The sequence below is a fragment of the Pipra filicauda genome, unplaced genomic scaffold (genome assembly GCF_003945595.2).
Source record: "Pipra filicauda isolate LSUMZ 115617 unplaced genomic scaffold, ASM394559v2 scaffold251_size2273266_pilon, whole genome shotgun sequence".
In the NCBI taxonomy this organism is placed as follows: Eukaryota; Metazoa; Chordata; class Aves; order Passeriformes; family Pipridae; genus Pipra; species Pipra filicauda.
In genome coordinates, this window is record NW_024104367.1 from 1,036,174 (window position 1) to 1,316,751 (window position 280,578).

The 280,578-nt window shown below is 45.1% G+C and overlaps 3 protein-coding genes and 3 long non-coding RNA genes across 11 annotated transcripts; 4 read left to right on the forward strand and 2 right to left on the reverse strand.

The window, feature by feature from the left end:
• Window positions 1–40,584: 40,584 nt before the first annotated feature.
• GPR20 (G protein-coupled receptor 20) lies at window positions 40,585–41,706 on the forward strand. The gene has a single exon (XM_027713051.2). The coding sequence runs from the start codon at window positions 40,585–40,587 to the stop codon at window positions 41,644–41,646; it is 1,062 nt and encodes a 353-aa protein (XP_027568852.1). The 3' UTR covers window positions 41,647–41,706.
• Window positions 41,707–86,723: 45,017 nt separating this feature from the next.
• On the forward strand, window positions 86,724–174,849 carry SLC45A4 (solute carrier family 45 member 4). 4 transcript variants are annotated; one of them, XM_027713038.2, is made up of 9 exons: window positions 109,335–109,419; window positions 111,536–111,671; window positions 136,703–137,323; window positions 162,566–162,754; window positions 165,106–165,285; window positions 165,397–166,472; window positions 166,574–166,673; window positions 167,678–167,889; window positions 168,706–174,849. In XM_027713038.2, exons 3-9 carry the CDS (start codon window positions 137,080–137,082, stop codon window positions 169,066–169,068), a joined length of 2,364 nt encoding a protein of 787 aa, XP_027568839.1. In that variant the 5' UTR covers window positions 109,335–109,419; window positions 111,536–111,671; window positions 136,703–137,079; the 3' UTR covers window positions 169,069–174,849. The 4 variants fall into 4 exon arrangements, with proteins under 4 accessions (XP_027568837.1, XP_027568841.1, XP_027568838.1 ...); XM_027713036.2 differs by lacking the exons at window positions 109,335–109,419; window positions 111,536–111,671 and adding an exon at window positions 86,724–86,926; XM_027713040.2 differs by lacking the exons at window positions 109,335–109,419; window positions 111,536–111,671 and adding an exon at window positions 87,024–87,515.
• LOC120323397 lies at window positions 106,636–109,149 on the reverse strand. Its single transcript, XR_005563786.1, has 2 exons — window positions 109,100–109,149; window positions 106,636–107,390 (listed from the first exon to the last, which is right to left on the reverse strand). It is a non-coding gene; the product is annotated as an uncharacterized LOC120323397 (long non-coding RNA).
• Window positions 174,850–177,486: 2,637 nt separating the features above from the next.
• Window positions 177,487–209,350, reverse strand: DENND3 (DENN domain containing 3). Its single transcript, XM_027713035.2, has 23 exons — window positions 209,206–209,350; window positions 204,021–204,285; window positions 203,355–203,470; window positions 202,708–202,847; window positions 197,266–197,377; window positions 196,055–196,174; window positions 195,080–195,298; window positions 194,660–194,781; window positions 194,020–194,175; window positions 191,792–191,888; window positions 189,675–189,778; window positions 189,210–189,394; window positions 188,089–188,610; window positions 187,347–187,609; window positions 186,694–186,864; window positions 186,383–186,512; window positions 185,786–185,893; window positions 184,827–184,966; window positions 183,525–183,685; window positions 182,438–182,571; window positions 182,157–182,272; window positions 181,912–182,049; window positions 177,487–178,972 (listed from the first exon to the last, which is right to left on the reverse strand). Exons 1-23 carry the CDS (start codon window positions 209,287–209,289, stop codon window positions 178,772–178,774), a joined length of 3,804 nt encoding a protein of 1,267 aa, XP_027568836.1. The 5' UTR covers window positions 209,290–209,350; the 3' UTR covers window positions 177,487–178,771.
• Window positions 209,351–210,905: 1,555 nt separating this feature from the next.
• LOC120323405 lies at window positions 210,906–238,822 on the forward strand. The gene is made up of 5 exons (XR_005563796.1): window positions 210,906–211,001; window positions 228,734–228,874; window positions 229,736–229,939; window positions 237,043–237,280; window positions 238,575–238,822. It is a non-coding gene; the product is annotated as an uncharacterized LOC120323405 (long non-coding RNA).
• A 26,758-nt stretch (window positions 238,823–265,580) lies between these two features.
• LOC120323406 lies at window positions 265,581–279,278 on the forward strand. 3 transcript variants are annotated; one of them, XR_005563797.1, is made up of 3 exons: window positions 265,581–265,864; window positions 271,595–271,692; window positions 278,614–279,278. It is a non-coding gene; the product is annotated as an uncharacterized LOC120323406 (long non-coding RNA). The 3 variants fall into 3 exon arrangements; XR_005563798.1 differs by having other exon boundaries at window positions 278,617–279,278; XR_005563799.1 differs by lacking the exon at window positions 278,614–279,278 and adding an exon at window positions 275,674–276,356.
• Window positions 279,279–280,578: the final 1,300 nt, after the last annotated feature.

Sequence of the window (280,578 nt, forward strand, 5' to 3'; positions counted from 1 at the left end):
CAGCCCAGATCCTGACCCTGCACAGGACAACCCCAACAATCCCATCATGTGCCTGAGAGTGTTGGCCAAACACTTCTTGAACTCTGGCAGGCTTGGTGCTGTGACCACTGCCCTGGGGATCCTGTTCCAAATGGAACAGGAAAGAGGATTTGGAGAGAGGCAATCTCTGGCCAGCACAGAAGGAAAACCAGTCGTTTGCCACAGTGGTGGTTGTGGGGACCCTGCAGTAAACACAGGCCACTGAAGGTCAGGGCTGGCCAAGCTGGAATCTCAAAGTCAAGCAAGTGTAAAGGAGAGGGTGGAAATAAGAGGTTTGAAGACAAGCTGTATCCGTTACTAATGCTGTCCAACATGGCAACTTCCTCCTGGCCCAGCAGCAACCCGGAACATACCACGGCATGGTGATGGACATACCACAGCATGCTGCCTGGGATGGACCTGGCCCATAAATCCCAGCTTCTGAATCCAGACTCATCTCCTGCAATGGATACTGGACAACCTGTCTCCTTGGCATTGCAACCTGTTCATCACTCACCTCAGCTGGGCTGGGGTCAGGTCCCCCCACAGGCTCTGTTCAAAGCACCCACAAAGGAGGCAGCACAAGTCCATGTTTGCGGAAGATGGACGCAGCACAGCAGCCTTCCTTCATCTCTCCCCAGGAGAAGGCAGGCCTATGATCCCACCCATGGAGGTTCAAGGGGCTTTGCTCTTCCCATCCCCTCAGTCCCCTTTTCTTTGTGGCCTATCCAAGGTTGTAGGATGCCAAAGGCATCTCGTGCTGCTTCAGGATGGTTGTGGCTCCTCCCAGCTCAACCTCTCCAGCAAGAGTGCCCTGCATTCCTTCCCCAGCTTACTGCAATGCCAAGATTCATGGCTCTTCTCCTGCCATAGGGGAACTCTGAATTTCACCACATTTCCTGCAATAGGAAAACCAACACCAAAAAGTGCCTTTTTATACATTCTGCCACCAGCCCCATTTGTTCCCCTGGTCCCCTGCCCATGTTGGGCACAAACCCAACATGCCCCATGGTGCTACCCACACAACAGTTCTTTGGGGTGCCCCTGTCCCGCACCATCCCCTACCCCTGAGTCATCACAGATGCCACCCACATCCACAAAAATGTGTCCCTTCCCCATGGAGCAAACCCTGGTCATTGCCATGCCCCCAGATGATGGTGCACATGTAGCAGAGCAGATTGCCCAGGGAACACACCCCTGCTGACCAAGGCATGGGAAGTATCTGTGGTGCAGCAACCTCTCTCAACATGGGCAGCTCTCTTGAGAGCTGAAAAACTCAGCAGTACATTTTATCTTTGAGGTCCCCAACCTGTTGTCATGTTTGGTTCCAAGTGGCCAAAAGCCTGAAAATTTAAAGCTGGGAAAACCACAGGGAGAAAGATGGACAGGCGCCCATTTCCTTACAAAACTAAGCTAAAAATAAGGCAAGATCAAGCCTTGAGAAGCCGCCCAGGCCATCCCTTTGTGCCGAGGTGGGACCACTTCTACGAAAGCATTTGCGACAGACAATATTTTTAGCCCCCTCCAGCTCCTCCCCAAGCACATTGTGTTTGACCCCACCATCCTTCTCCTTCATGTCAGGGGCACACCACAGGATCACCCCTCTCTTTGAACAGTAATCCTTCCCTTTTCAGGAGCTGTTTAGAGACCTGGAGGCTGTTCACCATCTCATCCTCCTCTTCCCACTCCTGTTTCCAAATCCATGTCAGACACACAGGCACCAGCACCCAGGGATTCCAGCACTTGCACCCAGTCAACATAAGTCACTGAAGCAAAGAGCTCTTCCTTGATTTGTACAAAATAAAATGGAGTACAATTTGTTTGCATTCCATCTATTTCTTTATGGCTAATTTCTGCCTCTTTACTCCATGGATAAGATTTTATTTCCATCTATTTCCCTGGGAGATGTTTTCCTACAGTGAATGCCATCTGCTCGATTCTCCGGTCCCTCCTCGGACCATAAACACCCAAATTTCCTTGTGCTCCTGAACATGAGATGGACCAAGCAGTCATATACAGGGTAAGATGGACAAAACCTGAGGTGTTCTTCAACCCTCTGAAACCCACGTCCTCAACAGGGGCCACATCCTCAGGAATGCCATTCCTGCTCTTTCCAAAAATCCTTCTCTCAGCTACACCCTGCCTTAGGAGTGGTGTCCAAGGAACCTGACTCTCACCTTACCCCGTTTTGAGTCAGAAAATTTGCCTTTCCCCATCTTCCTTCCTTTCTCCCACTCTGCCCCTATGGACCAGCCACGCCCTGTGGCTGTTTAATCCTGACTAAGATGTTCATTACTGTCTCACTGCAGCAAAATCAGAATTTTGTCTTTTATGTTGGGAAGTGAGGCTCTCCTTGTTTGGGGAAAAAAAAAAAAAAAAAGGTTGAGGATTTATTTAGGGGGGAAAATGTAATAAAATAAAATCAAATAATAAAATAAAATGTAATAAAATACAGTGCAATAAAACAAAATGAAAGCCCAGACAGGAGTATAGTAGTTAACTCTGAGAACCATTAAACCACACATTTTTTACTGCCTATGTCCATGATGGGAAGACTTTGATCTGTACTGAAAATCTGCCTTCTCAGCAGCCCTTTCTTGTCCAACAATTTCCAGACAAGGGTATGTCAGCCCTAACCACAGCAGCCAGCTTGAAATGCCCCTTTGCAGCCAAGGAAACTGTAATACAGAAGATGTGACATAAAGAGATTGGTAGATTCAGGAAGGTAATTTCCAGAAAAAAATCTTCTGACTGGTGAGAAAAGGATGGAAAGAAAAACTTTCCTGGGACAGAAAAGCCTGTGGAGGGAGACAAGAGAATGCAGTGCTTCAGACACTCCAAACACCCAATTCTCCAGAATATAAAAATAAAACAAAGGAACATGAAGGGACAAACAAATGTAGGATAGGAACAAGTTAGTCAGAAATTCTGGAAAAGGAAATACTGCCTTTTCCAAACATGCTGGACAGGAGAAGAGCATCCAGCAACTGGGTACCCAGGCCCAGCAGGATGAGGGATCATCGAACAGTTGCCCCTCATCCCTTCCCTCCTAGCTGGTGGCAGGCACAACACCCACGGTGACAGTCCCTCCAGGTCCATTGCAAAGGTCTGAGCAAGAGGAAAAATGGAATCTGCTGGTTCCTGATCCAAAGGGGAAAATGAGCTTTTTGCAATTTCCTCCTCCAATGTTTTCCACTGCCGCATCTCAGGGTAGCTTTGACCTGTGCTTATTGCAGCTGCTTTGCAGTAGGATAACCCTTCTTCCCTTTCCATGCGAAGCCAACTTATCCAGTTCTCCAAGGGACTGCAGAGGGATAGAAGATGCTGCAGGAGTCCCCAGGGCCCTGGTTGCGCAGTCATGTTCCTGGAAGGAGAGGGGATGTTTAGCCAGGGTGATTCCTGCTCACTGCTCTCTCACACACAGCTGGAGTTGGCAGTTTCAGAGATTTGGCTCCAAAGCTCTGTGTGTGATTTCAAATCCCGCAGTCCTTGCTGCCTCCTTGCATTGCTGCTCGTTTTCCATGTCCCTGGCAGGTGAACAGGGAGGAGATGACACATACCCTCATGGGGTTTGGGTGATTATTGCTCTTGCTGCTCACATTTAACAGCCACACGTTCCCATTGACATTTATTTCAGATGCCTTCTGTTTCCTCATGAAATGTTCATAACCCTCTGTATAGAAAATTTAGCTGCTCTAAGGATCAAGCTGTGCTGCTTATTCCACGTGGGAAGGATCGGAAGTGGTTTAAGTGGGGGTTTAAAACTCAGATTGAAATGATGGGCTGGAACAACATCTTGGTTTGGAAGCACCACAAAAACCTCATCTTGGGTTTTGGCAAGCTGAAAGTTAGGAGTGAATTGCATGCCAGAGTCTTTCAGGCTGGAAAAAAAAGATGAGGGTTAGGAGGGATGACAGAGATTTGTAAAACCAGAACAGAAAAGAAAGGGTACTGATTTTTCATGGTCTCTTTTAATGCTAAATCTAGGCTTTTAATCAAACCAACACAGCAAAGCTTCAAGGCAAATGCAAGGTGTTCTTCATGTAACATGGTCAAACTGTGGAAATCCTCATCACGAGTTTTTATGGGTGCTAAAAACTGCACAAGACAACAGCACTGTAGGTGATGAAGAAAAATACAGAGAGTTGCTAAATATGTAAAACCAACATGCAAAGCTAACCTGCAACTCATGAGACCTTTAATGCGCAAGTATTGGAGTTAGGAAGAGGACTTGGAGGAAAAATTCCATGTGGGCTTACTGTATATGTACAAGCAGATCATAAAGCTGCAACTGCCCTGTGAACACAGAGGGGACTTCCAATCACTCTGGGTTGGGTAGCACACAGCAGCTCAAAAATGTCCTTGCTCCTGTCATTTCAACCAAGAGAAAACACAGGCTGTGCAAAATAGCTCAGTCACTGACAAGGGACAGTTTTGTTCCTTCTGTTGATTCCCTGTTCTGACAGGCCCTTCTCCAGTAATGATAGGAAGCTTTTCCTTTATCCACCAATGTAGTCACTCCATCATAGAAGGCCAGTGGGTTGGTCAGGCAGGACTTGCCCTTGGCTGTCCCAAATCACCTCCCTGTCCTCCATGTGTCTTACAGCTTCTAGGAGACCTGTTCCATGATCTCCCAAGGCACAGAGGTGACGCTGACTGGCCAGTCATTCACAAGTTCCTGCTAGTTTGTTGGTTTTTTTTTATGAGTGCAATGTTTCCCTTTTTTCAGTCCCTGGAGATCACCTGGCTGCCATGACTTTTCAAATATCTTGGAGAGTGGCTTGGCAACTGCATGAGCCAATTCCCTCAGAACTCTGGGATATGTCTTGTCAGGTCTCAGAGACTTATGTATGTTCATGTTCCTCAGGTGGTCATGAACATGATTTCCTACAGGGGGAGGGACTTTGTTCACCCAGCCCCTGCCTTGCAGTCCACCCAATTTAACTGTATAGATCGTATTTGTGTTCCTGGGATGCTCCTGAGTAATTTACTGCTGCAGACACAGCCTGTGCGTCCTCCCAGTTCCAGCCATGGTGGCACATGTGAAAACAAAACAGCACAAAGGCTGAGCTGCAGGGACATTGAGGTGTTGGACAAGGTGAGTTTAGCTGTGACTTAAACCCCCAGTGTTCCTCATGACATGTGTGGAGATGAAAACATTGCCCACCCGATCCAACCCTGGTGCTGATGTTCCTGAGCATCAGCAATATCTCAGCATTGATTAAACACTCAGTCTCCCCCTCAGCGTGTCTCTCTCCTGCCCTGTGCTCTCAAGCTCAGTCTTCCCTCAGGGGAGTTGCTGCACAACTTGGCTTTAACCAAAATAAACTGTCCTGGCACAAGTTCCTGTTTTTTAAGATATAACTTTAAAATAACAAAGAGCAGTTTTTCCCCTTCTTTGCTCTTACAGGCTCCATTGTGAAAGCTTCAAAGATTGTCACCTACAACACCACAGTGACCACAGAGAACCCATCTATTTATTCTCTCATGAGAGGCAGTTTTGTAGCCAATGCAGATTTATAGGTTGAAAACAGTCAAGATTTTCCATTACTTGTAAACTTGTGGAAAAATCAGAGGGACAAAGACAGCTTGGGGCTTCCAAGCTATAAAACAACTCTCAGCCCATCTGATTTTAAGTGTTTTAGACTTTATATCAATATTGTTCTTCCACTGGGGGGGGGGGGGGAAGAAGAGGGACTCAGTAGGAAGAGGGACTCTTCTACCCCAACAGCAGGAGAAATCTTTTGGAAACAACAACAAAACCACAGGCCTGGGTAATCCCTGTTAATGAAAACAAAGCTGCAGCTCAGACTGCATGCATAAGCTGGAATCAGGCAGATTTATTCCCGTGGTGCTGTGAGACCAAAGAGATATCAAAGTGGTCCCAGAAGTATTTTGGAAACTCTCCAAGTGCATCCTTCTGTTATCTTCTCTTTCTTCTTTCAGTTTGAAGGAATCGAGCCCCAAGTGCTGTAATCCAGTTTGGATCTCCCACTCCGTTCCTCCTGTTATTTTAACTTTAGGCACAGCAGTCCTTTGAAAAAGTGCCCCGTTCCCACTGCCTGGGAGCTATGGGAAAAAGCTATCTTGGTCCTATCAGGAATGTGCCTCGCCTCTGCCCTGCAGTTGTGTTGCCTTCGGAGAAACTGGTGTCACGAAGCACTGGAGGAGGACAGGCCACAGTGTTCCCTTGGAAGAGCTGGGGAGAGGGGGGCACAAGTGGATCAGACTGTGCTGTCCTTTTGCTTCTTAGAGCTGGAGGGAAGTTGGAAACACCTGGGTTGTTTTTCCCTGCTTCTTGGGAATCAGAACATTTTAGAGAGGTGGAAAGTTTAGGACGACATTCAGCAGGGACATGAAAAACCCATGCCCTGTGAGAAACTGGAGGCTAAATTGGACTTGATGATCTTAAAGGTCTTTTTCCAACCTTTATGATTCTGCAGTTCCATGATTCTGAGTGAGATGCTGGAGAGCACCTCACAAAGGCTGGGAACCCACACATTTGCAACTGAATCCAGACTTTTCTGGCTGGTCTCCGTTAACTAGGTCTCCACAGGGCATAATGGGAGCTCAGACACCATGGATACATGGACATGGAGAGTCCTACACATCTGGGTCTCCATCTAGAGCTGAATCCCACCTTGGAGCTGGTGAGATGAATTCCCACCTACATGACCAAAGGGTTTCGTGGCTGTGGGGACCATGGGAATTACACAGCAAGGGCTGACTGGGGAAGAGCAGGTTTTGTAGGTTGGGTTTGCTGCATGTCCTATCTGACACAGCTCCTGGAAGTTCATCTTTAAACACAAAGGTTCAGCCTCTTTGAAGGTGGAAGAATTTAAGTGAAAAAAAGGAGTCCAATGAGCAGGGACAGACCCACAATGTAGGCACCTGGTACTAGCCTTCTAGCCAGGAGGGATGTTAAGGTGGAAGACATTACATGCTGAACAGATACATCTGGCATTCCACAAGTAGAATCCCTACTCATGGAAAGTTAGAGTATCCTGCCCCAGATTCTCCAACAGAACTGCAGGGAGTGACCAGGAGAGACACACTGAGAAATTGGGACACCCAGTCTCAGAGGATGAGAGCCACTGCCCTCCATCACACAGCCTATGCAAGCTGTGATGAAAGATTTGTCCGCCCAGGAGCTACGGGAGATCCACGACCTTATTAATCCGCTTATCAGCCAATATTTCCAAGGGTATCTCAAATACCACTAAAGGCTCCCATTTGGGTGACTGGAGCCTGACCATTCCTGACCATTTGACTCAATCACAGATTGAGTTCAAGAAGTGTTTGGACAACGCCTTCAGGCACATGGTGTAATCGATTCTTGGGGTGACCTGTGCAGGGCCAGCAGTTGGACTCAATGATCCTGATGAGTCCCTTCCAACTCAGCATATTCGATGATCTTCTCATACACCCAAACCCGGCATCTCCATCTGATTTGGAGGTTCAGCTTGTGACACTTCATTGCTCAGAGTCCAGAAATGGGTAGGTCTTTCATCCCTTCATATCCATAGTGAAATTCACACTGAACTCTGAGGAGAGAGCCAGAAGTTGCAGCTCTCAGTGGTGGAAAATGCACAGACAAGTGATGAAGAGGGAAATCACAGAAAACAGCTTGGCTGAAGCTCCCCCAAACCACTGCCATTGCCCCCTTCACCTCAGCCAGCTCCTCAAGCACATGGACCCTCATTCATGAGTGAAACTTCCAAGGACATTGCACTTGGCACCTGAGGTGTATCCCCCAAATACCCTCAGCTGTGCAAAGCATGGTTGGCTCCAGTCTGGAAACACAAGCCACTCTGAGAAGGGCTCTTCCCCCACTTGCTGTGATTGGATAGAACTAGTTAATCCTTGGTGCTAGGCCAGCTGCCCAGCCTGCCTGTGGGGAAGACATCCAAACCTGAGTCATCCTCAAGTGATTCAGATTGTTCCCTCTAGCACTTTGAAAGTCTTCTTGCTTCAGGCCAGAGCAAGAAGGATTGATGGATACAACATGCACGCTTGGCCATCTTCAGTGTGATTTAGGACTGGCTATTCACTTGCCCTCCACAGAAATCCATTTTCCACATGTGAAATGAAGGAATTTGCACTTCTCTGAAGTATCTGAGTGCCTCAGGAGATGACCTTGGGCTAGCCAAGCATCTACTGGACCAGGAGCCCATAAAAAGCAAAGCAAGTGGTGAGTTAAGCCCTTGGTATGCTGCCCTTGCAACAGCTCTGCATTGGCCAGAGCACAAAGCCCAGTCAAAGAAACAGTGTGTCCAGTCCAAACACATCCTAGAGCTGGGAACAGCACACTCTCCATAGACAGCCCCAGGATCACGCTGTTTTCCAGACCCTGGAGAAACCTGGATGAGTGCTAAGCCTCTTTGCTAAGCAACCAAAGCCAGGAGAGGAGATGATAAGCATCAAGCCACAGGTAGTCACTGCTTCCGTCCATCCTCCCTTGGAGCAAGCAGGCTCCTCATCTGCAGGCTCACAGATGGGTGGGATCTCCCTCACTGGACATGCAGCCGTGTCAGTGTGTCTTCTGGTAAATAACTATTCTGCACCTACAGGAGGGAGATGGGAAGAGCATCAGGGATACCTGGGAAGGACTAGGGTGAGCTGGTTCTGCAGCAACACCCCCAGCACCACCAAGCTCCACACTTGGTCATCCATCTAGATGCTCACTGAGCTCACACCTGCCTTTGCAGGCACCCCAGGGAAGGTCATACCTCAATCCCACCTGTCTTTTGTCCCTTTTCAAAAGGCAATCAGATTCTCTGCATCCAACCTTTGGTCTTTCCAGCCTGGTTTCTGGTGGAGACCTCCAGAAATTTTCCTTTCTCTGAAAAGATCCTGCCTTGCCTTGCCTTACCTTGCCTTGCCTTGTCTTGCCTTGCCATGTGCACATTCTCCTGCCCAGGGCTGACAGAAGGTGCCTCACAATTCCCGTGTATCCTGTCCACTGGCTGACTCTACAGAAGAAAACAGAAATTACACAACAAAAGGAAATTGCCTGTGGTCTCTCTGCCCTTCAGGAGGGCAGGTGAGTTTAGATAGAGCCTGCATGGATATGGTTTGACCTAGCAAGGAATTGCATGCCAATTCATCAACATCCACACACACATGCCCACCTCTGGCGTGGAAGATGCATCTCTTCAGGTGGTCATGTCTTAAGAAGCTGCCAAGAAGGCAGCTACTCGAAGTGGACCTGCTGGTTCACTTGCCAGATGCACTTGCTAAACTATCACAGGCAGGGATCAAAGGTATAATTATAGCACTTTTAAGACCAAGAATAACTTAAGAGGAGATTTAGGAGTCCTTTTGCTGAGTAATGAGCTAAAACTAAGAACAAAGCAGATCAGAATGTCACTTGCAAATACAGACTCTTTCCAAATAATGGGGTGTTAGAATGGTTCTAATTAGATCAAAGAAATAAAACAGAGGTCAGAACGAATACAATCTAAATGGGAGGTCATGTTTATGTCACCATGCCCCATCCAAAGCAGTCAGAAGTAACCTTGGAAGACCTCATAATCAGAGGCCAATTCCGGTAACAGCACAGAATATCCACACAACCCCCATTTGTTCCTTAGCTCTTGATATGGGTTTGCATCAGAGCTATCAGACAAAGAGGAGTAACATCACTTTCCCATTAATCTACAGCCCACATGGATACTGGGTGCATGGAATCAAACCAATATACAGCTGAGATCTCCTTCTTTCCCCCATTTTTATATCCATTGTCTTTTGCCAAAAGCTCCCAAAGCCATCAATAGCAATAAATCAATAACAGTCCTGCAATCACTTCCAGAAATGAAATATGTACCTGTTTCTATTGAACTCCTAAAGGAAAGAGATTGGACTCCTTGCTTAAGCACACAGAAAGACTTTATAGAGTGCAAAATAAAAAATTATGAAATATACCAATGAACTAACTATTCCTTAAACATTTTACTGCTTCCTTTTGTACTAATACATCTTCTTGATGGCTTTGAGGCTGAATGGATGGAGGGAGCTTGGCACTTTGGTGCACATTGACTGAGCTCACACAGCACAGACCCTCCAACAGGCCAGGCTGGTACAGTGGCACAGAGGGTGATGTTGGAGGCCAAGTGCAAATCAGGAAAGAGGCATTTTCTGAGTTCAAAAGGACAAAGACTCATGGCATTGTGTCCTTAACAACATCTGACTGAGTGCAGCACTGCAGTCATCTCTAAACAATGCTGAGTCCATGCTGTTGCAGCAAGGGCTAGTCCTGCTTCCCCTTCCACGACCTTCGAAGCACACATGAGCTCCCACGCTCCTTTTCTGCAGAAATCCTAGTCAGGGAACTGGTCCAGCATGGGATTAAGCAATGTTTGATTTTTCTAAGTCCCTTTCACTTCAGTTCTCTTGATTCAGTTCCTAGGAACCGTCTCCAGCATTTGCCCCGTGCAAATGAGTCAGGAGAAACCTGCAGCTGGGTGGGAGGGAAGGGTGCAAAGACTGCAGAGCTCTGACCAAAGCAGAAGAAATCAACAGCACCTCAGGCATGACTTCTGCTCACCTATAGACAGCAGAGGCAACTTCAGCATGTGGCCTCTAGCCTTGAAGAACTGTCACCTGAGCAGTAACTTTGTCACTGCTGCAAGATCCTTTTGACCTTCCCTGTTCGTATCTTTGCTCCATGCCAGAGCAGACACGAAAAAAACCCACACTGCATTTGTATCCTTTTAAGGCATGACCAGAGGAAACTTTGTGTGTTTCAGACACAGGCTCAAAAGTCAATTTGTCTCTAGGAGCATGTCACTGCACACACCACCTTGCCATATTCATACAAGAGCATTTTGAATCACAGTTCAGGGACAGCACAGAAAGTTTCCTTCCCAAGGCAGGTTGCTGGCACCCTCTGATCTGGGTGTAGTCAAAGCCTCTCATTAGATACACATACCCCTGCTCATGGGAGGAGGATCACTCAGTCATGAGTGACCTAATGTTTATACAGAACATAAATAATAATAATAATAATTTGAGCTCCAGCTCAAGGTTTGGTTGGTTGGTTTTTCAAAAATTGATTTGGGAAGCCCTTTTACCCAAAATAACTATTCTGGAGAAGCCAAGAAACAGCTAATACGTCTCAAACAAAGATACAAAAAGCCCTGTGACAGCTCTTTTATTCCTGTCAGAGTGCATGACACATTGCCTACCATAATTCGTGGGGAAGATCCTGCCTGGAAGCCACACAATGGAAAGGAAAAACTCCCACTATTTTCACAGAGTCATAGAATCATGGAATGGTTTGGGTTGGAAAGGACCTTAAAGACGAATTAGTTCCAACTCTTTTGCCATGGGCCAGGACACCTACCACTAGGTGGAAGGTTGCTCAGAGCCTCGTCCAACCTGACCCTGAACACTTCCAGGGATGGGCCATCCACAACTTCTCTGTGCATCCTGTGCCAGGGTCTCACCACTCTCACAGAAAAGAATGTCTTCTTAGTGTCTAATCTAAACCTGCCCTCTGTCAGTTTAAAGCCATTCCCTTTTGTTCTATCACTACAAGCCCTTGTCAAAAGTCCCTCTCCAGCTTTTTCAACAGGAGACTTGGCTACAAAGGATTAACTCATTTGATTTCATCATTAATGTTCACATTCTTTACACTGTTACTCATCAACACGGTGACATGGCCTAGGAGTCCACCTAATACCAACAGGCTGACTTTGGCCCAACAAAGTCCTGGCTGTTCCTCCACTGGCTGTACTAATCTACATAAAACAAGTGTGTTATTTTCTTTCCAAACATCTCGGCTCATTCCAGCCACAAATCATTGAGTTCACTACACCCTGAGAGCAAACTGACTGAGAGAGCGAGGACACCCTTAACGAGATCGGGGCAGGCAGAACTTGAGTCCATGAAACTGGAAAATAAAGGGAATAGCTACTTCCCTCCTTTTTCTGCTCTGGGATAGATAAATCCCCCTAATGTCCAAGTTCATGTTTTAATAGAGATGGTCACTGATTATATGCCCTCATGTGAAATGGAACCACAGAATCAAAGAATCATTAAGGCAGGAAAAAACCTCCAAGATCAAGTCCAACCTTTGACTGAACACCACTACGGCAAGTAAACCATGGCACTGAGTGCCTCATTCAGTTGTTTCTTGAACACTTCCAAGGATGGTGACCCCACCACTTCCCTGGGCAGCCCATTCCAATGCCTGACCACCCTTTCAGTGAAGAAATGCACATTACTTCTCTAAGTCACTTTAAGTAGCCAAGGTGCAAGTGCCCAAAGGGGCACCTTTGCCTTGAACTGGTGTTCCCCTGGTGCCCAGCTTATGGTAACTCTTGTTGAAGTTGGGAACTCTCCCAGCTGGTGTTGGCACTGCTGTTATGCTGCAGGGCACCCATCCCATTGGAGTGCAAGGATGGGAGCAGGTGGTTCCATCAAAAACCCAACCTCCTCCACCAGAGGTTAAACCAAGGAAAATACCCAAGTACCAGGTAATCTGATGTTTACCAATCAGTCATGTATGTCCTTCTCTGACCAACTGAACTAGGACTCATATGAGTTGTGCTGTTGACCAATGGAAAGTTAAGCCTTAAGGGCTCCAAAGATTGGGCAACCGAGCCTTAAAATCGCTGTGCTTTGCCAGTTTGTCTGAGACACTTCAGGCTGTACAGAACATTGATGCTGGGCTTTTATTTTTATTTTTAATCTTAATTTTAGCCAGAATGGCAGAGCAAGAGGATGGAAGAAATGTAGTAAGTATATTTGAAATGGGCATGGAATTTTACACAGGACAGAGCTCCCAAAAATAGCTCCAAAACAGACTGCTTTAAAATATTTAAAATGACAGATTTTATTGGTGTTAGAAGGGTGATTTCTCAGGGCTCTATTTACTGTGGCAAGCCTAGAAGGGATGGAACATGTATTGCTACACAACAGAAAGCAGGAGATTTGCCATTACACAGCCACACAGCTCATGAGACCAGGCTGCTCCACCATATATGCACATGACAGTGGCATTGCAGTACTATATGGTCAAATGCTTTTGTAAATACTGATTAAAGACCCCTGGAGATTTGCTCATGTCACAGGAGAGAAAGAGGAAGGCTGAAGAGGCAGATTGGTTGCTATCTACTTCTTCACTTGGTCGCTGAGAAAGGGAAGAAAAATATCCATGTAACTGCTGCCACATGTTCATTTGGTAAGTAAACTCCTTGTATATGCTTTTATGTTCCCCTGGGTTATGGTCTGATACCTAAACTTCTGCAAAAGGGGAAAGGAGGGAATGGAGAAGTTCTTAGAAGAATGAACTCAGCCTGAGTTCCCTCCATCCTCACCCTGAAGCTCCCTTCACACATCAGCAAAATAAGGAAACCACAGCTCTGAATGCAAACCTTCAGCTCTGGCAAAGGCACACTGTGAGAAACAATAACCCCTGGCAGGGCTCCAAAGGGATAATTATGTCCTTATGAACCATTGTTTCCCATTGATGGACCAGCTCTCATTCACAAAAAGCTGCTTTTGCGAGGCAAGAGGAAAAAACACATTTGGAAACACAGAAATTAGTCCCAGTATGGTCAAGGTACCATGGGAGCACTGTGGGAATCCAGCTGCTATTTACCCTGGACTGCTGCATGGACAGTGCTGAAATATCTTCATGGACACTTGCTTTCTGCTTTGGTCCCTTATGCCTGTAAACTTTGCTGTGGAGTTTTCCCTATAGAGGTAATGTTCAGCTTCAGGACCTCTAGCAGTTCCTCTTGATTTTCCATCCCACCGACACACATGTTGATCACATGCCTAAGGCACTGCTCAAGGGTTTAAATGAAAGCAAAAGAAGCTGAAATCTGACCTGTTTTCAGCCCTCAGTTGATCACTTGGCCAAGTGACCAGATCACTGCCCACCCTGCTTGGGGCACTGTGCTGGGGCTCAATTGGGTTTTGCACTTGGTGGCACCTTGAGCCATTGGAGTTGTCCTTCAGTGCCTCTGGGAGCCCATGCAATTAAAGACAAGCAAACAGAGGCCAGGTTAACACCTCTAAAATGCCGATTCTACGTGGGCAACAGACTGGGGACCCTCCTGGCTTGTGCTGAGTCTCTGTCCAGGCTATCCAACTGTATTAACTGGATGTCCAGTGACTGGAGCCAGAATATGGGCACCCAGAGAACAGGAAAATACCAACATTTAGGAGTCTTCACATCAGACTGAATCCAGCTGTCTGTGCAATGATGTCTAGTGATGTCTGAGGTGCTTTACTAAAACCCACACTCCTCACAGGGCTGGGACACAAGGCACAGGTCCTACTGAAGACCTGTGTGCTCAGTGGCTCCTCGGCATCTCAAATGGGACCAGGCACCTCCACACAGGCAGTTTGAGTCCAGCCCCAAGCTTCTTTTCTTTGCTTCCTCCTGTAAGCCAAACCATGGTGATCCATGCCATGAACTGCACTTCCCCACAGAGCCCACAGTGCCAGGTTGAGCTGGCTGCCAGCACCCATTCAGTGGGACCAGCCATGGGAACACACTCAGCTGGCTCTGCAGAAGGATACAGCAGGCTGTCTGGGAAAGAGGAGATGTCCTTTGCAAATGCTTCTGAACCAAAGAGCTCCCACTCTGCTCATAAGGACCCTGAAAGTGGTGTGTCCTCCTGCACTGGGTGAGAGGAATTTTTTATGGCAGCACGAAGGGTTGAACCCTTGTTGGACTCCACCTCTGCATGATCCCTTTTGGAGGGACCTCTGCTCTTCTGGAATGATGCAGATTTGCCTGCCTGCAGAAGTGGTTTGGAAGCAGCTGTTGGAGCTGAGAGATCCCACTCTGCTCTCTCTCCCTGGGATATCTTGAATGTTCACATCTTCAAAGCACAGAGCCATGCTCCTGCAGCCTCCAAGGACCACCTTTGCTCCCAGCACTAGAAAATGCAGGAAATATTTTTCTTCCACTCTAGAAAGCTCCTCAGATATGCACCAAGCTAAACCTACACTGTCACAGCTGCTCTGTGCTCCTCTTACACTGCGTGGGCTTGGAAAGCTCATCGGCTCATTTAAGTACCTAAAAAACTCCCCAGCAGCTTGAAGCCCTGTGAGTCTGACACTGCCTGGGGTCCCTGTCCTGGGAGAAGGGGGAAGATGGGGAAAGGAGCATCTTGCTCGGACTCATGAGCAGATGAATATGCACCAGGACATCCTGAAGGCAAGGAGCAGCCAAGTCCACCCTGCAGGGCCTGGAAAGCTGCCGTTCAGCTTTAGAGAGGAAAACATCCCACACACTGCAGTCACACAGCAGAGGACTTGTGGCACCCCTTCTTCACGGAGAGTTTGGCAGCCTAAAGCCTCTCTAGCTCCCACCTCAAGCTCAGATGTCTAGAACTGTAGTCCTAAACCTCCCCTCCACCAGCTACATCAGAACCTGAAGTCCCTAGTGTATCGAGGGGGGCTTTCCCAATATTTCGGGAGGCCGAAGCTACCTGTTTGAGCCATGAAGTAACTGTGTTTTCAGATCTGGTCTTGTCACCAGACCCATCTCGCTGCTGAGTCTTGCTCAGATCAGTGGCAGTTCAGCCCAAGAGGCACCTCAGCACAGCCAGCCCTACGGAAGAGCACCAAAGGATGAAGACCTGTTTATTCAGATTTTTTATCTGATAGCTCGGAAACTCACTCAAAATAGGGAGAGAACTCTTTTTCTCACTGCAAAGTCCCCCTGTACACACGGGGGTTCAAATCCACATCACCTGACCCTCAGTTACCCAAGATAAAATATCCACAGGTGACAGCCTCATATTCACCTCTGTAGAAGTTCTTCCAGTTTCCACTAGGAATCCCTGCACAGAGAGGGATTATTATTACATAATTGTGTAGTTACACAGCCGGGGTCATAGAATAGATACCATGGCACTCCCCACTCTAATGAACACCAAGATATTTCCAGAAAAGTCAGACCATAACTATACTTCTCCATCATTAACAGGGCAAGGGCTCCAGGCCTCCAGCAAGAGCCTCCTGTCTGAGAGGTGTGACAAAGAAGAGACCCCAAATCTCTGCCATCCTTCAGTGTTATCAGCATCTACCCATCAAGAATTATTGAATGAGAAGCCTAGAGTTCTCATTCGAATTGAGACCTCTGAATCATGCCTTTCAAGTCCCTTCAGCCGGGTGCAGACCCTGTGGACCTCATTTCCCAGAGAGAAGGAAATGAGGCTCTCATTTCCCTCTGAGAGCCCTAGCCAGGATATGTCACACTTTGCTTTCAATCCAACACCTTCATGATCATAAGATCTCCCTAAACAGCCCTTCAAACTGTGAAAGACTGTAGAAATCCCTGCCAGGTAAAGGAAGAGTTAATATTCCTGCTACCTGGGAGGTTATCACTAAAATGGGACTCCTGCCCAGGAATGATGGCTTTATGGGCACAGGTCCACCAGGATGATTTCTTCAGACCTAGTTGGTCTGCCTTCTTCGGTTCAGGAGGTCCATTTGTAGTAAAAATCTATAAATAGTCTGATAGGTTGGGAGAAGAAATGAAAAAGGGTTGGTGCTGGGTCATTTAATGTATAGACAAAGACATGTTCACTTCATCTGCCATGTAAATCTCAACTGCTCAAGTTTATCATTCACTGCCAAAAATGCTATTACAGCAGCTTTAGATTTCAAAGACAGTTTTATTCCTGTTTCTGACTGGCCTTTGGATGGATTTTTCAACTCGGAAAAAGAAAAAAAACAGTTTATGTGCTCTGAACTGGAGCTTAGAAGGTTTAACACATTTCTAAGTATAGACATGGTGATTTACAAGGACCTCTTTTTGTGGTTTTTATAAGACTCTGTCTTTCTTCAGCCATGAACAGCGTATTGGTTCTGACAAGGACATCAGGAACCTTTGAGACTTTAGCATTATTTATGACAGGGAGTGTGTGATCCAGTGGATAAGAAACTGGACTTATTACTTGGCTCTGCCATAGATGTGCTTCACAACCTAAGAACTTTCCCTTTCTGTATCTCTTCTTCTCTGCAGTAATGGTACACTGAGATAAACAACTATTTTCTGACAGCTGTTTTTCAAATAAACCAGCATAGCCCAATCATTCCAGCATCACCAGATGATGCCTCCTAGTCAATAATCCCTGCTCCCTGCAAGATTTTATTGTTACAGCTTCCAAGGGTCATCCAAACCACTCACATCAATGTCAGCAGGTAGTTGGTGCTCTTTATGAGTGCTGGTACCTGGATTCATTCAGTCTAATCTCAGTGCTCACTCCTAAGAGTTCACAATGAATGGTTTGCATCAAGGTATTGTATGAATGCGCTAATAGTCGATGACAGGCCAGTTGTGTTAAGAGCTGGGCAAATGCACCATAGAAAAGTGATCCCTGACCCAGAAAGAGCACAAGTTTAATTGTAGATGTGCAGTAGCTCCATGTTCACCATTATCTGAGGCTCTGTGATCCCAGTGCTCAAGAATTTGCATCACACTACCCAAGTGAATGGTCACAAACCCCATACAAAGCAATCAGTATTTAGGGCATGAAAGTCTTAGTTTGGAATTCCTGAAAGTTGTTTGGCCATGCAAAGACATCTGGCTTTGCTCCAGGCCAGAAAGAAGCCCTAAATCTAGGTGTGATTAATCTGCTGTGAATAATTTAGCACTGGCAAGTTCCACTTTCTGATAGTGTTCTCCACATCCCTCACAAGCATCAGCCCTTCATATGCCCTGAAAACAAGGATGCAGAGAGCCAGGGAGGGATGTGCACATCTTGCAGCAAAAACCCCAGAATACAACCTGAGCCTTAACCTGACAGAGCAGGACCTCAATAGGAGGCAAGTGCTCTCCAACCTTTCTATGGAGAGGTGAGTTATTCAGGTCCTTAAATCTGAATACTGTATTCTGTGACCTGTAAAAGGCTGATGTGATGCACAGACAGGTGAACGCTTACCTACAACTGCACGGCCCATGGAGCCTGCATCTTTAAGATCATCCTTTGAGATGGTAAAAGCAACTCAAATTACCATGTCCCTATTCCCTGGAGACAGACACTGGTCTGGGCACAGAGGCGGCACGGATGGGCAGCTGTGTCCACGTAGGACTGTGTAGGGGCACTAGACCTCCCTCAGCCCTCAACATTCCCCCTGAACCAGCACCCAGGTACAAAGAGGTGCCAAAGGTCGGAGGAGCAGGGTCTGTGCTCCCAGTCAGGGTGCTGGTGTGGGAAAGCACCTTCCTGTGCAGATGCACGTGGAGCGAGAGCAACGTTTTATACGGGCAGTTAGTGACAGGACAAGGGGAATGGTTTTAAACTGAAAAAGGAGGGATTTAGATTAGATGTCAGGAAAAAATTCTTTACTGTGAGAGTAGTGAGGCTCTGGCATAGGTTGCCCAGAGAAGTTGTGGATGCCCCATCCCTAGAAGTGATCAAGACCAGGCTGAATGGGGTTCTGTGCAAGCTGGTCTAGTGGAAGGTGTCCCTGCCCATGGCAGGGGGGTTGGAACAAGATGATTCTGAAGGCCACCTCATAGTGATTTCTGTGTGAGGGTCAGGTCTCCAGCGTACCCATGTCCAGCTGATGAGCTACATCCAGGATCCCCTGGTCTCCATAAGCACCCCTTCTTTCAGCATTAGCCCCTAAAACCTCCCACCACTGGCTACTCACATCACAAAAATCCATCTCCAGCTCATCCTCACTCCTGTCTCTTTCCGACCCCTCCCCTCCCCTCTCCCCTGAAGACATCCTTTTACCAAAAAGAGCCGTGGAGGCACTAGAAAAGACACTGACGTCAACGTAAAAGTAAACCAAAGAGGTCTGGTTCCTGTATCATTCCTGTATCATCCCTGCGCCGGGCTGAGCGCTGGGGAGCGAGCCCACGGTCACTCGGTCGAGGAATCTGGGAGCGGGCTCAGGGATCAGCAGCTGAGCTTTCTCATCCCGGCTGTGTGAGTGAGTAGTGGATGCGGCGTGTTTCGGGCTGGGAGTGAGGGGAGAGAGGGAGGGAGATTCACCAGCTGCAGCTCGGGAAGGCGGAGTACTCCAGTCCCGGCTGGGCTGAGGCTTTGGAGACATGGGGATGGGAGTCCTTGCAAGCCGAGTCTGGAGCGAAGCAGAAGGGTGTGGATGCAGTTTGGCTCCGTGTGGGTTGCAGCAGCACTGGAGAACAGGGTTTCCTATGCCAGGTGCTGGAAGGGTAGAGGAGGGTTGGGGAGTTTGGTGCATAGGAAAAGAACACCTCACTGAGGGAAATGTGGGGTTTTCTATATAATGAACTGATCAATTTGGATGCCAAACAGCCATCTGAGGGGTTCTACATGAAACCTTGAGTATTGCTGGTAAACCTCCATATACTGATCATCTCTGCCAAGCCCAGCTACAAACACACCTATGCATCCCACAGCTGTCTCTGTATAGAGATGCAGAGCTAGACACAAGGTTTTTAAACTCAGGCCATGAAAATGTGTTCTGAGGGGGCTCAGAATGAACTTTATAGTGTAAGCTTAGGAAGCAGAAAACTTTCCCCAGGGAAACAGTACGGAAATGTCCTCACTTTGATTGCGGATGGGGGAAGTGGCCGGGTCAGAGCTGGGGCGGGTGAAAGGGATGAACGGCCTCACAAGCTCCATTGGCAAGTCTCTGCCAAGTGAGACACGTCTGGCCACAGACAGAGCATCTCCTGGTGTTTACACAAACCGTACTCAGTGGCAGTTGTGATGAATTGGTAACGTGGCTCTTCGGACTCATTTCAGCTGTGTTTTGGTGACACAAGGCTCCTTTTCTTCTACATTTCTCACACGCCAGGGCCAATTACTCTTCTTCAGCAAAACCCCAGCCCTTTTCCTGAAGTGATAGGTCCTTCAGCAGAGCTAACTCTCCCATTCAGAAATAAAAGAGTGGGCATACAAGTTTAATCCCTATTACTCGCGCGTGACAGTCCCAATTGAAAACCACCCAGGCAAATGCCTCTGTCACCCAAGATCAGATGCAATGCTGCCTCTCAGCTCACCATGTAAATCTCTCCCTGAGTGGGGAAAAGCTGGGCAGCCATGTAAAAAAGGAGGCAGAAATACCCACCACCTGTTGTAGCATCTACCAGCACGAGTGAGGGCAGAAACCTCTTTACCGAGGAACTTTTCTTTGTGCACAGGAATCTCTGCCAACCCACAGTTAGAAAGAAAATCCCTCCATCCCTTCTTACAAGGACACATGGCAACTTAGTAATGAAATTGAGCAGCTACTTCATTAATCTATCTATTTCTGAGCATTTGGCTTCACTCTGCCTAAGCCTCCTTCCCCATCTCCCCAGTGTGTTGAGATAAAACACAGACAAGGAGCCATTTATTTCCTTCCCGCAGAGCATAAAGGTGGCAAAAGCACCCTACAAGCCTTCCTTCCCCCACTTTCGAGCAGGAGGCAAAGGCCAAGGAAGGAACTGTACATGAAACATCTCTCACAGCACGTTCTCCCAGCAGCAGAGCAAGCAGAACAGAGGAGGTTGCTGAACAGAGCAATAAATCCCACCAGGCGCACGTACAACACCACCACAGCTCTGCTCCCCCTTTTGTGCATCGTGCCCTCGGGTTGACGTGGTTCCCACAGGGATACAGACTGTCCTGGCCATACATCCCCTTTGCACTCCAACTTGTCAGAAAGGCTGTGGGATTTTGGCTGTCCACGTTTTAACAGGCTGGAGACATGTAAAGAGGGATGTTTAGCAGGCAGGTGCTCAGCACATTCGGGGAAACCTCACCTATTAAGGAGATGTGTGTCCTGATGCCAAAAACAGAGACATCCAAATTCCCTACACCTTTTTAAAATGTGAGACAAAAAATCTCCAGTTGTTTGGACTTCAAGTCCGGGTTGGGTGGGGCTTTGAGCAATCTGGTCTAGTGCCCCTGCCCACAGCAGAGGGGTTGGAACTAAATGATCTTTAAGGTCCCTTCTGACCCAAACCATTCTATCATTCTTAATGCCTATGATTTTCCTTTCCATCCTGGGCTGTTATAGCAGGTTTCTATAAATGCCCATTTGCCAGGTTTAGGCAGAGGTGAAACAATATATTACCTAAACATGCACATTAGTGAATGTTCTGTGGCATTCAAGGTAAAATCTACAGTCCCTTCTAAGGAATATCTTCTGCATCTGTAAATAGTGTGGGGACTGTGACATCCCTTCTTCCTCTCTCTTTTACCTCGCATCCATTTTTCATCCTTGCATTTTAATTTGTAGCTTTTAGCTGTACAATTTTTTGTAGATCACAAATAGCCAAGCAAATCCTATTGATGGCTTAGCAGGGAAACACTTTCCATCCAGTAAATCCCAGAGAGGCACAGAAGAGTCCAGCTGAGCATGACAAAGTCCAGAGACAGCAGTAGTTGTGCTGAGGTGAAGGATGAATCAGGGGAATAGAAAAGTGAAGGCCGGAGCAAAGGGGATCAGTAAAGCTGTGGGGGTCAGATGGGATTAGGCTGAGCTGGCTGTGACACCCAGAGAAATGATGTCACCCATCAGGATGACACTAACCAGGGATGCTGCTGTTCAGTCTCAGCATGATATTTACTGGGATCAATACACCATTAGTGTATAGACACAGAGGAACTGAATTCTTTATTATCTCTTACACGTAATCCATAAAAGATGTACATCTCATCTATCAGAGCCTGAAAAGCACCTTTACAGCCATTATCACACATCAGAAAGGATGACTTCTTCCACATTGATGCAAAAAGATTTACTGTCAAATGTCGCCTCCTCTTCATGGCTCCAGCTACCTTCTCTACAAATACCTGCCAAAATGATGGGGCTCTAGGAAATACCCCTTAGGTTAAAAATGTAGGGTATGGATTCCAGTCCAGCAGATAGCTCTCTGTCCATACATGCACTGAGGTTGTCACCCTCTCTATGGGACCTGGAGAGGTGGATTTGGGTCACTTTGGGGATCTGCCCCTTAGTGAAGCTGTCTGAAGTAGGCTTTGGCCTCATGGATGAGGTTAACCTACGTTAGAGCAGCTCATTCACCACAGGAAGGCATTAGCAGCTGAAATGTCACCAAGCTCTGAGCACCCAGACCCACACAGAGACCACAGCAGGAGTTTGTAACCCTCCAGAGTCCTTCCAGAGTGATGAACCCAGAAGGACTGCTCTGGGCAACCAGTGCCAGTGCCTTACCACTTTCACAGTAAAATTTCTTCCTCAAACATAATCTAAATCTCTCCTCTTTAATTTAAAATCATTGCCCTTGTCCCATCACTATCTGCCCATGTGAAAGACACAGAATCATAGAATGGCTTGGATTGGAAGGGACCTTAAGCAGGACTTTTAGCCAGGTCATCCTCATCCCAAAAATCTGTTTCTGGCAGGGTGAAGAGGGAAAGATGGGTTGTCATGCCAGGTTTCACCTGCTTGGCACTCACAGAGCTGCAGTTCCCCAGCAGCCAGGCTGGTTCCTTTTGCCCGCGTTGAATACACCAAGCAATACATCTCTGAGAAAAATCCAGGCTGCCAAGCCATGTTATGCTGTCTCCAGCTACCAATTATGCAGATAAATTGATTGTCATTAGAGTGATGAAGTTGCACAACAAATAAACTTTCAGGACCAAGGCAGCCCATTTTTCAAACACCAGCCTCAAGGCTTCCTGATGCTTTGATCAAACGCACAGAAAATTGTCTCCAACCCATGGTGGTGTCGGAGACACAGACTTGTGAAGGCTGGAGCAAGCCAGTGAGGGGCAGAGGTTTAAAACACTCCAGTAACTGAACATTTGTGGACTGCTGTGCAAGGCAGGTTGAGCGGGGGCCATCACAAAGCTCACTCTGAGCAGCCGCCGCCTTGCAGGATACCCAGGACTGAAATAGCGAGGGGCAGACGTCAGGAATCAGAGTCACTGGCAGGAGAGAGAAAGGAAGACGAGTCGTGCTGCCTCTGGCCCCTGCCCAGATTAGGTCTGTCTCATACCAAGGCTGTCCATCTCCCACTCACAACAGTATCATGTTCACCCAGACAATCAGAGCTACTAAGACACTGGCATCAATAAATCCCAGAGGTATTATTCCTCATGAGCAGCTTACCTAAGAAAGAGTAAAATTTTTTTAAACATGCTGATTTATTAATACACCCAGGATAGATCAAACCACTAGTTCTTGCCCGAGGAAGTTCAGCAGTGGAGTTCAGCATCTTGACTCACAGTATTGGGACTGATATATGACTAATTATGATCAGATGGCATATCTAAAAATACAGAGCCTGTGGTTTATTTTTCTTGGAAAATGGAAAGACACCCAAAGAAGCACAGCCCAGTTTAGCAACCACAGCAGGCTGGATTTTTGCTTTAAAGAAGCCAGCAGAATTTGCCCCAAAGGAGGTGCCAATTTAGATTGTGTTACAGCCATGGGATTAACCTGTGGCTCTAGCACTGTGGGGGCAGCCCCCACTGCCCTGGCTGCTGCTGTGGCTCTAACTCTGAATTACAGAGGCCAGAGATGCTGATTGCACCTGACTGTCCCAGGAGACACAAGCAATAGGATTCCTCTTACTCAAAGGAGGCCTCTACGCTGAGACCACCACAGTGTGGGCTGGTCATTTAGTGCAGACTGGTATTAATGAACTAAACCCTGTGATGAACCCACCTTGCACCATTCCCAGGGAAGCTGCCACAGACATTTCTGCACCTGTTGTCAGATTTGCCTTCGGTCATCTCTTTTCTAGATTAAACAAGTCCAGTTCTGATGGTCTTCCCTGATAGGTCGGGTTTGCTGGCCCTCAGGTTATTCCCACTGCTTTGGTTTGGGCCTTTTTAAAGACAAAGACACATCCCCCTTCATTAGTCATTTCACACTATTTGTTTCATCTAGTAGTGCTTTTGTAGAAAACAATCCCTCCAGGTGACATGAAGGGCATGTCAAATAGCACTCCCAACACGACAAAGACTGAAACTATCTATAAGAAGATGAAGTTACGGAAAGGAATGATTCAGCAGTGGCAGGTTGTGTTTTTGCTTCTGGTAGAAAAATTGCTTTGAGGCCTTAAACACAAACTGGAGTTGGGTCTTAGTGTTCCCTTCGTCCACAGCCCACACCTGAATGAGTTCAAGGCCTCCTTGATCATCATCAGTGACAATTTGATTTTGTCTATAACCTTATCTGAGGCAGAGAAAATATCACCAGGATTTCTGAACCGTCGTGTTTCCGCCTGACTCAGGTCTCAGCAGGTCCCCTCTACTCCATATGGGAGACAAAAGGGTTCATGACCCAGTAGCAAAACCCACCACAACACAAACAGTGCCTGCTGAATTCTGCTGCTCATCCATTTGTTTTCAAGAGAAAACTGATTATTCTGGCATTGCAATTCCCAGTAAGGAACCACTTTAAATCACACATATGATCCCTTCCTTCCCATTCTGAAATCTTCCCAGGGCACTTTTGCACCTTCTGCTTAGAGGGATCATTTCAACCATGGGGAAAATGAGGCACCTCCCCAGAAAGTGGGGGTTTTGTCCCTGATGAGGCACCTCACACAAAACTCACTGTGGGAGCAGAAACTGCCTTCAAGGACAGGGTATGTAATTCCAAACAGCTGAAAACACAAAGGAAAACACCTCCTCCAAAATAACAGGGAAAAAAAGTTCAGCAAATGTACCAGCCTCTTCCAGAGGCAGCAGTTTCAGGAATCACTTGTAACCAGGCAGCAGGGTGGTTGTTGGGTTTGGGGTTTTTTTTCCCTCCCCCAATGGGGCCCTTTCTTTTCTTCCTGTTCTTATAGGGTTTTTCATCACTGTGGCATTTCCTACGATAATCCATCAGACTTATGCTGCCCTGTTCCAGATCAGAGCACTGCTGAGCTCTGTGCATGTCTAACAAAAGACAGCCCTGTCCTGAGCCATTCAAAATCTCTCCAAACCAGGCGAACAAAGGGGAGGATCAGCATGTCTGTGGAGAGAGAGCAGGGAGAGGATGTCTTTCTCTAAAGCCTTTTTTCAGGATTGTGGGTCCAAATACCAGATTTTCTGAGTTGCAGGTGTCCTTCCTCCTGGGCCAGGTTGCTCACACAGCAAAGGACCTCAAAAATTCAACAGATGGCCCCGGGAGCATCCCGCTGCCCCTTTCCAGGTTTGTGGTCACTGCTAAATCAGAGCAGGTAGAGATACCAGACTGGTTCTCTAAGGCCCCACTTCTTCCTTGCCATGGGTTTACAAATGTCCCTCTGTCCTCTGCATCCTCACAGGGCACAGCACACCTTGAGTTCAAAGTTTTCCAGTTCAGCCCTGTCACACTGTGCTTCCCACCTCTCCAAATGCAGGAGCAGAGTGCTGAGAGCTCCCTGGGGGCTGAGAGCACCCAGGACTGCAGATTCCTGCTTTGCAGCCCTCAAACCAGAGCTGGACAAGAGCCTTTCCACCGAGAAGGACTCTGACCTCCCAGGGCATGGTGCCCAAGCAGTGCCAAAGCCCAAAGCTCATGTAGTTTTCCCCTCCAAGCACCAGTGTGCCTATGAGCCCAATGACAAACAAAGCCAACAGGAAATACTTTGCTGGGAATTGGGGAGAGCTCTGCAGTGAGGTTGTGACACTGGACATTGAGTTCTTGGCAATTAATTTCTGAAACTTTGAAAAAAATATCAAGAGAAGAACAAGACGTGGCTGCTGTCCAGACCTGGGCTGGGAGGCCAGAAAGGTCAGAGCAGGACCCTACAAGGGATCTCAATGTGGGTTGGATCTGGGGGCAGCTGAGACATGACATGCTTTATTGGGTGGCCAGAGGGTCTCAGTGGCTCACTTTTTGCTGGTGCCTTGACTGAGAAACCTTGTCAGAAACCTCACTGTTGTGAGACCTGTGGTGAACTGGGCAAACTGGGGTGGAGAAAGTGATCCTGGCTCACCCTCACAGAGTACATTTATACCAGGACAGGGTACATCTAACTTCATAACCCTTGTCATGCAAGAACTGGTGAAAGGAAGAACCAAGGACCCTCCAAACAAGCCACTCAGAGGAGACCTCAGAGTTGCCCACAGGAGCAGCTCGCACTGTGCCCTGCAGAGGTTTTCATTTTTCTTCCAGTTCAGCCTGGGAAGAAAAATAGAGGGGGAGGCAATGGTCAGCAAAGAGAATTCCCAACTATGCAACAGGCAGGCAGGAAACTGGCTCCTCCACACTTCCTCCCCCTCGCCTGAGTCATCTAAGAGGAGCCATGACCGTCATTTAGGCGACACTTGTCTTTCCCTGTCCCTCATCAAACAGATGAATTGCTGCTGGATCCCATCAACAGAAGCTTCATGTGGTGACTGTCTGATCTCCCTCCTTGCACAATGGGAGCCTGTCCAGAGGCAGGGACACACAAACAGTGGTGGTCTCTGGCCCTTGCAGTCCTCTGAGGACTGGGAGTGACAGCCCAGTGGGTGCTGGAACATGCCTGTGATCCCAAGCAGTTGGCAGAGGACACCACCCTGCTGAGCTGCTGATGTCAGGTAGGTGCAGCTGCCTCTGGCCCCTGCTGAGATGCCATCTCAGAGGCAGCTGGACCACCTTTTACGGCTCTCCACAGCCTCTGTTGCCCATGCTGAGAGTCAGGTAAAAGGCCTTGGGGGTGTTGAACATGATCAAGGGGGAGCAGTCCAAGCCCTCCTTCTCCAGGGAGGAGTAGTTGATGTTCCTTTGCCTCTTTGGAGTTTCTATCCCAGCATTGCAGGAGAGGGACAAATGCTGTCTCTTAAGGAAGAGACAGAATCTGTCTAAGAATCAGTACAGAGGGCTCTGATCTTTTCCTCCAGTCCCTCCAGCTCTCACCTTAGGCATAACCACCATGAATGTCTCAGGGTTCAGAGCCCAAAGGGGTCCCAGGATCTCCCAGATGTCCCAGCATAGCAAACCTGAATTACCATGAAAACAGCAGAGAACGACCTCTCAGTAACCCAGCAGCTGAAGCCTCACATTCCTCTGCTTGGCTCCAAATGAGCAAGTGCCACGAGCTAAAAGCCAGGCTGGATACAGATGTCAGCCTTGATCTTTAAGGTTGTTTCAACTGGACTTCCCATTCATTCTACCAAAAGTACTGGGAATAAAAAACAGATTTGCTTTCAGGATCCATCCATTTGCCATGTTATTGCTTCCACCAAGCACCGTCTCGGGAGTCACCAAAGGGGAGTGTGTTCCCACGCCGCTGTCCCAGGTTTTCTTTTGAAGGCAAGGCAATGTACCTCTTACTTCACAAAGATAAGGAAGTGTGGTGGGATTGGGATTGAAACACACCTGATCAAGCCCCTTTGCAAGGAAGGAAATTCCTACACATCTGGGGAGAGCCTCAGTGTCTGCAGATTTCCCCTAAACCAAATGCTGTCTGGTGCTTTCCTGGCAGCCACCTCTGTAAAAGGTGGAGGTTGTGGAGGGTGGTCCAGCACAGCAACTTCTCCACCCTTGGCTCACCTGTGGGAGTCTGACAGTTCTCTGGGTCAATTCTGAACCTGATTCACAGCATCTCACACCAGCCCTGGAGACTGTGGAGAATTAAGATTTTAGGGCTCATGGCCAGTGCATATCATAGAGACACACATGAACGTTTTCCAGCACTTTTTAAGGTCTGGGGATATTGTGCGACAGATATACCAGAAGGAAGAGTAGTTGGAGAGGGTAAAATGGATGTAGACTCTCCTCTGTGCCTTTAATTTTATCTGCCATGGCAAAGGGTTACTCACCTGGCAGGGAGCAGAGCCCACATAGTTCCCTCTCCATCAAACCTGCAGCTACATCAGCAGGGCAACTTCCCCTGCAAGCAGTTTTCTGAGGACAGGCTTGTGCTTGTGCGTGTCTGTTGTGACTGTGGGCATTTAATCACTTCAATTTCTCCTTCTGGCTCTCCTGCCTCCTGGTGCAGGACCAAAACAGTGATAGAATACCTCAGGAGAACATTTAATGGAGGTGGCCGATGGTCATGTGAGCTCACTTTCTCTGAAGCAGACAATAAAAAGGTTTTCTGGACAGCTCAGTGAAGATCTCACCCTTCAGTGTCCTCCACGCAGCAAGGATCACTCTTTAGTGTCCTCCACACAGTCACAACCATGGGTAAAGGCTACTCAATTTTCTGACCTCTGATTCTGTTATGTCTGCATCCAAGACCCTCTTGGGTAGGAATTCTCCTTCACTGCTGGAGAAAATAATTCATTTGTGAGGATCAGTTTAACAAAGCTGAAATTCAGCTTCATAAATAAACCTAGGCACGTTCAGACATGGGGTTCTGGTTTGGGTCGTTACAGACTTGGTCAACAGAGGCATCTTGAAAGCTGATCTGGCCACATGCCTTGAGCCCATCTCAGCTCTGTTATAGTTTGCTGCACTGTGCCCAATCTCAATCTCTTCTCCTGCAGCAGGGAGTGAAAAGGCACTCAATTCCCCTTTTTGAATAGGACTGGAAACGTACACCCTTCTGACAGAAACAGGGGAGACATCTTCCCAGGGTGGTGTTCAGCTTTCTCTCCACCTCCTTCAAGAGCTGTCTGGTCTCCTGCTTTGCTGATCTATGCCACAGAAGACTTTTAACCAGAGCCCTATTTTGCATGGCAAGGTTAATGGATTCCTAGGAATTACTATGGGATAGTAGGATCCCTCCCTGCTGTAACTATTAATCTTTCTCCTACATGCTGATTTTGACTGAGACAACACCTTCTTCCACCTACAACATCACTCCAATATTTAATACCATTGTATATTCAATGAACAAGCTTGAAAATTTTCCACTTACTAAAAGTTTACTTTTTTTCCTGCCCTTCCTCCTCCCTCTGGGAGGGTGATAAATGACTGAAAATCAAGATATGATAGAAGCTCTTCATTTATCAGCTACTCCTTCTGAAGCCAGTGTGTGGGAACTGGGTCTGGGACAAAGTATGGCCCTGAGCCCGGATGTGCCTTCTCCACCTTAACAGCAGCATCTGCTTCCCAATATGGCTTGTTCTGCACTATCTCAGGCACAACTTGAAACTTTGCAGCTGTTGCCACTCAGAGTCTAGCTCTAAATCCAGTGAGGAGGGAGAGGCTGGGATAGTGGGGGAGTGCAGGGCACTGATTATCCCGTGCACAGGGATGGGAACATGGCTGACATGTATTATGTGGAAGTACAAAACGAAGTTAGTCCTCACATAAGAAGGGCCAGGCAGTCCCAGAGCAGGTGAACAGGTACAGCTACCAGTTACTCATCCCGGAGAAAAGTCTCCTCTTTCTTACAGTCTCACATTTGTAACTACAGAGAGACATTCCCTAAATACAAAAATGTTGTTGACAGGCTGAGGCATTTGCCACCATGGGCATTAAGAATAATTGGATCATAGAATCACAGAATGGTTTGGTTTGGAAGAGACATTAAAGACCATCCAGTTCCACCGTCACGGGCAGGGATACCTTCCACTAGACCAGATTGCTCCAAGCCCCATCCAGCCTGGCCTTGAACACTTTCAGTGGTGGACCATCCACAGCTGCTTTGGGTAACCTGTCCCAGTGCCTCCACAGGGTCCAAGTTCGCCCACCCAGCCCAACGCTGGACCATGGGTTGGTTTCTTCTCCTTTGTTCTTCCCCTGTTGAACTCCTAGGATGGAAGTGAAGGCAAGCTGATCACCCAGACAGGGCTCGTGGAGACCTTCCAACCACACTTGTTCCCCAAGGCGTAAGGAAGTGAAAAGCAGATGAGAGCACAGGCACGTGCCTGAGCTGGAGGTCAGTTGTGGAAGGCTGGATGCCCGGATCAGAGGTCTTATAGAGTCCGTGAGGATGTTCCTGAAACTGGGGGAAGAATCTGCCCCTCAGTGTGAGGAAACTCAAAATAGAAAATCAATAAAATAACCAGACCAAAAAGATCAGCTCCGTCTTCCTGGGAAAGATCCAAGAGTGAAAAACTAATTCCAGAAAATGAGGTCAACCTTCTCTAATAACCATAGCTACTGTTTGTGCTCCAGTGAGACATGCATGTGTGGAGTTTACCTCTCCTCTATTTATGGATTTGGCCTCTTGACCTGGAATTCAATGCCTCTCAGTTGATCCTGTCGTGTTGTGACGGGCCATATCCTGTATGTTTATTGTGTTGGCACCAGCACTGTCTTTATCTAAAGGGGGATGGAAAAGAGCAAGCCAGGGCTGATACTAAAATACAGCATCCATCCTCTCTGTCTTTCTAAACAACTAAATTTGATGGAACTTCTCACTTTTTTTCCTGCCTTTTTTCCCAAAATGGACTTCTAAACCCTCCTGAGGAGAGCATCTGTGCAAGCCCCACAAAAAATGTCTTTTTTGGTATCCAATTTAGAGCAGGAAGTGGGACTTGAGGTGGGACTTTGGGGGATTTAGGAGATTTGAGTCCTTAGAGCATCAATCAGCAGAGATATCTTGAAAGCCATTCTGGCCGCATGATTTGAACCCACCTCAATAATTGGATAATTCATTATGCTTGTTCCAATCTCAATCTTTTCCCAGGGAACCAAAGGTGAAGAGATACTTAAATCCCCCCTCTGAGAGGGACTTAATACCCACAATGGGTATTAAGGGAAGGGCTTTGTGAGGATGGAGGAACATGCTGGGGGGCTCCTCGGTGGAGCCTCGGACTCTCCATTGCTACCCGTGCTCAGTCATTTCATCCCAATCCCTGGATAGATCTTATACCCCCTCTCCCAAATGGCTGCAGCCAGCACCACCAAAGTGTGCACAATCATCCTTTGATTGCCTGTGCCAGAGTTTTTCTCAGGGCCTGGACAGCTGGGTTGGTTCAAAGCATGTCATAGGCTTTGTGGCATTTGGTTCGGCACCTTCCTGCAACTGCCAGGGATGCCTCTGTCTAATCCCAGTTCACAGCAGGAGGATGAAAAGAGGGGTATTTTCCTCATGTCACACGTATTTAGAGTGGCCTTGAGCTGGTGAGTTCCCAGCAAGGAGGTTTCATTCCCACAGAGACACAGGAAAATTGACCTGGGGGCAGCAACATCAGTTTTAGTTTACTAGAGATGTTCAGGCATTAGCACCGTGAGTAAGGCTGGAGCCCTCTTTAGCATTTACAGCACTTCATAAATTTCAGAGAGATTTAAGGCAAGGAGCCAGATGTTTGGGGAGAAATTCTGAACACTAAAGACAAGTGGAAATATTTTTTTTTTTTTTTGGTAGTGTGTATTTTTTCCCATTAGTTGCAAGGCTATATTTAGAAGAGAGAGGGGGAGAGAGAGAGAACACGAGAGAGAGATTAGGCATTTCTTCATATTCCATAGTCACTCCAGTTGTTCTGCTTGTAGGAACAGATGTCTCTTTCCTGGGTTGATAGCATTCAGAACCACAAGGAAATTTTCTTGCCAGCAGCTCCTCTAACATAGAAAGGAGGTTGAGCGAGAGGTAAGTCAGTCTGCCGTGGAGGGATACACTGCAAGGTCACTTGCAGTGAACGCTTTGGGATATTGGTCAGAGAGTAAGGGGGTTATGGGATGGGAGAAGAGACAGTGTGGGGACAGGAGGGATTTGCTGGAGACTGGACTCCAAGCCTGCAGTGGAAAGCATGACTAATGCAGCAGGGAGCCCTGGCAGGGTTGGCAGAGGGAAGGGTCCTGTGCTGAGCAGGTGGATGAGCAGCTTGGGAAGTCTCTGGCTCTGCCTGTGCAGCAGGTGTGGAAGTTCATCAGGAGGTGCCTGACCTGAAGAGCCAGGCCATGACAGCAGCTGTGAGAGGCTGTAAGGGGCTTCTCCCCTCTGAGCTTCTCTGCTCTTGGGTTTTGGGGCAGTGTAGTGATATTTGGTTGTTTTTCAAGAAGATGGGGGGTGATGAGAAGTGTGAAAAGTTACTGGCTTTCTGTTATTGAAAAGCACTGTTCCAGCTCTTGTGAAGAGGGGTGTGATGTCTTGTTTGTACCTGTGTACTCCCAGGCATAATTAACTTTTGGCAAAATGCATTCAGGAAGGTTTTGGAAGTCGGGAGAAGAGATGTGGTACTGCCTGGAATGGGGTCAGTTGCAAGTGGGGATGTTTTACCTGTTTGGACAACAGCAGGGTGCAAACTCAGCTCTAGGAAAGGTGCTGTTTCCCTTCTCTGAACCCACTTGCTGAGTCAGTTGAAAGAGAAGCAGATCCTTTCCAATGTCCTTAACCAGACCTCTTCAGAAATGCTCCCTGCTTTCATAGCAACACACCAACAGCACAGACTTCTTCCAGGTTAACCTGTTTAATCCAAAATTTGCAAAACCGTGAAGGTGCTGTGGGGTGCTGCACGGTGTCATATGCACCTAGCCAAGGAAACCACTGAAACCCATCTCCCAAAGGGTTAAGACCTGATTGTCTATCCTGGGATGCCTCAAAAACTGTCTGCTCCCTGACTGGGTCTCTCATCTCACTGCATTCCATGGGCCAAGCCCACATATGGCTCTGTGCCTCAGTTTCTCCCTGCAGTCAAGAGAGCAGCACAACCTGGAGAGGGTGCTAGGAGGCAGAGCTGGATTGGTGGCAGGTTGGCCTGCTCCTCATGGTGCACCTGACCCCTCCACATCACCCCTTTATCCCTGCCTGCACCGGTGTCACCCTCATTCCTGGGGTGTGAGCATTGTTCCATCAGTCCTGCATTTCCAGGCCATACAGGACCCCAGGTATTCCCCAGCAGTAAACGTCTGCTGCTGCTTTTCCTTCCCTGTCCTTTTCAGCTTCTTGCCAAGGCACAGAGCAAACAGGGAGCTGAAGGCAGAAAGGGGGGAAAGTGCTCAAAGATTGCAGAATTTGCAATTAAAAATTTCCTTCTAAAAAGCAAGCAGAAATGCATGGGCCAGATGTTGCCCAGTTTAATCTCTCACAATGTTTTTGTACTTGCCTGTGAAGTTCCTGAATGTGCCTATATGGTAATTTTCACTGCAGGGTTCTCCTTGTGCACAGCCACAATAGCTGTTATTCCAAACTGACATTTCTAGCACTTTGTCTCAGGCACCCTTGAATCTCTAGATGGATTACTGTAATCCCAATAAAATCAAACGCATTTCTCTTGTACTGTTACAACCTCCCAAGAAGACAGGCTTAAATTCATCTCTACTGGCTGGACCCAGAAGAATCCAAATCCATGTGTTTTGTTCCAGGTCTAGATTTTAAAACAAATGTTAACCATCTTGGAAAAAAATTCCCCAAAAAATACATGGTTTCCCCTCACATATACAGGTTCACAAGGGACAGAGAGGGATACATGCAGGAAGTCATGCTCTGATTTCTCTAAAAGTATCAGAGCTGAAAACACACAGCACTTACTGCAGAGATGTCACTCCATGCTCCCTTGTGACAGATGGCACTTGGTACGAGCCCCAACAGGGTATGAGATATTGGTCCTTTAAATGCTGACAGCGTGATTTATACAGCTTTCACCAAGGCATTTAGTATTTCTGTCATTCCAAGGCCAAGATCTGGTAATGCAGAAAAAAGGGACATGAAAAATACAATGGTGTTGATAAGGCAATGTTTCAGGAGGGACTTTTCTACACGGTGGGGTATAAACAGGGAAGAAGAGGCAAAAAGCCTTTTTTAGCACCTTTATTATAGGTGACCAGTACTAGCAAGCCTCAACAAAGATGTGCTGAGGGACTTCTGCATGCCCATGGCTGCTGGGTGGATATTTGTAGGTCTGGAGAGGCAATGTATGTAAAATCTCACTTCTTTGTTTGCTTCCACACATACATCTGAGCTCCTTCTTTCAAAGGCTGAGGCATTGATGTTGCAAACAGCCACGGAGGAGATATAAGCTCATCCGCCAGCATGTGAATTTCCTGCTCTGTGAACCTTTGGGAGTTTCATTTCCTATTTTTCATGTATGGTCAGGACAGGGCTGAGGAGAACCACGCAGATCTTTCCAAGTTTTAAGCAGATTGTCTCTGGGCCATCCAGGACTGGTGATCCATCACCTGGTTTAAAGCAGCAGAGTGTTGGTATCTGGGCCAAGCCAAGTGGTATCTGTCCCATCTGGGTCACTTTGCTCCGTGAAGAAGAGGAATGCAGTTTGGAGAGTTGTGCTCTCCTCTTCTAATTGGCACTGATCCCTCATGGCCTAGGGCAACCTGTTGGACTAAATCATTGCTTGGGCACCCACAGGCTATTGCTTGTCCCAGGCTGAGCCAGGAATCTGGGTCCCTTGTTCTCAGAGGATAAGATTTTGGCCTTGAGTTTGTTGGAGAGCATGGAATCAATCCATGTGCACACACAGGATTGAACACAGCATGGTGGGTGGAGCTCAGATCACAGCTCAGAGCAATATCCATCACCCACCCAAGCAGGGCCTTGGAGATGAAGGACCACATATAGGCAAAGTGGGCATCTCAGGCAGGTGTCACACAGCTCAATAGCACAACAGTAACACCAGAATAACAACCTCCACATTGCATCAACCTCCACACATCCTCAGTCAGTGATTGTTTGCATGACTTGGAGGACAACCCCTGGCTATTGTCTGGGACTGGACATACAAGTTTTCCCTCTGGCCAGGTGGGAAATCCGATACTCATGGCCAGCATTAGAGTTGCAAAAGAGGGGATGTCCCCTCTTTACAAAGGAAATTCACACCTTTCTCCTTCCAAACAAAAGCTGTAATTCAGCAGATGACCATTCAAACCACTGGACAAAGCCAGAGTTGCTGACCATCTTCATGACAGGTGGGCAAAACACACCCAGCAAATAGCTATGATCTGTTCCCAGTCAGGCTGGTTCTGCCATGATTTGGTGCAAATCTGAAGTAATTTCTCTTTAGGAAAACAATGAGAAGCAGGCAATGCTCTCTCTTTTCAGAGAAACCACCCAGCCCTCTTTGCTGTGTTCCAATGCCAAAGCAATTGTGAATTTGCAGGGAATACAACCTAAATGAAAGGATGTCTGGTGGAAAGTGCTAGCAAATGTCTTGCAGGTTCATATTAGAGGAAGCAAGGATCACTCTCAGTGCCTGTTTGTGTGGTTGTCAGCTCTGATTTCCTCTGTACTCCTAATGTTTTCCAATCTGCGGGCTAATTTCAACCAAAATTTGGCAGAAGGGAAAGATCACCTTAATTTTCAGGAAATTAGGCAGCAAAGAAAGGAGAAAGTCAAACAAGTGTCAGAGCCAAGGGAAGAGCTGGAATGTGAGTGCTCATTAAGGCAGCCAAGTGTCCACATGGGAAAAAGTTATAATAAGCATCTCAAGCAGGGCAGAGCATTCCCCCAGCCCTGCGAGCCACTGCGAGACATGAGGCTGTAAGAAAGCAGGTGCCATTTAATCTGACACTCACAGAACTATGTGTTTTGTGTCTCCAAAGTACCTTTTATGTCCATGGCATTAGAGGGGAAGGAATAATCCAGCTCTGGACTGGGTCTGGGTATTTCCAACTGCAATTCCCTGGCAGTTGGGTGTTTCATACACTCAATCCAGCCATCCTCAGACCTGGAGGCTTCTAAGAAACATCAATGCCCAGGAATCAAGTGAGAGCAGAGATATGATGCCTGCAAATTAGGGATTGTACCTGCCCTGAGAATGACCCCATTTCTGCTTCAGGGTGGGATCTTTCTCCCCCAGACATTAGGTCCCCTCTCAGAGCCTGAAGGCTAGCTGGGCACCAACTTTTCCCTTTCAGCAGCTGGATTCATTCCCTTTCTCTCTCTTTCTTTCTCTGTTCCCACTGTCAGCAAACTCACCCTCCCCGGGCTGAGCACAAGGCACACAGAACAAGCTCTACCACATATAGGGCAAGGTCGACATGCACAAAAACACCATATTTGGCCACTTTGAGCCATAGTTGACTGAGAGCTTGCCAGAAGGAGAATCATACAATTTAAACTGAAAGAGAGTGAGTTTAACCCTTCCTTTATAAATATGATGATAAATCACCCAGGGAACTTTAAACAAGGGGAGGCAGCAAAGCTAAACACATGCTGCTGCCACCTCAGGCAGAGAGTAACACCACCAAGCAGGACAGGGTGAGGGGGATAGGAGGGATGATAGAGGAGCCAGGTTGACATATAGAATTTTTTGGTTCAGGACAGGGAGATGAGAAAAGCTGAAGCTGTTTATACTAAATAACACTCAGGCTTGTTAATGTCCTTTTCAACTTTCCGATCCCAGTGAGCGGCTCTGGTGTTCTCTGCGTCTGCACACAGAGATCAAATCTTCACACAACAATAAATAACCCTCTTGGACAAAGCTCAGTTGTCTGACCTGCCTTTTCTTCTGTATCCCATTGCCTAAATCACTGAGCCAGATCCAAAAGTCCCCTGGGCCAAGGAAGTGAACCCTGTTAACTTCAGCAAGTGGAGGACGAGGCTTAAGGCTGACACCAAGCAAAGAGTTGGGAGAAATGGAATATGGGGTGATCAGGGATCTGCTCCTGGGGCAAATGTAGCACTGAGCTGCCCATGCTAAATGAAAAAGTGTGATGCCAAGCGGTGAGTGAGCAAGGGAAGAAGTTGCGGTGACCATCTGCTTCCTATTTGGCCCAAGAGTGATGGAATTGGTTGTGTCATGCAACAATGAGAAAGTAATTCAGAGCAGGGTCCCCTCTCCCAGTGCTGAGCAGGGACCTTTATGAGAACAAGGAAAACCAGGTCAACCTCCAGTCTCTGTCCCTCCCCTTATCCCATGTCTACCCAGATGTCTGGTGTACTTTTAAGGAAATGCTACCCACAGTCTCCCAGACAGAGAGACAAAATCCAGCCTGAGAGGTATAACATAACAGCATAGGCCAACTGGCACAGTCAGACAGCGCTCAGAAGGATGCATGTTTACCCATCTTGGGTTTTGCAGACTGTCAGCTCAAAAAAAACAGGTATTGCATGAAGATCTGGGGTGCTGAGAGCTGAATTAGGCATGAAGAAGGTTGAGCTCCAAGCTCTTTGAGGATTATAGGAAGGGGGTTAGCCCAAAAACTATTTACTCTTTAAGTTAAGGTGGTTGTGGCAGCTCTGCATGAGCTCATGCCATAGCTACAAGTAATAAATAGTGTGAAACACAGCAAAATAAAGGTTTGCAGAGGCTGCAAAGCTTTGTATATGTTTAGCCATGCCCCTCACTAACTTCCACACGCCACCACTCCATGGTGATGGGTAGCAGAACTGACTCACTTTAACACCTGCATGAGTATTTCTGATGGCAGAGATCTGATTGGGGTAATTTTGAGACTTAGAGAGGGGAAGCACTGAAAATCTTTGGAGATGTTTGCTTTTGCTCAAACACAAGGTCAGGCTGCCTTTCTGTGCCTGGTTCAACCTGCTACAAAATGGGGCAATGTACCTTTCTCAAGGGCTTGGAGTCCCACAATGGAAAAATCCTTAGTAGCTGTAAGGATTTGGTCCAGCTCCATCTCATTAAAAGCACTCTGAGGAATTCTGTTGCTTTGCTAGTCCAGTTCTCCATCCTTTCTGCTTGTGAGCCATGAGATGAGGGCAGTCCCACAAAGAAAGGAAGAGGCCATTCACCCAAACATCCATCAGTAGCTATTCAATTAGAGGAAGATTTTTCCCACCACAGCCCAAGAGGCAGCTTTTCCACAGCTTGTCAGGGAGGAAATCTTCAGGATTAATTAAATTGGCTGGGGCTTCTTTCATGTAGTTGTTTAGATTTTGAGTTCAGATAAGGCAGGGAAAAGACGGACTGGGAAAAGACACAAGCTCTAATGCAGCTCCTCCTCTGCATATTCAATTTGGCAAAGAAATGTTACCTGTTGTTTTTAGCAGGTAAAAAATCTGGAGTTATTTCACTGCACATGGGGCTCAGTGGAAGAGGTGACCATACAAGCCAGGGCATTGCATATGCTGATGATTTTAACTCATGTGCATGGACAGTACTCATAGTGGATCCCTTTCTATTAGTCTGTAACCTACATCCCTCCGTGGCATTGTGAGGATGACGAACATCTGAATGCACTTGGAGTTGCTGATTTCACTGAGGCAGGACAGGCAAAATAAGATGAATATCAGGTGTTTGTGATAAAGGATCTGAAACTGAAGAAAAATCTCCCAGACGAGGCAAGCTACTAACGAGATGCAAAATCAGAGCAAAGAGCCAGTGCCACAGAATTACAATGAGAAGACAAATGCATATGCAATTCAAAACAGTTTAATGCATGCTAAGGGATGGGGTGGGTGATTTTGTCTTCTCCCCTTGCTCATCTATCTGTCTGAACACAGATACACAAGATCACACTGCACTCAATGGACAACAAAGTCCTTATTCCTTGGCTTCCGCAGCGCTCTTCTTGATAGCATCTGCAAAGAGAAAGCTGGGAGCAGATCCAGGCATCTGCTCATTTCAGTTTGTTTTTGCAATTAAAGAGTGAAACAAACAACTGGAGGAGTTCAGATGGCGAGAATTTTAGGAAATTATTAGAAAACGGGCCAGGGTTTTGCATCTTTCCCATACATCTTTCTCTGGTGCCAGACTTTGTAGATCCACTACCTTCAGCCAGTCTTGGGGTCAGCTTTTCCTGTTTTTCACTGACAGAGCTGTTGGCACAAAATGTAAAGAGACAAGACTGTCCCCCAGGAGTCTGTAGGCTCAGTCAGACCCAGACAAAATGCTGTGAACATGTGCTACTTTGGCTGCCACCGCAGCTCAGCGCAGGGTGAGGTAATCTGGTCACTCCTGAAACACAAGATGTTCCAACATCTGGTTGCTGCTGGGGGTGGCCTGATGGCAAAAGTGGACAGAAGTTACCATTGTTCCTATTTGCCCATTAGTTCTTTGGGACATTACAGGTGGCCTGAACCCAGGCGTCAGGATTTCAGTCCTGCAGTGTACTCTGCCACTGGCTTTCAGCTCAGAAGGACTTTATGTTTGAGCACCACACATTCCAATGGACAATTCAACTCCTTGGACTTGATCGAGTGGCTACCTAAACAGAATGAATTGCCATTTGATTAGAAATAGCCTTTCAAGTTCAAGGATATTGAAAACCAGCTTCTTCTTTCACTTCTACAGACTAGGTGAGAGGCAAGAGGAAACTAGAGCAATTCCCAGACTCCAGGCCAACAAACCCAAGCTTCGTCATGATGGCAAAATCACTTCTCCAAGAATTTCCACAGGAAATTTCACACCTGGTCTTCTAAATTCTCAGTCCTAATCTCTGCTTTTGCTCAACAAATGTTCTGCTTCACATTCACCTGGCTTGAATGAACCATACAGAATATCCACCACCGGGCTGTAGCACCCCATGAGGACTCTTGACCTTGAATATTTACTATTGACCAATCACTGATGAGACACATTTGCTGTATCCAGGAAATGCAGAGAGACTTGGGAATCTCTTCTCCTAAATCTCAGTTCCCCAACTCTCTATCCCAGAGTGCTGGAAGCCTTCTGCTTTTGTCAGGGGGTGTGGAGGAGTTTGAGAGTTGGAGAGTTACAGTTAGCAGGGATCTGTAGTTCATTAGCCCGACAAATAAGCTTCTGGTGGCCAGGCAGGAAAAGGCTTTGGCACTCATCGGGCAGGCTCAGAGCTGCTGTGATGTTTTTCTGGACATAATTAGAACTGTTCCCTGCGAAACATTTGCTTTTGGCCAGCAGGAACTCTCAGGAGGATCCACTTTTGTCCTAGGTAGCTTTCTCCCCTGCTTTGTCCATGGCCACCAATGGCTTGAAGCACCTCACAGGTGAAGGAACACTTTTGGTCCATCCTCCTGATCCCCATAAGCAGCAAAAATGATCAGTGCAAGAAAAAAGCCAGCTGCCAGAGGATGGGGTGTGCTTGGGGAGCTGGACATCCAGACTTCCCCAGCAATTCAAGTCTTCCACTCTGAGACATACAACCAGGCACCCTGAAGTTCTATGAGCGCTGGGATTTGTGTTTGCAGCTCCTTGTTTCCTAGTACTTCCACACTTGGCTCACTGGTAGCAGGGATTTCAAACCCTCATAAATCAAGTCTTTCAGCATCATTCTCTGCTGATTCAAGCTGATTTTTTTAACCTCAAGCCCCTGCCCAGCCACTTTGAAGTATTCCAGACATTTTGCAACCATTTATTTTTATTTAAGCCAGCCAAGTCTCTGTATATATTGTGACTCTCTTTTTAAAAAAATCTTTTTAATATACAAATCAGTTTAAAATAGTGTATAAGTCAGGAATGATTTGCAAATTAAACTGTCAAACCCTGGCAGGAGTAGTGGCTGACGCCCTTAGCTTGAAATCTCCCGTCTGCTGTTGCTGTGAGTGCAGATCTCTATAAGATGCCACACAATCTGCTTCTGCTTTCCTGGAAGATTCAGTCAGCCTTTGATTTTGGGAAGTCTTACAGTCTCTGAAAATGCTGCTGCATGTGACTCTCTAATGGGATCACCTGCCCAGGGGAAGGATATGATATTTTAGGAGACAGATGCTGGGGCTATGGTTGTGCAAAGGTCTTCTGGCCTTAAAACCACTTTTGCACAGGGAAGAGGAAGAGAAACTTGAAGTGAGGATCGTGTGTCTTTTTCAAAATATGTATCTGACACCACTGGAAGACAGTAATTATAAATTCAGATGTTTTCCTTGCAATTATTGGTAATCCCATATTGGCAAATGGGGATCTACTCCTTGGGATGTCCAAACATGTTGGTTGAAATGTTCTTAGGTGACAAGATTTTGAGCCCTAAGGAATTCTGACTCTTTCTTTTCTTCCAGATCGCTGTCAGTCAGCGACCATGCCGACCTCCTCCACGCAACTGCTAGCCCTTGACTCCATCAACTCCACCCAGCAACCTAACATCAGCATCTACTTGTTCTCCAAGTTCATCCACGAAGACAAAGAACTGTCCACAGAATTTTACAACCTGTGGATTGTCCTGATGGTAGTCAATGCCATCATTTTCCTCGTGGGTGTTGTGCTGAACAGCTTGGCACTGTACGTCTTCTGCTTCCGTACCAAGACAAAAACCACCTCTGTTATTTACACCATAAACTTGATTGTTACTGATCTCTTGGTAGGCTTTTCCTTGCCTGTCCGGATCATCATGTTCTACAGTGCAGGGGGCTGCCAGCATTGCTCCTTGATTCACATCTTCGGCTACTTTGTCAACATGTACTGCAGCATCCTCTTCCTGACGTGCATCTGCGTTGACCGATACCTGGCCATCGTACAGGTGGAGGCCTCACGGAAATGGAGGAACCCCACCTGTGCCAAGGGAATCTGCGTCTTCATCTGGATCTTTGCCACAGTGGTGACTTTCTCCATCCTGACCATGGCAATAAAGTTTGCTGAGTGCTGCCTCTCCAAGATTCTGGTCCTGATGGTCTGCGAGTACTTCTTCCCCCTCATCATAATCATCTTCTTCACCACAAGGATTATGTGTGCCCTGTCCAAGCCCAGCCTCATGCACCAGAGCCGGGAGAGGAGGATGAGGGCTGTGCAGCTCCTGATCACCGTCCTCATCATCTTCATGATCTGCTTCACTCCTTTCCACGTGCGGCAGGTCGCAATCTCCATCAACCCAGACATGCCCCATAACGTCAGCATCCTCGTCTACCATGTGACAGTGACCCTGAGTAGCCTCAACAGCTGCATGGACCCCATTGTCTACTGCTTTGTCACCAACAACTTCCAGTCAACCATGAAAAATATATTCAGGAAAGCTGAGCCAGAGCAAACCAACGTGGACATCCTGGGCATGAACAAGAGCTCCAAGGGCTCCAATGCAATCATCGCCTTCTCAAACACAATAGGGAGCCCTGTGAGCTTGCCATCACCAAGTGCTGTCCAGATATAAACAACATCTGGTGGGACATGCTGCAGTAAGCCAGTGCCATGGTGCTGGAATATTACTAGGATGCACGATACTATTGTCTTTGAACTCTTTGTTTTTTAGGCTGAGGTTCAGACTAACAGTGGTGGAATTTGTTCCTCAAGAACATTGTGGTCTGTTTGGAGAATGGAACTTACAGTGCTGTTAGTACCAATATAAAAGAGAGTCTATTAATGACTGTTCCCAACAGGGAAGGTTTCTTTGTATTTTAATACAGACATTTTGCTAGCAACAAATTCTTTACTGTGGTTTTCTTTTCGTGTTTGACATCGTAATGCAGGACTTCTAGGATTACTTAGAAAACAGGATATCTCTGGTTTGTAATGGAAGATTTTTGTGCCTTGGGCATGTGCTTAAGAATAAAGGGTTAGAGAGATGTTTCCAGAGCTATCTGCTGCAAAGATTTTAGATGCCAATGGAATTGGAAAGAAAGTATTTTAACCCACATGTCACTAGTAACTACTCATTTGTTCCTGAAAAAGTCTGAACCTTCTCAGGGATGAGGAGATGAAGTCAAGGTGTAAAGTCTCCTCTCACTGTTTCAGCTATAAGAAAAACATACGTGTGAGTGTATATGTTTTCATACACGCTACTTGGGCTTGGGTAGAGGTTAAGGATATGTTCCACCTGTATTTGGATCACTAAATCTCCTAAACTACTGACAAGCATACAAAAATCTGTGAAAATTAACATGCTTCCCAGCAAACTCTGCTGTTCTGCTCGCTCTCTCTCCCCGAAGAACAGCCAAGATGAAACCCAGAACCAGACTATGATGCTGTACTAGTCTGGTTTGGTTTTTCTTCCAGGTATGTTGTAAAATCAAGGCTTGCTGTCCTAATTCCCACTATCGGTCTGTCCAATCAGTCACTTAAATGCTGGTACTTCCAAGCATAGAAGAAGATCCATCTCAAGTATATAGGCTGAAATTCACTCCTGTACAAAGTCACTAGGATGATCTAAGAGCCACGTTTAAAAGGTGTGTGAAGGTAAGGATGACCCAAAACTCTGTGCACAGTGGTGGGTAAATGTTTTAGATGACATTGTACCAATGAAACAACACAAATACAAAAAAGTTATCCTGGGAAAACAGCAAAACCTGCAGCATGGACATGAATAACAGCTGTTGTTGCTCCAAGTCTCCCCACTCCCATGTCTATGGACACTCCAACTGGAAGACTACTAAGAGTTCATCAAACCTGGCTTTTCCTGTTACTCTCTGGTACCATTCAGAACAGCGGGCGTTGGTCCAAGCTAGGGCACCCTAGAATACTCTGCTTCCCTGGAATCTGAGCATGGGACACTCATCTCCATTTCACAGGAACACAACACAACCAATGCCTCAAACTGCCTCTTGCAGTGGGGTTTGCAAGAGTTTGCCACTTGCAACACATATATATGTTTCGCCCAAACTGTTTCCCCAACCAATCAATATCAGTGGATATTCCAGTTCCTGTTCCAGACAGTGGGGTCCGTGGGGAGTGATTCAGCTCACAGAATCAGAGACCTCCCAGCTGAGTGACACCTTCAGCTGTAGCTGGTCCATTAACTCAGGCTCTTGATTGCCCTGGGACACAGTAGTTGCCATTGCCAGGACTGTGACCTCCTTCCCCAGCACTTCAGCTGACTCAGTGCCCTTCTGCTGGGATCTCTACTCTTTTGCAGAGGGTCTTCTTTCCGAGATGTGGTGATGAGGGACATCAACACTGTGGCACAATCCCATGGGAGGTGAGACTGTTGTTCTGGTCATTGTTTCCCATTCTAGACATGGTCATGAACATGGTGAGCTTTCCCAGGACCTAATTGTACTGTTGTTTCCTTATACCTCATCTATTTCCTTAATCCTCCGACATAAGCACCTCACAGCCAACACCTCTGTTAAATGATTCATCAGCACACACAGACCAGGCTCTGCCTTCTCAGCCAGACTGATCGCTTCACATTTCTGACACGATTTTCTGCCAACGCCTCATTTGGAGAAAATAACGTTATGCCTCAGAGGTCTGCACTTCCCTGCAAACCCCCAAAATCTCATGCCCACCAACCCACCGCATAGTCTTAGACCTTTCCATGCCTCCTAAGCTGTTTGTAATGAAAAAGTGTGTCACATAAACAGAGCTGTTAACAGCACTGCCTTTTGCCAAGGCTACTCAGAGAAATAGGAGGTTGTTGTTCCAACAACCCACAGATTCACACCTCCCATTCTCTTGCTATCAACAGTATTTTTGCCATATACAGCAATGTCTTAACATCTTGTTCAGTGCAGTTGTTCATTTGAGGTCAGTATAAAAATCTCTAAGATGATTTGCTCAGACTTTTTAAGTTCCTAAACAGCATCTCAGTCTAAGCTCTGTCTTTCTGCGGTAAACTTCACCTACGGTAGTCTGAACTTCCTTTACTGCCAGTGTATTATTCAGTCCCCATAATAATCACCCAAGACTGGATAATTCTCCTTATTTTGTAGTGCCTATTGCCTTATCCAGAGCTTTCAGTGGTCCTTTTTCATTTTGTACCAGCTCCAAATCAGGGGCCCTTATCAGACACAGTCTCCAAAAATTGGAAAGAGGCCAAATCCTTCACAAACTAACCTACTTTTTGTGACTTCTTGTGCTTTCTGTTCAATCTTTACTGCTTACACATCTTGCTTTTCCTCAGGGTGCAGCACTTGCTAAACTCTGTCCTGTTTAAAGTCACCCATTTGTGCTCAGGGCACAAAGTTGAAACTCAGAACTGAAAACTCCTCTGCCATCAGAAATACTCCCCCAAAAGGCAGAGTTTTGAATGGGCACCTTCCACCTGCCAGTTCTCTTTGCTGCTGAAGCATCCCTCAGTTCTATGTGTTTCTGGAGACTGGAGCAAAGTCTCTTACCCCTAGACCTGCACCGTCCCTCCACTCAGGGTATCTCCTTGGGTTGCCTCTTAGTGATCTCCAACACGGATTGCAATAGTCCTGTTCCCGCCCCAACCTGCCCTTTCTCCAATGAGAACAGCCACGGATGACACCACGGGGAAGTCTCCAAGGGCAAGGTGAGAGATTCTGTGCATCATTAAATACATGCAGAGACTGCTAAGGCAAAGCATACACAAGCCAGCTGTTGCAGGGTAGTCTCTTATGCAGAGTATTTAAAGATTTAGACACTGAATTCCCAATGATTTCAAATTAAATCCAGCACTTAACAACCTTTGAGGATCTGTATCATTCCCCAGAGGCTGAAATAGTAATCAGGATGGATGGGCATTGCATGTCATACTGCCACCACCAAGCCTGTGGTAGACAGAATACAGTGTTCCCTAAAGAGCTTAACAGCAATAAAGAGCTCTGTAAAAAGCCACGACCTCTCAGGGAATTACAGCATTCATTCCTCTTTGATGTACTGTGCTTCTGTTGTGCATCTAAAATCCTATAAAGTGAATTAGAAATATCCTCTTCTACCAGCTGCCCAGAGGGAGGCAAAGAAAGATGGTGAAAAATCTCACAGGTATTTCTTGGGATGGATCATGGCCACTCCTGGGACACAAGGTCTTTGCTGACCATGAGCCTGAGTCACAACACATGGATGTCTGCAGTCTGTTGGCATTCCAGAGCTTCTTTCTCTCCCTGCTCTGTGTCTCACCTGTGTTGCATCCAGCACAGCCCATGTTGTCTTTGCAAAGCTTTTCCTGTTACAGCCCAGAAACCTGTAGCAAGGCAGAGGTGCAGAATAGCCAGGCCTCAGTCACACTGCCAACATATTAGGGTCCAGCAAGGCTGAAAATCTTCAATTCTGCACCAGTAAAGGAGCTCCTAACTCCACACGTGGGGTTATCTGCCAGACCAGCTTCCTCCAGGGCTCTGAGCAAGCCCTGCCCTCCCTCCACAGCCATCTGGTAACTGCCAAGAGGAAACTGCAAAGGCAATTTCTTCCTTCCTTGTCCCCCTGGGTTTTGCTGTCCCTCAGATGTGTGCATAGCAGTCTCATTAGTCAGGCTAATCAGCATTAATAAGTACTGCTGGCAGGTGTGGGCTCCACTTGGGGAAAGGCTGAGGAAAGTGGAATTGCCCCTGTTAGGACCATCAGCACAGGCCACTCTGCCTATTCTGTACCTTCAGTCTTCCAGGTGTAAGGGCAGGAGTGGCTCTGGCGCAGGATTTGGGAGAAGACAGGTCTGATCTCCACAGCTACTCCGGGACAGAGGAAGGTGGGGAAGACATTGGAGAGGAACCAGAGTCAGAAAGTAATAAGGGAGGAAGGGAAAGGAGAGGGTTGAACACCAAGCTGAGCACCACAGAGGGCAGGGCTTGTAAGAACAAGGATGAGGAAGCCAGGACAGGGGAAAGTGGCCAGGGAGGACAGGGACTACCCTGTGCAGGGATACCCAGCAAAGGATGACACAGGAAAACAAGTGAGGGCTTGGCTTGCTTTTCCCCTTTTGGGCATCATTAGTCCCAAAACAGGAGCACTGGGAAGATGCCAGTGCTTGGATCAGAGCTGGAAGACTCCCATTTTAGGAAGAAAAAGCCTAAAAGCAGAGCACTTTATCCCCTTCCCATGGTGAGGGCCAGGAGAGGGACGAGAGTGATCCCTCTCATGCTCGTCTGAGCTTTGGGGTCTTGCAGTAGAAGACAGGAAGGTCTCCTGCATGCTGGAAAAGAGGAAGAGGGTCTTCATCCCTCCACCCTTGGGAAGAGGGTGCTGGGGATGCAGGAAGGGGTCTGGTGTGGTGTGGGTGCTCATGGACTAGCAGTAGTACCCATTGTGTATGTTGGCACATACTGAGCAGGATTGTCTTGGGAAGTGCTGGGTGACACTTATGAGAGATGGTGCCACCCAAAATGACACATCACAGCACATGTCCCATGCTCTGCAGGGCACCCCAGGCAGAGCAGATTGGGAGATGGTAGCATATGCCCAAGGACAAGAAATTATTGATCATTTCACTGCAGTATTTCAGTGCTCTGTGGTGAGTACTGTTTGGCTTTTGGGACCTAACAGGGGTGCAAGGGGGAATATCCACTGCAATCATAGACCCATAGAATTAAGTTGGAAAGGACCCATAAGTTCCTCAAGTCCAACCATTAACCAAGCACTGACAAGTCCACGTCACTGGACTCTAGTCCACCAAACCATGTCCCTAAGTGCCACATCTACACATCTTTTAAATATCTCCAGTGACTCACCCACTTCCCATCTTTCTCATTCCCTCTTCAGATGCTGCAAAAAGCACCAAAACTTCCCTGGCAGAGATGTGAGTTTTTCTAAGTGTTTGTAAGCTGCCAGTGCTGGCAGGATATCAAGGTCTTACTTCACGAAACTAAGTTCATGAATCCTTCTTCAGGATTCTTGACTATAGTGTCAGAGATCAGAATAATTTAGGCATGAAGGTATGGGTCTGAGTTCTAACACAAGTCACTTTGTTTTTCTTTCATGGCTATACATAGAGCTAACAGCCCAACTCATGACTGAGGTTCTTCTTTCCAGTGCTATGCAGCAAGAGCGAGCCTGTCAGATGAAATAAAGCTGAGTTTACATGTAGGAGAATGTTCTTGTTCACCTCACAGCAATCTCAGTGAAAGCTCACAGAGAGGAGCTTCTGCCACCCCAATGAGAAGGTAAGCAGAATCATGGAATCATAAAATATCCTGAGGTGGAAGTGACCCACAGGGATCATCGAGACCAACTCCTGACCCTGCACAGGACACCTCAAGAATCCCACCACATGTCTGAGAGTGTTGTCCAAATGCTTCTTGAACTGTGGCAGTCTCAGGCTGTGACCACTTCCCTCTGGAGCCTATTCCAGTGCCCAACTCCCCTCTCAGTGAAAAATCTCTTCCTAATATCCAAGCTAAACCTCTCCTGACACTGCTTCATGCCATTCCCTTGGGTCTTATTACTGCTAACCAGAGAGGAGATCATTGCCTGCTCCTCTACTTCCCCTCATGAGGAAGCTGTTAGACCATGATGAGGTCTTCCCATCACTCTTGATGTTATGTCCTTTTGACTCAGTTTGAGCTGGAGACTTAAATCCCTTTACCAGCCTCCTTCCAGTCCTACCACCCACTCAGCCCAGTTCTCTCATGTAACACATCTGACTTGCAGTTGCTGTAAAAGGGCTGAAGGGGACATGAAAAGCTGATCTTCCTCAAACACTCTGCTCTTGAATGCAAGATGAGATGGAGTAGGTGCTGCACAGCATGTAAGTCCTCTTGTAAGAAGGGAGATCTGACTTGCAGCTGCCCACTGAAAGATAAACACAGGCAGAGGTCAGAATGGGCTGCAGTGCCGTACCTCAGTGAGTAAATGTGGCCCAGAGTTTGGTTCTCATGTGGCTCATGCAGGGAAGTATATCTGAGCACCAGCTGATTCTGTGACAGCCATGTAGAGAAGTACAGTGCTTCATGAATGGGTAGAATTGCCAGAAACTCTTTTATTTTGTCAAAATATCAATCAAGAGCTCTGATCTAAACATATCTCCAACAACCATATCAAATTTGCTCTTCTCAGTGGGAATAGCCAAAGAAGAAGCACTAGTCTGAGCTCCACCCCCAAAAAAGCATTCTTGGGGATGCCCTGAAGGCCTTGCAGGAGACCCCTTGGCTTCTCTTTCACCCCTTAGTAGACCTTAATGGGACTTTCCTGACATGACCTTAAAACAAACAAACAAAATGCCCTCTATGTGGCTCAAGTACCTAGGAGTAAAATAGCAGCAAGGGTTTTACTCAGAGCAGTTTTACTTCCATCTGCTCCAAAAGAGGCCTCTAAAATAGGCCTAGAAGTGCTTGTTTGTCTCTACAGATGGAGAAAAGTGCAGATTGCTGCAGGTCAGTTAAAGAGATTACCCCAAGAGACTTGCCCAGGGGAAGTCCATGCTGGAGTAGGCATGGCATGAAAGCCTTGGACCAGAGCCCAGCCGTTGGCTCATCCATCCTTTGATCCCACAGGCAGCATCTCTCCAGCCAGAGAAGGACCCCTATAAATTAATTCCTGAAGTTCATTAGACAGGAGACTAGACCAAAGCCTAGTATGCAACCGCTTGATGTTTTGGGTAGCCTGGAGACTGCCCAAATCATGTCTTCCCAGGGAATGCCTCCCTTGATTGATATTATTTAGAGTTGGAAATGCCATCCTGCCCGCATCGCTTGGAAAGCATGGTGCGCTGGAGACGCCGGTTCAGACGGACTCCTCTGCACAGCTGCCCGTTTGCAGAGCATGTGGTGGGAATCTGTTGATAGGCTCTTGACAGAAGTTATGGCTTGTTTATCTGGTAGCTTTACTTTGTGCCTCCTGCCCAACCCGGAAACCCTTCCTCTCCTAACCTCTTGGCCTGCTGTTATATACAGAGGAATCTATGTGATAATTTTGGTAACCATGATTCATCTTATGACAAACACTGCATAAAGCAAACAGATTTGTACTGTCATAATTAAAGCAAATGATTGGGTGGTTTATCCATACAATCCTAACAGTTCTGCCACTGCTGATGCTGTACCTGGCCTGCAAAGTTTTCAGCAAGGCGCCGTAGGGTGTATTAACCCATCAAATATCAAACCAGGTGCGACCCTGCTGCTTCCCAAGGCTGGAAGGACTTGGAAGTCTGCAGGACTTCTTGTTAATTTTACTGCTTGCCTCACAGAGATGAGAAAGCCTCTCCCAGTCATCCCAGCATGAACCCCTTTAAATTTGAGTCCTTTTTTCAGAAAAGCCCATAGTTCTGCTCTAATTTCTCTTTGTGGTTTAGTGAAGATACAGCTCCTTCTTTGTCTTTTCAGTGCTACATTCCAAAGCTATATTTGCTATATTTGCTCTGTTGTCTAACAGATAACTACACACCGAGATGCCAGACGGTTTTTTTCCTCCCAGCAAAGGTATTTGTAAACAACACTTCATTTCTGCATTCCAAAAAAATTAAATTGCTCAGTCTCTTCCTATGAGGCCTGTTTCCAGGGTCAGACTCTCTGGTGGTTATTTGTTGAGCTTCTTCAGATGTTTCAGCTGCCTTTTCCAGGTCAAGGCATCAGAGAAAGATGGGGATGGGGAAGGGAGGGGTGCTAGTCCATCAGTTGATTTAATGTAGGTTAAGCTCTTTCTGTACACAGGTAGGTTGGGGAGTGATACAAATGGACTGAGGGACACAGCTGCTGCTCAAGGACACAGGGGCATGGTCCTTCTGTACCCACCACCCAGAGCTAAAGATCTGCCAACATCAATTGGTATCCTTAATGGTTTTGGCTTCCTTTAAGCCCCTACACTATGTGGCCAGACCTGTTCAGCAAAACCCATGTACTCTGCATTTGGCAGCCATGTGTGTAACCCTTCCAAGCCCACAAGGACTGGAGGAGTGCGCAGGAGGGTGTTCTCTGCACGTTGTCTCTACAGCTGCCACGTTTAATACCAGCAGCAGCTGCCAGTTCAAGGCATGAGGACGTGCCATTTGCAACCTGACTTTCAGGATCAATAGCACAGCTGTTTGTCCTGCAAGCTCCTGGGGAGCAAGAAAAATCAATTAGTTCTGCTAAGAGTTTTTTGGAGGGTTGTTTGTCAGCAATGTTGAACAAGGCAGCAGGAGAATCCAAAGGGAGAGACTCACAGAAGAGGGTAGAACACCTGCACAGAGGCTCAGGTGTGCAGCTAAGGGTGGCAATGTAGAGTGTGTGTTTGCAGTAGCAACTGTATGATGGAAAAACAGGTCAAGGAGCTGGCAGAGGCAGCTGCAGGCAGGGAAGTCCTCTCCTCTGTGGCAGGCAGCAGGAGCCTGTTTAATACACCAGCAAATTCCTGCTATGTGATGCAAATAAGACCTCACCCAGGTCCCAATCCAGCACCCACTAGCAGCCAGGGAGGATTTCAGTGGAGTGATTGGTGTCTGTTCTGGGGCTGTTCCTGGGAGTGCTTCTCACTTGCAGTTCCAGTGGTGTGCTGCAGTTGGGGACTTTGCAAGATCCCCTGCCCAAGGACCCCAGCACCTGGCTGAATACCTGAGGACAAGAACACCTAAAAAGCAGGAAAACAAATGCACTATAAATCCAAAAAGGACAAGTTTGTGCAACAATGCTTTGGGTGTGCATGTGACAAGAGAAAGAGACGCTTCAACGTGGCTGGGGAGAGGACTCACAGACCCCCACCACGAGGGCACAAACCGTGAAGGGACCCAGGAGATGGTCTGCAGGACACAGGTACAGCAGGGAGGTGTGGGGTGAAAGCAAGAAGGAAACTGAGGCACAATCTCTGCATTCAGCCTCTAGTGAAAGATGTCAGGAGTTTATCTGCACCACACCCATGGGTCTCCTTAAGGGGAGTTTCCCCTTCCCATGAGTCGTGTCTGTGGTGGGAGAGCAGACAGTATTGTAGGCACCAGCAGATGACACGAGCAGACCCAAAACACAAGATAAATTTCTGGGGAGGAGGTAACCTTTTAATGCAAGTTCAGTGGGGAAGGAGATCCCTTCATTTTATCTCCAGCCACCTCAATTACAAAATTTCTTTCCCATACATGGCAAGGTGCAATGATTTTTTTTTGCTCCGCCATCAGCAAAAATCTTTCACAGATTAAATGTTTTAATGGCTCTCCAGGGGAGCCTCTTTGTCCAGCTTGCAGTGCATAAAATCACAGGAAATAGCCTGCCTGAGGGCTTTCCAGTAACTGGAGAGAAGATAAAGCTGCTGGACATAGGCGTAAATATCCCATCGGTTCTTTTCAGTCTCGGACCTCATCCTAAGAAGAGGCTCATCCCTTTTGCCTGCAGTCAGACCAGAGGATGCTCAGCACCAGGCAGGATTGGCATCACATCTCTCCTGGGCATTACACCAGAACAGACACCCCATTTGTCCCTGGTCCTTTCATCTTTCCATGTTTTCACAGCTCCTCCCAGCTAGAACATACATGATATATAACATATTGATTAAATTAATACGTACTGTTAATTTTTCCTGAGCAGGATTTTGACCTAGGTTTCACTTTTTGAAAGTCCTGTGTGGGGAAGGGCACAGGGCCAAGGCAGGCACATGGTGGAATGAAGTGCTCCTGGTGGGCAAGTTGTGGCCGAGTGCTTGAGTGCTTGATTTTATTTTTGAACTTCACTTCCAGTCCACCCAGTCTCTCCAATTCCTCACAAGCTTTGCTCTGCCCTTATACCCGTGTTAGAGTCTCCTGCCCTCTCACCCATCCTTACACCAATGCATCCGGTGAACTGCAATCCAGCTCTTCCTACATAGAGGTGGGATCCTAAACCTGGGCTACTCCAGCAACCCCAAGGCTGCTCTGAACCAACAAATTCGATGTCATCAGCCCCATACAGAGCAACCGGTCAGGAATCCCCGGCCTTGGCTCCCTTCCCGCAGCAGTATCTGCCATGCCAGCATCCACAGGGGGACCATCACAGGAGCTGCCCCCAGCATCCCCTTCCCAGGCTTTCTGAAGCAGCTCATAGCAGCTCCACACCAATTTTGCTGTAAGTAACTTTCCCAAGGCTGCTTAAGACACACAGCTCGGTCCAGGTGGCTGGTATCCTTGCGTTGAAGGAATCTTTCCATTTTCCCGCATCTCTTCCCTTCCCACGGGAACAGCATGCCCCAGTGATGGGACACTGTGTTGTATCCTTCACTCACATGAGCACTGGATACAGATACTGTTTAGGGAAATTTTATAAACACATACAGCAAGTTTAAGCTTTCTTCTTATTTATTTCAATGGTGGATAACAAAATTCCAAACTTCTCGAAAAACAGTGGTAGATCCGCAATTTTAAACAAGGTCAAGGAATCATAATTTTTTCCTTGGAAACTCTTTTTTAGATCTGTAAACTCGTGCATGGATGGGAAGAGGGAGGTTTGCTGAGTTTCCCCACTGACCCACAATACCTCTGCACTGCACTGATGGAAGGCAGGGAGGATCTGCTTGTAACATCCTTTTCTACAGCTTTTTTGGATATTCCACAACAGAATGATTTTAGCAAATACTCCATGGCAGTAGTTTAAGAGGTCTGATGCTGCCAGCCAAGTAGTGACCAAACCAACCACTGCCCTCTGCTGAACACAGCCCAGAATCCCCACAGAGCTCCCATCCAGAAAATCATGGTTGAAATCCTGTTTTGCTGGGAGGATGGGAAAACTTAAACTACTACCTTAGATCATGAATCTCTCCTTCAGGTGAGCTGCCAAAGTGGTGTATCCCTGCTGCACCATTGCATCTCTATGGCACATTTTCATACCTACTTCAACCTCAGAATAATCACTCTCTTGACTAGCACAGTCTGAGCTCAGTTTCCCTCACTAGGAGAGCCCCAGGAGCCCTGAGGGTGTCCTCACACACACCTTGGTGTGCTGGACCCCAAAGAAATCCCTGGTGGGGTCTCCTGGCCCTGCGTTACAGCTGGCAACAGACAGCATCGTTTGTACATGGCCCAGGGCAGTAAGCACTGGTGAGGCTGCACTCCAAATCCTGTGCTCAGTTTTGGGCCCCTCACAACGAAAAAGACACTGATGTACTGCAGTGTGTCTAGAGAAGGACAATGGATCAGAGGAAGAGTCTGGAGGACAAGTCTGATGAGGAGCAGCTGAGGGAGATGGGGTTGTTTAGCCTGGAGAAAAGGAAGCTTAGAGGGGACCTTATCACTCTCTACAACTACCTGAAAGGAAGGTGTAGCCAGGTGGGGGTCATCCTCTTTTCCCAACTAACAGTGATAGGACAAGATGGCATGGCTTCTACTTGTGCTAGGGGAGGGTTAGATTGGATACTATGAAAAATATCTTTGCAGAAAGATTGGTCAAGCACTGGCACAGGTTGCTCAGGGAAGTGGTGGAGTCCCCATCCCTGGAGGGATTTAAAAGATATGTACATGTGGCACTTAGGGACGAGGTTTAGTAGTGGACTCGGCAGTGCTGGGTTAACAGTTGGACTCGATGTTGTTACAAATCCTTTTCCACCTAAACAATTCTATGATTCTGGGATTTCTTGTACCCCTCAGAGCTTGTTGTATACCTATCCCCAAACCCCTGAGAGTCAGTCACCACTGCCCCCAGGGCAATCCCTGCTTCAGGCCCTCCGTCTTGGCTGGAAATGGACCCCAGAGCTGCTTTTATCTGAAGACAGAGGGTGGGGAAGCACTGGACCAGATTGCATAGAGAAGCTGTGGCTGCCCCATCCCTGGAAGTGTCCAAGGCCAGGTTGGATGGGGCTCTGAGCAAACTGATCTGATGGAAGGTGTCCCTGCCCACGGCACAGGGGTTGGAATGAGATGATCTTTGGGGTCCCTCCCAACCCAAACCCTTCTACGATTTTATGAAGACAAGCAAAAAACTGTGTCACAGTTCATGACAAATCATCTTGTGGGCACAGCAGGGGAGGGGGCTGATGCTTGCCCGTGCCTTGGGAGGGGGGCAGTGGCGGGGAGCTGCATGTCCCTCCCGAGGCCCCTCGGCACCGTGGCAGGGCCCCGAACACGGGCTGGGCAGTTTCCCCTTCCCCTTCTCCTCACGCCTTGCCCAAGCTGCGAGCTCGGAGCTGATTTATGGCTGCTCCGCGGGGCCTCGCCGGGCCGAGGGGGCAGCGCGGGGGAGGCTGAGGAGAGCGGGAGAGGCACCGCGGGGCCGCGAGATGGCGCTGCGGGAGAGGCCGAGGGGGAGCAGCGGCCCCTCAGCGACAGGACCCCGGTCCCTTGGTGGGAGCTCAGACCTCGCCCCCTCAGTGGTCGGACCTCCGTCCCCCAGTGACAGGACTTCCCTTCTCTGCGATGGGGGGCTCAGACTACATCCCCTGAGGGAGAATCCCTGCTCTGTCCCTTAGTTTGATCATGTTCCCGCGGAGATAGGATCCCCCTGCTCTGCGTTGGCGCTCAGACCTCATCCCCTTGGAGGCAGGACCACCCCGCCCTGTGGTGGAGCTCAGACCACATCCCCTCAGAGGCAGGACCCTCACTCCATCCCTCAGTGCAGGGCTCAGACCTCGACCCCACAGAAACAGGACCCACAGACCCTTAGGTAGGTGCTGGGACTGTGTCCCCTCAGAGACAGGACCCCCCTGCTCTGTGGTGGAGTTCAGACCACAACCCCTCAGGGGCAGGACCCCCACTCCATCCCCTGGTGAGGTGCTCAGGTATCATCCCCTCAAGGTCAGGATTCCCTGCTCCATACCCTCCCTGACAGAGCCAGGATGTTGGAGCTCTCCAGACACTGGTCCAGTGGGACCCAGGCCAGGTATTGATGGCCATTTGCAAGAGGAAGGCAGCTGGCACTATGGCCATAGTAAGGGACTCAGGGCTCAGCAATACAGAGAGCCCAAAGATGCTTGAGACACCCCTGTTTCCTTCAGCCTGTGACACAGGAAATGGGACATGCACCTCTCTTCACCCACCTCAACACATAACAAACATGGGTTTGGCCCCAGTGCTCAGCTGCTCTGAGCATTGAACTGCCCAAGTGATCCCAAAGTCAGTGGCAGCCAGACACAGGACAAGGTCAGGGCTGAGAACTGTCTTTGGACAAGGTCACAGCTGGGAATTGGCTTTGGGTAATGATATGCAGGGGCAGCTCCTCAAGCCAAGCACTGGAAGGGATGTCAGCCAGCTACAGACCTTGCTCCTCTTCAGGTGGTGGTGGCGGCATCTTTACAAGAAAGGTTCCCCCATTCTTGCCTTGGCAAACTTTTGTGTAAATGACCATGGGATAGCCCTGGGATAACTTTTCCCACTGCAAGTCCCTCCTCTGTACTTGCTGTAGCCCTAGTCTGGTCTAAATAACCCCTTTCATCCTGTAGCTACATGAGGGGGTCACTATCTGTGTCTTGACTTGTTTTCCAGGATGTGTTCAGTGTCCCAGACACACCTGTCTAGAGCTGCTGTGATGGTCTGGAACTCATCCACTTCAGGGACAACTGGTCCAAGCCCAGGCCTCCAAGAGAACTGCAGTTATCTGGCCTGAGAGCACTGCTGGAGCCAGGACTTGGAAATGTTCTGGATCAGTCATATCACAAGCAGCATGTATGGGAACGCTTCAACTCCAGTATAAACCTGCATAGTTATACACTGCATTACACTCTAACAGTTTCCTGTCTGAAATTCATTTATTTGTCATCTTCTTAGTAAATCAGAAGGGAAAAAAAAAAGCTATGACTTATCCCTTCCATTCTCAAACACAAAGCGCTCCTGGTTGGGCAATGCCTGCATCAGGAATTTCCTTTGGGTTACGAAGTCACTACGGAAGGAAAAGGTCCTGATGGAAATAAGTCACCACACATCAGTCCTGGGAACCACTTACCTTGCAGCGCAGAGCCCCAGACCAGGTCACCATGGTCACCTTATGCATTGTCCTCAGGCAGTAGCTGCATGTCTGAGAGAGCCCCCAAAAAGCCTTTCAGGGTCTTACTCGATCACCACCCTCCATGGGCATCCTCAGCAGTTCCCAGTCAAGAAAAGAGTTGAAATAAAAAGGACTTAAAATCTTCCAAGGACAAAGTGCCATTGCAAAAAAGGCAGGAGACAGCGTGTTGCCAAGGTCATGGATCCATGTCAAATTATGTCACCCACCCTCTGCATTACAGAGAAGGAAGGACCCAGCCCTGTTCCCCTCTGATGTTAGGTCTGACTCTGAGATCACTTTTGGGTGTGTGGATGAGCTGGGCACTTGAAACATTTCTTTCTCCTTCTAAAAGCATGAGTGGAGTGTTCGACCTCATCCCAAGCTGATTTTCACTTGGACCAGTCTAATGCTAGCTGGGAAAGGAAAGGAAAAACCCCAGAAACAAATCAAACCCGAAGCTGAGTTCGGGAAAGGTTTCCTTCCTTCTGGCAGAAACCCTGAAACATGGGAATAATTCAACATAGTCAAAATGGCATGTGACAAACTGAGAACAGCAATGATCATCTCCTTCCAACGCCTTCCTGAGAATATTGACAAATTCCACACCCTCGCCCCGGCACCTTTCCTATGCAGTCCCTTCCTCAATTTTACTTGTTGCATTCTGAAACAGCTTTGATGCCTTTCTTGGAAAGGTGTCCTAAAACATCTCAGAGGCTTAGAAATACTATTCTCCTTCCCTAGCTGAAGATGCCCAATTTATTCTCACCTGATCCTACATTGGTAACACCTTTTAACATAAACACCTTTTACTGCAGCATATTTAACATGAATACTTCTTTTGCCTCCAAACTTCTTTGGCTTTGCTTGCAAAGAGCACCTTTCAAGCTTGGTTGACTAGGTGATCCATATGTTCTTCTCAAACAATACATTCCCCATTCCCTGATCCAAGGGTAGACTCTGAGACTGGGCTGAATTCCACAGCTTGTAACCCTCAGTGCTTAATTCCTCCTTGGTTTTCCTTAGGCACAGAAACTTCAATGATTCAAAATGCAGCAAGGGAGCCAATATTTCTATTATACCCCTTCCATCCCTCACTGCACGTACCATGACACACAGCCTGCTGCAAGGCCGTGAGGCATCCATATGCTGGGAACATTTTTTGACGTTCCTTTCCTAATCCATTTGAACCCTAACAATTTGACAGGTCAGGCAGACCTAACAGGTTTTGCTCCCAGCTGTCACAGCAGAACAGAAGAGCTCACCCCCCTTTAAGTAGGACCCAAAGGACCCAGGAGGCCACAGCAGCCTCCAGCCCTGTGAAATGCACAATTTGATGGGGTGCTCAGGGAGACAATCACCAGTAATCCCGGAGCCTTCCCTCTAATCCACACTCACGGGGACAGGGCACGTAACCTGCCTGTGACTCATCTGATTTTCAGGCAAACTGCCACAAAGGAAGAACACTCAAAGTGGCCCAGGACAACTCTCCGCTGCTTTGCTCCAAATAAAACAGGAGAAGGAGCGGCAGCTGCAGAGCCTGTTTCCAAACACAGAACCACAGTGAAATGGTGACACAGCAAATTGTACAGGCCCAAAACAGAGCAGGGCTCTGACATAAGCAGCCTCTTCTACAACCCAGCCTAAAGAGGGGGGCAGCTCGCCTGGTTGGCCATTTGATCTGTCTCTGACAAATCAATGCAGAGAAGTGTGGTGATGCACCAGTCAGAAAGAGTTGTGTGCAGCTGCCAGGCAACTCCAAAACCTTCCTCCTTTCTCTCTTTTCTGCAGTGTTGTATCCCCCTTTCTGCAGTGTTGCTATTTCAGAGGCAGAGGAGTCCCCAGCCTTGCAGATGAAATGTAGATTCCAAGGAGGAAGTGCAGTGCGTGGCTACATCTGGCTAAATATCCACGTGGAGAAATGATACCACTCAGCACTGTTGTCCATCAGGTCTCTGGAGTCTCTTATACCCCCTACCCTAAAACATTAACCTACACTGGTAGATATTATGGTTTTCTCAGTATATTGACACCTTGCTTAGACACTATTAAGCCTTTATATCACCACTGTGAGAACTAAAGTAACTTTATTTCTAAGTAGCTTCATTCACTTTGCCCTAGTTTAATTGAACAGGCTTTCAATTCAACTCTTCCAGTAGTCCAGTTTAGTTTGCAAAGATGTCTGTGCAGAGATGAGGTCCCACCTAACTGCTCTGTGCTGCTTCCTTGGTGCACATCACAGGCTTCTACGAGCTTTAGTTTAGCCTGGTTCTGGAAATGGAAGCTCTGGAAACCCCAGTAGGAAGGACTAACCTGGATAGTATTTTTAGGGTGCTATCTACATCCGCGCTGAGATGATTCAACATAAGTGTTGACTGTATTTACTCTCCCTTCCACCTGCTCACACGGGACCTAACTAATCCTCTTCCTACTCATGTCCATCTGCTGAACTGAGCCCAAACCTTTAGATGTGAGTTGATACCAAAGCCAGAGTGTGGGAGGGCAGAGAGACATGGGGAGAAGAGCAAATACAGTTACAGCAATCCAGGGAGAGGAGCTAGCACGAGCTGGCAGGAGCAGAATGGGACACCTGGTCTAACACCCCTGCCCTATCTAACATCCCACACCACAGCTTTGGTATCAACTCAGATCTAAAGGGTTAGGCTCAGCTCACCAGATGGGCATGAAAATGGGGCAGGGATGTTAGGTAGACCAGGTATCCCTCTGAGGCTGTGGGGTTGTTGACAATTCTCAGGCCATGGTGGTTGAAAAAACGAGAGTGTTAACAGCTCAAGAGAGCAATAGCATAGGACACTCTGGCTCAGACTAATTCTAAACTCTTAGTCCATCCTTTGTACACACAGAAATGTGGTGGAAGGGGGTCCACCTTCACTTCCAGAGAAAACAACATCCAAGTCAATCTCTCCAGTAGAGGATGACCCCAAGTCAAAGACAAGGAAGAGGAAAAGGCACTAGTGGCTTTCGTGAAGAGGCCCAGCTGCACCTCAAATTCTCTTTTGCTGACAATTTAGAAGTCAGCAAAGCTTAGAATCACAGAACCATAGAATATCCTGAGCTGGCTTTGTGCCATTCCCTTGGATTCTGTCACTGATCACCAGAGAGAAGAGATTAGTACTTGCCCCTCTCTTGCCCTTGTGAGGAAGCTGTAGATTGTGATAACTACTCCCCTCAGTCTCCTCTTCTCCAGGCTGAACAGACCCAGTAACCTCAGCTGCTTCTCATACGGCTTCCCCTCTGTCATGGTTTGAGAGCTACAGGGAACCTCAAAAATCCAATTCCCTAGTCCAAACCCCCTCCCACATCTCAACCCAGTGTGAGATGGTTTTCCAGACACCACACAAGACTCGGAATGGGGGAAAAGGGAATATATTACAATGACTGTATAAAATAAATACTACAATACCTTATATACAATCTTAGCTATCTCTACCATGACATTAAAGTATTTACAATGGATCAAATCTCTTCTCCCCTCCAAATAAAAGTCCAGGAGGGAAGAAGGAAACGATCTTTTCTACTTTCAGAGCAGTAGTCTCTAAGGCAGCAGGCTTTCTTCTTCTCATGCATGCAGCAGCTGTGGTTGGATCTCTGCCAGTACTCACGAGAGGGTATCCAAGCCCTCTTGGCCACTTGTCTTCAAGCAAGGGTCTTCTTCTGTAGGCTGTGTTCACCGGGACAAGGGTCACTTCACTACATCATATCACAAAGTACAGGGGTCTTCGTGACAGTCCGTATCTTCAGGGGATTCAGATTCCCCTTTGCAGAGCTCTGTGCTCTGTCTCAAGCAGCAAGGGGGCCAAGGTCACCCTCTCCGCATTCTTCTCGGAGCTTTTCAGCTCCTCTCTGTAGTGCATGTTGCACTTCACCCCTCCCTTCTAGGAAGTGAGGGGTCTCCAAGGAGTTTGGGGGCTTTTGGTTCAGTTTCTTACCCCAACTCTGTCTCTGTCTGAGCTTAGTTCTGCTCTCTCTGCTGCTGGCTCTCTTTTCTCAGACAACTCTGTGTCTCTCCTGCTTGGTTGTAATGCCTGTGCTGCTTCTTATCTCTTCTGGCTCTCTTCTTCGGTCAGTGTAGTTCTGCCGCTGCTCCTGCTGCTTCTTACAGTAGAGAAACTTCCCCTAGCTCTTAGCTACAGATGCCTGGCCCAGTTTAACACTTTTCCAAGTCTCTGTAGCCCCCCTGCCGGGGGCTGGGGGGGGGCCAGAGGCCCCAAGGGGCTCCGAGCCCCTTCCTCGTGGCTTTACAACATGGCTACTTCTTCTACAACAAAACTACAACTACCTTCTCTTCCATTCTGCTTGTGATATGTTTATATTTTGCAGAAGCGCCCATTGGGTAAAACCTCAAAACTTCAAGGGTCACCACCCCCTGGGGTTTTACCATTTCATAAGTGCAGGGGGAAAACTGTTTCCCACCACCACACCCTCCAGACCCTTCACCATCCTCGTGGGCCTCTTTTGGACACTCTCTTATGGTTTAATACCTTTCTTATATTGTGGTGCATGCAGATCCTACCAAAGCAGAGAACATGATGAATGTCTTCAGGAGGACTATCAAGCATGCAAAGGGAAGCTTACAGTAAGATGAAATGAGATACTGTATTTTTAAAAGTGTAAATTATGCCTCTGCTTGTATGTATAGATTAGATATCCCACTGATTGAAAATTTTGCATTCCCAAGAATGTCCAAACTGATCTGTATCTTCATAAAAGTTTAGTCTTCTGTTAAACCAAGGAAATGCATCATTTGAAGGAAGCCTTTGTGCACTCCAGACACTAACTTCTCCAAAATCCCCCCAGCTGAGACAAATTGCTCAGAGACTTCACTCTTCTGCTGCAGTACAGGCAGTCACTGTGTTTCAGCTGACATTCTGGTTCTGGGAGAAGGTTCAAGTCTGCCCAAGGTTATAACCAATAAGTGAAATTAGCAGTGGCTTCATCTCAGTTAACCTCAAATTGCCTCTGTCTACACAGACGTGCCTTGAAGCAATTGAACTCAAGCTTTCCCTTGGCACTGGATCAAGCGCCATGGATTTGCATTTGAGTTTTAGCTCATACTTCACATAACATTTATGCAGACAACAGGCACATATGAGCATTTGCCATCAGTTCCCCTTCCTTCATCCTGTTTCCACAGCAAATTGGTGATGAGTGTTTCTGACAGGCTTTTAAAGCCCAAATGGTCAAAATAAATAGGTTTATTTATAAGTTTTATTTATAAACTACTAAGGCTATAGGAATAAAATGAGTCTGCCACTCAGCTGCAAAACTTTAAGTCGTGACCTTTAAATGTCCCTTGATCCCAAACTGCTCTAGGATTCTACCCAAGCCCCTCCACGCACAGGACAAGACCTTATCTGTGCACAGAGATTGTATTCACATGTGACACATGGTCACTACAAGTGAAGAGTTAGAATACTTCCAAATTGTTCCCTTTCCCCTCATCATTCCCGGAATCTTGTGGCACAGAGGTCACTGGAGCTGCCTTCAGGGATCTAGTTTCACCCATGGAGTCCCATTGCCTTCCCCACTCGGAGACACAGGCAGTTAGAAAAGCCAGTGGTGCTCTGGAGAACCTGGGAGTTTGGCTCACTGCAAACAGGTGCAGGAGCTGGTGATGCAGTTTGTTTATACAGACCTTGCTTCTGTGAGTGTCCCACGTTGCACCCTGATGTTGAGTAGAGCCCAAACCCATGTGGACTGCTGTATTAGACCTCAAACACTGAAGTTCCCAAAGAGCTTGAGTTTTATGCAGATCAACACAAGCCCTTACTTAACTATGATGAGGCTTTTTATGTTCCACAGGCCATGAACCACCCTGTTGTCATGATCCAGCAGCACAAACACTGGCCTGATGGTGTTTCTCACGTTGGACGTATTGGGGAAGGCTGATCATGAAAAGAAATGAATTAATGGTTAACATTCAGGGGGGGTTGTGTAAGTAGCACTGTCAACAACTCTTTATTCTTGCAAAATATAGCTGTGGTGTATCGCGGCCACACCTCTTCTGCAGTGCCCTAAAACTGGCAGCAATACCTTGCTGAGATGTGCAGATGTAAGAAAACACACAGCAAAAAGGACAGAGCCTTGGTGCAGACAAGGACAGAGTCGTGCCTTGTGCCTTCCCAGATCTCATGGGTGTCATTCAGCACAGCTCCCTGTGCTTCACCCCACCAAGCTCTGCAGGAGAACAGCCTTCCTGTCACCAGTGACGTGCAACAAAACTTCAACAAATGACAAGGCTCCTTGGGATCTGGCCAGAGGAACTCAGGCATGGGCCAAAATTCGAAGGTGGCCTACACAGAGAACAAGTTCTCCTGAGATACCAGCTTTCATCCTCCTCTTTTGGGGATAACATCCACTTGGCAAATAAAAATCCATAAAAGTGATACAAAATGAACAATGGCTGGAGGAGGTGGCAGAAATCTGGCTCAGAGGAGAGCACAGGCTGAGCTGCAGCAGATGTCTGCTTAGACACCAGCCAGACAAAATCCTCTTTTGTTTCTTCCCTTACAAAATAGCAGTCAGATCCACCTCAAGATCTTTTGGTGTTCCTGAAATATTGTGGGGTCTTGGCAAAAGACACAGTGAGATGCCTGGGACTTTTTACCTGGTCCATGCATCTGGTAGTTGAACTGCATTTCTCAGGTCAAAAGGAGAGGCCGGGGCTTTTTTATTCCAAAAGAAATTCCCAGTTCCCTTCAACATTTCTGTTTCTTTAGCACTTTGGAAAAATCTTCCTTTGTGCTGATTTTCACTCCCATCTGAAAGTCTTTGCTGTTGGATCCAGGTGCTGCAAGATGAATCAGATATTGCCAAGGAATGAAAATCTGTCCCCATAAATGGCAATGTGTCCCTTGCTTTTAAAACAAGAATCATTGGTATTGATATATTTGACAATAACAATATTACTGTCTGCTGGCTCATCTCCCTTCAATCTGTCCCCTTTCCCACTGTCCTTCTGGATATTTGCAGATTATGATGTTGTTTTCCCATCTTATGATAAATCCTCCTGCAGGCAGTTAGGTACCCACACGTATCATTGCAAGGTGGTTTCTTACTCTTTTTTCCTTTCAAACTGTTATGAACTGGAACAATTTCTACATCTGTCACTGCTTCTAAATTTCAGACCACCTTTCTCAGTTGTCTCTAGAAATCAAAGACTCACACCAGCCCAGATCTCTTCCCTCAGCCTGCTCTGAGGCTCCATAGTCACTGGCAGTTCTTATTGTTTCGAACATGATTTCACAGCAGAGACAAAACAGGAGGATGAACGAAAAAGACATGCTCACAGAAACTTCCAGAGACTCCTTTCTCTAACAGCCACCCAGACCACAGTCCTGAAGATCAGACAGAGACATCTGGAAGACATCTGTGCTTCCAAGCCCTTCAGAGCCCTCTGCAACATCTCTGCCTGGCCAAGCTCTCCAACCGTGGGCCATGAGGGACTGCACTGATGAACTGCTCCTCCAGCAGACATAAAGTACATGTTGCTGAGCTCCGGATCTTATTCCCTTGGCCTGTTTATAAGAGAGGATGTCGGTGTCAGGCACTCCTCGCTCACTTGGCCTGGCTGTTCGGCACACGGGAGATACCAGATTTGGGCCATTAGTCAGAGGCTGCCTGTTTTTCCCTCTTAAACCCCTGGTGCTGCACTTGGAAATTTTGGTCCAGAATTTAAGCAGGTAAAAATTATTATAGCACACCAACAGTGTTTAAGTTGCTGTAAATCAGGATGAATCTTCTGCATCCTTTGCCTCTGGTGCATCCCTGCATGTGCTGTGACTTAATAAGCCATAACTAAGAATAACATTTAGCCTCCCAGCCTCAGTGCTGTCCAGAATATCAAAGTAATTCACCACAAGCATAACAACACGACTTTCTCCTGTCCCTCACTATCATAAAAATGTCCTCACCTCCCACATTCAGGGAAAGAGTGAAGTCACTTATCCTCTAAATTACACTGAAATCAACAGAAGGAGCAGAGTCCTTGTTTTACCTGATGTTCCACTTGAGAAGGAGCAACATGAGAGGCTCTGTCATGGCAACTGCTCGTCCCCAGCAGACGAGCTGTCTCCAGGCCTCTCCGATTACATCTTTGCCGTTATAATTCACATCCTGCACTTATTAGTGATAAGGTCAATGGGAGCAAATACAATGGGAGCTGCTGAAAACTCTGTTGTTGCACATGCTCCCAAAGACACTCACTGTGCTACAGAAACCAAAAATAACTTCCTGGTCTCCCAGAGCGGCATGGAAAATATTTCCCTGTATTTTCTAGGTTATGGATAACTTCCCTTCTTTAGGTTTGCAGTGGCTATTTCTCCAGGAGAGCTGAACACAAGTATCCCTTGGGGCACGTGCCGTTTTCCTCTGCTCTCACCCTGGAGACCTCCATGCCCTCCTTACAAGGGCAGAAATTCACTCTCCCTCACTTCTCTAACACAGCTCTAATTCAATATATATTTCTTTCTTTTTCCCAACATCCTCAGACTTATCCTCTTACTTTAGGGCTCCTGACACCTGTATGAGGGTGTGAGGTCTCAGTGCACACCCATAGCAGAGAGCAGCGACATTGCTTGTGTCCTCTGCTGTCCCTCTAAATGAAACACACAAAACCCCTGAAAGCCCCAAAGGCTCTTTTCTACTTTCCTAGTAAAGAGAAGGAAGTGTTCCAGGAGCTTCATTTCTTCCCTAAGAGCAACCACATCTGCACTGCCAGACAGCAAGATAGCAATGGACCAGGAAAATTACTTCTGCTCAAGAGATCTAATTTTTTTGCTTCTCCCTAGCACCATTTCTTCCCATGCTGTCTGGCCTGGCTCTGAGTGGCAACTGCAAAGACTGCACTGGCACGATCTGCTCAACTTAAAAGTTCATGAATTATTTTTAATGGTCTGCAAACACAGTTTGTTTTTGACATACAGTTGTAAATTCCAGAACCACAGTGAGCGTCAGAGGAGATAGGAATGGGATATGAGAATACAGCTGGGATGACAGTGAGCAAGAATTGTACCCAGGGACCTTTGTGAAGGTCAAATCCTGCAGATAAGTCACCACATCATAAAAACCATTAGCACAAATGGTTTTTCCAGTGACAGTCCCAATCCCTTCCCCTCATGTATTTTAAAATGCAACTCACACACACAAGGAGTGACCCTAGAACTGCCATGGCAGTGACACCTGGAGACCCTAGACCCAGCAAGGCCCCACTGTGCTGTCATATGGAGACAGGGTAAATCCCTGACCCCAACAGGGATAAACAGGCAGGGCAGAGAGGGCAGAGCTGACACAGGCAGTGTTGGGCAGGAGAAGAAGGGATTCAAAGCCCCTTCGCTCTAAATCTATTATTGCAACAGTCACAGACAGGAATTCCTTTGCTGGAACTGATCAGTCTGGCTGACACCAGGCTCCCAAAAAAGCACATGAACTTCTGCAGTTTGAAGCAGGCTAAAGGCTTTGACTTTCCCTGATCCAGCTGCAAAAAAACACCAGCTTTCTTGACAGCTACAGCTGTGGTAATGACTCACTGTCAGAGCAAACATCTGTGTCTCATCTAACATATGGAGCAGCACAAAAAGGGACCAAGTTATTCTGCAAAGAAACCAACAATGACCTGATGATCAGGCCAAGATGAGGAAGGCTTCAAGCTGGTCTGCACTGCTCTGCAGATTCCAGAGTTCTGTTAAAACATACGAGGATATGCAAGACCTGGAATGGGGCTCATGTGCTATTTCCTGACCTCATATGCTGCATCCAGTTAGAGACACTGAGCATCACCACTTGAGAGCAGCCAGCTGCTTAGGAAGCAAGCCTGAATTCCGTAGAAAGGATTGAATCTCGCAGGGAGAAGTAGGATCTCCTCTGAAAGGTAAAATTCCCAGCAATCACTCAGATACCCTCCAAGCCTATGAAATTCTACCTTCTTCTACTTCCTGCTCACCTGAAACCAAGACCCCAACACTTAGACTCTGGTCTCCACCTCCTTGACCCTGTTCTCCTTGATTCCCTGTCCTTCTCAGGAGCAGCCTCCCCTGCATCCGCTCCTAAACCTCACCAGTCTCCTTTTTCTCTTCCATCCCTTCTACAGCCTCCATGGCCCAAACCTTGGGTGTTTTAGATCCAGCCCATCCCAGCATAGGGAACCATTTATTTGACTCCTGCTGTCTTATGGGATCAGATGTGACAGCAATGAACACAACAGAAAAACTCTTCAGTAGAGGAAATACAGGGAGACTGGAGTTCAGATCTAATGACTGGGAACCATTTCAAGTGTTAATCATTCTTTGTTGTTCTTTATCCAAGTTGAAGCTAAATCTTAATCTCCTTAATCCCGCTATTTCCATGTGAAAGGTCTGCGGGCAATGTGAGAGATAAACTCATTTATTTCTCTTAGAAGTTATGTCAAGGAGCACAACAAGAAGATCCACATAGGCAGGAATTTTTAGGTACAGTCTCCCAGGGTGTGAGAGCCATGCTCTTTTTTCAAACCTGATTAATTCTGCATCAGCTGGGCACATTACAGACACCATTTTCCTGAAGTCTACAGTGTATTCCCTGGGCCACAGCTGCTGCTTCTGCCACTACTTGCTATTTGTGGAGTGATTGCATCTGACAAATAGCAATAGGGAGAGATTTCAGGAATGACTCAGAGGCAAAGGCAATTTCAGATCCAATTTTATATCCAAGGACAACTTTTCACTGGTTACAGAAATATGAACGGATGAGGTTTACTCCCACCGCAGCACTCTCTTGGGATCTTATCACATCCTAAACCATGGGTATCCATCACCCTTCACTATTTCTTTGCTCCAGACACATGGGACAATGACTTCAAGCCCTTGGGATGTTTCCTGAGTCTCTCCCAGGTTGGTGACAGTGTGTTGGGTTTGAATGTACCTTTTTATCCCTGAAGAAGCTACTAGAGATGGACCTCTCCATCCTGTGAGTCACCAGGATTTTTATCTCCAAGCCTGGGTGTCCTGAGACATTGCTCGTAGCTGTGCTGGGATCTTGCTGACTTGCTCATCTAGGGGTCATCTACGCCTGTCATTTTTGCAGCCCTTCTGCTGTTTGTCACTTCTGGTGCTTCTACACCCATCTTCATCCAAATTCCATTCCTTCCAGTCCCAACATTTCCATTATAACTCCCCAACACACACACAAATCCCTTCTCCCACTGACAACACAACACCACCTTCATGATGGTGCAAGATGTTGCCACACAGGAATCTGCACATATAGACCTCATCAGCAAAGTACATCCAAGACTTTTGAAATATAGTCCCAAGCTCCTGTGGGAAATACTGCAGGATCAACACATTCAGGCTGTTGCTCTTCAAATGCCTTTACTAGAAACAACTGTAAGGTGTTAGCCACTTCGGTGTAATCAGCCAAGAAACACTCCAAGCCAGGGCTGTATGTTCACACCAAGCTGTCCTCAGGGGATCATTTCTCTTTGCTGGTAGAGCACTGGTGTAAATTTATCTCAGGGAGGGCTAAGGCAACAGAAATGCTCCCTTCCTCCCCTCCAGCACCATTCCACAGAGCAAAAGCTCTCTCTGCCCCATCCTGGGCAGGTCTGTAACATGCTCCACATCCACCAGTTTTACAAAATATAGCACCGCTGGGCAGCACGTGCAGCAGAGGCATGGTAAGAGCATCCTTATGCTGTAGTGATGAATTATGCAGAGCAAGCAACCAACCTGGCAATAATAGTGCTCAAGCTGCATCAGGGTGACTAGAACGAGTCTGTTTCCCTTCACATCCAGTCCTTCCTGCAGCACCACTCAAAATCCATTCAGGAAATGGAATAGCAAGTGGCAGATGTCAGTAGAGCAGTTTGCAAGCTGCAACGTTGCTGAGCTTCACATACAATCCCAGAGCTGGCACAATCCCCACACAATTAAAAATGGATCCTCAGTGCTCAGTTTCCAAAGTGCCCAGGATATTATTTACTGGTGACAGACCATCAGGCAGGGTGGGATACGGCCACAGAAGTGACTTGCCTGCACCTGCAGGACTCACCTGTTAATGGAGGCCTAGAGAGCCCTTGTCCTCCACTGTGGACAAAGTTGCCCCTGTTACCATGCCCCTGCTATCTCTGCACAGAGAATCATTGATTCACAGACTTGTTTAGGTGGGGAAATACCTCGAAGATCATTGAGTCCAACAATTAACCCAGCACTGTCAAGTCCACCACTAAACCATGTCCCCAAGTGCCATAGCTACACATCTTCTAAATAAAGGTGACTCAACCACTTCCCTGTGCAGTCTGTTCCGATGCCTGACCACCCTGGTCAGATCAGGTTGTTCAAAACCCCGTCCAACCTGGCCTTGGACACTTCCAGGCATGGGGCATCCACAGCTTCTCTGGGCAACCTGTGCCAGTGCCTCATCATACTCACAATAAAGAATTTCATCCTCATGTCTAATCTAAACCTACCCTCTGTTAGTTTGAAGACATTCCCCCTCATCCCATCACTATATGTCCTTGTCAGAGGTCCCTCTCCAGCTCTCTTGTAGCCCCTGGCTGTCTGAGCTGCAAGCACACATTGATGGCTCATGTCCAGCCTATCATCCACCAGTACTCCCAAGCCCTTCTCCTCAGGGCTGCTCTCAATCCATTCCATGCCCAGCCTGTATTTGTGTTTGGGAATGCCCCAATGCACATGCAGGACTGTGCACCTGCCCTTGCTGAACTTCATGAGGCTCTCACAGTAGTGGTAATTAACTGTAGATATTGACACCTATTTTTACTGTCACTGTTACTAATATTAATGATAGTAATTGTTGTTATTCCTCTGGCAATTAGAAAAATAGAGTTATTGCTGATATGATATGGTGTCATCATTGACCTGTAACCCTGAAGCACCTCAGAGTGCTCGTCATGGGTGAGGACGCCCCTCTTCCAGGTTTCCTCTGAGCCAAGCCAGCCGTGGCGGCCCAAGCCTCAAAACACAAGCCAAGAGGCCACTTGGGGAGATGCTGAATGGGAGTGGAAAGGTGGGGACACGAAACGTGTCATTACCCTGGCACAAGTGAATGGGCATTAGTGTGCAAGTCAGAGAGCCAGGAGATCCAGAGGTGTTCTCATCTCCACCACAACCTTCCTGCATGACCTCCAAGCCAGTATTGGGAAATCCACTGGGAGCAGGAGGCAGGTGCAGGTGGTAATGCTTAGTTGTTGGTGTCTCCATGTGTGTTAGTGCCTGATCTCACGTTACAGCCACCAAGGAGATGATCAGCACTGTCAGTGGAGACTAATTAGCATTTTAACTGGGTGAATGTACAGCTGAACCACCTGCCTAAACAAAAGCACCACACGTTATTTGAGATGCTTGGATGTACCTCTGACTGAAACCCACAGAATCTCTTCATGGTGTAGCCCCTCACCAGTTACATGGAGATGTTGGAGCTTGCTCCTCTACAGCTGAGTGTTCTGACATGCCATCCCCCATGCCAAGAGGAGCCCAGAGCTCTGTGCTTGACTGATAGACTTCAGTTATATCACTAACAACACAACAGTTTTGTTTTGTGGTAAAGCCACAATGCTCAGCACGTGACTTAACTCAGTTCTGGCCTTCTATATGAATCTCACATCTGGGTGGAAATCCCAAGGTCAATCAAACACCACATCTTTATTTTGCATGGATTTCTACACTTCAACCCATCCTGGAAGCCTGTAACATCTGTAGGTGAGAAAACAACCCAGCTCCATGTGCTGACCACACCTCTACAACTCCCTGAAAGGGTGTTTTAGCCAGGTGGGGGTTGGTCTCTTCTCCCAGCTAATAAGTGACAGGACAAAAGGAAATGACCTAAAGTTGCACCAGGGGAGATTTCAGTTGGATATTATGTGAAAATTCTTCATAGAATGGATAGTCAGGCATCAGAACAGGCTGCCCATGTAAGTGGTTGAGTCACCATCCCTGGAGGCATTTAAAAAATGTGTATATGTGGCACTTGGGGACCTAGTTTAATGGTGGACTTGGCAGTTCTGGGTTAATTGTTGGACTTAACTATCTTCAAGGTCTTTTACAACCTAGATGACTCTAAGATTCTATTACAGCTGCCTTTCCTTCTATGCTTCACAAGGGTGATGAAGCCCTGGACTATGACCACACAACCACTGCCTCCTTATCCCAGGAGTTAACACTGGTGATGGTTGTTCCATGGAGCTCGTGATTTTCTCCTCTTGGCCCAGGGCCATGGGAAGGACTCTTTGTTTCTCAGCACCCTGTTTAATCATTTACACCGGGGGAAGGGTGGGACAGACACTGTGTTCCCAGGATCTCAGTGCCTGTCACTGTCAGGTCTCCCAGCCTGCCCATCCTGCTTCTGCAACCTCACACCAGTCTGGCCCAGGGACTCAAACCCTGCTGTGGCAGGTCCTCTGGGAAAGCTGAGTTATTTGGAGGGGTTTCAAGCTGTTGTTTGAAACACATCCAGCCACAGATCTCTCAGGTAATGCCATTCCTGTGCTTCACACTATGTGCCTACTTGACACACACCCAGTTTTTGCCCTCCCCACCCAAGGAGAAATAAACTCCTTCCCACCCATGAGACTGCCTGTCACACCCAGGGAGCCCTGGCCGTTACCTGGTGACCTGCCAACAAACACAATCTCTGTGCCACAATGCTGACACTCGTTCTGAGCCCCAAAATGTGCCAGTGGTGCCTGGTCCCTCCCCTGGAGTCAGGAGCACTTCTGCATTCCCCATCCCCAGTGCCATGTGTTGGAGGTATTCACATTCCTGGTGGGTGAGCCCCTGGACCAAGGACTTCTCTGCCTGTCATTCTCTGGATCCTCCGCTCGCAACCCCAGAGCCACAAGCATCGCAAACACTGTGGGAACAAGAGCATCAGTAACACATAAACGGGAAGACTAAAAGAAACCTGCACGTCACAGGTGGGAGGGCCTTGTTTCCAAAGTAGCTGGGTGGATCTTCAAAGCACTGGGAAGGACATGTCAAGGTGACCTTGTCCTTCCCTCTGCCCCAAGGGAAGATCAAGCACGCCTGAACCAGCCCTGAGAGCTCCCAGGTTAACCTGACCTTGGAACATCCAGGCCCACATCTGTTGCCTCCAGCTCTGCCAAGTCCCTGCCCGAGTCTCCCAACCTATGAAAGGAGGAACTAATAGAACCAGTAGATCCATTGCCGGGTTACTGGAGATGAAGGAAGGGGGGAGGGAAACCTTTGGCTGGTGATTGATGATTCACAGACATGTGGTGAAAAGCAATAAATGAGCATGGAGTGTTGTGCACCTACGGGTGTTTACACCTGCTGATGTTGATATAGCTACAAAGTTACACAAGATGATCCAGGAGTGCATATGTGCATGTTTGGTTCTCCTTGTGCTCCTCCCAGCACAGCATGGGCATTTGCCTTGCAGAGGAGTTCCCAGGGCAGGGGTTGAGACCAGGTTTCCAAGGGGCACTAGGTATCTCCTTTTAACTTGTAGCAAGCCTTGCTTTTTTATCCTATTTGGCATGGAAAACTGTGGGAATCACAGTGTTGGACTTCCCAAAAAAGGTCAGCGTTTGGTAGATTGGGCCACCATCCTACTTTAGTCAGGAAAGTGGCAAGAGGATCATTATTATTTGGGTCCAGTACTGCATATATCTGACATTCATGTGAGCACATGATTGCAAGTACACCCTAAAGGGTATTTTAAAAAGGGCAGCATTTTCATGGCACTGATATCCTCAAGATTTGAACACTACTCCTCTGGAAGACATCCTGAGCCTCCAAAGCTGGTTAATGTGGGTCCAGGTCTCTGATCAAGAAGGGAGTCTGACTGGAGATGGGAGGTGGTGAAGGCTTCAACATGGGCTGTGGGTACCAGAGCCCTTTGGGTGCTGGGGCTCAGGCACAGGCCTATTTCAGATCTCTGAAACCATGCATGGGCTGCGCCTCCACTGGAAAACGTGGGGAGCCACAACCAAAGTGAGGTTGAAAACCAGGCTTTTAAGCCCAGATGCTCTCCTGCAGTGTAACATACATTACAACATACATCCCAGAAACCTCCAGTGACTCCAATTTGCCAAAGGACCAGGGGGAAAAAAGCAAATTCAAATAGGATTTTTTTCCCCAATTGGAACAACAGTTTTGGCACCTGACAAAAGGCCAGAGCAAACTTAGCTGGAGTCGGTTCAGTGTCCTATACCTTATTATGTTCCTAATTTAGCTCTTAAGTCACTGCTCCAGTCACTGCTTAGAACACTAAACCTGTGTCATTAAATCATCTCACAGCCCTCCGGGGAACAGATAAGACTCAGGATGGCCTCTCAGCATTACTGTGCAATTTAGGTCTGTTTAATTCCTGTTAGCTGAGAAATATGATGAAAATGTATCTAGGAGACCAGTAATCAGCCATACAGCTTCTATTCTTGACAGATGCACAAGCCCAGCTTTCCACTGATAGTAATTGCTGAAAACTGGGACCTCGTGATTTATCCAAGGCTCTTAAGAGCTTGATATCTGCTGTTCTTCCGGCATGGAAAAGCAAAGTTTAAATATAAAACCTGCCTTGAAAAGTTCTGTGCAATCCAATCAGCCAGTAAATTTCTTACAGATGATAGCACGGTGATCCCGGCGTAATCCAATGTTTCATAAATGTCTTAGAAGATTAAGGCATCATTTTCTGCCCAAATGACAGTGGAGATTCACATCTCTGCAGAGTAAACACTGGCAACACTCTTGCATAAGAGCCAGCAATATTGTTAAAATTCTCCTCTGTGCTTTCTTACAAGGGCAATTACATAACCAGAAGCCTTCATCTATCAAAATAAATCCCTTTCATTGAATAAGATGCTGTAGTGTAAGTGCACAAGCACACATCCATGGCAAGGAAGGGAAGGTGGCTGGATTGCGTTGCCTGACTGACCTGGAAAGAGGATTTTAACTCTGCAATGACTCATCCCTGCTGGCTGTTCTCCCTGGTTGATTTCTAGCTCTGACTCATGAATCACAGTCCCCAACATGCCAAGCACTAGGCTTACAGTCACACATGCCCCATCCTTTACAACAAACAAGGACTGCAAAGGAGAAGGGGTCAGAGCAAGGCTCGGGCTGAAAGACTTGCAGGTGCAGAACTGCCAGAGAAACTTCACCACATGGCTGCCAAAATTTTGAAGAACTAAGATGCTGTCCTGCTTAGCCAAGCTCCCTTAGGGAGCAGTAGTTCTGCTGCTCCCTCTGCCGGAGGGTCCCTTAGTTCCCGGTTTATCCTAAGCCTCGGTGATATCTGGCAATCAGGGCAATTCCTGCCTGAATCTTGAGGTGACGGCACACAGGAGCAGGTGTCTGCACGTGTGCTTGTCATCCAGAGTCCATAGCATCCATGGGGGGACATCACCTGGGATGAGATGTCCTAGTCATGCCTGTTTCTCTCAATTTATGGAGGGTGAATCTGCCACAATCTGCAGCACCCCACCTACTCCTGTGCATGAGTTCTGCAAACAGATACAGCAATGGGCACCTTTTTCACCACTTCCTGATACTACACATAGCAGCTATCCCAGGAAACATCACATCAACATCACATATACGTGTCCGGAAGGACCATGTCCAGTTATAAAACCACCAAATGTGCTAACTAACCTGGAATAAAAGATCCCTGCTATCTGCTCCATAACAAGGCACCCTGGGAGAGCCTGGGCTCTGACTCAGTTTTCTGCCTCACAGGAAAGCCGTGGGATCTCTTGCCCTCACTGGGGCTTTCCCTTGAGCTGGTAACTCAGATTAGCACATGTTTATTGCCCTCAAAGGAGATAAGGCCAAATTGTACAGCAGTTCTGAGGACACCCATCAGGGGTTGGGATAGGCCTCATGTCTCTCTTCTTATTGCCTCCCATGGTGCATCTCCAAGGGGAAAATTAGGGGCAGAAAGGACCGGATTTAACATGCATGGTCTCCTCTGAGGCAGCTGAGGAGGGATGTAATTCACTGAAGTGCCTTCCCTCAGCAGGAGAAACCTTCCTGACAGCTGGTAATGAAATAGCAGGAAACAGTATTTTCCTGCTCAGGCCTGGCAAGCAAAGGCACAGAGGGGGGAATTCTGGCAGAGTTCCTCTAAGAGAGCAGAAGGTAACATGATAATTGGATGAAGGCAAATGGGAAGAAAGGAGGAGGAGGCCATGACAGCAAGGTTTCCAGGGAGGAGGACAGAGTCTGCAAGACAGCTCGAGACAGAGTTTGAAAGGGAAGGCAAGGAGCACAAGAAAGAAGAGATGGAACCAGGAAAAAATGGGGCAGAGAGGGAGGGGCAGGATATGGATAACCCCAGAGAGTTCCCACCAGGAGCAGACACACAGAACATCTGTGACCTGCTGGTGTGTCTGGGCCTCCTAAAGGGACCATCTCCCCTGCAGAGTAAAAACATGAAACCACACACGTTTATTTCTGAAAAGATCCTACCTCATATTCAGGCTCATCCACTTCTTATCTCAAAGTCTCATGTTATCTTTCACTGCCATTTCTCTGGCTTCAGTTCATGTCCGTTAGGTTTCAAGGATAAAACAATGCAATGTCATAGAACCCCTGAATGGTTGGGGTTGGAAGGATCTTCGAGATCATCTCATTCCAACACCACTGCCGTGGGCAGGGACACCTTCCACTAGACCAAGTTGGTCAGCCTGGTCTTGAACAGTTCCAGGGATGGGGCAACCACAGTTTCTCTGGCAACCTGTGCCAGGGCCTCACCACCATCACAGTAAAAAATTTCTTTTTAATATCCGATCTAAACCTGCCCTCTTTCAGTTTAAAGCTATTCCCCCTTGTCCCCACGTCACCCCACCACGACCCAGCCAACTCCAATACTTTCTTCTAGCAAACAAATAAACTTCTGTCTCTGAAGCTGCAGCTCATTCTCATGAGTGGCAAGAGGAGTTGATATGACCAGCACAGAGATATGTACCAAGGTTGTGGTCCTCCTTTCCATCACCCAGGCCCAGGCCAGCATGACCCAGCCACAAAGCCACAAAGCCATCCTCCTGCAGTGACACAGTTTGGGTGCTCTATCAGCTCATCCAGTCCAGGACTCACAGTATGGGGAACTACAAGCCCAACAAGAGAGGACCTAACAAACCTCTGCAAATCATTCACTGCAATGAACAAGCTGTCCTTTGAAAAGTGGATCAGTGACACGTGTTTTGAGGAGATTGGAAGGGTTTTTACTGAGAGATTTTGGAGATTGTTTGAGACACTGTTCTGGACTATATGTGTATGTGTCCTCATAGCATTGTATTTCCATTAGTGAAGGCACTGAAAGAGACTTTTCCTCAGTCCAGCAAAATATTTGCAAAAGTGGTAGCAACTTTGGTATCTACAATCTTTGGCACTTCACCAGACTTGGCTGCAATGTGAAAGGATTCAAAGCTATGGAAGAGTGAAGGGGGGAAAGCACATCAAGAGAAAGTGAGACAGTATTAGCTTTTTATCTCCAGTATATCAGAAATCAACATCCTCAGCTATTGACTGTGATATCCTGCTATTGAGGGAACTGGCCCTGAGAAGCTCTAAAAAGATGGCTCAGTCATTTCAGAGGTTCGGGATGATTTCGCCACTTCCCCTTAGCATTTTCAGGAAAAACCTGGCATACAGTGGGAGGAGGGGTGTAAACACAAGGCGATTGTCTGAGTAACTTTCACATACGTTCACAGTTCACACAGGCGGCCGTGCCGTGAATAGACCCATTGAAAGGGGTTTCAAAGCCGGGCACGAGATTGGTCACAGAAAACAAAGTTTTTGTTGGAAAGTATTAGCCCTGGAACTAAATACCTGTTGTGCTCTGCCCATGGGAAGGTGGCAGCTTATCTCCCCAGCAGTGAGAAAGCAACACAACCACGCCAGCAAAACAGCAAACAGCAGTGGGGTTAATCAATAACACTCAAAAAAGAGACAGTGCAGGAACAAGCTGTTAATATTGTACTCAGAGGCCAGACCTGCTCTAGGAAGCCACTTTCAAGGAGGAGTCACACTCAAGGAGGAGACAAGAAAAAACTCTTTGCAAACGATCCCCTGTGAGGGTTCCATGGGTTCAGGGAAGGTAACACACAGGGTATGGTGAAAACCGAGGGCACCTCTCCATCCTCTGTGTCCCAGTAGAGTAAACGTGATGCTTGGGACAGTAGAAATGTCAGAGACTGCACCAGGCAGAAGGAAAAATACAAGGAAAACTGCTGATGCTGCAGTCGAGGGGATTGAAAAGCTGAGCTGACTTAGAGCAGGTCACTTCCACAGAGTTTGCAAACTGCCTTGGAATTATCCGGTCAAATGAGCGTTAGATAAGCAGAGAGTCCTTTTGGGCCTTCAGGGGAATTCAGACAAGAGGGTTATTCAGCAGCTGGGTGATGACTAAAACTTTCTGAGGCAGGTGGGGGATAAATCCCTGCTGTGACCCGAAGACTGAGCTGGTGCGGGAGGGCAGGCTGGGAGGGTGCCTGAGGGAACCGGGGTGGCTGAGCTGGGGCAGGGTCCAGCTCCATGTCCATCCTGCTCAGCCACCACATCCCCGAGCTCTTTCAGGAACCTGATTTCAAGATGGGATTTTTCTTGCTCTGGTTTATTTCTCAGCCAGGTTTCCTAAGTGGCCAGGAAATCGCCTTGTGCAATGACTGTGCATGACTGCAACTCTGCCCCTGCCCAACCCCGCCAACTCAGGAATTTCAGAAGTCCAAAGAAAGGTTTTTCCTACACATGGTGTGAAAATGGGTGGGCAAGGAGAGAGAGTTGTTTGGGATCAAAGGGTTTAAGCAAAGCATGGGGTCACGGTCCCTCTTTTCCCTCCATAACACCAGGGATAGGACGAGTCTCAGCAAAAAAGCTGGAGGATGCCAACCCGCCAACACACATCTAACTGTGGAGGTGGACGGGAGATAGAGAGCATTCCCATCTGGTGGGGACCACCTCTGCTGTGCCTGCTCTGGGACCCTGGTGAACACACTGAGACTGTGCTGGAGACAACCACGTCTGCGGTCTGGCACAGGGCTATCCAGCCTGGCTGGAGATGGAGAGGGATGGGAGACAGAAGCCTGGCTTCTGCCCGTGTGTCACTGCAGAGCTGGGCAAGCTGCCTGTTCCCTAATGCCTCCAGTTCTGGCAAAAACTAGGATACAGCTCTGTCCCCATGTTGGGCTCTGAAATCAACTGAAGGAGGCAGAGATGTGCGTGAACCGCCACAGGCCTGTCCTCGTGACCCTTGAGAAGGAAAAGGGCACAGTTTCTCCTGCAGCCAGCGGGCAGCAGTGCCACCTACACCAGCTGCTGATGATTCAAAACCTATCAGTGAGGTTAATGAAGGACACTGAAGTCATTTCTTCCCTTCCTCTTGCTTTCCTCGCCTTGTCAAAACAAAGACTTTGTTTCATGTGCAATCTGAGGACCACGGAATAACTTAGGTCAGAAAGGACCTCTGGGCATCTCCAGCCTAATCTCCTGCTCTGAAAAGGGTTATCTTCAAACTTGGATTAAGATGTGACTTCTGGTTACCTACAGGCGTGGAGATAACACAGCATCCTGTGCACCTACTCTCTGAGTGAAAAAAGTTTCCTTTGCTGTTCATGGCACTGTTACAGAAATGTTCAGATTGAAGGGAATGGGGATGTTTTGCCCCAGAAGGAACAAATGGCAGGGAAGGGCTGCACAAGCAGCACATTCTGGTGGTACCTGGTAGAACAAGTCAGCAAGATCCCAGCACATCTCCATGCACCATCTTGGGACACCCAGGATAGGACACAAAGGCCAGTGAGTAAATCCTGGTGACTTGGAGACATGGGACAGGATGGAGAGGTTCAACAGGTGATGTCTCTTGTTGTCCGTGGCTTTACAGGGAACCCTGGACAGATGGCTTGGACACAAGTGTTTTGGTGCCTAATTGGTGGGTACACACTGGTGCTTGTGGGCATGGAGGTCTGGATGCAGTGAGGGACAACAAATTTTGTTTTGGATTGGGTTTAAAATTTAATCAACTCCCAACAAATACCTCCTGCTATTTGTCAAATATCTGCGTGAGCAGCAAGAACAAGTTCTTGCACTTTTGGCAGCAAATCTTTGAGTATTTTCTGATGACAACTAACTTTCTCCACTCCATTACATGTGTCTACTCAGCTCTGCCTGATAAATTGGCTCCCACATCTCCATCTCTGCTGAGCAAAAACTGATTAGGAGCAAATCTAAAAGAAACAAACAATAGAAGTTTCCTGACAGTTTGGAGATGAAAGGGTGCTTTTAAATCATTAAGAAAATAAGTGAGGGGGGGTTCTTGCTCCAAAGCAGGAGCCCAGATCAGCTTTTAATTATTTCCTTGCCCCTACAGCCCGAATTGGGAAGTTATTGCCCCGGCTGGTTGAGTTCATTGTGGCCCAGAAGAGAGGGCAGGAGGCTGCAAGACAGGATGTCTGGGCTCCCTTCTGACTCTGTTCCTGACCTGCTGTGGGAAACACAGCTCAGCCCTGCTCCTGGTGGGCTGAGCCTGCCTGAGCAGTGGGTTTGTGCAGCACGTGTCACTGCAACTGTGGTTTTCACTGACCAACCACTATGGCATTCTAATGTTTCCTCATCTTCTGGAAGTGTCAGGAAGATTAGTTGGTGTTTGCTCAGGGCTGGACAGATGTGAAGGGAGGGGAAAGGTTCCCTGCCAGCTCTTCCTTCTCACGGAGCAGTTGTAATTTTCTCTCATGTTTTCAAGCCCTGCCAGAACCCCTGTGCTTGCCTTTGCCTCTTTCCCTCTGGTGGCCCTTGCAGACCAAGGTCCCAGAGCACAGCTTCTCCACCCAGGGATTGGGCAACCACATCTTCTCTAGGCAACTCCATTCTCACAGTAAAGAATTTCTTCCTAAGATCTAATCTAAACCTGCCCTCTTTCAGTTTGAAGCCATTTCCCCTTGGCCTATCACTCCAGGCCCTTGTCAGAAGTTCCTCTCCAGCTCTCTCATAGCCCTTTTAGGCACTGGAAGGTGCTTCAAGGTCTCCCTGGAGCCTTCTCTTCTCCAGGTTGAACAATCCCAGCTCTCTCAGCCTGTCTCCAGAGCAGAGGTGCTCTGGAGCACCTCTGTGGCCCAACCTCCACTCTGGATGATCAGAGGAACATCCTTATCCCCAAAGCTGACTTGGCCATCAGCCCTGGGGCATAAGAAGTGCCCCTCACCCCCACCAGCTCTCCCTGCCTTCCTCAGACTGCACTTGGGCCAATGCAGGCAGCACTAAGTCCCTTTGACTGAGACACTGTGAGGGAGAATTGAAAGTAGTGACACAGCACCACAGGTGACCCACACCCCAGTGCCACCACACTGGGTGGGTGCAGGGCAGCCTGGCTGAGCACACTCTGCAATGCAGCAGCCTTTCCTTCGTGGGTGGCCAGCCAAGAGCTGCACTGGCTCAACAGCACAGAGCCAAGCCAGGACCTGCCTCTGGCAGGGACATCTCATTTGACTCAGCTGTGGTGCCACTGGGTTCTTCATTCCTCATGCTGAGCACTGTCTGCATCCATCAAGCACCTCCTGGCACTTCCAGGTCTGCTCTGAGCTGCCAGTTTGCAGCTGGGCTACCCTGTCCCACAGGTCCCTTCTCCTGTGTGGCCACAGGTCAGGGTATAACACATGCACAGTTTGTAGAAAGCACCAGACAGACCATGTGTGGCCACACTGGTCGCTCCTGCAGCCCCATGAGACTGGGTATGTCAGGAGCTCTGGTTTTGTGGCCATGTCCTATGTTTGGCAGAGCTTCCCTTCCCATCATATCTCAATCTTCTTCCCAGCTGACACCCCTTCATGTTTCCCTTTGCTCCAACCCCTTCTCTAAACCACAAACTACAGCAAGCACATGCTGCTCTGCTCCACTCTGCCTCTCCAGAGAGCTGTGGCCATTTCACCAAGCCAACACTTCCATGGGGACAAACACTGTGGTTTTAATGAGCCCCGTGGGCAATAACCACTGTGAATGCAGAAAAGCAGCAGCCAAGCAGCACCACGGGTCTGCACAGCTGAACTACTGTTCGAGAAATGAAGAAATCCTATTTCATGTGACTCTGCATTTGCCCTGCTCCACTCCCTCTTTGCTGCCTGAAGCTTAGACAGTGCCATGGATTCACCCCCAGGAATGATAGGCAGGTGAGCTCTGAACTAGTCCTGCTCCCTCACACAGCCCAGTGCCTGCAAAATTCCATATAGCCACCAGCTGAACCAGCTGCTGCTGGGTGTTGCTGCTCAAAGTGAAGCATTCCCATAGTTGGAGGGATGTTTCGTTAGGCCTTGACCCACAGGACTTTTTTAAATCTTATCCTAACATAACCAAAAAGAGGGCAGGAATCTCATCAGTCAAAGGGACCTTCATCCAGATAAGCTTCAAACAGTTCCAAAACCCTTCCCACAAAGCAGACTCTGAAGTGACCCTGCCATGAGCAGCCTCTTTCATCCAAGAGCCTCTACTGGGGCAAGGCTCCTGCTGTTGCCAAACTTCCCGGCTCTGACAGAGGACAGCAGTATGAGGCATAAAGGAGAATTTATGCAGGATGCATCCACTTCTCAAGAACAGAGAGCTGCCTCCTGGCATCCAGGCCCAAGTCAACCCACCAGGCGCAGCAGCTCACCCTGGTCACACATTCAGCCAAGAAGCAAATGAAGCTCCTGTTATTAAGAGGAAAAGAGTTTCTCCAATGCACTGTGGTGCCTGGCCATGGTTTACAAGTTGGCATTGGAGCAGTTGCCATGGCACCGCAAAGTAGGAAAATTTCTGGGCTGACCAGGATTAATCATGGAATCACAGAATGGTTTGGGTTGGAAAGGACCTTCTAGACCATCTCATTCCAATCCCCCTGCCACGGGCAGGGACACCTTCCACTATCCCAGGTTGCCCCAAGACCCATCCAGCCTGGCCTTGAGCACTTCCAGGGATAAGGCAGTCAGAGATTCTCTGGGCAACCTGTGCCAGGGCCTCACCACCCTCACAGGGAAGAATGTCTTCCTTATACCTAATCTGAATCTACCCTCTTTCAGTTTGAAGCCATTCCCTTTGTCCTGTCACTACATACGCTTGCCCAAAGTCCCTCTCCAGCTCTCTCGTAGCCCCTTTAGGTACTGGAAGGTACTCTAAGGTCTCCCTGGAGCCTTCTCTTCTCCAGGCTGAACAACCCCAGCTATCCCAGCCTGGCTCCAGAGAAGAGGTCCTCTAACATCTCCGTGGCCTCCTCTGAGCTTGCTACAGCAGCTCCACATGTTTCTTATGCTGGGGACTCCAGAGCTGGATACAGCACTACAAATGGGAACTCAGAAGAGTGGAGTAGTGGGGGAGAATCCCCTCCCTTGACCTTCTGGTCACATTTCTTTTGATAAAGCAGTATCTTCCTGAAGAGCAGGCTCCACTCACCAGCACATCTCTGGTGTTCTGCTCTGCCTTGTGTGTGCTCATCCGAGTGCCAAAGGAGCAGCTCGGGAAGGGGTCCAGGAAACATGGGAGTGGGCTAAGCACAGGACCCCTGCAAGCTTTTCTTGCAGGGAAACAGGTGTATTTCAGGCAGAGACATTGCACATCCACAGGCCTCCCTCCTTTCAGGCACCTCTTTCACTCAGCGGTTTGTGGCCAGAGCAAAATCAAGGAGTGAGGGTGGCTCCCTCATCTCCCTGCCAAAGTCTCCACAAATTTATGGGCACAGGAATCAGAGATTTTGTGAGCAAGGCTGCAGAGCACCTCATGCTCCATGTAATGAACCACAAAGCTTCTCATGACTCTGGCTAAGAGGGACCAGTGACCAGCTGCTGTTTCAGAGTCACAGGGTTCAAGGCACATGGAGCAAACAGCGCTCAGCAATCTGCCCCCTTGCAAAACCCAGCACTGACCGCCTCTGCCAAGCCCACAACTTCCTTTTGAGCAATAGTTTTGCTGTGTTGATTTGGAGAACTCCAGCAATTGAGAACCTACTGTGCACCAGCTACCCCAGGTGGCTGTTCACCACAGCCTCCACAGTGTTCAACAGTGGTCAACAGCCTCCACCACTTAAAACCAGAAGGGCATCGGACTGACTCTGAACATATCTGGCCTCTGCTCCAGACCACAGGACATGGTTTGGTTTTCTCAGTGGGGCTGGAGTGTTGTTCACCCCTTGGCACCTCTTTGCATCCACTTCATCCAGGTCAGCTCCTTCCATTCTGCACTTCACCACTGCTTTGGGCATAGCTCTGACTTGTCATCCCTGGTGGCTAAGAACAGCCATGCTCTGTTCCCTATTCTGATCCTGCTCTGAAATCCCCTGGATTTCCCTCAAGGCCAATGTTACACAAGATCTTCTCAGAGATGTTCAAAAAAAAGAAGAGCCACTCCAGGGGCTGGAAAATGCCAAACCAGCATCTGCCTGGCAGGTTTCTCTCAAAGAAATAACAGTGGGGGTGCAGGAGAGACACACAGGACCTGTGGATGTTAATATCTGGGGGTATTTTTACTAGAACTCAACATCATGTGCTCTCAGAATCTCTATTGACCCCGAGCACACACATTTTCAGTGACCTGGTAGTGTCAGCAGCCTGGGAACTCAGTTTCAGTCATCCTGCCTTCTCGCAGGCCCATGGGCAGAGGCAGGTAATCTGTCCCTGGAGCCTCTCATCCTTCCCAACAGAGACTGCTTTCAGCCTGGAGACAGACACTTGCATGGTACTCGGGTCCAGGGTGAAGCTTGTTCTCCCCAGGTACCTCAGATCCCTGTAGGCACTCTGGGTAACTACACCATGGAAGTGTAGGAGGGTGGAAAAGCCCGGATCTGCCTTGTCCTTGAGTCCAACCCCCAGGCAAGTGGGTTGTTGAACCCATGTGAAAACCTGACAAGCACTGAGAAACCAAACCTCTTAAGAGCCTTTTGCATGACCTCAGTGACCTCAGCTGCAAACCCCACCCCCACTTCTGCCTCCTACATCCCTGCGGCCACTCTGGCTGTGCTCTTGTTCCCTCATCAGCGCTGCTTTTGAACTTCCTTCTCAGCATTTAGTGCTGCCAGAGAAGCCACTTTGCCTTTCAGCTGTGAATTTCACGGTCATCTCTGATATGTCAGCACCTGCCAGGTGGGACACCGCAGGATCCCTGAGCAATGGAAGAGCCGCAGGGATGATCCACGCAACGCCTGGGCTGCAGCCGGATCTGGAGAGGAGCGAGAGAGGGAGCGCTAGCGTGTGAGATCTGACAGGCTCATAACAAACCCAGCTGGTTGGCACACACACCGAGCCCAAAACACCCCAGGCCACCCCCCACCCACCCTCCTGATACCATCACACCCCTCTGCAGTTAATTAAAAAAGGATTAAAGCAGGCTGTAAGGACGTGGGCGATGGCTGAGGTCAAGGGGCACCTTGCAAACCTACGCCAAGCCCCGCAGCTGGTGCTGGGACAGTGGGCTGCCTGCTGGGGATGCCAGCTTCTCCAGGAGTAAGGCAGGGCTCCTTGCCTCTGGCAGTGATGCTCTGTACGGATTGCTGCAGGGCAAGGATTAGGATCAGGGTATAGGAGCCTGCAGGGAAATGCTTGTCCTGCTGGGAAGAGAGCAAGCAGTGGTTATGACATTCCTCTGAGGCCTCCATGCTGTCCTACTGGCCCTTCCCAGGGTTTATGTTTGGCTGTGTCTCCTTCCAGAGCTCACACCTTTATCCCACATGAGCCACGTGCAACCATCCCAGCCCTGGCAGTGAGGTTCAGATCAGGCAAGCAGCTCTGTCACAACAGTACAGGCTGTTCCTGACTGCTCCCCATTTCCCAAAATATGAGTGTTTCACCAGGGCAGTGCTCAGAGGCTTTTTCCATCCAGAGTGATGCCAGGTAGATAGGTCCTTCCCACATCCAGCCTCACAGAAAGCACTGGGAATGTGCCTGTGGATGAGGGACAGTGCCAAGGAGTCCCTCGCCTTACCTGGCCAGAGGCATGGTCATAATGGCTGGAAGTCACCTCTACATGGGTGACTTCCTTTAACCCTGGGATTAAAGCCTCAGTATCAGTGAATTGCACCTTCAAGGGGGACACTTTTTCACAAGGAAGTAGAGAACACCCTGGCTCACTCTGAGGGCACTCCTGCCTCGTGCAGAGGTCTCCAGGAGCAGATTAAATGGCATGTGTTGGTAGCTCCCACATGGAGAGGAGCAAGGGGCAAAGCTCAGCAGGAAGGGTATGGGCAAATGGAGAGACTGTGGGAGCTGGAATTTGCTGGCACAGAAACAAGGCCATGGGTCCAGGTCTGAAATCCACTTCTGAGTGACAGGACATGCTGTGTGGTGGCAGGAGTAGAGATGTCTCAGGCTGGTGGATGACCAGACTGTACCAATGTTCCTGTGGGGAACCCTCCTCCTCTTGGCTTGTGTCACCGAATGGAGAACTGACCTGTAGGATGCAAGTTGGTTCCTCATCAGCATCATGGCCCACCCAAGCCTAAAACATGGGGCCAGTCATGGCACCCAAGTGCTCCCCATTTGACCCAAATCAGTCTCACATCCCCTAAAGCATTTCAGTTCAGCCCCAACCCACCTCTTTCAGAGTGGGTTGGCCAAAACAAGCCTGAAGAGCTCAGTGAAGTTCCTCATGGTCTTTTCAGCAGTTTCTTCTATGAATTCATTGACTTTCCCTCCACAGCCTATGGGACCCCTGCTCCCCTAGAGCAGGATGCTCCATGCAGGGCCTGACCTCTCTTTTAGGTGTTCCTAAATGCTTCCAGTCATAGAATCACAGGATGGTTTGGGTTGGAAGGGACCTTAAAGATCACCTCATTCCAATCTCCCTGACAGAGGGAGGGAGGGATAGGAACACCTTCCACTAGATCAGGTTGCTCAGAGCCCCATCCAACCTGGCTTGGAACAATTCCAGCGATGGGGCATCCACAACTTCTCTGGGCAACCTGAGTCAGCCCCAGTGACCTCAGTAATTGCTGCTGTCCCCTAACCAACCCATCCTACCGTCACTCAGCCTTGGAAAGTTTTCTCTCTCCTTACCTTGCACTTGCCAGAGACTGGCTGATTCATCCACTCTGCCTCAGGCATCCCACGCAGCCACTGATGATTGAGTTACTTAACAATTAAGCAGAGCCTTAAATCTTTGCAGCACTTAACATGTATTGACTAATTAATCCAAGCCTTATCTGAGGTAAGTTAGTTCAGTCTTGTGTGTAGCTTCCAAACATGCCCACGGCTGCCTCGTGGGTCAAAGGCTGAGGCAGCTCTGCAGAGGTGATAGGAGGTCCACCGTCCCCATTGGCCACCCTTTCGGGAGACCTGTGCAGCACTGCCCTTCTGTGCTGTGACTTCAGAGGTCACTGGGCCCAGGGGACCATGTCCCCAGCCCAGGACTCTTGCCAAACTTGCCCTCAAATGGGCTTTTCTCCTGCATCTTCTCTGACCTTCCACAGTTGCTTCACTCCCTTCTCCCCCACCCAGGGGGGGCTCCCTGAACAGCCAGCAGCTGAAACCAACTTGCTGGGACAAGCAACAAGTTGCCTGAGGCTCTGCCAGACCTTGAGCACAGGTGGGAAAAACCTTTCCCTGGGGTCCTGCTGGCAGCCATCCATGAGCCCTGCTGATGCAGGAGAGCAAACTTGGCCTTCGGACAGCGATAGGAGAGCACAGCAACTGCCCTGCTGCACCCTGCTCCAGCGCCAACCAGGGGGAGCCAGGCTTTCCCCACAGCCTGTTCACAAGGGCTGTCTCAGCCACATCAAACCCCACATCCCTGTCTCTCTGTCAGCAGGGAATGAGGCCAGGTGTGGGAGGCAGGGAACCCATTCCCTGCGTGGATGAGCTGCACAGGAGCTTCGTGCAGATGAGCGGGATGGGGAGGTGTGGAGGTGCACCCAAGGTTATGCAGAGAGTCCATGGCAGAAGTCAGTGCCTGGACTTTGGGAGAGGGAAAGGAAGGGGGGTGCAGTAGCTAAAGTTATGGGTAGGGACTCAGAATGCTGAGTGGGATTCCCAGCCACACAACCCCTGAGGCCTGATCCTGAGCAAATCATCTATTTTTCTTCCAATGCAGTCACTTTAGTTCCAAGACTAAAGGAAAATCCCACATTCTTGTGCCACGCAGGTTCCCAACCTTGGCTAAGGCCAAGGCAGACATTAAAAGTTTTGCCATGCCATGGGCCTCTTGCACTGGAGCACATGATCCCCCCAGCACAAGGTACATGATGGTCTTTGACATAACACCAGCACCAAAATGTTTCGGGTCACCTGAGTCCTTTGAGCAGCTCATGCCCTTTCCCTGCCTCCCTGTCACCACTGGGTTTCAGCTCAGCGACACCCCCCTCCCCAACAGCAGGTGATGAACCCAGAGAGACACTTGATGTGAAGGACCTGGCAGCAGAAAGGCACTTTGTCAGCCTGGGGAGTCACAGAGCAGCCAGGTGGAAGAAAGCTTCATCTAAAAAACCTCATTTAGAAAAGCCAGGACCAGCAGAGTCGGGATCTGCACAAACCATATGGAGTCTGTAACAGCAAGGTACTGGTTTGAGTCAAAAAGCATCAACCTGCACATTATAAAGCCACCTCTGCTGCTTGTAAGGGTGCCCTTCATGTGCCCTCCACCTTGTGCTGCTGAGGGTGGGGTTCCTGCCTACCCCATGGATACACCATTTGGTTGCTTTTTAACACATGTCTAATAACACCAAATGCAGATGAGAAACTCCCCTTCCTGTGAAATTCATCCCAGAAAATCATGAGTTGTAAAGCAGAGCAACTTGTAGACCAACACTTTTCCTCTAGGTCTTAAACCATCACATATATTAAGAGGGAATTTTTTTTTCCCTCAACTGAATATGTGCTGATCTCATTCATCCTGGGAAAAGCACGGGGTGTTCTCATCCAGGCTATACCTGGCAAGCTGCACACACTGTGACAGAGAGAGAGAACTTCTGAGCAGGCTCTGCAGTGGCTGCTGCCGGGCTCCTTGTGGCTCATTCCCGGAGCGAGAGGCCGGCTCCTTCACCTGGCATTCTTGGGAGAGATGAAGGGTAAGTCAGCAAATCAGCTTTATGCACTGCAGTCATCCTACGCTTTCAGCCATGGCAGAATTAGCTCAGGTTGGGATTTGCTAGTAGCCGGGCAAAAAACATCTGCAGGGCTTTTCCTCCCCATCTCCGCTTCCCTTGGAAGGAGAGAAGGCAAGAAAACGTTTTGAACGCGCTGCGTTGAAGGCAGGTTGTGCGGGAGCCGCGGTTCCCGGCGAGGCTCTGCAAGCACTGCCGGGGAAATCAACGGGGAACGTTCCTGATGCTATTTTAGACACCGGCAGAAAACGCCGGCTTAGCAACACCGAATTCGACGGGGCTGCACAAACCCCGGACCAGCGACAGCTCGCCCGAACCGCAGGGACCCCGAGCGAGCCGCTCGCACCGATGTGCGGGCTGTCAGTCGGTCTGTCCGTGCGTTTGCCAGCCACGACGCTGCTTTGACATGTCAGCTGGCGAGCCGGCGCCTGGATGCCTCGGTGTCACGCAGGCAGCTCCGTTTGAGCCCTGGGGAGAGCAGCTTAGATCCGCTGACCGGGGTTAAAAATGAGCCGCAGTTAAGCTGTTGAAAGGGATCCGCGCTGCCGCCAACGTGAGTGCTCCGCGCCTGCCAGGGCAGGTGGAAGTTGCATGCCTGTCTCCAAGGGGGAATGCGGCTCTTGCCGGGTGACTGCCGGCTCCATCGGGAGCCTCCTGGCTTGCTTGCCTGGGAAAGGATGGAACGAGGGCATGCTGCGAGGCTGCTGCAGCCGGTGGGTGCTGCTGAAAGCAGCGTGTGAGATTAAAGGCGGTATCTGAGCATAAAGACACCAGAGCAGACCCTTGGCTTAGGAAAAATGAGTATTGCAGGGCTGGCTACTGCAGAAAATGTCCCCTTCGTAAGTCGGGCTGTGTTTGGAGCAAAAAGAGCAATTATGCAGATTCTGATGCAAATCATTTTGGTTGGGTTAATTTGGGAAGAGGATGTTTGCTGGCAGCCTGGCAGAGGGGTTAAGATGCAGAATTACCGGATCAGGCTGGTGTTCTGAAATGGTAGAATAATCCCAAGGCAGAGTTTGTTGTGATTTATCTTCTGAGATTGTCAGGAGCAGGGAGACCTTAGCTTAGAGGGCTTCTCTTAATAAAATAGAAAAAAAAGATTTTGAAATACAGAGCCTGTTTTGCAAAGCCCGGACCCCACAATGATGGGCACTGCTGATACCAGCTGTCCTGCCTTCCCTCTGAATGCCAGGCCTTTCCAGAAAGGCAGCTTGTGAAGGCTCTGTCTCAGGGAAGTTTTTTACTGCCTCGGTTTTGCGCGTGGTGCGTTCACGTGTCCGTGTTTGGGGGGAAGAGGCATGAACTGCTCATTGTACCCCAAACCTGACCGTGCAGCCATGGAGTTACTGTGGCTGGAATGGTGGGTGTTACGCAGGGCTGTGCTTCTAAAAGCAGAGCCTGGCTGGGTTGAACATGCTGATCCTTCCTGGAGCTTTCAGTGCTCAAGGGTTTGGGCAACTCATACCTAAAACTGGTTCCTGTTCCTCAAAAGCTGGTGTCAAATGCCCAGTGCTCCCATGGGACCTCCTGCATGGACACCACAAGGATGAGAGGTCTGAGCTGATATGCAGCTCCAGCTGGGGTGACATAGTGAAAATGCCACAGAGGGCAGCTTGGCAGGGTTGATTTGGACAGGATGGAGATTGGAAAGGCGGGTAAATAGCAGTGAATCCTCCTGGAGAGGAGGTGACCAGGGATCAACAGGGAGAGATGGCATTGGTGTGTGCTGGGACAGTTCTGGGATGTGGAGTGGGCGAGGGTATGTAAATACACACTCAGGTGACAAAGGGACTGCTCCCTGCTCTAACCCATCACTGTCTGTGCTTGGCAGTGAGTGCACAAAGCCACAAATGAGAGATGTTGCACGTTTGCAAGAAAAGGGGAATTTGCTCCTTCCTCACTTCTCTATTAAACTTCATATTGCAAACTCTGCCTCAGCTCTCCTTCCAGAGGGAAAAGAGCAGTTGCTGTGAAGGCTCATTTTATTAAAAGCAATAGGATAAGAAACCTAAAGCACAACCTTCTACCAGCATAATTCTGGTCTAATTCCCAGTGGCTGCTTTCAGGACTGACCATAAGCAAACCATTCATCAGTGTAAGGGCACGTCCTCTGCAGCAGCAGCGGCCTGCCTTGGATGGCTACTTCGTTTTCTTTCACTACAGCTTTTACACTAAATTTATGGCCTGTATTGTTTTGTCTATTGCTTGAGGACAAAGGGTCCTCTGTACTGAGCAACCCTATTAAAACATGCCTGTTAAACCTCACCCCATGAAACCACAGGGACTGGCTGCTGTGGGCACTGGGGGCAGTCCTGCTGCGGGTACTAGTCTTGAAGGTTACAAGAACCAAGCACAGACCAACAGCACTGTTATCAAAAGCTGGGGGTCTACTGGTAGGAGAGCAAGAATGGTGCATGAGGGAAGGCTCACAGCTCCCTGCCTTGCAGGAGACCTTTCAGCTGCCTTTTACCTTCAGCCTTCACCTCAGGTGAAAAAGGAGACAGAGTGAAGGCTGTTGCTTCATGGCTTATTGACAGTTTTTCAAGCAGGGGTTGGAAGAGGGCTCCAGTTAACACCTGGGCATTCCTGTGATTTAGTTCCTCCAGCAACTAATGCTGGTTCACAATTTGGATCTCCGGAAATCTCTTCATCCACCTCTGGAGCACAGGCACTGCTTTGTTTGGCAGGGATGGGACACTTAGTTAGAACCTGCTGTTGACGTGGGCACAGCATTTTATCCCTCCCACCTGAAGGGACAAAGCCCAGCAAACTGCCCCAGGCTGAGCTGCTCTCCTGGGCTGACAGCCTCAGGGTGCCTCTCTCTGCCATGGAGTCGTGTGTCAGTGCAAGCTGCTCTGAGAACATGGATCCAGACCCAAAACTAGGTGAGGGCAAAGACCTCCAACAGCCCAGAGCGAGGGGGATTAAATCACATGCAGAGCAAACCCCTTGCCAGTGGCTGCGCCGTACACTGAAGCAACTACGCAGCCCACAGCCCTGACACAAAATGACTGAGGGAACAGCAGCCAGATCATTTTTCTTATGAGAATGCACCATTCTTGAGCAATTTTTCCAGTACATCCCACGCAAACAGGTTTTCCTTGAACACCACACAGCGGCATTTGCCATCTCTTGCCAGCTTGGTTTTTTCCTAATTGTAGGGGTTGGGAGGGCTCTCACGTAACACTTGGTGTCTCTGTGCTGGTGGGTACAGAGCCTGAGGGGCGTATCCTCATGAAAAATCCAGCACTAAACCATTTCATGTGATCAGCTGTGCTGAAATCATAGAATCACAGGATGGTTTGGGTTGGAAGGAACCTTAAAAGATCACCTAGTTCCAACCCCAAGTCAGACAAAGTCCCACCTTTCTGCAGAAACCTGAGGCCTTTGACCTGGCACACACATACCACGTCCTTCCTCTTCTCATCATCACAACAGCCTTCTCAGGAAGGGCACATTGACTCTTTCCAGCTGGCATGCAGTGGATTACACTGCAGGAGCAGCGTTGATCCTTCAACACTGGCACTAGCTATTGTTATCCGTGATATTTTACTGTATTAGCTGAATTCTTTGTGCTACAAAGAGAGATGTGGAGAGAAATGTATAGTGTCTGACCTGGAGTTTGACCTATGATGAAAACAGGGAGATTTTAAGCCATTTTTTGGCCCAATTTATCAACTGCCATTGCACAACAGCACCTTGGGGCAGCCAGGGTGTATCACCAGATACATTAATTAGCCTTCTTAGTTAGTGGTGAGTGATGGACATGTGCTATTTGTTCACAGCTAAGAGAATGAAATGGCCAGAGTCTCCCCCTTCCCACATGGGAGAGATGGAAGGATGTTTTTACGGGAGCAGCTCTGTTTCTTGGTAGACTGTCCTTTTTGATCTGGGCTTGCAATCTCGTCAGGTCCTTTATTTCTGTATGCAGGAGGGAAGAGGAAGCAAAAGCAGCACAGCTTCTCCCACTTGTCTGCCCCTGGTACCCCACACACTGACCTGATTAGAAGGGCAGGGGAAAAAAGGTATTTACCCAAGATGATCTAATTAACATTTCCAGTGTTGTCTCATTCAATAGCAGACTGATATTCCAGTTCTCCCTTGATCTTGATCACCCTGAAAATTCCATTAATTTTAACCTGTTGAAATAGGACCGGGAGATATAAAACTTGAGTCCCAAACAACAAAAAACAAGCAGAAATTGAGTATTTTCCTTTACTTGTAATGTGACGCACTGAATAATACTCAGAAGTGGCAAATGCCTGGGGAAAATTGTTTCATCATCAATCAAACAGTTTTGCAAGGAAGAGAAGAAGAAAATCCAACAGTCATGGAGTCCATGGATATAGTGGATTGAGCCCTGTCTCTCTGCAATGGAAGCAGACTGAGTAACTTCCAGTGTCTCCTGTACTTGTCCTGTCAGATCTATCTGAGGGTATTTGAGATCATTCTTAGTTTATTTTCAGACACAGGAGCAGCTTCTGTCTGGGATCATGACTGTGCCATTAGCTGCAGACTCCTGGGTGTGATTCCTGTGTTCATAATCAAGCAAGTACCTGTTGGGAGAGGGAGAGGATCAGCTGGGTTATGAGCTGGGTTCTTTGTGATCCATGGGCCAATTTCCACTGCCAGAGGATTCAGTGTGCTTTGAAAGAGAGGTGAAGGAGTTTGGGAAAACAATTCTCACACACACAAGTCAACAGAGAAAATGATAAACACACAAAATAAAACACAGCTTACCTTTGCTTTAGCAACCTGTGAAAGCCATATCAGCAGTGCTGCACAGGGGGGGCTTGGCATGTTCTCCTCCAAGAATTAAGTAGCCCCAAAAGTGGAAAAACATGGACAACTGCCAATATATCCTGCAGTTTTCTGAGCACTCTGAGCATCCGAATTCCCCCTTAGGCTGCAGAGCAGGCTGCTATCAGGAAGCTTTGGCAGTGACAGTGGAGAGGCTGGATGCTCTTGGCATCCTTTTTGCCAAGCCTCTTGTGCAGCCAGGTCCACAGAGCTGCACTGGGCACCACAGAGAACAGTGGCCTCTCCTGAGACTGGGCAGGAGCTGTGTCTCTCCACACACGGGACAGTATCCACTCCAGCCTCTGGGACACAGCCCTGGGAGCAACGGGGACGGGACACGTTGGCTCTTTGTGTGGAGTCTGGGCAGACACATCCAGGTCACTCGCTCCAGACAGCATTCATGACCTGTGCCTTTGCTGTTTTCCAGCCGCCCGGAGGGGAGCTCGGAGCCTTGGCAGCAGCCCTGCCACAGTCCCCAGGGTCCCTGCTGAAGCATGGCTGGAGCGTGTGGCAGCTCAGGCACTTGGGAAGAGGCCACCACGTCCGACTTGGATGTGATATGCCTCATCCCACGGTGCCTTTTGGGTTCATTTGGGCACTCAGCTCATTCTTCCGTGGCTGAAGGGAGATCCAAGCACAGGATTTAGCTCATCCTCCCCTTCCTTCTCCTCCTCGATCCTCTAGAAAGAATAAATGCAAAACAGAATGAAAGTCATCCACAGCCAAGGCAAGTCCATGCTAATCCCTCTCTGGAGTCTTGGCTGAGTCCTGCATTCAAGCTCTGGGAAATATTGGGAAATGGATAATAGAGCAGGAAATGCCGGATTTTGGTAGCTGAGGAAAAGAGAGGCACACATTACCCATGCCATAAAGAGAAAAGGGAGGGTTTCCCTCTCCTCCCATGATTTGGATGCTGGAACTGACTGGACACAAGTGTCCAGACTGTGTGAAAAGACTGTGCCACCCTTCTGGTCAAGCTGAGGGACCAGACTGGGGAAAAGCCAATGGCTTGAAGATCACGGGCAGCTCATGTCGGTGCCTACCCATCTTGAGCCTGCTCCTGTGGCATTTTCAGTAGACACCCTTTGGTGCATTTGAGAGGGAAAGAAAATCTGTCTGACAGCCCATTCCTCTAGCAGACCTTCTCTTCTGTTTCTGAGCCCAGCTGCCCATCTCAAAAAAGACTTTTCTCTGCCATCCTGGAGAAAGAAAAGAAAGCACAGGATCAGCTGAAAAAGCTGAACTGGCTGCAAGCAAACCCAACACCCTCTGCAACATCCAAGAGACCGGAAACTTCATTTGCTCTGTTTCTACACAAGTGATCAATTGAAACCAATCGATGAAATGCTGTGGGTTGCTGTGTTCCTGCCTCCACCCCATGGGCTCTGCCTGATCTGAGCAGCAGATTGGAGCACACACAAGCACAGATCCTCCAGGGACATCCCAAGTCCTCCTGCAGGCTTGTTTTGGCTCTGAGAAAGCAAAGACCAGCTCAAAGCATTCATCCCAGTCATGGGATTTCCCATGGGTATTATTATCTAAAGCTCAGCCTGGATAAAATGGAGTTGACAACCCTTTCCTCCCAGGCCTTCTCCCCATATATTCTCTGAACACAGTGGGCAATATGATGGGTTATCTGCCATGCAGGCAGGGCTCCTCAATGCCATCTTGTACCTCTCTATCCAAGCCCATGAGTTTAGGTTGCAGCTAAACCTTGTGCATTTTTTCAAGCTCAGCTTCTCCAGCCCCACAGGTCTCACATACCTCTTTCTTCCTACCTCACGGAATCACAGAATCACAGAATATGCTGAGTTGGAAGGGATTCACAAGGATCATCAAGTTCAACTCTTAGCCCTGCCCAGGACCATCCCCATCACATCATGTGCCTGAGGGTATCATCCAAACCCTTCTTGAGATCTGGCGGGCTTGGTGCTGTGACCACTTCCCTGGGGGCCTCCCATGGACCCTGATCACACTTCACTCTTACTCATTTGGGATACTGCTAGATTTTTCTCCTAATTTCTTTATTTTGCCTTGCTTCCCAGTCTGTGTCCCTCCAGTGGTTCATGCCTTCCTGTAACACTAAACTCAGGTCTTCAGTCTCAAAGTCCTGTGATGTCTCTGACTGTAGCCATTCCCACCGACAACCAGCCCCCAAGGGTAGCCAACCTCCTCCTACTTTCTATCACGTCTTTGGAAGTGGTCCTCAAAAAACATCCAAAAATCAACTCCACCAGTCTCTGGTAGAAACACATCTTTGCTCCCAGCATCTGCATAATGGTCATGTTGCCACACAACACATTGGCAAACATCACTTTCCTTCTCCACATTCCCGCTTGCCTGAGCCCACCCATTTTCCTATGTGTTAATCTTGTAATGGCAAGTGAGGGTTTGTTGCGTAGCACAGCTTAGCCCAGCTGCAGCTTCTCGTCCTATGGCAACAGAAACCAGCATAATAACAGCAAGATGATGACTCATTAAAACCAATAACCTCAATAATTAGGCTTACTTAACTTTTCCAATTGTATAAACAACTGAGGAAAAAAAACCAGGATCTTATGCTTTTCCAATATTTTTTCCCTTTTCCAGTTTCTTACACAGAAACTGTCAGTATTGGGCACTTGTCACAGACAAATTTCCTCTCTCTCCCAACACAACAGTAAATTCATGGAGTGAGGGGAAATGTTTGCTTTGCCCGTACTCTGTGAGTGCTGAAGACTCCCCAGCACTTCTTTGCTCTGAGCAAGAAGGAGACCAGCTGCAGCCCTGCCTCAGTGCCAACACTGTTCCAGCTGCTGTTGCTATAGGGGAAAAAAAAACGAAGGCAGAACTGTCCAAGTTTTGAGTTCCTGAAAAAATCTGTTTAAATCAGCAGGGACAGAGTCTGGATGAAATTTCTCTCCATATATGATGCTCAGTGGGTGCATCTCTGCCACCCACCACTGCTACTGGTTGAAGCTGTATCCTGGTACAGCCTCTTTCCTGCCACCCCTGCAACCTGCCCCTCTCTAAATAACCCTTACCTGCCACTGCTTCTTGTCAGAGGCAGAGGAGGAGGCTTGGACCAAGGGAAGAGCTGCCCACAGGATCAAGAGAAGGAGTCTGTGGGACAAGGAGTCGCTGGAAGTAGGATCAGACCTCGAGAACTTGACAGTCAAACCTGCTCTGTAAACCTCACTCCTCCCCTCCCCAAAAAAAACCCCAATGAGTACAATAATATGATGTTAAAAATGGAAAGTGCTTATGGAGAGAGATCAGCTGCTTTGTGAGGCAGCTGTATGTTCTGAAGTTCCTTTTGATGTAAATGTGTGAAATTACACATTTACTGCAGGATTCAAATGTAGCCATGGCAACATGATCATCAAACGGTTGCATATGGAAGTGCAAATCCATACAGGTTTCTGGCTGGTGAGATTAAACTGCCCAGAGACATGGCTCAGTGTACGCCAAGCCCAGGCCCTTCATGCCCAAAAGGAATCAGCTCTGGCTTCTGTGCCTGGGAAAAATTCCATTTCTTTGCATCCAAATTGGCTCCACTCGAGCGGGCTGACCACCAAGCAGCTGCAGGAGGGCACTAAACAGGCTGTGCCCTCAGCAGAGAGGCAGCATCGTGCACCTCCCTGCACAGGGCGACCCTGTCCTCAAGGCTGGCTTAAACAAACCGCTTTGCTCAGCCTTGCAGGGGGCAGGGAGAGTTCAGCCAGGAGCTGTGTCTCTGCAGAGAGGGTTTAAGTTACACCTGGAGCACGGTCAGTCTGTATTCATAGAATCCCCGTGCACAAAAACAGGCTGGGCAGCCAATGGCATCCCTTCTCCCACGGCGTCCTTATGTGACAGCGATCTGGTGACATCTGAAGAGGGGACAGCAAAGCTGGCGTGTGTACTGTCTGCAAGGAGGAAAGGGCTGTGCCCTTAGAGCCTCAAGACCACGACCTTGCTGGTCATTGCTTGGAAACAGGGCCAATCCATTAATTTTCCACAGCTGTCAGTTCACTGTGGCTGAGCCACAGTGTCACAGCCAAGGAAAGTCAGTCGCAGCCTTCTGCCTTGTTCCCTGGACATGAGACAGGGTCTGAAACCTCACACAGACTGGGCTCAGATCAGGGTCCTGGTGTGCCCAGAGTGATGAGCATATCATCAGGTGCACTGTGAAACAACAGGGGAAAAGAGAAAGAGAAAGGGGAAAAAAAAAAAAGGAAAAGGAAAAGAAAAAGGAAATAAAAAGAAGAAAAAGAAAAAAAATGGAATGTGCACCCCAGCACGGAAACAGGCCATTGGGAAGAAAATAAAAGTTTTAAATAGACACTGAAAGATTGGCAGAATTTGGCTGTAAATGAAAACAGAGTAGTGGAAGGGCAGAACTTTGTCCTTGTTTTGCTTGTTTTTTGTTTCCCAGAGACTTGATGTGGCTCTTTCACTGAGAAACATAAAAGTAGGGCACAGTCCTCCAGCAGCCACCCTGGGGTATCCATAGTCTTGAGGTTGGGGACCTGCGGCAGGAGCCCTGGCATCCCTCTGGAATCAGTGGAAAAGCAGGTTATCACCACAAACACGTGGTGAGCAGCTTAGTAGGACACCTAAAGCACCTGCTGGCAATGCCCCCAGGCTGTCCTATAGGAATTCACAGGATGGCTTCCTTGGTAGGACGTTCCTATAGTTAATTAACCTCTGATCCTGATTTCCAGCAGGAACACCTCTTGTTTCCATCTCCAGCAAAAAGCTCTTCTGGTGCTTTGTCTAACAGATGAGACAGCCTGCTTACACCTGGCACCTTCTTCTGCTGCAGGTATTTCTGGGCAAAATCCCTTTCTACCTTCCCTCCTGCATGGCAAACATCCCGCAGCTCCACCACAGTTTCCAAACCTGTGAAGTCCCAGATCAGCTATCCTCCTGAGCTTCTTTCTCTGCATCTTGAGGTTTTGCAGCAGAACCCCTTTACCTTCTCTCAGAGACTATTTTGAATGGTGCTGTTTCACAGGGAAAAAACTATAGGCTCTCATCACTAAAGGCAGACCTTTTCAGTAAACACGAGGCTTTTGATTTTAAAGGTGACAAATACTGCTTCTTAATTAAAAACAAAAAAATTAATTTCTCCAAGAAGATTTTGAAAATTAAGAAAAACTATTGCTGTGTTAATTGCTGTTACCCAGCCAATTTTCTCATCAGCTCCTGCCTGTGACCACGCAGATACAGGTCACACATATGGAATCGGTATCCCAGGCTGCAGCAGATTAGGTATCAGATTCTTGGTTGGCCATGAATTATCACTAAAATGAAGGCACCCCAGCCCTGCCGTTAACGCTGCCTGATGCAATGCCCAGAGTCCTGTGATATGGGAGTGCCCGTGTCATCTGCTCCCCAAATTGGATCTCTGCTCCTTGAGAAAACGGACTAAACCCTTCTAAGAGGGGAGGCGAAGCTCTTGCCCACATCTTCTCGTTCCCCTCGCTGCAGCCCTTTCATCTCAACGCTGTATTAGCATTCTGGAGAGCACTAATGGGTCTGAAGTGGCTTAAAGCCATTTTCTTTATTGCTGGATTAGTGCTGGGAGGGTATGAAACTGCCGGCGCTCGGCTCCGAGCACGTCAAGAGCTTTCTGCTCCGAGCAGACACGAGAACTCAGAGCCCCAGCCCGCCTCACACAGCCCAGTTAACTGCTTTTATGAATGGAGTTTAAAACAACACACGCCGTGAAGCTGTTGCTAAGAGGCTTTTTTTTTTTTTTCCTGGTGTCCTGAGTGCTCCGGCCAATATAAGCTCCAGAGCTCCGGAGCACCGCACAGCCCTGAAAGCAAGGAAGTGGGCAGGAAAAGCAAAGCACAGGTTCCCTATCTGTTCCCTGCCTGCCTTCAGCTGAGCAATTATACAGCTCCAGATCTGTGATTATTCCTGGCAACGTTTGTTCATCTCAGGGGAGACTTTTGGAACAACACGGTGCTTTTGTAGGGAGTGTCAACCACCAGGCGAACGTGCCTTCCAGATCTGATTTTTTTTTTTAAAGATGTAAGTAATTGTTTCTTTACAGATTGGTCTTTGCCTTTTAATGACTCACATTTCTACCTTGTCAGCTTTCAGCACCGGGCCCTGCCCTCCCTCCCAGTGTTACAATCCTCCCAGATCTCACCCACGGTGCCAGGTCACCCAGGGTGAAATCCTGAAGGATGAGAATCCATTTTGTGGCATCCTGTCCAGCTGTTCTGCTTTGGGGGGCTGCTTTTTTGGATGGGGCTGCAGAAACTACGGGTACCACAGTCAGAAGGCATAAAACTGAGGTACAAACCTGCCTCTAATATATTCAAATAGTGTTTTATTTTTCGGACAAACCTAAATTTTCACAGAGATGGCTACAGACTCTCAACCCTGGCACTGCTGCTATGCCAAGTGTCTCATTCCCATTCCAGCCTCCTGTGGTGCAAACGTGCTCTTCAAAACAAAGAGGGAGAAAGCTTAAATATCCCTAAAACTAATTCTTAAGCTTTGAGCTCAGCACAATATAACTGCAATTTTTTAAGAGGGGTTTTTTTTCTGTAACTTTTCCCCCTCCACCACCCTCCAAAAAATGTATTCAACACGAGTCAGGGAGCAATTATGGAAACTTTCAGGCTGGATAGTTAAAGCCAACTTGTAAAGTAATTGGAAACATAGAAAGGAAAATGTTTGGCAACGTGGGATAAAAGGTGCTGTGTAAGGGGAGGATTCTTTCTTACTGCAAATTCTCCTCTCTGATATGTTAATTGTGTTTGGCCTGATCCCTTGACAGTTCATTAATTTTTTGTCCAATTGCAGGCTGTTGAGGGCAGATAAATTTCAGGCTATTATGGGAACACCCTAGAAGTTTGTATAGAAAGGAAACTCTCTGTTTCCTGTATCATCCTTCTGGGGATCTTGAAAGAGTTCACAAAAGCCACTTAAGCAAACTTTCTTTGCTGGATAACGGAAGGAAAGGAAACTGTGAACAAGCAAACAACACTCAATTCCATGAGACAAGAGATACTCATAGGTCATTCCAGAGAAAGTGAAGTCCAGGAATGCAACACACACAGGCACAAAGAGAAGATATTTTGTACTCTGAAAATAACAGGAATTTCTGCACCTATGCACTATTTCTGATTTATTTAAAGGTAAATCCTGCAAACCACCAGTGAGACGGGTGGTGGAACATCCGTCTCTACAAGGCATGAAATCTTTCTGAAGTTTTTTTGTCTTCAAATAATATATCGAGTTGGAGATGGTCATGGATCAGCTGAACAGCTTCGCTTTCTTCCTGTCACTGACAGCACGGCTGCCAGGGCTCTGCTACAACCAGCTGGGTGGGTTTTGTCACCTACAGGTGGAAGGCAAAGGTCTGAACAGCTGTCAGTCTTCCTGGGGGATACAGGCAGAGCTCAGAGGGCTGAGGCAAAACATGGCATCAGGTGTGCAAATGCCTCCAAGCCCTGGAAATACTGGGGACTCCAATTCATTGGCTTGTCCCTGTTTGTGGATTTCATGCCAGTTTTCTAAGTAGGTTGGTCCAACAGTGTGTCCCCTTTTCCGAGAAGTTTTAAATGTCTTGGCTTCAGCTGCATTTCAGAGGGAGATCAAAACCACAGACTGGATGAAAGGCTGCGAGTTTGTTAAAATAAGCTCTAAGAGGAAGAGATTTGCAAGTAGCTCATCTGGAATATGGATTCTGTGGTATTTGATGTATTAAATCCACGTGGTAGAGAGACCTTGTATCTGCTTAAACCACAGGAAAACAGATTGAAGTTTGCAGCAAGGCACAGACCTGTAAGAAGAAATGGTTTGGGGGAATACTTGGTTAGCAGTAAGTTACCTATAAGGAGAAAACTGTCTATATTTCAGCTCAGCTCAGTGTTCCATAGGCCCTGAATACTTCTCTGAACTTCTCAAGCCACACTCCAACCATAGCCCCACCAGACCACACTGAGAGCTCGTGGGGAACAGTGTTGCTCACCAAGACAAAAAAAAATAAACCCCTTTTCACGGGCTTGTTGGGCATCTCAGAAGGGAGGTGAAAGACCAAATGAACTGTGTCACTGTCAGTGTGAGTCTGAGAGATAAGAATAAACAAGAGGTGACTGGTGTCTGTACTGTACCTGTTGTATCATTGGAGAGAGAATTTCTGCCTCCAAGGACACTGACTGGCAATTTTTGAAAAGCATTTATGTAAATATCAATTGTGAATACATTTTTTCTGGCAGATTCTGCAGCATATGCTTCTGGTCTGACTAAAACCACTAACAGGGGGAGGAAAAAAGAGCAAAGAAAATAAATGAAATTTTTGCCAGCTGGAAAAAAAAAAACATTTTTTTTGAATTTGGAACAATCCACTCAGGCCAGGTCTTGTTTAATTGGGACTGAGGAGGGACTTTTCTGGCAGAAATATAGCTAATTACTTGACAGGAAAAATTCAAACTCCTCAAAACCATTTCTCCTCATCTCTTCTCAAAGTTATCCACAGCAACTGTGGTTCCCTGGGGAGCTTGTTAAACCTCCCAGACAACCTCATTGCTAGGAACTTTCTCTCCTCTCAGTTTTATGAACTTCTTTATCTTAAGCCATAACCTCCTGAGTCTGCTCTTGAGGTTGCAAATGATCTCCATTCAAATCATCTGTTGCCTTTCTGTGCTCCGGCCCCGGTGAGGGCTAAGACATCCCTACGGAGAGCATCCATCTGCCCAGCATAAATACACCTCCAGTCCAGGAAAATGGGCTGAAACCCACCCAAGGAGAAAGGTCCTTTATTCCTATTGTGACAGTAATACAAAACATTTGGTCCTACCAAAGCAGCCCTGGGTCTTTGAGGTGCTCGTCAGGAGCTTAGTTACCAGGCTCCCTGTATAACCAAGGAAAGGAGCTGCTGAACTAATAGGATTGTCCAGTGAAGAAGAGCAGCAGGAAAGCAAGTCTCCATTAAAATGTTTCTGGTCTTTTTGCTGTTGGCACAGTGTTTATGCACACAGCTCTACAAAAGAGCAGTGCCACCTCCAGATCCCCCTCCAGGAGGTTGTGGTGTAGTCCTGAGAAGATCTGGGAAGTGTTTGAAGAAGGTGATGAACTTGCTTGAGATGGAACTGGAAAATGCAGCTGTTTTACAGGGATCAGAAGTGAGAACTGGAGGGTGACTTGTTCTGTGAAAGAGCCTGACCACGACCTGCCAGCCTCAGCAAATTCAAACAACGTGTGGGACTGTCACACCAGTCAGTGTGTGAGGTGTATTCAACAGAAAACTACTCATTTTTTATGCAGGGTTTCCCACCAAATCAACTACATGAACTGATCCATCCCAAGCCTAAACTTTTAAAATTCCTCAAGCAGAGTTCTGGAGTCCCACAGTGCATTGCCATGTATTTACCACCCAAAAATGTCTGCAAATTGCATTAATTATCCCGGATTGCAAAATGCTTCTGTCCAGTAGAGTGGTTTATGGAGAGCACTGTATTTGTGTGGGCCTTCATAAAGTGCCTCTATGGAGTTCAAGGAGCATCTGGGCAATGCTCTCAGTCATATGGTTTAGTTTTAGGTCCTGTGAGGAACAAGGACCCTCCCAATTTGAGATATCCTATGATTCTACAGAGGATCAGCAGATGAAAAGTTGCTCCTTTTGGGAGCAAGCAGCTTTAAAATTATTTAAGCTGTAAAGTGAAACTAGAGCCCAAGAACAGCAATGTGCAGTATCCACACTGTGCTTCAGATAGAGAGACTTCCACAAGCCCAACACTGAATGAAAATCAATGACTGGGCTGATAGTTCTAGGACAAGGGGGAAATTGCTGAATACACTTAATTCAAAACAACTGTTTTGAGTTAATTCCAAAAACTGAATTTTCCAAAAACTCAACTTTTAGGGGCAGCAGGGGGAGTGATTAAAATAATCCTAAAAAAATCTCAGTATTTTGCAGGGGATTTTAATGGCCACTCCAATCAACTTTGGCATTTTATTTTTTCCTCAAAGTTGGAAATTACTTTCATATGAAACACTTCAGGGTCTGCAGCTGTTTAGTTCTCTGGTTGTGTTTGGAAATTCAAGCAATTAGAATAAAAAGTATTCAGTCAATTCAGTTTCTCAGTCATAACTAAAACAGCCTGCTTGGGGTTATTCTTGAAACTTGGGTTGCTTAAGTCATTTAAATAGATTTCTATTTCAGAAACAACACGAGAGCCAACAATTTCACAATTAAAAGCTCGAGGGCTACAAAACTTGGCTTCACCTAAGACTCTTAACATTGTTTTTCATTATCTTAATCACTAGTTTCTTTACATACTAATTTTCCATCCCGTTGCCAACCAGTGCCAATCCAACTTGCTTTTTCATCACCCAGGTGAGTGTTACTCATGTTTTCATGGAAATGTGAAAAAAAAAAAACTGAATGCAGTCAGCACAACAGTGTCTATTTTTGCGACTGCTCATGGACCTCTGCTAACACTGAGTCATAGCTGCTGAAGCCACTAGCTCAGGTGTAGCTGCAGAGTTGTTTCCTAGGATTTTCCAAAAATACGGAGAAGGCTGATGGTTTTGCAGATGCAGTTTTGATGACACAGGGCTAAACAATTTGTTTATGCTGGGACCCAGAATATTGCAAACACCAATCAGGTATGTGACCGATTAGGCAAGGGAAGAGATGAGATAAATCACAGCACGTAGTTGTAACAGGCCTTAGCAGAGCAAAGAGTAAAGTGAGTCCTCCAGGAAGGCTACAGAGGCTTCAGGTCCCACCTGGTGATCAAAACAGATGTGCCCAGTAACACCTGCACAGTTTGGATCCAGCTGGAGCCATAAGGCTGCAAAACAAGCAGGCAGTGTGAACAGGGATAAATGCTCAGTTGACTAGAGGTCATCATCTAGTGTCTGGAGCTAAAACTAAACATTTGTGTTGTGATCAGATAAAATGCAGTATTTTGTTCTGCTCTGGGCTAGCCCAACAGATTAACAATTATTAATTAATCCACAAAACATTATGTTGTTATGAGAAAGCACTAAGTAACCAAGAATTATAGAATGGTTTGGTTGGGAAGGGACCTTCAAGACCATCTAGTTCGAAACCCTTGCCATGGGCAGGGAACACCAGATGAGGTTGCTCCAAACCCCATCCAACCTGGTCTTGAACACTTCCAGGGATGGGGCATCCACAGCTTCTCTTGGCAACCTGTTCCAGTCCCTTACCACCCTCTGAATAAAGAATTTCTTCCTTATATCTAATCTAAATCTCCCCTCTTTTGGTTTAAAACCCTTCCCCCTTGTGTTACCACTTCCATATAAAAAGTCCCTCTCCACCTTTTTTATAAGCTCCCATTAAGCACTGAAAGGCTCTAAGATCTCTTGGGTGAAAGTTCAGCAAATTTGACTCTCTGGCATGTGTCAGGAGCCTGTGCAGACAGAAAACTAACTGGTCTTTTTTAGATATTCACCAGTGTAAACTGGCAATAATACCAGTCAGCTTTCACCAGGGTAAAGCTAATACGAATGAAAACTTGAAAATCATCTCAGACTTAAACACCCTCCTGTATTTCAGGCTTTGGTTCAGGATTTTGGTTCTTTGCACATCCAATATGATGAAAATGTATCTGTTTTTCAATAAAAGTAGAGCGACCGAAATACAAATATCCCTGTGCTGCAATGGAAACCTCATAAACATCACAGTCGTGGCTTCATGAGGCAGCTCAGAAGGAAAACTGACTAATCGCAGCTCATTGCCCAAGCAGAGAGAAACAGAACGAGTAAATAGCATTAAAAAAAAAAGAGATTCTGGTCTCTCCATGGCAAGGGAAGCAGTGACTGAACTGAACAAGCCATGCAGTTCTCAAGTGCTGTCTAGCAGCATCTTAACTGCTCTTGGCGCTTGAGGACTGAAAGCCACAGTTCTTGAAGGACTGTCAAGTCACCCCTTGTCACCTATAAACTGCTCTGGAGCTTAATTCCTCACAGTTTTATTGTGAAGATAATTATAGACCGTATAAACTCGAGAGGCAGGATAATTTTTGCAGCCATTAATACCAGCTTTTAGCTGTGCAAACCAGGAAAATAATGACAGGGAACTCTTATTCTTCAAGGCATGAAGTCATGATGAGACCTCACAAGCGGCAGCAGCAGCAAACCCCATTTTACAGCCTGCAAGGGCCTCTTGGGAGGTAACAGCTATCGTGAGCTGGTTTTTTTCCATATGGGGATGGTATGGGAAGGTATAGCTACTGCTTTTAGAATCCTAGAATCATTTCAGTTGGAAAAGACGTTTAAGATCATAAAATCCAACCATTAAACCAGCACTGCTAAGTCCACGATTAAACCATGTCCCCAGGTGCCTCATATACATGTTGTTTAAGTGTCTTCAGGGATGGTGACTCCACCACTTCCCTGGGCAGCCTGTGCCAGTGCTTGACTACTCTTTCTATGAAGACATTTTTCCTAATATCCAATCTAAACCTTTCCTGTGCAATTTGAGGGCATTACCTCTGAGCCTACTGCTTGTTAGCTGAAGAAGAAACCAACGCCTACCTGGCTACACCCTCCTTTCAGGTAGTTGTAGAGAGAAGGTCCCCCCTGGAGCTTCCTTTCCTCCAGGCTAAACACCCCCAGCTCCCTCAGCTGCTGCTCATCAGACTTGTGCTCCAGACCCTTCCCCAGGTTATTATCCTTCTCTGGACACACTCCAGCACCTCAATATCTTTCTTGTCATGAGGGGCCCAAAACTGAACCCAGGATTCGAGGAGGGACCACACCAGTGCCCAGTACAGGGAGACTCCATGTTCCAGCTCTGGAGGAAGGCAAAGACATCTTCACCATCCTGTTTGCTCAGGACTGTTGACATTGCTCTGGGGTGACATGAACCAACTGGCTCCAGATGAGTGGACTTTGGGCTGGTGACAGGGCAAAGGGCTGAGTCACGCTCTATACCTGCAGGTCCTGTTGGAAGCCATTTGGCTCTCAGACTTCAATTTTGGCCACCACAGGCCACCTGAACTGACCTGCAAATCTGCCTATCTGGATCCTAGTCAAAAATTCACAGGGTCTCCTGCCGTTCATAAAACCTTCTTGAGACTCATCTACATCAGGCAAAATATCTTTGGTTGACTTGCCACAAGTCTGCATCTGTAGAAAACAGAAGCATCCCAATGTCTTTAGGGGGGAAAAAAGGCTTCAAGGGACACACGCTACTTTTTACAGCCATTAAAGTTCCAGCGTAATGACAGAGTTTCATGGGGAAGGGCAGGGAGAAGGGTAAAGAGCAGTTTCAAGCTCAGAGCCTGGGTTTCCCGTCAGATATTTCACCCTTGGTGAGAGATAACCCGGGGCTAAATTACAGGACAAATGTGTAAAAGTTGAGACTCACTTTTTCATGTCCTGTTTACAAGTATCCTGGCTGAGAGACCTCTCCTGGGCTTTGGGTGCTCAGATTTGCTTCAAGCGTAGCCTCGGGCTTCCCAAACCCATGGCCACTCCCAATTAGGAGACACCTCGGAGAGCTGGCTGTGTCAAACACCATTATGTCTGAAAGCAAGTCAAAACAATCCCGAAGGCTTCTGTCCATCCACATGAAGAATTACCTTTTTCTTTTGAAAGTCACAGCTTTGAAAGGATTTAGGAGCAGCAGCAGTCTCAGGAGGTTTCATATAAAGCAATTCACACTAGATCTGAACACTGGCAAACAGTCAGCTAAATCCATTATCGCATGATAATGCTCAAACATTTCATTAAGTCCTAACCAGCTGTCCTCTGCTCCCTTACCCCTTTCATCATACAAACATTTCTTTAACTGTCTGAGGGAGGGGAGAGGGAGGATCAGACGCAGCCTTGTAAAATTCCTTCACCCGCTTGGCCCGCAGCAAAGTTTTTTCTTTTGACACGTGTGTAAAATAATATTGGGGGTGGTGTTTGTTTGGCTTGGCTGGATGGTGAGTTTTCATAACAATTTGGGAAGCCAAGTACCTGTGAAATGGAGTACAGAGAACTCACAGCAGCTTGTTGACAATCCTGCCAGCTGGTTAATTAACATATCTCGTTAAATAGGGAAGACCCCTCGCTCCAGTGTCTACGTCAAGACACAAGGCAAGGCATTCCGAGCACGATATTGCTCCCTAGTGTTCTGAGGTCCCGTAGGTTATTTCTTTCTTAAAGTTCTCGGGCACTCCATGCCAAACAAACCAGGGGAAGCAAGAGATTGGTACCTTGGGGGGTTCTCCAACTTCCCAACTCACAAAGTGGATATGTGCATAAGAAGAGTCAGAGAGATTTTAAGGTGACTTCAGGGTGCTTTCTTTAGGGAAAGCTTTCTCCAAAGTGCCTCAAATCTCTACACACTGCGCAGGGACGCTCCAAGGAACGGGATTCATCACCCTGCTGAGGAGAGGCAGACCCTCACCCACACCGGGGAGCAGAGCATGTCTCTAATTCCCTCTAAACCACAGTTCAGGGGCTTTTCTCCCAGTCCCTCTCCCGGGCAAACATAGCACACGCCTGGACAGCACATCAGTCTCCTGACTGACACTCATTTCTCCCCTGCCAAGACATGAGAATGCGTTTATTTATTATGGGTTAAATATTTGGAGTTGAGTAAGAACCTTAGAGGGAAAAGGTGGGTCTGCTTCCTTGCGTATTTTTTTTCCACCCCCTCACTCTTGTTATAAAAAAAAATTTGATTTTTTAAACTAAAATGTTTGTTTTATGGAAAATTACTCTTTCTGACTCCAGGCTCAGCTAAGGGCTGACAATTAACAGCTCTTGAGCAAAAATAAAACGAGGAAATACAATGGAGAAATATCTGGACACGTCTGGACATGTCCGGACATTGCCAGAACGGGTCTAAAATGTCAGGGTGGGGTAAGGATCACGCTTTGCCACAAAAGCAGGCAACAAAAGGACTAAAAAAAAAAAAGTACTTTTAAATTTTTTTTAGCTATTTTAAAGCAGAGTGTCAAAACATTAGGTAGTCCAGTCTGCCACAAATCTATGAGTAACAAGAAGCACACCTTAGAAGTTGTAACTACATCTTGAGATCCCTTCTCAGTGTTTTCAGGTGTGTTAGGGTCTCATAGAATTTCCACTAAAATTGCCGAAGTCTTTTCTCTCACCACGGAGTCATTAGGCTTTTTTACTTCTATAAATACAGGTACATTTTGTTTCTTCCATGGAATAAACTGCATTGTTTTATTAAGCAATATCACAGCTGTGATACAAAGGATGTTGTTCTACTGTCAAGAGTAGGTGTTACACTGGGTTGTCATCAGTGTGGTAGCTTTATCTTCACCATTTGGCTAATTAAGATAATTATTTTGCCACTTTTTGTATCTATAAACATCAGTAACATGTCTTAAAAACAATCATTCTTCTAACAGACTTTGGGAATCCTCACCAGAGGATGGATAGTTTACTGAGTTGTGCATGACTGTGGTCATGCAAGCTTTTCAGCTGAATTAGCCTAAAAATAAATACATATTGATAATAGCATTGTAGAATAAATTATTAATGCCAGTTTTTGTTTCTTTAGGGCTTGTTACTAGAGTCTCTTTGTTAGACTCCAGATTCATCTTGGTTTTTAATAGCGCGTAGATGTGTACAGTTCTTCCATTTTGCCTTCTGTGGTTTTCCTTTTCTGAAGTCTGGTATGCTTCGTGGTTTATTTATTCATGAGCTGCAGAGAAAGAAGTTCACCATAAAAAAAAAAAATTGTTTTGGAATATATACTTAACAGCGTGTCAAGAAACAGAAAACAATTACACTTACGCAACGTAACGTGCATTTTTACACGCCACTCGCATGCTGCTTTATGCCTCCCCAGTTTATGTAAGTAATGAAAATTAAACATCATGCTACTCTGCCCAGTGTAGTCAGCACAATTAAGGCTAGGAGACGTTAATTGGGAATAAAAAGAACCATGGTCTCTTATGGCAAGTTTGCAGCGGGTGCTTCCAATGTGGCAGGGCCGTGGCTGCCACAGGGAATGAAGCGTTTTAATGTCCTGGGGGTCGCTGGGCGCTGTGTGTTGAGGGTTGTGTTCCACAGATGTGACAAATACATGACAAATGCCACATGTCACCCTCGCCATGGTGGCCTGGCACACACATCCCATTGCAGTGCTAGGCTGGACATGAGAGATGCCTCATGGCCTCCGGAGAGCAGCAGGGGTGAGGCGATGTGGCAGGATGGGAACCTTCCCTGTGGCCAAACATGAGGAAAGGTGTTATTTTTCCTCACGATGAAGGACAATTCTGGCAATTTTGGGCCAGAGTGTTTGCAGTATCTCAGGTAGAGAAGGGCACCCATTCCTGCACTTTCCAAGCTGTTGGTTTGGAGCTGTGCTTGGCACAACTTTGCCTGACAGGGACAAGGGACTCCTTGTCATGTTTCTGTGCAAACACCCAATACCTCAGTGGGTACAGCACAGGTGGAAGGCTCCATTCACCCTCAAGTTGCCACTTGGGCTCCCTTTCCAACCAAGAACCCCTCTTCAAACCCAGAGAAGTGCCAACAGGCTCATCCTTCCCCGCCACGCAGCGGGAGCAGCCCTGACACAAACTGGGGAATGAGATGCTGGAAAGCAGTGCCATGGAAAGGGGCCTGGGGGTCCTGGTTGATGGCAAGTTGAATATGAGTCAGCAGTGCCCTGGCAGCCAGGAGGGCCAACCGTGTCCCAGGGGTCATCAGGCAAAGCATCGCCAGCCGGGCCAGGGAAGGGATTGTCCCACTCTGCTCTGCACTGGAGTGTCCCCACCTTGAGTACTGTGTGCACTTTTGGGCACTGTGATATAAGAAAAATATTAAGGCATTAGACAGTGTCCAAGATGGTGAAGGGCCTTGTGGGGAAGCCATATGAGGAGTGGCTGAGGGCACTTGGCTTGTTCAGCCTGGAGGAGACTGAGGGAGACCTCATGGCAGGTACAACTTGCTTGTCAGGAGAAGTGGAAGGGCAGGCACTGATCTTTGCTCGCTGGTGACCAGTGACAGGACCAAAGGCAAGGGCATGAAGCTGTTTCAGGGGACGTTTAGGTTGGATATTAGGAAAAGGTTTTTCACTCAGAAGGGTGGTCGGGCACTGAACAGGCTCCCCAGGGAAGTGCTCACAGCACCAAGCCCGACAGAGCTCAAAGAGCATTTGGACAACGCTCTCAGGCATATGGTGGGATTCTGTGCAGGACCAGCAGCCGGACTCGATGGTCCCTGTGAATTTTCAGTGCGATTCTGTGGCTCTGTGGCTCAGTGACACCTGTCCCGCCATCCCCCTCCCCGGGTCCCCTCAGGTGGGCGCCCCTGGGGGGGACGCCAGGGCGCCTCCGTAGCCCCCCGCCCGTCACCAGACAACACCCCCCGCCCCCTCCCCAGCGAGGCCACGCCTACTCATACATATTCATGACACTCAGTGCCACCCCTCAGAGAGACCACGCCCCTCATTGCATATTCACGACGCAGCCCCTATACCCCATCGGGGAGGCCACGCCTCTGTTGCATATTCATGATCGGGGCGGGAGGGGGCGGAAGCGGAAGCGGAAGCGGTGCCGGTTCCCCAGGTCCCGGTTATAAAGCGGCCGCCGCTGCCCCGGAGCCGCCGCGCTCGCGCCGCCGCCGCCCGTGACTGCGTCCCTTCCCCGCCGCCCTCCCTCACCCCCTCACCCCCCTCCGCCGCACGGAGCAGGTCCCGGGTGCTGGGGGAGACCCGGGGGCTGGTAAGGGGGGCGTCGGGGTGTGAAAGGTGACTGGAGCGAGGAGGAGGTGTGGGAGAGTGGGGCGGCTGGGAGCGGTGGGGAGAGGGAGGTCAGGGGTTGGTGAGGGTGAGGGAGCGTTTGAGGTGAGGGAGATGAGGGGCTTGGGGTGAGGGAGATGAGGGGCTTGGGGTGAGGGAGATGAGGGGCTTGGGGTGAGGGAGATGAGGGGCTTGGGGTGAGGGAGATGAGGGGCTGGGGGTGAGGGAGATGAGGGGCTTGGGGTGAGGGATATGAGGGGCTTTTTTGGGTGAGGAGATGACGGGCTTGGGTGAGGAGATAGATGGACGGGGCTGGGGGTGCGGGAGATGAGGGGCCTTTTGGGGTGAGGGAGATGAGGGGCTTGGGGTGAGGGAGATGAGGGGCTTTTGGGTGAGGGAGCTGAGGGGCTTGGGGTGAGGAGATGAGGGGCGTGGGGTGAGGGAGATGAGGGCTTGGGGTGAGGGAGATGAGGGGCTTGGGGTGAGGGAGATGAGGAGCTTGGGGTGAGGGAGATGAGGGGCTTGGGGGTGAGGGAGATGAGGGGCTTGGGGTGCGGTTGCTGAGGGGCTTGGGGTTGGGAGTGATAGGTGCTTGGGTAGAGGGCGCTGAGGGGCTTTGGGGTTAGGGGGATGCGGGCTTGGGGTAGAGGGTGGATGAGGGTTGGGTGCGGGGGATGAGGTCTTGGGGGGAGGGTGCCTGCGGGGCTTGGGTGAGGGTTCCACCCCGATAGACCGATTTTGTTATCTCTGTTGATTAATACGTTTTTCTTTATTGTTGTCGTGTACCTTTCTTCTCTTTCACGTCTCCCCTATGCCCCCCCGGTTCTCGTTTTCTTCCCACCCGTTTTTCGCCCCTCTTTTGTACTCCATTGATCCAACCCGATTATTGTGTTCTTGTGGTCTATGGGTGGTTTTTTCCAAACCGCACCCCCGGGCCGGGCTTGGGGTGCGGGTGCGGGCGGTGCCGGCGGTGAAAGCCGGCCGGGTTTGAAGAAGGATTTGGAGTGAGGGAGGTGAAGGGCTGAATGTGAGGAACGGTTTGGGGTGAGGGAGATGATGGGTTTGGGGTAAGGGTGAGGGTGATGAAGGGCTAGTGAAGGTGAGGAAGAATTTGGGGTGAAGGTGAGGAAGGATTTGGGAGGAGGGAGGTGGAGGGCTGAAGGTGAGGAAGAGTTTGGGGTGAGGGGCTGAGAAGCTTTTTTGGATGAAGGAGTTAAGGGGCTGGAGAGGTGAGAAAGCAGTGAGGAGCTTTGGGATGTGGGGTATGTGAGGCCATAAAGATGGAAAGGGGATGAGGATCTTGGAGGTGAAGAAGATATGGGGCTACAGAGGTGGAAACTGGAAATGTTATGTACTGTGGTGAGGGATTGGGCCAAAGGAGATGCTGGGCTGCAGAGATTGGGAAGGGGTAAGGAGTGAATGGTGGGATGAGTAAGGTGAGGTTGGAGAGACTTCTTTGGGGTGTCTGTGATAGTGAGTCCTACAGAGGTGAGGATGAGAGAGGTGGCTTGTTGCCCCTTTGGGATTGTGTTGGGTGGAGACTGTGCTGAAGGAGGACCTGACAAAGGGACTAAAGATGGAAAGTAGTGTAGTTTTTCAGACTATTAAGCATCACTGGCTTGCCATTTGAATAATTCCACACTTAATCTGTAACCTGATCTCAATGCTTTATCATAAAACAGTCTCCCTTGCCTGATAGGATGGTGGGAGGGTACTGGGGGAATAAATTAGCACTTAACTCTTAAATCTCTCATGACAGCAGCACTTTTCCTTAAGATGATGTTATCAGTGATTTGCAGCTCTAAGATGCCTTAATTTAGCACTTTTAGCAGGTGCAGAAACTGCTTGGCTTTGAGAAATCCTCTCCCTGTGGGGCAGTTTTCTGTTGGAGTGATTTGCCTCCAGTATTCTTTATGTATAGAGGGGAAAAAGGAGGGGAGGAAGAGTTTTAGCCAAGGCTCTGACTTGGCACTGGGTGCTGTGAGTGAATCAACGTTGCTGGAGCTTGGCTAATGCAGGGAATTACAAATGGGAGAGGATGGGAAATATATTGCAGGACGTTGAATGTTGGACAGGGGAGATGATTTTCTCTCCTTCAGGAAAGGAGAAGATGTTGCAAGAAGTGGATCTGCAGGGACAGGCAGCACTAGGTGCAGAGCACAGACAAATAACTGCAGCATGATGAGGATCCATGGGAAGGAACTGCACTGTTACAGGATGTATCCTTTCTGCTCTGTAAGAACTGCTCCAGTGTGAGCTGCGTCATGTTCCACTGCCTTGATCAAGCAGTGCTGCTAAAATATTTCATGAAATATGGCTTGAGCAGGTGAATTTTTCCTGCTTCCCTTCAGAAGTCAGACTTTTTTTGTAAATACCTGGCAGAGGTGGTTGGTGATGTGATTGCACTGACATGGCTTGTGTGTGCCTTCCTCCCTCCCACCACTGTTGCGAAAACAAGGTCCTCCTCGCTTGGTTTGTTTAGTGACTGTACTGGATTGATGAAATGTCCAACAGACCTGATTTTTTCCTTCCTAAATAAGAGGTTTCAGACAAGAGATTAAGGTATTTACTCAATGCTTTGGCTATAAATGCTTCCAGAAGTGCTTTTTACTGTAAGTTTGAAAAGATGACACTACCTTAATCTCCTAAAACTGCATCCAGTAGTCTCTGAGGCATCCAAAAACATATCTGAGTTCCTGTGTCTGTCAAAGGTAGTGGCAGCTGCTGTCTTGGAAGCGAGAGCTTCATTCCTCTATTAATGAGATTAAATTGGATATTTAAGGGAGTTTTCATGACAAAATAACAATTTCCATGATGTAATGGATGGGATCAGTGGAACAACTTCTATTTTAGTTTGCTGTTTGTAATGTCAGGGGCTGGTTTACACAAGTTGGCTTGTGCCCCTCCAAGCAAGTAAATGATAGCAATTCTCATGCTCAATTATGTATGACTGAGGCATCTTCAGTAAAAGGAAAATGTAATGGTTCTATGGATAAACCCTCCTGTGTAACTGTGGGTTAACCCCTGCAGGACCCTGCTGCTCCTTGGAAGTCTGTTGCTGAGAAAGGAATGAGCAGTAGCTGCTCATCTTGCTTGGGTGCTGTGGGGACTGCCTGCAGTTGAAGGCAGTCCACTCCCTCCAAATTGAAATGTGCCTTAAAAATTCAGTCAGTCTTCAATACAGTTGTATTGTCCTGCCTTATGCTGACAAGGGAGGTTGTCTTTTGCTGGAGGTGTCCTTCCTTAGTGGTGATAAGGTGGCAAGAACACTGACTGACAGCTGGTGAACTTTCTGCCCCTTCTGTGTCATGTTACAACAAAACTCATGGAGTGCAACTCTGTTCATGTGCCTTCTCAGTGGGGCAGCACAAGTGGAATATTTTCATGGCATCCAGCGAAGCGTGGTGTAACTCTGACTGAAACAATGCACATGCTTGTATGTCCAAGTGCATGTGACCTTAAATTTTCACACTGAAGCAAATGTTGGAGCCTGTTTGAGGAGCTTTCTGAAGTAACTGCCTTTATTCCTCCATGTGGAAATGCAGGCTCTGAGGAGCTTAGAGCAGGCTGAAGTTGGACCCGTCTTACAGGGCTGTGACCTCCGAGGTTAATTACCTTTACACTCGTTCCAGTCCTGGATTCACTGACAGCTACAAAGTTAGGACTTGGTGATTTAATGTGGCTCTGCTTGTGTGCTGGGGTGGGAATGTGTGGACTCTGCCTCTATCCCTGTATAAATTTAAATGGATCATTTATAAAAGTAATGAGAATATTAATGCTGGATGGTACCTGCAGAGTAAGTCACCAGTGAAACTGCATCTAATGTTTGAAAAACCTTCTTAAAGTCAAAATGTGTTGCCAACTGAGTGGCTTAGAAAAGATGCTGAGGCTTTGAGAGGCATTTTATAAATTCTTGGGTGGAAAGATGATGGCTGGAATGACCTGCTAGCTGCTAGGTAATGCCTGCAGTTGTAAACACAGCTGCATGTAACACTTCAGTACTTCCAGTAGACACTGATTTAAGCTATAAACAGTTCCTTTACACAGGAGCATTTGATCTTGTCCAGCTTAGTCTGTAAAATCTGCCTGTGATGTACTGCTGTCATCCTTACTTGAACACCTCATGACTCCCAGCATCAATTCCTGGAGTGGGAAGCCAGTTTCACTCGCAGTCTGTGGGCACCTCTACTTGAATGTTAGACAAAACCAGTGCAATCCTTCACATTGTCCATCACAGGCTGCAGCTGGCAGGTCCTTTTGAGCTTAACCAGGGGTCTGTCCCTCTGAACAGCACAAGCCTCCCTAAAATACTCACACCAAATGATCAAGCATGTGCGTTGAGCAGCAGTGCACATGTGCTGGTGTCATGTTTGAAGTGAAAACAAGCTTCACTTGCCCTTCAAACTGACTGCAGTGTGATGGGCTACTTTTAATAGTGTCAAGGCTGTTGGAGTTGAAATGGAGCTTTCCAGTTGATCTGCCAAGAGACCCGCTGTGGAAGCAACGGGGCTGTCATGACAGGGGGAAGCTTTAGCAGCTTGCAGAGTAACAAGTAACATGAAGAACTATTTGTGCTGCATTTTAGTTTTGCAAAGGTCATTTCCCATGACCTTTATATCTGTAATACTTGCAAGATCCCAGGCTGTGACCTATTCCAACTATAGGCATAAGATTCATCAAAACTGCAATGGAACAGCCTTGTGTGCAGTCGTTTCCCTCAGAGATGGGTTAACTGATTTGATACAGATTCTGTTGGAGCTCCTGGTCCTTCAACTTAGTGTCAGCCTTACTGAACACTTCCACTCAATAATCTGTTAATTTGAGGATTACAGAGTGTAGCAGTCATAGCTTACTTTAATATAACAGCACGAAACTGATATGAGTGGTTGAAAAAATCCTTCTCCTATGCAGAGCATTACACCTGCCTAGTAACTGCTGTACTGAGTCCAATAAATTTCTAATGGAGTTGTGTGTTTAGGTCTCCATGCAAAAGCAGAAAACAAATGATTCTGGCGTGTCCAGTTGTCAGAGTTGAAGCAGAATGCTGTCAGGATGAGTGATACCACATGTGTAGCTTGACAGATAGCTCATGTTTCGGCCTGAGAGTCACCTTCCTGACAGGAGATCCTGGAGACCCCAGAAACCAAGCCTGGAAGCAGACCCTGCTCAGCTGTGGAGTGCTGTGAACTAAAGACTTAGCATGTTTTTGGTAAGCTGTTGCTGGTCGGGTGACTCTTACAGTCAGCAGCTTATCAGTCACCCACACATCTTGTTTGGGTCACAGCCCTGCTTGGAGTAACCACCCAAAACTTCCACTGGTAACAGATATCATGTGCTACATCTGGGACTGTTAGGGGCTCCTGAATCCAAGCACTGGATAATTATTGCTATTCTGAATAAACTGATTGCTCTGAAGTGTGGTACAGAAGCATAACACTCCTCCAAGTGGATCAAGATACTCTGCATGAAAAAGAGCTGAGTTCATACTATTAAATCTAGAGCTCAGATAGAGTTGCCTGAGACTGAATTTGCCTTGAGTTAAAAGCTGAACTTTGGGCATCTCAGCGATGGGTTCAGAGCTCTGCAGTGTCTGAGCCATGGAGTGGTTTGTGCTCTGAACTGGCACACGGGAGCTATTAACTAAAGCCCCTTGTTGCTGGTACTTCCAATAAGTGCTGTGCAGTCATTTAGACTGCCACTGGCATACGGCTTTATAACAACTTGGGACAAGCAGCCAGGTTTCCTCATCAAACTTGCGCTTGGCAAGTGACTCTGGCAAGCACCAGGACACAGGGCTTTTGTTGGGTAATGATGGGGTTTGGCTTAGGATCTGCTCCTGACCTTGGTTTTCCCTCAGTGACACGTAGTCTGCTCCAACATGAATATCAATGTATAGGTGATGGGAAGTTGGTCTCCGCAGTTTGGACAACTAATAAAACTTTAAACCCAGTTAAATCTGGGGAAGACTTGATTTCCAGGACTCCTATCTATGAAGGATACAGACTATTAAATTGATCTCTTTAGCTTTAGGAGACCTGGCTGACCCAACACTTTAGGCTTGACTCAGCCTCCTTTGCAGTGTTATATGAAGACTGACTAATCTGGTGGCCTGAGGTGCTCTGGGAATGGACTGAGACATACTTTCCTTGCACGACTGCAATTGTGAGTCAATAGCTGCTGCTCGTGTAGCAAGGCATAAAAGGGTAGGAGATAAAGCTTAGCCCTAAGGAATAGACCGAAGATGCTTCTAAGAAAGCCTTGGTGTGTAAATGGCAGCAGGAAAGCATTACCCCAAACTGTTTTGCTGAAGTCTGAGGTGGATTTTATCAGTGTTCTGGGGAAAGTAAGGCTGGTGCTCTCAGCAGAGTGGAGAGAGGACCTAGTTTCCTCATCGTGTTTTAAATGAGAGCTCTAATGTTTTTGTAACTGAAATTGAAACCAGTGTTATGCTGACCCTGCATATTTTCTATCCTCTGCTGGCTGGCCTGGACTACTTCTGCATGCAGTATAGTTCATTTATTTTGGAGACTTGAAAACAAGCCATTATCACCCTCTGGTGCCAGATAAATAAATGATCTAACTGGGGGCCGAGCCCAAAGTGCTCTTTTACAAAAGCACAACTGCATGTCACACTTATCTTCTGCATTCTGTCCTTGAATATATGATCAGTCTTTCTGGACCACATCCAGAAAACAGTGGCTTAACCCAGCAAGCGATGACCACAGAGCAGTCAGATTTCTGTGCCACTTAATTTCCTATCATCACTTATGCTCAGAAAACAATCTTCCAGAATACACTTCATCTGTTTAACCTACAACTTGCTTATCAATCATACGGGAGTACAAATAGCAGGAACAGGAATTAACTATTAAATAGTCTTGATGCTGGTTCTTTGCTTCCAGGTAATGAGAGTTTCAGGGATTTGTTGGGTGGGGAGAAGGCACATGTGCTGGGTAAAAAATACTCCTCCCATTTTATGAGGGGAATATCTGAGCAAGTACACTGGCCTGAGCAGTCTGGCTCTGGGTACTCCCAGAGGAGTGATTTGACAGTCTGAACTATTGCTCCTTGGAGTAGTGTGGCTGGCCAGCTAACTCCCAAGAGTTCAAAAAATAACCCAAAACAAATGCACAAACTTGCTTTAACACCAGCACATCTAGTGCACGTGTCCCATTTGCAGTCTGAAATGTATCTGGGGGAATCAGCTTGTGCTATGGGCTTGTTCTTTTTCTTGGCTCTTGTGCTGCTTCTAACTGTGGTGTGTAGGGAGGGAATAGGCTTGCATTTCTCAGCACTGGAGGTATCTTGATCGTTTCTTAACATTGTAGCACTTCCACCTGCCTAAAAATCAAAGCATTTTCTTCAGTGGGCTTAAAAAGAGTGAATGGGCAGTTCCTTATCTGTCCCCTTCATGTTCCCACATTTATTTCTGGCCTTAGGAGCTTGTTTTGCTGCTTTGCTTTCAAATCACCTTCCCAATTTGTCATCTTCCCGCTTTGTCTGTTCAAAACTTTTCATGTGCAGCTGCACAGGAGTAGATCTCTCAGTCAACAGGAGAAATGGAACTGAATCAGATAAGGTATGTCCTCTTCCAGATGGTTGCTCTGCAATAGTTTGTGTGACAGTTCAGGGTGCCATTTGAAAATAAGCCTTTTGACCCTATAGTACTAGTAAGTTCTAGTCTTCTTTGTATGCATATGACCCGGACACTACCACGGCCTTTCAACTGTGTAGTGGCCCCCAGTTAAGCTATATATAAAAGGGTTTGAGTTCCCATACAGTGAATTTTGTCCTAACATCTTCCCCAGGTGGCCATTCATCTAGTGACCTTGGTATTATATGGTTAGTTATCTCTTACTAGTTAGGAACAGTAGGATATACTCGTGGGCAAGTAATAGTCTTTGATGTGATGGCTTAAGATAAAGCCTCACTGCTTTGTCTCAGCATATTCTTAGCCTGTTCATGGCTAGATCTCAGTAATATCACTTTGTCTACGTAAAACCTAATGAGTCTTAGGGGTGTTCAGTATAAACTTGACTCTGTACTCCTTGAACAGATTTCCTTGCATCATCCCACCTATGTACAAGTCACTTCATGGAAAGATAGGCTTACACAAAAAACTTCCAATGCTCAATAACTGCAAACTACTAAACATGTACTTTCATCAGCCTACAAACTTCCAGGTCATTCCAGCAGCCCAACCTACACAGTATTTCCCTGAACTGCACTTAGTAGCTTTCTCTTCCTCATTAACTATGCTCCTAAATTAACACTTTCCAAGAGGTCAGTTCCAGTGCCATGTTAATGCTGGTTACTGAATAACTGGTTGTAATTAATGTGTGAATTTATCATTGCTACAATAATGACTACACTGTTTCCTGCACTTCAGCCTCTTTCAGGAGCTTTTGGTGAAGAGACTCCTTTCTGCGTGGCTCTGTGAGGAGCCTGTGTATTGCTGAGTATCACTTGCAGGATCCTTCAATGAACCTGACAAGTTGCCTTGATTGTGGATCACAACCTCCTTCTGCCTGTTTGGAATTTAGTGATTGATGTGTCCCTGAAGGTCTTTGCTGATTTCTGAAGTTTAGGGGCTTTCCTGGTTACAGCCACTTGATGGGAAGTGGTCAAACATTCCTACTGGAGAAAGCTTTAAGTCCCCACATAGTAATTACGGTATTGACTGGAGATATACATATGTATATATGTATATATATACATATATATATATATATATATACATATGTATATATATACAGAAACACGCACCATAGCTCAAAGAAGACAATTTTTTTAAGTAAGTAGGGAATAAGATTTCAACTTCACATGCAGAAATTGCTGCTGTCCAAATGATTTGGAAATCTCACCTTAGGAAACAGGATAAGAAAGCTGCTGCAATTCTGTGCTTCAGGCATTCTCAGTTTGCCTTGTATGTGAAAAAAAGTCTCATCTAGAGGTGTTGGTAATGGCTCCCCAAACTTCAATACTAAAAGTATATTGTCTAATAAGGGCAGAGTCTAATGTCATTATGTTTAAATACTTCAGCTCTGTATTTATAAAATTGCCATGCAATTTACTGTCAGTCTTGCATTTAAATTGGTGTGGTCAGGGTGGAAGTACTGTGCAAATGAAAGCAACACTTTGTTTGTCTCCAGTAGCAGCATTCAGTTCATTAATATTGCATATACCTGTAACTTGGAAAATGAGTTGGAAGCCTGCCTGTAGCAAATATTAAATAAAAATGGGTTCCTTCCTTTTGCATCAATGACTGTCCAGCATAATTTTTAATTCTTACCTGGTGCAGTTACACCAGTGCCATTATAATGCTTCATTTTCTTGCTGGCTGTTGATGTAGGGATTAAATAACTTCCTTTCTCATTGTCTGGGTAATAGTCATATCTTTTCAAAGAATGAGAATAACAAGAACACTGGCCAACTCTTGGCTTTCACCAGAGAAATTTTTAAAATGTTGGACTAGACTGAGAGCAAAGCAGGAAGCCAAGGCTGGAAAATTCTCTGCTCCGTCCTATCTGATAAAGCAAGAGCCCAGAACTTTCCTTCCTTAATTTGTTAGCCTCACACGGCAAACTGGAGCTCTTAAGTTGTTTGATGTGAGCAGCTAAGACTACAGCTACACAAATCTGACTTTTTGCATCTGAAAGGGCCTGGGTTTGTAGTAATGCTGTGACCCTTCCAGCCTTGCAGGAAGGAATGAAAATCCAGCAGGCTTACGTGGGTGATGAATACATCTCACATTGCTTATATCTGGGCCTGTAATATAATGTTACATCTGCACTCCCCAGACTGCTAAATAGGAGTTTAGGCACAGAATTAAACTGTAGATTGTGCAGGCAAAGCCTGAAGGTCTGAGCAGCTCTTTTGATCACTGAGGTGCAGTGTCACACACGACTATGTGGGCAGGATGTATCCAAAGTGACAGACGAGTGTCACTGTTCGCAGTCTCGTGGGATTCGAAGTGTGGCTCCAGTGTAGAGCTGCCAATGCTTCTGAAATCAGTGTCATCTCAGCAAATGGTAGTCAGGCCTGCTCCTCCTGGTAGGAAGTGTTTAATAAAAAGCATGTGAGAAGGCACATACATGTGTGCAGTTTATTTTCTGTTCAGCAGAGAAATCTGGGATCAGGCCACTCAAGATCTTATCCAGATGGCTGACTTCCCCCATGTGTGTCCTAAAGTAAACTGGAGTCTCTTTTGATTGCATTATTTTTCAGAAGGAATTTACATTTTGTACCTGGGAGACCTGTCTATGCTAATTCCATGTGACCTTTTGAAGGCTGGTAACACTTTATTTGCAGGGGTTTGGTCTCCATGCCAGTGAAGGTTTAAGCCTGGATGATGCTTATTGGTACAGGACAAGTATTCTTCCATCAGGCAAAATACAGGATATAGTTGCACATTTTATATTCATCCTGTTTCTCCAGACGTCACATGTGAGTGGTGAGCAAGGGCACACCAAGTCCTCAGAGGAAGATGGAAAAGCTTTCCTGGCCAAGACTTGTTTGAGTTATCTCTAGTCAGTGTGAACTGCAGTGTGTGTAAGTAGGAAGAATTTTACAGGCACCACATGAACTCTTTTCCTGCAGGATTTGGTCAGAGCACAGTCCAAAAAAGGCCATGGTTGTGGGTTTGATCCCCGTAGGGGCCATTCACTTACAGTTTGGACTCAATGATTCTTGTTGGTCCCTTCCAACTCAGAATATTCTGTGATTTAGTTTTTCCTGCTAAACTAGGAATTTGTTATCCCCTAACTGTCTATCCAAATTAACTTAAACTCACTCTACAGTTTGATTTCAAACCAGGATGCAAGATAAGCATAGTGATGTCACATCACAGCTGTTTTAATGTGGAACTGAAGCTTAAATTTAAGTATCTTTTTGCTTAAAAGGAAAGGTTTAAAACAAAATAGAAGTGACCTTTCGAATTATGACTGGTTTACTACATGATCATCTGTACTTCTCTAGAGAATGTGTTTTGCAGAAATATTTATGTAGAAGTAATACATTGAACTTTGAAATTTGTTGCTGGAAGAATAAAAACTTAAAGCTCTTATAGGATGATAAATACATTTCACTTAAATGACATAAGAGGGATGTGGTGCCCCTGTTTTATCTATTAAATTTTGACTGCTATACAAAGCAACATTAAAATATTTCAAGTCTATTTAGGCTCTTAACCTAAAACATTTAAGGATTTCTTATGCTTAACTGCTGATTGCTTTAATCAAATCTTATTCCTCCCAAAAATCTGGCAGGTGATTGTTCAAATGGTAAACACATTAGTTTATTGCATAAGCTGGTCCTGTAATTGAAAAAGTAAAATGACTAAGCACAATGTTCTCAGTAAAGATGCCAAAATAAAATACAGCCCAGAAGGGCAAGCCATGCTTTTCATTAAAATAAGCTTCAATAACCATGAAATTTATCACCCTAAGGGCTTCCTCACTCTGACAAGCAATTAAAGTGTAAAATGTCAAATTCCTCTATGTACTGACCAGTGACTTGCATCAACTTTAAGATCTTGTTTTAGTCAAATAGTAGATGTACTGTCTTGTTCACAAGCTACAAGAAATTGAGTTTTCTTTTTCAGCTTCCTGTGTTACTGCTGAAGGCTCACACCTACACATGCAGCACTTGCAAATGTCTGTGCCTTTGTGTGTCCTGGTAGGTGGGAAACTGTGTGTGTGCTCACAAGTGAAGATGTAAGAATGGCAGGGAGCAACCTCAGCTGGTAGAGCCATGGGATGTTGATCCATGAGTGTGGCAATGAAGGAGTGAACCTGCTTGTTGTCTTCCTCATGATGGATAACAATTCTCTTACTGGTGTAGAAAATATGCTTTAATTCTAGTTACAGCTTGGGCCAATCATTACCTTTCTGATGAAGAAGAGATCACTTCATGTTGTCCTTTCAACAGCTTTCACACTTAAAACCCTCTGTCAAGCTTTTGTTTAGATAAGTAGAAGAATCGCATGCCCTTCAGACTTTGTAGTCACGTCTTCTGGCTCCTGTCCTTTTGATTATTTCCTCTCTCAGTTTTTTCTGGTTGTACAGCATGCTCTGCTCACTGAAGCGTTTGGCTTGAAAGTTGTGATTTGATGAGGAATTATTAGTCATGTGAGGTGCTCCTCACTCTAAGAGAACATCAGGATAAAAGTGAGAATATCTCCTTTCAACAGGTTACTGACTTGGGTTCTGCTTCTCTGCTGTAATCCACAGGTCTGAAAAATGTGTAATCCCTTCTCTAGTTGACCTGCTTTCAGGAGCAGTGTTTCCATAAACGTTTGCTGGTTTTTGTTTTTATTTCACACTATCCTTTGCAATCCTCACAGATCTCTGTTCACTACACCTGCTCTCAGTGCATGAGCTGATAATACTTCTGGACCAACACCAGAAAGCTCCTGAAACCCCACTTGGAAATACTGTTTTGGAGTCAGCTGCTCTTCACAGCAAAAGTTGTGGAAGCTGCTGTTGTAATGTCCTCAAAGTTCACCTGAGCATCCTACCCACACTGGTTTCATCTAAGGTTGACAGAGCCTGAAAATAGACATACATGGCACATACTACAGCTTTTTAGTAAAACCTGTGAAATCCTACATGACTGCTAATTTATTAAAACCTGCAAGTGTTTCAGAGTAAGGTTTTTCCTGGAAGACTTCCTGAGTGACCAAATCAGGCAATTCTAGTTGTCCAGAATCAATTCTAAAATCTCTAACTGGAACCAGAGGTCTATAACAAGCTATCCCATATGCCAAAGTGCTTACAAAGGCTTTTAGAAATTCTAGGGAAAATTAATGTCACCACAGTGTGACCAGGATTACTGCCAACTGCTCAAAGCCTTGATATTTTTGGTTTTCCTGCTCTTAACACCCCTATACTTTAAGCAGGTGTAGCAGCTCAAATACTTAGGACTAATATGCACACCATTATGTCAAGGTAACAACTTTTTGTCTGATTTTCAAGGACTTGGCCAAGAATGTGGTGAAGTTGAATGATAAGTCTGCTCATTTCCACAAACTGTTGCCTATAAACACCTTGCAGACATTGAGGGAACCAGCCCAAAGCAGCAAAATAATTCAGGGGTGAATGTTCTATCCCTTATCAACTCCATGTGTGATAAATGGATTTAGCTGGTTCTAATGTTAGACAAAGGAATCTGCAAGTGTTAACTATCTTCATGGGAACTGGGTTGGAAGCCAAGCCACAATCTTGTACCAGAATAAACTGATAAGAGAATACATTCAGTTAAAAGTAGAGCAGTTCTTTAAAGAAATAGTCTGAAGACCTAAAACTTTTGGAGAAGTTGAGATTAGGTAATGTTATGTGCAATATTCATTCAACCTGACTACTTTAATTTTGCAACTTTTACTCATCCCTTTGTTGTAGAAATTACAACTGTCCTGCTGTTTTCTCCCACAGGTGCAAGCCTGTGATTTCCTCTGCAGCACAGAAAGAAAACACCTCTTTGAAATTCACCTAGTCAAAAACACCAAATGGCCTCAGCCAGGTGTTTGTGTGTTCACATCATACCTGGTCTGAGCTCTGCCATTAGTGATGCTCCTTGCTTGGGATGCTGCTGTGGGCAGTGGTCATCTCCTGGAAGATGAACATCAAATCAGTTTTGAAAATGGAACAATTTAATATATTATTGCAAATAGAAGCTTGCAATAGTAAGTTGTAAGTTGATTAGGAGTGACAGGTCAGGGAGCTGGAAGTGTAGCATCTGGAATATTGTAAGGTCAGGCTCAGTTTTCCGGAGAAACAGTGAGAAGACTGTGTCCATTATACTTTTAAGATCAGAGAACAGAAAGCACTGAGAGCTTACAGAGCTGAATGCCCTACCTTGTGGTGTGCCTGTTCTCAACAGCTGCTGCTGGACCACAAAGATGATTAAACCAGAGAAAAGAGTAGAGACTAAAAATCTTGTACTGGTATTTCTTCTACTGCATGAGCAGAGCAGCAGAGATGAATCCAAACTGAATGTGAGTGCAGCAGGATGAGGAAAAGTCAGTGATGCAACCACAAACTTTAAGCAGTTTAATAAAGGTGTGTGCATGACAGAAGATGAATGAGAGCTATTTAACTTTCTTCATGAAGCCCATACTGTTGCTAGATGTTATTACTCAAGTGTAGAGAATGCTCCTACCAAACTTGAAATTCATAAGCAGGTATCTTCAGTGCATTGAAGGCAGCATTCATGGATCAGTTCTCAATTTGGTCAGCTGTTCCTCTCTTATGTTCTGGAACAGCTCTACAGCCCTCAGATGGGAGGTCTTTTAATGTCAGGTGCTTGTTAGGCTAATCTCAAGGCTTCTCTGAGCAAGACAATTCTGTTCCTGTTTATCCTTCAAATCAACCCCCACCAAATTTCACTTACCAAACTGTAGTTGATGTGCCTTTTAAAGAGGTGATACTCAAAATCTTCATCTGTATTCACTTGACCAGTTCTCAGATCCTAGATTTAAGTGGTAGCTGTAATTTGCACCTACTCACGTAGTCTGTGGAGTCCCTTTTATTTTCCTTCCTCGGAAGATGGCTTACACCGACTCAATGTGTATCTTGGTGTCTCCTTAAACAATAGAGGCACAAAACCAAACTTATCTTGTCAGGTGTTCAGGTTGTTGCTTCTTTCTCTGGATTTCCCACTCGGCTTGAGATTTCAGGATCTATCCAGGGTATTAGAATGAGCAACAAAGATTGCTTGTTCTCTGAGTGTACTTCTTAGAGAGGATCCCATGCCTTTCTGAGGATATTAGATGTCTAGTAGGATAACCTGCCAGCTCAACTGTTACATTTCAGTATTGTGCTATTCTGTGCTCTGGAATTCTGGCATTTCCCTCGTTTTGCTCTTTTCATGCACTGCCTGCAAATATTAAAGCAACTCTGCCTGCTCAGAGAAATGCCGGTGATACTATCTGACCACAAATTCATTCTGCCTCTGAGAATGATCTGGAAAGGCACTCTAGCTGGTATGCAATTAGCCTTGCATAAAGAAACAACCACTAGATTAGCTTTGTTTTCTAGACAATCAATCATGTTTGTATAGGCTGAACCTTTCACTGCCCTGTTCTTTATGCCAGCAGCCCTGCTTTGAATCTTACAGGTAAATTACATTGGCTAGGACTTGTTGACTTTAAATATCATTTTTATGCAAAGAAACTCTCTCCTTCCTAAAAGAAGCCTGCCTAGTTCTGTACAAAGTATTGCAACAATATCTTGTTCTTATGGATATTCAGGAAAAGCTGCTTTAGTATGTGTAAGATTAATTCACTGAGGATGTCTTAGGTAATTCAAAGCTGCATTATCTGATAGTAACCTCGAACAGAAAACACTTGTGAGAGACTGGATGCTTTTCAAACAGCATTTATTTCTTGTTTGGTTTCTGGGTTTGTTTTTTCTTGGGTTTTTTTTGGAGAGAGGTTAATGGTTTATAAGGGCAACCAATATTCAAGGTAGGTAAATGTACATTAACATCTTCACTGCCTTTGCAGCCTGCTTGTGGTAGCCCCAGCTGGCTTGTAACATAGTTATAGTGCAGCTGATGAAATCATCGATTCCTCTTAACCACTCTGCCCCTGGAAAATTGTCCCTGTGGGGATTTAAAGGAGTGCAAGTTCTATGCTCTAGATGATGTGATGATACTTAGAGTTGCATGGATGAGATCTGCCCCCATCTCACAATGCAACTTTGTCCCTAAAGGATTCCTTGGGTGATATGTAGAGTTTTCCTTGGAGGATGGCAGCTGTATATTGTACAGGAAGAGTTGATGGACTGACAGAGCATGATTGAATTGTCTGAAAGGGACAGGACCAAACCTAGATGAGATGTGTTTACTTTCGTTTTCACCTGCTGAAGGTGACTGTCAGCTGCAAGAACTGTAGTGATTGCACTGACAGAATAGCAGGATATAAACACTTCTTTGGTGCAGATCTGCTGCAGGTCTCATCCCACAGAGGTCCAGATGTCTGCTGTTAAAGTGGCATGGATGCTGGAGCTTGTGCATCCTATAAGAGAAGAACAGCTGACAGTCATTCCCAAATTAGGTAAAAATGCCAAATTGTGACAAGCCTTTGCCAAGTGTTTCGTAGTTCTACGGAGTCAGAAATGGAAGAGATCTGTGTCCTCTAAATATTTTCCTGCTAGCTGGTCTTCATGTATCAAGTCCAACTGCCAAGCACTTGTACCCTCTTATTATTTTAGTGTACGTGTCAGTAAATAACTTATCCTGCCAGTTCTAACAGGGTTACAGCTTGGCAAAACACATTGCTAAAATACCATTCGTTCATAATCCAAAATCAAAATATGCCCTGATCAAGCTGCTCTTAAATGTGGCCACCAGCTTTCAACAGGGCTGCTGATAAACCAGCTAAGGCTAAAGCACATTATCTGCAATAAAACTGTCAAAAATGGATGGTTTGTAAATTAGCCCAAGTGTTGTCTGTTCATTACCTGTATTTTTGTCCCCTATAAGGCGTAACCTACTTTACTTGAAGTACTGTTTGTGGAAGTTCTTACTGTAGTGTGCCTAAATGCTCTGGATATGGGCTGAAATCAGTGTGGTGATGCAACCCTTCTAAGGACTGATTTAACCATATTAGTGACCAAACAGTATTTCTCTGATTTTCTTAAGGTTTATTTGTTATTGGGTTTAAGAGGGGATTCTTAATTTTGTTTATCTTACACCTTACTTAAAATATACGGGCTGTGCATCACTGCTAGGTCAGTTCAAATGTTTATTTAAATAATTGAGGACCTAAATCAAATAGCTCTGCTTCATGGCAGTATACATAAACACGTCTGTCACGCTGGTATTTGGGACAGCCTAAAAAACTGGAGCAGGGATCTGCTCAAGTGCTCTAAGCAATGCTTCTTATGGAGTGTGCTTTCTCAACGCGTGTTTGTAACTATTTGTACTTCTAAAGGGAGGCACTGGAGGTGTTTGCCGAAGGTGCTGCACCCTAAAACTGCAGTTTTCTCTATTAGCACCACCTCATGCACTGCAGGTGTGGGGCAGGGGGTGAGAAGCAGCTATTTCACCACACCCTTAGCAACGTGGTTTTAGGAGGAGGCGAGATTCCTTTGATGCCAGGGAGGAAGTAAGTAAGAAATAAATTTTTATCTCTAAGCACCTTTTATTCATTTCTTTCAGTACTACAGCAGTCAGCTCCATTTAATACTTCACCAGGGGATGTCAGAATATTTTCCTTGGCCCAGATGGAGGGAAGCTTGGTGAGGCTTGGGTGGGGAAGGGAGGGGACCTCTCTCATTTGTGCTGACAAGGACAATTTCCAGCAATCAGGATGAGCCTGTGTGGGCTCAAACTGCAGGTTAGGCTGTAAACGGTGGCTTTTTACCGAGCCATCACAGTGATGAGGGACCCGTTTGATTTGTGAGTCCGCTCAAAGGAGGCAAAATGAGAACACTTAGTGCAAGATGATATAACCGGTTATATATAGTTGTTTACAAGCCCTTCGGAGAATCTGAAATGTGAGAAACCCTCTTCTGCCTTGTTTTGGTTTTTCTCTGAGGGAGTAATTATTTCCTCAGACTTAGTAAAATCCGGTCAAAACCTGTCTTCTCCATCTTTGTTGGAGGGTGAACAAAATTCTAGGGATGTTTTCAAAACCTTCCTTTAATGGAGTTTTCTGAGATTGAATGATGGTAATGCGTTTAGGGACTGGTAATTGGAGATAATTCCAATGAATTAGACTTTACAGACGTTAATGATATGCTAGAGGAAGTCAGCTTATGAAGATCTCTGCTGTGCTCTTTTTTTGTCTTGATCTACTGAATGGCTTCTGTAATTGTCTAATACATATTCTGGCAGTATTTGGGTTTCTTAAGCATTTGCAGCATGAAGAAACCAGCCTGTGAATTTTGAAATGGCTTCTGTAATTGTCTAATACATATTCTCAGGCAGTAACTTGGGTTTCTTAAGCTATTTGCAGCAATGAAGAAAGCCAGCCTGTCAGAGGATTTTTAGAAGCAGAGAATATAATTAGTGGAAGGCAGGAGGGCTCTGCAGAGGCACCTGGACAGGCTGGAGAGTTGGGCTGATTCCAACCGGATGAGGTTCAACAAGGCCAAGTGCCAGGTCCTGCACTTTGGCCACAACAACCCCCTGCAGCCCCACGGGCTGGGGACAGACTGGCTGGAGAGCAGCCAGGCAGGAAGGGACCTAGGAGTTTGGATTGACAGGAGGCTGAACAGGAGCCAGAGTGTGCCCAGGTGGCCAAGAAGGCCAATGGATCCTGGCCTGGATCAGGAACAGTGTGGCCAACAGGTCCAGGGAAGTGATTCTTGCCCTGGACTCAGCACTGGTGAGGCCACACCTCGAGTGCTGTGTCCAGCTCTGGGCCCTCAGCTCAGGAAGGACATGGAGGGGCTGGAGCAGGTCCAGAGAAGAGCAACAAGGCTGGGGAAGGGACTGGAGCACAAGTGCTATGAGGAGAGGCTGAGGGAGCTGGGGTTGTTCAGCCTGGAGAAGAGGAGGCTCAGGGGAGACCTCATCACTCTCTACAACTACCTGACAGGAGGTTGTAGCCAGGAGGGGGTTGGTCTCTTTTCCCAGGCAACTATCAGCAAGACAAGAGGGCATGGTCTTTAGCTCTGCCAGGGGAGGTTTAGGTTAGATATTAGGAAGAAATTCTTTACAGAGGGGCTAATCAGGCATTGGAATGGGCTGCCCAGGGAGGTGGTGGATTCACTGTCCCTGGAGGTGTTTAAGATGAGACTGGATGTGGCACTTAGTGCCGTAGTCTGGTAACCACAGTGGTAGTGGATCAAGGGTTAGACTTGATGATCTCAGAGGTCCCTTCCAACCCAACTGATTCTATGATTCTTTTCCTCTGTTCTACCTCATAGAGACAGAGGGAATGAATCCTTTTAATTCTGATGGGAGATAATGCTCTTGTTCAACATGGTTTAAAACCTTAAGGATCCTCTTGTAGGGCATTGCAAGCTGGGCCATATTTAGCTTGAGCCAGACTAAAGTTTTTGCCTATCTGACCAAATCAGTGGGTTTTCTTAGTGAAAGTCATTATTTGCAGCAATGTCAGCCCTTAACAGCATATTTGCACACTGGGCTGAATAATCTTTGTCGCATGAGTTTTTTAGTTCTTTGTGCTTTTGTGATGACTCAGTTGTTATTTTTTGGTTTTGCAAGTTCTTGGCTGTTAGTGCTTGCTATCTTGCCCTTTACCAGATTTTGAGGGTAGAACCTGCTAACTGGAGATCCAGCTGTCACAAATGAGATATGCCTGTCTTTGCTGTGCTGTGAAACTGCTTCTTTGTGCCTGTTTTTTCTCCAGCATCACTGGTCCCAGCTGTTACGTTTGCCACAAGCTCTGAAGGCTTCTCTATTACTGTTTATGCCCATACCCCCTTAGCTGTTTACTTGTTTAATGTACCTGTATTAATAAACATGAGGGGAACGTGAGCATCTATGAAGTTTTTAACCATCAGTAAAACAAAAAGTACGTTTAATCAGATAATGCCACCTCTCCAGTTTAACAAAATGAAGTATTTCCTACTAAAAACAGCAGCAGCAGTGATTTAACAATGTAATCTGATCCAATATTAGTAACAGACTGTGCCTTTGGGGAGCAGTATAATATCCAATTCACTGAATAAAGTCTGTCTCACATTAAATTCTGGATCCCTCTTAAAAAGATGGCTTCCCAGAATTGTTTCAGTAATTTCATAAAGACCTGTGATTTCCTACCTCTTTTTCCCAGTAATGAATGGAGAAATTACATTGGCCTCCAAAACACAAAGAATGATTAAATAGTGTTGTCTTACAAAGATGTCACGAGCACCTCCATCTCCCCACCTTACCTCTTGAGCTTTCCATTCCTCCTCATGTGTCTGGGCAGGAAAAAGCCCATCGAGGGAGTTTGTAATTCCCACATTGCCATTTGTGACTGCTTTGCTTCCAGCAGGAGCCAAAATCTTACTCTTGGTCACTTTCTGAATAAGCTGGGAGGGGGTGGAAGGAGGGTCCCAAGAAAGCCAAGGGGTTTCTAGTCAAGGCCATGTTTTATTTAAACAAGTAGGCAGGAAACCCTCTGGAAGATTGAACATTGGCAGGGCTGGAGTTTGTAAGCCTGTATATGTCAGGTTTGCATCCATACCAAGGAAAGGGTGCAACAAGTCTTCATTAACCCTTTTGAAATGAAGAGGTTCACACCCTTGCTTTTTAGGTTTTGGATTGTGGTTTAGATATTTATTTGCTGGGGGAGTTGAGAATATCAGATGTTCAGCCTTAATAGTAGGAAAGCTGCCAACATCATCTGCTTCTCTTAGATGAATATGTATTTCAAACATTGTGCCCTGGCTTAAACAGAAGGGCAGGGGTTGTAAAAGACAACAACTGACTTACGGTATGTGAAAAGTCCTGAGGGCAGGCAAAAGTTTGTGTTGGAAGAAGTGGAAAAAATGCAGTTTCTCCGTGTGAGGTGGATTGCTCCATATCATTTTAATTCACAACGTGCTGCAGAATGACTTACCCCCGCCCAGACCTTGCTTCGGTGGCCTAAATTGTGTTGTAGCCTCGAAAGTAGGTCATGTTGCAAAAGCACTGTGCTGCTTCCAGTGGCTTTTTTCTTTGTTGCTTTTTTTCTTTTTAAATCTCAGGTTTCAATACAAACTTGCTAAAAATCTCATCTAAGCCTGCAGTCGGTGTCAGTCGTAGGGTTGTTGAGGCGTGGTGTCCTTGTACAACAAGCTGGCTTATGCTGTTGTGTTTCAATGCCTTTGATTACCTGAATGTTGAATTAGATGTTAGGACATGTCAAATGTGGTTCTTTATTGCACCCAGTTAGCCTTAACCCTTTTGCTTTGGCAGGCTTTTAGTGATTCACAACAGGCCAGGCCAGTTTAATGTAAGACTGGTTTAAAATGAGACGTTGACTTTCAGGATCTGGAGTAACATTGCTCACATATGGGACTGTCAAGTAACATATGGTATAACTGATTTTTAAAAATTATTCCCGAACAAGTGTGGTCTTCTCCCTTTGATGGGGTTAATACAGCTGTGTTTTTAGAAAGCAGTAGCTAAAAATCTTTCTATGTTTGCATTTGACTATGTCAGAAGACTTAATGGGAATTTAAACGACTAACTGCCTGTGGTTGCTGCCCTTTTGAACCAAAGGCCTCATGACTCACCTGTGTGATGGTGCTTCTACAAAGTCACAGAGTTTGAGTCTACACCTTTATGAGGGAACAACTCGATCAGATCACAGTAGCATTCAGCCCTTCCGCTGAACTTCAAGTAAGTCTGTTGAGCATATTTGTCCAGCTGGGCCAAAAACTCCAGGCATGTTTTCTAGACACTCTTCTTCCTACTGCAGTGACTGAACACTTGAGTACTGACATGGGCCAGAAAAACTTCCCTTGTGGCCAGTTCTGTTGCTATAAACAGCTGCTAATAATTAGCAACAGAGCCACAAAACAACCGGGCAGAAAATAGCTGCCTCTTGGCCGAGTAAGTGGTGCTCTGCCTTGCATCTGGTGAGTACAAGGAGGCAGAGTACATGGAGAGCTCTCCCAGCATGCCCCAGGATCCTTCTGCTTTCTGAACAGGTCTTGAGCTGGGCAGATTAGTTTTTGACCTTGTAGCCACAGAGATGCATCAACAACTTCTTTGCGAGCTGTAGTTTCACACTGGCTTTGGGTATTGCTGCCCAAAGGAGCACTTTTAGCTGCCCCTGTTCCTCCCTGTTGTGATGGGCTGGATCTGTGTGGCCCTGCAATCAGGTAAAACCAACCTGGCTTTATAAAGGACTTCTTTTGGCTTCTTGGATGAGTTTCTGTCATTTTAGTTTTCGGCCCAAATCAGTTACAGCGTGTAGTTCACGGCTGAGCCGCTCGTGTTGTGCGGGGGAAATGGTGGGAGTAAGGAACCAGGGGCAGAGAAAAGGAAGAGCTGCTGCTCTTAGAGGAAGTACTTGTTTATACCATCTTAAAGTGATGGAGAAACCCAGAGTGTCAGCAGTATAATAAGCGACTAATGTATTCTATGTGATATTTCTGTACAAAATCCGTTGCATTGGCTGCTTACAGAGTAATTTTTAATGTATTTTGAGAATTGACGAGTTTTTGTGAGGTGGTGGTGTAGCCACACTTGCAGAGGGGTGAAGGTCAGCCTTGCCTTTAAGAGCTGCTTTTTCACAGCAGCATTCTCTTTGTCTGTTGGTGTGGTGGAGCACAGAGCATTTGAACTCAAAACATTAGCAATTATCCTTGGCCAGGTGCCATTTTACTCTGGAAAAGGCACAAGCCCAAACGATGCATCGTTTCGCAAGCCAGTCAGATGCTGAAGCAGAACCCAGTGTCCACTTTGAGTTGAGTTGTGGAAGGAATAATAAGTGATGTTTGTCTGCAACGTGGGGGTAGAAGTGTTCAGCCAAACATTTATTTAGCCTGAGGAAAAGCCAGATAAACCCAGAATGCCTTTCTTTCCAATGCTAATATTAAAGCTAAACTTAAATCAGCCTAGATAACTTTTCAAGATATGGCCATATTACTTGAAAAGCTGAGCATAAACCAGCTTGACAGAAAAGTATCTGGCAAATGACTGGGCACTTTGAGGCTTGCTGGACTGACATGATTCACAGGTGAAATAGTGTGGTTATTAAAATGAATGTCTTGGGATGCACTCAGTGAAGAATTGGAGGAGGGTAAGGTATAAGGCTCTGTGAGGAACAGAAATCTGGATTCTTACACTTTTTTATCAAACAAACATTTAAATATTTCTTGAGTTAGAAGCACTTACTTGGGTTTTTTGTTGTTTATGGGGTTTTTGATGTGTTGAGCAGAATGGATCACTGACAGGTCCTAATGTGACAATGACAACTGTGACCAGAACCATTAAAGCTACTTAAATTCTGTAAGAATTGGTTCTTAACTATTTTCCCTTATGAAGTTAGTGGTAAACAATGAAGAGACATTGTATGCAATGATGACTCAAGCTGTCTCTTCACCCTTCCTTTCAGCATCAAGAAGGTGGAATTCATTTAAACAGTAGAATCTTGGAGTTAGATTATTTCCTACATCACTAGATAATAATCCCTGTGAGCAAAACTGAATGCAGTTCTTTGTGATTTGAGACAACCTTGGTTAGAATATATTCTCCCATGTAAAATGTCATGATAATATAAGAGGCAGATCTTGAAGACAAGGGATGACTAAATAAATTATTAGAAGCTAATGCAACAAACTTTAAAGACCAGGATGAAAGAATGGGTAGTTTGCTTCAGCTCAACCCTCTCCTTTTTCCCTTAGATAGTCAACAGTGTTTGAACAGAATTATCTCAATCCTTTGTGGTTTGCTCATTCCAGTGTTTCTTGGGCTCAGCTTATTTTCCCTACAGTGCCTTGGGGTTTTATAGCTGGTGCACACCTACCCTGTTGAGATTATTTCTTACACCAATAAATGCCTTAAGGATTGCCTACTGGCTTCAGAGGAAGAAAACCCTCTAAAAGATTTGAAATTGTCTCGTTGTCTTCAGTTGGACCCATTTAACTCTATCTACTTGACAAGCTTTATTACTGCTCAAGAAAATACGTGTGTGATTTTACCTGAGACTTGCTGTGTACTCCCCAGCTCACAGTCACATGTTTTGGCACTGGTTCAGGGAATCTGGTTTCTTTTCAAACAGTGCATTCCTATTCCTTGTTAGCAAGAGAGATCTGGAAACATGCATTAAAAATAGTTCAGTCTTAAAGATTTGGGCAGGATCACTGTTAACCCCCTTTATTTTGGTATAGATGGGTGTGCTGCCAGTCTGCTGCCCTCCAGGTCATGGTATCACAAATGCAGCAGCACTGCTTGTCAACCCTAAAGTCCTGAACTTAGACACAGAAGTGTGATAGAAGTCATTTGCCTGAGGCATCTTGTATAATTGTCTGACGTGGGCTTTTTGCATCTTTCTTAGTGTTCACTAGGGAAAAGAAAACCACTGAATTTTGTGGGCCACAAATATGACCTATATAACACTTCCTCTTCGGAAAACCCTAAAGAAAGGCAGTAATTTTCCTCTGGTTCTTTGATGGTTCACACATTTCTTTCTGCGAACACAACCTGTTTGAGGCACAGGGTTATTGTGATACAGCCTTGTGGAGCCTGTAACATGTTTTGTGCTCCACTTAGTCATGACTTAGGCCTCAGTGGAAGATAGATAGTAAAAGTGTAACAGATAAGATTGGAAGCAATTTGAGCAGCTTTATAAAATTATGGTTATAGATAAGTTTTCAGGATATATTACTTACTTGTTTTGTTGAAATATTAACTATTGCTTTACAGATTTTGTCATTGCCTCAATGTGGCCAAAGGTCAAAGTAAAACACGTGCAATTAAGTTGAAGAAGAGCCAGTGTGATCAGGCCCCTCCTTCCATAAACACTTGGCAAGATCAGTATCTGTATCTAAACTTCTCTTCACACCAACCTCTGTACAATGCCCAACATGAACCTCTTCCATGGCTGAAATTCTTCATTCTACTGCCTTATTTGTTGTTAATCATGAAAATGCCCTTCAAAACCAGCCATGAAAAACAATTTGTGCTGGATGCACATATAGGAGAATCGTTCTTTGGTATTTTAATCCAGCTCCTCTTCAGATGCCATTTATTTTGAAGTTCTTTGCTGCATAAAAGCCTCTGTAATATTTACTTCCATCAGGTAAATGAATTTGTCCTGGGTAAGAAAGAATGCCACTGTTCAAACTTGCCAAATTCAAAATGAACTTGGAAAAAGCAGTGGCAGAATCTGGATCAGTCTAAAATGAATATGAACACAACAGAGCAGGGCTTAGGAAAGAACTGAAGACCTTTCTGAGAGGCTCTTGTTATTCTCTGGCTCTTGTATTAGACGTGCACTTGGAGTCAGATGAAAGTGCTGCAGGAAGTCTAGCGCTGTGCTTACCACAAAATTGACATAATGGAACAGTAATTCTCTGTTCTTTTAGATAAAACCTGTCCATTGTGCTTCTTGCTGCTGCACTTGAACACTGTAACCGCTTTTTCTGGCGTGTTTAAAATGTGCTGTTCTTATCTGTGTCAATTACAGCTTCAAAGTCTACCTCCATCCACCATCCATTATTCCTGGCTCCTAAATTATCTGATCACTTCCCGTCATCTTCCACTTCAGAAATAACTTTTTCAGTCATCTCTTAAGAGCCTGGCTCAAATGGGCTAAATCTCAGATATCCTCTTTTGTCCTGCCTCTTTATCCTTTCCAGGGACAAATGCTCCCAGCCTGGTGTCATCCCTCCTGTGTGTGCAGGCTGCCCCAGTGCATCACAGAATATTCTGGTGTGATGAATCCTCTGTGCCTTGTCCTGCTACCCTGTCACTGCATATGGAATGAGGTGTTAATGGAAAGGGAATTAAATCCTTCATAGGCAGTGACAGGAGGGGAAATTAGACATGAGAGAACAGTGGAGACCTTAAAGCCATCTCGTACAGGAGTGTAATCCATGACCCTTAGTCTGTAATACAACACACACGTTCTGAGTGATTTTGGAATAGTAAGAGCTAACGTGTACTTTCAAATTCTACTGAATGTCATTTTGCCTGGATCTGCCAGCAATTAAACATTTTGTCACTAGTCTATAATTAAAATAATTGCTCCTACATCGGAACATGTATTTTGTAGGCTTTGCTCACTCAGAACTTGTGTTATGTGAAGTGGATGTGCTTTTTAATACATAGAGTACTTTGTATTTATGATAAACTACTTGCATCTTCTGTTAATTCTGAGTGGGTGGAGAAATGCTTTCTTGAGTCCTTTTTGTTGAGTTATTTAAATGCTTATAGATTAAAACCTCGAACTCAAAACTTGGTTTATAGAACTTGCTTAGTAATTACTTTAACTTTCTCATCTGATTTAAAGGCTTGTCCAGCTCGAATGAAAATTTTAATGTTAGTTTGTTGATGAGGTGATCAAATATAAGAATTCCAGTAATCCTGGGGAGCCTGAAAGATGAAAAAACCCACACCAAAAAAGCTGATTTTGAAAGGAAGAACAAAATACATGCAATAAACAGCTCGAAGGAGGTGTCAGCAGGAGGGAGTGCTCAAGATGATGTTCCCGTGATGGACTTCTAGTAGAACAGTATCTCAGGTCACACTGGAACAGAGCTGGTGTTGTGACGTGCTTTAAACACCAAGCATGTCAGCTGTGTCCTAAGGCTCATTTTTAGGCTCACCACTTAATGATCTGGTCTGTGCTCAAGCCCACAAAGAGTTTTTGTTGCCACAGCTTAAGGGACTGGGAATTGCAGTGTGGGGATTTCTCAGGCCAGCTCTGCTCCCAGAGCCCACATCTCATGGAACCATTTCCCTGAGGGGTTTTGTCCCGGGATAGTTCAGTCACACAGTGTGCATAGATGTAAATATGCTTCCTTCTAGTACAAACATCATGTAATCTGACTTCTTATAAGATGCTTTGTCTCTTTCTCATAAGTGCTTGAACTCATTTTGATTGACGTGCCACAGTATATAAATCTGCCAAGGTTTTGTCTACGGCACAAAGGAGTGGAAAATACAGGAGAAGCTTGTCTTACCTGGTTGGAATATATTTGAATAATTTTAATGTATGGTGGGAGATACTGTACCATTCTGCTTTCATGAATTTCAGCAGCCTCACAGGCTGTGGGAGTAAGATGCTCTGGTCTTGTGTGCAGAAAGATGAATTCATATACTGTATATATCTTCATTAGAAGTTGAAATATTTAAATATCGCTCCTTAGTTATATTCATCATGACTGGTTTTGCTCATGCTTGCTTGAGGAATATCTTCAGTATAAGATGGTGTGATGGTTACTGCAAAGTAATTGGCAACTTCCAAAAGCCTAAATGGAGATGTCTGTGTGACCATGGCAATTGATGAATCATCTTCCTGGCATAGTGCTGGAATATCCTATGCTGTTTCTGAAATGGAAGCTGCTTTAAATTTCCCAGAACTTGTCTTATGCTCAGTGTTCTGAGGATCTCAGACAAATACCCTGATATTCTCCTGTGGCTTTGTGTGGGACCACAAACCAGAGGAACTTGAGTACAGTAAAACATCATTTAAATACGAGGCGTAACTGCATTTCAATGGAAAGTGCAGAGGTAGGAGGGAACGTGGGATAAAAGACCCTGTGCTAGGCAAGGACAATGGAAAGCAGGAAATAGGGTATATGGTTAAGGGGGGGGGCACAATATCCTGAAAAATGCTATTGAAATTTTTAAATGCTTGCTTTTTGTTGCAGATTAATCAGCCACTCGATGGGGATTAACAGTGGAGCACCTCTTTGTGTCGCCTTTCCACCTCTCTGTAGCACGAATAACAACTTCAGCACTTCTTCAATAATAATTATGAAACTGGTATTAACTGAATGGCAATTATGGATTTTTAACTCTAACTCACAGTAAACCAGCAAGCCATATGTTGAAATTCCTACCAAATAGCTTTTCGTTCTTGATGTCTCGTATCTATACAAGAAGTTGCAAGATACCTGTTTGTACAAGAGGAATATAAGCATTACTTGCCTGAGGAACAGAAGCAGAAAAGAGAAGACACCCTAACTTGTTCGTGGAGTTATGGTAGTATTATTTATATAGATATAACAAATATATATATATTTTTATGGTAATGAAAATGGCTCCTCAGAATGCTGACTCGGAATCTATGCAAGTTCAAGATCTACCTGTGGCACAGCTTCAGAAACCAGAGAACAAGGAGAATGAAAGTAGGGAGGAGACCATTAGTGAAGGATCCATAGACCGGATACCAATACGCCTGTGGGTGATGCATGGTGCAGTAATGTTTGGCAGGGAGTTTTGTTATGCCATGGAGACAGCTTTGGTAACACCTGTGTTGTTACAAATTGGTAAGTAATCCTCCTTTCTGTTAGTCAAAGCTTTCTGTGTATTTTTGCATTGATTGAAACCGGAGGAAGAGGGGAGTGGTGTCTGCCAGCTCAAAGTACACAAGGTAAAAAGGTTTTGGGGGTTTCTTCATTATTATCTGTGCCACAGGTTCAACTGTGTAAACATGTTTAGGTGGGAAGGATTTCTATAGGCATTCATCTTTTGTCTAATATTGCTTCCCTCTGTAAAAAATGTAACCTGATTTTAATCTATAATTCTTTACTACAAGGTAAGTGTCCTAGAAACTAGAAACAAGATTAGGCTATAAAGGATTGAAGTGAACCTTTTTTTTAATTTATGGAGAAATGCTTTAGGTTGCAGTACTTTGGAATAAGCAGTTGGATAAATTTGTTTTTCGAGCTACTAGTCAAATATTGCATTTATTTCAATCCACTAGTGAGTCTTGTTTTATGTGATTTATCTGTCTAGTTTATAACACATGACTACATATGAATAAACCACGATACCAATAGCCTTAGATGATAATGGGGGGTGTGATGAGGTTTAGAATAGGCGTAGCCAGTGTTAAACTTTGTGGTGAGTCCTGTCATTAGCTTTCCAATAAACTGTTTACAGTGTTAACAGTATCTGGTATTACCTTTATCAAATCCAGGAACTCATTTTCTCAATCAGACATCATAAAGTATTACATGACACTGAATGGAAAAACCAGGCTGACCGTGGTTCCATGAGGGAATAAATCAACCATGTGTGTGCACTGTATAATTGTATATACAATATTTGTATATTATATGTTTGCTTGCGCTTATCTGTGCAGTTGTGCCTTACAGCTTGCTCGGCTGTGGCCAAACAGAAGCACTCAACTAGAAAACAATGTTCAGTGAATACTATTTACAACATCATTAAAAAATTTCAAGGTTGGCACCTTGAATGAAACACCCATATTTTTATATTTGATATGAGAAAAGGGCATTATAGTTTCAGCTTGTGAACAAATCCTTTCATGCAGTCTTCCTGCAGTCAAAAATGTATTTTCATATTAAATTGCTATTTGGTTTATTTTGAATCAACAAAGGAGTGAATAATCAGTGCAGTTCGTGCCATGGGAGATGCTGATGAGTTATGCCTCCATGTTTTCCTGGAAATTTTCCTTTTCAGAGCTCATCATGGATCTATTGGTGGCATAGTTAAAATAGACATTAAAAAGCTCCAAATAGCTTTTCTGATCGACCTGACTTGCTAAATAAAACACAATCAACCTCATCTAGGAATTGTTTGTAATGTCCATAACTTGTTTTGAGGTTTCGTGGTTTGGGTAAGTTGAGATTTAGAGACTTAAATCATTTGTACTGGCAGCATTGGTTCTGTCACTGTCTGCCTTAAACTCAAACTTGCATCCTGCTTTGCATGGAGATGATCCTGAGTTTTTTAAGTGTCCTGTCCTTTTTTGTTGGCTTTGTTTGTGCTGGATGATAAATGCATGTCTGGCTAAGCTGACTTTACCTTACCATAGGGTAAGGTCAGACAGTATAAATAAACCATCCTCTTAATTACTGAGCACTCTACCAGTTTACATTTCTTTTGTGAGCTTTTCTAGCTGTTTCCTCCAGATAATTGAGAAATATCTCTTCCCTTCCTTCCCTAACCCCAGTGATCAAAATAACATTGGGATTTGGGGGAAGGGAAGGAGAGAGATCTCGCTTCCAAAAAAGCTGCAAATCGACAAGAGTGATGCCAAAGGCTGTGGGGATGCAGATGATGTTCCATGCCATAGAGATAAGAAATGGAGGAGGCTGTTACAAATATTAGTGCTTTGGGAACTAATTGAAATTTTTCGTGCTCGGCTCATGTTCCCTCAGCAGGGGAATAAACAATGTTGGATTCACTGAAGGGTTAAAGTTATTCACGGGTGACTTATCTGGCCTGTTTGGTAATTACCTCTTACATGGCTCTGTTTACCTTTATCAACCTCAACATCTGTCTGCCTCAGCATGAGCTATATTTATTCCTCACTGGAGGGGGTTGCAATATTACCATCGAACTGCTGTAATATTCCCTTTGCATCTTGTTCTGGTAAAAGCCACGTTCAGTTTCTATGAGATTAAATTGGCTCAAGCAACTATATTTGAGAAGTGGCACCTGGGGAAGTGTGGTGACTCAACCAACTTTATTTATAATAAATTGAAGAACAAGAAGCCTTTTGGGTATCCAAAAAACCCCCCAAGCCTCCTCACAGAGTGTGCTGAATATTAACAATTAAACTTTACAGTGTGTTCTGTACCTCAGAGAAAACTTTGGTCACTGGAATCATTTGAGATTCTTATCAGATGCCGCCATGAAAACCTTGGGCACCTTAGTCTGGTGTAACACACTTTCTGCTTGCAGGTATTTGACTTCCTTTGCAGTTTTTGGAGCCTGGATCAGAGAGGTAGTTATGATTTGGCAGATGAACAACGAAATTTCATCAGCTGAAGGAGATATGGTCCTTTGGATGATCCTTTTCCAATTCAGTGGTGGTTGAATTCTCATTGTGTTTAAATTTCCTGAAGTTCCCAAATCTTAACAGAAGAACTAAAGGCACCACTGAAAGCTGCTTGAATCAATGGATACTGTGGAGAGGTTATGAAGTGCCTGAGTAGCTGTACCCATACCAAAAGAAGTTCTGATTTCTGACTTCAATCATTGTTTTTATTGCTGTGTTTAGGTCAGAAATAAATGCAGCTACAAACCTATAACAGCCTTGTAGTCATAACTGGGCTTTAGTAGCTTAGCAACAAGAACAAGCCAAATATATATTACATGTTGTTTTTAATTCTAACTTGCTCTTTGGTTTCTTAGTACCTGCATCTTAAGAATTCAAAATGAAACAGCAAACTTTTTGGGAAGAATTCAGAGGATGTAAGAATATGCCAAATATGGGAAGTGGCAGCCTCAGTCCAGATGAAATTATGTTAGTTCACACTTTCAGAAGTTATAATCTCTCAAAATCTTCATTAACCTTTCTGAGACTTGTTCAATGAGCAGTTTGTCCCAGCCAGCATTAAAACTTTACCAGAAGATAAACCTTCAGCACTCGAGGTTTACTTGTTCAGCAACCCAAGGGTTTTGAGGAACTGATTCCGTGTTACCCTTGGATATACTCTGTGCATTAACTCTGCTGTTTGCTTCCCCTCTACATAAGCTACTACAAATTCCATAGGAGCAGGATGAGGCCTTTGTCTTCTGAAACATCTGGTACTTAGTGCTGCTTATCTGTGAGAGGGAATTAAAATCCCTGCTATTGTTTATAAATGACAGTGTATTTTCTTCCATCATTGAACTTGGCTTCTAAGGATTAAATCTCTAAAACTACTTTCAGTTCATAAGTTCATGGAAGATTTGGATACATGATAAAATTATTTTGGAAGGGATTTTGCTTGAATAAAAGCAAAAGGAAGGGAAACTGATGACTGGTGTGGTGTAAACTTGGAGAAACTGTTATCTTTTTGAGGAAACTGGTTCAATGAAATCACAGTACATGATTTCTGTTAATAACACTTTAAACCATTAATAAATAAATAATTTGGTAATTTCATATTATTTCCATTGTAATTCAAACAAAATTGGGGTTGTAATGCAAGCAGTAAATCCCTTTTAGTTCTTCTGAAAGGTGGGATTCATGTGCCTGTTTCATTAGGACTGTGGAAGAAAAAAATCCGTATGTTGTGACTTGGGGTGGCTGCTGCTTTCAGCATGAAAACCTCACTGACTAATGAGTAGTGGTGGCTGTAAACATGAAGTTTCACGTTTTATATTTAATATGATAAAAGCTTTGTCAAGCCTTTACTGTTGCTTCAAAGGCTCTTTCAATGCTATTGAGTGTTTTATGAATAGTTAATAGGCACAGAAGCGACTGTCAGCACCAGAGCTGTTCCTCATTCCCCTGCATAAATTAAATATATTACACCAGTGCTTTTAAAAAGAAACCATGTACATTTACATTGTTTCATGAGGAAACATAAGGTAAATCAGTTTACATGTGCTGCTTACCTTTATAGTGTCACTTAAATTTAGGGATGTTTCCCTGGTGTGGTACAGGAATAGCCGTGGATTTTCTGCATTTCAAATCTGGGTGCCTGCATGTGATGGCATTACTTTGTTTTGCTGTGAGAGTTAATGGGTTCTTGTAGTGAACATAGGCCAGTCTAGCATTAAATATTGAAGTTGGTCATTTTAAGCTTAACCCTGAGCATGGTGGTGTTTTTAGGCAATAACACTAAGGAGTAGCATTGCTGCAAACTGTGTATTTCAGTGCTAATTAATAGATTTTACTAAGGAGAAAGGCTGAGCTAAGCAGAGCAAAATAACATAGATTATTTTTGTTTGGAAAAGAAATTATTTCTTTCATTAGGTCCTTTCAAATCAACAAGATACTATAGTTGCTCCTATCTCATATATGTAGGAAAGCTGCTCAGGGATTTGGGCTGTTATTTTACAGCTAAAGCATTTAGATATAATGTCTCAGAAAAAAAATAATTATCTAATATTCAAAATTCACCCAGCCTGAAGCTTAGCAGACCGTGCTTAAAGGGTCTTGAAAATCTAGTTTATGTGAAATTGCCAGTATGGAAAAAGTGTATTAAGCAATAATTCAAAGTGCTGATTCTGAGAAATCTCTATGGTAGCTGAGAACTCATTATGCTGAAGAGGTTGAATATTACAGAGTGAACTCTTTTAGTGTGAAGTGGTGACTGTCCCCATTGAAATTTAGTGTTGATACCTGCCTGAGAAGAATGGGTGTAGGTAGAGGGGAGATTATGGAGATGTATTTAGAAACCAAGCATGAAATATTACGGATAAATCAGCTCCCAGGTCTGTTTCTTCAAAGGAATTAAGGTATCAACTGCTGACTCAATTCAGTGTGGAAGGGGGATAGTCTTCCTAAGGCTAAGCCTGAGATCAAAGGAAATCTAAAATCCTTAAAGATCTGGTGGGGCAGGCGGGAACAAAGGGATTGGATGGGCTGTTAGAGGCTGCCTATAATTCAAGTGTAAAAGGGCTGAGTGGCTGGAAAACCTCTCGAAGATGGAGGAAGCTCTTCAACACAAAGCAGCACTGACCCTATTTCAGCTCAGCTCAAGTAGTCGAGTTTATTCCTCATCCCTGCCGGAGGTTACATTAAGGTTATATGTATTTATAACTGTCTTTCTACAAAGCTGCATCTTCCATTGCAGCTGTGGCTTACCTTACCTTGTCTTACCAGGAAGAAACTGAGTTGCTGTAACCTGCTCTTTGACTCCCAAAGTTAAATTCCTGTTCAGTCCAGCTGCATCTGGGCTGCATTTGATGCCAAGAGTGAACTGCAGGATCTGAAATCCTCCTGGGAAGAATAAGTGGCTTGAGAGCTGACCTGTCCCAAGAGGGGACTGTAACATGGCTCACCTAAGGGCAAGAATTGAATATACAGTGGATCCAGAAAACCTGGAATAATCAACAATTAAATACATTTTTCAACCTTGTTAGCTTTTTAGTTAGTCTATAAGATCATGTCCAGTTTGTATTCAGATCTCATGTGGTGAAATGCATAAGACTGCAAATATTGTGCCTGAGGCACATGTAAATTGCTCTGTAAAACCTCCCCACCCATCATTTTTTACTTATTCACTAATTTTATGCCCACCAAGGGGTTATGTAAGACTAATTTTTTGGTTTTTTACCAAAAAACATGTCAGGCTTTCATATCATGTATCATCATCATCATGGCTGGGCTTCGCGAACGAAGATTTGGGAAGGCTCTATCCACATTTGCTGCAGGCACGCTGGTGGCTTATGAGGCCAATACATGACAGACATATCCGATTGCAAAAGGCACAGCAGAAAGACTCCTTAGATGGTGTATTCTGCAATATACGGTTCTTTCTGCGTTGCCTTTTTTCTTCGAGGGTGATCCTGCGTGTGTTCTCGAAGGAGACAGCTGCGTTATAGATGGTGTGTCTCCAGGCCTCCCGATTTGAGGCCAGAGTAGACCAGTTATGGTGATCAATATGGCCAAGGCTGAGATGTTGTTTCAGGGAGTCCTTGTATCTTTTCTTCGGGGCTCCTCTCATGCGGCAGCCAGTGGCAAGTTCACCGTAAAGCAAGATCTTAGGGAGGCGGTGGTCCTTCATCCTTGAGACGTGCCCTGCCCATCGCAGCTGTGTTCTCAGTAACATGGCCTCAATACTTGTGACTAGCTGCTTGCTCTAGAACAGATGTGTTGGTCACATAGTCTGACCAGTGGATGTTTAGGATTGTGCGGAGGCAGCGTTGATGGAAGCGTTCTAAGAGACGCAGGTGGTGGCGGTAGATGACCCATGATTCGGAGCCATATAAGAGAGTAGACAGCACTATGGCTCTGTAAACACTGATCTTGGTGCTTTTCTTCAAGTATCACTCTTACATAAAATATGTTTTGACCTCGAAGTAATAGCAGCACAGATTTTGAACACAGATAGCCCTAAGTGGAAGGTTTGGTTAAAGATCTGTTTAAAGCACCTGTAAAAGAAAGGTGCTGTGGAACTATTCAGATTTTTAATCCTCAGGGCAGTTGGGAGCATGTGCTTTATTTTCATAGCAAGGCAAACACCACGTGTTCTGGCAGTTGTGCAATAGCCGTTACTGACAGCTTTTTTTAATATATAATGTTCTGTTTTTCTTTAAGTAACACTGAATTTGGCCTTCAGAGGCACCACTGATAACACACGGCAGGTTTTGAGCTGGGCTAACGTGAGGATTCGGGCTGGCTGTAGGGTCATACAGACTGTGGGACTTTGGATGAAAAACCTTTCTAGGAGAGGGAAGTTGAGTGCAAACGACTTCAGAGGCTTCTCCCATAGCACGAAATATTCCTTAGCAGTAGGTGACTTTTTTGTTCCCTTTTTTTTCTTTCTTTTTGGCTGAATAAGGTCTGCTGGAGAAGCTACTTCTAAAATAAGGTTCATGCTTACTACAGTGCTGTTTTTTCCCCTTCCAAATCTTTAACAAAAGTCCTTGATCTTTTAAGTGTGTACAATGGGAACGTAAATGCTTTTTTTTCCCCCCTAGCGTAGAGTGCTCACAGTGAAAAGTGTGTGAACACTTTTTTGAATCCTCAGAAGTTTTCCTTTAAAGGAGCACATGACCAATATATGACACAGGAAACACTTAACAGGTCTGAGACCTGTGGACTGATAGAAGCAGGACACGCTCCAAGGCAAAGCAAACTGTATAAAAACAGAGACTGTTAGCAAAGGATGGGGGTTTAAAAGCAGATTTTTTATTTCATTGTCTGTTCTTCAGTCTGTGATTTGTCAGAAGAGCTTGAGGCCTCCAAAAATAATCACTCTCTGAAAAGGAAATGCACATTTCTATCCTTATGTATCTTCCTCTTCCTACCAATAAGTCTTCCCTGTCCAGCATGCTGCTTCCTTTTTGTCTGGAGTAGCCAAGCTTTAGGAGAGACCAAACTGTTTGGAATGACTTAGGTGTGCATACTTTGAGATCTGTGTTCTTCTCCTTTCCCAAATCCCTCCTCTCCTGCCCCAAGGAGATCCAGTAAAGCAGCAGAAATAAGGACTATTTAATAACACTGCTACAAGCTAATACTGGTGAACTGGTTATGGACTATATTAAAATATTTTTTTATTTTAATTTGCATATCAACCAGTAGCTTTTTTTTTTTCACTCTATTGTAAACATGCTTTTGACTTCTCTTTTACCCTTGGGTCACTGAACTGACTTGAAATTCTTTCCTCCCACACACAGTGGACCCACCTTGTTTCAGTCAAGGCAAGCCAGTAGGTTTTCTGCTGCTTTCAAGGGCAGTTCTAGAGTGGAAATGGGCACAGATGGGAGTCAAGGAACTGCAGGTTCCTTGGATTTTTACTAAGATTTCCTTTGAGTAGTAGGGAAAGGATGGGAGAAGTAGGGACAGACTTTGACCTCCTGGAAATGTGCTAAAATTGAATGGTTTTAAACACAAGTTATGCAACCTTTTCCTGAACCTACACCCGTCCTCTTAGTCTGCTTTCCATCGACATCTCTTTATACTCCTGTCTCGAGACCCTGACCTAGAGCAGGATGTCAGTGAAGCTGTGAATGCATCTGCACGAGTTTTTCTGCTCAGAGTTTGAGTTTGACCCTCGATTCTGCCCGAGAGGTAACTTTGCCGTAGAAATAACACAAAAAATTATAGTGCTTCCATGCTCCTTATTACAAAGTAATTGCCACCAGGGCAGTTTTCCAGCAGGCAATTGCCTGTTCTTTACTATAAAAAGAAACCTTTCAGCTCTTGGATGGGGTTCTGGTGGCGGAGACTTGCAGATGCAGAGCTGAGCTTTGGGTGCCCAACATTGGAACTTGCAGCTCCAAGACTCAAATAAATGGGTGTCTGTTGAACATGGATTGTGAAACAGATTATGAAAAGGGAATGGCTGAGAACTCCTCAGTGAACAGGAGTCTTACTTTCCAAGGAAATAAAATTAAAGCCACTTTGGAAATGAAATGAAAAGAATGTCAACAGGCTGCTGCCAACTCCTGTAATGCTTTAATAAAGGATTGTCAGAGCTGCAAACCTGTGAGCTATGTTCTCCTCAGTCTCCTGTGTGCTTATTGCAACAGTCATTCTGTTGTGATGCCCCATTGGGATCCCCTTTAATAATCCTCTTTTCACCAAACAACAGTTGAGGAATTTTCAGATATGCTTCCTGCAGGCTGTTTTTTAAAAGAAATTATTGGAAACGTTTTGTGCTACTGATTCAGTTTGATGATAAAATTAATACAAGTCCATTTTAACTAAAGAGGGGAAACTCATGTCATAGAGTGTATTTACAGTGGCTTGGATAAATCCCCTATAGCTCAGGTCACTCCATAAACATATTCCCCTCTCTGAAGTCTTGAGTGACTGGGTACAAAGCTGCACAGGTGCAGATTTTTCCACAAATAGATAAACCAACACTGTATTAACACTTGGTGATCTTTAGTTGGAGTCTCAAGGTGGATTTTTTTGCAGTGTAGTAGGTGCAGAGTTTATACAGAAATAAATTGAATTTAAGAGGGTTTCATCAGACAAGGGAGTATAACCGGGCCATAATCAGAATGGCCTGGAACCCTAAACTCTGCAAAGAGCAGATGGCAAAGGGGAGGGAAAGTCTTTTATTTGGTGGCAGTGCTGGGCAGGGAGTGGCTGGGGAGAGCACTGGAATACTTAGTGAATGCTGTTCAACCTGGTAGGTGATTCCAACTGTGCTTTGAAACTGAGGAAAGATTTGAGTCTTTTGCTTATTGTCACGCCTCATTTGGGGGAACAGCACTAATCCCCATTCCCACTGCTGGGGAGGATGTCTAGCAAAGAGGGTTTCCCCCTTCCAGCAGCTGTCCTTGGAAACTTCCGCTTTGTGTAAAACAGCATCAAAGTTCGTGAAAGCAGGTTTTCTAAATAGCTGCTGTCCCTGTTTGTGGTGAATCCCAATGTGAAGTAGGTGCTTTATGAAGTTGTTCCAGCCTTGAAATGCCCCTTGGTCCATGTGCTGCTCTGAAAAATAAAGATTTGGATGCTTGAACCCCTCTTGAGCCTGGGTAAACAGAAGGATTTGAGTCTGAGTTTCTGTTATTTATAGGGAATGGTGACTCCTGGATGACAGTTCTCTGCAGCAAAGTTAGGGGCCATCTCACCAGACTTTTAGGGTGAGGACAGAGCTTCCACACTCAGTTCCAGAAGCCTTCACACACTTCCAGAGCAGACTACTTTTGCCTATGGAGGTGCTGATATGGAGAATGGTGAAGAGAAAGGCTCCGTTGCTGCAGTGGCCTGGTTCTGTCCTTGGTGTCAGCTCTGTCTTTGGCAAGTGTCCCACCACCAGGCACTGCAATTGCCTTTAATATGCTGATACATTTTGTATAAATTCTGCTCACATCTTCTTAACCTTGAATTTCTCTCCTCCCCTGGATCCCACTGTCTGTTCTTTCTGGCTCAAGTGATAAACTGGACTGGATCATTTTCTATGTTTTCTCATGTATAGACTGTATAAAAACATGAATTTCCTCCTTTTATCAGTTGTGCTGCTCTGTAAACAATGGTCTTTCAATAATTCAGTCTATCAGAATTGAGGTCCCCCCCAGATAATCTGCAAATTCCAAAAATATCCTGCTGGCTTTAAATGAGCTCTTGATCTGGAAGTGTTTTAATACCTCTTACAAATGTTATATCTGGACACTTCTGGAAAGTGTTTCTTTGGAGAATGGAGATCAAGTTCATGCCCTTCAGAGTTCATGTAGGTGGCAGGAAAATAAATATTAAATTACATATTCCAGAACTAGTATTAAACTTTGACACTCTAGGAGAAATCTTAACAAATCTAAGCCCAGCAAAGTGCCTTGGGTATTCAGATAAATGATTGTTTACCGGGGTTAATTACTTGTAGTGGAGACAGTTGCAGCATTCACTGTTTTCTTTGCCTGATTTGGAAAGTCAGGCATAGTGTCCTACCAAGCCAGACATTCTCTGGCAAAGAAGAGTCATTACAGGCATATCTGCTGTCCTACATGGCCTGCATCAGGTGACTTCAGAATGATTGTTTATCGTACTCAGATGCAAATTAAACAATTGATGCAGCGATGGGAGGTTGCTGCAGCCTTGGAAATGTCTGAACTGCTGTTTTATTCCACAGAAATGAAGAGCAGATGCCTCATGCTCTACTCCTTTTTTCTCCCCTTGAGTCATTATTCTGTAAAACTTTACGAAAATAGGTTTCTGGTTGCTAGATTTTGGTGTCAGCTTATCACCTCTGTAGAGGTTCTGCACTACATCTGCCTTTTTAGAAAATCTGCTTATACAAAGACGTTTTTCAGTAAGGGGTATAGGCCTGATATTAGTGCCTTTGCAACACAGAATCCCAGATTGATTTGGGTTGGAAGGGACCTTCAAGACCATCTCATTCCAACCCCCCCTTCCACTAGATCAGGTTGCTCCAAGCTCCATCCAAACTGGCCTTGAACACTTCCAGGGATGGGGCATCCACAGCTTCTCTGGGCAACCTGTGCTGGGGCCTCACCACCCTCACAAGTAAAGAATTTCTTCCTAATATCAAACCTAGACCTACCCTCTTACACAAACTAAGTGATGCTTTCTTAATACTGACTTTAAATAAGAGCAGAATGAAACTTTGTCATCGGTCTGAAATGAAAATTGAACTTGAATTTTTTTCCTCTTCTTTCCTTTACAACAAACAGAAGTGTGCCAGAAACACAGTTTTCAAACCCAGACAGGGTAACATCTCAGAGGTCATCACTAGGACCTGTGGAGAGCAGCAGTGTTGACACCCCTTCCCCAGGGACTTTGGGTCTGCCCAGTACAGACACCCTGTAACTGTGGAGAAGCTCACGGAGTGCATGGGGGAGCTTCTAGGATATTTGGGGACAGTATGAGAAAATCAGATTATGTATCAGTTGAAAAGCTGAGGGTGGCTTTTTCTCTGTAATTTAATTAAGGAATAGTTTAACAAGTGCTCCCCCTTCTCTGAGTTAGTCAAAGTCATGGGTCATAAATCTTGTGCCAAGGACTCCATTGGTTTGGATCACAGCATGTGCCAGAGGTTATGGAGATAAATGAAGAGGAAGGTTATTTTTCTGCACTGTGTTTTCTTACACTGTTGACATGGAAAATGTCTTTAAATGTTTTTAAGCTGTAACCTTCAGGAGAGGAGTTTGGTACAACTTTCCCTTCATCAGATATGAAAGGATTGCCAAATTCAGTCCTGAAAATTATTGCGGTTTCAATCTTAAAAAGTATTCAGGTTCTTTGTTGCATGACTGGATAATGCTGTGTTGCTGACTTCACCTATAACCTATAGAACTATATATATATGTATATATATATGTATATATATTATGTGACATATATTTAACATATATAATAATATATACATATGTAATAATATATACATGCATATATAATATATAACTCATTCCATTCTTTTGTAAGTTCAAATGACAAGAAAAAGGTTCCGAGCAGAGTGATGTAAATGGAAACTGCTTTTCACAATAGGATAAAAACACTTGTATGGTTGTTGGAAAAGAGTTCTGTTCTGCTTTGTCCCCAGTGGGGCCTAACTCTCATAATTTGCACATTTGGAAAGGAAATGTTTGCTGTCTTATTGGCTAGTGTGCTCTGGTTTTTTGACTTCAGATTTTATTACTATCAATTCCAGTTATCTGGTGCAAAGTGACTCCATGGATCTCATTACCCTTCACATAGAAATGCCAGTTGTATAATTTTTTGAAACAGCTCAGTGAGAGTGGAGGAGCCACTTCTCTGAGACACAGTGAATGAGTTATTTGGAGTGATGCCTGAGACTCTGCTCTAGTTACCAAAATTTCCCATGTATGTAACTTTGTAGTATGGCCCTGCAAGCTCAAAATACTAAGATCAAGGGTTTTATTTAACTAGAGTTTAGAAGACTTCAATGTGAAAGCAGCTCTGCTTTTAAATCTCTCCTGTACACATGTTCCATGTAAGTTAATGTTCAAGCCAAGTGTAGGAAAGTTTGAAAGTTAAAGACAGGCTCCATAAATACCAACACTGTCTAATCAGCCCCAAAATTTCATCTGAGAGGATGATTTTCTATAATGCTTCACCCACAACACAGGTGGTTGATGGCATGAATAGCTATAGGGGAAATACACATTTTTTGTGGGGAGACACCCTCAGTTGATTAAAACTCTTTGTCTCATAGTCCTCTCCAGCATTTTTACATCCAGAGATTAAAACCACTGGTGAACTGCAGTGTTTTTGCTGGAGCAATGGTCTACATGGAAAGCTCTGCCTGCAAACTCCAACCTGCAGTTCATTTGTTGAAGCAAACAGGGAAAGCACTAATAGGATTTATGTTCTGCTTGATATAGCCACATGAGGAATTAACCTCAATAAAGGCAACTGCGTAGAGGAATGCAGTTTCTCTTTAGGAGCTTAGTATGGGTTATTTGCAGAATTCCTCTGTTGCTGGGTTTTTTAAGCATACAGTGAATAATGTGTTAGAGGAATCAGCGTGTTTCTTTATGTATTCATTCATATAATTCAGCAGTACTTTTAAAACAGCAAATAATTTAAAAGGAAATGTGCTACCATTCTCTGCTGAACCTTTAGCTGGTAGAGCTTCCCAGTAGCACAGTTCTGACTAAAGTGATCCCAGGCAGAGTGTTTATTCCCAGCATAAACAAACCTATAGTCCAAAAGCCTTTAGAAAGGCCAGAAGGTTGATTTTTCAGCATGGTAACAATTAACAATACACTTTCTGTAAACCTGTTATGAGAATGGTGCCTTTTTGGGAGGCTTTGAGTATTGAAAAGGGGAGTAAAGCACTTTGAGACCTCATGATGACAATGGCCTAAGGAGTGTAGGTAGGATCAATTCAGCTTTTTTCCCCCTCTGGCAGTTTGGGCATTTCTAGCTGGATAAAAAAATTACTTATAGAATATGAAGTGTCTATTGTGTATCTATAATGTTTATTAGCTATTTTTTGTGTTGGGTTCAGGCAGGGTAATTATAGAAGGAGCTGCTTGTACCATCCACTGACCCTTAAAAGGACTATGAAAATGTGATCCCGGATGAAAGGTAAAGATCAACTGTCTGGTCAGTAATCCTTGGGAAGATGAAGGTTCTCAGATGGTATATGCAGGGGTACACAGGCCAAGAACCACCTCCTTGGGTCACTGTGTTCACATAGCTTCCAAGAATATAGTCAAGCCTAAAAATTGGGGAAGGAGAGGATGACTTTTATCAATGTGCAGAGACAAGCTCCTTGGGTTTTACTCTCAAGGCTGGAAATGAACTGTTTTCCTTGCTGTTTGCAATTCAAGGGCGCAAATATCGTACTGACCCGACTCCATCTGGCTGCCTGCTCAACAAAAAAATACTTTTTTGGCTACCCTCAAGTCTGCTTGCCTTCCTTTTCCAAGTTCTGTTCCTGGATACACTGCCCAGATGCCATGCTGGGCTGTGTACATGCCAGTCATTTGTTTGGCAGCGTGAACCAGATCCTTTATGATTCCCGAGGGCTTGGGGGTCAGTGGGGTGGAACGGACACATCAGGGGTAAACTTGTGCTGCAGTGAATGGGAATTAATATCCAGGTGATGCCTTCCAGCCCAGTGTTTGCTACAATAGTGGTTTAAAAGCCTTGACTGTGAGCGAGTCTCAGAAAATTTGGGATGTCTGAGCCGTGCTCTTCACCTTACCCTTGCTCAGTTTTGTCAGTCAGGCTTTCGCCTCCTCTCGGGGTCTGGATAGAGCAGTCAAAGCTTTCCTTGGACACAAACTGCTTGCCCTGTGGAGCAGAACAGGACCAGAGCTCCAGGGGCTCAGGCTGCACCTGCTGCTGCCTCGCAGTGCTGTGGGCAGCCCCCTATTGAATAGGTCTCTGTTAAGCACGTATGATTTTAATTGAAAACTTGTTCTTAAGGTGAAACTTTGTTCGTTAACCAGATTTTTTTAGGCAGTGGGAGGGTTGGTTCAATCTGGGTTGAGTACCCAGAGTTAATAGGTCAGGTTTGGATCAACTTGGAGAAAAACAATAGGTATTAACACGAATTTTTGGTTAGGATTTGACTCAGTTGTGTAAGTAGATGGTCATATCCCAGGGTATTAACGTGTTAATCACTGCAACAAAAGCTCCAATGTCAATTCACAGCACAGGTTGGTCGAAGTCGTGCTGACAGATTTTCTGTTGTATATGTAAGAGCCTCTTGAGTTTGGGAATTCTAAAGGCATTTTGAACCCAAAGTGCCTTTGTTTATAAATGTGCCGATACTCTGGAAGTGGTGACGAAAAGCCCTATTGAGCTTTGGGTAAACTGGGATGCTGCATATCTTCAGGCAACACATGTCACAGTAATTGATGTGTAATCTTGCAGTGAGACGAGCAGGGAAGTGCTGCAGAGTTACGTAATGAACTGGGGCATCACGTACAGCTGATGCATTTTAATTACATCCCGTAAGGGCGAGGGAAGGATCAGTGTGGGGAAACGGCTTATTGATTGCTGCCTTCAAACACGGGGCTGCATACATTAAGACCCTTGGGAGTGATGGGAAATGGATGCTGGTGATGTTTGTGTGCGTGACCTTTCAGTTCTTCTGTATCTGCAGCTTGCTCAACTGGCCAGTGACAGGAGAGACAGGCTGGGAATAAATACATTGACGTTGTGAAGTCAGCCTCGGGTGGTTCTATTATAGAGAACATAGCCTGTGTTTTTCTGGAACAGGGAAGAAAGTTTTCAGCTTTTTATTTGATGTAAACACCTATGTTATACCCTTAAAACTGCTCTGCAGTAGTGGTTAAAACGAAATTTTTTTATTCCTGCTGGTTCAGCACATTAGAAGTTGCATCAAATTTAATCTATATTCCATTTCAGCTCATTAAAGCACTGTGATGCAAATTTCTTATTAGTGTCAAAGTGATATATTTCTAAATATTGGTTAATAAGTGAGAGAGGAAGAAAAGTTAAAAACAAGTTTCCCAAGAGCCAAAAAGGATGGCACAGATAATCTAGAAAACTCAAGTGAATCTGCTTCAGCAGTCGATAGGAGCTCTTGGCAGTGTTTTTTCCTTGCTCTCTCTGGAGCTTATTTACCTGCTGCAGCATTGGGAAAGCTTGTTTGGCACTCTCAGTGTTTGTGCTTAAAACGTTCAGCTTCTGGCTTAAGTAAACCTGGCACTTCTCACTGGTCTGAATGTACCCTGGCAAAAATAAATACCATGGGTTTGATAAGGATATAATTCCGTGGAACCTATAGGAATTGCTAATTAGCTGTAATAAAAAAATCAACAACAGCAGTTGATTCTTTGTTTTTTCCTTGATCAAGGCATGTCATAGGCATTGCCTTTGATTCCTTCTCTTCAGCAGCAGCAGGAGTAGCAAATAAATCAAGTAACAGACATATATGCCAATACTGGATAAGGAAGTAGAAAACTGGATTGTTGTAAGGGCAGAAAGCTAGAAATAGCTTACTTCTACCTGAATTACTGCAGGTTACTCCCGTGGAAGTAGGTTAGTAGGAGGGTTAGAAACTTTAAAATAAATAATTGAAGCTTTAAAAGCTGTACTTGGCAGCATTTGTGATCATGCTAAAAGGAAAACCACATTTGCCCGCCTGTAGATCAGCCCTGGTGTTCTCTCTCTGATGCCTCAAACCTCAGCTGTTCTCAGGCTTTTGCTTCCCCTTTCCCCCCTTCCACACATACCTTTGGCTCCCTTCTCCTAACATACGCTTCTCTTTCCTGACGCAGCACCATAAAACTGGGTTATAACCAGAGATTGTCAGGGAAGCCACATAAACCTTTCTACAACTTTGGCAGAAGGGCAGAGGAGGAGCAGAGCTTAATGAAACACTGACGGCTCCCACGGTTGCCAAATATGAGAAGGGGAGGACAGTTGTAGGAGGCTGAGAAGCATTAATTGAGCAGAGACAGAAAATGGGAGAGCTGGATGATGAAATCCTTTAAGAGGCCTGTCACTTATTTCCTTAATTCCATTTTCCAGAAGTGTTATTTAACCCACCGTGGTTGCTGCTGGCGTGCTGTTGCATGGGGGATTTCAAAAGGCAGAAGAGCTTTGCCAGAAGGAGATATTACTCTTCTGCAGCTTAAAAGCACCTCCAGAACTCTGTATGTGAAACAACACCACACTAATATTTCTGTACTGAAGCTGTTGAAGAGCAAGAGCTTTGTTTTATTACCAGTTTGGTTGGTCTTTCAAAATGGGTCGCTCTAGTCTAAGTGCAGACATGGCATGTTAATAGTTTCCAAATTTTTGGAATTTGTTTCTGCTGTAACAGTGTGACTTGTTTGCATCCAACTCCTGAGGAAATTTAAAATTTGAAATACAAGTTTTAAGGAAATGTTGGGCAGTTTTCCTGCATCTCAAACCTAATGTCATTATTTTAATTTTCCTAATTATTTGTTCCTGTATCTCTAAGGTAGATTCAGATTTTGTCTATAATCTTGTCCTTATGACAAGGAGTAGCGAAAGCAGACATGTGAGTGCATTTTAAAGGCCTGAATGTGCTGTAAGAGGTTTGGATGCCACAGCAATGCAGGGAGCAGGTTCCTGTCCTGGAAGAGGATGACAGACATGCCCTGGTCCTCTCCCCTGAAAAGTGTCTCTTTGGTCCTGTGGTTTTTTCCCCAAGCATTCCAGGTGGGCTCCAGCTGACTTGTGATGGTCGTTTTGGGAAGAATTTTCTGCATTTTGCCTTTGGATTTCAGTCCTTTTGAAGTACTATGCTATTTATGTCCTTGTAATATTCCTATTAATGATCTGTTCTCTTGATTATCACTCCCTCAGTGCTCATAACCTCATCCAAATGGAGGCATTTATCCCTCCACTCTCATGTCCCAGAACAAATTCCTCTTTTGCACAGAGCTAACCAGGAGGAGGAGGAGGGAGAGGAGAGACTTCTTGCAAGTGGGTGATGTTTGTGCTCCAGAAAAGTGTGTTCAGCTTGCTGGGTGCACGTCCTCCTGCCTGTGAGATGCATATAATGTGCTGACAGCTCGTGAATGTTGCAGGCTAAGCAGAAGATTTGACAGGCACAAGAGGAATTTCAGGATGTGAATTTTACCAGTGGGAAGATTGAAGCCACAGTTTTGATATTGCTCCTGTTTTATGTGATGTTTATGCAGTAGGTCGCTCCCAAAACACTGAGCAAATAAAGATGCCTGACAGCTTGCTGGGCAATCATTTTAATGTACAAAGCCAGCAGCAATGAAAAACTTCATTTTTGCTCTGAGCTCTTCCTCCTGAGCTTGTGCAAATAAACTGAGCCTTTGATCACAAGTATTGATCAGTATAATTTTTCTCCAATGTTGTGCTGTTTGCTGCTTGTTCCGAGTGGCTTCTGAGCAAATGCTTGGCTTGAGGAAGTGTCTTACACAGGCTGAGCAGGAGTCACTGAATGAAAAGCAAAACTTTCCACTAAAAATCAAGTCCAGTATAAGGCTTCATTTCTTCTGCAAGATATTTTAACATTTGGGGTGCAAATTAGGTCTGCCTTGTCTCCTGTGCTACCAGACTCTGATTTCAAGTAGCACTTTAAAATTATTTCCTTCCTAAAAGCTTGTATTGTCACTACTCAAATCATGATAATGGACACCAGGAGAAATTACTGTGCTTTTTCATATCCCTTCCCTGTTGGTCAGAATTCCTATTTCAATCCAGAAGTTAAAAGGTGGTTTCTCATGGGTGCAACAAACTCTATGTACAATTGCTGACTGTACACCAGTAGTGCTCAGACCACCAGTCAAACCTATTCCCAGTGCATTGATTCAACATATATTGGCTCAGGAATGGGGTTTTTTTGGCAGCTCCAAGTCCCACACAAGCTCTAAGCCATTAAAAGTCCTAAAATCTGAGGGGAGATAGCAAGAACCAAAGGATTTGTGGTCAAAGTTTCATGGTGATGAAGTTGTCAAAATAGGCATTGCAGCTTGTTTGCAGTTTCTCTGGGGGACCCAGAGGGAGGTTGCCCAGAGAAGTTTTGGATGCCCCATCCCTGGAAGTGTTCAAGGCCCTAGGGCTCTGAGCAACCTGTTCTAGTGGAAAGTGTCCCTGCCAGTGGCTGGGGAGTTGAAATGACCTGGTCTTGAAGGTCCCTTCCAAACCAAATCATTCTATGACTTTTATTCTATGACCCAAATGTGTGGCAACTCTGCATTTTTATTTTAAATATAAGAGAGTGCATATTTGGGTGCCTTTGTGTAATGATGAAGCCCCCATGCCTCATATAGACTAAACTGCTCGAGTTTGCAGTGGTTTCTACAATTTTGTTGTATAAGATGAAAAGCAGATACCGGGATTCAAACTTTTCCACAGCTCTTTGACAAGCATTGCTTCTGCTTGCTACACACTCCTAAAAAACCCAGCCTTAACCAAAGCAGCTTGTATAAGCAATGCATTTTTAAGCAGATCAATGTGAAACATTTTTAGTAGCACACAGTATTTTATACAGGAATGAAATTGTGGAATAGAAAGTATTTGCAGGGCATGAACAACTTCTTGTGTTCGTTCAGAAATTTGTATGGTGTTTACTTAAAGTGTATAAACAAAGTCTCTAGGTGATGATTTCTGACAAATGAAAATAGGACCTTAGCATCCTATTCCCATATCAGATCTTATTGTTAAGCTTATAAAGAACTATTTTTCCCCCAATAGAACTTATCAAAAAGAGGTTTTGAATAGAAACTGCTGCATGTGACTTAATCTTTCTTCCATGTAACTCGTGACCTCACGCAGCCCTTAGACTGATGGTGACACAGTGAGCATTTCCTGTGAACCGTGAGCAGTGCTGGTCCCACTATTGTTGGGCACTTTTTTTGTCTGGGAAAAAACAAACCCTTATTTACTAGAAGCCAGTGTCCTGTTTGTTTGTAGCTGGCTGGGAAATGCCATATTATAAGGGTCTCAGTGGCAGTTGTCGCTGCTCACAGAAGCTGTTGTTGTGTTTTGCTCTTTTTCTCACTGATTTGTATGAGACTTTGGAGTCTGCCTTGTGACCTGCTCCACATTCAGTTCACAAATACTAACCTTGTTTATCCAATATGTTTTTTTCCTCCTCGGTGTTTCCTCAGATTAGCTGTCAGTAAAAGGCTAAATAATAATCCTCAAGGTTTTTTTTTAATTCCTCCCCCGTGAGGCCGCTGGGATGGATGCTTTTCCAAGCTGCCCTATAGTGGTTTTGCTGTAAGAGCTGCTACCTGGCAAGGCAAGTGTGGTGGTGGAAAATTACAGACAAAATAAAGGAACAGCATCAAACTGGTAATGGGATGCAGCTGCTTTGGCCTTCCAGTCTGTATGTGAGTCTCAGCAGCCTTTGGTGAAGGCACATGCTGCGTGGAGCCGCTCTTGGCCATACAAAATCAGTCCCAGCCGAGCTGCAGCCTGTTCCAGGTGGATGCAGCAGCTCTCAGCAGTTGGGACGTTTCACATTTGGCTGCAGGAGGCTGTGGCAAGGCTGTCACATGGATGACAAGCTCTTGGTTGGGCAGTGCTGCCCTGAAATCCAGTCAAAAGCAGCATCCCTGCATCTGTTGTGCACGTCAGAGCCTGGATGCTGAAGAGCTACCGACCCAGCACATCCCTGTAGCCAAGTTATTTAAAATACACACTCCATCTGAGTCCTTGCCACTGGATGGGGGCATCAGAAGGAACTTCTTGGTGTCAAAACATTCCCTCTATCCCCACATTTCTGTTTATTGTTGTCTTGTACTGGCTTGGCTGCCTTCTGAACTGTCTTCCTATTTTAAAATATTGCATAAAATTATGAATTTCTGTAGGTGTAGCAGCATATATATACAGAGAAAGGACAAGTAATTACCTTCCACAACTTTCTAACGCCCTTGCAGACAGAATTTCTATCAAGTTTCATTATTGGAGCTCATTCTTGTGAGGCAGAAAACCTCTGGAAGACTTGGGGTTTTTTCTGTTATTTACACACACACACACACACATACACACACATACATATGTACACACACACAATCTCTTTAAGTATTTCAATTTTCAGCCTTATTTCTTTTGCTTCTCCTGCCAAACCACGCATGCCAACCTAAATATGCATATCATGTACGCAACCATTCGAGGTACTAAAACCAGAACAGGCTCTTTTAAGGGAAAAAAAGTATTTTGGGGTTGGAGTTCTCCTTGTCTGTCTGGAACTTTCTCATTTATATGAGAATGTCTAGCACTAAAGCTGCTGTTGAAAGGATTAAGGTCCTGGAGGCTCTGCCAGCACGAAGTGTGAATTTTAGGAAGAACATCTGCGGGGTACGTTTTGAAGTCTCACTTTGTGGGGCAGTGGGGGTCACACTCAGTGCCTTGGAATGTTCTTTCCTGGAAATCTCATGGTAGAACAAGGCTGTGAGCTTTAAAAAAGTCTGACTTCCCACAGCAACAGTGCACAGACATCAGGTGACACCTAAATCTGTGCAGAGAGAAAAGGCTCTCCTGGGCACCAGAACTCTCAGAGTTTTGGTGGACTGGGCAGACTGAGCATATCAATAACACATCTCAACTTCTAGATATAGGAAGCAAACATTAAAGGAAACCCTGGATAATTCACTTCACTGCCAAGTGCTAAAATGATTGCTCTGCCTGTACATTGCTCAGGTGAGGAGTCTCAGACAGGTTCGGGAGGGAATTCTTCTGCCAGCAAATTAATTTTTCTTATACTGCTGTAGTTTAGCTTTCATGAGCACCCCTTCCCATCAGGAATCTTCTCTAACCCCACTCTGTAGTTTTCCACTCAAGTAACCAACTAAATTCTGATGTGAGGACCTCACAGTTTACATACTTACAGTAAAGCTGTACACTTAATAAATTATGACTGTTTTGAATTCTGCACCACTGTATGTAAAACACACGTGATGATTTTATGAACTGCTGGCTTACACTTGGAATGCAGTTTGTCAGAGCCCTGCTACTTAGGCTGTGGAAGCAGTCCCATGGCATGGCTTCTCCAGCAGGAGAGAAAGCAGGTTGTGCTCATATTGACGATTCCCATTACACAATCTGTGGGAATGGCTCGTGTTTCACTTGAAAGTTATCCCTTTCCTGTTTACTTGGGGGAGCACTCAAAAACTTTTTAGAAATTCTTCCATTTTTCTTGGCATGGAGCTATTAATTCCCATATAGATTTTTATTGTGGCCTCTTTTTTCTAGATATAGAAACTGCTGCTAACGAGTAGTTCAGTAAAAAAATATCAAAATGGTTTGTCTAAAGAAGGGACTCCAAACATAATGTTTGTGGGGTTTTAAATGTCCTTTTTACCCTTCCATGAAAGCTACATCCATAGTTCCATTCTGAGATCACTGAGATTCACACCTCTTGCAAAGTAAGCCATTTTCACTGTAAATATTTAGATTTAGGCTTTTATTTATAATACTTAGATGTTAGGAAGATCACCCTTTTCAGTCAGTGAAAATAAAGCCTTCCCAAGAAAGCATTTCAGTCCCTCTCCTCTGACTCATACATGGAAAGGTAAAAATCCTTGATTTTAGGCATGTAACAGAGGTTGGGTAAAAACCCTTCTTTCCTTTCTTTTACTGGCCTGTAAAGTCAAAGCAGAATGCATACCTTAATCTGATTTTGAGTTATAACATTTTTAGTAAGTACTTGAAGTCAAGTATGGAGTGTTTTTAAATAATTTTAGGACATTTTTATGACAGTTAACTGTGACTGTAAAGCATAAAAAAATACCTATCTGTCCAGTTTAGAAATGTGCAGGTTTTACAGTTGAAGGACAAATATTTGTAAACAGTTTTTAATTCTCTGCACATGTCATTTTGAATCATCATTTCAAATGGTTTATGTGTTTCCAGATCTTTTTTTTCTAAAATTTCTATACACCACAAGGAAGTGTCATTGCAGACTGGAGACAAAGTGGTGGCCTCAAGGACAGAGGGACAGGGAGCTGTGCCAGCCCCTGGTGTCCCTGGATATGCCCTCTCCTATTGCTTCTTCCTCATATACCAGAGTTTCCTTGTTGTTTCTGCTCAGAGTCTCCATTAAAATGAGTTGGTTGTCTCAATGGATGTTGGAATGTTAAAAGAGAATCTCTTAATTATGCTCATTTTTCTTAAATCTGTCTATTTAAGGTTTTTTATTCATGTAAGATAGGATGAGGCTTGTAATGTGGGTGACAGAGCTCTTGCCAGCCCTCACCCCTGTGTTTATTTAAAGCCACTGTGTGATTTACTGCAAAACCTTCCAAACGTCTCCCAAGTGTTTACTGATGGATGAGCTCGATTGAGACGCCCCAGCTCATAATTCACAAGTCACAACATAATTCAGCAAAGAAATGTCTGCTTTCAGCACACAGCACTTGTGCAGTGATACAACATCGAGTTATTCCAGATGTTGGTGATCCATACAGTAAAGATCCCTGGTGTTGGTTCAGCTGCAGCTCCTCACTTTGTTTAAAATAGACTCTGCAGTGACTTTGGCCTCACACAGTAGCAACCTCTGGTGCTTAACCACTGCTCCCAGGATGGCTTTGTGGAGGCAAAGTGGGATGAATATTTACACGTTGCTTTTTTTTTCTGTGTCCTGCAGAAAAATAACTCACTCTAAATGAATCATACCCAGCCCACCACTTAGTTTTACTTTCCTTGAACCAAATGTTTCCTCTTCCCCATCATGAAATATTTTTTAAAATATTTATTATTTAAATATCCCTGTGAATTGTGCCAGCTCAGGAATTGATGAGCATCGTCATCCTCATCCTGGAGCAGGTGAGGGGCCATTTCAACACACAGTGCCTGAACCTGCTTTTGGGCTTAGGACGCTGTTAAACTTGGTGAAATTTAAAAGGAATGTTAAAAACACAGGGACATGGAAGTTTTCCCTGCACTTTTACTGGAAATACTGGCTTCCTGACTTGCACCTTTGATGAGGATAGTGCTCATGAAGAGAAGCTGGGTGGTGCCAACAAATATTGGGGTCTGGAGGGACAGTACCAACACTTGTGTCTTCTTGAACAAAAGCTTTAAACCTAATATGGACACACAGACAGAGCCTGTGTCTCAGCTGAAACTTCTGTGTCAGCCAAGACATCACCAAACAGTAGGAAAAGCTGAGCAGGAGTGGTTTGAACCACGATGTGACCATGGTGCCACATGTACAAACCCAGCCTGTGCAAAAGGAGTCAGTACTTAAATGGTAAGTGCTGACCAGTACAGGCCTGGAACGAGGAAAGGTGGCTGAATCATGGTACCATCCCCTGTGGCAGGGGGGAGTGTTTGGACCAAACGTGGCATGTTTGGTCCGAAAACACGGGTGGGGCAGTTTCAGAAGTGGCAAGTCTCTTCCAAAAACTCTGTACTCATCAGGGCAGCTGTGGCCATTCACTTGTCCATTAGCCAAAGTTGAGTCCAATCACACAGACCTTAGCCTCAGACCTGGATTTCAAATTCTGATGGTGAAATTGGTTATTTATGCCAAAAACTAGCTTATTTTCCTATCATTTAATCTGTGTATCACACACAGCATGCAGCACTCTTGGGAAAATCTGATTTATCTCGTGGAAGAAGTCAGCATTGCTAGTCAAGATTTGGTGGTCCTTTAAACAGCAGGAGATTAGACTTCCAAATTTGCAGCAGAGGCTATTCTGGGCAGGGATTGGTATAATCCTGCGTGGTAATGGATGCCTCAGTGTGCTGAACAGGGAGCACAAGGTACTGGTTGATCTCTCCAGCAAAGGTCAAATGCTGCTCACTCTCTCCATATATGGGTTTGAATAATAAATGGTTTTCCTTCCTGGGATAAAGACACTGACTTTTTCTATCTTGGCATCAGCTGGACTGCAAGAAATGGATTGTTTTGTTTTTAATGCTTTGCTAAGAAACACGTCAGAGTGGTTACCTGCCCTGTGCTGATAAACAGGAGGGAGGCAGAGCCCAGAGGAGCTGGCTGGTGCTGTGGGCCAGCCTGCCATCTGCAGGCCACTGCTGCCATGCTGGGGACGTGGACAGCAGGGCTCCGAGGGCTCTTTAGTCTCCAGAAATTATGTGTAACAAGTTGTTTTTTCCTAATAAATGCTATGTAATAAATCCAAGTTTTTCCCATCCGATCCTATGAATAGTCACCTCTGTTCTTAAAAAAAACACAACCAAGGATAGTAGAGATAAGCAAACCTTCTCTAGAAGTTGATGAGTAATTGCTAATTGTTTTTTTTATTGTCTGTTGTTCACTTTTATAAAAAAAATCTTTGTGCTTAGGAATTATACATTTCATATGACAGTCAAATTCTCTCCATCGTTCTCAGTCCATTAAATGTTTAATGGCTCTTTATGGGGATGACCTTAGATGAACAGCACCACTATAATGTTCAACTGTCGAATCTTAAAAGTTTTGTTGAGAAGGGGATATGTGTATATGACAAACAGGTAGCTTCCAAGCACCCAAGAATCTTTGTTTTTATACTCCACAAATGGTTAGTGGATACAGTAATTTAAATATTCTGATTGTTACCTTCTTATTGCCCAGGTATTTGAAGGATAAACGATCTGTGCTTTCCTTAGCTGTTTTATTAACCATTGCTAAGAAATCTCAGCTGAGTTTTTAATTTGGGAGAGAATTCACTGTAGTTAAATTACTACTCAATTTACAGTTTTCAAAGGTATGACTAAATTTCCTGTTAAAAGTGAAACCTTTGGTGTGCACCACATAACCCTTCAGTCATTTTTGTCTTTGTTTTAGGTCTTCCTGAACAGTACTACAGCCTCACTTGGTTCCTCAGCCCCATCCTGGGCTTGATCTTCACTCCGCTCATCGGTTCGGCCAGTGACCGCTGCACCCTGAGCTGGGGCCGCCGGCGGCCTTTCATCCTTGCCCTCTGCATTGGTGTCCTCTTTGGAGTTGCACTTTTCCTTAATGGTTCTGTTATAGGTAAATAATAAGGAACCCCCTTGCCTGTATCTCCTAACACACCTGCTTTAAGGTTTTAGTGTAGGAAGTAAAGATAGTGCTCTGCAGTTGGTGTAAGTCATATTTAATGTTAAAATCACGAGAGATCTCCACAACCCTGCACTTGAGCTTTGTCCACCTTGTGTGGTTTTATTCCTACTCACAGGTTGCTGTGCTGAGTGCTGTGCAATCATGGCTGTTACTGGTAGCACAGTGTTATTAATACAACGATTGCCAGAATAATGTTTGCAGTCGCTGAGACGAATTTGGTCAATCCTTGACATGGGAAAATTGTAGCAACCTGTTCACAGGGAAATGTTTCCTGTTGTGATCCATTTTCCCTTTAATGCATATCTGGCAACACATCCTGTTTCCAGCATTATTTCAAAAATTATCTTTTCACTTTTTCTTGTGCTTTTCTTAGACTCAGTATTGAAATAGTCCAGAACACAGTTAATATTTGTTTATCAAAAACCATGTGGGAAAATAATTTTTCCTGAATCCCCATCAAAGCTGGTAAAAATAGTTTCCCTTGAACGTAGTTTACTACGGAATTTAATCTACAATCTCTTTGTAAATTTAGTGCAGGAGAGGTGACAGCAAGTACCTTTGGGGAATTGTTTACATCACGGTTGGACTGATGCAAACGAAAGGAACTTAGCACCTAATAACATCCTCTTGGCTCTCTTTTTTTGGGTTAGGTGCAGCTCTATTGTGAAAAAGTTAAAGTAATTGAGGGAAATGAGTGGAACATTATCTTGGCTCAGCTTGTTAAAGCCAGACTGGGATGCCATATGATGGGTTTCAATTTTCTGCAAAGTGCAGTGAACAAACTATTCAGATAAATGGCATTTAGCTTATGCTTTTTTAATTTACCCAAGCAATAAATATTATTTATTTGAATTGCTATCATATGGCATCAATTGTACTTTGTTGTGGTGTCTCAAAGGCTTATTCCTCCCCCTCCAGATGTTTGCAGGGTGTTAGATGTAGCCCTCTTACACGATTTTAAGTGATAAGAAGCTCCCAGTTCCATACAGGAGTTTCGGGTTTAGGTGCCATCGATACCTGCAAGCAAACCTCATGCTCAGTTTATAGTCTTATTTTCATGACTTTTAATAAATTAGCAAAAAATATTGTGCTGATCTTTTATTTTTCTTGTTCACTTTCCTACCCTTAGTCTGCAGTTACTTACAATCCTAATTGCAATTTGGGGAAACAGGAGATGCTTCAAAACCGCAGGGGTCACTGTATTGGACCCTCTTCCTTAGTGTGGCTTTTGGCAGTAGGAGTCATAGGGAGGGGAACAAGGAGCACAGAGGTTTGCTAATCCCAATAATGATACAACCATGTCCCAGGGGACAACTGAACCCTTGCTCTCTCCTGCACTGTTCAGATTTCCAGCAGATCTAAAGCGCTGACACCATTGGTGTTTTCTGCTGTAGGGTTTAGCTGAGCCTGGAACACTTATAACCTTCTTCAGCCTTCAAAGCACTTGGTATAAATGAGGATTGAATATGCAGGAATCAGCACTTGAGATTTAAATGATTCTTGGTGGCTTAGCCAGTTCATCTCCTTCCACAGTTATTTTCATCAGTTACACTAATGGTTTTATCAGAGCCTCGCACACGTAACTTCTAAATCTCTCTGATTCAAGTAATTTCATGCTTTTGTCACTGATTCATCTCATGACAAATTATCCAGCTCTACACTAATGCTGCCTTTCTACTTTGCAGACAAAAAGCATTTCATCCCGTGCTGTCAACAGAAGCTGACTGATGCCTTTTGCAATGCAAAATACCTTCATGTTGCTTCATCCTTAAAAGTTTTGCTTACAAAAAGGCATCTAGAAAGTGGGAATGTTTAAGAAAAGCAAAGAGGGAGGCGAAGGGGTTAAATTTCAGTTTATCCTGGGGTACTGTGACCCTTGCATGTAAAGCACCATGTCAGGAATGCTGTCAGCAGTGCAATTACCTGTGGTTGTAACTAACAGGTGATATATCTAATTTTTGGTGTTCCCCTCTCCCACCATGTCTTTTATAAAAACAACCTTCAGCAGCTGAAGGGAAATACATGGGAGGAATATGAAATAATTTAAGAGATACTGCAGAAATAACATTCTGAAAAATAAATATCAGTCTTAGGAACATAAGAACATACTTTGTCCCAGACCTTCCATGACGCCAAAGAGCTGAAATTGCCATTGTGCTCCTTTGTAAAGGAATGTTTGCAGCAAGCCTGTTGACCACCTCTCTCTTAAGGAGTTAAGCTTGCTCTTAGGAGTTTTCCCTTTTTGAATGACATGCCCAGATTCCTCTTCCGTTTTCCCTCAGGTCTGGCTATTGGTGACGTCCCGGACAAGCAGCCCATCGGAATAGTCCTCACGGTGCTCGGTGTGGTGGTGTTGGATTTCTGCGCTGATGCCACTGAAGGGCCGATTCGGGCCTACCTGTTGGATGTGGTGGACAGTGAAGAGCAAGACATGGCCCTTAACATCCATGCCTTTTCAGCTGGTATGGACTTAGCTGAGATGTTTTTGGCAGCAGATCAGTCTTCCTGATGACCAAGTTGTGACTGAATTGATTTTTCCTGAACTGACTTCTTTTTTTTTCTCTCTTCCACAGGCCTTGGAGGAGCAATTGGTTATATGTTAGGAGGGCTGGACTGGACACAGACCTTCTTGGGTGGTATTTTTAAATCTCAACAGCAAGTCCTTTTCTTCTTCGCAGCTATTATTTTCTCTGTCTCCGTTGCTCTCCACCTTTTCAGCATTGAGGAGGAGCAATATAACCCTCAGCAGGACAGGATCGATGAGGAAGGAGACACGCTGTCCAGTGTCAAATTCAGTGGCAGTCTCCCCCCTCTGAATCGACTGAACGTAATCAGTGAGGAAGAACCATATGGAACTTCCATGTTCCATGATGAGGTTCAGTCAGAGCATGATCTCAATTTGGAGTTCCTGGAGGTGAACATTGTGAGAAGCAAGAGTGACTCGGTTCTGCACATGCCTGATGCCACACTGGAGATCGAATCAGAGCTGCTTTTCCTGCACGACATCGAACCCTCCATTTTTCAGGATGCTTCATATCCAAACACTCCCCACAACACAAGCCAGGAGATCATGAAGTCCAAACTCAACCACCTCTCTGCTTTCCTCAGGGACAGTGAGAAGGAGGAGGAGATGTTGCTCGATAATCGCTTAAACGAAGATAAAGTCCCAAACATCAATGGCTCCCTACCAAAAGAGTTCCTCAACGGGCACGCCAGGATAGGCATGAAGCAATCCAGCACTTCCAACTCCATGAGGAGGCGGCGGCACATGTTCTACCGGCAGCCGTCCTACACCTTCTCCTACTACGGCAAGATCGGCTCCCACCGGTACCGGTTCCGCCGCGCCAACGCCATCGTGCTGATCAAGTCGTCGCGCAGCATGAACGACATCTACGACATGCAGAAACGGCAGCGCCAGCGGTGCCGCCACCGCAACCAGAGCGGCACCACCAACTCCAGCGGGGACACCGAGAGTGAGGAGGGCGAGACCGAGACCACCGTCAGGCTCCTGTGGCTGTCCATGCTCAAGATGCCGAAGGAGCTGCTGAGGCTCTGCGTCTGTCACCTCTTGACTTGGTTTTCCATCATCGCCGAGGCTGTGTTCTACACGGATTTCATGGGACAGGTCATCTTCCAGGGCGATCCGAAGGTAAGGGGACAGTTCCCATGGGCAGACCTGCTTTTGGGGTTCCTCGTTTCTGAGATGTGCTGGGTACAAGAAAGCAACATTTGTGTTTGTGTCTGTTGCAGGCCCCTTCCAACTCGACTGAGCTGCACGCCTACAACGCTGGGGTTCAGATGGGCTGCTGGGGGCTGGTGATTTATGCCGCTACTGCTGCTGTTTGTTCGGGTAGGAGACTGCACAATCTCACAGTGGAATGCACCTCAAACATGTATTTATTAGAATATGTGAATTTTAGCATCATAGAATATCCTTACCTGGAAGGGACTGAGGATCATCGAGTCCAGCTCTTGTCCCTGAAATAGTTTTTGCTTCAGTTTGCATCCACCTCCTTGTTTGGAGTGAAGGATATCATGGAAAAGCATTTCACATGGTCATAAGGGGAAGGGCTTCTTTAAGAATCAATGTGAAAAAGTTCCTCCAAATGTAGAGGTGGAAAAATGAGCAGATGGTGAAGTGGCATAAAGTACAAAATGAAATCAAAGGATCTTGAGTGGCATTTAGCGAGTCATCAGGAAACTGAAATCATGCTTGGTAGAAGATTCAAGCATATGTTAAGAGGGTTTTTGCAAAGATTGTTTTTAAATCAAAATTATAAATATGTATTTCTGAAAGTCATTCTGCAGATAATTTGGACTTGGACTAGACTCTAAAATTGAGAGTTTTTGCCAAACTTAAATTCTGCCTTTTGCAGCACATGTGCACGCACGTCTGCACAGCTCAGTGGGGACGGGCTCTTCCTGAAGCAGGAATTCCTCCTTTTCCCAGTGAGGACTGGGCTGTGCTGCTCAGAGAACCCAAATAGGCACTGAGCATCCACGTCCTAAACAGCACTTCAAGCTGCCATGGCCACATCAACACCCTAAAACTTCAGTGACTAAACTGGGATTTAAGGGGAAATGGCTTCAAACTGAAAGAGAGTAGATTTAGATTAGGTATTAGGAAAAAATCTTTACTGTGAGGGTGGTGAGGCACTGGAACAGGTTGCCCAGAGAAGCTGTGGATGCCCCATCCCTGGAAGTGTTCAAGGACAGGTTGGATGGCCTCTGAGCTCTAGAGGAAGGTATCCCTGCCCGTGGCAGAGGGGTTGGAACTAGATGATCTTTAAGGTGCCTTTCAACCCAAACTATTTTATGATTCTATGATTTCTGTTTCATTCTTTATCTCTGCAGCCTTGTTGCAGAAATATTTGGATAACTATGACCTGAGCATAAAAGTGATCTACATCCTGGGCACGCTGGGTTTTTCCCTTGGCACTGCAGTGATGGCCATGTTCCCCAACGTGTACGTCACCATGATAATGATCAGCACGATGGGAATAGTGTCCATGAGCATCTCCTACTGCCCCTATGCGCTTCTGGGACAATACCATGAGATTAAACAGGTATGTGGAATATTTGAATCAAGGCAGAGCATTCTTGTTTCCCTGAAGAACACAGTGGCAAAATGGATTTACTAAATCCCATTGTTGGAGATACCTGCTTTGCTGGGATGTGTGCCAAAGCTCTAATGGATAGTTAATAGCAGGAGCTGGTACTGAAATCAGATGGTCTTGGCATTGAGTTGGCTCAGGGGGTCATGACTGCACATACCCTGTGCTGAGGTATAAAAGGATTTGGGTGCGTATGGTAGACAAAGAGAGATTAAATTATTATTGGAGTATTTACTATGTACATAGTTGTTACTGCTGTCTTGGATGTGGTGCTTTAGCGTTACTCAGTCTTGGATATTGAGGTGAGTGTGGAAATGCAGCTGTAATTTTGGGGAGACAAAAGGCAAACTGATTCTGCTGGAAACAAGGACAGGTTTACTTCTTTTTTACCACTATTCTGTTTGGATTGCAAATTACAGGAAGATCATTTATTACAACATGTCTCTGCTTTGGGATCGGGAGGGGGATTCCTTTTTATAATCATAAAAATAATTCCCACCAAATGCTTCATGTAAATCTTTTTTTAAAAAAACCTAATCTTGGAGCTCACTTGTGCCACAAGTGACCCAGCAAATACCTGCCTCATGCTGCAAGGTGAGGAGGCTGTTGATGAGTAGATGAGGAGACTGTTTCTCTGGAGTTGTGATGCCACAAGGATGACGTGAAGTCACCCACAGGGCTGAGAAGTTCAAGGAAGGTTCTGGCATTTGAGTGTTTGCTTTCAGCCACTGTTTTACCTCCCCTAACACATTTTTTGTCTTTTCACAGTACATTCACCACAGCCCTGGGAACTCGAAGCGAGGGTTCGGCATAGACTGCGCCATCCTGTCATGCCAAGTTTATATCTCCCAGATCCTCGTGGCCTCCGCGCTCGGCGGCGTGGTGGACGCGGTCGGCACCGTCAGAGTCATCCCCATGGTGGCTTCCGTGGGGTCCTTCCTGGGGTTTTTGACAGCCACCTTCTTGGTGATTTACCCCGAAGTGAACGAAGAGCCAAAGGAAGAGCAGAAAGGACTGGGTCCTCCGGAGGCAGCCGAGGGCGGCGGCGCGGGCGTGGAGAAGCCGACGGTGCTGAAGCTGACGCGCAAAGGAGCCACAGCGGCCGAGCCCGAGGGCGAGTCAGCCGTGTGAGCCCCTCGCTGCTCACCCACATTCCAAGGAGTGCAGGTGCAGGATCAAGAACTTTTGTTGGTTTGGTTTTTTAGGTTTGGTTGTTTGTTGTTTTTTTTTCAGGAAAAAAAAAAACAAATTAGGACCTTCACTACTCGTAACTAAAATCTGCAGAAGAAAAGGCAGTTTCGTGCAAAAGTGTAAATGAAGTTCTGTAGTCCTTCCTCTAGGTTTGAGCGGGTCGCTCGGATGCTGATTGCTTTCTCTACAACTTAGAGACGTCATTTCTGAACACTTTTTTTATTAAGAACACATTTAGATTTCGAGTAAGTTTTATTAATCTGCATGAGACTCACAGTGTATACAATTAGCAGTTAGAAAAAAATTTAAGTTTTCGGCTGTTTTTAAACTAACGAAAAATGGAAGCGATCTCCACCTCTAGTCTCTTGCCATTTTTTGTCTGAACATTTCAGATTTCACTAGTGTAATACCCGAATCAAACGCTCAGACAACAATCTTTTTTTTTTTCAGGAGCATGGTATTACTGGTCTGACAGCTACTTTAATTTTAGACTTCATGTTTTTGTTAGTGCAATTACTACAGAATCCTTTGATTTGCAATTATTTTCAAGAAAAGCAAAAGCAATTACTGCGGTTTCTGAGAAACTGCCATGAATTCTTCTTTAGTCATAACTGTTCACAGCCACTCCCAAATCTGCTGCTCTTCGGGGGAGGGTGACACTGTGTGCTGGATTTCAGCTCTGGACGGAAGGAGCAGCAGCTGGGAGAGGTGACCAGCACTCACAGGTTTTTTTATCACAAGTGCTGCATTTTATGAATGTCGTTGGAATACGCTGTGACAATTTTTAGCTGGGAATTTTATGTGCTGTGGTGAACTCGGGGGGGTTTTCTTGGCATTTAAACCTGATCATCTCTGGATGAAGCTGCCACGGAGAAAGGGCGTCTCCGGTGTCAGCTTCATGGGAGGGGGCATACAGATTCTCTTCCATAGGGAAAGGAAGTCGTGGATTAATTGCACTTTTTATGATCCTTTAACCTCCTGGCTGGGAGCGCCGCAGCCGAGGTGAAGGCACGGGGTCAGTACAACAAGGTGAGCCCAAGGCCTACCTCTGTCACGTTATGGCATAGTCTGGGTTTGTAAAAATCTCTGTCAGAAACAGTTTTTTAGGCCTTAAAATTCCAGTGTTGCTGTTCCAGTCCCTGTGTTAGAGGAATTGTAGGCTGGAGCTCTCCCGAGCTGCCATTCCAGTGTCGTCAACACATCCTCCTGCCCCCTTCCATGGTTCAGGACACAGCTGCAGTGCAAAGACATTCTTCTGGGAAGAGCTTGCAAGAGTTGTGCTAGTCTGATTCAAAATAGGTTTGGATCACTATCCAGCAGCCACTTAAAGCAACTTTCAAAACCAAACTTAGTTTGTCCTTTGTCAGAAGAGTTTGTGATGCTCTGGACTCGTTTTGGGATGGGCCCCCGGGCTGCCCTCAATCCATGTGCTGGACAGACACAGAGCGGTGTGACATTCCTGCTGCCTCAAACTCCTCCTGCTCCAAGACTTTCAAATGCCTGTGTCAATCATGCTGCAATCCAGGCAAAGAAGCTCTATTTCAAAATGAGAAGCTGTTTTTAATACATTACTTGAATTGTCCATGTGTTTGAGAAATGGATGGTTGGGTGTATTTGAGGGCTGGCGTCCCTGTCGAATTCCTGGTGGCATCCATGGATTTCTCAGCTGAAGGCTTCCAGTCAGCACCAATGGCCTCTGCTGTCGAGGGTGACATCACGAAGTTCTGAAGTACATGTGATCACACAGGATGTAGGGGCTGGTTTTTTTAACAAGTATCTTGAGAAACTCTTTTTTTTTTCCCTTGGGGTGAATATTTTTTTATTCAGAACACGTACTGTGAACTGTGTTCAGCCAGGGGAGTGATACTACTGAAGGGTGTGAGACCTTACTGAAGAAATCAGTCGTGAGAAATCCTTGAACTGAACTTCTGCCATGAATTTTATCATCTCAGTTACATTTAATATATTCTGGTGATGTTCACTGTTGCAGAGACGAGTGTTGTGTTCCACCCTAGAACTGGCATTCGTGTAAGTTACACACTTTAAAGTGGCTTTAATGTCTTAGTTTTGAAGCTCCCTGAAGATTCTGCTTTCTGTTAAATGACCTCTGTCAAGTACTCCTCATTTTAATCTCTCCTGCTGGAAAGGGTCTTCAGCAGTTTAAAAACCTGCATCTTCTGACCCTTTTCCCATGAGTTCCATTGATCAGCCTGGATCAAATCCTGGTTACTCCACATTGCACCTTCTAAGCCGAGCTCTATTTTGCTGCACCATCCCACTGACCAAGGACCTGCAGAGAGGGAGGAGAGGTCAAAACTCCCTCTGACTTCACACCCACCAGAGGGACCATGACACCATTTTGGGGGTGAGCTCACCCACGTTTATTGAGCTTTCTCAGCCAGGGAAGGGCGAGGAGGGAGGAAGGACCTTTCAAATGATGTTTCCAACCCAGAGGTTTCAAGCAAAGGCAGGACAGGGCCAGTTTTGTCCTGGGTAGTGCTTGGGACAGCCTCATTTCTAAGAACTGGATGTCAAAATCCATCTCTGGAGTTGTTTGTGGGGCTCATAAGGCAGGAGTACGCGGCTGCCGTAGCAGGAAGCTGATTTCACTCCCCAGTAACACTGAAGGAAATAATTATTCATTGTAAACACACTGAAATATTTGTAGTGTTGCCAGAAGAATTAACTTGGGCAGCCCCAGCCAAAGCATCTCCTCCTGTCCCTAGGCCAGTCTGGGAAACCCCCACGCCACCTTTACCTGCTGAGGGCTTTTCCTTGGATTTGAGTTTTCTTTCTCACCCCAGCACTTCTCAGGGTAGAGTGGGCAACAATTTATTTCTTCATCTGTCCCTCACCTTATCTTTTGATACAGAAATGATTATTTTTTTTGCCACAATTTAAAGTAAAGTAATACAATTTTAAGTGTTTATTGCAGAAGTTGTGGGAAGAGAGATTTGAAGTGGCTTTTTCGTTGTTGTTCCTTGTGACAACAAGCACCACTTTTTGTTTGTGGATATCACTGTCTACTCAAAGTCATCCCCTTGGACCTTCACTGCAGTAGGACTGAGGTTTGGTGGTTTAATTCTGTGTTGCTTGATACTATAAACAATTTGAACCTGTTCTGCTGCAGTGACACCTCAGACACGAGGCATCGTTTGTGCTCAGAGTCTCCAGGGCTGGAGATGTTTGATGTGAGAGCAGAGAAGCTTTAACTTCCACCCCTTGGAAAGGCAGAGTGTGGGTTTGGCCCTGGTGGGTCATTCCAAGAGTCCAGTCAGATCTGTGCTGTTCGTAGATGGCAATTTCAGACTCCAGAAGCAATAATTTCTTAGGAATGTTTCTCTTCCTGCTGGTTTGATGACTTTATAGAGATTTATTGCCTAAATAGCCTTTTAATAACAGGAATCTGGTGTTTTGCTGGCGCTGGCTGTGAGCAGTTATGGGAAGACTGGGGTTGATCATCACCAGGAGGGAGGAAGCCAGTAAAGCCAACAGAGGTCCTTCTCCCCTTTCCCTTGGAGCCTCTTTCCAGGCTCTGAAATACTGGGCTGGAAAGGAGGCGGCTGCAAATTCACCCTCCTGGTTTTCCTGCCAATGGATGGTGGCACACAGACCCTGGGATGGAGCAGGATGTGTGGGGTTTGCCACAGAGGCAAGGACTGAGTCTTTCTTATCTCCCTCCCATCTAATCTGAATCCCCCAGCACTTGGAATGACAGTGGCAACAATGGTGCTTCTTGCCAGGTACCTCATTAAAACCTGGTTCCATCCTTAGGAACAGGTTCCCTGGGTGAGCTTGGATTCCTCCAGCATCCACCACAAAAGGCAGGATTTTCCTGGCTGGCAGGTCTCACAGCCCTGCAGGCTGAGTCACATTTAGGGGTAAAGGTGGAGAAAGTCAGTTTGTTCTTGGGAAAGCTGCACCCACATCTGGGCAGGAGGGAAGTGCAGGGAGGGCAGGTGCCTTCCTGGAGTCCCTGAACCATAGTCCAGTCACTGAGATCTGGGGTTTTAGAAGTGTGTGTGTGTGTGTCTGTTCCTGTGTGTCTGTACATTTGCAGACACACTGCTCAGTCAAAATACCTTTGGGGGTTGTGTGCTCACTGTCACCACTCCACAATGTCTTCAACTGAGTTCTTCCAGGTTTCCCCTCATCCCAGTCCGATGCTCAGCTATAAATATGTATCCTATTTAAATGAACAAGTAAACTCCTGCATGATATTCCAAGCACATGTAGCAGCTTCGGCATCTGAAGTATCTGTTGTGAGAGAGAAGTTGGTTTTCTTTGCAGCTGTTTTGTCCTCGTTTCCTTTGAATAGGCCAAATAAATGTAACGGACACCAAATGTTGCACAGAAATGTTGTTGATGACTGTGTGGAAGAAATACCAAATTTTATTTTTCTTTGCAGAAACTTTATGGTTCCAGAGAGTCCTTTAGCTGTTTTCCTTCCTTAAACGACAAAGCTGAACGTTTGTAAAGCGCGTCAAAAAAGAAAAAAAAAGGTCATTTGGAAAAAAAGGGGAGCTACCCAAAGTTTTCTGTCTTGTCATGTTGCATCTAAAGGAGCTGCAGAAGGTCAAATACCAACTGGGGTTTGATTCTGAGGCTCAGCAGTTCAGAAATTGCCTTAGAAAACAACAAGGCTCAATTCCTTCTCCTAACACAGCGCTCACTCCCACCGATCTGCTCATTAAGATGTTCCAGGTTTTCCTGGAAATCACCTCCTGGAAAACTTGATTTGGTTTGGTTCCTCATCCCGAGCAGCACTGTGGCTTCACCTGAAACCCAATGTCACCCTCCCTGCCCCAGGGAGGGCGAGGGGTGCCCAGGAGGGGCAAATACGACCCCCCCTAAAAGGAAGCATCTGCTATAATTAAAGGGCTTTTGATGCCCTTGTGACCTGCAAAAATTTTAGGGAAAACCCAGGACACAGTTCAATTTGACATGCTCTGGCACATTCATTCTTTAACTTGGAAGCTGGGGGAGAAGCTCTGGGCGTGTTTAGCCAAACTCTGGATCTTCTCAGTCCTTGGCAAGAGCCGAATTGTAATAAATAACCCCAAAATCCAGACCTTTCTCTCAACAAATTGGCAGTTCCCCACGTGAATTTGGTTTTCCTGATGTAACATGAACACTAAGCCCTTTCGGTAGCCAAATGACCAGCTTATTTTAAATGCCTCATATTACTAGAAAGCTGCATATAGGCATCTCATAGCGGGGAAAAATAAAATTAAAAAAAAAAAATTAAAAAAAAAAAAGAGAATATTTAGTTCCTTTGTGAACTGGCCATATGACAACTACTTTTTTATCAACTTATTAAGTTGGGGCACTATAATAGCTCTTGCTGAGTTTAGCAATGTTTATAAGCATGTGTTAAACACATAATGTTGTTTTATGAGGAAAAAGGGATAAAGAAAAGTGATGTCACAGATGAATGTTTGAGTGCGTAGACGGCATAATGTATGTATGATTTTTATTTCTACACTGTTGAGCTTATTTTCTGTTTTAAGGTTAAAACAAAAAAAAAAAAAGATTTGTTGCATGAGAACTGTTTTATTGTGTTCTGCACTTTCTGTTCTTTTTTGTATAATCTTGATTTTTTTTTTCATTTACGCATAGAAAAGGAAAACAAATCAATTTAGAGATATTCTACTCCACGAGACATTGTGTTCCGATCCGTTGTTCCGAAGTTCGATCTTAATAAACATTTCAGTAAGAGTTGGTGGCTCGTGTCCCTGTGGTGTTTGTAGGGAAGGGGAGGAGGAGGACACCCGGTCCCTGAGCTGTCCAAAACAACACTCACCTGCACCCCAAAGCTTCACTGATATTTCCAAAAACGCTCCTGCCAAACAAACATTGCCTGGCAAAAAAAATCAAGTGTCACAGTTCACAAATACTTGGTGAATTGGGGTCCCTCGGCACAGGACGGCCTGGGAGCGTTTCGGAGGAAAGAAGCGTCACCTGCAAGTCCATGATTCCATAGCCCTAAGCAGCTTCCAGAGAATTCAGTTCCCATCCAAACTGATCAACCTCTTGAGCCATTGGGAGTGACAAGAAGGGAAAGCCGGAGGGACCCCTGGATGAGATCACAAGTTGACAGGGTTAAACTTGCAGTGAAGAGCTCAGTTGTCCCTTTTGATTCGTACTTTCTGTGACAGATTTGATCTGTGACTTCTCCTGAAGGAAATTCCTCACAATCAGTATCGGCAGCTCCAAGAATTCAGTGCCAAGTCAATGCCTACCCAGAGTTTGGTTTATTTTTGACTTAACATGGCTCAGCCAGCATCTTGTCACTGGACTGAGGTTATCATGGCTGGGCTTCGCGAACGAAGATTTGGGAAGGCTCTATCCACATTTGCTACAGGCACGCTGGTGGCTTATGAGGCCAATACGTGACAGACATATCCGATTGCAAAAGGCACAGCAGAAAGACTCCTTAGATGGTGTATTCTGCAATATACGGTTCTTTCTGCGTTGCCTTTTTTCCTCGAGGTTGATCCTGCGAGTGTTCTCAAAGGAGACAGCTGCGTTATAGATGGTGTGTCTCCAGGCCTCCCGATTGGAGGCCAGAGTAGACCAGTTGTGGTGATCAATATGGCCGAGGCTGAGATGTTGTTTCAGGGAGTCCTTAAGGAAGAACTGAAAACATGAAGTAAATCCAGCTTTCAGCCGATTTATTAACTTGCTTTTTCACCAGCACCGAGGGAAGAGCACGGGAAGGAGCCTCTCCAGATTCCTACAGGACACCCAGACCAGGCTGCTGTTGAGTGGATAGAGCTGATTTACTTTGTAGTACCTACTACAGGGCTACTAGGAAGTGAGCAAGTGAGGAGGGCAAGAGCCTCCCCTGCTGGCCCCACTTCTCCCAGCAAACCCTGGGCTCCTCCTCATCTTGGGGAAACTCCACCTGGAGAGCCGAAAGCCCCGGCTTGGCTCAGGGGATGTGACCCATCCCTGGCCCTCGGAGAGGGACACCGATCCCTGTCCGGAGCACCGGGTCCCTCCTGGGGCTGGGAGCGGCTGCTGGGGCTGGGCTGGCCGGGGAGGGGGTGAGGACAGAGGGGCTGGGCCACTCCCTGAGCTGTTCGTTACAAAACAGCTCACGGGGCCTTGGAGCGGCTGGGAACGGCCCGGGACGGAGCTGCTCCAGCGCGGCCCCCACTTCCCAGTCTGGACCGAGGGGAGGGGCAGCAGGACAGTGGCCCAAATCCTGGGGGCAAGGGTGGCATGTGCTCCTCCAGCTTCCAGCCCTGAGCAGGCAGCGTTTCCTTCCTTTCCAGGGGGCTGCACCAAGTGGGATTTGTGCAGCACCATCCCCGTCCTGACACCTGAGTCGGAGAGGAAAACTCCCCATGGAGAGGGGAGCCAGATCCCCGGGAATGCTGCAGGTGACAGTGGCACATTAAATGGATGCAGACGGGTAAGAAGTCCTCGGCAGGGGGCGAGAATGGGCTTTTGCTCCGAAAGGATTACAGGGACAGGCAGGATTCAACCGGCACCGAAGGAAAAAGGGGCCTGGTCCCACGAACAGACCCCCAGCAGCCCGGGGGCGCGGGCTGGGAAGCAGAGGAAGGGGCTGTTTCCTCCCTCCCTGCATGGCCCTGGCGGGGAGATCACAGCCAGCACACGACAGCCTGAACTTCCAAGCAGCTCCATCGCCACAGCCGGATTATTTCTGGAAGCAAACACTGCCATCCCTTGGTTTGAGCGTAGAATTACAGAACAGTTCAAGGCGCAAGGGACCCATCAAGTCCCAACTCCCTCACAGCACTACCAAAAACTGAACCACGTGACGAAGAGCGTCGTGGGCTCCCTTCAGGTTCCCCCAGTTCAGGAGACCAGGAAAAAAAATCAACAGCAAAAAGGAGCTGAACAAACGTTAGCCTTGAGGCTTCCAAGAAATGGGCAGCGGCACAGTGGCACAAGGCTGATCAACCCACGAACCAGCTGAGAAGGCGAAACCAGGTTTAAAAATTCTATCAGGAATAAAAACCAATGAAGGCAGCGACAGGCAGGCGGCAGGTTGATGCTCCTGGTTCATTTCTGCAGCCAGGGAAAGTTCATTAACAGCCCCCATGTGTCTGTGCAGAGAAATCTCTGAACTCAGTAAATAATTCCTGTCACCCCCAACAGCCAGAGAGCACCAGGGGAGGAAAGAAGGAACCTGGAAGTCACAGATGTGGGGCTCAAAGGGGACATTTTACAGCAGAAGCTGTTTCAGAAAGGGGAATATGCAGAGAATAAAACAAGGCAATTATTCTTCACAGCACACAGAGGATGAAAGTCAGTGCTAAAATCATCACTCTTGTGTATGGAGTTACACAGGAAAAAGAACAAAGTACAAAGAGAGGCCAGAGTATCAATATAGTGTTTAATATTCTTACATTGATAAAAAAACCCTAAAAAAGTAGAATTTCAGGTTACCATCATATGATAAAAACTTTTATCAGCAGAAATATTACATGGAGTACATTTCCAGTCATTTACCCTTCTATTAGCCCTACAGTGGTTTATTTGTATTAACAAAAGTAGCAGCCCATTTTTGTCCTTCTATTTACAGTATTTTAAACACTGTTTTCCACTGTACTCAGCACTGATACAGGTAAAACTACTCTGCACGTATTTATTGTTTTACTTGTATTTGTCATCCGTGGAAAAACCACTGTGCATCAGGCAGGGATCAGGGAACACTGCTCTGGAGACTCCCCCAGGATGCAGCCCAGTGGTGCTCACTCCAGGGGTGGAGGAGGAGTTTGAGGACCCTGCAGAATTCAAAAATGAAGCAGGTTCTACCCAAAATAACGGCAGTTCCTCCAGTTGCAGAAAGAGGGACTGAAGGGAGGAGGGGCAGGGGTTGGTTTGCACAGGGAGTGAGAGGTGCTTCCAAAAGCAAATATATACAGGAATTAAATAAATTAGTGCTCCAGATAAAAATATTCAGTTTCACAAACTTTTAGAAACACCAAGTGCTGTGCATTGCTTTTAAAGGAAAAACAAGTTTAAGAAGTAAAACAGTCATTGCAAATATCCCAGTATCTTGTTTCAGCTGCAGGAGCTTTCAGTGCTGTGGGGGAGAGCCCGTCAGTGTCTGCATTTTAAACAAAACAGCCCCATAAATCCCACCAAGGGTAGGGATGCTCTGCCCAGCCACAGCTCTGAGCTCAGCACTGACAGCAATTCCATGAGTACAACAAGTGCACTTGGTTTCTGCCTTTCAGTGCCCATTTCCAGCTATTCCAGGCTGTGAAGCCAGCATCAAATCCCATTTTTAGGCAACCCTGCACTGCCCAGAGAGAGCTCCCATGGAATTGCTGAGCTGGTTCCAGCATTCCCAACACGACCTGCACCAGGCAGTCTGGCCTGGAACCCTGACCCTCCACACCACCTCGTGTCCAGTCTGAAGCCAGTGACCCCCCTGCTCATACTTCCATTCCTTTATCAAACATGCAGGAGCAGAACCAGGTGTGAGGGGAGATTTGGTTCGATTTCCATTTTCCACAACAATGTAGGGACTGAAATAACTCAATAAATACAACACAATAACACTGACAGGTGGTTGAAAGAGATGCCAAATGCTGGAGTAAACACAGCCCGAGGTCTTCACCTTTTCCCAGCACAGGCAGACACACTTGGAACAGCTTGTCTATCCAGCCTTCCAAATGGCAATCTTGCCTTCCTCCTTCCCGGAGCCGCTGAGGACGTACCTGTCCTCGGCCGAGCACAGCGCCCTCACCGCGGCCGCGTGGCCGACCAGCTCCTTCTCCACGCTCCTCCTCTCGGCACTGACCACGTAGATCTTCCCTTTGCTCTTGCCTTGCAGCTTCCCACTGCTGCCAACCCACAGCTGGGGGAACAGAACAAACCCACAGTCACTTCCACTGCTTTGCACTGCAGTCCAGGACACGGGTGAGGAGATTTACGTGTGGTTGGTACAGTGAGGGTTTTACCTACTCCTCTGCAGTAACTAAAACTGCCCAGAGACAGGAACAGCTGTCATGTGAGCAGAGGTCATGGAATGCCAGAATGGTTTGGCTTGGAAGGGTCCTTAAAGGTCATGGAATTCCAACCCCCTTGCCATGGGCAAGGGCACCTTCCACTAGACCAGGTTGCTCCAAGCCCCATCCAGCCCAGCCTTGGACACTCCCAGAGATGGGGCAGCCACAGCTTCTCTGGGCAACCTGTGCCAGGGCCTCACCACCCTCACAGGAAAGATGGAAAAGTCAAGACTCCTTAGGCTGGAGGGCATCTAAGGAGGGATCTCATCAAGGTTTACAAAATCACAGAAGGGCAGATAAGCAGAATATAGAAGCACTGCTCAACACGTCCCAGAATGAGGGAAGTCAGGGACGTGTGGGAACCAGTAAGAGTTCAGTTTCACTGAGAAGCAATTACTTCTCTGTACAGGGCTGGCAGTGAAATTCAGGAACCTGCTGCTCCACGAAACTGGGGCACCAGCAAGTTGAAAATTAAATCAGAGCCACAGAGATTGGGTCCAAAAGCAGAGTGAAAGAGAGAGGCTCAGGTGCACACTTCAGTAGTAGCCTTAAAGATGAAAAATGGCTTGCTTTTAATTAAAACACTTTAATTAAAGCCTGTGACTGACAGCCCTACCAGTGGTGTTGTCAGCCTTTACCAGGTTGCAAGTTCACAGTCAGTGACTGCACTGCTGTGGAGGAGGCAGGGCACAGAGGGGTGTGAGTGTGGCACAGGGTCTAGTTGGAGGCCTGTCACCAGTGCTGTCCCCAAGGGTCAATACTGGGCCCAGTACTGCTTAACTTGTTCATCAATGACTTGGATGAAGGGGAAGATACCTCCTCAGCCAGTTTGCTGATGACACAAGGCTGGGAGGAGTGGTTGAAACTCCAGAGGGCTGTGCAGCCCTTCAACACCTCGACAGGCAGGAGGGATGGGCGGAGAAGAACTGTCTGAAATTCAACAAAGGCAAATGCAGGGTCTTGCACCTGGGGGAGAATAACCCCATGTACCAGGACAAGCTGGGGGCCCACCTGCTGGAAAGCAGCTCTGTGAGGAAGGACCTGGGGGTCCTGGTGGACAAAAAGGTGTCCCCGAGCCAGCAACGTGTTCTTGTGGCCAAGGCCGATGGTATCTGGGGTGCATTGGGAAAAGCATTGCCAGCAGGACAAGGGAGATGATCCCCCCCTCCACTCAGCCCTGGTGAGGCCACACCTGAAGTACTGTGTCCAATTCTGGGCTCCTCAGTACAGGAGATACATGGAGCTCCTGGAGCAGAGCCAGTGGAGGGCAACTAAATACAATTAAAGGACTGGAGCATCTCTCTCACAAGGAAAGGCTGAGGGAGCTGGGGCTGTTCAGCCTCAAGAAGAGACAGTGAGAGGGAACCTCACCCATGTCTGTCAGGGTTTGCAGGGAGGGGGCAGAGGATGGACCAGGCTCTGCTCAGGGGTGCCCAGCAATGGGACAAGAGGGAATGGGCAGGAACTGATGCCCAGGAAGTTCCACTTGACTATGAGGAAGAACTTCTTTCCTGTGCAGTGACTGAGCACTGGAACAGGTTGCCCAGAGAGGGTGTGGAGTCTCCCTCACTGGGGATATTCCAGAACCATCTGGACACAATCCTGTGCCTTGTGCTCTGGGATGACCTTGCCTGAGCAGGGGGGTTGGATCAGATGACCCACTGTGGTCCCTTCCAACCCTTCTGTGATTCCGTGGAATATGGGTACTCCACCTACTCCACCAACTCCCCCTTTGGACAAACAGGGTTGCCAAACTGTTGGCAGGTGGAAAGATGGCACAGTGAACACAGTTTCAGGAGATGGAACATACAGGGATATTTTCCAGTCCTTACTTTTGTATCAATGAGCTGGACTACAACGTTAGTTAAAGTGAAGCTGAATGAGGAGTAAGTGTAAGGGAAAAGGAACAAAGTTCTTCAGTAGAACAAAAAAGAGAGCTTAATGGCTTGGGGGTTTCAAACAATCCTCTCATTCCCTTAAAGCAAAGGTTAAAGATATCAATCTCTGCTTTGGGAAACAGTATCTTAAAAGGATTTTCCATTTTAGTTCACAAATCTAACCAAGGGCTGAATACAGAGAAAGCTTCCCTATTTCATTAGGCATGTCATGAAAAAAGTCATTTTTGAGGAAGGAAGGAGGGTAAATCTAAGAAAAAGATTCTGAAGGTTGCTTTCCCAGTAGATAAATAAATACATTAGCTATTTATTTGAATATTAACCCTGCACCTGCCCATGTGGTAGCACAACTACAATCATTTGCACAGCTACTGGTACCATACAGAGAGCAGATACACAGAGGCCCACAGTGACATGGACACCAGATGCCAAGGTAGGAAGCTGTTGGCTCCTTTGGTCTCTTGAATTAGGAATGTGGTAACTAACCAAGGAAAAGGTCATGTACAAAAACAGGCCAATTAATTGGCATTTATTGTTTGTCTGTTAACCTTTTTTCAAGGCTTAGTCTGAGGAGCCCTGAGATGAAATATCAAAGGATGTAAACTTTCAGCTTCTACAGTTCCCTGAAATGTCAATGACTAATAAATGCCACCATGCATTTAATTACTGATGAGGCTTCTGGCTTGACATACGTTTTGGGGTACATCTGTAACAGCCAGTTGTGTTGGACAAGGCATTAACTCCTCTGATTTCAAAGAGTAATGAACACTCCAAACCTGTACATACACACACCCCCAGTGTGGAAGCAATTACAGCCCACAAGAGCTGCAAACAAACAAAACTCCAATCAAGAAATCCACAACAGGTAAAAAAAAGCCCAAATTTCTTCTCACCTGATTTTTAACTCTTATCATACAAGTGATCTCAGAGCAATCTTGAAGATGGATCTTCTCAGGGGTACTTGAAAGGTCTTTGGTGTTCCAAATGTACAGGTCACTGCTCCCTGAGTAAAATGCCCACATTTCATCTCTCTAAAGCACAGAAAGATATGTTTGACATGAGCAGTGCTGACAGGAAATATGTGGCAGTAACTAGGGCTTGTAAAGCTACATGGCCACGATTCCTGTAAGGGTAATACCTCAGGAAAGAGCTGGAAGCCAAGAAAACAGGCACACACATCCTCCAGGTGATGCTCGATTTTCATCTGCAGCTGAAACTCATGAGTCGACATCACAAGAATGCAACTCCTGGTACCTTCAACATTAAAGATAAAGAGTTAGTAACAGAGGTGCCTGTTTCTTTCATTTCCACAAAACATGGAGATAAAAGGTAAAATAAAATGGATGCACCTAACAATTGTCTTATTTCTTTATCTGAAGATGATTATTTTTTTTTTAATTATTTGAGGAATGGACTTACAGCACCACAGTTGGTCATTCTGCAGCTTGATAGAGGTGAGGTTTTGGCAGGGCAGCTGAAAGACACGGTTCACTTTCAGAGTGCTGACGTTCCAGGCAATCACTGTTCCATCTAAACTGCTGGAGTAAGCTTCACTGTTGGCATGGATTAAAAAACAATAATAGTACAGTGTGCATTCATGTTTAGAAAAGAGTGCAGACATAGAAGAGACATACTTGCAAAATAAACAATTTTACAGTAAGACAAATTAATGTTCCCTTTTAATTCTTCTTAAGATTATCCTTCACAAACTCTGAGTCACTGGAAACACTGCAAGCTAACTCAGAGCTCGTGTTACATCCTGCATGAGGAGCTGATTACAACAAAACATTCCCTGTAATTCTTCTGAACGTTGTTGCCTGATGGGATTTTTTTTCTCTTAAGACAAAAACATCTCAAAACTGTTTTTCTTTGCTACTGCACCTCAGAAAACAAATTATAGCATCCCTTTTCTTTTTACCTTTATCATTTGTTGCCTTAGGATGACAAAACCTGTTTCAGGAGGTTCCAAGAACACCTAAACAAATCCTTCCTGAAACCCAGTTACACCTGCTGCACCATGGGCTGGCTGACCACTGTGCCTGACCTTGGAGTTGCTGTTCCCATGGGAAGACAGCAGGGTAAGGCCTCCAGCCAACACTTTTCCTCAGTGCTGCCAAAATATCAAAATCACTTTGCCTGAACAGAATAGTAAATGTATTATTTCTCTTACAAACAGGCAAGAAAAATCCAGAAGCCTGCTGTAAACATCTGGGCGATGATGGGCTCAAAGCAAAAGTGAAGTGGCCTTCAAACTGCATCTGTATTGATTCATCACTGGATGCTGCCAATTCCTGGATGCTCTCATCCTCATCCAAAAGAGCATTCCTTTATCCCCTTTGTTCCAAATTAAACAATGCTCCTTATTTAAAAAGGAAATTCCTAGTTGACCATGGACAGTATGGGAGATACAAAAATGGGCTAAATGAAGGCTTATGTTAGCAGAATAAGCCTCCCTGTTTGAAACGATAAATTCTTTCCATATCTAGGAAAATCGAATTAGATGTACCTGGGTGTTCCATTCCTGCTCTCCACAATGATGTCTGTAACATCAGAGCGATGATCATTCAGTTGTTTATTACAGGACATACTGTGGGTGTTGATTATATAAATAATGGAGTCCTGAGAACCAATCCACACTTGGCTCTGTTCCACCATGACCATACAAGTCTGGGGAGAAAAGGCAGGGTTAAACAAAGTCTGGAAGAAAAAAAAATCATTCTTTAATATAACATGGCAAAAGGCTGTGTTCAGATGTTACAGTTTTCTGGTGATCACAGCAAGAGATCAAGACCTGGCTCTCCAGTATTCTGTCCTTTGCTCTCCTCTATAAATAATGTGAGAGGTCAGATCTCTTTGCCAAGTCTGTCCTTCAGAAAATAGGATTAATAATTTCTCTTGGGAACTGACTCAAAGGTGTGTTTCCTGGCCCAAACCAAGTTACAAAGGGCATTAGGGGAACCACAGCTTCTGAGCTGGACTGGAAGTCAAGCTACCTGCCTGATATAACCCTATTTCCTACTTTAGTTAGTAGTGTCTAAGAAAATACTGTCTCCTCTACTGTCTCTGGAATGTCCTTCCCTCAATCACAAGCTCTTCATTTATCTCCCTCCAGAGTCCCATCAGTTGCAATTTTTTTTTCTTCTTTAGGACAGTTCAGTATCCAACTCTTCTGGAATTCCATCCTTCCTCTTCACCATCAGCTTTACCTCTCCCTTTTTGACTCTCCTTCAAACTCATCCACAGGGATGTATTTCATCTTTCACACAAGTGATATGTCCAATCCCTTTTCCTGTGTGCTCTCTCTGCTGTTTTTCACTCAGGCTGCACTCCTGGTTCAGTTCTCCCTTTCATCAAGAGTTATTCTTTCAGGTGGTCTTTCAGAAGCAACTCTTTCACTAGCTGGCTGAGTCACCTTCTTTTACCTCTCTATCTCTTTCAGTAACATCTACTTGTTTTCCTTACACCTTTCCCTAATTTGCAGTTCTTCTGCACGTTTTTGTCTATTAGGATTCCTCTTCTCATTTTCTCTTCACATTGATTCTTTTATTCTTTCTCCTGAGCTGTTTCAAACCTGCCCTCCTGGCCCAAGAACCCATTGGGCCCTCCCAGATCCAGTCCATCACTTCTCACCAGTTTATTTGTTTTACTACGAATCCACTTCCTCTCTTTTCTCCTTTCCTCAAAAGTCTCCATCTTTCCAAGTTAAATGAAGCCCAGACAACAACTTTTAAGGAACAACGTGGTTCAGGGCCACAGCAACAAACCCACCAGGCCAAAGCAGGAGCTGTGGTACCTGTGCCAGCCTTACCAGTTTAGAGCGGCCCATTCTGAAGCAGTGCTGCTGGATAGACCAGGTGGAGGCATCAAAGACCACCACCCTCCCCTCATTTAAAGCACACCAGAGTTTTGGGTGAGCGTTGCCGAGTCTTTCTGAAGGGTCAAGGTGCCCTAGAAATGAAGCAGAGAAGATGAGAGAGGTAGAAGAAAAAGCACTTCTGGAGACCTGCAGGAAAACCATTATGAGGCAGAAGCACATCTGTGTTCTGGGACTTGCATCACCAGTTATTGACTGACACAGCTGGCACAGTGAATTTGTGCGAGTTCTCATCTGTTTTTTGAGTTCAGCCAATGATTTAATCTTACACTCCAAAGTTATTCAGAGCAGGGATAATCCCTTTCTTTGATGACTAAGTGCTGAGCTAACTGGGATTGCAGGAAGGCTATTTTAAGCCCTGTGAAACTCAACTAATAAATCAACTCTGTGTCTGCTCCATTAGAGCTTCTCTTGGAAGCCTCATACTATGAAGAGAGAAAAATCACCACTGAATCCAACACTCCCCACACTATTCCTTGCACTGTGGTTCAACCAAACATGTGGTTCAAACTCCTACATGACCCCACTGAAAAATAAAAACATAGTAGTGAACACTGATCAAGGGTGGAGCATCCTCCACCCACCCACCCACCCGCTCAATTAAGTGAGGCAGAAGTCTTAATGAGCACATTAACACAGAATTGAAGTCTATGATATGGCACATATGACACAGAAAGACAAATTAAGGCTGTGAAAACTATGCCTTGGAGTGCCTTAATATGCAATATTGCTGTTCTTTTTTAATGACTTTTCTGGTTTAGTATTCAACACACAACCAAAGCACATCAGAATGGGAACCATCAGGCAGGCACAATCCCAGGTGTTGTGAGATAATGTGCTTTTTGGGCTAATTAGAGCTGGGCCAACCTAAGGAGAGCAATACATCACCTTACCTGGAGTATAAAGCAACACATCTATTGCCTGTGGAAATGTCTCTCCAGCTGAGGGGTTGATCTTGTGCTTTAATGTCTCTGAAGTTGTTTTGGGGACCATCATAGGCACTAAAACAGATTTTCAGAAGGCCATGAAATGCACACTTATGCCTGAAATAGATCTGTGGTTCTTATTTTGCACTATTTATTCCCATTTCTCACTTTTCTCTCCCTCTAGCCTTAGCTGACTAGTAGAGCCCAAACACCATTTGTATGAATTCTGGTAGCAGAGGGATCCACCACCCAGGGAGACTAAAAAAGCAAGACAAAAACACAGCAGCCAACATGGAGACAGAAGGTTCCAATGCACAGAAGCAAAAAAAAAACCAAACCAAAAGCAAACCAAAACAACCCCACACACACCTTAATAAACCCTAAACTTTCTATTAACACTATTTAATAAACTACATAATGTGAAAGTGCAATTAGGCACAAAATACAAAAAATACTTTTTGTATTTCTACCCATAACCAGTTTGAAAAACAGAATATAAACAGAAAGAGCAGAGACAGATGATGACACACCAGCAAAGCTTTGGAGCATTTCTGTGTGACTGACCTTCATTTTTCATCCTGTCAAAGTAAGACAGTTTAGAGGCTGCATAGATGCTTTTGGAGGACTGCAGGGCACCAACCACAGCATCCATCAGGAGAACATTTGTCAGTGCTTGCTGAATATACTGAGGATCCTAAAGACAAAAGCCTTACTGTAGTTTATCTGTTGCTCATTATTCTTACAAGTCATCATGCCCAGCAGTCAGAATGTCTGTCATGCCCAGCACAAACACCAGCCAGTGCATGGATTATTTAGAACAGAGACAGAAAGCACATACTTCAAACTTAATTGGTTACAAATTCCCATATTTATACCTTGTGATCATCTGCCATTTTCTTTCCAGCCCACATTTCTTTCACTATCAGGTACCAGAGATCACACTCAGTTTTAAGGTTGGCTTCAAAGACTGCTTTTTTAGATAATGTTTTAATCCTCAGAGTAGGTATTCTCAACAGAAGGAAAGCTACGGTCGTGCTCTTAACGTCCTGGAAAGGTATGGAAAAGAGAAAACAAGTGGGATGTACCGTGCAATCCCAGCACTCAGCCTACAGGGCAACTTTCTCTAATTATAGCTGATTATTTCAACTGTCCATACACACCATTAAGCAGAGATGGTTTTATGAAAATAAAAGCTCTAAACAGCATCACGCAGATTTTGTTCCACAGTGGATACAAGCTGATACCTCAGTCACACTTAATGCTTTTGTTATTAAACTTCTCTACTCCATATCTGATGTACTGCACTTTGCACACTTCTCTGCATCCAGAGGTTATGACATCTTAATTTTGGTCATGGAATTTTTGGTCCAAACCCCCAGAATTTTATGTAATCACTCACTCATTACTGACTTCAGCAATGTTTCCTACTCTCCTTACTGAAACTTTACACTGAGAGCCAGATCATCGTGCAGAAAAGAACACTGCCAATATCCATAGTCATGCCAGAGAGCAGGAAGTTGATGCTCACCTCTATATCCCTGAAAGCAGCAATCTGGACATAGCCAGGACACCCCCCTTCAGTCAGCAGGAACAGGCGCTTTTGGGTCAGAGCTATTTTCCCCACCCCACAGTTGGTTTTCACTGAGCAGGATAACTTGTAGACACACTCATTTTTATCCAGGTGCTCTATCACTGCTGGTGGCAGATTCACCTCTTGAGCTTCCGCTTCAGTTTCTTTCCAGTAGTTGTAGAAATCTCTGAATGTTTCAGGATCAATTTGCTTCTGCTGTCCTAAAAAAATTTTGAAAACCCTTTTACTGCGAGAAACTATTATACAGATTTGCACAGAAGGGTGGCTTCAAAAAAGACAGTAACTTTCAAATTGTGCCTCTTTATTGCACATGCAACTAGAGACGTTCTAGACATAGAACCTATTCTCCATAATTATCCTAATTAAATAAAAGGGTCCATAAATTCTGTAAACTGATAATGTGAGTCCTTCAAGGGTGCTTGCAGTTGCTGATGGTGTGGAGACCCAGGAGGGGTCTCTCTATTTGGCACATGACCCTGAGCAAGGGCAGTCAAACCACCCTCTGCTCAGCAAAGAGTCCCCACAAGAGGACACCCACAGACTAGTCAGGCACAAGGGTCTCAGTTTTCCTGGGGCACTGGCAGACTAATCAAACACCAAGGGTTTGACTAAATATCCCCTTTTCACATGGCAGTGCTAAACAGTAATTAAAAAAGAAAAACACCAATCTTACACTCACCCACTGTCAGGGCATCAAATAACCGGTGGATAGTGTCTATATCCCTGACGATCCCAGATTCCTGGATCCTCTTCACAAAGTCATCCAGCTGCATGTGTGTTTTTGGCAACTCGAAATTTTTCACGTGGTCATCTATTTTCAGAACTTCCCTTTGTTTTTCCATCACTCGGCTTATCAGCCTCTTGAGCTCGGGTTTGCGGTCTGCCTGCAAGCACTCCGAGGGAGGCATGGTCTCCACTATTTTTCTTACAAGATCAGTGGGGAAAATTCTTAAGTCTGTTTTTTCTAGGTTCTGAAAGTCAGAAAGTGCATTTAGTAGTTTCCCTTGCATCAAGCTAATAAGTCCCCGGAGGTAGAAGTACCTTGCCAGCAACGCGGAGTTCTCGGGGGGTGAGGTGTTGATGGCTTTGCTGAGGTGGTTGAAGAAGTCTGTGTAGTAGGAGTGAACACACTGGAACATCAGAGGGAAGTGGATTTCTGGGATTTTGAAGGTGCTGATGGATTTGGAGGGCATTTTCACAGCTAGAAACAAACACCAGAAGAGTACTTTGATTAGGGTAAGGAGTAAAAGTGGGAGTACCTTCATAACAAGTAACACTGAAAACAAGGAACACCCCACCACAGCAACAAGCAATTGCAAGGAAAAAGGTAAGATTACAGCTGTGCCAGGGACACAAATACAGTTCTGTGTCCATTGTCCCTATTATCAGAATATTCCCTAATCTGAAAATATCAATTCTGGGAGAGAAAAGAAAAAGGAAAAAAGATTCAGAAAACCCCATTCAGTTTCTTCTAAACAGCAAAAGGTTAAGTTTGTGTTTAAATTAAAGGTAGCGGAGAACGGGACATAAGGTGGATGAGGACAGGGCATGGTTACTGACTCAGGAATCCTTCCTCCAATATCAATCCCACTGGGACCAATGACTCTTTTGTGGTGTAGCAAAACTTACAGCAGGCTCCAGACTGATTTCACAAGCATGGACAGGCCCCAGGTCAAAGTGACCCAGCTCACCATTTCCTCCCAGCATCTGACACCATTTCTGTGAATTTTTTTCACTGATGTCACTCAAAGAGACACCAGAAAAAAACCACTGTATTTGTTCAACACATTCTTCCCTTACCGACAACACCTGTTCCTGTTCTTCTAAGTGAGGAGTTTCTGGTGGGGCCCTCTGGCAGTTTGATGTCCTGCAGGTTGGGCAAACTCATCACCATGCGCCGGCTGATCTTCTGCTCCGGAGTGAGGCGTTTGGAAGCCATTTTCTCCATCGTCAGCCTTCTGGGGGTGTGAAACACCAAATCAAACCTGAGAAAAGTGAAAATAGTACAGAACTGGTTTTAGAACTCAGTACACACACACACTAAATTAGTGCCTGGTTTTATTTTTTTGTGTAACAGTATTAAATCTACCATGTCAACAGCCAGTGGTTCATGTCACTCTCTTACAATAATCTTAATTAAATGAGCTGTCAGTTAGACAACTATTATTTATAGATGACCTCATCTCATACCAATAGTCAAAAGGACTTCTGTCAGTGATCCCAACAGAAGACTGAAAAACAGAATAAGGAATGAGAAAACTTTACCTGTCCTCTTCAGACTGGATGCTCAGCTCGAGTCGAGCAAAGGCGTCCATCTTCCTGTTCAGACGAGCTTTCAGGAAAGAGTGAAACATGTAGGTCTCTAAAACCTGTGAGACACAAAGGGGTTAACTGTGCATCCTTCATAAATTACTTTTTTATTAGCATGTTTTGCTCATTTTTATTACCTTTACATATGCAAAGCAGAACTTCCAGTTTAGCAATCACAAACACAAAAGCACTGGAAAGCTTCAACAGAAAACTAACTCAGTTTCCATTCACCTTCCAGGCTTTGGTGGTATTTGCTCAGTGGCAAACAGTAATCTCAGACTGCCCTCCAATACATGAAACCAAACACAAAAGAGAAGTACTGAGCAAAACACAGCTACGAGATTAATATATTTTCTGCCTAAACAAAGATAATATTGTCTATAGTGTGAAAAAATAAGTTTGGGGCACTCTAAATTAACATTATGCCATCATACTGAAAAGACAAGTGAGTCATCTTTTCCCCTGGTAACCCCAAAAACTTTTTCCCTGCTCAGGTAATTATTGCGGTGTCATCCAGAAATAATTTCTGAAAGGTCAAATTGCTACTTTTAGGACAGAGAACACCATAAAAAAAATGCCAAGTATGACTTAAAAAGGGGGGAAAGCCACCATCTTCCACCTCTGCACATTAAAACAAGGTAAAAGCTGGGATTTGTGGCAATACAACATGTATTTTATAAATGTTCAAATGCCTCTTATCAATCCATTTGCAATGTACTGTGTAAAACAGCATCTCCAAAACATTAAGATTCCTGATTTTCAGTATTTCTCCAGTAGATGGCAGATTTTGCTGGCAATTGTATGTACAGGAGATGCCAAATTTTAGTTCTTTCTAATGTTTTTTTTGAGTTCTCTTCGTATAATTCCAGATACCACCAGTAACTACTCCATACTGTTATTTTCTAAGATTTACTTGAAAGCAAACCTGCCACTTTACTGTTTAATATTTAAGTGAGTCAACCACTCAAAGCTCTTAAGTATACACATCTCTTCTTAAGGATGCACATCTCAGTTTTAAATTATTTTTAAATTTCAATTCATAAAATCGCCACCATTTCATTTATAGCATTAGAAATTGCTACTGAAAATATTTTAATTATTTCTATTCATTTGAAATCCCAGTCAGAACATTTCCAATTAATTTCTCTCCTGAGGACACATTAATAGGTTCTTTTTAACTTTTCCTTTTTGTTTGTTTTTGAGAATGTTTGCTAATGCTGGAAGCTTTATCCAACAAACATTATTTCCCATTTAGGATTCATCAGGTTTTAACCTTTAAATTGGCAGATATTCTGCCAAGTTTGGAAACTACTACTTAATTAAAATTTCCTTACACACTGACATCCTATTTAAATGTAGGTTTAGAAATTTTTAGGGTATGTTTCAAGCAGGAAACAAAAAAGGTGTTATAAACCACAAGCAGTTGATGTTAATGATCAGATCTTTTTGCCAGGAATAAAACAGTTACTCCAGAGAGCCAAAGGAGAGCAAAGAAAACCTCTGTAGCTTTCCCATGCACCCATGGAAAATAATTAAAAGCAAATATAAAACAGCAGATGCATTTCCTTACATTCCTCGTTAAACCTTTCCTTTGACCCACTGGTTTGTTAAACAAGTTACAGTATCACCAAAAAAGGGAAGAAACACTAATATTTTATTTTTTGAGAAGCTGAAGTAACAGCACCACATGTCTTGCTGTTGGTTACAGTAAGAAGCTACTTAATAAAGCACAGACTTGCTGAAAATTCATATCTATGAATGGAATTTGGTCCAGTCTGGACAAGTGCCTGTGCTTAAAATACAGTTTAGATGTAGCTTTACTGACCATCTGCCATAGGATAATCTCACCCCTGAGGAATTATTTAATTTGCTCTGGAATTACATAGTACCTTGCTCTCCAAAACTGTGTCTACTATTTTATCTGTTTGTAGCAAATAAATTTGGTAAAGCATTCTGTGAAAGCTGGTCGTTCAACACCACTACACAGACCAGACTGTGACTATTCTATCAATATTTGGCCTTAATCCTAAAATACAGATTTATTAATAACAGAACCACAACACTGCATTTACCTTTTTGTAAAATGGTTGGTCTCTGATTGCCCTTGTTTTCAGAAATTCTTCACTGTTAAACACTCTGTGTTCATAATTTAGATGGTCTTTCACCTCCCTGGAATAAAAAAAAAAATAAATAGATAAATCTGCTTTGTAAGCAAGTTGTACTTTGCAGCAGCAGCCCACTGGTACTACTGGAAATATGCTGCAGTATCATAAGACAAAACAGAAATCTCCTGCAGTATCAGAAGGCAAACTCAGCTTTAATGAACAAGTCTGAGTTACTGAATCATAGCAAAAGAATTCAAATTCTTATAAGAAGTCAGGCAGGCCACCTGCTGCCACTGCCATTTCAAATCAGCAAATTCACTTAGATTCTGTGGGATTTAGGAGACCATGAAGGAAGACTCCATAAATCATGACTTAGGCTCCAATCCTGGAATTACTTTTACGTACACAGTTCCTGAAAACAAACCACCCATTGGAGCACGAAAAGGACAAGTGTACCCATCACAGGTCATTTGAAAGATGTGACCTGACCTCACACTGTCCCATCACACTGCAGCTGTAACAGGCACATGAAATACAGGGCTCTTCTTATTACATCTTATTAGCACTTTATCAGGCCACAGGGGCACAGGGAAAAAGATGGTTAATAAAAGCACATAGTTCTATGTAATTCCACATCATTTAGCACTGTTTGCTTTAAACATGGAACCTCCATGCACACAAAATCACTGCTGAAGACAGAACAACTGGCAGCACAATTGCATCAGAGATTTACTTTCCTTCACTCCTGGACGCTGGCAGAATTAGAAGATAGAAGAAACAAGGCTGAAAAAGAGAACAAAGAAAGAAAGTTTGAAGGAAAGGAGGAAGAAAGCAAGAGAAGAATCAACCCCTTTGTGACACATATTATCTCTTAAGAGAGCAAAGCATCTGTTCATTTTTTGCAGCCAAATGTTTAGTGTATTAAAGAGTTCAAGTTTGTTACGAGCAAAATGCATTTCTCCTCATCTTTGTCTGGAATTATTGTTGCCAAACACTAAAATCCACCAAATCTCCCAGCAGAAACGCACCAGGTTGTAAATGCATTTCAGTTTCCACATCCAGCTGTCTGTAAAGTGTGTTCTATTCCCCACATCCAGCAGCTACTGTCCTTCCTGGAGGGCCCAGCCACTTGTAGGAACACTCCCTAAGCTGATCCAATAACACACACCTGATATTTGCTCTCAGTCAATTAACCCAGCACCTTCTGACTGAACATGTCAGGGATAATCCATGTGAGCAGTTTGGTAGCTCATGCAAAGGGCAGCACCATCTCCAGCAAGAGGAGGCAAGGAATAGCTGGGGATGGTTACTCTGCCCAGCTCTTTGCAGAACTTTGTCCCTGTAATCAGATTCTTTAGGAATACCAGGCAGGCAGTTTCATTGTCGTAGTTGAGTATGTTACTATCTATGCAAAAAGAAAGGAAGCATATGCAAACCAGCTACCTATTTTCTGCACCTTTTTGTAGGAATCATCCACCCACCCACCCACCACACTTCCATTCTCTCCCCAGATATAAACAAGTAACAGCAGGATTTACAACCATTACTCAGACTGATAAGATAAGGCAGCTGTGGGTATCAATATATTAATTAGATTAAGAGCAAGGAAAATTAGCATATAGAAAAAAAGAACAAAACCTAATCCACATCACTGTTACAATGTCAGTCCCAAACACGGCCAATACCCAGCATCTCTTATCATGGAATCATGGAATATCCTGAGTCAGAAGGGACCCACAAGGATCAGGTCGAACACTTTGTCCTTGAGCTTAAACAGCTCCTCTCCCTCCTCATCCATTCTCAGCCATTTGCTCAATTAGCCAAAACACATCCAGGTGTTCTGATCTCCAGATCCTGCTTTCAGCTCTTCTACCCTGTCCTGGTTTGAATTCACGTTCCTCTAACAAGAGTGGCCAAGGCTGTGTCCTTGACTGACATCCCTACTGGGCCTTCAGCTTTTCCAAGGACTGCACTTCTCTGCCTGGAATCTTCACACAAAAGGCAAGTTCAACATTAGAATAGTTTTATCTAAGATGTTCCAGCAATGTATACCTCCTTCTCATATTCCCTCACAAAACCAAAGAGCTTTGCAAAATATCTCTAAAATAAGACAAAATGAAAATATTTTGAGTAACAGGGGAAGGGTCTTAACCAGTACATATGCTCTTATAATAAAAAATAGTATATCCACTCACTTGAAGATATTAACAATTAACTGCAGGGTGGTTTGCTGAACCTCCATGTTGAGTTTCTGCTGCCAAGCCCTTCTGCGAGTTTGGAGCTCAACAAGGTCTGTGCTGGCTCGGAGGTGGCAGAGCTCCAGATCATAATGCAGCTGGAGACTCTCCACTCTGCACAGAGAAGAAAATTATCACCTTACATCCTAACACCAACCACTGTTTTCATACCTTTTTTAAAAAAAAAAGTCATTTAGGCCCCGTGCATCTCACAGCCAGAGAAGTGCAAGATTGATTTGCAAGTGCTGACAAGCTCACAAGATCCCTGGAGCCCCATTAGTGCACGTAAATCACAGTGCACTCAGTCTCCTTTGTAAAGAAGAGTAAAGTTCAGGGAGTAATCTGTATCAATAATAAAAAAAAAAGAAACAAAGCATTCCAGGTGTTGCAAAAAAAAAAATCTTGTGACAATTACTAATTGTAATATGCAATATGACTACTTGTATACTAATTAATTGAAATTTTCAATTTGCCCTTACAAAATACAGTGGGGTTTATATGAAGGAAACAATAATAAATAATGCAAAATAAAAACCTTAGAAAAAGCATCAGCAAAGATTTAGGCACTAAGATAAAAATATCTTCAAAATCTTGTCACCTTTTTATGAAAGTTTCCGCTGCTTGTGCTGGAACATCTGGAATCTCAAGTTCCTCTTCAGCCATTTTTGAATGGCTGATATCTCCATTATCTATATTAATTAGAATTAAATCTTCCGCTTCCTTTTAACAAAAGAAAATAGAATGACTGTAAACATACTTATATTGTAAAAAATATTTACTTCTCCTTTGCATACTCCTCAGACAGTTGATGATTTCATCAAGGAGTTAAACCAGAAAAGGATGGAAATTTCTTCCACAACTTGAAGATTGTATGGATAACTAAATAACTACTTCCAAGAAAAATAATGTCATTAAATTAATAGATTTTAATCTCAGCACATAAATGTTTAGTAACCTCATGTAAGGGGACAAATGCACTGCAAATGAACAGCAAGAGTGGTAATGGTCTAAAACTTACTGTGCTGACTTCGTCAAAATGATCAATATGACATCCCATAAGGAAAGATGTTGGAGCCATCACAAAATCCAGCATCTGACGAGACAGAATAGGCACAAAAGTGTGCTGCCACTGCAGAGGGTGAAGGTACAACATAAAGCATTCAGCAACGAGTGTCAGCAGAGCCCAGTCGGAAGAGAAGAAAACTATTCTCTGCTCAGTCAAAATACAGGTCATAATCTGAAAAACAAACCCAAAATGTTAAATGTTTAAAAAGGATTATCTGGAACATACTGGATATGCACAAATATTGCATCTGCTTCTGAAACTCAGCCTCACAAATTCTGATTTTTAAGAGCTACCTAAAGGCTGAGGAGGTTTTTCAGGAGAAGTGGCACCAATAACAGTGATGACCTTAAACAACCTAATTTAACTCCACAGGTGGTCTTGGAGCAGGGAATTGGATCAGGAAACCTACAAAGGACACTCCAAGCCAAAATTATTGTAAGATTCTGTGAAGCACTGGAAAAAATTCTTTGCAAACAGCTTTTTGTTATTTTCCTCTCTTTCTACACCATTTACACTTTATCTGTATGAGAGTGCCAACTGTTTTCAATCCTTCCTACAGGTCCCTTTCTCACACACGAAGAAAGTACACGAAATTACACATGAAATGCATGTAATGAGAACTCAAAATAAAACCTGTCAATCAGCTTGGGCATTTACATTTTAAAATATATTCTTAAGAAATTTAGCACCTGTTTCTAAACCACAGGGGAAAAGAGTGCAATATGCCTTAATCCAATCTGGTCTATAAATAACAAAACTTCTTAATAATAAGTAGATTTTATTGTGCCGTATCTCAGAACTAAGACTATTATGAATTCCTGGGTTTATAAAGTTTTTTTGGTAAATAAACATCTTGATTTCTTCCTAAACCACAAGTTACCAATACTGTCAATCTCTAAAACATTTTAAAGCATCAGTTGGTTTTACCTGCAGCACCTGCTCTGGCTTGAAACAAAGCAATGGAAGATGAAGATCCAAGTCAATAATTGGACTGTCCGGATCCTCTCGTGAAGGAATTATTATCTGAAGTGGTTTCATATTAAATACCTGTAATAACACATGGTTTCCATTTACTCTTTAAAGAAAATGTTTCCACAGCACATTTAATTTGGGATTTTAGTTCCAACTACAAAATGTTAATGTTAATTGAGAGCAAGAAGACAGGCATTTGCATACCACGGAAAAGTGAAATAAAAAGAGGGAAATATTAAAAAACATAATAACTGGTTTGAAACATTAATATGGACTTGTCTCCTCTCTTTCTCAAGGGGTGTTTGGCCAATAAACAAAATCTTTTAACAGAATTAAACTTGCTTTGTTGTAAAGCATAACAAAATAATTGAATTTACATTTGTAGATACAACTGGGAATCCAAAACAGAAAATAGAAAAAGCATGAACAAAATAAGTGAGTTTAGGTGGCCACACTAAGGAAATAAAACAAGCCAAAAGGAATGAGCTCTCCCAGTGTTTCAAATTCTCCAGCTCAGACCTCTGGGGGTCAGATCCTGCATGTGCTGCATATTTCAGCACTTGGCAGCTGGTTTAGCCCATCACGCAGGCAATTGTCCAACTATGCTATTTTTTCCTTCACTCCCAACCCCTCATCCCAGGGTCAGGGAAAGCAGCTAAGGAGAAGTCCATGGCCAAAGCACTGCTTCCCCATTGCAGCAGATAAAACTGTGTGCTGATATCACTGACTTCTGGCTTGACTTGCAAGGTCAGAAAGAAGAAAATACAGCCCTGAATACAAATGCTGATGTGAGTTTCCCCTCTCAGCAGCCAACTCAGGACACTTCATCCACCACACACTGTTCTGCTGTTCCCAGACCTACCCAGGCATCATCTCAGACCACAAAGAGTTGCCATGAGCCAAATCCTCCCTAGAGGAATAATGCAAAGTAAAGAACATGAGTGGTATGCCAGTGCTCAAGCCTGACCCTGGCCACACTGTTGTTTTCTGACCTAATAATGCACAGCTTGATTTTTAAAGCACAGGTATTAACATCAGTTTCACATCAACAAGTACAACTTCTGACCTGACACTCAAGAATGTTGCCCAGTTTATAGAAAACAGCACCTTCGTATTTTATAAGACATAATGTTGAAGTGATTATGAAATTCAGGGTGAGTAATTACCAAGTGGAGTGGTCCTGGTGGCGGGCTGGGGATTAAAAACAGCTTTGCTGCAAATTCTTTTATGTGCTCCTCAACATCTAAATCCTTGAAAGGTCGTAGATGCACCAGTAAGCTGTAATTAAATTATAAGAAATTACTTATCAATAGTAACATGCAAACACAAAAAAGCCTTTTTGCTGATAATCTAGAAAAAAAATACTAGGAGCAATGAAGCTATTATTCCAACTAATTAGTTTCTAATTTATTAGATACTTGAGCAGCTCCATTTAATTTTAATGATGCTGCTGTGTCAGAAGCAGTTTTTTGGTTTTTTTTTTTTTTACTTCTATGCACAAAATACTGCTGCATCATATCCAGTCCAGAGGACTCAGCACAGTGGGTCCCATGATGGCCTAAGAAAGCCACATGTGAGATGAGAGGGTGAGATGCAGCTAAAAGAAGTGTCTTACAGAGGCTGCTTGAGGAACCAAACACCCACAGCTGCAACACAGTGCCTTGGTGTTTCTTCATTCCCAAGCATCAGACACCAGCTCTGGGATGGAAAACAGCACCAGAGGAAAAGAGGTTGTGGATATGGGCTTGACTGCAGAGGAATGTGAAGCAAGAGCCATACTTAGCTGCAGGCCTAGGCCTGGATGAACCCTGCTCTTTGCTGTCATTCCTGCTCACACAAAGAACAAGAACATTTGTGCAAACCTGCCAAATGTTTCTGTTTCAGAACTGTATTACCCTAACAAAGGTCATTTTTATATTATCAAGGTTTATATTATGCACCAAATCAATTCAGGAGCATCTAAACATACACACTACTAAGACTGCAAACTTAAGTCCAACAGCATTTCTGAAATGTAACAACTAACAAGTAGGATATTTGTAGTCAGAGAGGGCATTTCATTCAATATAAATTTCAGGGATATGTTAGCAGCAAAAAACCCAAATCTTTACAAAATGAGAAACCTAGGCCTGCAAACCTATACATACAGAAACTAGGAACTGAATATGGTTATCTTCTCCCTTGAGGTTTTACTTCAGTTTGCAGTTTTACTGGTTTCCTGCAGAATACTTGCTCTTCAGGAAGAAAGTGGTCTAGAAAGTAACGGAATAGGTCAAAACATATATATGAACCCAGGACACCATATCAGTGTACAGCATTTGGATTCCAGAAGAAAGATATTCTGTCATATATTACTGCACTTCTAAATGAGATATTTAAATTCACTGTATTCCTATTTGGAAAAAGCCCTGGGCTAAGTACTAAGCTGTTATATATATCCCCAAAAAGCCCATCAGCTATTCACGGGTGCAGAGGGAGCAGAGAAGCAGAATTTAAGAATTATCAAAGAAAAACAGACACTAGATTCATCAATTTAAACAAATACTCTGTCACACTTGGTAATGCCTTAGGTGTGACCTAACAGAATAGGTAGATCTGTTTTGGTTTTTTTTTTTTGAGACAAAAATCTGGTATCAAGAGATCCAGTAAATGTCACAACAGAATTAATGTGACTGAAAAAGCAGCAGATGCACAGAGAGGGCAGTCAGAGCTCCCCAATCAGGACACGGGGCCCATTAATGCAACTTAACAGCAGCTGACAGCCCTGCACTGCAAACTTCTGCTGAAATAAATGAAGTCATCTCTGAAACACTCAAGTGGAGAGCTAAGGAGTTTATGAACCTTTCATTACTGCTATTAACTGTCCACAGACAGGTGTTTCAGGAAGCAAGAACAGCTCAAAATAGGCCCCCTCTGCTGCCTCAATGCTGGGAGCTATTTGCACACTCCCACCTTTTCTGAAGGCAAGGACTAATACACAGGTTGGAAGATTTACTGTTTGAATGGAGCCTATTCATCCATCCAAGACAGGAGTTCATCCAGGAGATTACTGCCAGGAATATTTCACTTCTCATGCAGTGTAACAAATTGAGGTAAAACCACCTGTGCAAAGTGCCTAAACCTCTCAAGTTAAAACTGAACATTTCAAATAATGTAGAATAATCCAACAGCCACTGGGTTGTGAAATGGTCTATGTGCACATCTGCTTGCTTTGGAGACAGGCAGACACACTCCATTCAAATTGTTCTGGATTTGGAAGCACTGTGTGCTAGTAAAATGGGAATTAGTTATAAAATAATTGGCACTGAATACAAAGACCTTTGTTACTATGATGATAGTTTGCAAGATCCCCTTCTAATTCAAAGCACCTACATGGATTTACAGTTTGATGTTGCCTGTGCATTTCAGTTTTTAATCTCAGTCTGATCTCAGTTTTCAGCTGTGATTTCTACCACACTTTGCCACTTGAAAAATTTTAGGAACCTGGATTTTATCTGGGAATAATTATGACAATAGAATAACACTGATGACTGTTCTGACTGAAAACAAGTACCATCCCCTCTACAAGCAATTCTGTGCACTCAGGTCCTGAAGAAAATAATCTATGAACAGCAGAATTCTGAAGGAAAAAGAAACCTTTTGCTGCAAAAAAAAGTCCTGAATGGAAGTAGAACCCCTTTAATTGCTACTTCAACATCAGGTCTTCAGGAGCAACAGCATTCTTCCACTAGTTCTCACAAGGAAAGGGCTACACACTAGGTAGTTGAGGTTCACCAGCAAGTGTTTTCAAATCCCCTGACTTAGGAATGGGTAATCAGTGGAAGCATCCTGCAAAACTCCACTGCAGCATTCCAAGGATTCCAGTGTGCTCTTGGAGGTGTTATTATTTGTTTAGTACAGGAGGCACTGCTACTTGAGGACACTCAGTCAATGAAAACACTTATTAGATTTTTAACCCACTGGCCACCTGATTACAGCTAAGGAATCCCAAATTACACACAGTAACTCCCTTTCTGCTTTACAGAGACAAAACGTCGATGCTTTGTCATGTTACAAGAACCTGAAACATTTCCAGCTGTACAGGGCACTACACTCCTAGAGTCTTTGCTATAATTGCTTATACTGCATTCAGAACATCCACACGTCCCAGGAGCTGTTTCATAACACATGGAAGAACCTCAGTAGCACAATCAAAATAAGGAAAACTGGTACCTCTCCACCCCTTCCCTTCCCTCTGCCCAAGTGCACAGTGAAATATTTAGGAAAAAAAAAAAAAAAAAAAAAAAAAAACGAACACTAAAAACAGAAGGGCAGACACTCTGAAACTGTCCACTAAGTAGTATCAAGAAAAATGAGATTTAGAAAAAATTCCAGAAGAAAATTTAATGGAAACTTCATCAGTTGAGTTTCCAGTAGAGTGGGAAATGGCAACACCAAATGAGCTTTGTCACTCACTCTCTCCCTTTCCTCCCAGTCACACACACATCTGACAGATGCAGAAGCAAAAGAGCTGTGCAATTATGTGACAAATTCCCCTGTTAAGAGACCAGGACAACACACAGGACTCACACAGAAGGTTATTGTCCTGTTGAACTCCCCTATAATTATTCACCTATTTGCAGATCACTCAAAGCTGAGATGGCAGGGTACTGATCAGTGTGAGCTCCCCTCAGAGTCCAGCACAGATTCAGTTAAAAGGGAAAAGCACAGATTCAGTTAAAAGGGAAAAGCCATCCATGGTAGTAACCTTGGACATTAACGCCTTAGATAGGTGCCAAACCTTACTATATGTGACCAAGGCAGAGGTGTTTAATTATAATGTTTAAAATACCCACCCAGAGGCAGGAGCTTGCCCCTCTAGAGGGTTAACTCCACCTGCTTCTTGTCTGCTCCAAACAGATATGAGGCCTAGAAACATTTTTATAACTTCTGGAATTTTCCATGCTTCTCCTGAATATTTTCCCACTTCTCCTTTAGCGGCCTCTTAAAAAACCCATTTACCAATCAACTGCTTCTCCCAGTTCAGAGATGTCTCACTTCAGAGAGGAAATTGCTCATTTATGACAATGCTACAAAAACCACTGATGAGCACTGGAACTGTAAAGCTGAATCCATACTATTTCCTACTCAGTGGAAAGCTGGTGTGAGGTGAGCCCTGACACAGCTGAGCTCACAGAATAAAAGCAGGTACACAGCTGAAAGAGCTCCACATGCAGAGCAGCATTTACTTGAGAATTGAGACTATAAAAAGGTAATGAATGAGTTCCTGCAATACCAAGGGCTGATGTAATGGACTTAAATATAAAGACCGGAAAAAGTGATCTGGGTGGGAAAAGAGAAAGGAAAACAAATATTTCCTTTTTATTTCACTGAACATATCAATGTTCCATCGTGTTGGAGTCCTTTGTCCACATCAAACCCCTGCACTAATGCTTTGAAAATGAGAGAGCGGAGGTCCAGGCCCTTAAGGGCTGCCAGAGTGACTCATTCCTGATCTCACAGCTTTTCCAGAGGCAACATCCCAACTGCCCAAGAGAAAGGCACTGCTTTGTTCCTCAGGGCTCTCTGCACCAGGGAAAGCCAGTCAGTGCTCCAACAGATCCAAGCCCATAGCATGGGGAAGAAGCAGTGTGTGGAGGGGGGAAACGAGTGCTCAGGTCTCATCCTGGAGTGGAGCCAGGTTAGGGCCTAGTGATGCACCTCAGCCAGTAGCCAGGGAGCACATCCTTGCTCATCTCCTCTGGACAGATCACTGGCACAACAAACGGGAATATACAAGCTCCAACCTAAAACCCCAACATCTCTCAACTTATGTATAAGAACAAATTCCAACTCAGCATATTCTGTGAAAAAGAGAACACCTGGCTTCAAATTTGACTCTAGAAAGCTTGACTGGAAATTAGTGAAGAAAACCTCTCCAAGTTAAGACACCCAGTAATATCGAATGCACACAGACAAGATCCCTGGTGTCAGGAGGTTTTAATCCATAATAGATGCACATAGATCTTAACAATTTAACAATAAAGTAACCTCAAAGTAAGTGAAGTTACTAAATAACAAGATAGACCCATGTTCACTCACCTTCCAAATCATCTACACTGCAGAGTATTTGAATGTTTCTACCAGTGTATCCCAAGAATTTCTCTCCAAGTAACCACTGTATTTCCTCAACTGACTTGGGTTATTTCTTTAAAGTGTCATTAACTGTTTACTAATACAGATATTCATGTTCTTATGACATTTATTTGGTGCATTATAAAGAGCTTTTTGTGCACTGAAAGTGATTTTCACACGTGTGTGAAAATTACAGTTAATCCTCTTCCAAAAAACAGTATCTGTGAGAAATCTGTTCCCTGCACATTAGTATTTTCTAGACTTAGCAAAAACCTCAAAGAACATGGAGACAACATTCAAAATTTTCACTTTCTGTCTGGACAATATTCACACAGAATTTCTTCTTTTCCTCTCCCACACATCCCACACTACCTTAACATAAAACTAACCACTGCTCTAGCATTACACAGCTCTCCTGACCACATCATGCAAATTCATGCATTAAAACCTGCCCAGTCATTTCCAGCAGAAACACACAGGACAGCAAATCTTACCTAGAGAGACAATCCTTGAGGGCATTAAAATATGGATATCTGGATATAACACAAACAGCAAATGGCACAAAACAGACAGGCACCTTCCCAGTCTGTGCCGATTCCCGGTGGGCCTGCCTGCTCCAGGAGATCCAGCCATCCTGCAAGGAAACTACACCTTAATGGGTTTATGTCAATCATTAATTTATGTCTGATATTTTCTTGAGAACCTTAGAGGTAGGATACCCAATTCCCTCTAAATTTCAAAGGGATTTGGATGCCTGTCTCCCTTAAGATCTTCAGAAAAACATCAGCCTACAAGACTGAAACCTAAGTATTAAAAAGAATTTCAGCACAAAATGTATTTAGAAAGAACACAGGGTACAGTCTTCACCAAAAAAACATCCAAGGGATAAAGTCTGCTCCTAAATATCCAAATCTCCTAAATGAAATCCGTAACAAGGTTTTCCTAATGCAGTGTGTTCCAAAATAATTAAATCCACAATGGCAATGTAAAGTATGATTTGCCCTGTAGTCCTTCTAACATAAAAACATATCTGTTAACCAATTTCATAAATTAAACCTGACATTATTCTCCAAGTGTTTTGCTTTGTTTTATTTTGTATCTTTTCATATGTTCTAACAAAAGCAGGAGTTAAATAACATACTTGCATGGGCTGGTAGTGCTGTGCAACAACACCGTATGTTCTGTTTCCACAGACGTCAGTGAAGACCAGGAAATGAATGTGGTCCTCTTTTGATTCAGAAGTTACATAAAGTCCTCCTGAAATGAAAGCAGAAACCTTTTTTTTAATTGCATATTTAACTGCAGCTGCGTGAAAAGCAATTAATGACAAATACTGCACATGGCCACTTCATTTCAAGAGAAATATCTCATCTTTAAGGGATTAAAATGCACATATACAGTCCATTTGATCTAAGGGTTGTTACAGAGGCTGCAAGCTGCACACTACTGAACAAGCAAAAATAGAATTATTCTGCATTTTCAGTGGCAAAATACAATAAATGGGCTTTTTCCCCTTTTTTTCTTTCCTTTCAAGATGCTAATAAGGTCTGTAATAGTGACATGCATACTAAAATTTCTGCAATTAAACCTGGAGGGAACATTCACTACTTCAGGTATACCTAAATACCAAATGAAAAGTGAGGGAGTTCTCAGTCATTTGGGGGGCAAAAAAATAATCTTTAAAGTGTGTGCATGTGTGCACTTCACTCAAAGCAAGATTTCCCAATAAGGGCTAAAAAATACAACTGGCTGTGCTATGGGTAAAACAAATCTATACATTAAAACAGTTCTCAGTGAGCCCTCATACCTGGGAAGCACAGCTGTGGCAGAGCAACAAGATCAATGTCCTTGGGAACTGTAACATCTTCTGTGTCAGGTGCTTTCTGCTCCCCATTGACGCTCTTGACGTTTTCCATCTTGGGTCTCTCCTTCTTCTTTCGGAAGGACCTGCGTTTACTTTTATTCAAGTTATTGCCACCATGAAGCACCTGAACGTCATCTCTGCTGATAAATGGAGGCACAAATACAGAGAGGACTTCTGGATCAAGGCTTCTGGGTTTTCTTTGAGTGCCCTATTGAAAAAAAAAACAAACAAACAACAACTAAATTGATGCTCATCCTGACAGGTTTTTTTAAAATGACTTTTAACCCTGTTTTCTCTCTACTCCTAAAACTGTGGGTTTAGAATACACTTTTTCTTCTTCCTAAATAATTAATTTTTCCTTCTAATTTTTTGCTTTACGTATGTTAATGCAAGGGAAATACTCTGTGAATTTTCAGGAGGCAAGGAATCATTTTCATCATTCAAAATGGATCATAACAACATTATGCCTTGGGCAAAAGAAACTAACAAATATGAAATACGGTATTTCCTCCTTTGCAGTGTTGGGATATACTTAAGCTATACTTAAACACTGGCAGTAAGAGAAAACAGGCAGCAAATAAATGAAAACAGAGAAAAACAGCAGAACTTCCCAGATAAGTCATTGTTCAACTTTAGGAAAAGCTACATTTTCACTCAGAATAACCTAAAAAAAGGGAAAAAAAAACCACACAGGATTTCACAAGACAACTTTTAACTTTATAAGGCAATTAAAGAAAGTGCAATTAAAAATCACAATCACTGTAACAACAAACACAATTTTAAGACACTGTAAAACATGAAGCTATGAAAACCTCTCCATGTACTGAAGACTGAGTGGAAGAGGCATCCCAAGAGCATGTACGAAATTACAGCATTTTTACAACTGGCCAGAAAGCCCCCACAGCCTTGCAATGATAAACCTGTGGAGGAAGCAACTAGAGATTTCCTTGTGCTCGGGAGCACTTTTTGTATTCTTGACCATATAGTAGAGGCAAGTAGCTGCCTTTTCAATTACTTCACCGCAATTGTAATTCTTCCTGCAAGGTCAAAACAACAAATAAAAGCTTTGTTTAGCCAACGGATATTTGGAAACAGGAAAGGCGAGTCCCACTGTGGCTAAAAAGCTGTTTCATTTTCAGCTTTTTGCTAACAGCTCCAAAGTCGGAGGAGATGAAGCCTACGTGCTGCTTTTACCTTCAGACATGATGCAAGATGCTCCTTGAGAACCAGTGCTGGCCTCATTCATCATTTCCCTAATTTTTAAAATAGCTACAACATACAAAGCTCTATTGCTTCACTGAAGTCAATCTTCCACTGTCCAAGTCTCAGCTCATAGATCTTAACAGATGAGTCCTCCAATAGCTTTTTTCACATTTGAGCAGCATAGGAAAAATGAGAAGGAATACTTCATGATATATTAGTTATTGTATCTTAAGCTCCATAAACACCATATTTATAATAGGATACTCGAAAGAAACTACTTGACTAAAAAAAAGGAGTGAAAAAATACTCTTTAATGAACACATAGACCGTGAACTAGAAATAAATTGGAGTGAATAAGATAAAAGTTCAGATAAGTATCCACTGGGATATTCAGAAGTTAGCAATGACCTTAAAAAGCACGTCACAAATTGGGGTACCGAGATCCACATCCTCCCATGCTAAAAACTTGAGGTGTCATTTTCCTTAGTTGGTCTGGAAACACAGATAAATCCAACATGATCACCCTCAAACTAACATGCAGCTAAATATTTCAGGAGGAAATTCAGAATTAAGGCTCACCCCCGAGGCTGTTATGCAAGAAAAGCACAGACCCACTCAAACAGGAGCAATCTCAGCTTGGCAGATTTGCCCCGTCGAGGTTTTCACACAGAGCTGCTTTGACAGGGCAATCCCTGACTGACACTGAAGGCATCTTTGTGCTCCAAAGTGCTGGATGACAGCCAGCAACTTAATGGCCTTAGTGTAACAGCTCCTGAAATGGCAGGTCCTTGATGTCTTGAACTACAACAGAGGCATTAAACACCATTTTTTTCTCACAGAACAGCACTGTCAGCACAGTCTCTGACCCAGTGACTCAGTCACCAGCATTCAAGTCAGCTCATATTAATGTCTCGGCCAAAGTCACATTTCCTTACTCCTTCACTTCAGGGATAGTGAATGGGCAGCAACAGAACAATATCCACTTGTTTTTGCTATTCTTTGTCTCTGCTTCTACTGTTACTTCTTCATTTTGAAATGTTTCTCTTCTGTTGCTCTCTGCTATCAAATCTCCTTGCATCACACACCCCATAAACACTAATGCCTTCTCCTTCCCGCAAGTCTGCGCAATCCCACAAGTCAAGGATTTTATTCCATCGCCATTTACTGGCTGTGTTCCTAAAACAATGGTGCCGTAAAGGACATGGACATGAGACAGACTTTTACAGTGACTGCAGTATTTAGACACAAACAAGAAGGAGTGTGTTGAAATCACAGATCAGAGCATGACCTCAGCTTTTTGGTGTTTCCTCGATCTCATTCTCCTCTTCCCATGACTGAAGAAGTTGATTTCACTTTGAATGTCATGAAAGAACCAGCTTCTTTAAGGAATAATTGGGTAGGGAAAAGTCTGAAGACTTATAAAAATTAGGTTTGACAATTAGGTTGTAGTAACAGAAAAAGAGGAAACGGCTTTAAACTGACAGAGGGCAGGTTTAGATTAGATATTAGGAAGAAATTCTTCCCTGAGAGGGTGGTGAGGGGCCCTGGAACAGGTTGCCCTGAGAAGTTGTGGATGCCCCAATCCCAGAAGTGTTCAGGGCCACCTCAGGTGGGGCTTTGAGCAACCTGGTCTAGTGGAAGGTGGAAGTAGAAAGGGTTGGAACAAGCTGATCCTTAAGGTCACTTCCAATCCAAACCACTCTAGGATGACCTCTGGAGATTCTAGTGCAACTCTTTGCTCAAAGCAATGATAATGCTGAAGTCAGATCAGGTTGCTTTGGGTCTCATACAGTGAAGTTTCAGAAGTCTCTCAGGAAGGAGATTACTCCCCTCTCATGCCCCAGCCCTCACGTAGCCCAGTTTATGTTGGTGTCACTCCTGTTTGTCAGCAGTTCTCTAATATCTACTCTAAACCTGCCCTCTGCTAGTTTGAAACCATCCCCCCTCGTCAAAAGTCCGTCTCCAGCTTTCTTGTAGCCTCTCCATGTACTGAAAGGCTGTAATGAAGTCACCACAGAACCTTCTCCAGGTTAAACAGTCTCAATTCCCTCAGTCGTTCCTCACAGGAGAGGTGCTCCACCCCTCTAATCATCTTCATGACCCTCCTTTACTTTAGAGACAAGCTCTGTACCACTCACTGTGGTGGGCAGATACAGAACCCAATGGTGGAGCTGACAGGAAGATCTGAGACAAGTCACAGACAGCTTGCACATGATACTTGCCAAACCAAAACCGAGCTTTAGAGCTGCAGATAACTTAAAGGAAAGAAGCTTCACATTGTCTATTTTCATTCTTACAAAATACACACCTTCAACACTAAAAAATAAACCTCCAGCTGAAAACAGATGCCTTTGATCGCTTCAAATTGAAATCTCAGGGTGACAGTCTTCTTGGCAATAAGGACAATTGATGGATGACAGCCCAGAAAATTGTGTTTCATGAGCTTCAGTGCAAAACTGTACTTTTTTTTCCTGGAATCCCCATTGACAACAGGCCAGTCATAGAAGGCTTTTCTTACTTTGGAAGCGAGTTCTGTGATATTCTCATTGATTTTATCACTCCATGTTGCAATAAAGTTAAGAACACACAAACATGCTTTCAAGACCAAGAGTTGAAGCACGATCAAGGTTTTTACCTACTGTAAATATCATCAGAGATCCACTACTCTCCATTGAAATGTTCTCATTTTCTGTCAATAAGGTCTCTTCTTTCTACATTCACTAAAATTAGACATAAAACATATTCCACCCTTTCCTCGTGTAGACAGTGTTGCAGAAGGAAAAGGAAGTGGAGTAAATCTATAAGCTTGCCCTAAGACAGTGATTGAAATCCCTGCAGTGCAACAGCTTGTAGGGACCTTACTGTTGTTAATGTTGATAAGAACAGGGACTACTTTCTTTTCTGACACCTTTTTTTATCTTGAACAAAGAAACAATTCAAAACCTGTTGTGTGATCAGAATATCAGAATGCCTTTACTTTCTGTAGCCAGTTTCTTATTTGTTGTTCCACAGGGGTTTTTTTGAGAGCAACGAGATCAAACTGAGCAAACTGGAACGAATAAGAAATTCCCCTTCTTCTGGGTTCACTTCTCAGGCAGATGACGAAACACCACATACACCCCCGATTTCACAAGTCTGGTGGTGACAATTAGGAACTGTATTCCCATGCTGAATGTACACATGAATGAGACCCTGGAATGCGAACCTCTGCTTGGCTGCTATCGCTTAAGAGGCTGACATCAGCAAAAGTCGCCTCCTGAGCGGGCGAGCAAGCAACGAGCCCAACAAAGACCTCTTTATCTAATGCTATTAGAGCGCGCAATCAAATTCAAGTTCAAGCAATAAGAGCCGAGATCCCTGGGAGCTGTTTTGGCTTTTCCGCACGTGCTGGCACCGCGGCAGTTCCCACAGCAATTCCCGAAGCTTTTCCCACAGCGGGGCTGCTCGTGGGTACGGGAACCAACGCCCTCTGCACATCTGAACCCAGCAGAATCAGGAGGAGGGCTTTCACTGTGAACTCGCACGTGAATAATTATATAGTTATAAACCGCACATTCAAAGCGGAAACCAACCCCTCGGCTCCCGCCGCATCCGAGCGGCGCCGGCTGTGCCAAACTCAGAGCACTGAGCTCACGGGTGTTTAGAACTCGTGTTTTCCTCAGGATCTCCAGCGGAAGACGGGACGTGGATTATCATCCAGTCGAAGATACGCGTTTTGCTGTCCCTGCTTGTATAAAGCTACAGTGAGTTCTCCATCTACACTCGGACCTTTGGAAAAGTGAGATCACCTCACACCGCTACCAAACTCCCCCTGCTCTGCTGGCGTCCGCCTGTCAAAACAAGTTTTTGCTGAGGTATCTCAGCCCCATCCGCGGACAGACGCTGCCCCACAGACGCTGCCCTGCACACCCGAACCCCCCCTCACCTGGAGCAGCGCCCGCACCCGCTCCCGGGGCGCACCGACCAGCAGGCAGACCTCCAGCAGGCCCGAGGGCAGCAAGTCCTCCATGGCACGGCGGGCACAGGGCAGCTCCTTCCCCCGAGACAGCGGCGGCGGCTCCGTCCGCCTGTCCCTCAGGACAGCCGCCCCGTCCCGCCCTCAGCGGCGCCCGGGCCGTGCCGCGGGCGGAACGGAGGCAGAGCCCGACCTTCCCAGCTCGTCACGGCGATGCGAACGCTAATTGGCCGCCTCTCCCGTCGCTCTGAGGAGCTCCGGCCAATAAGAACAGGAGTACGTGTGGAGGGGCGGGCAGAGGCGGGGCTTTGGGGGAAGCTGAGGAATGAGAGTTGAGGGCCTCGGGCGCTCAGTGCTGGGGGCTGAGAGAGGACGGCTGAGGAGCGGGGACTGAGAGTTCGAGCTAGGGGGTTGAGAATTGAGGGCTGAGGGACTCAGGGTTGAGGAGCTGAAGTCTGAGGGGCTCGGTGCTGGGGGATGAGGAGTTTGGGCTGAGGGGTTAATGGCTGGAGGCTGAGAGCTGAGGACTGAGGGGCTCAGAGTTGAGGGGCTGAGGCGCTGAGGGGATGAGGTGCTGATAGCTGAGGAGCTGATAGCTGAGGAGCTGATAGCTGAGGAGCTGATAGCTGAGGAGCTGATAGCTGAGGGGTTCAGGGCTGAGGGGCCGGGGTCCAAGGAGTGAGGGTTGAGGGCTGAGGGGCTGAAGGGCTCAGCTGAGGGTTGGGGGCTGAGGTCTGAGAGTTGAGGGCTGGGGGGATGAGGGGTTCAGGACTGAAGGGATGAGGGGCTGAAGGGCTCAGGGTTGAGGGATGAGGGGCTGAAGGTTAAGCTGAGGGCTGGGGGCTGAGGGGCTCAGGGATGAGGGGATGGGGGTTGAGAGGCTGAAGGCTGAGGGTGCAGGGCTGAGGCACTGTCAGCCCTGTTAAAGACCGTAGCAGTGTAGTTCGTGATTTACAGTCATGTGATTTACTGGTTGGCATGACCAAGGACTATAAGATTTGCTGGTTTTAAGCAACAAGTTGAAGACCAAAGTTGGAATGAGAGGAGTCTGCAGTTGCTGCCATATCCCTGGAAGTGTTCAAGGCCGGGTTGGATGGGTCTCTGAGCAACCTGGCCTAGTGCAGAGTATCCCTGTACATGGCAGGAGATTAGAACTGGGTGATCTTGAAGGTCCCTTCCAAGCCAGACCATTCCGTGATTCTTTCTGCACCGCGTTTCACTGCCCCACCGGGACAGCCCCAGGGAAAGAAGTTTCCTGACCCAAGGGCAAGTTAATTTTTTTCCATGGGCTGTTTTCCCAGAGGGGATGTTGGCCCCAAGAAGCTGAGGTGCCTCAGGGCTGCTGGTCGCCCTGTCAGACATGGGCGAAGTCACGGTCTGGCACTTGCATAAGTGTAGCAAACTCCTGTTTGCTCCAGGTGACTCAGCAGGACTGTGTCACTTCAGCAGGACTGTGTCACTGCCACTACGTGAGAGTCTTCTATTTATGTTACCATGGGTCACAGTTTCAGTGGGCTGTAGGCACAGAGCTGATGCTTTCCCCTCCAGAGCAATGGGGCTGCCTGCACAGCAGAGGCACAGCACAGGGAACTCCACGATTTCTTTTTGAGCTGTTTAATCTAAACACACTGTGAGTCACTCTGTATGTATTGGCTCTCTGCAGACCTTCACTGAGAGAACGTGTTTCCTCTGGGACCAGCACCTGAAACTAGAGAGTGGTTTCTCTGAAACTGAAGGTACAAGATGTAGTTTCATCACAGTCACAGGTACGTTTTTTTGTGGACTTGTGTTCACGTATTTTAAATGCAAAAAAATCCCAGTATTAATGGTTCCAGGCTTTCTCGAGTTTCTTCTCAGGCCAGGGGTCAGAATAGACTTCCTCAAAAAAGCACAAAGCAGGTGGGGATTTTATTATCTGAATTCTTGTGGTGTTAAAGCTCAGGATTATGTGGCCTCTGGTGTTCTCAAATTTAGAGGAAGACACACATGCAGAATGTAGGAAACTCTTTATATAGCAGTAACTAAAAGAAGGAAATTCTTGAAAACCTGGAAGTTCAGAGATCGCTTCTTCAAAGTGATAGAAGAACATAGGCTCAAAGATTTATGTTCGTGAATGTTGAGGTCATAAGGGATTGTTAAAATGATCTTGTTTGGCCTGTGTAGCCCAGCTCCCAGAATCAGAGCGATTCCTGTGTTAACTCTGTAACTTCTGGCTGAGGCCATGCAATTGGAATTGTTAACATTCACTGTTAAAAGTTGGGCATCTCATTTTTAGTTTCAAGTTTTTAGCTCAGCTCTTTGTCACTGGATCATGTTACTTCGGCTGCTGCTTGAACAGACTCTTTACTACGAAAAGATTTCTCCCTGCAGAGTTCAAGATTATTAATGTCTATTTCTAAAACATTATACAACTCATACATTTAAAATTCCTTTCCTAATCACTTGTGTGCATCCTTTCTCAGAATTTTCCAATATTATTTTTGAATTATGAATGCCAAAACCGAGCCTTATTATTGCTGAATATACAGTGGTAAATCACATTGCTGTTTCAGACTGATATCCCCACCTAATTAAAACAGAGACAGACAGATACATGAATCATTCAGAAAGGGTGTAGTGTTTAATTAGTTATCCACTGCAACCCTGTATGGTTTTCTTAGGGTTATTACTTCCAACATGACAGTCCTACATCTTACATTGCTTGACCTATGACTGTGACTGAGCATTTGACCATATTAAAAGAAAATTACAAATGAACAGAGGCCATTAAGCAGTTCAGGTCACCCTGTAGTTAATTAATCTGTATCATGATTATTTTCTGATTTCTCTGCTATATGCAGTGATAAATACTGGATTATTCTTGTTCATAATTAATGTAGCCCTCAAAGCAAGGATGAAGTTATTATCAAAACAGAACTACAAGATGAAAGGTACTAATGTGAATCTGATAAAATCTTAAGAACCCTGGAAGTGGGGAACTTGTTGTATGGGGATCACTGTAAGAGATGAAATAATTCACAGTGAGAAGAATCCCTCTGTGCTACAAAAAGACTCATGAGGTTGAGTAATTTTTTCCTAGGAAAAATTGTCATCTGAGGAAGAAATGCCAGCTTTTAATGTGTGTTTTCTTTTTTGTAAGGTCACAAATACAGTAAATGTTTGTTTGTTCACTATCTGAAGTGGTACTGGGCTGCTTAAAGATCTATGCAGAAAAAAACTGCTGTTCTTGATATGTCCTCAACATGGGAAAGGCTTTATCAGACCTGCGGGGCCGTATCTGAATAATTAAAGATTCCCCTGACGTAGAAATCTCATTTACCTTCCAAATGCAGTGTTCCTGTTTTAGCCAGACCGCCTCTGTTAAGGGGAGAAAATAATTTCACAAGTGGTGTTTCTTTGATGTGATAAAATAGCTCTGAGGGACTCGTTGAGTCGCAGATGCCTCCACTGTGAACACCCCAATCTGAGGGATGTGGGCCAACTGAAGAGTCGGGACCCTGAATTTTAGGAGAGCAAACTTTTAGTTTTTTAAGGAATGAGTGAATGGGACCGCCTGGGAAACTGCATTCAAGGAGCTGGAAAGATCTGGCAAGTCTTTAAGGACATTATTCTTAGAGTGCAGGAGCGATTAATTCCCATGTGTAAGAAATGAAGCAAGGAGGGGACGAGACTGGCAGGGGTCAGTCAGGACATCCTGGTCCACCTAAACTGTAAGAAGGAAATGGAACAAGCAGTGGAACAAGGGACATATATCCTGGGAAGAATATAGGGACACTGCCTGGATGTGTAGGGATGGGATCAGGAAAGCTGAATTTGTCAAAGACTGTGAAGAATAGTAAGGGCTTCTACAGGTATGCTGGCCAAAACTGGAAGACTAAAGAAAGATTCCACACACACACACACACACACACACAGATAAATAAGACAGGACAGCCGGAGAAAAACATGAAGAGGGCTAATTTTCACTCCTGCTTGTGCACCCTTCCAAACAGAGCTGAGAACTAAACACAGGCCAACTCAGGGCTTGTATATGAACTCCCACAGAGTTTCACCATGATGGGTGTAAGGACTGCAGGAATTTTCCTTTTGAAGCTGAATATAGACATCACTTGTGTTCTGCAGGTTTATTGATGCTGCTGCTCAGTTACATACTGTGTCTTTGGCTTATGATTAAGGCTGTGGCACAGCAGTATTTGCAGGTGAGAACTGAAACTCAGAGCACTGCTTCCTTCCACTGCCTGGCTCACAGAACTGTACATTGCCCACAGAGGTGGTGGATGCCCCATCCCTGGAAACATTAAGTTCAGGTTGGACGGGGCTCTGAGCAACCTGATCTGGTTGAAGATGTCCCTGCTCATTGCGGGGTGACCTTTAAAGGTCACTTCCAACCCAAACTATTCTATGATTCTGATTTCTGTGTCTATGCTAAGCAAGATTGCATAGAGAAGTCTTTATTCTGTCTGGTAAGAGTGGTGTGCTCCAGCCAAAGAGAAGACAGGACATACAGTGTGAACTGTGTTGCTCTAACACGTATCAGACAACTCTTTGCTGTTTGGAAGTCAATGAAAAAGCACCACAACTCAGGATTTTAAACCCCTTGTCTCTAAGCCCAGTTCTTGTCATCAAGGTCATTCACAGGGAGGAGGATTTATTTTGAACAAAACTCAGGGAGTCAGTTTGACATATTATCTCCAACTTCAGCATTTCTCATTTCATATTCCGTCTTCCAGAATAATGAAGTAGGGGAGTTCTGTGAATCTGCAGAGAAAGATCTTTGCTGACAGACATAACATTTCTTTCATTCAGGACACTTCACCTTCTAAAATTATACTGATATTAGCAACCAAGCAACCACTGACTATGCAAATCAAATAACGATTTTCAAATTAGGGCCCTGCACAGACTTAAAATTCCTCTCTCAGTGTGTCTCAGGAATTTATTCCCACTCTTAATAATGCTACAAAAACCTACTACGAGAATTCTTTATTTTTGCGGGTATCATCCAACTGAGTGCTATGACTTTGGCCCCAAAATTATTCCATGAAAGGTCACCAGGTTGAGCATAAACATGTCAGAGGGGAAGGAGGACAGTTCAGGGATATCTGTGTCTATTAACAGTTTCATTTGCATCTTCTTTCTTTTTCACTTGGCTTGTCTGGTTTGTGCTGACACCATTTAAGGTATTACAGGACACAAATTTTCTGCAACATTAACTGTCATTTATCATGCATCTCTTTAAAAATACACAGATTAAACGCCAGCATTTAACGTGTCAGCATATGGAATTTGTGTTCTCCTTGAACACGAAGCTTGAACCTCCTTTGTGCGGGAGGTTGGACGAGAGATCTCCCGAGATCCTTTCCAACCTGGATGATTCTGTCATTCTCAGGGTCTCTGTGTACAAACACAGCAAGAGGGTTAAAAATTTGTGTGTGAAGGGAACAAAATGTTAGAATTACAGCCAACAAAGTAGGGGCAATCCCCAGCCAGTTGTACAGTCAATGACCTTTCAATTGAACACAATTTTTCTGTGATGGGATAACTGAGTCCCAAGGAAATAGCTTTGGGTGTTATTCCTCATCATCTCTGTATTTCTGATAAGAAGGCTGGCTGTAGTTTTATTTTCCAGAGAAAAAAATAGTATGTTGAAAATCCTAGGAGGAAAAAAAAGAGAGATTAGCTTTATCACAGCCCCTGCATCTAGAGAAATGTAGCAACACTGAGCTGTCAGGTCTTGGCAAAGAACCAGACTAATGTGAGTGCTCTGAATATTAGAAACACTTTGCATTGTAGAAGCTGTGAGATATTCCTGAGGCTACAGAAGAGCTTATTCCTGCATCTCATTACTCTAGGGGCAGTTTTAGCAGTGTTTTATTTATGTGGGATGCATAACATGCCCCTCAAATCTGGCTGGCTTAACGTGACATTTATTATACTTCCAATTCTTTACCATCTGGCACAATCTCAGGCAGTCAAAGAGATTTTGCAGCTGCTTTTTATAGCAGCATTAAGATTTCATAACATTTGTTCTTTTACAGCGTTGCTGTAAAGGAAATGCGGATTCAGAATTCCTGAAGTGGTGGGACAAGAGAGAGGAGAGGGCAGTTATTGCACAAAGATGGACAGTCAGATGCAGAAAATAAAATTTCAGATAGAACAGGTTTTGTGTAATAGCTTCTTGTAAAAATCACTGTAAGAAACCTTAAAATACATCAGCACAGATATCATCATCCATAACTATGAACTGCTTTTTTTTTCTTAATTTAATAAAGTATGCTTGGTTTTCTCCCTGGAATCTGAACAATCTCTTAGGATGCTCCACTGTATTCAGAAAAGATCTATCAGAAGTTCATAGCTCGATAAAAGCACAGTATAGTAAACTTCATTCCTCATTTTAGCTTAGTGAAACACTAATTAAAAGACAAAAACTTTCCCTCTTGATCTTTTTATAGCTGCCCCTACATCACTCTCTTTATAAAAAGCAGTGTACGTAAAAAAAAAAAAAAAAGGCTTTTTTATATAAGAAACAATCTTCTCTAAGCTTGGGATCTGTCTATATATGAAAAGGTTGTTCATTTTCAAATATTCACATTACAAGGCTGTTGAATAAGATTAATCCAGGCCTGGATCCAGCCAGAATACCACATAAAATAACCACCTTCCAAATGACCTCTGTTTATCTCCAGAATAAAAAATGCATAAAGAAGAACCACAAAAAAGCAGCATAGAGAGAGTATCCTTTGGAGCAGCCTAATGTAGAGAATCCATGGGCATTAGCCAGTAGGGCTGCGGATAACATGAGACCATCCTGACCTGTCAGCATTCCATGCTGGTGCTCCTCATTCCCTAGCAGGCAGTCTTACATTGTGCAGCAAAACCTCATGAAAACCATTTGTAAGCACAGAAGACACAGAACAACCCCCCATCCTTGTATCCAAGCTGGGATCCAGCTGTCATCCACCTGAAAAGGGTTTGTAAAGAGGAGCAACACAAACTCTTCTCAGAGCACACAGTGAGAGCACAGGAGGCAACACTTGAAAGTTGCAACAAGGGATGTTCTGATTGATTACAAGGAAAAAGATTTTCACCCTGAGAGTGATTAAGCACTTGAGCAGGTTCTCCAAGGAGCCAATGTGATCTCCTTTGGAGGTTTTTAATAAACTTGGCTGGATGAGGAGCAGGGCAACCGGATTTAACTTTGAAGTTGTTGCTGCTTTGAGCAAAGACTCGGACTAGAGACCTCCAAAGGTCCCTTCTAAACAACACTTGCCTGTGATTCTATAATTAATTAAGCCCATATTGCTTTATTTGCATCCAAGAGCCCTTAGAGATTTAGCAGTGCAGCAGACAGAGAACAAAGTTCAACCATTTGCATGGCTAAACATATCATTTACTTTTAGGTGTACTGCTATTGCACTATAAAAGGAGTGTATTTAAACATTGCCTGGCATCTCAAATACAGTAATTAGGCACGTGTTGCTGTGTCATGTATGACTGAAACTGGACAGAAAATAACCTCATAAATCATTAACTCCTATTTAATCATGGCCAGCTTCTGCTGTGAGGGCAGACCAAGGAGGATCCTGTACAGCTGATTATATAGAGAAAAGGGCACTTATACAAACACCACCCAACAGTCTGTGCTTGTTTTCCATATTGCACTTCTCCTAATGTTAAAAAAATTACCAAATTTTGGGTTGGAAAACTTAATTTTGACAGCGTGCCCCCACTGTTTTGCTTTCTATGGTTCTTATTTATTCCTCCAATAATGGCTGTTTCAGTTTTCTGGAGGGCATCCAGTTAGTTGAAGAGCAAAGAGAATATCTCACCTACAAGGTGAATTATTCATCAAAGATATTTTAAGAAATAATTTTTAGAGCAGTTTAGGCTTTCTTTTCTGGCACAGCTGAATCTAATGTTGTCTTTCCTTATTTCAATTATTGTTCTTTGGTGTTTGGAGAATTTTTCAGGATTGATTCATCTCAAATCTTCAAGTAGGAGAAACCCACCAAAATATAACATTTCAGCTTGGGGAAGTAACATAACCTGACATAAACGGAAATGACCAGAAATTATAAAAGTGGGTTCATATTCTCCAAAGATTAACCTTATGTCTGATTTTCAAGTGCCAGAAAGAGCAAACCATTTACGACATCTGGCCTTCCTAGTGCAAGATGATCCTTCTGAAGGGTGGCTCTAAGTTTTCTGTGTTTGCAGAGCTCACACAACACCAGGAGTCCAGTTTGGTCAGCTGCCAAGTACTGTTATAATGTTACAGGAGTGCTCATGGTGACTGTGAAAAAAAAAAAAAGAGTTCTTTTATCAAGAGTTGTTACGAAGGAAAAGGCAATTATTGGAGTGGAAAAGGAGTTTGTCATGTGATTTGGGAAAGCTTCCTATTAAGAGAAGCAGTGACTCAGAAAACACCACTCACAGCTTCCATAGTATTGTCTGTAATAAATAAACGGTTCACCTACTGAGGGTAAAGGATGTAATATAAAATACAGAGAGAATTTTCAGAGTTTGTATTCAGTACATTTGTATGAAAAACTAAAAATAGATATAGCCTAAGCTTGACCTGGAAACAAATTTATTAGTACTTCCACAGAGAATAGTAGTTACTTTTAAGTCTTGGCTAAAACAGAGAGGTTCTTTTGAGTTCTCCTGTTATGCAGACTGAAGGCTTAAACAACAACGTTTTCTTATTAGTTCTGTTCTTACCTATATTTTTTTAATCGGCAACTTCACTTGCTGCATCTTTTCTAAAACTAAGCCTTCAGCTCCTCATTTCTTTTCCTCAGGATCAAGCCCACGCAACTCATTATCGCACTGCAACCTGAGACTGGGAATGCCCGAGGGCGGGAGGCGTTTCTCCGAGTGTGGAGCAGAGCAAGGCACCCATCCAAGGCTGCGGAAGCAGCACAACCACCGACTGCTTTCTGACATCTCCTTGTTGAAGTTCTCCATTGTTTTAGAGGGAAGCTGGTTTACATCTCTCAGCAGGTTGCATTTTGGCCCCTTCACCGAACATGGCTGGACAGGATGGTAATATAAATTGGGAAATACCTCGTTCTGCGTTCTGCGCTGTCCCTGTTGCACCGAAGGAGAGGTGATTTTCAAAGCATGTTAGGAATGTGTAGTTCTGCACAACCATGTGAGGCGTTTCCTTTCAGACCTTTCTTTGGGCAGTGCAAGTTGCTCAGAGGTGAAAAAGTGATCGTACACTGATAGAATCCATGTGTCTTTGATGACCAGAGTACACGCTGCTTGTAAAAGCTGGTTCAACAAAATTCCTTGTGTCTTGCCTTGGCTGCAGTTACACGAAAGCAACATTGCTTAATTGAGAAAGCACATTAGCCGAGTTCATAAATGAATCTATGAACAGATTTTCCTGCCAAGCCTCTTCTATAATTCATATTTCCCTGGGTTTTCTCCCAGGTTTAAGAAGATTTTTCACAGAAGCTTTCTTACAGCGATTTGCTGCCAGTATATTGCAGCACCACCAGAGAGCTGACTGACTTGAACAAGATACGATCACCTCTTCATAATGACATGCATGATTGCCTCTGCAAATCATGTAATTATGATAAAGATTTCAAAGGAAAGAAGGTAATTTATTTACATACTGTCCAGAAACATTAAGTCTCTTGTGAAGCAAAACCTGAATCTCAATATGGAAGTCTTTAGAGATACTGTAACAAGATCAATCAGTTAACCAGGAAGGAATCAAAGAGGTTATTAATAAAGCAGTGCCAAGAAAAGTGCTGCAGGCCACTGTGCTGCAATGTATAGTTACAATATGCTATAAAGGCTGCATTTATTTCAAAATTAACGTCTTTAAAAAGCAGCAAATTTTATTTGGGAGAAAGCAACACTCGAGTTTCCAAGTGATCTGGACCTTTCTAAATCTTGTCAAATAACAACAGCCAAGCCTTCTGTTTTTCAGCTCAGCCAAAAAGCAAACCTTAAACATAAACAGCACTAAAGCTTTGGCACTAAGTGGAATTTTTAATTCAGCACTGAGCCAACTATTGAATTTATTTTTCCTAACACCTAAATACCCCTTTGGGCTTGTAACACCCTGGATGCTTGGTGCTCTTCAGCCCCAGTCTTCTCTCCAAAGAGCTCACAGAACCCACAGCCAAGCAACATGGATTTGTTTTGCCTTTATTCTCTGAGTACAGATGGCGTTTGGTTCTGCTAAGTTAAAATAAATATCAGAACTTAAATATAACAGCCACGTCCTCCAGACAAGTGATTGCATAAATATGCAGAGTTTGTGTCCTTGCTTCCATATTAATTCTGACTGCATCTCAGTTACATCATCAGGCAGTGTTTGCTCCTTATTATCTTTCACTACCTGTCTCATTTGAGGCAGCAAAGCCAACTCCAACACATGCCAACTCTGGGATAACAGAACATCCATGGCTACCTCTGTAGTCTGTGGCAGAGCTCTGGAAAGCTGTGCTTACCCAGCAAAGAAAAAGGAGCAGGTTCATGAGGTTGTCAGTGCATAAGCAACAGCTACTGACCTCTGCTTTCCTCTTCTGTTCACTGCAGAAAGAGCATGCCCAGCTCTTCACAGCTTTCCCATGAGTTTTCTGCCTCAGGTCCTCTCCTTCACCTCTTCATCCCGTTTCCCTGCTTAATCTCAGTCAGGCGTCTGCTCTCACACCTTAGGATGGCAGGGTCCAGATTGCCTGTGACCACAGCAATCCTGAACTGTCTATGCCTGAAAAACAGGGGGTTTATTGGTATCCTCTGGTTTCAGTGCTTAACATTTGTTCATGTTGCTTTCACCCTGTGGCTGTAGCACCACTGAAATGGAAATGCCCAATGAATCATTTTTCCTTTTGTCATGTACCAGACATTTTCTAATTTGCAGCAGGGGAATGTGCCAGGTTTCTGTGAAAGCAAAAGGTCAGGAAGGAGGCTGAGGTCATCAGGTTTTTCAATTAAACAGAGTTTATAGACTGCCTGACCCTTACCTCTGGCAATGGAGCTCAAAATGGTTCCCACAGAAGTCATTAGTACTTGTACTCCAGTGGTACCTAAAGCCATCTGGATCCAGACTGCTAAATTCAATATAAACTCGAAGTCTTTGCCCTAGGGAATGTTTTCTCTCCACCTTTGCTTACCCTCATTGCATATTCTGCCCCAAAGCGTGAATGGGAGCAGTTAGTGGTACCTGTAACATGATTGCTGTCATGTGAACACTTCCCACTGCAAACTGTTGGGATGCCAACATTGAGTTCTCTTCACAGAACTAATTTCATGACATTCAGCCACCCTCACTAATGGTTAAGTCTGAATTGCAAAGTAGGTCCTAGTCTCCCCTCCTGCAATCATCTATCCATCCAGTCTTAATTCCTTCTAATTGATAAAGAGAGGTGGTGAAATTCACATTCCTGGACAACCTAACCTGATTTCCGTGTTAGCCTTGATTCAAGAAGGGGATTGGGCTAGAGACCTCCAGAGATCCCTTCCAACTGGAGTTTTTCTTTGATCCTACATTTTATAAGAGCAGGTTCATTGGGTGTCCATGTCCAGCTGTTGTGAGTGGACGGATCACAGGTGTGGTCTCTGAGAGAAGAGTCCAGGGGCTGCCCCTGCTTCAGAGCCAGCAGTCCATGGAGAAGACCATGGTGATGAAGATTTTCCCCCTGCAGCCCATAGAGAACCCCGCTGGAGCAGGTGGATGTGCCCTGAAGGAACCTACAGCCCATGGAGAGTCCACACCAGAGGACTCTCTAGCCTGGGGAGAGGAACCTGTTCAGGAGAATGGTTTCTGGCAGGACCTGTAGCCCGTGGGGGACCCATGTTGGAACCGTCTGTTCCTGAAGGATTGTATCCCATGAAAAAGACACACACTGGAGCAGTTCTTGAAGAGCTACAGCCCATGGGAAGGACCCACCCCGGAGAAGTTTGTGAAGGGCCATATCTTGTGTGAGGGACTGCACACTGCAGCAGGGGAAGAGCATGAGGAGGAAGGAGTAACAGAGAGGAAGTGTTATGGACTGACCACAACTCCTAATCCTATTCCCCTGCATTGAAAGGAGAGGGGGGAGGTAGAAGAGCTGGGAAGGAAGAAGCGAAGTTGAGTCTGGGAAATAGGAGGGAGTGGGAGAAAAGTGTTTTTAGTTTTATCTTTTTTCCTCACTATCCAGCTTATTTTTAACTGGCAAAAAATTAAATTAGTTTACTCCAAGTCTGTCTTGCCCATGATGGTAACTGAGAAGGGATGTCTCTGTCTTTATCATGACCTTTATCTTCATCTTGAGCTTTTCCATCTCATTCCTCCCCCCTATCCTCTTGAGATGGAGGGAAAGCAGCTGGGTGGGGTCTGTCAGCCAGCCAAGGTCAAACCCGACACCAAACAGCAGATACCGAACTTCCCAAGCAACTGCTGGGGTCCATCAGCGCTGCTCAGTTTTTAAACAGCACCTCCTAAGGGCACATGAGCAATAATTCCCAAATGTCAGAAGTCAAGCAGGCAAGGCAGAAGGCCAGCTTGGGTGAACAGGAATCTTCTCTTGGAAACAAGGCAAAAAAAGGAAGGTGTATGCCCAGTTGGAAGCAAGGTCAAGTGACATGGGAAGAATTTCAAGATGCTGCTTCCGGCTGTAAGGGAGAAAATTCATGTGGCCAAAGCTCAGCTGGAAGTTGAAGTTGCCAGAAATGTGGGAGATAATTATAAGAATTTCTTCAGATACATTAATGGCAATAGGCAGTATAGAAATGTCATTGGCCTGTTACAGGATGAGGATGGTCACCTCACAAACAGGAACAGAGACAAGGCAGAGGTATTTAATGCTTTCTTTGCCTCTCTCTTCAGCATGGATGACAGACTAAGGGGGTCTCAGTGCCCTCAGCTGGAGGACTATGGCTGTGAGAATGAACTCCCAGACCCTGAAATTGTGCAGGATCTGCTGCTCCAGCTGGATCCCTACAAATCTATTGGACCTGATGGGATTCATTCTAGAATCCTCCAAGAACTAGCTGATGTCATTGCAAAACCTCTCTCAGTGATTTTTGGACTGTCTTGGGAATACAGAGAGGTCTCAGCTGACTGGAAGCTGTTGAACATTGTCCCAGTTTTCAGGAAGGGCAAGAAGGAGGACCCTGGAAACTCAAGACCTGTCAGTCTCACTTCAGTGCGTGGTGAAGGAGAAGATTATGAAGAAGATTATTCTGGAAAATATTGAAAAACACCTGAAAGACAAGGCTGTCATCGGTCACAGGCAGCATGGCTTCAAGAGAGGAAAGTCGTGCTTATCAAACCTGATTTCCTTCTATGACAAGGTAACTCACCTGGCAGATCAAGAGAAGCCAGTTGATATAATCTTTTTGGATTTCAGTAAAGTTTTTGATACTATCTCTCACAGGAGCCTTCTGGACAAAATGTCAAGTCCACAGCTGGATAAACACATGGTGTGGTGGGTGAGCTCAAGAAGCGTTTGGATAACACACTCAGGCACATGGTGTGTGACTCTTTTGGGGCTGGTCCTGTGCAGGGCTAAGAGTGGAATTTGATGATCCTTGTGGGTCCCTTCCAACTCAGCATCTTCTGTGATTCTGTGAAGTAACCTTCTGTGATACTGGGAAGTAACTTCATCTATGCAGAAGCTGGTGACAGGTGAGGATGTTCCACAGCATTTGAATTTCTGAGCATCACTGCCACTAATTTTTTATGTTAGCAGGCCACAGCAAGTCTTCCTTCCAGCCTGTCATGCTTCAGGCCTGTAGATACTGCTTACAGGATATAAGCATTATCTATATATAATATAAGTAAGATAGATAGATAGATAGATTATCTATATCTGTATAAGGATATAGGATATAGTATATAAAGATGATCAATTGTTTTTGAAAGTGTATTTTCTGCTCGTAACAAGGAAGAAACTTAGACCAGGGTTCAGATGGATGGTGAGACAAGAACACCACTGAGAACAGAAGGAGCTTAGGCTGGATTTCAGCTTAGGTATTTCAGCTGGTACCTAAAGACTGATGTGATAAACCTCAGATTAATTGTTGTAATAAGAGTACAGAGACACGAGAATGACTAATAAATACATATGGGAAGTTGCAAATTTCTCAAGAAGCATTTGCATGTCTGCATCTTTCCAGTTACAACTGAGGCAAAAAAATCCCACATTCGATGTCATCTGCACGTTCACTGCTTAGACTGTCATTGAAATGATTAAGAAGGTGACATGGAGGGTTTTTTCAGCTTTTTATTGACTGGTATCAATTACTAAGGCTGGCAAATGACTCTGCCTGAAAGATTAGTCCCAAGTTTATAATTCAGATGAAAAAAAACCCAGCACGATGGATTTCCCTTCCCTGCCAGCCCACTTGTGTTGAATAGTTCCAGCAGCATTTTCTCTGTGATGCACAGTAATGCTGTTATTTGGTTCCTCTGTCAGGCCAACAGTGCCGGCTGCCATCATGCCTTGACATTCAGGACCTGAACTCCCTCCTCCTTTGTTTCACCTCTGTGCAGAAAAAGCAGGTACAGAAGCTCCACTGGATTTATTTTTAACCAGCTTATTTACCTTGCTCCATCTGTTCAAAGCAAACAAACATTGTGAACGGGATAGGTGAGAGGCTGAACTGGATGTATACAGAGGTAATTACCTCTGTTATATTTTATTCAACTCCTGATCTTCAAATTTAATAAACAAGGACTTATTTCGGGTGCAGATGAAGAGCATACTTTCTTCTTTCATTCTTTCTTTGAAATATAAGAACATCCCAAATGGAAGCAAGGAATTTCAGAAGTAGCTACTCATTTTGACTATGTTTTTATATATTGAGTTTGGAGTAGCTTAATAGACATTTTCAGCAATGCTGTATCTTTGTGGTTGTATTCAATATAAATTGGATGTGTATGGCCATCACAGCTTCTTGGCAGCCAAAGACACCTCTCAGGAAGCTTTGGGAAAAATTACTTACCCTTTCTCTGAAAAACAGAAGTCAGATAAAATGCTGGTGAACTGTGGACTTCCCATCCCTTCTCTTCTGCTGCTGATAACAGAGGAGAAAAAGCTATAATTATTTGTTCCTGCCACTGTGTGAAATCAAAATCCTGTCTTCCCCGAAGGACCTATTTGGAGTGAACTGTTTCCTATAACTGAGCTTGGGGTTTCCCCCACCACAAAGTACTCCTTTTATCTTCCTTTTTTATGTGCAGTGTCTTCCAGCTGAGAAAACCCCAGCTCCTTTTGTCCACAGCCACTTAACTTTTGGTAGGCCTAGTTCCAGATTCCCCAGGAAAACTGTCTGTTTGATCTTCACTGAGACTCAACAATCCCGTTTTTGGTTTCACAGAGATTTAAAAAATTTGACTTGATAAAATACCCCAACACGTGTGTCCACAGCCACAGAGTGAGCTGCTGTCTGAGCTTGCCTGAAACTAGAGCTCAGGACTTGTTAAATTAGTTTAACATCAGTCTACACAGATCATCTAGACCACCACCTCCCTCAAGGACAGGGAAATACTTCCCATGTCATAAACTTCCTTTTTGGTATAGGGTGATCAGACACATAATTGTCTGAAAGAGGAACAATGCTGTTCTTCTACAGGCTCCAGCTCTGAAGGTCATGAGGAGAAGGCAGGACTCACTTCAATTGATAATGACAGAAAATATTCATTCAAATACATTCAGTGTGTCAAGTGGCACTTTAAAAACCCTTTGAGGGCAAGACGGACACAGCTGCAGGCGACTGCTTCTGTCTAGGCAGGAACAGGGCACAGAGGGGTCACATTTGCTCAGGCCTGAATCATCTCGCCCAAATCACATTAGAAAGATCTTTCTAAAGGCTTCTTGAGAGAGATCAGATATGACAACCTCAAATTCAACTCTTTAAACTAGGACAGAGAAAATATCGTAAGTTTACAGAATTGTAATAGATAAAATCTTTGCAGTAGTTCAAAAGGATACAAGCCCAGAGGATCTGTTTTTCAGGAAATACACTTTAGCTGCTGTTGCATATCACAAATAACTGTAACTTCATACAAAGCCTTTTTCAGAGTGGTTCTCCCAGTTGTCTTCACTGCAGACTGCAAAGAGTGTTCAGGGTCAGTGGGCTATGTCAGGAATTGCCTCTGAGGAGCTTTGTGAGATTAAAAGTTGGAGTTCTTTTCACTTTAGAAGTTATTTTCTGTTCCAAAGAATAGTTTCAAGATCAAATTTTATGTGGGGTTAGCCATGATGCTTCCTTCATTACAGTTCCCCACGTGTGCTGAGATGGGCTAACTGCTTCAACAGGAACGTGCTGGCTCAAAGTCTTGCTGTGTATTTTAGTTCTCCCCATGCCAACACACATAAGGAGTTTTCTCGCCCCCAGTGAAATGTCTTTTACTTCCCGAAATCAACACACACTGTGCTGAAGTCAGAGCAGCCACCATCAGTATTTTAGCCACTGAAAATGAAAATAAAACCCAATCTGATATGGCAGAAGCTGCAATTGCTAAAAAATCCCTTTGGCAATTTTCATTTTAATGACCTCCTCTGCTGATATCAGAAGGTTATGGCCTGGCAGCTTCCAATTTCTGCACTCACTGCCTGTCTAAAGTCACGCTGCCTTTCTTTAAAATGATTCTAAGACTTTTCCCTGGACTGATTCATTTAACAACACTCTTCAATGGTATTTAAAGGCACTTAGACATGCTCATGAATTAACCTTCATAACCTCCATTACGAATTCATGAGTGTCATACTTACTACACAAATTAGTTATTGTTAGATGTTCAAACAATCAATTTCACACTTTCTTTCATGCTCTGGGCTTACAAAAATATTTACAGAGCTCTCTCATTAGCTTTTCTCAAATCCTTTATTAAAATTTCTTTTGCCACAATAGAGAAGCCTTGGCAACAGCTCCTGCCCTGTACTGGCTGCCTATCACACTCATCAGGATTGCTTCACCATTGCCTTAAATTCCCCTCCGTGACTGTACCCATCTGTTGTTTCATGTCTTATGCCTCAGAAGCAATTTGGGACAGGATTAGCTTTTCATTTCAGACTTTCATTGCTTCAGTCACAATGGGATCATTTTCTGTGACTGAAATCCAACATGCAACGTGCACAGTAGTGAACAAATGAGGAGACAGATAGGGAAAGGCAAAATGCTCAAAATATCCTGTGAAAGCTGGGAGTCAGGGCACTGTTCATCTTTCTGTGTCTGCATCCTTTTTCTCACACTTGTCATCCTTCTCCTTAAAGGGGAATTCCAGGCATTCTAGCAAGGATGAAAAATCAAATTTAAAAAAAGGAAGGAAGATTACCAGGGGTAAATCTAGGGAAGGGGAAGAGTAACTCCTCCAGTTTTCCAAAAGCTCCTATGAAAATGAGCTAAGCTCATCTAAAACGTGTCATGGGCGTCTTTAACCACTAGGAGCCGTATTCAGACCATCTCCCGCCTGTAACGGACCTGGCAAATTTTAGCATTTAGGTCAGGGGAACAGAATCATAGAATCATTTAGGATGGAAAAGACCTCCAAGTCGAGTCCAAGCTGTGAAGATCTTCCATCATCCAGGGCTGCCAGATGCTGTAGTCACCTACACCTCATCCAGACTTGCGTTTGGGACTGCTGAGCTTTCCAGATGCCCAGGAAGGATCAACATGCCCCAGCCTGACCTGAGTCTAAAGCTCATGCTCTATATCCAGTCTGGCTTTCCTCGCTGTCCCAGTGCAATCCCATCACACCCTGCACAGACAGCCAGTATTGACAGAGCTGGAGGAAGGGGAAGTGGTTCTACTGAATCTTACACAGAAACTTTTGGCAATGTTTTCAAAGAGGGTTGTAGGCATTTCTGATTCCAGAGGGGTTTGTAGCTACAACTCTGACTTCTCAGGAAGTCACTTCGGATGAAAGGCCCATTCTCATCAACATCCCACCCTGTTTTCACAAAGCTCTGGATCCACAAAGTTCTGGAGCAGGGGCAAACATGGCTTGGCTGGGATTGTTAATTGCTGTGAGTTAATATACATTTTTTGCCTTCGATTTGCCTGAAAACCTGATGACATTTGGTATTTGATTGTTTTAAATATTTGTTCTTGCAAAGCTTGAAATGTGTCTCTTGGAGCATTTTGCACTCCTGTGATATTCAGCATTTAAAAGCTCAGATATCCCAAATGCCTCTAGAAAAGTAAGCCAGGTCTGCTGCAGAATGACTGGAATGTCTGTCCACTGCCTGGTTACCAAACAGGCTGAAAATATGAGGAGCTTAATGCAAAAAATGCTGATCTTTTCCACTTTCCTCAATCAAATTCTGTCCAGTCTAACCAGTTTGCACACACACACGCCTGAAAATTATTTAGAAGCCAAACCTCTTGTTCACTTTTTCACTATCCAAGGAAGTCAATAATAAACAAATCTTCATTTAAAATTACATATACAAATTTTTAGACGTTATAGGTGTGATTTATTATAGCAACTTCAACAGCCCCACTCCACTGGCCACCTCCCTGGAAGCTGAAACCCATCATCCCATATTTCCCAGCCTACTACAGATGTGAACGAAGAGGATTAATTAGTTGACACTTTGAGAGGTATTTAATTTCTGTGTGATGCCACAGGATTGCAGTGCTGGCCACTTCTCATATAAAGAAGCAGCACTTGATGAACACCTGAATAACCTACAGAGGAAATTTGGTCCCATGAGGTTTAGAGTTCAACAGGTGTGAGCCAAACAGGTGTGAGAAGAAGTAGCACTGAAGGCATCTTTAGTGAAGTGTGTGGCACGAGGGTGACCAGTGTGTGCAGTCTGGATGTGGGTTTGAATCAAAGTGCTTTGAGAACCTCAGGCTGAGGGGGTAAATTTGGATGTTCTGTTAAGTAGTATGTGAATTATTTCGAAGATGAGTCTGCATTTGTAGCATGTGGTGTTGACACATTGATGGCCTTTCCTAAAAGGAAGCAGTGACATGGCTGTGCACCAGGTTTTTTTAAACCAGTTGTGCAGAGATTTTGTAGCAACCTGTAAAACCTGTAATGTACTTGCACAAGCAATTTTTGAGCACCAGCGAATCCTTGTTTCCTGGAGCCTTGTGCCCTGATTGACTCAGTCCCAAGCAAAATCACCAAGTGAAGGTTTTCCCAGAATAGCAGCACCTACAAGTTGTCCTTCCCACCCAGAATTCTCTGATGATGCATGAGTTTCCAGCCATTACTTCAGTAGCTTTGCTTACAGGTGCTTTTTTTTTCTACCTGTCTTCCTATTTTCACAGAGATGGCATGAACTTCTGTTCAGGATTTTGCCCTTCTGTCTTATTTGACTGAAAACAGATTTAAATGTTATTAGCAAGAGAAGAAAGGATGGGAAAATCCATCAGGTGCCGTAGTTCTGCAAGTCTCCATATGAAACCAATCAGAAAATAAGGAATTAAACTCCAGCCAGCATCAGAGAAAGACAGGAAGGCACAGCTGTCATCAGACAGAATGAAAATGCTCTGACAGTAAAAAATAACAACTTTTCCACTCTCTGTGCAGGTCTCTTTCCAGGTAGCACTGAACATCCAAATACAACCTTTCCTCTGGATTTTTTTGCTCAGTTTGCATATGCTGTTGCTGTACTCAGGAAGCATCTAGGTCTTTATCTGATCTCTGTGGCAAAAAAGCAAGAATAGACAGGTAAATTTGCAAAATCTGCTTTTTATTTCTCTGCTTAGAGAAAATAAATTCTGTTGAGGGGGCACGGAGAGAAGGTCTGACAACATTCTGGAGACAACGCGAAGCCTCCTTTGGCTACATTTTCAGTAGAAAAACATTCACTGTCACAATGTTAATTGTGTCACACACATCCACACCTTCCTATGCTTTTCCAGGAGTTCATACTGGCTGCTGCAGACCCAGCTCTGGTGGAACCCTCCCTGCTCTGCAGGGTTAATGTCTGCAGACAAGTGCAGAATCATTTGTTTCTGCTCAGCTGCAGGGACAATGCAGACACAGTTATGTGCAAACAACTCCTCCTCTTGTGGGCAGCAAGTCACATGCCTGACATTAAGTGTAAATCATGTGCAATCTCATCTCTGGCCCTTGTCCAAATCCCTGTCTTCCCTCACATATCCAAACATACAGCATTAGGTCGCACTGACCACCCCACTTGAAACTCTCTTTAGTTTACTGAAGTAAAGGACCACTTTGGTCTTTGCCAGCACACAGGTGGGAAAAGCCTTCTCGGTCCCAAATTACTCTCAGAAGGCAGCACACTTAAGCATCTTACCACATTGCCAGACCATCTTTACTTCTAAAAACAGTTCACATACCTCTTGCCAGGCTTGGCAGAGCCTGGCCCCTATGGGCTAGCAGTCATGGGTAGCAGGTGGCCTGAATTGCCCTCCTGAACTCAGGACACCCCGTTGTTCCATCTGTCACTGACACCATAAGGGATGCCCACCCTATACATTATGCCTGCCATGGAGGGTGAGCTGCCCAGCTGGGGCTGGGGTCTGCTTGCTGGTTTCTCCAGCCCTCTCATTTCTCTGTCCCCAGATCACTGAGCACAAGGATCAGCTGAACCAGAGGAAGCAGGAGCTGAACAGCAATTAGGAGCAGCTCAGTGCCATCCCAGCCCTCCTGACCAGGTTCTGACTCCAGGGTCTCCTAAAGCCTTTGACCCTTGGCTAAAGGGTACCTTGTGGTGTAATCAGCAGGACCAGGTTTAATACGTGATTTGAACACAGCCACAGTAAGCAGGTGGGCGAAGTCTTTAAATATAATAATTAAATATATGTAATTATAGATATTTAGACTCATTCTAGGAGGTTGTTAAGATCCAGCTGTGAAATTTTTGTGCTTGACAGTCCAAATGCTGTTTGTGCACATCCCAAATAGTGCAAGGGGCCAGCACAGCACACTACACTTCACCTGGAAAGAATCCCCTCCAGGCTCCCATGGGAGCAGAGGTTGGTTGTATCCATGACTCAGTAGAGCATGAGGGGAGCTGAGTGCCATCCTCTCACTTGACAGGCTCTGAGATGTGGACACTTGCTATTTAATATTCTGGCTAGAGGTTGTAGCACTTCAGATATGCTTTTTAACTTCAAAAAAAAGCACACCTGACAGCACAAATTAGTCACAGCTAAGGAAAACCTAAGAAAATGCATTAAAATTAGAGCAAAGACTTGGCTCCCAGGAGAGACTAGTGTTTTCATTAGCTGCAAAGTACAGATAAGATTCTGTGGCTGTTTCCTATTTACATTTTGAGAACCAGAGTTGCTGGATATTCCCTTCAACCAGGAGCTCTGGAGTGCTTCACACCCCAGTTGTTTTCCATGATTTCTACACTAATCACTTCTCTTCTGGAAAATTCAGTTCAAGCCCATGTCTACCTCTAACACAGGGAATTTTTGAGGATCTGAGGTATATTCTTTATGCATCAGTCTATTTTTGTATCTTTAAAACATTTTCCTGCTGCGTGGGTCTGCAACAAAGTCCTTACCTCCCGAGGTACAATAGGGAAGGAAACCCAGAGGGAAATGTCCCTTTTGCAGGTTGTGGGGAGGCCTTGTGAGCCAAAACACAGATGAGGTTGAAAGGACTCACAGGAGTGCCAGAGGTGTCCACCTCTCACCGCTCGTGCCGCACCGCTGCAGCTGGAGCAGGATATTTTGCCAGGAAGGAAATCACCTTCTCACCCCTGGTGGGATTTCCCCTGGTTTGCAGATGGCTCTGGTGTGACACAAAAGTCCCATTGCTTCCTAAGCCATTCCTCATCCTCCTCCAGTGCCATCAGCAGCCTCACTGCTGAGTCTGCTCTCAGGTTTTACAGGGAGCAAAACGCTGCTGGGCAACTCTATCAGCCCTGCCCAGGCAGTGGGATGAGCAAGGATCTGGCTCCAGCAAGGAAACCGTAGGACCTTTAGTTCATGGTCCAGCTCTAGTACTCTGCCAAGGAAGGATTTCACTGAGTTATGTTCAGGACCAGTAATTAGACTGTTTCCAGATGCTGCTCAGAGAGGGACTCTGAAGGAGGAAAGGAGGTGGTGAATTTAATAGTTTTATAAAAGGTTTGTTTTCTGACAGCTGGACTGGTTTTAAACAGCCTGGCAAAACCTTAACTCAGTTTTAAAGATGTGCTTTACTACGAAGTGATTCTGCTACCAAAAAAAACCCAACTGGGGAAATAAACTGGTTTTTTATACAAATATTTCAAATTATCATTCTAGCAGAGGAAGTGAGAAAAAAGGCCAGCTCAAAATTTCACACTGTCTTCCCCATGGAGAATAATCCATCACTGTCTACAACATGCAGTGCAGGTGGATGGGAAAGGAGGAGGTGAGGTCCTGATGGACCAGGACACGGGAGTTGAGATGCAGAAGGAAGATTGCACATTCTTTGGTGTTATGATGTATGAAGGCAGTGCTTAGCCAGCAGTGATGCCCCAAAAGCACAGAATACCACATGGTTTTCATAATAAAAGCAGAATTATAGCCATGAAGGAACAATTAGTTTAAAGGACAGATAAATTAAAGTTTGGCTGTTTACCTGAAGCCTCATATCAACACATTAATCAGGTGGAGAACAAGGGACGGATCCCAGAGTGAGGGAAACGGACAGTGCCAAACCCAGGTCTATGCAGATAAATCATCACAGAGGAAGAACATTAACATTAATTTAGTAATGAATATTAATTTGTGTCCCTGTGCTTTTTAGGGGCTTGAGATAAATCCTGTTTGGGGTGTATCTACCAGAGTCCTGTGCAGTGCTGGGGAATTCGCTCCTGAAATTCAGGGCTGAATCAGGAACTGTGTGGTCATATAGACAAGAATCTACAGCTATATATATATAAAGATTTACACTTTGGAGAGGTGGCAGTCACACTCTGTAATAGCTTTAAACTGCTTAAACTTTGTAATGAAGTGGACTGAAAATGTGAGGTGAGGGAAATGGGCTGCACAAGGATGAGTGACTCTGGACCAAGGTGAGTAAGGTGACCTCTGAGTAAGGTGACTGAAAGTAAGGATTTGAGCTAGAGATCCTGAAAAGACACTGGATCAGGACAAGACCTGGGAGATTTCATGGCTGAGCATGACTACCCTTTCCATTGCAGCTGGGATGGCAGTCTCCTGCCTGAGCTGTTGCTGTAAGCATGGGGGCTCATTCCTGGTGGCAAATGTGTTTCTTTCCACACACCTGGAACAATTCTGTGCCTGCAGCACCCCATTTCCCCTCTCGTGTGGCTTTCAGATAGGTCCTGGACGATGCAGCACTTGATGTTCCTGGTTGTGAACTGCCACACGAAGTGCAGAAGCACCTTGTACAGGCTGAGGTACCTGCCAGACCATCTGCCCCCACCTTCACCCTTCTTAAGGCAGCACCTCTTGCCTTTTGTGTTGTGGCCCTTTGGCACGTGGCCTCTCCCTGCTTCCCATACTACAGAGGGAGGCAGTTTTTAAACTCTCCTGAGGTCCTTTCCCTTCCTCCCTCTGCATAGGCATCGCTGCCCATCCACTGCAGCAGCACTGGATACCAGCGCTGTGAGTAAAGGCTGGGAGACTACCAGCAGAGGAAATGCTTTGAAAATGAGATCTCTTACTTCTGTGCAGAGAAACAGGCTATTTTGGGAGCAGATTGTGTTGGAGATATGGGCTGGGACAGGATTACTGCAGCTGCTGAAGGACATGCTGCTGTACCGAGAGCTTCCCAATAAGCAAGGCCAATAGATGTCACATAAAGAAACCCTCCAGGTTCATCAGTTCCTCTCCTCTCTCTTTGGCATGGCCTCTGGACTCAGACATGGAGTTTCCCCAGCCCCAGAGACCACCTCTGGTTTACAGCAATGTAAGAGACCAATCCCACCATTCCCATCTTCCCAAAAGAATAAAAGTTTCACACAGGTTCCAAATTACAGTAGAAAGGGTTGTCCTGCTGTGAGTCTGAGGGCAACACAGAGGACCGTGGTAACACTAAGTTCCAGCAGTCCTGGGCATGTTTAACAAGTGTTAAGAAAAATTCAGTCCTGAGCAGCTCCCAAGGCAATAACACCCCATTGTCTGCCTGAGATTCACTGATTCCTCCTCCAGCTGCAGCTCCCCAGACATTTAAATGACGTCTGATAATTAAACATGCTGTGAAAGCAGCTACAGTGCTTGTCAAAGCTCTGTTGGGTTTCACCAGAGATGCTTCAGCTGAAACCTTCAGTTCTTCAATTTCTGGTGAGTGGTCTGTTGGGACTGGCAGGGCACAAATGTTTGTCATCACCTGCATCTTCAGTGCACAGGCCCCATCTGCCAAGGCAGCAGTCTCCAGCCTGCAATCCCTAAAGCAATCCCAGTAGCCTGACTTAGTGTATAATTCCCCAAGCTAAATCCACGAGCAGGAGGAGCTGCAAGCCAGGCTGCAGAGCCCTGCAGACCTCTGTCCGTCATCGTGCTGAACGGCCGCTCCGAGAATTACCTGCAGATTTATTACCCTTCACTGTAACTTGAGAAGAACGTTGCTGTCTCTATTCTCACAGAGATTTACAGCTCATTCTGCCTAGAAATGAGGCTTTTTTCTTTTTTTAATTGAGTGATCTGTCTTTTGGGGAAATATTTTATTTTGTGCTGCATGTTTCAAGGTCTTTGACTGTGTCACTTCCACTTTATTTAACCACCCTGTCACACCAGCCTTGTACTCTCCCTGCTCCACTATCCATGGCAACCTTCATGGCTCATACATTTATTTTTCCTTGACTCAGCTCCGTGATTCTTCCCAAACTGACTCTAGAGACTGGAATGTATAGATAAGTCCTAATTTAGGACTTATCTACATGGGAGACTGTTCCAGAGATTTTGGGGTAACTCCTCTCTGTGGAAAGCCTTGCTGTGCCATCCGTGTGCACAGCTGGGAGTTACACCACAGAGCTGTCATAGTTCACTGTGCCTCTGTGCCACAATAAATTAGTACAAGCACTGACTCAGGAAAAGTCCTTGGCTATTACTGGAGAAAGGTCAGCTGAGAACTGCGTTCACTGTGTGTCCGCATCCAAAAAGCAAACGTAGACAGGGCTATATAAAGGATGGGCTGAAGGGTTATATAATTCAGTTACACAATGTATGTGATTGCTGTCAGCGGAAGACGGTCTCCAGTGCTTGTTAGTCTGTTTCAAAAATAAATAACAGGACTGGGGAGTTCAGGGACAAGCAGCGTTCTTACAGCGATGAACAAAAAAAAGTAAAGGATTGGAGCCATTTATCTGGGAAGGAAGGGTAAGATGCGATAAATCAAACCATGAGCGGTCTAGGACATGTGGCTTAAGAATGCCTGCTTTCCCCTTTCATAAAATAAAAGAGCAAAGTGTCATTTGAAGAGATGAGAAATAGCAAATTACAATTTTGCAGCAGCACTTGCCCGACATCCTTACAAACCACAGAGCTCTGGAATTTACTGAAAACCCAGAACATGGGAAATCTTGATGTGGTAACAGGAACGTATACAGTTGCAACACGGAAAGCTAAAAAATAAAACCCAAAAAAGAGAAGGGAGATGAATGCTTTGGTATCTGTTATATATAGGGGATTGATAATACACCATCAGGGAAAAAGAGATATCGAGGCTTGCCTCCACCCTCTACTGATGTCTCCATTACTAAACCCTCTCAGAAACAAGCAATCCCACCAAATGACCATGGATCCAACAGTATAGTGATGTCTGTGTTCCCAAGGAACAATAACAGCACTGAAGGCAAAGGAGCTGCCTCTTATTTCCAGGAATGTGTAACGTCTGCCTATTGTGCCCTTGCTGATACTTGCCATGGCCGTGCACACTGGAGCCACTGTTCACAAACAACTTCCAAAGATGTCAGTTCAGCCAGTGAAAAATATTATGTCTGAAGGAGCTCAGATTTGGTGAACTTTCATCAAATCTGAATTCTATCTCTGGTTGCCCTGGAAACACTGAGATGCTGAAGGCACCTCATCTCAGAGCAGCTTTTCCAAGGGGTTTCCTCAGGCTCCTCTCAGCCCCTGCAGCCCTTGCTGAGACACCAACCAGAGCATCAGTTTGACTCAGCAACTGCAGGGTGGGTCAGATTGCTCCTTCCTGGATTTACCATTGGTTCATATCCAGCCCAGACCTTTTGAGCTGAGTTTTCTTAGTCCAGATGCACATCTGTGCCATATGGCAGCTGCACCTGGCTGTGGGTCCCTCATTCCCCCAGATGGATGTCTCAGGTTTGCCCTGACAAAGTGGCAGAGGGAACTCAGGCAGTTCAAACCCATCCCAGAAGAAAGTGAACAGTGAAAGCACTTCTGCTACCAAGCACACCGCTGCTCTCCAGTTGCATTGTGAGTTACATGAAGCTGGGAAACTGTACCAATTATAGATTTCATTCAGATTTATGTGTGCTAGGTGCCCCTCGGACCAGAACCCCATTTTATCCTGCTCTAAGGGATGATATTTAGTGGCCAAGTTTCTCCCTCAATCCCAAGGTGTTTTACAAAACTCTAATGACAAATTCATGCAACCACAATCTAAATCCTGAGATTATGGGACATAATAGGAATTAATTATAGAATAATTTAGGTTGAAAAAGACCCTTAAGAGTCCAACCATTAACCTAATTAACTGTCAAGTTCACCACTAAACCTTGTCCCTAAGTGCCACATCTACACATTTTTTAAATATCTCCAGGGATGGTGATTCACCCATTGCCCTGGGCAGCCTGTTCCAATACTTGACCACCTTTGTTGGAGGAATTTTTAATAATATTGAATCTAAATCTCCCCTGGTGCAATTTCAGGCCATTTCCTCTACTCCTGTTGCTTGTTACTTGGGAGAAGAGACCAACACCCACCAGATCAAGTTCTAGTTGGGCTTTGGCCCAAATTAGAAATTTTCTCCCTACAAAATCTCCAAAAGTCATAAACTTTTTTTCCCTCTGAGTTCCAGCCAAGGCTTTTTGTCCAGCCAAAATGGTCCTCTTCCCCCCTATCTTGTCTTTTGGCGCATGGGGATGGCTGTTCCTGTTCCTTTAAGATTTCCTTCTTGAAGAATGTCCTGGTCCCCTTTGCCCTTCAGGACTGCCTCCCGAGGGACTGTGTCTACCAGACTTTTCATTTGGGGCCTTCTACTTCCCTCAGAGGGGAGTCTCCTATGACAATGACCCATCTTAATTTCTTTATGGAAGCACCATTGACTTAACCTCAGCAACACCTCTAACCTAGAAGAACCATCACTCTTGTCATTGTTCAGTTCCCCTTGCAGACCCTCCTACCTGTTACTCTGGGGCACCTGGGGGTTCAGTTCCCCTTGCAGACCCTCCTACCTGTTACCCTGGGGCGCCTGGGGAGGTGGGCAGTCACGGAGGAGATGCACATGCTACGCCAAACATGACCTTATTGCCACTGTCCCTTGTCCCCTGAGTCTCTTAGTTCAGCTAGGCAGAGAGAGGACAGGGAATCCTCTGTGTCCTGTGTCCTGTCTGCCTGTTGGGCCTGTCCCAGGGAAGGCAGGGTGTGATTCCAGCAGTCTGTCTCTCTCTCAGACTCCCTGATACTCCTCAACATCCTCCTTTCCTCCCAGAGCTCAGGCACTGAGTGGAGGAGTCCCACCACCCGGGCACACTCCCCCAGGGATGATCACTGGTCAAGCTGGCAGAGTTACAGCCCCCTCTGCATGACTACCCTCATTAATTATGATAATTACTGTTCTCTATGGAGTGCCATCCACTTCAGAGTCCCCACAAGGTTTTTCTGCACTGGTTTAATTGATGTCCCTGCTCTGTGAGGGATGTGAAACCTGTGACCACAGGAGAGTCACTTTAACTTTCACATTGATAGAATGAGGTTAATAAGAACACCCTGTTTCACTGGCAGGAGGATGCTATTCAAGATTATGGGTTGTCCAACTTAGAAGAAGCTGGAGACCATTAAGTATCCAAGCAAAGAGACTCATGGAGGAAACACAGGTAGAAGAAAGCACCAGAGCTGGAAGTTTGACTGTGCTCCACACTTGCTGTCAGGCCACCACAGTGGCAGCCCAGCCTGAGGGAACCCAGAAGCAAAGTGGAACTGGAGACTGGCTGCAGGCAAGGTTTCCACAGAGATCTTTCTGGTAAACACATTCAGACCAAGTAGTCATTAGGACTAAACATAAGCTTTGGTTTAGATGTTTGTTTTCGCAACCTGTCCGACCCAACCCGGGCTTCCCAGTTGTTTCCTTAGTAACCAGTCCATATGTCAGGATAGTTAAGGTTGTCATGTATGAGGTAAACAACTCAAGATTCAAAGAATACCTCATACCTACCTGATTTAGGCAAGAAAGCCACAAAATTTCCCCAATTTCTTATAATTCTTTTACATACAGGGTAAGGAAGTGTCTGTGGACTGAAAATCATGAAACTCTCATCTCTGCTGTGGATTTATTGACTGGGTAGAGAAAGAAGCAATTACAGTTGAGGGAATAGTATGAAAAATAACTGCTTCTGAATATTTCTTTCCAATTTTAATCAATGTTGGATGTAACAGTGGAAAAGTCAGTGATTATATTTAATGTCTAAGACAATATCTCTGAAAATTATAAGGTTATTTTCAGGTAAAAGCATTGATAGTGAGCATGTTTCACATCCAGGATGAATGGCTAAGATCAGATATATATTCATGCTTGATCTTTCATGCCCTTGAATATGCAGGGAATGAAAACAGCATCACATTACTTCTCCAACTAGGTGGAAATAACATAGCCCTAATGTTGAATCAATTCACAAAATAAACCCTGTGAATAGCTGCTGAGGAAATCAATATGAGGAAGGAGTGAACTGAACATCTGTTCTGAAAATCATCAGAAAAAGAAAAAATAGATTGTGGCTGTCCTGGTTTTGGTATCTCTAGAAAGTCTGGGCCTAAAAACCCCATCTAGATTAACAAATTAATTGAGAACCAAGTGGGGGGGTTGTGGAGAAAGAAACAAAGGGAAAAAATGGAACATAGAAAAAATTGAAATTAAAAAAATTAAATAAAAGAAGAAGGGTGATGGAGGGAAGCTGCACAGTTACAGATAAGAAGTAGCTTAATGGATAAGTTCTATGGACAAGCTTAATGGATAAAAAAGAAAACTAATGGAGAGGTGGGGGGAGAAGAGTATCAAGGGAAGGAGCAGTTCAAAAGAGGGGAGTTAAAGGCAGTAGGTAGAGAATAAGTTGAACCTTTTTCTTTCTGATACAAGATGGGAGTGCCAGCAGGAAGTACCTGTAAGAGAAAAACTGTGAGATGAGGAGGACAAGACCTCTGAGAAAGGGAGGGAGAAAGGTGCCAGAAATAGAGTCAGACGTGACCACTAGATTTTATGTCCTGTATAGCACAACCCTTAAATTTCACCTGCTGCCCTCTCCCTTTTTGACAAATGGCAGGTTTCCCTGAGGTGATGTGGTATTAAAGACTTGAAGAGATGGAAAATTATCTCGGATAGCTGTGAGATGGCCTGTGATAGAGGAAGGATTCCAGAGACAGCATGACCAAAAGAGGAGGACAGGAGGAAGATGGCTGAAAGGAGTGAGAGTATACAGAGGTAATGGCAGGGGAGGGTCAGAAAAGAGAGAAATGTTAAAGATGAGTCAAAAAAAAACCCAGACTGTAAATAAAGGTTTGTGCTGGTGAGAGGAGGAGAGGAGTGAGGTGAAGAGGAGAAGGAAGAGATGACTGGTCTAATGGGGATTAGGATGACATCAGAAGAACTGTCTGTGCATTGAGCTGACACAGCAACCAGTTTGCCTGGGCAAGAAGTAGATAATTGATACCACCCCTTAGGAGCTGCAGTTCATCAAAACCCTTTAGGGTAACCTCAGAAACCAACAGTCTCTCCTTGCCCTTAAATTGTTTTAATGGAACACTTTTCCTGCCTCCTCCTGTATTTTTAGCAACTCCTTGCAACCTTCTTTATCCTCAGCAAGTGATAAGCTGCTGGTAACCTTGTTTGCAATTTGTGGTTCATTAGAAGTTCAGTCAGAGGCAAGGGCAGCACCTGTGTGCAGAGTGAATTATTGAGCAGATGTGTTTGGTCTGAGCCTTGTCTCTACCGACCTCTTAAAGGTGCCACCTAATCCTGATTAGTCAGCACTCACTGGGGTTTCCTGCTCTGCAACACTGGTGTCAGTGGTGGAAAAAACCCCAATTATTAGATGCAGAAAAACACAAAGTTCAACACAACGTCATTGAGAAAAACAAGGGGCAGGGTAAGATGAGCAATAAGGTTAAGAGATTTATATACAAAACCACAGAGAAGCCCATCTCCGCTGGGTATGGTGCCCTAATCATATATACAGTGCTTGATTGTATATATATTGTATATACGTCATATATACATGCCCTGATTGTGTATACAGTGCAATGAGACTCCAGGCAGAAGCCTAGCACCCTTTTCAGTCTTTCTGGTTTTCACTGTTGTTCCCCAAACAACATCTTTAAGCACTGCAAAAGGGTGCCAGAAGGAACAGAGGCAGCTCCCTCATTCCCAAAGAGATGCAGGATTTGGTCCTGTCACATGGGAAATGTCCCCCAAACACAGAATTTCTAGAAAAGCTGTGGCTCGGCAGCACAGCTCCTTATCCATAATCTGTGCAACAGATGCACCAAGCAAAGCATCTCCTGTACTGTCAGCTGTTGCTTTAGAGTCTTGTATCTCCAGGGTTTACTCTTTTTCCTCTAATCTGCTGGATGAGGGTAATGAATATTTAAGTGCTCGATGCAAACCCGTCTGTCCTGGAGGAGAGGCTGGAGCTGCGCAAGCCGCGGAGCCGAGAGGATCATTGTAATCTGCTCCATGGGTGGTGCTGCCTGTGGCCAAATGGATTCCATATGTGAGATCATCTGTCATGCAGAAGGCATCATCATTAGTTCCCCTTTCTAGGAAGCCCTTCTGCTCTCCTGGATGAAATATGCTGCCACTGAACCCAGAATGTTGATTTGCCATGATGGTGCCAGTATGGAGCGAGCTCTTTGGTGACTTTCAAAATTCCAGTGCCTCTGTTCATTTTTTTGGACTTCAGGTAGACAATGTTGTTATTTTATTAATTTTATTCTTGATGCAGTTTTGAACCTCTGCATGAAGATCATTCCAGTGTCCAGATACCTTTGAGGAACATCATCTTGGGTAAGGAGAGTAGTCTGGATTAAAGATATGCCACACCTGTGCTTTTAATTTTAGCTTTACACTATTAACCAAAGAGCCACAAGCTGTTACTCTGTAGATCTGTGTAACATACTGGATAGTCACTCTATTGCAGCCAACATCTTCATCCTCACTTCTCTTTTTATTAGGAAGGTAGGTTCTCCTGCCCAGACCTGCTCAGAGAATCTTATATGACAGTGGGCAAGGTGCCTGTGGAAAGGGAGATTGTAAACTACTCTCCACGTCCCCTGGGGAGGGTCAGGTATAAGGAGTTTAAACTGAAACCAAAGAGTTAAGTTAAAGATAGCAGAACCCTGTTTGTTAGAGTACAGACAGTGGATAGGTGCCTGGGAAGACTGTGAAACCTCTGGCACTGGCAGTTTGTCCAATCTGTCTCTCATCTCCCAGGGATTAGTCGGGGGCTACTTCATCTGTATCTTTTACCAGCTAGGTTTTCAACTCTGCTTTCGGCTGTTATTTAGCAGCAGATGTTCAGATTCTGAATATTCTCCAAAGCTACACAGTTGTTATTAGGCATAATTAACACCAGGAACCTTAATCCATAAGCCTCCTTTAGGTTGGACTCAGTCCTATTCTGTGTTTACAAAATAAAACCTTCATGTGAAGATCACCTCTTTGAAAAGTAATTAGCAATCCTAGCTCCCTGTGAGGAAGAGAAATACTTGTAGAATTTGGAAAGCAAGAAATATTGCTGGAACACATAGCTGTTTGTCCTAACAGCAGCACAACTTAACACTTACAAACTCTCCAAATTTATAGTGCTGAATTAATTACTTAGCCATGTATCTAAATTACTTAGCCATATATCTAAATCAAATGTTCAGGAAAGTCATTAATATTACTCAGAACTACCAGTTTATGGATCATTGTCTGTAATCAGGTTGTGGTAGTTCAACGAGATCTGCATTTCCTGTGGTTGACAATGGATTATTCACGTAGGATGTGCAGCATAATTGAGTTAAGGTTATGGAAGCAAACATACCTTCTGGAATTTTCCCAATCTGAGGTCATATAGCTTAATAAAGTTGTATAATTCCAGGGGTGTTTTTAAGCACTTGCACTAAACAAACACCGTGTCCATGCCTTCTGAAGAACAACAATAGGATAGGAACAGTTGTTTTATTCTAGGATCTGGTTAAATAAATTGGAAGTGCAGTGCAGTGTTTGGGAGGTTTCAGTTCTAAAGCTATTTCAAGAAACCCATGAGGATTTCACTAAAAATCTGCAGCTGCAGTATGTGCAGGCAAACAGGATGCTGTTCTATCACCAAAGGAATAACAAACAATTCCAAAAGAGGGGGTAATTTAGTTAAATATAGCACTTAAAATAATATACTAAGAATCTACATCTTTTGTGATCATTCTACCTTTTTATGCAGTGGATAGTTGCAAAATCCTCAAACTGATAATGACTGCAAGTGGTGTTCCCATAAGAGGAGAAATGAAAATCTGCAGATAACAGGCTGAAGGACAGTGAGGCAGGCACAGGCTCATGAAAATGAGATAGAATGTCTGATATCATTGCTTTGTCTGCTTCCTAGGTTGGGTCTTTGAGGTCTGTGCTGGTTTTGGCCGAGGCAATTTTCATCATAATAGCAAGTATGGGACTGTGTTTTGGATTTGTGATGAAAATAGTGTTGGTAATTCAGGGATGTTTTCATTATTGCTGAGCAGAGCTTACACAGACTCAAGGCTTTTTCTGCTCCTCACTCCACCCCACCAGTGAGTGGGCTGGGAGTGCACAGGAATTTGGGAGAGTACACAGCTGTGACAGCTGACCCCAATTGGCCCAAGGGATATTCCAGAGTGTAGGACATCATGCTCAGCATCTGAGGAGAGAAGAAGGAAGGGGGGACATTCAGCATGATGGTGTTTGATTTCCCAGGTCACTGTTACACGTGCTGGAGCCCAGCTTTCCTGGGCACGGCCAAACACCTGCCTGTAGGAAGTGGTGAATGAATTCCTTGTTTATTTTGTTTGTGTGTACAGCTTTTCCTTCCCCTATTAAATTGTCTTTGTCCCAACCCACGAGATTTCTCACTTTTCCAGTTCTGTCCCCCCTCCCACCAGAGAGGAGCGAGCAAGGGCTGTGTAGGGCTGAGTTCCTGGCTAGGATTAAACCATGACAAGGTCTAAAATACACAGCAATGCTGAGAAAAGTGTGCAACACTAAAACCACTGTGAAGGGGCTGCTGGTCAGTGCATGAGCTTGTTCCTTGATTCAGTGCAGCCCAAGGACCAATCTCCATTGTCTCTAAGAATCTCTCTCTGACATCAGCCAAAGCAGATGCCTCAGGAAGGGAGTAAGAACTGGACAAAGCAGACTCCCATTTTGCAACTATTTGCAGTTCAGGCCCTTCCTGAAAAGGTGGGCTTGGTGTATTAATAACACTCAATCTCTCTCTTCCTCAAAGAGGCTGCTTGAAGGGATGCTTTTGAAGCCACATCAGTTTTTGGTTCCCACAACACAGTGTGGCAGGAAGTTCCAAAGTTTAACTCCAGGCATGAAGAGTCACTTCCTTCCGTTTGCTTTGAGCGTGTCCTCTCCTACTTAAAATCACTGGTTCCTTCTTCTGTTATTGGAAAGTGCAATGAAAAATCAATCTCTTCACCTTCCTCATGATGTTCATGATGTTATAGATTTATCATTTAGATTTATATCTTCCCTTCCCTTTCCCCCTACAGAGGTGTGCTTGCCTGAAAGTTTCTCTTCGGTATTGAGGTAAAATTGTGGGAAGGTGGGGGAAGCTTAGAGATTGAATTTTTGTGGTGGTTCAAACCACCACAATTGAAGTAGTAACTTATTAGTTTTCCCTTACATCGAGTAGTTACAGACTCCTTATCAGCCTTTTAACCCTCATCTGAATCTTTTTACATCTATTGTTTCCTTTTCAAGTGAGAGGACCAGAGCTGCACACAGGATTCCAGCTAGAAAAGCCATAGAGTTATACAGTTGTGTAGTAACATTCTCTGCTTTTCTCTCTTGTCCTTTTCCTGGCAATTCCCAACATTTGATTTGTTTTAATGCTTAGCTGATGTTTCCATGGAACTACCTGTTATAGCCCTAACTCTTCACTCCTGGCTGGTAACAGCCATCTCAGAGCTACTTGTGAGCTGAGGGCTGCTTTTCCCCTTGGGCATCATTTGTCTGTCCAGTCACTGAGATTCTGCAATTCTTCCCAGTCTTTCCTCATCTTTAATACCCAGAGTAGTTTTGAATCATAACTAAACCTTGTCACTTCACTGTTTCCTCCTTTCCAGCTCATGAAGGATTCTGTAAGCAAACAGCACAAATCTCCAGGGGACACCACTGCTGATCAGCCTCCACCACAAAACCTGACCATGAGCTCTCACTCTCTGTTTCCTGGGTTTTTTATTCATTCCCTTTTTATTCTTCCAGGGACCTTCCCATTTACGCCTTGTCTTTCCTTAAAAGCCTGTGGTGAGAGATGCTGTCTGCAGCTCTCAGGAAATACAAGCTGGTTATATCAACAGGATATCCTTTATCCAAAGGCTTGTTGACACCTTCAGAAAACTCCAGTGGGACCATATGGCAGGACTTCCCTTTATAAAAGCCATGCTGACTTTTCACAGCACATCACAATTACCTCTGGGTCCACAACTTCTATTTTTATTTTTTTTTCCAACTTTCTACAAAGCAACAGCACAATACCAACCTGCACTGAGCTTCTGACACTGCTGGAAGAGCCGAGACCTCACATTAAGCTGAAAGGCTGGGACAAAGGTGCTCCCACTGGACCTGTATTTTCCAGATCGTGACTTTCAGGTGCCGGAAGAGCAGGAGTTGGGATATTTTTTCCAGAATTTCCTCTTGGTGTTTACTGTTGTTTCAGTCAGGATTCCTCTACCTACTCTAAAATGTTACATGCAAAATTCCCTGCTCTGGTCAGCCCCCTCCATGTTGTCAGAACTGAAAGAGAAGCACTGACTTCCTTTTGGTTACATCTCCAAGGGGCAGGAAATGCCCCTTTTTTCACACATCCCCCAAAAACCTGGGGGTGGGAGTCCTGCCAAGGAGGGGAGGAGGCACCAGACAAGTTGGTTGCTGGCAGCTGCCCGTTGCAGTCAATCCCCAGGGAAAGATGTTATTTGGAGTGAGCTGGAATGAGTCTGTGCCATGAATCAGGAGCACGGTCACAACTCCCAGACAGACGAACCCCTCCCTCCCTCCCTTTTCAGAGGGAATTTCACGCAGGCAACAGTCTGGCTTCATCGAATAAGACAAAGTGAATTATTCCCTGATCACATCAGTGATGATTTTTGGTTTTGAGGGCGCAGATTCATCAATCAATTTATCTACACTGATTGCCTGGAAAAGCAGAGGACTGGCTAAATCATCTAAGCTGTCTCATACCATTCTTCTTCTTGGGGTGGTGGGGTTATGACTTCTTCTTTACATTTTGGAAAATATTGAAAGCAAAATAAATGATGGAGAAAGAGCAGCTGCTGAACAGCTCAAAAAGGTCATTTCCTCAAAAATAAACCATCAAAAGGCAAACAAGCATGCTCCCCTCCCATGAGGAGTACATCTCATCCCTCTTTAGGTTTGAACAGTTTTTGAATGAAGTGAAACACCAGCACTTTTGGGACTTCCATTGACTGCAGAGATCTTTCTGGAGCCCTAAGCTACCCCAAAGAACATGATGCCTTCAGTGTTTTCACAAAACCCATTCCCACATATTGCACTGGGCTCACGGACAAAGCTGACCTCTCTGGGAAATCTGAAGAGGTGTAAAGGTTTTAGCAGACACCAGTAGGACCCAGCTGCTGCCACACTGCAGAGTGACTCACTCTGCAGAGTGCTTCTGGCAGGAGCACAGATGTGCAGGAAGCCAACCTTTGTCAGGCTGAGTAACTCAGGTGATCACAGGCGACACCTGAAGGCACAGACGTGTTGGGTGTGATGCATAAGGTTGTGTAACCCCCTGTGTCCTTGGATAGGTGACCTCAGGCATCTGTGTAATGGCTTCCCAGTACTTTGAATGGGAACCACTGTCCCCTGTCATGGAGAAGAGATTCCACCTGCCTGCACCAAGGGAAGCCAGGCATGCTTGCCCACCATGCCTCCTACCTCTCTCCCAGCAGCCCCGGCGTGTTCCCAGATTACCAAATCAAGAAGCCTCTGATTTGTTCTGAAGATTTCTGAGATCAGGACAAGCATGGGAGGCTGTGAGAGAGATGGGAGATAAAGGCTGGCAAGCCTCAAGACTGCCTTTACTGCTTATCTCATTCCCTTAAGAAGGGCAGAGGTATCCTGAACACCATCTGATTGACCAGCTCCTGAAGAAGAAAAGAGACTGCATTTGTTGAACAAATTCCAATACCTCAGTTCTCACACTGGAACTGAAGGGCAGCTGTTACAGGATATGCAGCTCCACAGGGGTCTGGGTAACTGTGATTTTATTATACAGTGGAGCCAACCTACCTTTGAGCATTGCCAAGAAGGATGTCCGGCTCCCTGGCGCTGTCCCTGACCCCAGCATGCATCCTGCAACTTCCCTTTCACCTCACTGCTGTGTCCCTGACCCACAGAGTGCCAGCCCAGGGAGCTAAACCAGCACTGAGCCCTCCAGGTTTTGTGCCCCGGAAGGTTTTTTTGCTGGTGTAGTTCCCAGCTCCAGAATGCAGCAGGACCAACAAAAAGGGCATAGTGGAAATGTGCAGCCTGGTGAGCCTGACCACCCATTCCAACAACACCTACCCACTAATTACGACCAAAAATATGATAAAATCTCACTCTCAATCTCCTCATACCACTGTGCCATGCAGAGAACAACAGTGAATGCCAGGGAAAAAGCAAAGGGCTGTAAGAGGAAGAAACATGCACTTGTGAATGACTGTGAGAATTAATTTCTGCCATAAAATATGGCTCATAATATGAAATGTCTGTGAACCATCTCAAAACTTCATCCTCTAGCAGTTGGTTTTAAAAGTATTAGTTATGGCTTGACACCACCTGAAAGCAGCAAATGCCTTGCAGCAGAGCCTGACAGGCAGGGCTGCCACCAGGGGAACCTGCAATCTCATTAAGGCTTGGCAGCACCAGGGCCACTGTGGGGAAAAGAGAAAATGAAGAGCACCAGGTGAAGCTGTGATGGCAACAGGTACCACCATGTGGCTCAGTCATGGGCACAGTGGAGGGATCTGCTGGACAGGGAGGATGGAAAACCTCTCATGTCTGGCAGGGAAGGGACCAGTGGAGTATCTGTTTGAAAGTTTGATGGAAGTTTTCCCTATTGCTTCACCCTGTGGATATACATGGGGAAAAGGCAGCTGTTAGAGAGGAACCTGGAGGAATCTGCAGTGCCCTCCTGGCTCCCAGCACGGCCTGGTGCTGCTGCAGGTGTGCAGAAAGCAAAGCGTAGAGAATCAGTCTGTAAAGGAGGGGTGACAGGGACACATCTGCTGCCTGAACAACTGACCTGGAGGCACAGGGAGGGATGTGAGCAGCTGGATGCACGAGCACGGATCCTATCGATTAGTGAACGGGCTCCTGGAACCGTCACAGTTGCAATACAAGTTAAAGAGAGGCACTTCAGTGAAGAGAAAACCCAGTAACAAAAAGATCTTTCTGTTCTTCGGAAACACCATCTGAAGAGGGTTGTTTCTAAATCACTGTCCAAACCAAGTCATATTGTTTGCATGAATTACCTTGGCCTGTAACAGATAGTTTAGGAGCTGCCAAAGTCAAAGCCAGTACGAGCTCAGGAGAGGTTGCCAGTCCCGTGGAGTGAGGCTGGTCCCATCATGGATGGGAATGGTCTAAAGAAAAGCCAGGGTGTAGGAAGAAGGTGGACTGGGTGACCTGCTTCCATCGGACGTGGTGCTGAGCCAGGAGCTTTGTGTGGTGATAAAAACCACCTCCAGGGGAGCAACATGTATAATCACATGTATAACAGACACTGTGCATCCTTTACGTGCTGCATCTCCCTCTGCAGCCCACTGGGTCTGTGGTGTTACTCTGCTCCAAGCAGTACAGCAGGATACCACTCAATGCAGATACACTTTTACATTCAAGTCATCCCACAAAACAGGAGGCTTGCTGACATTTCCAGAGATGCCACTGAAATTCTGCTCAATCCCCTAACCCACGCTCAAAGAGAAACAATAGAGATTTCTCCTGTCTATCATTAATGTTAGGAATAATCACTTGCATCATTCCCAAGGTGTACGAGCTCTTCATAGTCACCCAGTCTCTATTCATCCATTCTGGTTCTTAAATAAGCTGTTACATACTGACATCCTCTAAACTGAACCCAGAAGTGTTTACTGGACTGAAAAAGACATCACCAGATGGCTGCAATATCAGCCTAGACGGATTTCTGTTCTTCAACAGGCGCTAAATGTGGCTGCAAAAGCAGCAGGCTGTAGAGCATCTGCATAGTCAAATCACCTCTAAGAGGCTTTGTAACTGCATTCAGTTCTGCTGTGCTGGAAAATGAGGATAATAAGCTCAATGTATTACACTTACACTGGGGCTACACTCCATAGAGAGCGGCAATAAGAAACACAGGCTGAGGTTTTAACAGCAGCCAGCGGGGCTCAGCACTTTGCTTGGTGGAAAAAGGAGATGCCAAACTACTTCTTTAGCTCCCTTGAGAGTCACAGACATGAGCTCCTGAGTTCCCAGAAGTCCCCCATGATGTGAGATAAACTATTTCAGCTAGAATCATAGAATGGTTTGGGTTGGAAGGGACCTTAATGATCATCTCGTTCCATCCCCCTGCCATGGGCAGGGATACCTTCCACTAGACCAGATTGCTCCAAGCCCCATCCAGTCTGGTCTTGAACACTTCCAGGGATGGAGCAGCCACAGTTTCTCTGGGCAACCTGTGCCAGTGCCTCACCAGCCTTATAGTAAAGAATTTCTTCCTAATATCTAATCTAACCCAGCCCTCTGCAAGCTTAAAGACACTCCCCCTTGTCCTATCTTTCCATGCCCTTGTGAAAAGTCTCTCTCCAGCTCTCTTGGAGCCCTGTTAGGTATGGAAGGGGCTCTAAGGTCTCCTTGAAGCCTTCTCTTCTCCAGGCTGAACGACGTCATCTCTCTCAGCCTGTCTCAGTTGTGTGAACAGCTGAGTTCTGACTTCTCAGTTATTCAATCACAAGTTTTATTCTTTCTGATACAGAAGCTTTACTAATCATTAAGGTATTTCATTTTGTCTTGCTTTGCCTGCCTTTCATTTTCCATCTCTGTGCACATGAACGGTGCTGAAGAGTTTACTAATAGTTTTCCAATACTATCCACCAAAAAGTCTTCAATGCATTTCTATGAACATCTTCTCTGCACATCGAGTTCTTTCCAACAAAACCTAAAAAATACCTGGTCTTTTCCTATTTTTAGTCTGGTTTTACTGCACTAGGGGTGGTGCTCTGGGTGGGTAAGTCAGTAGGAGATGTCAGTGATTAGATAAGTCACTCCACTGAGTTTCACTTTAAAGGAGTCCTTTCTCTTCATGCCATAGGCTGTCAAACACTTTCTCTAGCTACTACGTCAATTCAAGCAATCCCAACATTTCCTTGTGCTGCCCACTCAGTTGTGTCAGTACAACTTTCCATGGGCTGCCCAATAAATCCTGCAGGGATCAATATGGGATAATAATAACCTGACCAAACATGACTTCCTTTTTTTCTTCTTAAAGCCCTTTTAACCCTCATTGACTCCACTTAGCTCAGTGCTACCACTGAAAAATTGCACACCAGGCTGCACCAGGAGCAAAAGGGAATAAATTTGAAAGTTGGTTTCAAATTACTTCTGTGGGTCAACCAGACACATTGTGGTATGGAAATTCAGTGCAAAGTCTCATGTTCTTGTTAATCATCAGGCTTGGATCAGAGAATGTTCTGCCCCGCAGACTCTCACTCCAGTTGTAGCCCAACCTATTTTTAAGTGTCACAAAACCTTCAGCAAAATTGGTCCCACCATGGATGCAAAAGCCCAGTGAGGGATGCCAAAATCCTTCTGCAGTCCCTGGAGAGAGCAAGGCATTTTGTACGGACAACATGACACCACAGACACTGACCTGGGGGTTGGATGAAATAAACCAACAGGAAACACAAAACCAGTGGCTGTGCCAGTATATCTTTAAGGTCTCTTCCAACTCAGCCCATTCTATGATTCTGTGATCTCTCCTCCGTGCAGCCCGTGAGATGCAAAATGGACATTAGTTACACCCTCTGTTCAACTGAGAGGTGCCTCTCACCCTACTGATTACAAAAGTGACCCGAGTGAGTTCTCAGGACCCACACTGTACATCCACAGATTGTCAGACGGATCCCGGCACTGGAACAGACTCCCCAGGGCAGTGGTCACAGCACCAAGAGTGCCAGAGCTAAAGAAGCATTTGGACAATGCTCTCAGGCACAGGGTGTGATTCTTGGGGCTGTCCCGTGCAGGGACAGGATTTGGACTTTGATGATCTTTGTGGGTCCCTTCCAGCTCAGTATATTCTGGGATTCTGTGATCCCATGCCTGTGAATTTTCAGGATGTGGTAGCTGCTTAAGCAGGTTGGCTGGACTGCAACTCCACCAGGATCATTGCTCTAACTTCATCTCATTGTTGGCTTGATCCTTTGGACCTTCCAGGTCACAGACTTGCCGCAATCAGGTCAGGACTCTCAATGCAGGTACAAAAACAAGCTTCGCTTTATTGATTACAGAGGAGTATATATATCTGAGTATACACTTCAAACAGCTTCTGATTGGTTAGTTCTGAGCACACAGCTGGTGTTTCTGAGTTTTCTTTCAAGTCCCGTTATCGTACTTAAACATCCTGGTCTGTGACATCCCTCAAGTTTTACGGCTTTGTTTACTTCGTTTTCCTGCGCGTATAAGGTCACTTCGCCCTGGGTCAGTCACGACATCTTCTTGAAGAATGGCTTCCACATAACAGCGCCTGTTACTCCCGCAACATCTCCCCCTCTCTTATCAAAAACTGCATCAGCTATATTATGAATTCTACTAGCAAAGCATTGAATAATACAAGGAGCCATACAGAGTACAATTCCAATAATTAATACAATGATACATATCCACTTCAAAGCATCTTTGACCCATGCAGATAAACCTAATGATAGTAACCAATCGTCCAAGGGATTTGTGCTTACAGTGATCTTTTTTGTATGTTCTTTTAACCACTTCAGTTGCTCCTGGATGGACTCTGAGTGATCTGAGAGATTAAAACAGCAGAGTCCTTGGTACTCTTCACAACCTTTTCCTTGTACCAATAGCAAGTAATCGATGGCAGCTCGATTTTGGAGCACAGCCTTGCGCATGCTGCTCATATCTTGTGCCAATTGGGACAGTACATTAGTGGTGACATTAGCTTGTTTAGCAGTCCAACACGCAAGGTGTTGTAATTGGGTCAACGCTTCCTCTGCTGCGATTTGGGGGATTATGGCAGCAAACACTCGAGCTGTGGTTCCCCACAAGCTTACCTCATCAGAACAGTCTGAGGGCAATTGTTCGAGACTTCTACGAGCTCTTTGTGTTTTGCCATGCAGTACGATTTGCCATTGCTCTTTAGAAGGTGCTAGGAGAGCAAGCTTTCCAAGATAACAAGCTCCCCCATGAGCTTCTTTGGGGATGCCTTGCCACGCTCTATCACCACAGATAAGGTATATTTGATGTGGCAAGGAGGTAGCATAGGAATAATTAAGGTGAATATGGCCTGAATCCCATCCATAAACGCGATCAGGGGAACAATATTGGGACGTGTTGTAATTTTTATGAGGTGTTAACCAGGTACGTCTTTTCCTTTCTGTTAAGTTGTACGATCCAAAAAAGACACATCCTGAACCATTTGATGGTCGACTATCCAGTAGGTTTAACTCCTGAGGGTCCCAAGGCAAAGGTTCTTTAAAACTTTTTAACACCATACTTAAGCAATAACTAGCATTTCGTGCAGTACAATTTATACTTACTACATTCTTAGCAAGCTCAAATGGACTTACAGGAACACCGATTAGGCAAGTCTTAAAAGGATCAGTTGCTGCAGTGAGATGCAAGCAAAAGGCAGGGGTGTTTGTCTGAGTTGCCCACTGAATCCACAGATTTTCTTGGGCTTGCGTCTCACCGATGGCAAACAACAGGAGAAGGAAAGAAAGAGTCAGGAAGGTAATGCCTTTTTGATCCACGGTCGAACCCATTTGGCTGGGATCCAGATGGTATCGTTACCTGTAGAGACACAAGCGTAGCCACGACCCCAGGTTATTAATTGCTGTGGACCTTGCCAAGCATTCTGTTTGGGATCCCATATTTCAACAGACACATCTGGATATTGGACAGTAGAGGATAAAAAATGCAAGGACATTGGTGCTATATATTGCGTTTTGGGAGCTTTTGGCGATTCAACAAGATTTTTCCAATTGTGGACATATAATGCTTTTAGAACTACCTGTTGTGGTGACAGGGTCTGCTCCCCCTCTTTCATTAAAACACGGAATAAACGTTTAAGGTCTTGGTGCTTTCGCTCAACAATAGCTTGACCGGTGCTGTTGTACGGAATGCCGGTAGTATGTCGTACATTCCAGCGTGAGAGAAAATCATTGGAATAAGTGCTAGTATAATTTGGGCCATTGTCAGTCTTGATTTCTTCAGGAACACCTAAAACAGCAAAGGCTTGCAGCCAGTGTAAACAAGTGGATTTGCTGGAAGTATTCGTTAGTGGCGTAGCCCAAGTCAGTTTACTGAATGTATCCACGGTAACGTGAACATATTTAAATCTGCCAAACGAGGGAACTAATGTAATGTCAGTTTGAAAAAGGGAACGTGAGGAAAGACCGCGGGGATTTGTTCCCATCTGCTGTAAAGGAGGGAGGCGGGCACAATCAGGGCAGGCAGAAATAATGGATTGCGCTTCAGGCTTTGAAATGTTAAACTCTGCACTGAGGCTGGGGGCGGATTGATGAAAAAATGCATGCGATTGTTGAGCGGAAAGGAAAGCAGTAGACTGAACTGCAGGAGCACTGACAGCGGTATCAATCATGGCATTACCTTCTGCAAGGATTCCAGGAAGCAGAGAATGACTTCTCAAATGAGTTACAAAAACAGAATGGTGTCTAAGATTAACAACATTCAGTAATTCTAGTAACAGATCAGCAATGACAGGGTTAGCTACTTTTCCCAAAAGAGAGTCTTCGATACGGTTAACAATAGAATAAACATACAGAGAATCAGTTACTAAATTAAAAGGTACAGTAGAAAAGGTAACAAATGCTAATACAACAGCTTTTAGCTCAAGGATTTGCACAGAAACATTTGGAAGTGAGTCAGTAACAACTTTCCAGTTGCCGTCCTGTAAATAGGCATAACCATATTTGTGAGTACGTCCACTAGCATCAGTAAAGACAGTAAGAACATCTGGGAGGGGAGAGTCAGAGAGGATTTTCAAGGGTACAAATGGGAGATTGGCTGAAAATATAGGAGACGCGGGAAAGTGATTATCAATGTTTAATCCAACTATAGCTGTAGCAAAGGTGACAGAAGTATCTGCCCATTCTTCGACCAATTGCAGGTTAGAAATAGGCAAGATAAGGTAATCGAGATCTTTGCCAAATAGACAACGAGTCCTATGTTTAGCTTTAAACAGCAAATCACCTAATTGATCTACTCTTTTCTGGATAGATGTTGTTGGGGTGGATTTTGTAAATACCCATTCAAGGATATAGCATGTTTTGTGATCAGCTTCTAGTTGTCCAATAAGGGCAAAAAATTCTCTCGCAACATTGAGGACAAACAGATAAAGAGGTAAATGTGCATCATAGCGATGGGCACACACGTTCTCTAATTTCGCAGAGATATGTTGAAGAGCCTTTTGCGCAGCTGGAGTCAGGGTCCTGGGTTCTGCTATAGAGGTTGAATTTTTAAGGAGGTCAATTAGTGGCTCTAATTCTGTATTAGAAATTCCAGCCCAAGGGCGAATGCTTTGAATGTCTCCAATTAATTTTTGAACATCATTGACTGTTTGAATTGTAGGATGAAGTGATAATTTTAAAGGCCGAAAGCGATTTTTTGTGACTTCAAAACCCAAGTAATGCCAGGGATCTATCTGTTGAATTTTTTCAGGAGCAACAGATAGGCCCCAATTTTGTAATTCTGACAATAATTCATTTTGTTCCTTTTCTGGTAGGGGTTCAGGACTGGCCACAAGGATATCATCCATGTAATGATATGTAATGTAATTGGGGTGACTTTGACGCCAATTTTGCAAAGCTTGATTGACATACCATTGACAAATGGTTGGACTATTTTTCATACCTTGCGGTAATACAACCCATTCGTATCTGGCCATGGGTGCCGAATTGTTGATTTGAGGAACACTAAAGGCAAAACGTTTAGTATCGTCAGGATGAAGGGGGATGCTAAAAAAGCAATCTTTAATGTCAATAATGAACAAGGAGTAACCTTTGGGAAGACCAGCTGGAGAAGGAAGGCCAGGTTGGAGTGCCCCTAAAGGAAGCATTTGGTTATTCACTTCTCTTAAATCATGTAAGAATCGCCATTTACCTGATTTCTTTTGGATTACAAAGACAGGTGTATTCCATGGACTCTGAGAAGGGACAATGTGTTTTTTCTCTAGTTGTTCTTGTACTAAAATATGTAACTGTGTGAATTTTGCTTGAGGAAGTGGCCACTGAGCAACCCAAATAGGGTCATCGTTTATCCAGCCTAACTTGATCAGTGGTTGCCCTTGGAGTTACACAGTGGCCCCTACTAAAAATGGTTAGAAGTGAGAACCATACGCCATTGACTCAAAGCATCACGACCCAATATCCATAAAGTTGTCTGCAAGATGTATGGACGTACAGAAGCAACGTTGCCTTCATTATCTGAGATCTGAACAAAATTTTGACTTTGAATGGTTTGGGCTATTCCGGAGACACCCAGAATAGATTCTTTTTTCGCATGTTTTAGCCAAGTATCTGGCCATGCATCTGCTGGAATTATAGTAACATCAGAACCTGAATCCAGCATCATTTCGGCTTGTAATTGAACTGCAGGGTCATCTGCAGAAGTGACAAGGACTGATCGGAGTGGTTTGTTATTTGAGAGTATTTCTGTGAAGGCAACTAAAGGTCCTGTACTTCCAAAACCACCTGTTCTTTCAGCGTTAGTGACACAATGCTGAGGCACCTGAGGATAAAAGGGTATTAGTTGAGCAATCTTACTGCCTGTAGGGAGAAAAAAGGGTGGATGTAAAACTCTCAACATAATTTGAACAACACCATTATAATCAGCATCAATAACACCAGGTTGAACAAAAAGCCCTTGTTTGGTGGCAGAAGAACGTCCTAAAAGTAAAGCAGCAAGTCCGTTTCCAATAGGTCCCTTAAAAGTGGTAGGAATTAAATGAACTGAATTATCTGTGATAGTTACAGATTGAGAAGTTACCAGGTCAAGCCCTGCACTGCCCCGGGTGGCTGCCTCGGCAGCGTACTCGGGTTGGGGGGTGTTTGGATAGGGTTCACCGCCGCGCCCCCCACGCGGCTCCTGAAGTTTCCCTGGTCTTGCTTTGTTGGTCCAAGTAAGGGTGTCCCATCCTTTTTGAATTTGGATCGGCAATCCGCAGCTCTGTGACCGGGTTTCTCACATCGATGACACATTCCTGTAAAAGAACTCATAGAAACAGCTTTAAATCCCCCCTTAAAGCGTTGGGGACACTGTTTACGAAAGTGCCCAAGCTGTCCGCAGTTAAAACATTTTTCCGGACCTTTATCTCCACGACCTTGCAGCTGCGCTTTTGTGAGCGCAGCAGCTAAAGCAGAGGCATGAATAGTTGCTTTCTCTTTCTCTAACTCTAAAGGAGCTCGAGCACACTGTTCGATAATTTGAGTAAGAGAGGCCCCTGCTGGCAGAATAGTGATCATCCTTTTACAAGCTGTGTTAGCGTTTTGAACAGCTATTTCCCGCACCATAGTGTCTTTCATGTTATGTGGTATGTCCGGTGCTACTTCAACTCCTTCTTTCACTCTATCTACAAAGGAGAGGAAAGGCTCATCATCGTGTTGCCTAATATGCAGATAAGGCTGCTTCGGTTTACCCATCTGTGGTAATGTCATGAAGGCTTCGAGAGCAGCTGCTTTGCTTTGTGCAAGAATACGAGTATCCAGGGCGGCTTGCATCTGCGGGTCTACAAATTGCCCTTTCCCCATTAATTGATCTAAAGTAGCAGTACGTAGGGGATCTCCGACCGGCAAATCTAAATTCGTTACCTGAGCTACTTCCAATCTCTCTTGCCATTTCGTCAAAAACAGTAAAAAACTTGTGGGTCCCAAAATTAACTCAAAAATGCTGCGTAAGTCAGCAGGTACCAATTCCTGATAGCGAATGATCGTTTCAACTTGTTTTTTGACTAATCGGTTATCTATACCATAGTCAATTACTGCTTTCTGGACTCGTGTGATTAGATTCCAATCCAGAGGTGCCCATTGGCGTTGGTTCCCTTGTACAAGCACAGGGGCTGCGGTAAAGCTAAAATCACCTGTGAGTTCTGCATTTGTAATGATTCCCTTCCATCTCTTGTGATGATCAAAATTCGGATCACGGGGAGGTACTGAACTATCAGGTAAGGGAACCTTGGGGGTAGCACCCGAGTCCACAAGGGATCGCCCTGGTAGCGTTCGTTTTGGCAGCGGCGATTTGTTCCACCAATCTTGTAATTTTTGCGGCAAACTTTGATTCTGACTCGCTGAGGGAGCTGCATCCTCATACACATCGGGAGGATAGTGTTTTTGATAAGCAACTATCTCTCCTTTTTCTATCGCACTTAACGGAGGTGCTCCCTTTGAAGTAAGAAAATCATCAGCGGTCTCTTCATCCCAGTGTCTTTGTTTAACCATATTAAGGACCCAATAACGTCGCTCAGGAGAAATGCCTTCTACAACAAATTCCTTATTTAATTGTTGTTCAATATTTTTTAGTCCCTCTACAATTGCTTTATGGGCTGCTTTATATTGATTCCTTATTGCAGGCTTAGTTGCAGCTTCCTTATCTAAAGCTTTCATTTCTTTTAACAATTTTGTCATGACATTTGTTTGAGCTTGCAAAAGTGTTGATAGATTAGGATTAGTATCAACTTCCATAGGTTCAGACGGCAGTGGAACATGGGCTGGGTCAATCGGGGGTGCAGAAGGCACGGGTTCGGGCGGGGGATTCCACGGGGGAATAAGATCATCATATGGTCCCCGTTCAGCTGCTGCAGCAGTATAAGCTGGCACCCCGAGGTCGATGAGAGACTCCTCCGAGTCCTCCTCTGCACATTCAGGGTTAGTATCTGGGCCGGCATCGTGTGGGGTGAGTTCTTCCACCTCCGGTGCAGATGGCACTGGGGCGGCAGCTGCTGTAGACACAGCAGCATGTACAGCAGCTTCTACGCTCGCTTCAGCGCCCAACCGTTCAATAAGCAATCGGACCTGCCGATATGTCTGCGCAAGAGCCTTGGCTTCTTTATTATTTACTTGCACCGCTTCCCATAATTCTGCCCCAACTTTACGCCAGGTATCATCTTTAAAAACGTCCGTGGAATCATGCAAAAATCCGCGACGTTTCGCCCAGAATAATAAGTCCACTACTTGAGTACGCGACAAAGTTTCATCTGCCTTTTTCCCCAAGTTCATTACTGCATCAACAGTAGCACGCTCTACTGCAGAAATAGACGACCCCATCCCGAGCAATTCAAATCAGCCTCGATGGGCTCCGACTCACCGGTCGACTGTGGCCACAAAACACGTCTCTCTCGGACGCCCGGTCGCAACCGCACCTCGGGAAGTTTCAGGTATCAAGTCGCACAGAGCAGGATCACGTCGGGGTCACCAGATGCCGCAATCAGGTCAGGACTCTCAATGCAGGTACAAAAACAAGCTTCGCTTTATTGATTACAGAGGAGTATATATATCTGAGTATACACTTCAAACAGCTTCTGATTGGTTAGTTCTGAGCACACAGCTGGTGTTTCTGAGTTTTCTTTCAAGTCCCGTTATCGTACTTAAACATCCTGGTCTGTGACATCCCTCAAGTTTTACGGCTTTGTTTACTTCGTTTTCCTGCGCGTATAAGGTCACTTCGCCCTGGGTCAGTCACGACATCTTCTTGAAGAATGGCTTCCACATAACAGCGCCTGTTACTCCCGCAACACAGACTATCACGAGCTGGGGTGGCAATAAAAATGGATGTTTCTTGTAATGGGCTTCAAAGCACTTGACAAAGATCACTACAAAGACAGTGCCTTGTTCTAAAATAGTTGATTGAACTGGCTTGCAAGTTACTGGTTCTAGTGTAGAGGCCTTTGCTCCTTGGATGTCAGAGGAGAAGATCATCTTGGCCCTTTATGTCTGTGGGTGGTAGTTACCTGACCACCGCCAGCCCAGTGCTCCTGAAAATGCTCTGACATGGCCCACAGGAGATCAGAGTTCCCTCCCACAGCCTTGTCTGTAAGCTCTGACAAAGCCTGCAGAGAAAGTCAGCCTGTGGTGCAGGAGCCACCTCTGACTCCTGTCAGTCAAACTTTGGCAGCTGTGCTCTCTGGGTTTTTTTTCTGGGGGTTTTGTAAATGGGTTTTCACCCCTTCACATTCCATTCTATACTCATTTTCTCATCTGCACCTTTCAAGGCACTACAGACTCTCTCAACACTCAGAAACCATCTTTCCATCACGCTTAACCTGGAGTTGGACTCCAGCCATCAGCTCTTCACTGAAAGGTTTCCAGCCCCTCAGCTCTCAGTTGCCCAACACTTCCTCCAGGCTTGTGGGACGTTTCTGTGTAACCCAGACTGTCAGTCGCTGCCCAGCACAGACTATTATTACACCGCCTGCATCATCCCTTTGCGTGGCTCACTGGAGACAAATCAAATAACCGGGTACTGCAACTTAAATTAGAAAGAATAGACCACAGGAACAACTGCAGCGGTAGCAGGAGTGGCTATAAATAAAGGAAAATGTTTCTCTTAGAAACCTTTGTGCCACAGAGGGAAACTGTAGCAGTGGTCCAGGATATTTTTGTTGCTGCTTTTTAATTTGAAATTTCATCTCTGGAAGCACTTACAGACGTAGAGGGTTGTGCAATGTTTTCACTCGCAGTACAGCGATTGCTAAGATTAGCACAGTAACAGATCTTTTCAGGGTAAATTGCATATAATTAATAGGAAGCAGGAGGAAAAAAAAGAATAATTGTATTTAATCCAAATGCTAGTTAGTTGTCCCAGAAGGTGGAACCAGCACTACGGCCATGCTGAAGAGGGGCCCGTTCTGTTCAGCTGAGTAATAAACAACAATTATGTTCCCATATTGCAAATTCTGGTTTCCAATTTGTTTTACCAAAGTGCAGGGATATTCAAGATGGAATTTCCTTCAGGTCCTTCCTAGCAACAGTGGAGATTATTGCTTTGTGCTTCTGGCTTGTCTCCCATCCAATGTCAAAGTTACAGGCATTAAAACAGCATTTCCCTGTGAAGGAGCTGCATAAAATCTGTACAACACAATTTACATTTTGGTCTCTGAGGCAGGACTTCATCAGGAATCCAAACCTGGCTCCAGTTCATCATTCCTGAAGAGAGGCCTCAACATCTCATGGAAGGAAAGAGCAATTCCTCTCTAGGTGGGCATACAGAGATTCAGCACCAGGACGAAAGCTCCTACAGCCCAGACAGGGTTTCTGTGTCTTAAAAATCCTGTGACACCCCACAAGAGGTGATCCCATCTCTCATTCCAACATGAGTAATTACAGCCTTCTCCCTGACCACTTTTGGAGTTCATGGTTAATAGGGGACCTAGGTGGGCAGTAGGTTGAGGGAGGTGATCCTCCCTCTCTACTCAGCCCTTGTGAGACCCCCACTGGAGCACTGCATCCAGCTCTGGAGCCCCCAGCACAAAAAAGACATTGACCTGTTGGAGCGAGTCCAGAGAAGGTCACAAAAATGCTCAGAGGAATGGAGCACCTCTGCTATGGAGACAGACTGGGAGAGCTGAGAGTGTTCAGCCTGGAGAAGAGATGGTTCTGGGGAGACCTTAGAGTACCTTACAGGACATAAATGAAGTTTATAAAAAAGAGAGAGACTTTTTTACATGGGCACATAGTGATAGGACAAGGGGGAATGGTTTTAAATGAAAAGAGGAGAGATTTATATCAGATGTTAAGGAGAAATTCTTTACTGTGAGGGTAGCGAGGCCCTGGCACAGGATGCCCAGAGAAGCTGTGGCTGCTCCATCCCTGGAAGTGTTCAAGGCCAGGTTGGATGTGGCCCTGAACAAGCTGGTCTAATGGAAGGTGTACCCACCCACAGCAGGAAGGATGGAACCAGATGGTCTTGAGGTCCTTTCCAAAGCCAAACCATTCCATGATTCTATGACCTGTGCTGAAGCCTCATTGCATTGATGAGCTTCCATCTTCCATCCCACTGAAGCACTTGAATTTCCCAGTGGATCATAAGGATACGGAGGGACAAGTCCACACATCTGCTTTACTCGACGTGTTTCTCAGCTCTTCACACCCCCACACAGACATTCCCCCCTGAAGCCCTTACGGCATCCCAATATTGCCAGATGCACAGCTCAATAAAAGTACCAAAATAAATCATTGCAGCCAAGGTTTCACTTAGCTGCTGTTATTAATCATTAGCAATAGCTATTGCTAATTAATGTCATTACACATCACGACTATTAATCACAATCTGCTGATGCAAGGCATATTGTGTCTTGTAGATAAGAAAGAGGAAAAAAGCAAGTGAGCAATAACCAAACTTGAAAATGATGATGGGCAGTGCTGGCAAATTCACCTTGCAAAATCCATGTTAAAATACATGAGACAACGTCCCTGCCTTGGTGCTGCATCTCAGCTGTGCTTGAGCAACACCACTTGTCACAAAACCACCAAAACTAGGCGTAGAGCCTTAATGCATTACTTAGTATATGACATCTTTTGATGATACAAGCTCTTAAACCATGTGGGAATGAGATTTCAATTAAACTGTCTTTTCCATAGCACTATACTGGTCCCCACTCCCTCCCCAAGAACCCCCCCATGTTGCCATCTGTACATCAGGGTTTTCCAAACAGGGTTAAACTGTTCAGTTCTAACACAGGCTGTTGGGCTGTATGCAAAAATCACCCAGGAAATGCCCATGACCTTTGCCAGGTAGAAGGTGCAATTAGCTGACCCTAAAGATCAGCTGGGCCATGAAGTCTACAAAATGCTACAGTGCAGCAAATCATAAAGTGCTGGGTCATTAGGATGTGTTTGTCATTAGGATTTACTCATTAATCACTTTTTTTTTCATCACAAGGGAGGAAAGGGAGATTTCCTTCTTTTTATATTTTAACCTCAAGTAGAAATTTAAATGCAAGACTGGAATCAATTCTGCAGCTCACAAGATTGATTCGCCCAGACCTGAATTTGCAATATTTCCCCTTAAGCAGGCAGTGAGAGCTGCAAGCACTGCAGTATTCCTGGTTTCCCTGTGGTACAGGAGAGAGCTCACACAGAGCCTCCAGCTACCTGCCCTCACACTGATGGACATGGCCATTGCCTGCTCAGGGGTGAAATCTCTAGGCAGGAAGCTCTTGGCAGTGTTTATACAGAAATTCCCTGCAATAGGAGTCTCACAAAGGCACGGTGCAAAGAACAGGGCATATCTGCTGGCTTTGGGTCCGCAGACTCCAGGGCAAAGGGGTGCCAAGGGTAGCTGTACAGAGGAGAAGGTGTCAGTCCTCTTAAACAAGGTGTTTCTGCCACACGTTTGGATGGCCACGTCTCCATCTGCCGCGGGAGAAGGGGCTGTTGGTCACAGTGGTGAGCTCATTAAAGCGAGATCAATAGAGATTTAATCTAATGCCGAGGATTACTCGAAGTGGAATGCTCAATTAAGTGTGGAGGAAAAAAATGCTACACATGAAATGAATTGCCAGCTGATTTCCCTGCTTTATTTGGAATTTAGCCCAATATCAGGGAGGGCTGATAAGCTAAAGCAGAGCGGTGAAAAAACAGCTGGTGCCGGGGGCAGCGGTCAGCAAACACCAGTGAAATGTGCCACATCATTACTCACACATTTTGCAGTGAGCTCCACAGGTACGTAGGGTTTGGCTGGGATTATGTACTTCCAATTTCCACTTTCGTTCACACCAGTGGCTCTAAGAATATTTGAAAGCTGCTAAGGTGAGGATTTGCATAAATGGGATTTGCCACGGCCCTCGGAAAAATGGGAAGAGTTAAGTGAGATGAGTGGTACAAAACTTGTCTTTTCTTGGCAGTTTTTCTGTAATCCGGCCCATTTCTCCCTCCCTGCTCCTACACCCCCCAAAATCGAAACTGCTGCCGCCTCCCCAGCTCCGTCACCTCTCCGAGCAGCGGCCATACAGGGACAAAGAGGATTCTGTTTTGAATGAAACATTTTATTCTCGAGGCACGAAAACGCAGGAGCAGGCAGGGAGCCAGGAAGCAAGAAAAGAGAAACATATTCGTTAATTAAAACAAGCACTGGTTGCTTTGAACTAAGAAAATCATGTTACAAAAAAAATGGAGCGATGAGTTCCCGGCCCCTGGAAGAACAGAACACGCTCCAGCCCCAGGAGGGGCAGCGGCACAGGGAGCTGCGTTGCGGCAGGAGCGGGGAGGAGCGCGGGATGCATTCCCCAAACTCACTAATTGGCAGGCGCGGGGCCCCTGCCGCTCCCAGGGAGAATCCATCCGAACACGAACAGCTCTGCGGCCCGTTGGCACAATATCACAGCGATTTCTTCTTCCAGCAAGTCGCATTTAATCTCTGCCCAGACATTTCAAGGCAGAGCTGTCTTATTTCTCCCGTTACGGCAGGACACCTTCCCACGCCATTCCCTGGAGTCAGAGTTTTTGGGAGCGCAGCAGGACGAGGTCCAGCCAGTCACAAACCTCCCTCATGTGTCGTCTTCTTTTTCTCTATGAGCCCACGATTGCCTCTGAGAAGCTCAGCAATTTGTTATCCTGAATATTCCACCCCAGCTCCTACAATCTGCCCTCCCCTTCCTGAGGAGGGAGGTTAAAAACACCCAGAGGCTGCACATTGTGAGTGGTGGATGAAGCAGTGCTGCCTTCAAGGCTTTCCACATTCCTCTGTGTCCGGGATGGGAAAGGCCAAGCACAGAGTTATCTTCTGCTGCCTTTTACCACCTACCCCTGGCCCAGTTTCTTTGCCATTTATCACTGTTGTTATCACTATTTATCACTATTATTATAATCTCTATTTATCTGTGGTCCAGGGTACACAGCAGGAGTCTTCCTCCCACTCCCCCTGTGCTGTTCTAAAGAGAGGGTGTGCTTTGTAGGGTGGTTCATGATGGAATCATGGGTGGGAAACCACGAGCCGTGGGTGGGAAAGCAGGAATGGCACCTGTGGCTACAGATTCCTCAAAACAACTGACTTTGGTATGTTTTGTTGCAATTCCCCACCAAGTGGGAACAGCAGTTTTGCAGGCCCCCAGCAGCAATCCCTCTGTTCTCTGTTCCTCTGCCTCTGCAAAGTTTTTCCGGGGTTTTCGACAAAGCTTTTTGAACTCAGACGAAGAAGAGCTACACTGGAACTGAGGGGGTTGCATTACCCCATCTGGCCCCAAACTGGGGAAAATGCCTGTGGTATTTGTAGGCTCTCCTGTCATTGCCCTCAGGACCCTCCCAGCTGATCCTGCTGAGAAGAAACTGTGTTCTCCTGGGATTATAATGCAGACAATTCTCACCCCACATCGAGGCCTCTGTAGCAAACTGGAAGAACAACACAAAAACAGAGCTGTGTAGGATGAAACAGAGAGATTTGATGGAAAATTCCTCCAAAATTTTTTCATACGTTGTAGTAGTTTGGTCTGGGCCTTCCTTGGTGACCAGTTTGTAACCAAGGAAGGGCCCAGATTTACCCAGTATTCCCTACGATTTTTTCGTAAGCCAGGCTATAAGAAGAAAGGAGGAAAGGCCTTTGCTCTCTTTCCTTCCGGCGGCTTGGAGGTGCAGGTTCCCTGCTGTTGAGTCTGTCATGTTGGGGAGCGAGGCCTGGTTAGGCCTTGCTGACCTTGGGAGACGGAGGTTGCCGGCGATCGTTCCGGAGCGACTCTCGGTTGTCCCAGGAGAGTAGTGAGCTATTTCTTTGCTAATTCTTTTAGTTGCTAGATATTGGGCTACTAATCAGGATATATATATTTTTTATTTTGGTTTTGTTCCTTTTCCCTTCCCCCTTCCTTTTCCCTTGTGAAAATTGTATGTATATTTTAATTGTATGTAACTGTAACATAAGTGTAAATATATTTATATATATATTGCTTTAGCTGTCTCTCTCTTGTTTCGGTTTTCTTGGTTGTTTTTTTCCCTCTTCTCCCTGAGGTTTGGGGGGGACTTCTTGTGGTAAGGTTTGGAGACTTGGCAGGGAGCCAGCTTCAAACCATATCATACGTTTGTGCAAGGGCATCCTGCAGGACACACTGTGGGATGTGGGGTCCAACATCCTGCCTTGTCCTGTCACTGCCAGTGTCGTGGGACCTGCTGACCTTTTGAGGGAACCAGCAGGGCTGGTGAACCTACCAGAATAATTTCAGTGGCAAAAATCCACACCAATGCTTCTGGCGTCAGCACATTGTCTATAGCTTGTAAAGTCTGGACTAAGAGCTCCAAAAGAGTGGCATTTGAAATGAAAAAAAAAAAAAACAAACCAAAAAATCCTACATTGAGGAATCTAAGCTCCTTAACACCATGACCAACACATTCCAGAGGCCAGCAGGTGTGATACTTTCTGTGGCATGAATAGACATGGAAATGGAATTTGGTAAGAGCTACCATGGGGTGCAAGGCAGAAAAGTTTGAGGGGCTTGCTAGTTGAGTGACAGTGACTACAAAACCCAGAATGCTTTAACCTTGTACAAATACAGCAGATAAATACAAAACAAACAGTGCTCCCTGGAAAAAAAGGGTAAATTATGAGAAAAAAACTCAATATGATTTATGTATAACATTGATCTGTATGCCTGGTACTTTTACAGTCATAAATTCAAGACTTTCTGTAATGTTTTGGCAATGTTTTGTCTTGGGGTTATTTTGGAGCTGTTAGAGACAGAAAGTGCCCAACTTGGGTGACATTTGAAGTGGAAGTGGAGGTTTGCTGGTGCAATTCCACCCCAAACACAGCATCACCTTCCAGTGGCCAAAGGGAATCAGCACTGGCCCCAATGCCTGTGTGATGTGTCAAGTGCCAGGATCAGTCTTCATACAGAAATACCACTGTGGCTCAACACTCCCTTGAGCAGCCGAGCAGTATCTAATGCTTCCACTCTCCATGTCCTTGCTAGAGCCAGCAGCAGGAGAAGCTTTAAGAGATGAAGATAAATTCCCAGATCAGGAGTTTTCAAGGAGAAGAGTTAAGCAGCAGAATTCAACCCGGGATTGGTGCAAATGTGGCGTGTCTGCGCAGCCCTGGGCACCCTGCATTGTCCCCAGTCGTGCAATTCTTTGAAAACAAGCAACTTTTTGCAATTATTTGCTGGCATTCCATGAAAAGCAATGCCCCCTTCAATTCTTCCTTTCTGGGCTTTTTATTGAAACCAGGCAGTCAAAAATATTCCAGTTCTATTGGAAAAAGGACACAAGGATGGTTTTTGCCTGTGTGGCAATTTTCTTCTTCTTGCTCCTGGCGACAGCCTATTCTTCTGCAGGACTTGAACAATAAAGGTCTCAAACAAAGGCAGGTCTCACAGCTGGGGAAAGGACGCTTGAGGTCAGGGCTCCTTCCTTAACCCCCGGTGAGGTCAGTGTCATGGGTTGTGCTGGTCCTGCTTTCCTGGGTGAGACTCTGCACAGCCTGTGGGAACTGATTCACCAAGCCCAGGGGGGAAGGAATTACAAGATCTCCTGCAGGATGGGGTTCGCAGTGCTCTCAGACCACTGGGATTCAGCCCCTCGTGCTGCAGAGAGGCCGCCTCCACCAAGGCCCGTGCCAGCCCTGGGCTGAGAGACTCCCTCCACCACTCTAATCTGACTCCTCTGCTTAAAAGTAATTTTTAAGCCACAATTTTAGACTTCCTGACTGAGTGGGGATTTTTTAAACAACATTTTCTGAGCCAAATCCATCAATTTAGGAAAACTCACACATACAGAAATGCACAAATATATAATCTGTGTGCAGTTCTGTACCACTCAATAACACGTTTTTTTTTTTCCCTTTGGACTCCACAGCCCCTCTTTAACATGGAAAACCCATTTGTCTACCTCACTGGATACTGAGTGGATGAATACATTAACTGCTTTGCAGCACGTTGGCCTGGTTTATTCCTGGTCAGGAACATCAGCATATCTGCACCTCAGCCAGACTCTGGGAAATCAGTGAACCACGTAAACCACAGCACCGTGGGGAGACTGAAGTGAGCTAATGCTCAGCTCATACAAACCACGTGGTGATTGAAACTCAGGAAAAGAAACTGATGACAGAGCCAGGTAAAACTGGCACAATCCAGTGTATTCGTGGAGTTAAACTCCTATCTTCCATGGCAAGGTGAGACAAAAATGGCAGGCTGTCATCGCTCTCTCTATTTTTATTTCCTCCCTGTCACTCAGTACCAAAATGCCTTTTTTGTTGGAAATTCTGTCTGGTCCATCCCAAAGGTGGTGCCTGGTGCCTCCTCTTGCTGCTCTGAAGCCTTCCTGCCTCCCTTTCACGGGCACAGACATTTTCATGAAATAGTAGTGAGCAGAACCCCCAAACCAGCCACCACAGAGACATCTCCTGCTGTGTAACTTGGGAGGGACTTCACACTCTCAGACTATCATTTCAGTCCCTGGAATCTTCCATGGTGGGAGTTCAGCAAGAGCCAAAGGCATTTCTCCTTGCAAACAACATTGCAAGGCACTTCTCTCTGCCTCCCCATTTACAGTAGAGCTCCCACTTTCTCTTTCTTACCATGTTCTTTTTACCCCTTTTGAACTCATGCGGCAACACACATCTTCCCCAGTGGTGGCTTAGTAATGGGTTTGGCTTAAACCACTTCCTCTTGCCCTGTCACTCCATGCCCTTGTCCAAAATCCCTCTCCAGCTTTTTCAGGTACTGGAAGGGTCAATAAGGCCTCCCCAGAGCCTTCTCTTCTCCAGGCTGAACAACCCCAATTCTCTCCACAGATACAGAACTTGTCCCTTTAAAACAGCAATGTCAGAGGGTTTGTTTAGGAGCTGAGAGGTGTTTGGCTGCTTCAATTCTGTCATTTTGTAAGATCACGTGATTCAGATGTGCACTGGAGCAGATTCTTGTGGATTCATATGGCATCAGCTTACTCTGAAATCTGGCTGTTGATGACCTACAGGGGAGGTTTTGGCTGAAGGAATAGCCCAATGTTAGGCATCACTTTAGCTGCGGATGGCTGTGCCATAATTTGTAGATAAAACCCTGGATGCTTTCAGCTTGCACTCAAAGGGCCTCATGTCAGGTAACAGGAGTCCAAAATAGTAGAAAAATGAAGGATTTTAAGTCTTTATTGTGAGAAGAATTCTTACCCCCATCTGCAAGTGTACAAGCATGCAGGTAAGTGTTTATGCTGTCGAAGTCGAGTGGAAAATCCCTCTGGGATGGGAGGAAAAAAGATTCCTTTATGCCTATACAGCAAGAAATCTCAGTGGTCTTGTCATCAAAAGAACAGGTCTGGAGCACGATCCTGCAGTTCAGGATAGAGGGATATGGAGATGCCCTGTCTTTGCCTCTGGAAAAGAGGCAGGTTGGGGTCCTCACCTGCGGCACTATTTGATATAAACACCCATTTTGTGGCAGCAAAGCCACCTACAAGCACTGGAATAGCTCCATCCCAGCTTGGGACTCCCTCTTCACCCTTTATACTTCTGTACAGCTGGGGGCCAAACTGGAAGCATCCCATTCCCAGTGAATTGCTATCACAAAATTATGTGTATTTTTCTTCTGCTATGTTCCCAGTTGGGATGTTTTGGTTTCTTTCCTAGTTCAGAATATTTAACATATTTTAACTTTTGTGACAGAAAAGAGTTTGCTATTGCCATTACATCAAAAATCAAGTCAGCACCTGGTGGGTTTGGCTCGCATTAGTACCTTCTGGTAAAGAAGTGTGAAGAATGGAATAGAAATACCGAGTCCCTGAACACAAAACCCTCCCTGCCTGCAAGGACGGTTCCCCCAGTGCCTCTTTTTGATGGCCATAACCCCTGAGCAGGTGGCAGCTGAGAGGACAAGCGCAGGGCTGCATTTTTCTGTACAAAACAGAATGGGAAGTGCAGTCACTGATGCTGGTTGGGGGCTGCCTGGTACTCTTCAATTTTTTAATAACCTTCTCGACTGGAGAGCCAACTTCCCCTTTGATGTGGTGCTGGTTTCATTAGTACTTGCTCAAGGTGAATACCTGATTAGCCACGGGGAGCTGAAAGGGTCTTTCTTCTCCTTTTTATTTCTACTTTCATAATACTTACTACAGACAAAGAGTCCCTGTGCCCTTCTCGAGTTAGAAATAAAAAAAAAAAAGTGGTATTGGGCCAAAATAAGTGAGTTTGGACATGTTTGGCAGTTCAAACGGATTAAATCTCACAGCCACAGCTGAGCTTTTTCTGTGAGTTATTTCCCTGCTGCACTTCATGGTGTTTTCAGTCTTTTGGGGCTCTTTCCTCTCTCTCAAGTCCAGGGCAGCTGCAGAAGGGTTGGGAACAAGCATTTCATTGCCCCTCATCACAGTGGCCCTTCTGCACAAGGACCATGAGGGATTTGTGAGCACAGAAGGTCTTACCGGGGGTCTGATTCCTACACCTGCAGGAACAGAGCTCTGCAGATGGATGAGTTTCAGCAAGGTCAAGGCTCTTCTTCCAGTTTTCTGCTGAAATAGACCTGTCAACCCACTGGGAAACAGTCCTTCTGAAATGCCAGATAGATCCTAAGTGTCTTTTTATCCCTTCTTTCCCCAGGAAAGCACTGCAATAAGAGACAGATTATCCAGTCTCATATGTGAGTTCAAGAAGAGGGCTGCAGTTTGGGGGCAAAAAGTAGGAAAGCTTTGGTTACCAGAGAACTCCTGAGAAATAAAGTCATCTGACCACTTGCAAAGACTTCACAGATTTCTGTCTTTGATTTCCTTCATGATTTTGAAGACAGAAGACACAGTAACAAGTACTCAGAGGCTTCTCAGAGATGCTACAAGCTGTTGACTGAATTTCAGGCCAGTTTAGACATCACTCCTGCTCTCTTTCCAGAACCCATCAATTTGTCATTCTAGATAAGCTCAATTATCGGTGCAAAGGGAAAGAAACTACTTTCTCCTGCTTTGGAATCATAATATAATTGTAACAGCAAGCACTTAAAGAGCTGTTCTGCACTGGAGGTGCCAATATGCTCTGTAAAATACTGTATTGCAGCCAAGGCAATGGACACATGAGAAGGTAGTGACTCGCCTGTTGCAAGAGGAGGAGATGGGTCCCCTGAGGGGGATGTATTGGCATAGTTAAAGTCAGCTTTGCATGAAACCTTCGGCCTTTTCCACAATATTTTGCCATTTCACAGTAATTCTGATTTTGAACTTATTTTTCCCATTCTCCTGTTAGCATGCCAGGACTCCAGGACCCAAAGTTCCCATCTACTGGCTCAAGCCTGGGGTTGATAGCTCATGAGGCTCCATCCAAAAGCAGAGAGCCTTTGAACACTGTTCCCTAAGTGTATCTTGCAGGGACCAGCCTTTCCCAGCACCCCGCTGAGTCTGCTGCCTGTGACAGACAATGCTGCATCATTCCAGAAAATGGTGTGGAACACCACTTGTATAATCAAAGATCACCAGTGTCCTTACCAGCATCTTGCAGATTCAGAGGTTTTTTAAAGGCAGGAAGAACCAGCAGCTCAATTCTGACAGCACACAGCACAGCCTCCTCCTCTAGCCCTGCTCTCAACCCAGTGACCTGGTGCTTCCCCCACAAAGCCCACAGGCACAGGCACCACGTCACCCCTTGGTCTTCTTTGGATAAACCCAACAGACAGAGCTCCTACATCTGGCTACAAAATATTTTTGGTAGTCCTTGGGTTGTCTCCAGCTTCTCCCTCCCACCAACACCAGCTCAGCCCAGCCTCCAACATTTTCTAAACCTGAACACACAATGGGATTGCAGCGCTTCAGCCACCAAAGGCCAAAATTCCCCCCCAGGCTGCCCCCCAGCTTGCCCTGGTGGTGGGGGGACAGCACAGCTTTGCATCCCTCCACTTTAAGGTAGATTTTATTTGCTCAAATCAGTTTATTAAGTCGTGTGTCTTGCAGTGAGTGACATTCTCCCTTTTTAGCAGGATGGGATTTTAATGGAAATTGCCCTCTCACATCACTGTGAAATCAAGGTGGTTGGTCAGCTGGTAAAATCCTCTTATAGAAAGCCCAGCTTTCATTCTTTTTATGCTGCTTCAGTCCTGGGAAATTATCCCTTTGGAGCTACCCAATATATTCATTACTGTGCTGGTCCATCCTCTATCCTCTCTCCTGCCTCTATTGAATCCGAGTCCCAGCCATATGCTCCTCAGACACTGTCAGCTTCCAACACACAGACCAATCTGTCAGGATGGAATCTGAAATACTGTTATCTCGTGTTGGGTGTAATATCTCCTGGGCTAGAAAATGATCACACATCATTTGAGAAACTTCAAAGAGATTTATTTCTGGTTATATGAGACTCCCAGCATACATCTTTATGATTGAAGTCTCCCATTACCCGGTATTTCTTTCCATTTATTACGGATAAAAGCTCCAGAAGCAGCTCACCTCTTAATGTGAACCCATGGTCTGTAATCCCCTTTACAGGCACCACACACTCACCTCTCTCTATACCTCCCAACTTCTATAGTCAGGGCTTTAATATCTCTGTATTTAACAGCTAAACGGGTCACGGTCTCTTTTCCCCTCTGCCTTTTCTCTTGGGCACACACTGCTGTTCACACACACGTTGTACTCAGCAGTTTAAATGCTTCAGTCATACAAATCAGCCTCCCCTCACTCCATTTTGGCAACTGTATCAGATTTCTTTTAGTTAACAAACATTTTCAATTCCTGCCATTGTCAGAAGCATGAAGAATGAAGGAGGAAAGTGTTCATACAGCCACCGGAAATTAAACAATTTGCTTGGGCCTGTGATCTGCCTCGATGGATAAAACAAATCTGCCAGTGGCATTTTGGAAGGTGCTCTTAGGCAAACCACTGCCTCTGCCCTGCTACACCAGGCAGCATGATGGAGGAGTGCTATTAAACATTGTCAGTCAGACATCTGGGGAGTAATAAATAAAATTCATGGAAGAAATAGGATAAAAGCAGGGAGCTGCAGGGAACTCTGCAGCATCTGCAGAAGATGTTCAAAGTCAACCTTGCAGCTCCTGCTTGGAGGAAAGCCCTCTGCCTTTGTTTGGGCGTCAGCAGGAAGGGATGTTTATAGGTTGTGTCTTTTAAAGTACAGCAGGATTGAGTCAGAGCGTGTGTTTACATTGGGTTGTTGGGCGTTTTAAATATCAGCACCAAGTCCCAAGAATAAATTACTATGGTGGGAAAATAAGGTAATGTCACTTTGTACTGATGCAACAAATTTTAGTGCTGCAAAGCTAGTGGGTAACAGGGCAAGGCTGTGCCTGGTGATACACCTGGTGCAGTGGTGTTTGCTCACAAAGCTGAGCACTGGCAGGTCCACGGGATTTAGAGGAGGAAAGACACACATGGTGGTACAAAACACCACCTTATTAATGACAGCTTTTTGGTCCAGGCAGATGTAAACAGGCCAGGGAGGAGGCGTAGCCAGTAATTGCTCCAGGAGTAGGAGGCAGCCATTCCTAAAATAACCAAAACTTCCTCAAAGTCTCTGAAAACACTCTTCATAACCACAGCAAGAAGAGACTGGGACCAGTTCAAACCAGCACTGCACCGTGTACTGGGATTCCTCTCCGTGGTGGGGAGTGGTTCCCCCTTGGCAGAAAAAAACATTGACTAACCCAGGAAGAGTTAAAATCTCACTGCAGTTCACAGAATCATGAAACAGGCTGGGTTGGAAGAGACTTTTAAAATTCATCCAGTCCAACCCCCTTGCAATGAGCAGGGACATCAACTAGATCAGGTTGCTCAGAGCCCTGTCCAACCTGGCCTTGAACGTTTCCAGGGATGGGGCAGCCACAACCTCTATGGGAAACGTGTTCTTGTGCTTCACCTTCTGAGTAAAGAATTTCTTCCTAATATTTAATACCTATCTAATATCTTCATTTTTTCCAACCAGCTTCTAAGAGCCTGGGCTCAACTCCAAAGAAATTGGTCTCGATTTAGTGAAGGGGCTTGGACGTGTGTGAAACCCAAATGAATGGGCAGCAGGACCAGGTAAGAGAGTTGAAGGTGAGATCTCTAAACAAGGTGTCCCTCCCAGTGTTTTCATGGGGAGGGCCTCTTGTGCTGTTCAAAATTATTTCCTTCTGTTAGGTTTGGTTTATTCTGTATTTTTATACACCGCTGATACGGTGGAGCCCTGCCAAAAATGGATGTTAAAATGCCAAAAGGAGGAGAGGCTCTGCTGAAACCTTTCTGAGTCAGTAGGAGCCAGGAAGCAGGGAAGCCACAGGCACTTCTGTTCATGCACAAGTTCCAGCCCCAAAGTGCAGGCTCTGGAAGCTGGATTTTACCTAATCATCTGCATTAGACCCATAATGATCTGTCACAGTTTTAAGCAGGTGCACTTTTGCCAAGGCTACAAATTGCCCTGAGATATCCACAGCCCAAAATCCTAAGAGAGTCCAAATCCCTCTGTGAGGCACTAACACATTCAGTATGAATTTCACACAGAAGACCTTTTTTTATTTGTTTTTAACATGAATACTGTCCTTGGCATCCTATAAGACATGCTACATTCCCAGGGGCATAAATGGAGGTTTGTTGCAGCTTTGACTGGTCTCTTGTCAGACATACAACATCTAATTCACTGCAGTGTTTCTACTTGTCCCACTCTGGTTGGATGTACACACTCCCAACCATTCCACTACTCCTTCTGGCTGGGAGGGTTCATATCTTCTTTGATTCCTTCATCTCCTGAAAAGGAAAAGAAAAGGGGACAGTGCTGGAGATCGATCGGTGTGTGGCTCAGCCCCAAAGTTGGGGCAAGGTATCTCGAGGGACCTTTCCATTTGTACAGAATGGAATAGTGGTGTTTGTCCACAGGGAGCATCCAGTCTCTCTCCCTGGGTGTTCCTCTCATCCCAACCTGCAAATCGCCTGTGAGTGCCTACATCTGGATTTGGTTTACGATTTGCTTTTTTAGTCAGGGGAGAGAAGCAGGTTCATCTCATCTTAAATTTGGTGTCTGAACCTGCTTGGGTGAACTGCCCCCGGGATGAGTCTCTGCCATCATCAGTGGAAAGGGTTGGATGGGGCTGTGCTTGTAGGGCCCCACTGTTAGGTTCGGTCTGAGGAAAAATGTGGAGACCTTCTGGCCTCTGATCATCCTTGCTGAGCTGAGAAAGAAAGACTCTCAGGCACAGCGTGTAAAACACTTCCCTTCCCACAGCCTTTTCCTCTCTGTTTGGTGAGAAGATGACATTTCCATTCACACAGCATTCAGCACAAGGCACCCCCATTCCCATTTCATCCTTGGGCGCCGCTCTAGGAAAAATAATAAACAGCTGAGTGTGGTGGTGGGGTTTGGGAACGGTTCCAGCTCACAGTTAAAGGACAGGCCCCGTTATTTCTTGATGAATAACAGCATTTACAGAAGGCCTTTCACCCCGAGGTGCTTCACAAACTATAAACATACATCACCACATCACAGAACGGGCAAAACAGCCAACTTCAAAGTTACAGCTGGGAAAATCCCACAGGCAGCCCAGTGCAGAGAGCGACTCACCTGCCAGATACCAAAAAGCAAGGCAGTCCTACACACACGGAGGGGCTGCTGCTAGACTTAGGCATGTCCAAGCTGCAAAGTAGACCACAGGATTGTCCTTCTCCTCTCTGGAAATTATCTGTATGGTCTTTAAATGTCTGTGTTTAAACAATGCTACTCCCTCACTGCCAAAGTTGAAACCATTTGTGTTTTATTGTGTTCCAACATGTTTGTAAGGTCCATGTGATTGTTCACCTTTATTTCCTCTCCAAACAAGGGTTCCTCTCCATTTCCTTCACACATGCCCGTGCCAGCCACAAACAACTGCTGGTTGATGCGACACTACACCAGTGCAAAGACCCAAAGGAGCAACTAAAAAGATGCATAAAAGATGTATAAAAATGACAGCTAAAGGGGCCTTAAAAAAGATGATTCAGGAGTTTTTAGTGTCAGGAAAACTCAGCTGCCAAGATTTGGTTTCACAACTTTGAAAACCTCAGAGAGTGAAAGAGCCTGAAGCTGAGTGTGGAGGTGAGGAGCGTGCCCCGAAGGTGGGTCTGGAAGGACCTGGAGCCCCCTGTCCTGAGGGTCCAGCACCTTCTCTCTGACAGCAAATGTGGGATCAAAACAGGACCATGCCATGCACAGGCTGCATCGTGGACATTTCTCAGCATCACTGACCACCTGGGTGATTTTACCCCCACCTTCAGGAGCCTGGATAGGGATCAGCAAATGGAACCTCATGCTCCAATTAAGTGACACTTTTACAGAGGAATCACAGGACATAAAGTGTGTAAAAAGCCCAAGGGTTCAGAGACAAATTTCAGCATCTGACTGTCATCCTTGGTTTGCATTCACCAGTTTATACTGGGACTTTCTGCTTTCTAGAAGGTTCCCTGCCTGCCCCAGTGAAGGGGCTTCAGTGCTGGTGGTGAGCATGGAGGCTTTGCAGCCAGGACTTTTCTCCTGGTTTAGGTAGCACAATGCAGGTTCATTCATTCCTTGCTGGAACAGACTGAATCAGCAGACGGACAAGGCAGTAGAAGGACATCATTACAGTCAGGGGTGAGCAGGGAATGGTAAATTTAATTTCAGATGTAATTGTCCAAAGGAAAATGCAGATGATGCAAAAAGAAAAGCTTCTCAACAGTGTAATTTAAGGCACTAAAAAATAAGCACACAAATTTAATACAGGAACCCCCAAATTAGAGACATCTAGAAACCATCTGAACACTTTCTTCCTCACTCCAGTTTCCCCAGTGCTCTGACTGCCACAGTTAGTGCTGCAAGGCCAGGTTTGGTTTCAGAGTGATTAATGATTAGCACCAGCCACAATTTTTTTCAATCCTTTCTGAAGATCAGGGGAGGGGAAAAAATGCAGCTCAGTCAGAATTTCTGCCTCATGTTCCATGCTCTCAGCAGGGCTGGGCTCTTGGAACACCAGTGGGAGCTACAGGAGCAGAGAGTATTACCAGGAGAGGATTTGCTCCATCTCACAAGTGACCCACCCCTTTGGAGCTGATCTTCCTTTTCTTTTCTGCTATTTATATGAATAAACTCCTCCCCAAACAGTTTGCTGAGTGATAAGAACTCGGATCATCCATTACCCGCCTCGTGTCAGGCGGCTGCCGCGGTGGGAATGAGATTTGCATGTGGTCGGGCACATGGTCCTGCAATCACAGCCTCCCCTAATTGCACATTAGCATGAATTAAAGCCTGGCTGCAGGGATGTTGCTTCCCTATTTCGTCCCTGCAATGGTTTCTGTTGTGGCAGTTGCTGCTGAAAAATCCCCACTTTGGTGATCAAACCAAACCTGAAAGTGGTGTTGGGCTGCACCACAAACGAGTCCATTTTAGGCAGCAGATACAGTTTCCAGTGGAACAGCGTTGCCCTTGCTGAGTTACCTCCCTCTGCCAGTGCTTCCTGTTTTTTCATTGTCTTTGAAGCTTTACATTTATTTGTAAGCATTAAATCAGAATTTAGTTACACTAAGAAACATTGGAATTATAAATAATCTAATCCTAATACAAGTACAGAAATGAATAGGTATGGAATACTGAAAAGGTATCACTGGAGTCTCTCCTCTTAAACAGGCAGTGTAGAAGACATGATTATACATTCTTGTGCCAAGGTGTGAGAACATATCACGCCTAGACATTATCTCATTAACATCCTGTTCATTCTCAAATCTAAATCCAGATAACAATTGTTTCATTATGTGTGTATATATAATTTGTGGGTTGTCTGCCTTTTGGTGAAGTCAAGACATACAAGGCTAATGCAAATACATGAATTTCATTCCCACAGCAGACCAGCATCTTCCACAGGTCCCTTCTTCGAGGTTAAAAGGCGTATTTGAAAAGGACTTTTTTTTTTTAATTACCCTCTTTGCATCCAGGTAAATGACTGAATTGGTACTGACCATACCATGTACAGGTCACTAAAGTATGTACCACGACCTAAACCCCATTCCATCCATTCCTAACAGGGCAAATACATTCGGAGCATATTGTGCAGATGCTGCTGTAGCTGGAGAAAGGAAAGACAGTCTGATTAACCTCATTCCCTGATAAAAATCACACCAAACACTCTGAGAGAAGAGGATAAACATCCTACCTCAAAGTCTCATTTTACCCACGTTGCCCTCCAAGTGCTTGAGAAGCCACAGAGGGACTGCACTTTGTCGATATCCCAACGGAAGGCTGAGGTTACCTCCAACACACCAGAAATTTTTTTTAACACCTTCAGCTACAAATCCTTTATGGAATTACAAACAAGAGATTCTCTGGTTTCAAAAGGGTGGCAAAAAAGCAGACTCTCCTCCAGGACATGGCTCAGTGGATGGTATAACCACCTTCCGAAGAGAGAGCCTGAAACACCAGCACCGTCTGTAACAGCTTTTCACCTTGCCAAGAGCAAGGCTGGGGGGGCAAAGATAGTTTAGGTAGTGCTGTGCTGGTGTGCCCACCTTGCTGCTGATACTCAAACGTGGCAGTTGAACACTGTATCTCCCGTTACCCCATTTTTAATGCAGCTCGGGGGAGTTTTGTGTTAGATTTCCAGTCCGGCTGATGAGGGAATTGATGCTGGGCTTCTGTAAGAAATGTGTCTTGTAACAGTACAGCATGTTGATGAAGTAACCAAAACAATATAAAACCACTGTGAAACACATTAAATGGATTAAGAATTGGCTAACTTAATGTCTTAAATACAATTATAACCAGAGAAATTTTCTTTGAGTGGGTGTGTGTTTGGATAGATCCCGCAGGGACTGGTTCTTGGCTCTACGCTATTGTATTTTATCAACAACTTAGGAAAAAACCTTTAAATCATTATCAACAGATTTTTCAGATGAAAAAGGCTGGGAAAATGGTCAAAAGAAGGAAATCAGGCCACGGATACAAACAGGTAATTGGCAATCTGAAGGTAAGCAAGTGCAACCAAGTCACAAGATCGGAGAAAGAAGAACTTTGTCTAGTGGGGGCTGTGGTGGTTCTATACTGGAGAGCCATGACCAAAAAAAGGGTTGCAAGTCAAAATGAGTAATCAACTGTCCATGAACTGACCCTAATCTTTGTATGTATAAGCAGAGGAAATCCAGGGAGAAGAGGATGATAATGTTGTCTGGGTATTCCCCATCTCTTGAAACTGCTGCCAACCCATTGTGCCCTGATCTTATGTCCACAAAGCAAGTGGGAGGTTGAAAAGCTGGAGACAATTCAAGAAAGGGGCACAAGAATGTACACAAGCCTGAGAAAGATGATTTGCAGGGAGAGATTTAAGGAGCTTAGTCCATGTAGCATGTCAAAAGAAAGCTAAGGGGTGGCTGGACACTGATCTGAGAACCTCCAGGGAGAAATCCAATATCCAAAGTTGTCTTCATCCTTGCCAACAGGAATGTCCCATGTCACCAGCCTTGGTCCAAGTTCCCACACGAGGTACACGCCTTGGTCATGTCCTGCCACCTTAGGTGGGGAACACACCGACCTTTCTTTCGAGGAGAAATCCAGGAGCCTGGCCCAACCAGAGCTATGGCAGCTCTGGCAGGTCCTCCCAGCCAGCAAAGCCAGGACTGGGAGCCTGTTGTGCACCAGATTTTGAGTGTGAATGTGGCCAAAGAATTCAGGGCTGGGATCCTCCAGCTCTGTTTTCATTCTGTGGTTTCTGTCTCTGTTCTGATCCCAGTGCCAAGGAAATGTTGCATTGTTTGAGAGATGTGAATCTGGTGGCATAGCCTGTCTCTTCCAAGGCTCTTCCAAGGCTCTCATCTGATCTCTCAAGAGAGAGGCTAAACTAAGGGACAGAGATCACAAGCTTAGGCAGGGAACTGCTGTGCCTTTTCCCCCCAAAGGAAGGAAGGATTATGTACTGACCAGCTCGAGCAAGAGAAGGGAAAGGCTGGAGAGCAGCAACACTTTGGAATGCTGTACATGAGAAAGACATTAAAAATAAGCTTTTTGCTGGGCCCATATATCAGCAGCATTTATTTCCCTCATCCTACCTGGCCCTTTCGGAGACCTCTTATCTCATCACTTCAAAGGCCAGTAGTCAAAGACAACAGTTGCGCACAAAGGTCAGACAGGGGTGGTTCACATCAGGATGATCCATCTGGATGCAGATCCTGCCTGGAGTGCGGCCCCTCCCTTTGTGTGGGGGTTTTCTTCTCAGCTCTACTGGGAGATGGCTGGAAGTACAATGAGGGGGAAAAAAAACCAAAAATGGTGAATACGTAACAGGAACAATTTGTTCTTGGATTTAGAGCTGTCTATGGACAGTATGTAAGGCAGTGTTTTGAGTGAAATATTTGACTAATGATCCCTACAAGGAGTATGGAGTAATTAGTGCCTGGAAGTGATACAGAGGGATATGGGGAAGCTGGAAGCGGGTGGAACAGAGTGGGATCACAGCAGCAGCTGAGAAAAGCCCACACCATTGGAGGTAGCTTTTCATGGGGGAAAAAACTGTGAAGAAAGTATGTGCTGAAGGACAAGCTGGATGCTTTAGCACACTTTTAAAGTGTCCTTAACACATTATAAGAATGTGCTAAAAACAATGTTCCTGCCTTTTACAAGCTGCATATTTTTAATTGCAGCAAACTATTGACTTGCACAAGCTTTACACAGCATTGGTGAAACTCAGGCCGTTATACTTCAGAATAATTGCATGAATTACTTTAATATTCAAACATTGGTGAATAAACAAGTATTGTCCTGCATTAAGTTCTCAGCAAACTGTTGCTTCTTCTGGTTGAACCTTGTGGTCGCTGCAAAGACGACTTTCTTGCAGCACCTCTAAAAGCTTCCATGCAAGTGCAAATGCGACGCATAATTTGAGGTCTCTTTCGCTAATTGCCCACGCAGCTGAATTCTACACAACAGCCACATTCCAAAAAGGCAGAATCTGAGCTGTTTATTTATTTTCCCTTCAGCAGGAACGAAGCTTTCCACGAAGGAGCGACTGCAGCTGAGATGAATTCAGCATCACAATGGTGAAACAAGAAGTGCATTCATGTACCAGCACGTTCAACTGCGAGTGGCGTTTGAGCCCCTCTGCGCCGTGGTTGCTATGGCGTCTGTGGGTGGTGGTGGGGACGGCAGGAGATTCCCAGCATAAATGCCAAACCACGCTCTAATATATCTCACACTGACCCACTATTAATTCAGTGGCTGCTCTTTTATCGCTAAAGGAAAAGAAAAAAAAAACCAGCTCAACTTTCACTTCCAGAAGGGATGTGAAATTCAAACCAGCAGCAGCTGTAAGGGTGTAAATCACATGACAGAAACTTAAAAGGTTTGGGGTTTTTTGTGCTGCTGGGGCTTTCTGAGCCCATAGAAGGATTATAAGGAAATGGGAATAAGCTGATAGTCACACTAAAAAGTTGGGCTGTGCACTGGCTCGTGGACTTTCATCTTGCCATAAAATGTAAGGATTGTCAGAAATGCATATTAACTGAAATATGAGGTTTCAATTCCCTGTGAGTTTTCTCTAGGTGGACAGGAAACCTGTAGCAGAGCTGGGTATTTCTTTGGTCCTGTTCTCTTTATTTACACAAACTTTGGAGGTTTCTTTTCCTTAATCTGGAGAAGAATCAATAAAAAAAGTCTCTTTCATGGTCTTTTTCCTTGGGACTGTACTTATCATCTTTGTGCCAGAGGCTGGGACTTCTTTTTTCAGCTCCATGCAAGCCGTTCTCCATCCAGGTGTCCTCCACACACCTTTGTTTAGTCAAGGACAAGGGATTTTGTGTAATTGCTGCAATTGTTTCAATTATCTGTGTCTTTAACAAAGATCACTGGCTACTTACAGTTACATTAACTCTAACATGGCTCTAAAATAGTGTTGTGCATTGAAATATAATTATACAGGAAGCAGAAGGTATGGATTTGTGTTTCCTACTCCAGGCGAGCCCTTCATAAGCATCCTATCTGGACCATGCTGGTGGCTTTGTGCTCTCAGGGAGGTGACACCCTTCCTGCAGGCACACATTTTTGTAACAGCTCTGGAGGCTGGTATCAACAGGAATTTAGAGTCTGATGGCACTGGGCTCTTCCCAAGGGAGCAGCCTGCCTTAAACCAGGGCTTATCTGATGGCTGCAACAGGCTGTCCATGGTGAAAGGTGGGGAGTAAGACATTGCTGCTGGCACTGGAGAGTAAGATACCACCAGAAACAAGCTCAGCAGAGGATGCAAAACAGGCTCATAGGTGCCAGGACTTGTCTTCTTGCCTTTCCCTGCATTGTTTCCTGCCTGGCAGATCCTGACCAAGGTCACAGGCTGTTTCCGTCAGCCCCTAGCCCTGGAGCAGGGAATACTGGGACTATTCACGGAGAGCACGCAATCTCACTGCACAGAGGCAGCCAGGGTTTTTCTCCTGTTCTGTACCAGCATTTCAGCTCATCTGGCACTTTTCATTCAGGAGCATTAACCTACAGTCTAATATAATTATGTACTATATGCGTTTAAATTTTTAATTAGTTACATGCACTCGAGAGCAAATGGTCCCTTTTTCCCCTGATACACACACAGAACTCCTCTCAGCCTTAATGGGGTTTACATGGGTTTATCAAGTGATAATAAAAGCCTAAACGTTGGCTTCTGCTAACATTTACTGGGTAATTCCCTGCTCTCTCGGCACATGGGAAGTGTAACTGTGCACTGTTAAGTGCAACAGAATGGGGAGAAAAAACATTTAAGGTTAATTCTTGGCTTTACCCCTGTTACATACACGGTTCTCTTGGAAGTGTTAAGACAAATCCCACAGAAGGAAGCAAATCAAAGGGAAAACTGATTTAAAAGTTCTAGGTGGGTGTTTTCTCCCCTGCAAAGGGCACATCTGTACCTTGGAACAACTGGGTGAGTCTCTTTGCAGGAGGCTGCATGTTGGAGGCTGCAG

Coding starts and splice junctions, on each gene's coding strand:
- GPR20 (XM_027713051.2), top strand. CDS start 40,585: ATGCCGACCTCCTCCACGCAACTGCTAGCCCTTGACTCCATCAACTCC.
- SLC45A4 (XM_027713036.2), top strand. CDS start 137,080: ATGGTAATGAAAATGGCTCCTCAGAATGCTGACTCGGAATCTATGCAA. Junction 162,755..165,105: donor CCTTAATGGTTCTGTTATAG/GTAAATAATAAG, acceptor GTTTTCCCTCAG/GTCTGGCTATTGGTGACGTC. Junction 166,473..166,573: donor TCTTCCAGGGCGATCCGAAG/GTAAGGGGACAG, acceptor TGTCTGTTGCAG/GCCCCTTCCAACTCGACTGA.
- DENND3 (XM_027713035.2), bottom strand. CDS start 209,289: ATGGAGGACTTGCTGCCCTCGGGCCTGCTGGAGGTCTGCCTGCTGGTC. Junction 197,378..202,707: donor CTCAAGGATTGTCTCTCTAG/GTAAGATTTGCT, acceptor ATTTAATTACAG/CTTACTGGTGCATCTACGAC. Junction 196,175..197,265: donor CACCAGGACCACTCCACTTG/GTAATTACTCAC, acceptor GTGTTATTACAG/GTATTTAATATGAAACCACT.